The sequence below is a fragment of the Cygnus olor genome, chromosome 4 (genome assembly GCF_009769625.2).
Source record: "Cygnus olor isolate bCygOlo1 chromosome 4, bCygOlo1.pri.v2, whole genome shotgun sequence".
NCBI lineage: Eukaryota > Metazoa > Chordata > Aves > Anseriformes > Anatidae > Cygnus > Cygnus olor.
Window position 1 is genome coordinate 70,561,426 of NC_049172.1, and position 288,358 is coordinate 70,849,783.

Below are 288,358 nucleotides of genomic sequence, written 5' to 3' on the forward strand. Positions count from 1 at the left end.
AATCTTAAAGGACAATGATTCAATGTCCGGACCCAGTGGTTAAATCAGATGTGGTAACTATGGTGAGAGGTAAAGTTACTTAGCTTCTCACAGACCATGCATATGTGGATTTCTTTGCGTATAATGGAGATTAAGGAGAAAAGGATTAGAGAATCTAAAGGGAAATTTTGAGCAGGAGACCTGTAGCCTTGCTCTGGGAATTAGCACAGAGGAGGCTTTTAGAACAGAAGCAGGATGGAAGTAAACACTCTCTTGTAATATATATTGATGATAATTCTAGAAAGGAGTCTTTCTGCTTGGAAATATCTACAGCAGCTCACACGTACAGGAATGAAATCAATCCTCTGCATGTGAAAATAATCCTCCCACTCCAACAAAAACAAATAAAACCCAGGCGTGGATCTTTGCATTATACCAAGTGACAGCATAAAATCAGGTGAAGTCTGATATTCCGAATTAACTCATTTTGCATGAATTGCATGGCATTGCATGCATGCCATGCATGGCTCTTGCAGAATAAAGCAATACTGATTATTTGGATTGCATGGCACTCCTATTTTTCAACATGCATGTCACATGTATTTAGTTTTTTTAAAAAAGCACTTCAAAATAGGTGGTAATATGGAGTGGAAAGTAAAACAGAGCTTAATATTTTAGCTAGTAAATATGGGGGGTGTTTGAACTGTAGCCAGAGAGACTTTGACCTTGTTCCTGGTTTTCCTTGAGTTGAGAGGGTGCAGTGTTACCCTGGGCTTTTCAGGAAGGAACTTCAGCTTGTGCTGATCAGCTCAGAGGGATATGGGAAGGATTGTCATGCTGGCACATGAGTCGTATGGTCTGAGGGAGCCACCAGGGTTACTAATTAGTAAATAGCTATTTGGTATGTTTTGGAAACAGAACTGGGAGAGGTCAGGGTTAATTTTGAGTACAGAGGGACCATTTCTCACACTGTGTACGTACATGCACTATTACAGTGTAGAGATATCTTGGAGATAGGAGATATGTTCAGCTTTCTAGTAATAGAGGTTAAAACTTACCAGGTTTTAGGCAATGTAGTAGAAATGTCTTTATTAAAATACTTTAAAATTTTGAATTTTTCCTCCCAACTAATACAGGGGTTAAAAAGAAGCCATAAATAACCCTTAGGAGAAAGTCACAGGGGAACTAGGAGTTCAGCACAGTCTATACACTGCATGTTAAAGCTTTTAGGGCTTTTGTGGATTTTCTAGGAAACTCTTTTAGCCTTTTGTGGGTCATAGTCCTGCACTTTTCCTTTCTCAACTGTTGTCAGCGTGTGCTACCAAATACCTGTTTGGGGGAGTTTTGGGGGTTTGGGGGAGTGCATTCACTCCGACAGTGCAACAGCGTGTATTAAACCTGGGGATGCAGTGGGTGTTTGCGGACTTCAGGTAAACTAAGTAATAGGCCCAACCTCAGGGTAACTCACATTTATTGCAAATCTCTTTCACAATAGAAATGACAACTCAGAACGTATTGATTTTTGTTTTTAAACTGTTATCTTTTGAGAAGTATTAAAACCCCACTATTTATATTATGCCTTAATAGGGAGATAGGGAAAGAAAAGGATTTCTATTACTGTAGACGATATTTTGCTTTTTTCTTCCGTTGGAGTTGACACTTGAATGGACTTGTACTTTATTACATTAATAACTATTATTTCAGATGAGATTTTTCATTTATATAAAGTGTTATTTTATATTGAAACAGAAAGCTTCCATACGCTAGAACAAAAATCAGATATAGCCATTGACGCAAGACAATTTCACTGTTGAATGTATTTTCAAATTGTGTTACCATTTTTCTCAATTAGGATGTACCAAATTTAAGAGAGAGACCTGATTTTTCAAGTGTAGGACACTGTAAACCCTAACAGGTCGGGTAGGACAGTGAAATCAGTGAAAGTAGCAACTTCCTTGCTTTCCATCAGGTCAAGTCAATTTACCTTTATCTTTGGAAGGCTTATGATGGCAATTCCTTCTTAAAGTACTTGAACATCCATTGGTGAAGTCTTGAGACAAGCCATATTTTGTTATAGAGGGCCACATGACCAGTGGATGGTGGATGCTCCTGTAATTCTTTTATATCTGCAACAAAAGTCATGAAGCGCTTAAAATAAATCACTAGTGATATTAATAATAGTGTTTCCAGAAGAAAAAAATCTAGATGGGGACAGAGCTGTTTAGGTATTTCCAGAATACTGTTGCTAGTTTTGAAGTTTTCTTGGTAGCTGAATATTAGGTTAGTATTTTGATGGTCTGTCAGTACTCAATATCAATCTTTGTCAAAGTTTAGGACAAGAGACAGGCTAGTTGACTTGCTCAGCTGTTCTGTTGGGATTCAGCCAGCATTTTAGGATGTTTGGGGGGGGGGGGGAAGGAACTCTTCACTTCCCAGTGAAACTATTTACATGGGCATCGGAGAACTTGTGGCCTTCTCAGTTATATTTGTAGGTTGCAAAAATGAGCAGAGCAAGATTGAAAATTCCAGTGCAAACAGCTATGTTTGTGCTCAGCCTCCAACAGCTGAATACTTTCACTTAAGTCTTTGGGTCTACAGAAGTGAACAAGGGTTTTCAGGATTAAATTTTACAGTATTTATCTTGTTCTCCTCGCGTGTGGCCGTGGAAATTCTCCAGTGCAGTGCAAACCCTTAACTGTTCAAAGGTCTTTGAGAGATGGTTCTCACTCCGTTTGCACTTCATCTACAGCTACATAAATTGGTTTCAGGTGCTGTGTAGGGTGTATGGAACAGCTTAGTGCTGAAAGAGTGTGAAGGGAAGTTTAGAAGGGATTAGAGTGAACTGTCAGTTTGCACAGGTTATTCCTCACAGTTTGCATTGGTGATTTGCCAAGGACTGATAAATTTTATCAGCCTGAGAAGAGTACCTTGCCTGAGAACAGCAGGTAAATACTAAATTTTGATGATAAAATTTAAGAAAGCATAGTTGGAAATACAAATTGCATCTTAAAATTCAAGATTTTCCTTCAAGTGTTTATACCCTTAAATGATCTATTGGTATCTTCACCTTTGTAGCTCTCAGAGTTGGTATTTCATTGCTGAAAATGGTCGTTGGCTGCTCTCTGCTTTTGCTGCAGTTGAAATAGCCCCAAACACTTCAAACAACAAAATAGAAGTATATTTTAAAGAGCAAGATTTTGTTCTAAAAGAACTTCAGAATCTTAAAAACAAATTTCTCAAACAGTTTTCCATTTGACAGGAATATTTTCTTCTTCATTTGGCGAACAAGCCAATATGGCTTAGTTTGTGAAATTTGTTTATACAATGGTATTTTCTGTCTACACGGTGCCTGGAATATGTCTTAACACATACATAATAGGATAAATAAAAGTTTTTGTATCCAAACAACTTCTGGTTATCTTTCTGAGGAAGAAGCGTGTAGGAAGAAGGGATTCTTTCAGCTTTGGGAAACTGAGTGCATGCTCTATTTGGTGGATTAGGACATCTGTTAGCTTGGTAAATCTTCAAGCCTCAACTATGTGACAGTTTCCTTTTAAAACAATAAAGATTAGGTGTTTTTTTGTGTGGAAATCATTCTAACGTTTTCTTTGTTAACGTATTTCTCTGCATTTCTCAGGTAACCACGATGGGTTTTGTGAGGGAAGTTAACCGGTGAGGTTGGTGTGAACTGGTAGTGCCTGTACAGGTTGGAGCATCTGCCCTGTATTTTTCAAAGAAAGAATGACAGTCTGAAAGCTTTTGCGTGCACTTTTTTGTAGAGCTGTCCCGATCTTTCTTCTTTTCCCTGCTTTGCTTCCCGTTACTCCTCCAAGAAGAACATGGCATGACATTTTCTTATGTCTCTTCAACTGTCAAATGTGTGGGTATATCCTCTTCTTCTTTTGTACTTTGTTTATGCTGCAATATGACAGAAAAGTAGAGGTAGAAGTTGATAATAAATTAATATATTACTCTAAGTACTTTTAAGCATATTATCTTTTTTGAATATCCACTCTTTCACCCTCCGTTGCTGCTGTGAGGGAGTGATATCTGTGTCACAGTCATTCCGTCTTTTCAGCATAAGTGATGCGAATATGGTCTAATGCTGTTAGTATATCATTCTCCAGGCCCTCTGGTAGAAATAGATATGAAAAACAAAAGCCATGATATCCTTCAATGTGAGCTGAGAGAAGGTGACCAGTGGAATTTCAGCCGTGAGGAAGAGTCAGATCAATCTGTTATGCTCATGTTGTTGCGTCCAAGGGGTTGGTGTGTTCGCCCAAAATCATGGCACAGAAATTAAAGGAAAGATCTTGTTTACTTTTAGGGTCAAAGTATCTGGGAAAGATTCTCTTTAAAACAAACAAACAAAAAAACATTTCCCATTTTCCTCAATAACTGTGGGACAGGAAATTGGTTCTGCAGATTCCTACCTCCCAGGAAGGCAGCTCGAAAAAAGTAAGGCTTGGGGAGAGTCATTGCACTATAAAAGTTAAGCAGATGAAATTCTTTATTTAAGATCAATTTAGGGCTGAAAGTACAATTTTTATACTGGTGAAGATGTCAAAACCAAGGTGACATTCATTCCTGCAGGAACAGTTCAAAATCTAACTTTACTGATCCTGATGTCGCTGTATCAAGACAAACACATGTATATTCTGATCGTAGATCAAGGTTTCTGGACCTTATTGATACTTTGGAGGGACTTAGCTAAATCTAGGCCTTGCTGCTTTCAACTCTAGCATCTCTGTTTGCCTTGCTAAAGGAAAAGATTGCATTCTCCCATTGAGTCTTCGGGGTGGCAGGATAATTGCATAGAGACAGGAAGTATGCATGGGCTGTAAGAACAGATAGTTTCAAGTATCTAATTAGCACTGTACAACAAAATTAATAGATGCAAAGATGGGTAAGGAAGATATTTAAATCAATCTTTAATGTCATTCTAGGTTTTGAATGTTTGCATTTGATTTTCAGCTGTTTTATTCTGGTTTTGACTACAGATTTCCCTTTGTCCCTCATTATTTTTTCAGCTTTTATGGTTCTTTGATAGTGTTTTGTCTTTCAGTACTGTGTTCTATGTTTTTTTTCTGATTTAGAGCCCACCGGTGATAGCTTTGCCTGCTAGTCACACATTTCCCAGAAATGCCAATAGGATTTTCTGTTCCTTTGGATGTGTTTCTAGATGAGGTGATGTCAGAAGGAGGTACAGAAAGGTCCAGCAGTTTAATCTTGAAGTGCTTAATAACAGGGTGTGATTGTGTGTTTCTCTCAAGTTGGATCTAGGCAGTCTGTTAGCAAGCTGGAGTTGTCTGACTGGAGGGGAATATAAAATAAAATGCTAAGCTGACCCTACCAGCACCTTCTAATGAATACTATAAGTAGTCTTGCAAGTTCCTCGGTGCGTTTGTGTTCACTGCTGTCTTATGAGATGACTTCTTGTCAGGCGTTTTCTCTCCCAGTTCTTTGATTTTGCAGGTGTTTTTTCCATCTTCACAATGATGAATCAGATTATTTGAGTATTTTCAGCTGGAGATACTCCAATTGCATGGATCGGGGCGGGGGGGTCCAGAATCTCTTCTAGTGTTTTAAAAAGTGGCCACGGCATATTCTGGCACGTGGAAAGTTAAGGTCGAAGTGTGTGGGGCACCACACCATGTATTTCTGCTGCTTGCTTTAGGAGTGGTGGGAAGAGCTGGACTGGTGTTGTCTTCAGGAAGGCACATTTGTTTGTGCCAACCAGTTCCATAATGTTATTCGCAGTGAATTCTGGCAGTATCTCAGGACCTTTGTAAAAGGATGTTAGTGTATGAGAAGAAATGATCTGGACATGGAACAGTAGCTTGTTTGATACCTAGTGCCAACTTCTTCAACCATTCCTTGAGGTTAGAATACTGCTCCTTCACGATACTTTTGATAGTTTTGTTTTATAAAAAGGAAGAGTTTTGGTATGTGGATTCTTAATTGCAGTGTTCAGACTGGAATAATTTTGTATCCCGAAAAGTGTTGTCTTAATTTCATCATTTGGCTTTGAACTTCAATTACCAAGATGTGTTAGCATTTACCATCTTCCATGCCCGTGGCAGGGGTTTGGGACTGGAAGGGCTTTAAGGTCCCTTCCACCACAAGCCATTCTATTCTATGATCCCTGTTAATGGATCACAGGGGACTTTTTTAGAGGTACAAACATTAACTTCTAAGAATGTGCCCACCATAACTTCAGCATGCTTTCATAAAGTGGTAACTGGTATGAAATCAGTCATAGATGGTAATAATGTAATTTATGTAGTTCTGGAAGAAGTTATTTATTGTGTGTATGTCTTGAAGTCCACAAAACCAAAATGTACTTAAAGCTATGAAGGCTTTTTTGAGCCTACAGTTATTTATTGTGAATATAGAGAAGTCTTTTTTTGTTTCCCAATGCGAACATAGAAATGACGGTTGTTATCATTGCAAATAGTAACCACTGAATATTTGATTGAAAGCATCCAAAGCAGACTATTCACTGCAAAGTAGTTAAAAACATGCAGTGCAAATATTAATGTCCTACCATCTTGAGAAGTTAGCATAGAGTAAGGAATGCGTCTGATGTAGCAAATGTTTTTCTCTCAAATTAGCTTTCTTGTTATGAGCAATCATAGCGTGTGCTTTAGAGCTTTAAAATGAGAGGCACGATATAAACAGTAAGTATTAAAAGGGTCACAATCTCTCAAAGATATTTTATTAAAATTTGTAGAGTTTTGTCTTGGACTTGTTGTACTTCGATGGCAAAGATGTTATATTTCATCAGTCTGGGATCGTGGTAAAATCCTGATCTTGAAATACTGTTATGCCCAGTTACTTGTCAAAATAATCTGTGTCCAAATATAATGTCTGACATTTTTCCTTGTACTAATGGCTGCATTGTTTAGTTTCACTGCTGTGAAAGTTTTACAGTTTGCAGCCTGATTGAACATTCTTTGAAATCGGTGTTCACACTGACGTCAAGGCTGACAATAAAAATAGGTCTCGTAAAAACAGTAGCATACCACACCAGATAATAATACAGCACTCACTGCCAGCTTTTCAACATCTGGAGATGTATCTCTGCATAAGACAAACTCAAAATTAAATAAAATTCAGTTTTAATTTTAAATGAAGGAAAAATATGGTGGTATTAACTGTTGCTATACAGTGGCAAAGAGATTTTTCTGTTATGTGTATGCTAATGTTCTAGGGAAGAATATGATTATTTTTTAAGTATTAGGAGTAATGAAGGTGGTGTGTATATATACAAAATAAGTAATATAAGGGGGGTTAACAAATAAGCGATGTACCAGAAGGTGGTTTAAGGAATATTTTCTTTCTCAAACCCTGGTGTATTCGTTACCCTTTACGGGTGCAGCCTGTCAGCAGAATAAGCAAACATCCTGTCCCTCTTTAGTCTTGCTACCAAAATAACATTACATTCAACTAAAATATATTTTACTTTTAAATCAAAGAAAGACATGTCATGGCAGTTGGCAGTTGCATATTCCAGAGCAGACTTTCTGATGAAGGCTTCCCTCGTCAGCCTCGACTGTGGTGTAATTAGGGAGGTTATGCCAAGTGCGTATCGGGGAGTTTCTGCTAGAGTTCTTGTGTGGGAAAAGAATTTGTCATGCTGCCAACTGCAAAACCCAGATCCAACAAGAGCCTGGAATTTGAATTGACAGGCCAAAAGCCTTCATTGTTTGAGTTTTCAGACATCCTGGTACAAGCCAAAAAGGGTCCTGAGAGTTTTCTGTTTTCAGATGTGTGCTAAATCCCATGTGTGACTAATCAGGGATTAATCAATACAGTATTTATATTTAACATGGCTGTGGTGTCTAATAGACCAGTTTTCTACTGGGTATTATATCAATCTTAAAAATAAAAAGATACATGATCAGGAAGCAGAAGATGGATTCCACCAGGAGTAGTTAAGTAACTGGGCCTTAACAGAAGGGTGTCTGCCAGCCTTACGTGCGATGCAGGGGAGCCGCAGTGGGGCTTGCTTGGAAGCACAACAAACGTGCAGTGGATGTGCTGAGCTGATCAGTAGTTAGTCTCTCCTGGACTAAACAAGAGTGTGCAGATAAGATGATGAAAGACTGCGTTCTTAAAAATATCGACCTTTTTTGTCAATACTAGTAGGAAAGAAGGTTCAGTTTTGTGGATGTTTCCCTGATAGAAGCTTGAGAAGAATGTTTCAATGGCTTTCCGCACCTTCAGAGCAAGAAGTGTGCTACTGCAAGTTGTGTAGAGTAGTCCCCTGATGAGCTGTGTGTTCCTTCCTCTTTATAGAGTAAAAAAAACAAACTTTTCACCACCTACTTTTAGTGCTAGAGGTATCCACCTCAATTTTTCAGTCTGTCTTCTCTGTTTGGATGGATTGCTTGCTATGGTCTAAGACCTGTTTACAAAGAGCAGCAAATTTATGGTGTGGCCCTGGAAATGCATTTGAAGAGTGAGTTGATGCAACACGTCTTCCCCATTCATTCTTTGCGTTATTTCTCTCTAATTAGTGATGGTTCTTTGACATTTGGAGGTCCCTTATCAGGGGAGGATAGGATAGAGCTACTTAGAGAGCTGGAGGGAGTGTGAAGGTGCCACCTCATTTTCTGGCTGCTGTTTTTCAAACTAGATATGACATTGACTGTTTCTTTCTGGGGATTTACTGTTGCAAAGAGCTGAATTAAAAATAATCTATTAATCATTTGCATTTGCTTATTTGTGCTTTCTAAGCATGGTTTTATAAAGACTTCATTATATAGCTTGCTTGAAGGTGTATGTGTTACAAGATCAATAATGTATTAAAGCATTAATAGTAGTTGTGTTTAATACGAAATGTTATAAGTAGCTCACAATGTATTGTTAAAGAACAAATAAGTTGACCTCAAATTAAAAAAAAAAAAAATCTTAATTTGGGGGAGGAATAAAAAAGACTGAACTTAGCTTTATTTTAACTGCACATCCTGTAATATACTTCAGATGTAAAAGTAGAGCAATCTAAAACAGGATGCTGACAGCTTCCAATTTTCTACATTTCAAGTGTAGACTATCTCCTTGGTTGGTGGGTCATCACATCCATGTGGCTTGTATTAAGTGTTAAGCTATGAAATTATTATTAACCAAGGTAACTTTCTGCTTTAAGTGCTTGAGTAAGCTCTGAAACAGGAGGAGGAGAAAGGGAATTTGGTCTGTGTGTGGCTGGCCAATTTTTGAAGGATGAGGTTCGTGCTTAATTTTATACCATTGAAACAAGGATTAATTTTAGTTCCAATTCCACGTCAAATTTAGGAAGATGGTCGCTTGTGAAGATTGTGACACTTTAGACATAGGTATGCTTTTGCATTTTGTACAGGTATATAGAAAATGCTTTTTTCAGTGAGGTATTGATGCTGGAGGGTTTTAGTTTCTTCTTTGGTCACTGAAAAAAGAGTAGACAAACCCTGAGATGCCCCAGAAGTTTATGTTAAAACAAGAACTTGATATTCTGGAAATGGCTTGGGGCTCCTGGTTGAAATGGTTGCACCTTTATGAGGTACAGATCTCCCTACTTCACGTTAGCAGTAAGAACATTTATGATTATAGATGACATTGAAGTTTGTGTTCTGGATTCAAATAGTCGCATAAAACTCTTGCCCTACCTGATGTTGATCAAGTCACAGATTAACTTGACAGTCCTGTTTATATGGTGTTTTGATTTGGATTCTAGTTGGTGGACTGCAAAGACGGTGTAGACCTGAAAAGTAAAGAATAACTGCCATGTCAGCCCTACATTTTAGCAATTTTTGCAGCACAGTAAAACACTGTCGAGCAATATAAAGCATAGTTAACATCTGTTTGGGATTAAAACATCGCTGGTACTGTAATGGCTCATTCTTACTAGAGCCGAGCACTCTGTCTTCCTCGTACTTCCACTGAAATCAGCAGGGGATAATTTCAGGGATCTTAACTCATGGTATGGCCAAGATCACTGCGATGAAGTTACAACAATGCCTTTAGGGTTCCGTTGTGTTCCTTCTCAGTTTCATTTTACAAGAAGAGGGCTGTGTTGTTTTTTTAACGATCTGAACTAATGTGTGCATGTTGACTTCTCACATGTGTCTTTGTCCAGAAGTATAGGGCTGAATATCTGCAAGAAGTCAACAGAGGTTTAAACAAACATAGCTTTTAAAATAAGTCTGGCTGACAGATAGTCCTTCTTCAGCAATAATTAGACCTGTTACTTAGACTGTTTTTCAGTTTTGATGAGCTGAAGTTTGAAAACCAGATACAAAAAAAAAGTTTTCAGTCCTGTTTTAAACAGACTTTGTAGCTTTTTCTATTGCTGTAGGATGGATTTCCGGAAGAATTGTCATAAGAAATAGCAGCTTCTTTTTGTTTTCTTTTGGGACGGGTATTTTTGTAATATAGCATGCTTAATATCAAGACAAAATTAAGTAAATCAACCTGTAAATGAAGAAGTGTCTTTCTGTGAAGTGACATTGATATGGCTAGTGAGAAGGAAGTGTGAGCTCCACACCATACTTGTGGCATTGAAGCAGTATATGGGCTTAGTCCTTTCTGACAGTGTTTATTTGTTTTCCAATCATATCAGTCCTTTAGGATAAGGGAAGGTGAGCAATGAAAGTAAGAGGATGCTTGCCAGTTTTATGAGGAAAAAGCATCTGGCTTGTCACTCCACTAATTATTTTATCAGTGGAAGTCACAGATAAAGTAGTGATGCATTTTTTCATCTGTAGTGCTGTTGAGGTTGGCTAAAATATCGAGACCAAAGAAACCCTTTAATCTCTGACATCCTGCTTTTGAAAATGTTTGTTTGGAGAGCGGTTGTTTCTCTGTTCTTCCCAGTCTTTTTGTTTGTTTTGTGGTACTCTGTTCTCTGGACTTCCAGTTTCATTGCAAGCAGCAAGCTACAAGGTACGTTAAATTGTCATGTAGACCTAAGAGTAGGAAAACTTGACTCAGAGATGGAAATAAGAAGACTAATTAGAGTTAAATCTGAAGAGAAGGTTATGAAGGGCAGATATAACAGCTTTTAGGTGTGCAAGAAGTTTACATAGGGTCATGGAGGAGCATACAAGAAATAATGGACTTGAGTCACAGTGAGAGAGGGGAGTCAGGTTGAGCTTTACTAAAATCAAACCAGCAGGTGTAGGATTTTTTTTTAAGTGGCATACTGATACAGAAACTCTGGGATCAGCTGCCTGGCAATCCTGCGCAGGTTCTGTTATCCGAGACTTTAAGCTGCAGTTTGTACTACTTGTGTCAGGAATGACAGAAGTGTAGATGATGCGGGCTTGGGAAAGGAGCAGGCCAGATGACCTCTTGAGCTCTTCCAGTTTATTTCTCCATGAGCCTAAGAATAGAATAGGACAAGCATGAAAAGTTTCTGTACTTCTCACTTTTTTTCATTGTGGTTTGTAAGGAAAGGGATATAACTTCTAGTCAACATTTCTTTTTTTTTATTTTGGTCATGTGTATTCTTGGGCAGCTAACTGCCAGCACCAATTAGGCTGTTTAACTATTTTCCAGTGCGTAAGTACTATATTATATCAGTTAGCCAGGATTCGAGTTGTCTGTTCATTTCAGTGTTCTTTAATACTTCCTAATGTATGCAAGGCCATTAGTATGCAGCTGTTTAGGAGCACCAGTCAACGGGCTGGTCTGATCTGAGTTTTGTTTTTCGTTGCTTTTGAAAAATCTCTTCAGATTGCGCCAGCTTTTCCTATTCTGCAGTTTGTCCTTAAAGGTAGGAGAGTGAGCTCTGGAGCGTTTTTCTTCCTGTGATTTTTTTTTTTAATTTGGTGTGGCCTGCTATTTTACGAACTCTCAAGTGCATTTGTGTAAATGCTTATTCAGCCCTTGTGAGTTTATTCATGACTATATCGCTGAAGCATTTGGGCGTTCATTATGTTCATGCTTCCACATGAATGAAGATGTTTTCTCTGAAAGTAGAGTTTTTAAAGATTTTTTTGTTCGTGTCCAAAGCTGTTGACCTACTGTTATGTAATTGTGCGATTCCTACTTACGTAATAAAAGCTCAGCAGTTGCATATATTCTTGTTTGGCTGCGTGTGCTAATTTTGACTGTGTCTCAGGCAGGCAGGTGGGAACTGAGGTGCGTGGCCTAGGCCCTGCTCGGCTCGCACCCTTCCACTGGAAGCACTTCTGGAAGCTTTTTGTGCTTTTTAGTTTGGTTTTATATTTTTTTAAATTTCAATTTTATTTTTTTCCCCCGAAAATGAGAAATTTAATGAGAAAATGTCTGAGTTCTCTCAGCATAGTCTTAGACCCCAGCAGTAAACCAGATGAGGTGCTTGAGGAGAACTGACTGTATTTACCGGTCCACCTGAAACCTGTGCCCCCCAGATTTGATAATTATCTGTTTGTTCATCAGTGAGGACAATTCTGTTGAATGTTTTAGGGTGGAAGGAATTGATTTGGGCTATCTCAAGGTGTCTCAGTGGACAACCCAGTGTTACCTTGGAGAAACGGTAACTTTTATTCTTCATGGCCCAAGGGCGAGTGTTTCCTCAGATCCAATTAAGTTGGATTTTGAGACACCCACCTACAGAAACAGTCTGTTAAAATTGGTTAAATGAACTTTTAATTAAAGCATGCACCCAACAGTGACTATTTTTTATTTAAGGCTCTACTACAGATTCATTCTCTGAATCCTCTTTTTCTTTTACAACAGATTTTCTTCAAAAGTGTCTGCATTCAGTTATTTAAAAAAAAATCAAACTTTTGAAGTGGGAATATCTCAATGTTGTTTAGACTGCAATTTGAGCTGTTCATTAATCCAAAGGTCTAATAAAACTACTTCCTAAAGACTGTTTTCAATGGCTTGATGGGAAGCTAAATTCTTGAATTTTACCATAGGAATGAAGAAATCTTTGAACTCCTAAACTTGGTTCTTTTCGTCTGCTTGTCTCAAGATTAATTCTCCAAAACTTCCTGTTGTATCATTTGTAGAATTGTCTGCTTTCTGGTGCCCAAATAGCCCATGGAAACATGGCAGTGCTTCATGTGGTTCTGAAATCGAAAGCAAGGCTACACGGAATGTGCTACGTTAGCATGGCCGGGGCTGGGATTTGTTTGGTTCTCCTAAATTACTCAAAATGAATTTATGCAACAGAAGCTACTAAAGTTTCTGAGAGCTTTTCTTCCCCTCTTACTTTGAAATTTCCATAGCAGAAAGCAAGTTTCTAGATACCCAAACAGGTGGACCCACTTATCAAGAAATCTTACAGATAAGTCAGTAGAATATCCCTACTGCTGTCATGGGGGTTTTCTTAGCTCTCTGTTCAAGCAATACGTTACTATGTGCTGCCATCAGAAATGGATCTGAGCTTTTCATCTTGTGTTTTGTAGAGGACTACTGTTGCCTTGTTGACCTTGCTCATTTTTACAGACTCTTCTGTAGATGGATCTAATTGATACTGTTGATTGAAAATCAGTTTCCCCTTAAGTCTGCTACATGATATCTTGTGTTCCTTTCAGCTTGATCCATACAAAATCTGTGTTGCTGTTTCAAAGTTGTGATGTTCATTAACATGAACTAGAAAATAAGGTAGACAAATAATACACAAAAAAAGATGTGCAGAACTTCTTGGGCTGTAGTCATTGCTACTTCTGCAGCAGTTTGAGCCCTAGTAAATCATGCTCAGCTGTCAGAGTGATTCTCGAAATCTCACTCATGAAAAATTGGTACAAAATAAATTTCACCAAAGTAATTGGTATATAGTGCACCTCCTTCACTTTGTCTTTTTTTTTACTTTTTACGGTGCAGTCAAACCTCTTAGTATATTAGAAATGAACCAAGAATATATATGTGGTAACTAAACCTTAAATTATAGCTTATATTGTTTCACTCCTAGACTCTGGAGAGGCTGGAAAAGAGAATTTGCAGTGTTTTGTAAATGTTCTTGCAAGGTACAATTTAAAATAATGAGTATCTCATTGTATTACTAGAATTACTCATAAATTTGCATTCCTTGTTTCTCATTTTCAGCATGTACACAGCTACAGGGAAATTGCAGGAAGAAGTATGCTGAGTCTCAGAAATATTTATTAAGTTTTCCTTTCGGTGATTAACATTTGTCTACTTCCCAAGTGCTTTAAATTCAAGTTTGAACATATATTTTAATAAACATATTCTCATTTTGTAATAAGTGAAGAGTAGTTTAAGTAGTATATCAGAATCTTTGTGTGGGTTAGGCATTTGGAGTAAGTAAGTTTTTGACACTGAAGTTCATAAGTTATTAAAGAGGAAGGGAATGGAGGAATATGAGTGCTTTCATTTGTTTTGAACTTTTGTTGTCACTCAGATATTTGGAATGGTTGCATTTTTTTATATGGGGATTGATTGTTTTTTGTTTTTGCTAAAAGGATTTTAGGAAATAAGTATTCTAAAATGTCCATCAAGCAGTTTCATGCTGTTTTAGTCTTCTATGAAGTGCGATTGTAGATGTGTAGAAATGAGAATTGATCTTTCATTGGTGACTGAAAGAGATGGTTAGTGCGAATGTAGCGGAGTTAAGACCAAAAAGAGGAGTAAATGAACTTGTGAAACTCTGCAGAACACTTGGTGCTTTCTGGAGGTACCTGAAGTAAATGAAAAGCTTTTGGATGTTATGTAAAAAGCTGGCTAGCAAGTCGTGTGTTTCAATATATACAACATTAAGATTACTAATTGCTTGCTTGTTGTTGTAACTAAAGCAAGTAAAGTGTTAATAAACTCCCCAAAATTGTATAGACTTGAATACTGTTTCCTTCCTACCAGACATCAGTGTAGGAATTGACCTGACTTTCCATACCAAGGATGGAAACAGCAGACTGCAAGAATTTTCTGGTGTTTCAAACAAATATACTATTTCTTCTGGTGATACAGCTCAGTCAGGAATTTATTTGTTAAAAACAACTAAATGAAAAAGACAATTTGATTTAAAAAGTAATTTTGAAACCTGGTTGTTAAAATCACCTAAGTATTGTTGATATCAGCCGTTTACGTGACTAACAACTCCATCTTAAACCTTTTAGCCAAATGCTAATTTTATAGTAGTATGGGATGCTGTGAATAAAGAAATAAAAGGAAAAATGGGAAAAAAAAACTTTAAAATGGTTATTAAAATGAATGTGTTTGTAGAATTAGGAATATCTCCTGAATATTTTCAGGAATTCTATGGAGACAATATTTTCTCCATTCCCAGAGGGGGTAAGGAAGAGATCAACTATCTTTCAATTTTGCAGCTATTTAAACATAAAACTAGTGATTTTAGTGATCCAGTGTTTGTGAAGCATGGGTGTTCAGAATTTAAACCTCAGTGGGTAACAAGTAGGGCCCAAAAGAGCCTTAAATCTGTTTCTGGATATTCAGAAGCATATCTATAACCGAGGAATGACTGAACAACTCTCCTCCTTTTTCAGACTTTATAGTGTTTGGCAGAAATTTGGGAGGATTGCTTCTGGAATTATTTCTAGTTGATAGTTCACTGGAATGTACCCCAGACAGCAATTTTGATCCAAACCTGCAAAAAATCACTGCATGCAAATACAAATGTCAGTAAGGCAGTAAGGAGCTTCTGGCTGTGGACCTGCAGTCCATTAAGAGTAACACTGCTGTCAAAATAAGAACAAAGGAGTTGAAAATAAGAAATGTTTGGACTATTAAATCTTCCAGATGCTTGACTGTTGCCATTCCCAATGCAGGGGTCGCATGTTGAATCCAGACCAGGGGAAAAGAAACCCACTGGGGCGGGACTGATGAAACACCATTCTGCAGTTTCACGTGCTGCGGAAAGACAAGTTGCTGTTCCTTCCTCCCTTACCCTCCGCCCAAGTCTGATGCCTTTCAGCTGTATAAACTTTACCAGTGAAGTAAACCGTGCCTAAAAGGTGGTGTTTTATTATTTTAAAAAAGAAAAACCATTACAGTGTTGTGTTCCACCACGCATTCCTGCGAGCCCTTGCATCAGCAGGGCTGGTGGGGTTCATGGAGCCCAGCCCGACGGCTGCCTCTTGCTGCCCGGAGACAGCTCAGAGCTGTTTGTTTGGTAGGCTTGATCTGAAGCTGTCAGTGTCCGTGTGGCATAGCTACTTCCCCAAATCAGGAGTTGGGGGCTCTCGTTAATACAAGTTCTGTCACATGGAGTATTCCTTTGGTTTGCTTCTAAAAGTGGGCCTGGGGCCTGAAAGAATAGACACATTGCATATCAAAATACATTATTAAGTGTCCATAACTCCCTCAGAACTTAGTAAATGTTGGAATTCAGATAAATTAAATCTGCGCTTCACTATGATGACATCTTTTATTACTTGCTTGTATATTCTGTTGTCAGCAGGATTTCTGCCTTACTCAGTGTGCGGGATGTGTTGCTTCTTGTTCGTGCTTGTTTTCCGTGCAGCCCGTTGGTTGAAGTCCAGCAGTCGGACGTGTGGAAGGGTCAGTCCAAAACTATGGTAAAAGAGGTAATTGCCTACGAGTTTCTTTACTTGGTATTGCAGAAACTGGAATGTGTGTGGCTTTCGAAGTAGTAAGTTCTTCTCCTGGATAGATCCCTTCCATTGGATGCAGCAATGGTGGGTATCGGAATTAAATTCAGGAAGTCTGCTTACTGAGGAAACGAGATGGATTCTTCGTTCTCCTGAAGCAGTGCTCAAAGGGTTTGGGACTCCTGGGCTCTCCTGGGGCAGCCGCCGGTTTCGGCAGCCTGTTCCTGAGCCGCTGCAGTCGGGTTTGTGAGGCAGCCAGTCCCTTAGCTGGGGGAGATTCATGACCAGGCCTTACAGGAGCTCCCCTCCGAGCGGGGAATCCCATTCCCCTCCGGGAGATGGATTGCTTTTCTTCCTCTGCTTCTTTCCTTTCCTTCTCTTCTCTTCTGCTTGCCAGGCTGATTGGCGCACAGCTTTGGCTCACTAAGGCAGCAGAAGCTGATACAGAAGCTGATAACTTTTTTTTGCTATCTCAGGGCGGTGTGTTTCTTTTCTTTTTTCTTTTTTTTGTGTTGCACTATGTTGATGTGCCCAATAGTCAAATACCACACTGTACAAGTACAGGGTGGAATCTCGTGCATGGAGGAAGGGACAGGAGAGGAATGACTTCCTTTAGCGGCAGTGAGAGCTGTTAGTTGACTTACAGGCTGTCTGTACCTTGGGAACTGTACTCTAACACAGGGAAATATTTGAAATATTTCACTATGATTGCAACTAAATATTACATCCTTTGAGAAGTCAGGTCTAGGAATCTCATTAAAGCAATTTAATAACTTTGTTACTATCCTTCCTGTGCCTTAATTTCCTTATTTTACAGATTGGAAGATACCCTTTCTTCCATACATGTTTTATGAAAATAAATGAATGTGTGAGATTTCAGGTATTACAGTGGAAAGGGCCAGAGAAAAGCACATTAGGAATTTCTTTCTTTAGAGCAGGAATTGGTATAAGATAAACAAGTTCTTGCTGACTAAGGTAGGGGAAAGAAAAATATTTGTAAATGTAATTTCTCTTCTAATGCTTTGCATTTAGAAAAATGCAGACAATGTTACTGTGTAATTTTAGCGTTTCCTAACTGTGGCATGCCTGGTTTTGCACTGTTAATCATGTTCTTTTAAGCTGATGTAATTGTGTCAAATAAGTTTTCTGTGCAATGAAACAAAATTGAAAGACTAAGAACCTAAGAACAGAAGCCTTGAAAGGGGATTTGACATACTCATACCATCTTATTTTTATTAATCAAGAAGTTTAAACTTGCCTTTTAATGTAAGCTGTGTAAAACACTACTGGCTGTTTGGTCGACCATTAAGTCTTTATTGTGTTTGTTTTTAAAAAGTAATCTTAATCATTTAGCTTCTATGTATTAAGGAAACGTGAGTTTTTACAAGTCATATCAATATCAAATCTGAATGGAAATAATGACCACTGCTTGTAGCATCACTTTTTTAAAGTGATTTCAAACAGAAGTTTCGTTAACAGGGAGCTCTCTCTTGACAACGTAGAAAAATGGGTTTAAGAAGTTGTTGAAGAATTTTGTACTTGATGATAAAGAAATGTGTAACTAAGGCAAAAGAGTAAAGCCACGCTTTTGTGCTTTTATTCTTCTAGCCCGTCTCCTTAGTGTAATTTTGGTTTCTCATGCTCTTAAACCCAGCTCTTTTGCCTCTTTTTTTTTTCTGGGATTACTTACCTTGGGCAAAGCTTGTGGCTTTAACAACTGCAAGGGATGCATCCATCTCATGACCAGCCTGGTGTGCAAGCTTCTTGTGCTGGGTTTGCACTGATTTGAGGATTCAGAGGGATTCAGAGTTATTGCTGCTTACCAGACATTTTACGAACTTCTGCCTGTCTGTTCCCTGAACAAGGGGTAGTTTTCAGAAAGCTACCAATCCAGCTGCTGTTTGGAAAAGCAACCGTAAAACACTTTTTATTCCCCCCAAACCTAAAACCTTTTTGACCAACTGAAAGTCTGTTGATCAAACCATTAAAAAAAATGGTAACTTCTTGCTGAGGATTAATTAAACACATCTATTGCAAACAGCGAGTGTAAAGAAAATTTCATTCGAGCTCTTTGACTTTGTGTAGTGTGTAACTACTGTAACTGGAGACTACCAAGAGACCCAGTAATAAAGAGAGGATTACAGCCAGAGGAAACAAATACCGATTCTTAATGCTGATTTTCAAAAATCTGCTGAAGACAAAGGAAATCTGTTTTCAGGGCCCAGATATCTGGGCACTAGGAGCGTGTTTGGATCTACAGAGAGGTTAAATGTAATTTTTACTTTATTCACCGGAGAAATTGTAGTTTGAGACTTGTACACTGTCAAAAACTTTTTTGGACAGCGTAACAGAGACTGATCCAGCAATCAAGGCATAACAGATGGCTGAGTTTCAGGAATGGAATGGAAATGGAATGAAAATTAAAGTGCGATTATAAGCTAGGTATAAAGTACATCACAAGATCTGCTGAGAGAGAAAATAGGAAGAAGTGCTTCAAGGGTCACTGCTGGGCACTTCCAAGAGTTTGCTTTTTCAAGATCTTTATAGTCATATGATTGTTCTATAATAGTGTTTTGTGGGATGAAACTGGATTGCTTTGTGCTCTGATCCCTGCTTTGATAACAGATGAATCATTTGGGGCGAGGATGGGACAGTGATGTGGCTCCCCTGCTGAGAGAAACAGGGTCCTCTACGGTACTTTAACTCTTCTTCAGTGGTATCGAGGAGTTAGGATTTCATACTGTCAATAGAAGTAGAATAGAGAATAATAGAGCGGTAGAGTAGAATAACAAAGCTTGTAGAGTAGAATAACAAAACTCCTGTTTACATGGGGAATACTTTGAGATAGCAGTCCTTGGCTAACAATTCCAATTATTTTGTGCCCAGCTGCTCACATTCCAGAATAAGAATGTCTTGTTTTGAATTAGTTTCACGCACTTCAACGGCAGTCTTATTTATAGGTCAGAACTATTTGCATGGATGTAATCAGGAATGATATAAATTAACGTCTCATCATAAACAAGCCCAAAGACTTGTGAAGTTTCTCCAGTGCTCCCCTTGCCAAGTGAGACAAGTAGCTTACAGCTGCTCCGCGTGGAACAGCCAGAGATCTGCACTGCTCTTCCTGCAGTCTGCTCTGAGCAGTTGTTTACCGTTTCTAGCAGGTGTCAACATGTATTTGTTGACTGGTTTAGTGGGATATTTGTATGAGAAATATTTGTGTAGCCTGAGAATAAGGCACCAGGAACGCTAGCTTTATAGTAATTGTCTGTATGTCGTGAAATAGGAAAATGAACGCTGCCTCCTTACCTTTAGCCGTATAATCATCTTGAATAACCTGCTTTGGAAGTTGAACTGTCAAATCTGCTTATTTTTAAATATTCTGACTGCTTTCTGCAAAATGATGAAGCAATTTCAAATGCAGATACCAGAGCTGAGGTCTCTGTCTCAGTTGGGTGGCCTGTTTCTTACAGAGTAGTTGCTTCTACCTTCTCTCCCACTCCTTTCAGCTCTGGTACCGTGGCTTGGGTGTAACCAGGTGGGTGGAAGATGCCCTATTCTAGATTTGTTTTGCCCAGAACACCTTTTGGTAGGTGAGGTGTGTTAATCCTTCAGCTGAAGTATGGCATTTGGGGATGTTGTATATAAAACGTGGAGGGTTTTAAATCTTTTTTTTTTAAAAGCTGGTATTTCATTTGGTAAGGAATCTAGTTTTATAGTTGGTTTTTGAGGATGTCCGCTAGCCTCAGGCGTTGAGGTACTTGAGATTTTGTTTGGGGCGGTACCAGGTTATGGAACCACCTTAGGTCAGTGACTTTATAGATGTTTATGTGGGAGCTCTTCCCAACATCTCACAGCAGAAAACTCAGAGGTGCTTGTCTGAAAATGCCACAGGTGTGTTTGGTGGAGTCTGGCTTCATAGGTTTGGGGAATCATAAATTAATATCTCGTTATTGAATGAGAGGCAGAGGTTGTCATCGGGGTATGCAACACAAGTCTTCAAAATGCAGTCCACTAGGTTGTGAATAACGTAATGGAGAAGTAATGGCAGGCAGCAGAAGGGATGAAATTCAAAAGGTAAGCCAAATAAACTTCATAGTAGTATGCTGAAGGCTTTATGAAGGGAAGGTTTGTATTCTCAGATCAGGAAAAAAATCCACACGCAATGAAATAATGAAGGTGTCTGTTACTAACACTCTAGACTAGCATTTTATTTGCATAGGAATTACAAACCTTTGAGTCAGCAGTACTTGGACCTAGCTTGAATTTGAGCACTTGGAGAGGCCTGAAACTAAAACTGGCTCCAAGGTCAAAAACCTAAGTCGTAAACATCATGATGATGTCTACTGTGATCAAGACTTAATGTTGTCCTTCCTACCTCACAGATTTGTTTGTGTCTTTGTTCAGCTTAACAATAACAACAAAAAATCAAAAAACCTGCAGCCAAGGTTTGTTGTGAAGACCGAGATACTTTGTTTTGCCACAAATCAGTAAATTGAAGGTAAAACTTTCAGGTAACCCATTCCACTCTCGTGCTACCAACTTACTAGAGAAAACGCTTGACCTAATGGCAGTTCTGAAACTCCAAAGTGATGCTTCCTTTAAACCTCTTGTCCTCTCTGGTATTGCTGAGAAGAGCTGGGCTCCACCATCACCCCTAGCTGGCTCACACTCACCTTGCACCCCCAGCAGTAATCCTCAGGGCATTTCCAGCAGGGCTGCAGCCTTACTGATAATGTGGCTCATCCTGCCCCAGCTGTGGAGCTTTGTCTCTTCTGGGTACTTCTCAAGAGTTTTTCTTTGCCCAGTCCTCAGGGTTATCAAGGTACTTTGAGTTGAAGCTCTAATACGTGGCATATCAATCTCCTCCTTTCCAGGCTTGGTATTGTCCCTGCATTTGTTGGGTGTGCAATTCTTTCTTGTCCTCCAGCTTACCGATAGAAGTGTTGAGCAATATCGGAGGTGGTATGAACACCTGGGGTCGCCTAGCTCACTGCTTTCCCCCAGCCAACCCATGGATGTCATCTCTTCGGGCTGAAAACTGTGGCTGGTTACAGCTGGGTGCTCCATCCTGGATGTGTCCTTGGTGAATCCATGCTGTCTTGTCCCCTGTGTGTTGCTGGGACTTCTTGTACTTGAACGTGAAATGACTGACCTGTTAGAAAATGTTAAAATAATTGGTGTGTCTGCACGATCTCCTTGATGTTGGATCCCTTCCTGCACCAGTTTGCCTTCAATGCAAGGATGCTTTGGGTTTTCTGCTTGGATTTTGTAAGGGATTGTGGAAAAATCACTTAGAAATTATTTCTTTTTTGCTTGTGTAATGAAACGAGATGCTTATACAAGCTGAGCTGTAAGTGAATTAAGCAGAACTTTGATATAAAAATCAAACTCTTATGCAGAAAACTTCTTGTTAATATTTAGTGCTGGGCAACTTCAGTACTGTAGTGATGAAGCTTGTGATGGTATATGAAAGCTCTTCCTGGAGAAGAACAAACCACCACCACCACATCCCCAGTAAAACAAAGAATTGACTCAAACTTTCCACATTCGTAGGGTTTGAAAGAAGATGTGGATGTATGAAATATGTATTACTGTGTGAGGGGGGGGAAAAAGCCTGTAAAAATACAGCACTATCTAGCTTGGCAGTCTACTGTCTTATTCCTATTAGAGCAACCTTGAAAATTAGAGGAAAGCAGGAATTATATGAAAAGAGAAAGAACAGGGTTTGCCTCTAGCGAAACATGTTTACAGTAACAGCTGTTCTCAGAGGAACTGCAGGATGTTCATAAAATAGTTTATTTTTTAGCTCTATAACCAGGGAAGGAATCAATTGATTCAGATATATGAGAGTCTAGTGTTAAAGTTCAGATAAATGGCTGCATTTTCCCAGTTAAGGGGTTTTGATTAGTGTACGAATGCTTTTAAAAAGTGAAATATAGCAGTGGCTAACAAAAGCAATCAGGGTGGTATTTCCTACACAGGCACGGGGGAAGAAGCTGGATATTTCTCAAAGCTTCATTTGAAAGGCAGGCATTTACTTTTTGTCAGCACTTGCATGGTCCCTCTTATTTGGGTGACCTGTTTTCTATCTTAAAGGTGAGGTGTCGCTGATACAAAGTCAGTTAAATTCACTGACTTAGATCTTTATGATTAAAAAAATTGCTTTTATTTTGCTGCTTGCTTTGTTGTTCCTGTCTTGTAGAAGTGCCATAAAAAACTAAAGTTGGGGAGGGATCTGAAGATTTTATAATGCACGCATTCATTGCTGAAATGCTGGCTAAAGGTTAGGAGCGTGCTTCACAATCAGCGGAGAGCAAGTGAACTGTGGTGAGTAAGTCCAGTTCTTTGAACTGTTCATAATGCTCAAGCACAGTATTAAATAATTGTGATGTCCTCCTGGATGCTGGAGTAGATGCCCTTGTGGTTAAATCCGTCTCTTGAATTTCCAGTTTCAGCCTTTACTGGTAAAAGCTGCTGTCGTATTAATCTGTGCCTGCTATTTTAAACTCAATTAAAGCTGCACTGCTCTGTGATGACACAATTTAATATCAGAGAAGACAACAGCCCAGGAGCAGGATAAGTTTTGCTTTTTTCCTTTTTTTCTCAGTTTGTGTTGTAAGAAGCTGGTGCTACAGCATCATAAAATGTTGCTTGCATTCATTCTTTGTATTTCTTGGTACAGACTTGGGTTTCTCAGTCCTGAGACTTGTGTTAACTACTGAATGTAGAAAAAAGCAGTGTTTGAATATTCATTTAACCTTCTTGTTGAGTTTGCTCAAAAACTGCAGAGGTTTAGTACTAACATATATTAGGAGCATTCACACATGCTGTTCTCAGTGACCTTCCATACCGGGTTTCCTCAGTTGCATTTAAAGGTGGTTTCATCCATCCATCCCTGTGCTCGAGCGCTTCACCCCACTTTGAGCTCTTCCTGGACAAAGAGTTTGTAGAAGACAGGAGCACTCCTCGTAGCATGTGTGTAATACTGAGCTGGGATTTTTCTAATCTGTCAGATTTTGGGTAAAGTCTCACTTTGACAGCATTGAACACCTAATTTGGTGGGCTGAAAACTCAATTTTGTGTTCACTACAAATATCGTATTTTAACACTTTGCTGTTCATGTGTTGTGATGATGTGTACTGACTGCTGTCTCCCAACCCTGTGTTTTTTTGGTATGTACACAGGAAAACAACTTAGATGTAAGTATTGTAGTTCCTGAATGCGGTTTAAAAGCATACAGTGGGTTGAGGAACAAAAGTGGATGGATTACCAGTCACTTAAGTCATTTAAATTAAGTTGTAATAAACTGCATATGAAATACTTATGTGAGAACGTTGTGGAGATGAAGTAAGATGTAGCTTTCATGTGTCACCTCCAGAGCCCTGTGCTGAAAATGAAATGGTGTAATCCGCTGTCTTAAAACATTCTTAAAATATATAATAAAAGTAAGGTACAGAGATATTTGTTGTCTTATGTCGTATTTAATACTGTGTTATGTTTTGGTGCTGCAATACTTACCATTTTCTCTAATAGTACAGTACATGCTTTCTGGATTTATATAGTATGATTGTTGCTTCTGCTTATGACCCTTTGCCTATCAGAGCCAATGAAAGAAATCACTCCCAGAAGACTCCCCAGGGACAAGTCCTCTATTAAGGTGACTTAACGGGTCTGTCATGTCTCTGGGTTGTACAATAGGAACGAGTCTAAAGTCATCTTGGGTGGCATTTCTGAGTGTAAAGGGTGTCTGAAATGACTTTAATTTTTTTCTTTTGAAGTGAACAATTTCATTTACTATTTCTTGTAACTATGAGAGGGATGACATATTTGCAGTGATTCTAACAAACATTACAGAGTTGATACCTGGAACAGAAACGTGCAAATCAGTCAAATCTTCACGTTGGTAGCAGGTTATCATGTGCGTGTATGCAGCTACAGATCTCTGGAGCTGGGTGGTTCTGTGCTTGTTCATCAGGTTGTTTGCAAGAAAATGACACTATGGATGTGTTATGGTTTTCAGTGATACACAGCTATCATCAGACATCAGCTTTTGTGGGGTCTCTCCTAATTCTACAGCTCTACAAAATTCCTGAATGCTTTAATGTGTCGTTCTCCCCAGACAAGCGTAATGAATTAATATCTGGAACATTTCCTCACAGGCGTAATCCGTGCTTATGAAGTAATTTAATTGGAGTCAACTGAACTGATCACAGATGTTAGATATCGCCTTCATAAGCCTGGTTTTAGACTGGCCATGCAATGCTTTTGTTTTCTTGAAGCACATACCAAATACAAACTACATTTGGACAAGGTGGACATACAACAAAATATGCACCAGAAAGGCTTGAATCAGTAACTGTTATAGCTGGAGTGGGGTGGTGTGTTTGCCTTTTTTATATTAGGAATAACACATCTGTCCATGAAGAAATAGTTGACTTGCCAAAAAGGAAGTACTGCAGACATTTTTGGAGTGTAATGCAGTTGTGAACAATATTCAGCATGATTACATTCTAGCTTGTAATGAGAAGTAACGAAGGAGAACACAATTTTCCTGTGCCGCACAGTTAGAACTGATGCGTTCAGTTGTTTGTAGCTGAGAGAAGTGGGATGGATGGGAAGGAAGGTATAACAAAAAGATAAAAATGAAGTTTAACTCTTTTTTCGGAAAGAGAGAAAATAAGAAGTTACAAATGCATTTCTGAGCTTTTTTTTTTCCTGGAAAAAACCTGTTCTAGCAGGCACATGTCTATGGCATGTTTGCCGGTAGAAGATGGCTGAGTTGGTGTGGCTCTCAGTAGAAGGGAAGACAGCGTATATTTTGTCTTGAAGAAGAAATGCTATCCTTTGGAACGATTGTAAGATCAGTGTTGAGCAAAAAGCCTTTTTCTCCTCACTTTTTTTTCCATACACAGACTTTAGACCAAGAGGGCAAAGTTGCATTAAATGCAGAAATGGTAAATGTTTTAAATTTGTGGTCTCCAGGTTTTCTCATGACTTGCAGATTTAATTTCCCTTGTTGGCAATTTGAGTTTTATCAGACTAATATTTGAATGGCAAGTTGCCTATACATGAAAAGAAAACTTTCTATAGTGCTCATTTATAAGCTTGTGCAATAAATGGGGGCTCACCTGAAAATCCACTATACTGAGCAGACTACAATGAAAGTCTGCCTCACTGCTGGTAGAAGGAGGGGAGGAATTGCTCTCAGAGGGGTGATTTTCAAATCAGTCAAATGACTGAAGTTGTTTTTCTCCGAGATCTTACTTGTTGAGGTTTCATGTAGATTTTAGTACCTCCCCTCAAGCATTGGCCTTGCACAGGAGGGGCTGCTCCTGCCCACCCCTGGCTTCTCTGCCTATTCCTAAAGCAGCTCTAATCCGTGTCTGGCTTGCTAGGAGTGTACCAAGGAACCTGAACTGTCTTCTGGTAGGGCTTACAGCGTAACTGCCATCAAGCAATTCCTTTTATTTTTTTTGGCATCAGCTTGACAAACCTCTTGACAACCTCTCAGAGGGTGGTGATCGGCGGCGCAGAGTCCGGCTGGAGACCTCTGACTAGCGGCGTTCCCCACGGGTTGGTGCTGGGTCCGCTCTTGTTCAACATCTTCATTGACGACCTTGGTTGAGGGAATAGTGTCTGCCCTCAGCAAGTACGCCGATGACACGAAGCTGGGAGGAGTGGCTGACATGCCAGGCTGCGCTGTCATTCAGCGAGACCTGGGCTGGCTGGAGAGATGGGCAGGAAGAAATCAAATGAGGTTTAATAAGAGCAAGTGTAGAGTCTTGCACCTGGGAAGGAACAACTGCATGTATCAGTACAGGCTGGGGGATGACCTGCTGGAGAGGAGCTCTGAGGAGAAGGACCTGGGGGTCCTGGTGGATGACAGGCTGACCATGAGCCGGCAGTGTGCCCTTGTGGCCAAGAGGGCCAATGGGATCCTGGCGTACATTAAAAGAAGCGTGGCCAGCAGGTCAAGGGAGGTGATCCTCCCCCTCTACTCTGCCCTGGTCAGGCCTCACCTGGAGTTCTGTGTCCAGTTCTGGGCTCCCCGGTACAAAAAAGACAGGGAACTCCTGGATAGAGTCCAGCGGAGGGCCACAAAGATGATACGGGGCCTGGAGCATCTTCCCTATGAGGAAAGGCTGAGAGACCTGGGTCTGTCCAGCCTGGAGAAAAGAAGACAGAGGGATCTCATCAATGTGTATAAATACCTGAGGTGTGGGAGACAGAGCGATTTGGCCAACCTCTTTTCAGTGGTTTGTGGGGACAGGACAAAGGGCAATGGCCACAAAATGGAGCCCAGGAAGTTCCACACCAGCATGCAAAAGAACTTCTTCACAGTGAGGGTGACAGAGCACTGGGACAGGCTGCCCAGGGAGGTTGTGGGGTCTCCTTCTCTGGAGATATTCAAGGCCTGTCTGGACGCCTACCTGGGCAGCCTGCTCTAGGGAACCTGCTTTGGCAGGGGGGTTGGACACGATGATCTTTCCAGGTCCCTTCTAACCCCTACAATTCTGTGATTCTGTGATTGCCAAGAGATATTATCCATGTTCCCTAAGAAACTGTTTTACTTTAGTTTTGTTATAAAATCTCTTACCTGCTAAAAACATTTTCGTGTTCGTGAGAAACATGTCATGTATGTCTGTGTATTGTGGTCCTAGAAGCTGGCAGATCTTAGCGGTTTGTTAATGTATTGCAAAGAATGCGATGGAGGTCTGTAAGGCGTGCTTAACATGGCAGCTGCTGGGAGGAAATCTGTCACAAACACTTAGGAAAAACTCAAATTGACTATGAGGAAGTCAAACTGTAGCCTTATTTTTGGCTGGGTAGTCAGATTGAGCTGTTTTCTGTTAGGAAATATTGTTTAATCTTCTGGTTATCCCTGTATATTTTCTGAGCCTGCTTTTTTCAGCAGTCTTAGCTATAGAGTCTGGGTCTCCGCTAGTCCAGCAATGATGACACCAGTGCTTACAGACTTCCTATTTCTTATTTTTAATATTTATACAACAAAGGATCTGATTATGTATGGAGTAAAACAATATTAAAAATATTTGTTGTCTTATTGGTAATAAGTTGGTCAATGCGCGTAAAAAATCTTGCCACGCTGTTTTCTTTTTCGTCTGCCCATACCCTGCCTCTAATGTCTTGACTGTTCGAGCATCTAAGGATAGCTAAGACATACTTAATAATTTTCAGAGGAAAAAAAAAGATTGACCTCCTTAAAGGTGTAAAGGGGTGTGCTTTGTAAATCCATGGGAGCAACCAACTGCCAGAGGTCTGAAATACGAAGTGCTCTGTGACAGGAAGCTTTTTATTTTCACAGAGATGTTGCCAGAGGTTTAGCACAAAGGACTTGAGCCACGTCATGGTTGGAGCTGTGTAATTGCATCTGAGGTAGGAAGGCCATGGAAATGTTGTAACCGCAGCAAGAGAGAACTGTGGAACTGCTCCGTGCCTCCCTGGAAGACAGCAGAGCAAGTAGTTCATTTGGGGCGCGTAAAACTTAATAGGTTACTTTACCATGTAAAAGCAAATCACTTGGGTTACTCCTCAAGAGTTTTCATGGTGCTCATTCAAATGCTGAGGGGATGCTCAGCACTTTTCCTGAGGTTAGCTGAGCGAAGGGCAGGTCGTGAGAAGTTCTGCCCGTCTGGCCTGGGCTTTAGCTGTCCTGCTGGTCCACCTGCAGTCCTTGGGCTGACCTGTAGCAATAAATGGGCCAGTGCTTAATGGATCAAAGTGTGTCCCTTTCTTGTTAGAAAGAAGCGTGTGCGGTGTGTTTGGGCTGTTCTGCCTCATTCTTACCTCCCGGTTCCTTCACAGCCCATCCCTGGTTGGCTCGGGCACAGCCCTAGGGCAATGCCACTGCCTTGCTTCTGTTCTTTCAGGTGTGATTTTTATAGTGAGGATTGTAGTAAGGCTGCTTCAAATACAGGGATTGCCAAGTTCATTTTAGGTCTTAAATCAATGAGAGATTCTTCTTTCATATGTTATTATATGTATGAGAATTAAAAATGTATGTGGGGAGGGAAATTGCTGGTTAGTAACTATAGCAAATCCTTTTTTACTTTCTGATCTATGTTCTTAGAATCTAATCCATGTTTTTTCTTTATTGCTGTTTTTAGAACAAGGAACCTCTGTATGAACTTCTATTTCTTTAGTATAGAAGTTGGAGCAGATGAATTCAGTGAATGCCAAACTCATTGTAACCTTGTAGCTAATGTTGCAAGTTATTTTGGAATCGTGAATTGTTCTGTCTAATTTAACTTCCAGAATAAGCAGCAGGTATGGTAAGTTCAAATCCATTATACAGATCTTTGTTTTAAGCACACATTTTCAGAGTAAGAAAGCCCTCTGTGGTTTAAATTGCAATATTCAGTAATGACCGACATTCAGTATCCCTTGCAATTTTTTCCCTATTATTTTCTGAGATTTTTGTAAAAACAGCTGTTTATCCTGATTCTTTGCTTCTGCTAGTTTCAGCTTACCAATATTAAAAGTTGCCTTTAGCTATAAGCTTTCTTAATAAATAAATCACTTTTACTAAGTGATTAAGTATGTTATATTTTTATTTAAGAGGCTTTGAGAAGTAATTTCCCAAACCAGCAACAAGAACATCCACAGTCTTAAAAACTTTAAACAAAAAGTTTTTTTTTAAGGGTCAAAGTTTGATGGACAGCTAAGCAGAAGCTACCACTCGATATGATAGAGCTGGTCTAGATTTCTCATCCTCATAGGCGAAAATAGATAATAGGTCAGCTGTAGAAATTCATCTTTAACTTATTTTTTAACTTCTATAATCATAAAATAGCATTAGAGTGAGGACTGTCCAGATTAATTGCTACACACTTACGATCACAGGATTTTACATGTAGTTACGTTTTATATGGATTCTTTATTTCACTCACGTGACCATTTAAAAACTTGAAAGCTGTTAGTGACGTTACTGAAGGGAAGGCCTTTTCTGAAATTCGTTACAAATTTGCCTTTGTTTTTAAATTTCAATTTTGCAGTAGGACTGGGGAACTTCCCTGCTAATCCTGCATTCATTATTTAAGCCTTTCAGTTAAGCTGTGCAGTACCTCAGTTCACATATTTCCATAGTGGCTGTCCAGATGTATTTACAGGTTTGTCTTTGTTTATAACGACACTGCCTAGTACTAAAGAGATTAGTAGCTGTTCCTTAAATCATTTCTGGAAGCTATATTTCTGTTCCTGAAAACAGACTTGGTTGAAAAATTAAGCTTTTAAGGGAATTGCTTGTGGAAGGGAAGTGATACTGTGAGCAGTACAAATTAAACATTGAGGTAAGAAGGAGACGTGTAAGTTTTTAGGTTTTGTTCAGAAATGTTTTGGGTTTTGTTCCATTTTTGAGTAGCAGGAATAAAGGTTGAAACACTTGTGTGAATGAATACATGAATCAACAAGTTAAGTCAGAACTGGAATGCCTCTAGATTTAAATAACCAGTAAATTCTCTTACAATTGCTTATTGCATAAACCCACTAAACAGTTTATAATGAAGATATGTGAGGATTTATACCCCATATGCTCATATACATAAGCAGGTTACTTAAGAATAAAAAGTTGACAGCTGAGGAGTATTAAATATATTTAGTGTGCTCTTGGACTATGGCAAACATAGGGTAAGGTAAGGTAGTTGAGAATCTCTTTATTTCTATTACTACTAAATATTTATCTAAGAATTCTATCATTCAGGTCATACTTCGACAGTTTAAATATTATTTAGTGAAGTTTGATTGACATGACTGTTTTCCTTCGTAGTGTCTGGTGTCAGCCCCAAGCAGGAGGTGTGCACAAATAGGACATGATCTGAGCAAAGTCAGTTTGCAAGATTGCAATAGGAATATTTTATAACTCCATTAAATGTTAACCTTTTTTCCCACTTCGATGTATGTATTAGCTTTACTGCGTACATATTACACAGTTTTATTGGCAAATATGATACCAAAAAGTAATATACTGTTTCAACATGATGGAACTTGGCAGGTGGACATTGTTTTCTACTCGTAAGAGAAAATTATTAGTTCCATCCTTCCATTATCTTCAGATAATAACTTCTGTTTCTGTAAAGCTCTGGTACAAATAGTATTATTACTTGAAATGTGTGTAAGTGGAGAACAGGTAAAATAAACAAACAAACAAAAAAAAAAACAAAACAAAAACCAGTAGTTTAAAAGTTTTCTTTCATTACCATCCCCTTTGTTTTGCATAGCAGCATTTGTTACTTTTGATATCAATCGTTTGAAAGGGGTTATTTTTTTGAAAATATACTTCTGATGATGTAAAACTTTAAGTTTGCAGTATTTTCCTTAACTTTCACATATGGTGTAAGAGTTACTGCTATTGATGTTCAGTTAGCTCTAATAATAAAATATTGCATATGGAAGGAAATACTGGTGCAAAATTCTGTTTTCTTTAACTCGTCCAGTAAGTTAGTCAACCAAAAGCTTACAGTTAATTTTTTATGAAATGCTAAAATATCAATAGTTGCTATTGCTCTTGAGAAGCTGAAAAGGTGCATTTATTTGAGCATTATCTATTTCATTTTGATGGCATGACAATCTAGAAGGAAGTTTCTTTATAATTGAGATACCCAACAATAGTTCTTATAATTGGTTTTAGGCATGGCTTTTAGTGTATAATAGGGGTCAGATATTGATCTAAGTAGAATAAAACTTTCTATGGGGATCATTAAATCATTTATTCTGTGTTGGCATCAGTGGAAGTTATTACTTAACTTGTCATTGTTATAGCCAAAATTTCCTTTGAAATCATGTACTGCTCTATGGGGTTTTTAACTGTGCTAATTAATATGATTATTGGTTACTTCCTAGTAATTAAATCTCTAGGATGACTTTTGGGATCTCGTGCCTTTGTCCATTAATCTGTCATTTACTGTAATAATATCCAAGATGTCAGTATCAATTCAACCTTTATAGACTCACCGCTATTAATTTATGCCATAGTTATTTCAGTCCTTAGGATACGCAGTCAAAGGTATCCTAACTCCTGCGATCAAAAACTGCACGCCAGATCTCTGGACATCCGTTTGATTTCAGGGTTATAGGACCTTTAATTGATTCTTAATTTTCTGTTGTTTGCTTCTACATTGTCAAATTTGATTCTTTTAATCAGCAGTAGATAGAACTGGAAGTGAATGAGCGAATAGCTTGCAGAATAATGGCTTTGCTTCTCTCTGAACCCATTGTTTCAGCTGTGCACTTCTCCAGCTTAACGCACCGGTGCAAAAAGAGCCCATTAGGGGTGGCAGCCTAACATCGCACTGAAGGTGAAGACATGGCAATCTTCTTCGTTACGGAGTCTGACTGATATAACTTCTAGAATTGCATAGATGTGTATGTTGGGATAACTCCCCGTACATAGAGATGGTGATGAATCACAGAATCATTAGGGTTGGAAAAGACCTCCAAGATCATCTGGTCCAACCATCACCCTACTACCAATGTCACCCACTAAATGAAATGTGTCAATATGGTTTTATTTTAAAAGGACGCATTTTAAAAAGTTGTTTGTGCTTACCAATAAAAATATTTTATTTAAAGTGCTGAGAAGCCTAACTTGTAAATGAAGTAGAATATGTCTACAGGCTCAGTGTAAAAGGTTGAGATTGTCGTGTTTCCCTTACAGAAATCAGATATCCCTGATATTTAAAAGCAAAGCAGTGCTCTGTAATATTTTAGTGGTGTTTCTTCAGTGCTGTGGAACCTGTTGCTCCATAGCAATACTTGAAAGTTTTGTACCCATTTAAACTTCACACATTAATAAACAAATAAAGGCAATTGTATCTTACAGTTGAAGGCTCTAAGATTTGGAGTTTGTAAGGACCCCATCATGTAGGTGTCAACCAACATGAGCACTTGCAGATTGGTTTTTGTTTTCTAATTTTTTTAAAAGCTGGATTTGGCTAAGAGCCTCCAGTCTGTGCTGGGGGAAAGGCAGATGGTGGATGTCTCCTCTGCAAAGCCAGAGGAGCTGTGTTGTGCCACCTCACCTTTCACTTGCTTTGTAAATCCAGAGTTTCTCTGGAAGAAAAACCTAGATCTGAGCTTCTTAAACTCTACAAGGCAACTGCATTCCTTGCATGCTGCCAATATTTACAACAGGTATGATCTACATCTTGCTAGAACACGTGGGAGCAGAGATTTTTTCAGCCTGTAATTTTATTAATAATCTGGAATGGAAATTCCTGCACAAATGGGCAACAAGCTTTATAGAAATCTTTGGCCATACATTTTCTATTTTTATTTTTCCTGATGGGTATATATTTTCCTAGGGGAAATAATAGTTCAAAATCAAGGTCTTTTATTAACAAGTGAAGAACTGACCAAATGCCAGCAACAACTGAATCACTTATATTTTAGGCCATCTGTTGTAGAATAGTCAGATCATTCAAAATCGAACATTTTCTACTCCCTTTATATAGATAATTTTCATCTAGATCTTAACACAGAGAAGCTAGGAATCTTAATCCAGATATGTAACATTGTCAGAAAGTGCATGTTGTACTTTTGGTCTATTTTAAGACAATTTTTCAGAGCACAGTTCTTTGTTTTTGAACTGTAATACTATTGCAGATACATTTATCTTGAAGCGTTGAGCTCCTGATTTTATTTATTCAAGTGAAAGACATTCTCACTTTCAAATCTAATTATGTATAGCGAGATCTGTTCCTCAATTATATCGAAACTATTCAGGAAAAGGTTCCTGAATCTGCAGGGTCCTTATCTTTCGTGGGCAGCCTTCGAACTACTTCTGGAGAAATAACACCAGCAGGCAAAGCAAGGTTAACATCTGCCTATTGTTAATGGGAAATGGTGTGCCAGTTCCCATGTATACAGATACACAGATTTCTTAACTATTGAGTTGAGAAAGTTTTATCTAGTTTAGAATTCCTTTATGAATAATAAATTAAAACAGAATTGATGGTGTTTATAACCAGACCATAAAACACACTCTACATTGCTGATTCTTCATGTATGAGAATCCTATGGTCATGTAGACCTCTGCTTTTGGTTTGTTTTAAGAGGGCTTTAAAAACAAAGACTTATTTTATTGACTCCATATTTTATTTCACACAATAAGAAGTGGTAAGTGATTGAAATACAGTGGCAAAGGCATGTGAGCAGTTATACTGGAAAATGGATTTGAAATGAGCTTAGCAATGTCCATGAGAAATTATGAAATTACATTTTTTTATGAAATTATATGCTATTTTAGAAAATTGCATGGAAGTAATGCTAAAATAGCATTCAACAATTGTTCAAACTGAGTCCAGTAGGAAATGTTAGAACAAACAGCACAGTATTTCTTCTGGCGAGGCAAAGCTGGATGTGCATCATCTTTCAGCAGCTCAACTAACTGGAAGGCAGAGCTGTAGCTGAATGTGTTTGTGAACTTCTTGCCTGTTGCTTACTGTTAACAATGCTGCTGACCTCTTAATTGCAGCAAATAAGATGATGAGAAAGCTAGTGAGGCAAATCTGTCCAATGTTTCTGTATAGAAGACTTCTTAGAAATGTGCCAGGCCTCTCTGACAGGAGATGAAAAGAGAATTCAGGTGTTGGTGGTAGTGCTACTCTTGATATTGTAGGACTTAATGATGCTTTCTTCATGTCTTCCTGCTTTTAGCAGGTAAAAAAAACATTTCAGTGAACAGCTTTGAAGACTCAACCTCTATTCTGTTGTTTTTGTTTTATTTAAAGTTCTCTTTTTGACTACAGAGATGTCTTGAGGGACTTTCTCACATTGCTGCAGGTCTAACTGTACACAGGTGCGGTTTGGTGAAGTTGCTGTAACCTCCCTTCAGCCGTAGTTGCCTCCTCCAATGTTCATCACATCTGGTCTAGTGTCTGAGAACCAGAGTTTTGCTGGGTTCTTGCCAGTTGTGATACAAATGAAGAAATGCTGACCTACTAGCTTTCCTTAGAGAGGACTGAGTTGGTAGCACAGGTGGTCTGCTGGGTGTAGGGACTTTGCACTGTGCTGCAGCTAAAAGTCATGGAGGAGCAAGGAGTAAGCAACAGCCTGCGGTGAGTTCGGGCGTCATCCTGGGGTGGAAGCTGGAGCTGGGTGAAGAGAGGACAGCAATATTGGGAAGCCCAGCTCCAAAATCTAGGAAATCGTTATTTTAAGGACCAAAGAGAAGCAGGAGGTGCTGTTTGCTGGCAGAAGGTATCAGAAGCGTTGCAGGGCACGGTACCATGCCGTATCAGCAGTGGAGCCTTCAGTGCTCCGGACTGGAGATGAATGTTGCAGCTCCTAATTTTTTTATCCAACTTCTTATCTTCTCCTTTCTGTAATGTAAATAGTTTTCTACGTGCAATTTACTGTCTAGAAAAAGTTACAAGTTGGCTGAATAAACATAGATACCTGGGAAGGTTATAGAGAGAAATTTATGGTTGAAGGAGAAGGTGACCTCAAACTTGTTTGGTCATCAACTTTTTTTTCTCCATTGTGTGCTGCTTGGTAATAACTTTCATCAAAATTAGTTTTACATACAGAGCAGTTCTCGTGTCTAGTTTCCGAGGGTACGGTGTCAGTCCTCAATAGTTCACAGAGCCTTGTGATAAGTACTACTACACTGTCACCTTATCTCGGGCATTTTATATGGCATGAAGTCAATGGTGTGTGGACGCTTCCCAAAAAGTTAACAGCAACAGGGCTTCTTTAATTTTCGCTGTCATTTGTATAGTTAATCATGTTCCTCCTAATCACCTGTTAGCACTTCTGGGGCCCAAGTACAGTCTTGTCCTGCCAGGATTAAGTGCCTTCGGGATGTTGAATAGGAAAGGATGAAGTTCATGTCCTAAGACACACTTAACAGTTACGAATGCTCTCTCCGAGTCTTGTATTTCTTCTCTTACTGAATCTGACTTCTGGAGGCATCTTATTAAATGCTGTACAGTACTGTAATAGGAATCTGTCTTGTTGAAAGATTTTACTGCATCATGTCAAACATTCTTGAGTTAAAACACAGTCAACAATCATGCCTAAAAAACATCCCTTTGAGATTTCTTTCTGTGGCTGATGTATACACACACTTTGGAAGTATTTTGGAGTCAATAAGAAAAATGAATTAATAGGTTTGTTTCCGACTGGGCCTCTTATACAGGATCACAATGCTGACTTCAACCAAGCGACTGCAAACTGAAGAGTTCTCGAAGCACAAAATAAACAAATGTTTTTTTATTTACTTTTTCTTACTGTCTACAGTTTGCATCAATTTCATTAACCTCTTAATTAAAACGAGATGTTAATTTCTTCCCCTTTGAAAGCAGTTAGAGTATTTGTCAAGTTGGTTGTCATGCTAATCTTTACTATAAAAGAAGGCAGGTAGAAATAAGCAGTAATTGACTGAAGGACTAGGTTTGGAACAAGGAAATAAGTGTGGAAGAGCAATGTTTTGCATAATGATCGTTGCAGATCTGACTGTTAGAACAGTACTCGTGAGAGGTATTTTGGGAGTAGTTGGCCTTGTTTTTCACATCCAGGGTTTAATGCAGGATTAAGGAACACGCTTCTTGAGAAATGGAAACTGTTTTGTCTGTGCCTAGCTTTCAGTCTCCTTACATCTTTGCTAAACTCTCTTGTTCCTGTGTTAGAGAATGTTAGATTCTGGATTTTGGCCTTGCCTTCAAGATGTAAAATGTTCTGAACTCAAGATAGCCTAAAACTTTTGGATAAAGACTCCTCTCTTCAATAACAGGAGCATTCTAATTAATCGAGAAGAATTGACCTGAAAGTTAATAAGGGTTGGGAATTTTTTTTTCTTAGCATAGTGTGGAACTGAAATGAATTTCTGTTACATGCCACTGTGGTCTTACCACTTTCCAGACCAGCTGCCAAGTGCGCTTCTTGTTTGATCTTTCTTCTGTAACGCGATACAAACCAGTATATAATCTCAAATAAAGCAACTAAACATTTCCGGATAGGAGAGACAATATATAGTGAAAGTTCATAGTTACATCAGTTATACTACAGAAATATACTGAGATACTATGGTGGATGTAGTTGCACTGAAACCTTGATGGAATAAAATGCAGTAGTTTGTTCATTTGGATTAATTTATTAAGCTAGGTTTTTGTTTTCCATTGTGTAGGAATCTTGAATCCTGACGTGAGCGTGAAGAAGCCTTCTGAGATTAGTGCATTTCTAACAAATATAGTGTATGAAAACATAATCTGTTTGTCCCCTTCTGCTGACTTCAGAATTGCTTTACAGTCAAGGTAAAGCAGCTTTGCATTGAGGTCAGTCTTGAAGCCAAGCAAGCTGCTGCTCTGTGGCATTTGAGGTCTCTTGAATATGACTTCTGAATGTAGAGATAACACAATTCCTATATTTTTAAGGCCCTTTTTCTTTAGAGAGACTGTGTCTTGCAACTGTATGTGAACAGAGGAGGGAATTTAAAAACTATGCCTCCTTTATTTCTCTGGGAAGGAAATTTTAAAGATATCCTTAGTTAAACAGCTTGTAGTGCCTGGTCCTCTCCTCTGCCTTCCCGATGCTGAATAAAAGAACAGGTGAGCTTAAATGTAGACCATAGACAAAACATAATTAATCAGTTTGCAAAACGAGTAGTGTATGCTAGTGTTGGTTACAATATATTAGCATCACATACCGTTGGCTGTCAGTCTCAGATGCATGAGGCTATCTAATTGTACTTTTAATTTTTTGTTTCCCCCCACTTAATTGCATTAAAGGATACCAGGTCACAGCCACCAGCATTAATCTTCTACATAAGCAATTCCTGTAATTGCGATGGGAGATTGCTTACGGAATTTAGCAAGGTGTGAAAAATGCTCTGTATTACCGTGATTGAGATGGGAGCGTAGTTGGCTGGAAATTTCTTAATGAAATGTCGTAACAGGAGATGTAGATTGACACCAAAATGTGCGCAGAAGAATTAGCAATTAAACAATTTCTGGAGTCAGGTATGGAAGTTGTGATGGCAGGGAGCCAGGCGGTGGTGCCTAGTAGGCTAGATAACCGTTGCTCCATGATGAGGGAGCCACGGTGGGAAGTAATCTGGTAACGATGCTTGTGGGTATTTGTGTAGACATCACTCAGTTTTGTTTCTGTTTTGCCAGGTAGGGGTACTGATAGTTTCTTTCTCATAGCTGAGATTTACAGCAAGCCGCTTGCAAACCGATTTGGATCTATAAAATGTGGATGCACTTTACAGGAGTGTAGGTAAAGGTGTGAGGTTTGACAAAGATTGAGTTGAACTAAAAAGTAATACTCTTAAAGTAAAATGGAGGTTGTCAGGTGTTTGGCCTCTTGCCTTGTCACCAAGCTTTTATTGCTTAGTAAAGAGAGAAAATATTTTTCTAATATCTAGTGTTAACCTTGATTTTTTTTTTTATTCTTAATTTACCTATAAATGCTCATTAAAGAAATAGTTTTTTGGACACCAAAGACTTCTAAAAGATGTATGTACCAGGTGTGTAATTCTGCTGATACCAGAAATATCGAAGAAATGTAGGAAAGGTATTACTAAATGTTATTTATGATAAAATAATGATAAAATAATACCGAATTGAGCAAGTTATCATCAAGCCCTGGGAGCTACAGAGTAAATGCACTTGTTATTTACCATTTTATTATTTTTAGGGGCTGGCAAAATGTCTTCTGTCGTTAAACTGCGAGAAGGCACTGGTCCAGTATTTGGACTGTTACTAAAAGAAAGAAACAAACATGTAAATTGTGTACAAGATGGATTTATGCTCACCTGTCTGAAAATTGCATGGAGGATGTCAGGTGTTTCTAATATAGTGCTATAGAACTGCTTATTTTGAAAATACAGAAAGCTACCATCATGTATAAAAAAAAGTTTGTATTACAAGGTTTGAAAGCAGTGTAAAAAAACCTGCTGTTGTGATACTGATGGGATGTTATTGCCACAGGCCAGTAATATGCACGAACTAAGAATGTGGCCTGTGCTGTGTAAGAATTGTATTTAGCAAATAGGAATACAATTATTTACTGAAACTGTGATTATGTATGAAAAGCAATTTTGAAGAACTGAGGTGTAATAGCAGTATTTAAATACTACACGAGCACTTTACTGTTAGAGTGGAAAGAGAAGTACGCTACCTCAAAATACTTTCCCCATACTTAACATGCTTTGTTACAGAGACGTGCACACACCTGGATACTTGTCTGCACAAATGCACCATGCCAGCCTTTTTGGAGGGGAGAGGAAAAACAAATCAGGTCCCACAGTTCTTTTTCTAAATGTACACAGCCTTAGCTAACTTCCTAACCTTAATGTCTTTTGGCATGGTTTCCTACCCGCCTGCATACAGCAGCTCCTTTCTTTTCTCCACTCTATTCCTTTTTCACTGAACAAACATGTTATTTTAATCAGTATTTTAATCATTAAAACGTGTTATTTTAATTTGTTAGGCACTGGTCTTTGGATCCCCATGGGCTGCTCCAGATAGATGTGTGATCCAGTTTCACGTGTGGAGTACGCACAGAGTCCACGTGCCTGAAGTTGTGCTGTGGGTTTGTGTCTGTCTGGGAGGAAGAAACAAAGGGGCGATAAATCAATAAAAGGTTAAAAGTAATCTTTTCTCCCTGCTGGTTCAAATCCTTTCTAGCAATGGAGATTCATGAAATGCGCCAGTAATTGTTTCCTTTCCCAGAGAATTCATTAAGCGAGACATTAGCCTTTTTATTGTCATAAGCCAGGACTAATTCTTCGTGTCCTGTTATGCTTTCTCAGGTGCATTAAAATATGAAGTATCTTTAATAATTTTGAATTTCTTATTCAAATAACAGAAATTGTGTATTTTATTTTCTGTAGAGGCAGTTTGCTTTCCCTGCTGCCATCTTGCACAATTGCTGTGATTTTATTTAGCTCTTTCACACTGCTCCTGTCCAGCACTTTCATCAAACTCTACAAAAGGGAGGGACTCTCTCAGCAATTCAGCCTGCTCAGAAAAATTGAGTAGAGATTGATCTTCTTTCAGTGTCATTTTCTTTCATTTTAGACTTGGAAAAAATAGAGAAGCGGTTACTTCAACACGGATCTAACAACCCACTAATTCGACATTTTTTTTTTAATGGTTTTCATCTGGGAGTTGTAAAGTACTTGGTAAAACAGTTTGTATCTGTGTGCTGGGATGTGTGTGTGATGCTGCTTTACAAACAGAGCCAGCAGCGGATGAAATGAAGAATGCACACATTAGGTGTGTGTTAGGAGTTGTGTTAGGAATTCAACATGAGTGAATCAGATGAATAATTTGAGAAAAAATCCATGCCAGTCTCATAATTTCCCTTAAATCTGTTTATGAGTTAGACTGGAGCTTTTCAGAACGCCTTTCTTTCTGAAGCTTGTGCTGGGTACCTGAAACGAAGCTTTTACAAGTCCCAGCTGATGTGAACCATAGCTGTGATACTGCTCGAGTTCCAATGAGTGATGGATTTCCAACATTAATGACATCTTTTAAATTTGACTTGAATTGTAGGTGTCTCAGGTAGGCATCCTTTAATAATTTGTAATGGCAGTTTGAGCGTCTGGATGAGGTTCTGTTGTGACCTGGAAATCTGGGTTAGCAGAGATGTTTCCCATCTGTCTGCAGCCGTACACATCTGCAGTAATATGTTTTCAGTAGCGAGTAATTTTTGGCTTGTAGACAGACCTATAATTGAGAGAGGATGTTACTGAGGGGGAAAAAAAGCTTTGGAGAAAAAAAAAAACCTTATGGTGAAGATAAATATCTCATAAAAAGCTTTTAATGACAGTATTACTATCAATCTCTAATGCTGTTTTCACCATATTCTTTTTTCAAAAAGGGCTTTTTATCATCTTGTGCCATAACTTTGGCTTACCGTTATCAAATATTACGCAGCATTTTTGGAACACATTTTATTTGGTACTCAAGTAATTTGACTAAAAACACGGAATAGTGCAAAAAAAAAGTTATCCACCATTTTTTAAAACTGTGAATAACAAACTACATAAAGGCAAACTTTGTTTTTTAGAGGGATGTTGACAAGCTGTGTTCTTGGCCTTATTTTGAACATTTTTATCAACAGGAATAAAGCCTTCACTGATGAACATAGTAAAAACTGATGGTTTGATGAACAAATAAAAGAAAGAGGTGGAAGTGCTGCAGACCAACCAAGTGTGCTTTGATAAGCTGTACTCTATGAAATTGTGTTCTCAAATTTGAGGTCGTAAATACTGAATGAGAGAGTCAGCCATGCTCACGGGGTGGAGAACTCCATCCTCAGCAACAGCAGCTTTGTCTGCATTAGTGATGCATAAACTGCTGAACCGAATCTCCCCAAGTCTTTCCTCCTTAGGTGAGTCCCAGGCTGTACCCGAGGTTAAGGCAGTTCTGTGCCAGATACTGATGTAAGTGCTTATGCACGGTGTTGTCTCGCTCCACGGCCTGCAGACCAGCCCTACAGTGATTTGCTGTTGAATTTGAGGAGGCAAAGGTTTGGTGTGATTAAGGATTAGAAGCGTGGCCTGCTAAGAGAATATCAGGGAGCTTGTTCTCGTGTACAGGTAGATGAAGGGATGCCATGGTGGTCCCTCTGAGTCATCATCGTGGAGAACATGAGGGAATTCACCATTCAGCAACTGGTCACAATGGTCACTTACTGTTGGAACAGTTTGCCACGTGGTGGGTCTACACCACTGGCAACTTCTTAGTCATCGTAATTTTCTGTATTGGAGAGACTGGCATTTTGATGATTCCAGCAGTATCTTTTAGCCATAATAGCACCAACTTAATTCAGCTTCATTTTGTCTTATGTTTATTTTTTGTATGTGGGAGCTGTGGACCTCACTTCTTGCATATGGATCAACCCATTTTCTTAGTGTATTTCTGCATTTCGTAAGACTCTGAGGTGTGCCTATGGGTTGGAAGGGACTGCAGGTCTGTCTGTCCTGTTTGCCATGTCCAACAGTGGCCACAGGTGGATGCTAGAGGAAAGCGTTGCTTTTTTGCATGTTCTGCTTTTGCTCTTCATGAAGCATCTCCCTTCACAGCAACCATTGGATGCTGAGCTAAACAGGCAGCACAGTATGAGAACAAAGCAAGGATGCGCTGATATTTTTCTTTTGTAATTTATTTGCTTATGGATTTCTCACCTGGGCTTGCATTTTAGCCACCATTACTTACAGCCACTGATGGCTTTTCCATAAATACGTCTAATTCCTTTTAAGAACCACTTAAAATGTTGGCATCCATGATACCTGGTGACACTGGATTTTACAATTTAATTGTGTATTCCATGAGAAAGCTTCTTCTTTTTTTTTTTTTTTTAAATATGATGGCTTACTATTTCATTGTGTGCTCCCTAGACATAGAATTGAGACATGGTGCATATTTTATATGTGTTTGTCATATTCCACATGGTCATGACTTTTTCAAGCTTTTCTTCAGTCAGTGCTTTTCCTTTTCTCCTTTTAAACAAGCCATCCCATGCTTTTGACCATACTTACTGCCTGTACTGGCACTTTTTCTAGTTCTCCATCTTTTTTGAGATAGTTGTATCTTAGATTTAGGTAATGGCATTATAACGTTGGAGGTTTTCATCCTTTTCTGAAGAGTGTCTAACACTTTTTGGCCTCTTCTTCAGTGACCTCTTCACTCTTGTGACTAATTTATTGATCTTGAAGTACCCTGCACAGCTTCTCTTAGACTACACTGACATCTAATGGTAAGGCAAAGTGGCTTAGCCACACTTAATGGCAAGATAAATTGTCTGACAGGCAAACATATTCATTTTTGTATGACAAGATGGAATAACTTCAATTTTTGCACAGAAAGTCTGATTTAATACTTTCTTTTCTGGCAATGAATCTTCTTGTTCTGTTCACTAGACCACACTTACTTTTTAAATGTAATTTAAATCTTTTGCAAGAATAATTTTCAGTACAATGTAAGCACTGTGATGGTTTGATACTGCAGTAGTTTCTAGTAGGAGTCACAGTATCTCCATAAGGGGATAGCAGCATGAAGTAAGTCTGACAACAAATGCTGTCCTGCAGAAGTTTGGAATAGGATTTTCTGGTGGTGTTGCAGCAGTCTTACAATTGCTACATTTTGAAGAAAGATGAAAAAGGCTTTGCCCTCTTTTTTTTTTCCCCTTCCTGTTTGAGTTTCCTTTGCATTTTTCATTTATTTTGGTATTTTTCAAAATTTTAGTGATAACTGTAATTGAATGTTACATTTGAACTTTAGAAAGAGAAAAATACTGAGTTGAGATATTAATCTCAAAAATTATAAATCTCATTAATTGCATGGTCAGTAACATAGTCTCTGTAACTTCAGTAAGACCTAAGTATCACCTGACTGCCATTAAGAAGCAGCATTCCTCAGATCCCAAGGTTTTGTTCTATACAGAACCACTACTACTGGCAGCAGAAGTGTTGAACTACAAATCCTAGAGCAGAATGTTTCACTCATGCATCATCAGCTTCATTTTTCCCTCTGTTAGAGCCCATATCTATTGCCTCAGTCTCAGAAAATTGATGTCTTTACTATGGAAATGCATCTTTGCTTTTATTTGAACATTAAGCTAATTTCTCTGTCTTAGGGTTTTTACATGTCCTTTTACTTTATGCTGTTTATAAACATACCAGCATCTCATTTGAACATGAGATGTTGTTTTGTACTAACGTTTGGAAATACAGATGGACTTCCATTTCCCATTAATAGCTTCCTCACATTCAAAGTTGTCTTCAGCGTATGTCTCATCCTTTTTCCCCAAAGAAGGGAAAACCTGAAATTGCTCAGGGCCATCAATAATTAATTTAAGCAAAAAATGCTGTAGATGGAGTAATAGTTATTTGTGGGTGGTACATTGAGTTAGGTTTGCAGCAAGATTGCTTCATGCTCTGAGAAGAGTGAATTCCCTAAAAATGGACTTGTGGTTGAAATTTGTACAGGTTTGGTGCTTTAGGATAACTGAAATACTGTATCAAGAGGAACAACGTTTTCGTTACATTCACTTCTTAGTTCCAGGGCTGTGCAAAATGGCCACTTCAAGGCCTTTAGGTGTCCTGGAAAATAGAGATCTTATTTATCTGGATGGGAGGGAAAGAGAAGCAAAGCAGTAGTATGCTAAGGTTGGCTTGGAAACTTAATTTATGAAGTCATCAAAAAGTGGTGGAAAGTGGTGGCATTCGAAAGTTGAATAGAAACTTACCGGTTTTCTTGCAATAGCCTTATTTCACACCTTTTGAAAGTTGATAGTAGAAAGAAAAAAATATTTAAGTAACTTAATGTAGTTTCAGACCAAAGAACATAGATAAGAATGGTTAAGTTAAATGAAGATTGAGAGTCCTAAGGGTAGCACGAAGCCTCATGATTTTATTCTCAGTGTGTTAAGGATCTATCAGTCTGTTCTGGGAATTTAATTTCTGTCATGGTTTTCGTATGCTTTGTCATCGTATTTGGGTTAGTCTGCAAATCCATTCATGTAAAGGAAGCTGGCAGTAAGGAAAAGGTAGGCCTTCTGCCTGGCCTAACTGTACAGGTGAAAGTCCATGCTCAGAGTTTGTATCCTGAATCTTGTGAAGGGGTTCATTGGAGGTTGTGTGGTACAGGGCCCAGTTTTTGGTAGGCTTTCACCACCTGTTCAAATTTAGGTAAACAGATCACATTTCTACTAAATTTCTCCTATGAGACTGAAGCAAAGGAAATTGTCTTACACTGCAACCTCTGGTGTTTGAGAGCTCTTCTCTGGTAATTTGGAGCTCACCTCAAGCTACAAGTAAACATGTATTTAGCCTACTGGTTTGCTTTATTTAAAACAATAATTAACTTCTTAGTTTTCTTATTTCATCATTTTTGTGTAGAGAGAGTGTGGTTTTGACTGGGCCTGCCTTCAGATCTCCTCATTCACAGCTGACGTTTGGCCTTTCCTCCATTACCGTTACCTGGTTTGAAAGCTGAAGTCCAAGTTGCTTTACTTTACATCCCTGCTTTAGCTAGTAGGATTTGCTCACTCTGCTATAAAAATGTTGGAGATTGTCTTTTCCTTTTATTTTGGTGTCTCAGAGTAAAACTCACCAGAACTCATCCTTTCTCAAGAAAGAGCTCAGTGCTCCAGGCTGCAGTAGCCAGAGGCGTATTCTCTTAAAACTATTTTCAAACCCTGGAATCAGCTGTTTAACTAAAAGAAAAAAAAACTAATACTCTTTTTGATGGAGTATTTTTAATCTCAAATTGTACTGCACACAAAGGGTTTGGTGTGTTGATGGTATCTCAGATGGCTTTGTAGCTAATGCTTGACATGTTAGGCAGTATAGATCCCTAATTCATTTAGATTCTCAATTTATCTTAAAATATTGAACTACAGAAGTCTGCTCTTACATACTGTTTGGTATTTTTGTGTTCTTATTTTTAATTCATTAGGCAGCGTGCTTGTGTTTTTAGCGAATTTCTCAAATACAATTATTCATGTTGTGGCTTACTAATTGCAGTAACTAATGCTCCCGTAATTATAAGGCTTTTGTTTTGCTGGGAAATGCTTCCCATATCATCATCTTCTCTTTGTGTTAGAACATGAAATATAATGAAATTGTATGAGGGTTAAGTTTAGAACTGTGTTAATATGTTAATTTAATTTTTGCTCAAAAATGATTTTTGAAATGTATGACATCTTGCTATGGATTAAAAATAAACAACATTTAAAACAAAACTACTTGATTTATGTGTTACGCTTTGGAGCTACTGTAGATGGTTTGAAAACATCTGGTGACACTTTCAGCGGCAGGTCAATAGTTACAGATGGTCTGTTTTTTACAGCTGTCATCCAGCTTTGTATGTAGAATGAGTACAGTGCAAAAATCTTTTGCTGAATGAATAAACAAAACAGCACAAGGGGGACAGCAGGCATGTATGTTTCTACAAGACAGGAAATTAAATAAGCTATAAAAATTTAAACCAAGATTAGCATTGAAAATGTTCAGTTTCTGTTTCTTATCCTCTTTTTTTTTTTAAGAAAGTAGGTTGTAAAACAGGTGATAAGAAATTAAACACTAGTTTAGGATTGACAGGAATTTGTGGTGTTGTTGGCTTAAGAGAAAGGCAGGTAGCTATGGCTAGTTTTAAACATTTTTTAATGCAGTTGGTGTAATGCTTGTGTAATCTTATACCAGAGCCACATTCAATATTAAGAATGTTGTGTTTTGCAAGAATAATCAATGTTGGGAAATGGAATACAAAAAGTTTAAAATAGCAATCTTCTTTGTGCTTGTTTTTTAAAGAGAAAAATTGGGCTTCAGCATTCATCATCAATTTATTCTTCTGTCATGGTGGTGTTATGTTCAGTGGGAATCAGACATTATGCAAAGCAGCAGAAGAATCTTGAATATGAGGATAAAGAAAAAGGTGGAGGGAAAATGAATAGGCGGATGAGGTTGAATAACATGGTAAAAACATAATGAATATTGCACGCCGCCTCTGTTTGTAAATGAAAATAAACACAGAGGAGTTTTGTTAAAAACCCAAATGCACCAAGCAGAGTACTGCTGGAAAAGATACCTATTTTAATGCAAATGTGCAGTTCTTGATATTCAAAATGTTTTTCTTTATCGCTTCACTTGGAGTGCACGAGTCTTCATAATATGTTGATGAAGTGTGCATATGTTTGTTTTTAGAAAAATATAGCATCTAGAAAGAAACGAGCAGATTTCTAGGTTCAATCACTTGTAAGGCCATTTAATGTTCTCCATTGATGATGAAAGCTCTTGGGCAGGAATAAAAGGAAACGGGGAAGTTGGTTATTCAGCTCGTTTTAATGCTCACTGTGCCTGTAACACAGCGTTCTCTGGGCTGGGTTTGCAGAGTCTACTGAAGTACTGAAAGGGGGACAAAAGCACTGCTCCGATTATGGTTTTTAAAGGAGCCATACACTTAGCTTTACCCCGTTCACTTGCTCACGTGTGTTTTATAACCTGCCATTTGGACTAGATTCGTGTCGAGGGATGTTTCTTCTCTCCCCCCATCTCCCTTTCCTGCTTCTCAGCTGAAAAAGCAGGCTGCTTGCTGCAATACCCTTACGCTGCCTTGCCCAGCTACACGGCATCTGAAAAGTGCTTAGCTGTATTTGCTGCCAAAGAGCTTGCCTAGTCATGCATAAAGCTGTTTTAAATGCCATTTGCTTGATATAGATGTTGGCAGTCCGTGTTGTCACCGTGATGTGTTTCATTTACTTGCACCTCGGATTGTTTTCCCTGAACTTCCCAGCCCCAAACTGCGATGTGCTCCATCCAAAGCTGACAAGCTAGGCCCGAGAGGGGCATTTCCTTGACTTCTGCAATATGATGCAAAACTGTGGGCAGCTTGTTGTTCAGGTGGTCACCTTTTGGTCATTTTGGGGGGATCTTCGGGTACCAAGGTACACACAAGTAACTCTGATGGGGGGACAACGGCAGAAACCCCAGCTGTCCCTGGGCATTGCTTACCCTCACTTGGTAGAGCACTGTTGTGCACGTGCATCTGCACATGTGTATGTCATGAAATACCAGGTTACCCAGTGTGATGAAGAATTTTGCATGTTTTTTTCTTAATTTTTTTTATTTACTACCATTTCTAGAAAGGGGTGAAAAAATTGATGTCTTTAAGAATCTGTCTTTCTATTCACAGGTGAAAATACGCTTATAAAAGGCGAGAAACGTTTCTGACTTGTGGCTGGCTGGAGAAGTCCACCATCAAACTGTGCGGAGACGTTCTTTGAGCTTCCACTCTTATGTCTCTAATGGACAAACACAAAGTGAAGCGACAACGTCTGGATCGCATATTTGAAGGTTAGATATTTCGATTCCTAATTTTCACTGCGTTATCGTAGATTAAAGACATTGCTAGAGAATGGAACTAAGGTTGTTCAGTGTATTTCTAATTGAGTTGCAGTTCCTGTTGGGATTATATTGACTGTGTGCAAATGCTGGTTTTGGATGAAAACAGGTCTAGACGAATAAAAGGAACTAGTGCGTGAGCTCTGTAAAATTGTACAGTTACGTTTGCTTTCAACTCAGCATTTTTATGGCATTCTGCCAAAATGTTGTGAAAGGTTGTGGTTCTGTATAAAATAACAACTGTAAAAGGATAGGAAGACCACATAGTCCTCTCTAGGGTCTTTCTCTACAGATGTACTTCATATAGATTAAGAGCCTGTATCTGATATGAGGAAGGAAATAGAAAAGAAAAAAGAAAAAAAATATCCCAGGAGACCCCTGGACTTTAATGAATATTAATAAAATCAGCCTGAGTTCTTGTGAAAGGAGTGGAATTGCTTGGGTCAGACTTGTTAACTCGAGTCACAACTCTCTGAGTTGTGTATTCCTGGTATTCTTTGTTTTCTTTTGGATTTGATGTGAAAACAGGTTGAGGGATAAGTTGTGTTATTTTGAAGAATATACCCAAATGGGGCCAAATACATTTTTATATTAAATGTGAGTTTCTCCTTAAAAGGGAACCGTTAATTTCTTTACTAGACCCATTTTGCTGTGACTGAAGGAAGTGTGCAGACTTTTGGACGCATGGTCTTTGCATCATGTCTAATACTGAAGCAGTAAACTGCATTTGGAGCACTTGCTTCTCTAGGCATTAGTCGTGAGACATTTCTCTAGCAGCTGTGTTGGTGTAAGCAGCTCCATTCTGTCCTCATTTTTCTTCCCTTTTTTTTTGCCAATATGATTGCAACCATATAATGAGCTGGATTGGGAGAATGACTCATACTAAAAATAAACTTTTTTGTTGGTGTATTTTCTGTTTAGGTAATTTCCTCGGTCCAGGTCACTGTTCAGCTGGCACAACAGCTGCATTGAAGGGGACAGTTAGAACAGAGGAATGAGGGGCACAGGGACGTTTCCCCTGACATAGCCAGAGAAGGACAATTCATGAAGGTATCAGAGGGTACAATTTCACATTTGGGTTAGATTAATCTGCCTGTAAAGCTCTACAAAGAGTGAGCAAGCACACTCCTGCCTGCTTGATTCAAACTGTTCTTGTGTCACACCTCGGCTGGTTGGCCAAGTGGTCAGTTGAATCTGCTCATTGAAGACTAATCCCTTCCAAAAGAGTTTGGAACTGGCTGCTGAGGATGGGGAACTGGGAAGGATGCCCCCCTTTCCAGCCAGCTCTGCATTTAGGATCAACTGGAAATGACCGAGGGGTGTACTGGTGCGGTGCATGGTGCTGTTCGTTCTTCTCTATTTCCAGCCTCTGTATTTGACCCCACAGCAGAAAATACATTTTTTTTGCCTGTTTTGGCTGAGTTGGCAAACTGTGAGGAGTCAAAAATGAGGGAGGAGGGAGAAACCTGTCCCTTTAGATGGCACGAAGTTAGATCAGATCAACCCACTTTGGGGAATTTCAGCCTCCTTTTAGGCTTACTGTATTCATCAATTGGACAACTTAAGAGAAAATAGTCTGTGATGATGTGGCAAGGAATGTTATCAGGGACAGAGGTGACAGACCATTAGGCCCTGTGACTGTTTAAAATAGCAGTGGCTTCCCTCAGGCTGCGTGTTCACATTTAGTGCCACTGTTTAATCAGAGCCTTTTGTCTGGTGTGTTTTTCCCAGCCTTGCACAATTCACTGCATCCTACCGGTGAAATCCGTTTGTGCAGCCATGCAGTGTAGGGAATTGATCCAGTTGAAAAATAAAGCAGGAAAAAAAGTTTTTTTTAGCCACTTTGACTTCTTAATCCCATTTACCATGTGCTAGACAAATTGACGTGTTGGAAAAACAGTGGGAAGAGCAGGCAGAAGATGAACAAGAGGAGAGGGGGGTGAAAAAATGGATATGGAAAAATGCGTAAAGTTTTATGGTCACAGGAATGCAATTTGGCTTGTAAAATGTCAGAGCTGTATTCTGCTCTTGAGTGTCTGTGCTCAAATTCCAAATGCTCTTAGAGGTTTGTAAACATACCTCTGGCTAAGGTTTTTAAATCGCTATCCTTGCTGCTGCGTAACGTGGGATAAAAAGCTAGGAGCTTTGCTTGTTTTTTAAAAGGCTTTTCTCTACATGTGGTCCTGTTGAGGTTTGAAAATCAAATACACGGGGTTGTGTTATAGAAGGTACATCTGTGAGAGAACAACCTACATATTTTATATTTTAGGAATATGCATAACGTTTTTCAAAGCTCAGGAAACTTAATGAGCTGTATAGCTATTAAAGGTGCCTTATCTTCTCTGACAGTTTTTTTGTTCATCAGATCCGGTACAGCTTTCTTCTCTCCACCTTTTCCCTCAGAAAAGAATTATTTTAAGACATGATTTTATTGCAAATTCCACTAAAAAACAGGTATCAGCGATTTACTAATTATTGATGTTTATATGTTTTTCAAATATTGTTTAACATAACCTGTGATAGGCAGACATTCATATGTTGTATCTATAAAGAGATGCAAGTTATCATTGTGATTGTGACGTGCACCCTTTCATTAGTCTTTGTCTCCCTGTTTAAAGGGATGATAGTAAGCTGAAATTTGGTTTCTAAGAATTGAATGTTGTGGGTCCGATTCACAAAATGAAATGTTCACCTTATACACATGTGCACAGGGCTGCACACATCTTTTTCCGTGGAGTTAATGGGTTGCCACAAACGCTCTCGTAAGTTAGATGACTGTGCATGCAAAGTGTTACGCGGGTTGAACTGCTTTCCTGTGGCTTTAGGCAATTTGCACACTTGCTTATAGTAACTAATCATGCAAATTAAGCAACAAATTGAACAGGCATCACTGGGTTTACTATTATGTTGAGTTAATGACAGTGCAGTAGTACTACTACTAAATTTCAGTTAATACTCAATGGAGAAAAAACCTGATTCTATTACTTTGGGAGCAATTAGTTCTCTTTTAATGTAGTTGAGTAAGTAATTTTGTCTCGGAGGTACCTATGATTCCCTTCAGTGGCTTCTTAAATATGAAACTGAATATTTGCTTTTAATCCTGAAGCTGTTTTCAATTATATTTTTGTTCACATTTCAATGGTCTGCCATGTTATGTTCTTGCATGTATCATCTCAAAAGAGCGGTATTAAAATGTGCTTTATCATCCTAATTTACATAGTTCTATAAACTGGCATTTCCTTAATGATGGCAGTTGAAGATTGTCCCTTGAAAAAGCCAGATAATAAATTTTGGGTTTTAGTTCCACTGGTAGCTGTGAAGTCTGCTTTGGCACAATGACATGATTTTAGGCAGTCGGAGATACTAATATTAAACTTGTTCATGATTTATAAAATAATGTTTAGGCTTCTTCCCTTGAAGAAAAATAGTACCAAGACATGTGAAAGATGTTAGTTATTAGTTACTGATTATATATAGTTATTAGTTACTGATTATATTGTTCTTTGTCCCCCTCTCCGGTGAAGATGGTGATTGCAAAGCATAATTATAGTAGTATACATTTGGCAGAACAGTTGGAAGTGTCACAGTGCAAAAATAAAATGTGTTCATTTTCTGGGTAATTTGAAAAATTCTAAATGTTTTTGGCATTTTGAAAAGTCGTTATCTCTAATTAAGGTATTATTGTACTTCATATTGCAACAAATCTTGTAAACAATGCTGTGTATTTGCTTATATTCTAGAAATCTTTAATTAAATGTGTGTATGTCTTACTGACCGTTGCTTGGAAGTTACCTTGGGGATGTCTGACCTGGCAAGCGGTGTCGAGTTTGCTGGAGCTAATAGATGAAGCAGGAAGGCAATAGAAGGTGGCTGCAGCGCGAGGAAAATTTTGCTTCGTCTCAATTGTCTGTGAACAGGCTTGGTGAACACAGTACAGTGAGTTTTCTCTAAATGCATTCCACTGTATAAATAGATTATGGGCATTGCTCAGCCAGCCACTGCTTTCAGTGGGTTCCTGAGCTTTAGGAAACAAAGATGTCAGTGGAACTGAGAGGTGGAAAGGTATATATACTCCTATTCTTGCTTAATTTCACAGGTGTTAGTGATTAGACAACTACAATACAGTACTGGAAATGTAACAGTGATTTTTTCCAGTTTGACACCTTGAAACAAAAAGAATTCTTTGCACAACACCTTGTGTGTGATATTTCTAGAAAAGACTTGTAGGCTGTGAAAGTCCAACAAGTCTCCCTGTCTGCCCCCACACAGGTGTGATATGTTTTTATAGTTCTGCTTTTGAGGAAGAAAAAAAAAAGGCATCTTTGCACACCTCAGAGATTCTCAGCAATGCTAACCAGCTTTTTTCCTTTTTATGAGTTATTGGTATACATCTTAAGTTTATTCTTTATGCACACATTGCCTCTTCCTTTTTTAAAAGTGTCCAGAAGAAAGCTTGAAACATGTTTTAGTAATTTTAACAGCATTGCTTTATTAACTAAGAAAAGGGGAAGAGTTGAACAGGATCATAAATTGAAAAAGAAAGTGCATATATTAATGGGATGTGTTTCTGAAATTTCAGATAAAATCTCTCATCTTTTGCTGTTGTGAAGGGCAGCCCTTCTTGGGGAAAGTGTGATTGTTGGCAGGTAATCAAGTTAAGCTCTTTAAAGGCCAGTAAACGTGTGTGATACAGGAAAAGTTTCTTTTCAAGGATATAGTCTTTTCTTATAGAACTTCCCTTCCCTTTCTTTCCCAATAAGAAAATACCTGTGTTTTTAAAGCTTCGTTTTCTGGCTGTGATGCTGTATAGCATGAGATCTAGTAAGATGAATCTTTACTTCTTAGTTGATGTGGTGTATTGGTGGCTCCAGGAGGAATGCAGAGAAAACAGCAGGTATGAATTAAACGAGGTTTTCTTCTTTCCAAATTTATGAAGAGATCTTGAAGTACAGAGTGACCGAAAGTTTTAAAAAAAGTATTCTGCCTCCAGATTTTTCTTGTGCATGCAGCAGAGAGCCTGGCTTTTTACCACGTGAAAATACCAGATTGACAAATACCAAGTGTTATTTTCTGACCAGGGCTGGAGCCTGGCTGGCTTGCGTAAACTGTGATTTTACCCATTGCAGTTGTGAAATTAGGCAGTTAAGACGAGCTTTCTGCATGTTAACGAGAGAGATGGCCTACTTCGGCAACGCTTGGGCTTTCCCTGTACTTGAAGGAATTCTTACCGAAGCTGGCGTGTACTGCTGATCTTGATCTGTAAATAAAAGGAGAGAGGAGTAAATATTCCAAGGTGGTGAGTACTCTTAAGCTCCTTGTGAAAAGTGGGTACTGCAGATGTTAATTCTTTGGGAAACTAGCGATAAATCTTAACTGACATCCGAATTTCAAGATGTTCGTAGTTGTTTTGCTGTAGATATCAGAGAAAGGAAATAATAAAATTTGCAGACAATTGTAAATCACATAGTGCAGCATAAGTTTTTCTTTACGCATACTGATCTTAGTGCTAGGCATACTAAATATAACAAATGTTTCTTATAAAGAGAAGTATGGGATGCTGTTTTGTTGCTGTGCGTGTGTTTTCCCCCCCTGACTTTAGAAGAAGGTTTATAGAAGGATTAGGGCAGCAGAGGGAGCTAAAAGATTCCTAATATTTTATTGTTTGTTTCCAAAGTGAAAGTTGCTCTGTCATAAAGTACCAATTAACCTTCACCAAAAAATGTGCTTTTTGAACCTTAAGTGCCTTTAGCAAATAAATAAGGACTTTGAACTGGAGAAAATTCCTTTTCTCCCTAGCAATCCAGTAGAAATTAAATTAGGAATCAGGTAGTAAAAGCTGGCATAATCTTTCTGCAGGAACAGCCATCAAACCTTTCGACTGTAACTAATGAAAGTGTTTAAGCAAGCAGAGTTTTCTATGAATAACTCAAGCGGAATATTCTATGAATAACCCAAGTTATTCAGATGTAAGTGTCTTAAAGGAAAAATGCATGCGTTCTTGTGCTGAACTCAAGGGTGTTTGTTAACAATTCAACACTATTTTTCTGTGTTTTGCATGTAAGAACTTTGAAAATAGTTCTATGAGCTTGAAATACGGAGAAGTAAAATACCTATTATGTAAGAGTTGTCTTCAAAGAACAGGAGAGGATTCTGCAGGCTAAGAGGATTTGACCTTGTAAGAACAAATTGAAAATGATGCTACCATGAGTAGTCATATAACGAGCTTGTTTGCCACTTCCCACATGCTAAGGCAAGTTTTCTGTATATTTGGGGTATGTTTACCCTGATGCAAAAACATCCTCTCTCTCGTGACAACTATATGGTTGAACTGCTTATGGACAGGCTCACTTTTTTATTTTTATTTTATTTTTTTTTGTCCTCAATACTCAGTATTTGCTTTGTAAGGTGTTCTTGGCATTCTTTTGGATTGCTGCTGTAACCTGCTATAGTAACTCGAGTCTTCATTCTGTGCCACCTAAACAGCTTTGGAATTTGCATGCACTTAAGCTACTGCAAGGTTACAGAGGTGTTACTGGTAACAATGCGAGCTGTATGAAAAGAAAATTAGCTTAAAAGCCCATTCTGCCCTAAATGATGCTGAACAGTAGCTGCTAATGAAAAGCATTATTTTAACAAGAAAACTGGGAGGAGGGGGAAACTTCAGAGGAAAGAATCTCAATGAGCTTTTCAAAATTTTGCTGAAACATTCAGGTCACTGGTTTAATGTTGAATGTTTTAAAGCAAATCTGTGCTTTTGTGGTGCCCAGCATTACATATTTTACTGGTATAATTTTATTTTCATTGAAAAAAATAACACTGCTTGCTTATGGCAGCAGTTTTATTCAGTTATGATGTATCCAGAGCACTACTGTTTACTGGTATGCTGAAGTCAAAATATTGTTATTTAAACATGTAAGTAGCACAGCCAATTTTGTTTAAATATGGTAAATGGAATACAGCTTGAAACATATGGCTATGTTTACAGGACTATAATCATTGTATTTTTAATATTGTATGTATTTGAATTAGAATCGAGTATTTAACCACACCTAGTTGCCTAATTCCTGAGTAATCTTCAGATAATTTAAAAAGCTTTTTGGGCTCGAGATTTAGCTTGCATGCAGTGCAGATGAGCGCCTGGCACAACTTTGAGAAGCTTTAGAAGTGTAAGTGCTTGGTGGTAATGTATACTTGCTTCTGCCTGGGGTCAGGGAAGATGCTTTAGAAGCCATAGATTTTATACATTGCTTTACACTCTGCTCTGGAAAGCTGAATGAGACAACTGCACAAAGATTAAGTGTCTAGGTAAACATGTTCAAAAATTTAAATAGTCATCTAATTAAAGCAGACATGTTCAGCTTGCATAGAGGCAGTTCTTATCCTTAGGGAAATGCAGTCTGAGATGCAAAAAAGGATTTTATTTTGTTCTGGCCCTCGGTGCAGTCAGGGTGGGAGTGTGATTATGCAACTGGAAATGGGAAAATAAAAAGTGGAGATGGTCTCCTCGTGGTGGAGGCATCTGCTGCTGCTTCCTTGGGCCACGAGGTCAGTACTGACCTTGAAAGGTGCCTTAAACAGGAGGAATTGTGCAGGGAGGCTCTGCCAGGGGAGGAGGATCTTAGGGATATCTCTCTTCTCCTTAGAAAAGTCGTGGTGATATGATGGGCAGGTCGTTTGGAGCCCAGAGACCTCTGTTTTATCTTTTAGCTCTGCCGAAATCAGATAACTTAGCAAAGAAAAGATGCCTCTATGCTTCTGTGTCTTTTCTCTTTTTTCTTATCCTACAGAGAACAGTCTGCGGGACACTTTCATAGTTGCTGGGATATAAATAACAGCAGGCTGTAATGCTCTTGGAATCCATTTGAAGTCCGAGGCTTTGCCAACTGAAAATACCCTGCCTTGGGAGCAGCTACATGGGCACCCATGGGTACCTCCGTAGATCCTGAACTGTGCAGTGGTTTGTTACCCTGCTTGGACACGTTGAATTAAGAGTTCCTTCCTCTGTCCCTACCTGTGAGAATTAAACTTAAATTGCATGTGACCTTGAGTAGAAATTTTTTTGTTTGTTTTTTTACCCCAGCCAGAAGTTGCTCAAAATTTCTCATGTTTCCTTTTTCCCTAATGCTTGTTTTTTCAAAGTAGCATCCTATGCAGTGAATTTTCTAACCTCTCATTCTGCCAATTAACTGGAGACACACTTAAATAACCAATAAAAATTATAGACAATGGAGGAAGGACAGTGAGAGGTGATGAGAAAAGACTCTTTCTTCTTTTGATCTTGCCTGTATTTTTCAGAAAGTTTCCTTGTGTACCAGATGGCAGTCAAATACAAACATGCTAAGACTTCTGTTAATAGATAATTAAGAATAGTAAGTGTTAATTAAGTATATGATAAATGTTCCTTTTTGTCAAGGTGTGCACATTTAAAGAAATAGTTTTAAGTGCTAGGAAAACTTTTTTCCCAGGTAATTTTATCCCTACTTCTTGTTTGTTGCCATTCCTTTTTTTTTTTTTTGAAGACTGAATCAGTTTTCTGGGTCTCAAACACCACTTGGGCAGGTGTTATTCAGCTTCCACAACATCTGCCAGTCATTTGCTGTTGTTGTTGCTGGTTTACCTAACCCGCAGATGGCTGTGTTTGTGCAGCGCTCCACGAACTCCCGTGCTCGTTCCCCCAGTGCTCCTCCGCACTTGCACGGAGGCATCATCAATTTACCAAACTCAAATAATTTAGTAACAGTGATTTCTGCTGGCAATAAACAAAAGCAGCTGCACTCTTAGCTTATCCTTATCTGCATGAATGCATAGCTTGTGAAAGGCTTTTCTGGCAAGACAAAAGTTCTGAATTTCAAACTGAAATTTAGGGCACGTAAGTCGGAACGACCAGACTCCCATGTTTAGAAACAATATAATAATGCAGAGAATGAATTAGTTGCCATAGTAACTGCTTTGTTTTAATAATTTGGTGGGGCAGTGAATAGAAGGAGCTTAGAAAGAAGTAGTAGGAATTTTAATTGCATGTTGTGCAATGCGAGCGGCTTTGTTCATTAATACTGAAATTTGATTTTATAACAGATTGAGGAATGGGTGTATAACTCTCACTCTGGAAGGCCAGTAAGGATGATTTACAGGTTTCTTTATTTTTATTTTATTTTTTTCCCCTGGGAAAAATACGATCCCATTCTACATTTGATTATGGCAATGCAGACTATTGATTTCTTACCAATAAAACATGCTCGATATGTTGGGCTGGGAGCGTGACTTCAACCTGCGGGCGGTGATTTGCAGCCTAGGAACGTGCTTCAGCCCCCACCAGCAGAAGGAGGCAGGCACCCAAAGTTGGGAGGTACGGGAAGGTAGGTGTCTTGGGACTTCAAAGCCCATCCAAAATCATAAGCACCTTGAAGTCACTTTGTACTTTACCTTGATTTCTCTCTCCTCTTGCAGGTTTGAGCAGTTTAACATGCGTTGAGCGCTTAAGACGAGGCAGGATCCTCCAACAGAGTTAGCTCTGTCAGAGGAGACAGATGTAAATCAGGTAGGCTTTCTGTGATCACACACAGCCAGTTTTGTGGAGACATAGCAGACACGATGGTGCTTAACTCCAGAAAGTCGTGCAGGGCCATGTCCCAGCATCTCTCAAATCAAGCAACGGTTGCCTGCACCTCAGGTGCCGGCGTTCCGGTGAGTCAGCGCGTGTCTGGGGACCGGCTGGTGTCACAGAAGGGATTACTGCTGATCTCCTGCCACAGCCTTTCACAAAGTGGGGCCTCTAATTTGAGTCCTCTTTCTCATCTGGATGCCTTTTTTTTTTTTTAATACCTTAATGAAACTCTCAGGAGCTTAATTCTCCTTGAGACTACTGGCGGCTTTCAGGTGAAATTGGCTATTGAGTTAAGGACTTAATTAAGGAGGGCCTGGCAGGTAGATGGACAAACACAATTTCATAAGCCTGGTTTTCTTTGAAAATCTGTCTAAAAGGAGGTCAGATATTAAATACATAGACTAGAAGTGCCACCTGGCCAAGGAAGCACCTTCCATCTGGACTCAAGTCGGGTTCCCTTCCTGCATCTGAGAGTCTTTAAATTGGTTCTAGAAAGTGGCACTGCATTTACCAGTGGCTTGCTTTTCAGGTAAGAGCCCAGGAATGGGGAAACTTTGAGTTCTAGATCATAAATATGAAGATGATTATTTTTGTTTTAGGGAGGTTAATCACCCTTTCTTTTTTGGGCTAGCTATTTACTGCAAAATTGATCCATTGTGCCAGAAAGAGGAGGGAAAACTGAGCTCAGTTATGAGGGCTCTAACTCAGGAAGGGAAATTCAAGCTTCTCTTCCATGTTTCCCGTGTTTTTTATGTGCAAAATTTTGTGGACAGACACTTGAAACTGTAGTCTGTATCTTTTCTATAAGATGAGGCTATCATCACTGGGCTATTGTCCCTGACTCCTTTCTTCCAGTCTTATAAGACAGTAAAATATTTGTAAAACCAGCACATCGTACCTCCAGACCCACATGTTTTCTTCATATTTCCCTTATCTCTTAGTTGAACCTTAATAAAATTAAATGACAGCATTTTTGAAATAGACACTAGCTTGTTTTGAAGTTTTCTTGGGTCATAATCCTTAACTGGAATTCTGAAATGCATTTTAGTAAAATCCTTCAGTTCATAAAATCTTTTCCTGTTTAATTTTCTAGTGTCAGTTTGAAACTTCTCAGAGTGTTGTAAGATGGAATGAGCTTTGCCCCTTGTCCAAGATGTTAATGCATGAAAGTAAAAGGGAATTCATTCAGAGCTGAAAACATCAAATGAAGAGTTTTTTGTCAGTTGCTTTCTTTTATCTCTGTTACTATAAATCAGTGGTTGTTTCATAGTTTTTTTTTTTTTGTGATTACACTGATGAACAAATGCACGGTTGTATCCTAGAATAGTATCAGTTGGTGAAAGAAGCTTTAGAGCAACTCCTTAAAGGCCTTGGTATACCAAGACAATAACCACAGTGCATCTGGTGATAATGAAAGATAAGACTGTGGTCCTATGGTCAGTTGTCTTTTTTTTAACTGCCTCTCTTCTTGTTTTTATTTTTTTCCTCTGCAATTCTGTCTCCTTTTTATCATTTTTTTTCCTCTTCTCTAATGAGGAAATAAAATCACTTCTTTGTCATTCCTTGTTTTTTACTTTTTCTAACAGTATTCTTTGGGATGTATTCATTTTGTTGTTGATATGCAAGTGCATTACCACTGGAAATCAATTAACATTAAATGTTAATTTTTAATTTCCTATTCAGCTCAAGTTTCATTTGCTCCGATTTCGTATTATACTAGTCTGTTATGAAATGGGAGCGTTTGCAAATATGTTCCTAAAAAGATAGTTTTCCACATAGTTAAAAAATGTAACTGTTTACGGGATTCTCAATTACAGTGCTTTTAGATGAAGACTTGAAGTTTTTTGCAGAGAGTGGTATTGACATGATTTAGCTGGGAGAATGTTAAACAGGATTCTGAAAAAAACACAACAGCTCTACTGACATTGGCTTATGTTTCCAAAAGCTAGCAAGTCTGGAGGCTTGTGTGTCAGATATGGTAGATTGCTCCATCTCTTGTTCTGTCTGTAAATGATTAACTTGAGGAAATCCATGCTACAGGCATATGCTTTCTAACAGCAGATTTCAGTCTCTACTTCTGATTTCCACATGGAAGCACTCCCGCCCCCAAGTTGTGGATTACTCCCTTTACATAAGAAATACATATGGGATTTCCATGTCAGCTCTACTGGTTGTGCCAAACGTTTGTCAGATAGAAACTTTGGCCTTCCCAGATTCACGAGGCACTCCAGCAGCGTGATTGACTTGTACCTCCTTGACTCGATGTAAGCATTTCATTGGAAAACATATTTGCTAGATGAAGACTGTTGGACTGTTCCCGATCAAAGCTGTATATCGCATGCGGGTTTAAAAGCTCTCTTAAATGATTTACAGGCAAGTTTATCCTTTTGTGTTGATCAAATTTGACAGAAGATTTTCAGGTAGGAAGATAGAGTTCATTTTTTTTGAAGTACTTAGCCTCATTCTATGCAAATAATTTATGAATATTTGATTTAACAGAAAACATTTTTTATTAACTGTGATGATTGAGCTCAGGTAGCACAGACAAGAGAACACTATTAAATTTTGGAGTACATATTATTAATAACATTAAACTTCCTTCAGAACTCCATCAAACTATGTGAGTATACAGGAAACATGCATGACATGGATCACTTGAAATATAACCACATATTTGGTATCAAAATCCAAGGTATTTTATGTAAAAGGCTTGTTTAAACCCATAGTTATGCTATTTCTGCCACCTGTCTTTGGTTTACTATGCACTCTGATTTGCTACACAAGTTTGCTTCTATTCCGATTTTTGTCATTTTGTGCAGTTTCCTGGTCAGGATGAGGTTTGTAACTTTCCCCCTCTCAGTTCTTCCTTCATCCTGAGTACTGCAGAGCTTGTTTTGTACAAGTTTGCACTCTGGTTCCCGATATTCATCATCTGTTCACAACACTTCCATTGGTCAGATCTTCTTCCATGAAGTAGAGGAATTAAAGGTTTATCAACATTTCTTTATGGGTGAATAGAGCTATGTTTTCTGTTGAAAAATCTGTCGTCTTGACTAGAATTTGAAGTTAAAATTGAACTACACTTATATCACATCTTACAGGAGGCTGATTTATTTGTGGCAATTAATTTGAAAGGCTGCCAGATAGTTCCCCTTTCCTTTTGTAGGATGAGAAGGCCTTTTTGTTTCTTTCAGAAATTTTCAAATGTTGTTGAAGCATGGGACGGATCCTGACTTAGTTTTCCAGCTTTACAGGTGCCACCTCGTTTATAAATCTAAATTACCTTTTAAAAGTCAACACTTTATGAAGTAATAGGTGTAGAATATGCATGATCTGTAGATAAGTAGGTAATAAGTAGTCACAGTTTTCATGATTTGTAGAACATCCATACATTCATACTCAGGTTAGTTGAGCTACTTTATTACATGAAAACCCAAATTGGACTAAGGAGGTTTAAATTGAAAAAACTGCTAAAATTTCAGATTTTAACCAAAATATTTAAAACTGGAAACTTAGAGGTAATTGCATGCAGACATTTCTTAATTTTGAGAGGGAGAACACAGACGGGGTGGAGGGTGAACTAAAATTATAAATCAAGTTCAAGTTATCCTTCACATTAGTAATATAACCCATAGTGTAGGTTGGATGTAAAATCTGACTATTTTACCTACCCATTCCAAGCCAGTCTACATTGTTATATCTACTGACGTGCATAATATTTTTGCTGTTTTCTATTAATGACGTATTTCCCTTTTATCAATTAAATTGTAGTTAAATTATGTGCTTCCATTAGCATTAAAGGATTGTGGGGCAAGACAATAAAAAGCATTTGGTATAAAAGTACAAGGGAGAAGAAGAGAATTAATTTTCAAAAAAGAGAAAGATACCCATTCACTGGTGACCATCCAGGTAACAAGAGAAATGCTGGCATTATCGTCAATATTTTGTCCTTTTTGACACCTAAAGCCAAGACTTTGAACCAGCTACTTTCAAGCACAGGCTTGGTATTCACCTGCACTTGCTCCATCCATGGCCACTCCTTACCTGTGTTGCTAATTTTGTTTTCTAACATGTTTCCCCCCAAATCATAAAGTATTAAGGAATGGTTTTTAATATTTAGCCCAAACCAGTGACGCTCATCTAGCTTTACTGTACTTCCTGCAAGGTTTTTTCTGTTCTCTTCAGAAGGTAACAGTAAGTTACAGCTTCCTTATTATGCTCGGTTTATTTAAGAATCAGATTGATCACATGATGTTATCAGCAAGCAGAGAATCAGCAGAGCTGCTACCAAGACAAAAATGTATCTAGCCTTGTGGTTTCAGATGTTAGTAAAGTTATTTTAAGATGCAAAAACCATTTGAAGATGTTCCATTAATGCTTAAGATTAGCATGTTAAATGGCAGAAAATATGATTAAAGTGTAGGCTGAAGGGGATGTTTTCAGAATTCAGCTTTTCTGGAGCTCGGATATTAGCCCTCACAGGTTTTTTAACCTTTTTTTCTTTTTATTCTTTTTTTTCCTCCCAAACAGCATGACAGTGCCTCTTCTCCAAAAACCTTAACTGCCTTCAAAATAAAGTGGAAAAATGTTCAGGACTGCATGATAAGCCAGGGTGTCATTCACCAAATTCAGCATTAGGCAAGTGAGAAGTAATAGTGGAAAATGTGTGTATTGGAGTTACAGATTTTATATTAAGATACCCGTGCCAACACCATGCTATCCACAAAGACCTTTAAATGTTTTGTGGGGCAAAAGTATATGGCTAGCTGCCAGGTAAATCAGGTAGTTAGGAAGTTCTGTATTTCTTTTCTGATGTTTTCTCTGGCTATTTTATTTTCTTTGTGTTTTTCTTTTTCTTCTTTCTTTATTGTTTCAAAATAAGAAAAACAGGCTCAAGTCATGTTTTAGGGATATAGCAATGTGCATGATGTTTTAATTTAATCACAAGTTGTTTATTGATTATTGATCTTATAGCCTAAAATGAGACTCTCTACCCATCTGTATTCTGGACTCTTCAGTTTGCTACGAGGGAAATAAGAATTGAATTTAAAAAAGCCGTGTGGTTTGAAGATGAGAAGTAGTAGCAGAATTAAGCTATACACTCTGGATTTTTTTTGTTTTGCTGATTTCTTGTGAAAATGTCAGTTTCAGGTATCTGAGCTGTCTGGCATCCTGTCTGGAGCAGGGAGGCTGCTGAGGAGCGTTGGAATAGTTGAAAGTAGGTGTTTGCAGACAGCAAAGCAGGAATTGCTTGGAGTTTGTGCTTTTCTCCACTGACTGTACGTGGATCCAACTGGCAAGTGGGGGTAGGGAGCAATAGTGCTTCTCGTTGGAAAAAGTCCTGATGAGCTACACTTGGAAAAGGACCTGACTCAGCATTGCGCTCTCCGCTATTGATAGTCAGAACACCGAGTCCCTTTCTGGGAATAAGCAGGAAGATTTTGACCTACTTTAATGGAAGTGTAGCAGTTAAAATACTCTCCCCAGCCCTGGGTTATAAAGCAGTGCTCCTACTTCCCACAGATGTGTCCTACACCCTGAGCCTGTTACCTTTGCGAATCTGTTTCCGCTGCCAGCCCAATAACCAGCGGGCACCCGGTGCAACTGCTATGTGTAGGTGTAGAAAGCCTTTCCTCACACATCACCTAAATTATGAAACTCCTTGCTGCAGGATGTAGTAGGTTACTGAGGTTGTGCAAGGGCTGAAGAAGTGAGGAGGTGCGTTTGTGGAAGAGCAATCCACAGGGTTCGTTAAGACACTTCTGATTCACGGCTTTCCTGAGTCACGCGTTGCTGGAGGCAGGAGGACGTTCTGGAGACAAATTACTTGTCTTGCCCTTTTCCCATGTTCTTTGTCTCACTGTTTTTATCCCAAATCCAGCAGCAGGAAAAAGTGCTGCTAAGCAAAACGTGTCTTTGGTCTCAACCTTTTAGAAGTTGTTCGTGCACCCTTGGTTGTAGAAGGCTTCTCTTTTCCTTCCACAAACTCTGGTAGAACTGTGTAGGGTCTTTCTCCCATTTTTCGAGGCTTCCCCCTATGACACCAGTGGAGTCAAAAATGCAAGGAACGCTGCCCACTTGCTGTGTATCACACCACCAACCTAGGACCCCAGGTACGTGCTGCTGTGTGTTTCCAGTACTGTTTTATCAGACCTTTCAGTGCAATAAATAACACTGCTTTTCATGACCCCAGATATATGTTTTATGGGTGTTGAAAGAAATGCTAACTTTAGAGCCCACTTCTGGTTTTTTGTTTTTGTCTAACTCAGAATTGCTGAGGCGTTTAACGAAAGAGAGGCAGGATACCTAAAAGCAAAGAAAAATAAAAAAAAAAAGTTCCTCTCTGTATCACGTCCCTCTGGTTATTCGCAGCACGTGAATGATGTATGTAACAAATCTCTGATCAGATCTCCTGAAGCGGTGTGGTGTGTGGTTAAAGATACGTGAGATCTGAACAAGGCTTAGCCAGCTGTGTTTACGGTCCTGGTGGAAGCAATTTACCACCGTATTTGTTTCCTTAGCTGTGAAATGATAATATTTTTATTATGAGGTCTGAGACATTGGTTTTACAGCAAGGTGAAAAGTCAGTTTAAAAAAAGCCAACACCTCCGAATGATTACAGAATAATACTGTTCAGTACTTAATAATTTATCTGAGTAACTGTATCTATTAAGTAATAATTGAAACATATTTACAGAGAAAATCTGAAAGAAAATAATACCATCATCGAGCTAAAAAGCTATAAACCATAATTATTATATACTTCTTTCATGATTCAGCAGTTGAGCTGTTTTTGTGCATGTAAATGATTTTTACTTAATGGGTTATTGCAGCACATCAGAGCAAGCGGTGCAGGACTCTACGAAGGGCATACCTTGAGGACACTGCAGTAGCAATTTTTTGCTGTGTCACTAGATTTTATCATGCATAAAGGACAGATTTTTTTTTTACTTGGGAGTTTTCAAATGGAAATCACTGCTAAACTTCTGCTGGCATAGTTCACAGTAATTAAAAAAATTCTTAACGGACAAATTCTTTCTGTTTGTGCAGGTGATCATCCTTTTAAATATATCAAGTGTCTGAATATAACAGCTGTTATAAACTGTATCAATAAAATGATGGAATTTATGACTACTATTTCTTACAAGAATTTTATCAGTACTGTCTTTTACTGCTTTTTTTGAAGCAGGAGTAATAAAAATATAAGCAGATTTTAGTTTACTGTTAGAAAGCTGTATGGTTGTCAAGTGCTATTACTAAACAAGTAGTAAAATACTATATTTGTTTTATTGCTTTAGTAATACAGTTACAAGAACCACTTTACTTGAGTTCTCTAAGATTTCTAACGTGCTTGAGAGTTAGTACATAGAATTAATTCCTCAGTTTGGACTGCGTCCAATGCTTCATGAAAGTGATCTTTCCAAACAGCTATAGATTTGGATAATAAGGGAGGCATGGTTTAATTAGGGTGACATTTACCTATGTAGTGGGGAAAAAAATGTATAAATTGAACTGAACTGAGGATCATACCCTAAAACAAGGACTGTGAGAAAAATATTGACTAATAGGCATCTACAAAAATTTGTCAGTTTGTCTTAGTGGATGGTCTCGATTCCCACTCTGTCTGTGCCAAGCATTCTTTATCTTCAACATGTAAACTCTGCATGAACCATCTATAGGCTGCACAATACGTTATTGTGTTGGTTTTTTTTTTGCAAGATCATCATCTTTCTATTGCACTGATAAAGCAGAGGGAAGAATGGGGAAATATCCGGTAAACTCGGGCATTTCTGATTGAGCCTTTAATGTCAGTCCAAGAAGTAATAGAGTTACAGAGAGATGTGGAGATGCATAGAATGAAGCTGGTATGGCTGTTTTCCTTGGCCTTCCCCCAGACATCTACACGATAAAAGGAAAGTATTTGTTGAACTTGAGTCAAATCAAAACAAACATGCCTACATAAAAGAACCTCGTGTCCAGCTGAAAGGGTAACTTTTTTTGATTTATCGTCATGTTATCCATCTCACACTACTGAAATATAATTAATACCAATACAAAATTGTCTTTTTAGATGAGATGCTGTTTAATGTCTTTATTACCAAACCTGCATTACCATTTTTACCACCATTGATAGCAGTTAATAAACACTGCTGGCAGTTTCAATGAGGACACCAGTTCAGCAGCCATGGCGATTGAAGCATCTTTTGATCCCCAAGGAGAAGGTTTGACAAACTCTGTGGAGGTTGGCTGTTTGCTGTATGAACTCTTTTCTTATTGTACTTGAATTTCACAGTGATGTGGCAAGCCAAGGTAAGCTACCTTGCTAATCAGTGGAGGAAGAAAGGTAGTTCATAAAGAGACTGGGATTTTACTTGAGATGATACGGTCTGGATATTTCTGTCCTTTCCAATCACGTATAAAAGGAACTTCTACCTTGATCTGGGTACTTAATTTAGGTGCTGTAAGTGCTAATAAGGATCTGAGCCTAAGAGTGGCTTTGTGCAGTTCAACTTTGAACCTGAACTTATTACAGGAGAGCATTTTTTTGGAAGTTACACTGATGACTACTACTGCATCTTCATGAAAAATATAACTCTTATTCCTGCATCAGTGTGCATTAAGGAGCCCAAGTGTATCTTAGGCTCGTGACTGTGCTGTGTTTTTAATGTTAATGTTGAGAACATTGCTTTCTGACACTCCCTAAAAGCAATACGAGCATGCTTACTTTCTGAAGGAGGGGAACAAGGAGGAGAAAATATTTTGTGTGTTTGTGCCTAATCCTAGGTTTTGCAATCACGTTGGTGCTTGCATCCACACTGCAAATAACTGCCTGGGATTTGGCATTACCTCGACATTAAGAGGTTGAATTGCTTTATGTTTTAATTGAAACCCCTGTGTGTTGCGATGGTACTGCCTACGATTATTCTGTGCTGTATTTGGAACTCTGTCTTCTTTTCGTGGTTGACAGTTACGTGTTTCGGTTGGGGTTTATACACCTTTTCAGTTTCATAAGTGCTTTATTAAATACTAAACTGTTTCCAATTCAGAAAGTTGTACTTTCCCCATGTAGTCAACATGCAGCCATTCTTGGGTGTTCTGCCTACCCCTGTTCCCTTCAATATAAGTGGTGTAGATTTTTGTTTCCCTTTAATTCTGATGTTTGGTGACCCTTCTTCCTAATATTAGAATCAATTAGCATCATCCCAACTGATTTTACCAACATCTGATTGCTTATGGACCTTCACGTAATAAGGTAACATGGAATTAATTATGTTGCTTGACAGATAAAAGGAAGAACATTTCTTACGTGGTAGGTGAGGAAGTTGGTACAGTTGAAACATTGTAAAGACATACCATGTACATAGGGGGAAAAAAAAAGACTATCCATCTTCCTTGAGAAAGTAAAAAGTTGCAGTCTGTATGCCCTGTCAGAGCTTTTGCATCTCAAGGTACAAAAAAGGCACAGCAAAGATACTTTTTTTTTTTTTAGGTGAATGCTTCAGTTATAAACTGACACAAAGTAAAAAACACTGATGAGAAAAAAGAAAGAAAAAAAAGACACAAAGCAAACAGATCTGAAGATACAGAAACAATTGTCTGAAGCTTCAACCTCTGCTTAAGCCCTTGCGTCAGGGATCTGCCTGACCAGATTCCAGGACTACATGTCTCCTGGTGATAATTTCCCGTGTGCTATATTTTATTTGCTTTTCGTCCTTATTTTCATCTGGGTATACCAGTGAGGCAGGATGCCTGCTCTAAGCACTTTGGATCCTATCTCCAAACTGTACTTTAATCAATATCACTTGCAGTGATAGCGCTGTGCAGAGTTTTCTTTTCTTGTCTAACTTCAGCCAGGAAATACAACAGATGGGCTTCACTGTGCCTTTTTGGCAAAGAGGAACAAGAAAATAGAAATAATAAACCTTATTACATATGTGCTTCTCAGCACGATGCTTGTCATGTGCAATGAATATCAGTAAAAAAAAAGAAGTGTAAACTCATTGTCAGTTAACCATTAATTAAAAAAAAAAAAAAGAATGAGCTTGAGAACAAATATATCCTTACCTTTATACTAAAAACTGGTGGTAGTTTTTTTTGTCTTGCCTGCACTTTCTCGGTGTACTGTTGTGAATTGAAAGAAGATCCGGTTATGTTTTTCTGGAAACAGCAAACCCACTGTTGTGTGAGTGATAGAACAAATGTGTAATGTATAACAAACTAGAGGAAGTAATATAATTACAAGAAAAAATTGCACATCTATAATTTTACTGTTTATAACAAAGGCTGTTTTCACTAATTACCAATTAACATTTCAAATAAACTAAAATCTGCCAATAGAGTAAATCATGCGGGCCTGTTACATATTAAATGTATTGAGGAAAATGATAACATTTTTCTGAGCTCCAGATGATGACTTTTGGCAAGGCTTTGGGGGTTACAAAAGTAGATAAACCTTTAAAATAGTTTCAGCTGGAGACAATACAGGTTGTCTTAGGTTGCCTATCTGAGGTGAGAGTGCTGGGTGTGTCGTTATCTCTGCTGTGCACCCCATCGTGTTGGAGATGCAGGAGAAAGTTTTGATGTTTCAGCTGCCTCTTACTGTTTCTGGAGGTCATAGATGGGGGCTGTGTGTTTATCTGGAGCTAACAGCAAGCTTTATTAAAATAATGATTAATTCAGCCTATCATGCAGCTCAATTCTTAGACTGATTTCTGTATGTTAGTATACTAAGTGATTTTTTTAATCCCTTCAACTAAGGTAAGTAGAAGCTTAAAAATACTCATAAACTTAAAGCTTAATGGGTGCTTGTCTTCTTTGAATGAGACTATGTTGCTGGAATGTCCACAGGATAAAATACTCTGTGGGGTAATACTGTGCGGTTCTTCAGGACTGGCGCCGTAAATCCATTTTCCTAACTGCAATGTCTTCTTTCTTCCAGAGATTTTCTCAAATTTCTTCTTCAAGGAGAAGGTAGTCTCTGTGACACCCAGAGTATGTACTGAAATTGAGGACCGTACATGGTTTCCCTTTCTATATAGTGGGTTATATGGATTCTGGCAGTGATCCTGGTCAGTCTTTATTTGCCATTGGCTGATACAGCCTCCACTGTCCCAAAGCAGGCTCATCAGCTGCTTCAACAGTTCTCTGACAAAAAACCAACAAGGTCTCTTTTAGTAACTGGATACTTACACACCTCTTCTAATCTGAGCAGAAAACTCTTGTTAACTGTTCATTCTTCCTGGTCAGTGCTTTCATCATTTCACTGATGCCTATTATGTATGTTTCTACTGACATTAGTGAAGAAAATAGTCAAGATTCAACAACAGCGATCCATATAATGTGTGAACTTTGTAGGTTTGCGTATTCAGTGCCTCAAATTCTGCAGTTTTCATACTGGTTGGTTGACTCATAGCAAAAGAAATGTATCCGCTCAAGTCCAGAGTAAATCAAAGCTTTGGAGAAGCACAAGAAAACAACGCAAAGAGTATTTTCCACAGGTGTAGTATTTCATGTCCCTAATAACTCTGTTTTTTGGTTTTCTGGAGTGTCAGTAACCTTAAAACAGTTGAGACTAAGTTGGCTTCCAAAGGGCACATTCAGTTACACATCCTCCCTCTCTACCTCATCTCCTCTCAAGCCTGAAGTGCTAGATTCCCTGTAGACATACACTTATTTTTGTTCCAGGCTTGAACAACCAGAAATATTGAGAACCCTAGAAGAGTATTAACTAATTTAATGCAATCTGTTTACTTATACTTTGCTACCATTTTGTGGTTTTGTGTAAGTAACAGGTTACTTTACAAATCTGTTACATATGAGTCTGTTTCTGCTCTTGAGCCACAGTAGGACCGTCAATTTTTTTGCCAAATTTGTATTTTAAAAAAAAAAATCTTTAAGCTTCTTCATCTCTTTTTTTGACAGGTAATTCAGTCCCTTCAATTTTTTTTTTCATGACTAGATCACAGTGAGTCATAGCAAGTTGGTTTACGTATATTTTTGGGACTATAAACATTTCTTAAATACAGGCTCGGTATTCTTATTCTCTTTTGAGTTACAGTTCTTTTTTAAGAGCTAGACTGTAATATGCTCTAAATTCAATAGGAAAAAATGAAAATCAAACATTTATTGTACAAAAATGTGCATTAGCAGTCCTGAACTCTAGTTACTGGGGAGAAATTAGCAAGAACTGTTAAAAAAAAAAAAAAAAAAAAGTTGTGAGGGATCAGTTTTTCTAAGCTTACAGTGTCTTTGCCCCTTTCCTTGCACCCCATAGCTAGGGTAGGAGTTCTGTCCTGGGCTCTGCCTGCGGTGGATCCTGTTGGTTAGATCCTTCACTTGCTTGGAAGTTGAATGTCAGTTTTGTCACTTCTTTAAGAAGTTGTCAGAAATATTTTTCAGTCTACTTTTACATTAAAAAAAAATATCGTCATACCCCCCAAAAGTCTAGTGGATTAAAGGAAAATTTGGCCTTTTCAAATGGTTGCTTTTAAATAACCACTTTACGACTTCGGTGATGGGATTTCTTCTTCAGTGGATGGAGGTGGGGTGGGTGGGGTGTTTCAGATTCAGAATATACTGTTCTCAGCAAATGGAATAACTGAGCAATTTTAAAATGAGAACCTGATTAAAAATAGTTTGAAGAAAAGTGAGGGGGATAGCTTAGCGTCTAACATTTTTTGGTGCCTCTTGGTTTTGATTTATCAGATGTTATATAATCAAGTGACATTCAGTTGATGTTCTCATTGTAACAGTATTTCATGTCTGGAATATTGTTTTGCTGTGACTGATTTTTTTCTCTTCTCCCCATCCGTTGTACTTATTAAAAATAATAAAAAAAAGTCCAGTCTTTCTAGGCACAGTTTAGAAATTATTTAGGCACAACATAATAATTACAGAGCAGCATTTCATAATAAAAGTAAAAACATGTTTCTATTTTAGTACTGTCCTATAATCACTTACATCAACACGGCTTTTCCTTGTGTACATTAGAAGTGTTTATAGCAGGAAGTGTGTTAAATGGTGCTGGATTTCAAAGAGATGAGACTGGATTTCCTAACCAGGTACTGTGGACATCACTATTGTAGGGCTTGATACTCTATGGATGTCTGCAAAGACTTTTCTGCCCCAAATGCAGCACTTCCAATAAAGATGAATTACTATTCTTGCACCATCATCCTGCTGCTTTTCATTTCTTTTACCTCCACAGTGTTGTGTGGGTCTTACTGTTAAATCTGAGTTCTTGTAATGACTCCTGCTTTCTTGTTCTGAAGTATTTGACACTTAAAGTGGTTAAATGCCTGTTTAAATGCCTGTTTAGGGCATTTGGTTAATTACACCCTGTGAAATGTGCATGTGTGGAGACAGTCAAGCAATACAGAGGCTCTCATGGGACTCAAATCTTTCTTCTAGCTTCTTTACGGTATAAAAATTGACACATCCTAGTGTTAAACAGAAAATTCTGTGGCCCAGATGAGAGATACTACAGAAGGACAAAATATTGTTGAATGTGTTTGTTTGCTTGGCTATTTCTGTTTCAAGTATTGGGGTTATTGAAAGGATAACATTGTTTGCGTAGCTTGTATAGGGAGTTTCTAGTTCAAACAAGTTGATACTAGTTTCTTCTTGAGAGGCTGTTGCTTTTCAGCTCTTCTCAAGAGTGTAGCTTTGTCCATGCCAAGGAGAGCTCCAGTGTTCTTTTCTGCCTTCTTAAACGTCTTCATATTTCTCCTTTTTTTTCAACTCAGTGGAGTGTTTCTTCTGTGTTTAAATAAAAATAACCTTGTTCATAGCACTTACAATTGTTAGATTTTTTGTGAGTCCTTGGGACACGATGGAAGCTGCTCATCTGTTGCTCGCGCGTTTGTTCTGCTGGTTGAGGAGTCATCAGGAGCGGTGCGAGAAACACACAGATGGATCTTGCAAAGGTGCCTTTGGAGCCCATTTGTCCTGTGGTATGTACAGAGATGTCACCTTACCAAAGAGATTGGAAATGTGTTCCTATAAAACTGGAAATCTCTTGCGTTTTGTCACTACCCTACAACTATTTACAGCTGGAATTAAGTTAAAGCACTTGCATCTATTTCTTGTCATCTGAAATATGTTTCATGTTTTGGCAGATAGGTTAAAACAGGGCATTGAGCGCTGACAGTGGGGCAACATAGAGGCCATATGTTGAAAAATTCATACGGGTTTACTGAGAGTCATTCCAGATGCTGTAACAGTATTATTTCCTTGTAAATAATGCACTGGGTACTTTGTAAGCAGCTGGTTGCGGCAGTATTGTTTTGTTGGAGGAGGAACGAGGATGTGTGTACTCCTGTTAAGTGACCTGGACCGTGCGTGTCATACTGCAGAATATGCCAGAGGATGTTTTAAGCCCATCCTGCTTCCAGTTGCCACCTTCTTATTAGATAATGGTGGAAAAAGATGCATGCAGCTAATTGTTGAGCTTTATGTCCTTTTCCTAACATACTAAAATGCTTCTAGCCTAGCATGTGGAAGTTGCTTGACGTGGTACATTGTTAAATGCTCCTACAAGCTATATTTGCTAAGTGAATTTATGTAGAAATGAACTTAGCCGTGAGGTATGTGGGTAAAATGCAATGTAGATGTACGTCAAAAGAACTGAAATTAGATGCTTCAGAGTATCGTAGAGTTCAGACTTCATTACAGTATCTGTTGCTGCTTTTTGTAGAAGTACAGAGGTCTTGTGTTCACAGAAGGGAACATCAGGTACAGGCCGACAGTCTGGTTTGAAGCATTAGTATTGTCAGTGCTTCTAAAAACTATCAAGCCTCTATTTTTTTTGGCAGAACCATTTTTAGAGCTTCTGAAGCCTCCAAACTCTTCCAAAAAGGAACATAGGAATGGATGATCTTAAAAATAAAATTGAAGCTGTTGTTTCTGATTTACCCATCAAAACCATTCTGTTCCTTTGCATGTTAAAAGATGGACTGCATGAAGAAGTCTTGTTCTAGTGAGAAGTCTTGTTCTAGTGAGAGTGTCAATGTAGAAGGCAATGAAGGACGTTAATTACTGCATATCTCTGTCCAGTTTTGTGTCTACAATAAATGGATTGGTTTCTGTATTTCACATAGTTTCAAAAACAAACATGTACGTATCATTGAAAAATGGGTTTATATTATCCTAATTGAACAATACTGTCGCTCTGGATAGACTAAATAGAAGGTTGTGCCACATAGAGCATTTCCTATGGTTTGTGCTGCTTGCAGTGTGCTAGGTTCTGCGTTATCTTTCTTCCAAAGAGCTTATGGAGGACTGGAGGGAAGGACAGTACATCTGCTTCGGTTAAAGGAGTACACTAATAACTTTAATTACATCTATTATTAATATACTAATTGTATATGTATAATATTATATATATAAACCCTTTCTCCTGTTTGCAGAGCTGCAATGAGCAGGTAGGCAAGTGAAATGAGGTGTGTTGACCTCCTTGTGAGCAAACAGTGAAGTTAAGCATTTCCAGTTGAGCTGTTAATGCTTACTGTCATTGAGGATTTTTAATCAACTGGTAGTTTCTTTCCAAGGGAAAACAATAAATGAAACCAAACAATGTCAATTCTGCAGGTAGTTTATTATGGCATTATGATAGAACTGAAATGTTATCTTAAGACTATTATTAACTGTTAATTGACATTTAATTCTACATAGCTTTAATATAAGCACTTTTCTACTTAGAGTTTGTTTTGCAGAACAAAGGGAAAAGTGTATTTGTGTATATATATATACACACACAAAGGCAGTTTTAGTGATGTCTGATCTAATACTACATCAAGGGGAAACAGCTGTGATTTAATGAGCACAAAACTAACTGAAGTTCATAACTTTGACTATATTGTTGTTGTTGTAAGCGTTTAAGAAAAATCATCTTGCACGCATGTGGCTGCAGCATTTAACCGCTGAAGCAGGTTGAGTGCCAGGAACGAGAGTTGTGTAACGCCGCTCCGCCGAGCGCCCGCTGAACTTCAGCGCTGCGTCTTTGAGCCCTGCATAATTGTGTAATTAAAAGCCAGCGTTTCGTTGAACACGCCTCGGCGCTGGTCCTCAAGCTGCTGCCGTCTCTCTGCAGAGAAATCCCGTCCTTTTGGCGATAAGCACAGCTGGGCTCTGGACGGCTCACCCCGAGGATGCTCCCGGCGGAGGCAGTGGCTGCAGCGTGCCTTGCCTCCTGGCTCTGCTCCTCTCACCTCCGATGCCTCGCAGACGGTCTTGGACCACTTTAAAGACGTTGTTTGATCATTCTGGGGATAGGGAGACAGGTACGGGCAAACACTCTGGTTTGATGCCTCGGTGTTGGCAGTGCTTCTAAACGTGGTTAAGCTACTTAATTTTATTTTATTTTTTGGCAGAACCATTTCTTAGGGGTTCTGAAGGCTCCGGTACGCCAAAGGCAGGCAAGCTGCGTGCGGGGCAGCCTCTCGTGCCTTCCCCAGGCAGTTCTCCACTTACAAACAACCACTGTTTTGAAATCCAGACGTTACCTGGTTCAAAAAAAAAAGCTTCAGCTCAGCCCTCAGCACTTGCAAGTGGTGCGTGTTTTATGGAATACTAAGAAGCATACTGTGAATTAATTCGAGACTCCTAAAAATCATTGTTTACTGCTGCTGAGAATTACAGACCTCTACCTTATGAGCTACCAGAAGCACTCAAGGAGAAGTGAGGAACCAAGCTAAGGTTTGGTTTTTGCCTTCTTGAAGGTTGGTGCTAAAGCATCCACAAAGCACGTGTGTGACTCCAGCCAAGGAGGCTGATTCCTCAGGGTTTGCCCAGCGGTGTTGAAGACCTGGAGCCAGAGAACAGCACTCACTATCACCTGTTGAATAATGCCCTGTGATGTTACAGGGACCAGACTCTGTCTTTGTGCAAGCAACCATGGGCACAATTTAATTCTGTATATCTTAACCCTCAGCCTAAGGAAGCAACAAAGAAAGGACGGTGCTTGCAGCTGGACCAAAGAGCTAAAGAATTACTATTTTCACCTGCATAAATCACTGGCAGGTGTTTCTTGAGACGAAATAACCTTTTTCTAAAAGGTGTGGTATGCCAGAGAGGTTACCAGCAGAGTATTGAGCTTGACTTATTTAATGTGGATCACCTGGCATCAGTAGAGGGGTTGTGCTAATGACAAAATTGGAAGGCATCCTAAATATAGAAGAGAATCAGGATATTGTACAGAAATAACTGAGATGACATTGAAAAACTGGGCTAATAGAAGTGAAATCAAAATGCAAAATCGAAGGTCATATCTTCTAAGTGAGTAATGGCAGAGTTTTGTAAAATGGGAACTTAGAACAAGATCCTCATTATAGATAAATAGTGCTGGATGATCACAGGATGTGCATTAGCAGCCCCTGTGGCATGCATAAAAACAAGTGAACAGAATTTTCTGCTTTATCAGTGTGAGTTCATTTTTTTTTTTTTGAACAGTTTGAGGAAGGTGAAGAGACTATCAGGTAAGAGGGAGATGTGAGGAGTTTAAAGTATTCATCTTTAGAGAGACACAGTATGGAGAAATAGTGAAAGAACTGAAATCCAATGGCCACAGAAGCAAAACCAGGTGCAATAAATGCTGAATTAACTGAGGCTGAGTCCTAGAGGAGGTTTCCTGATTGCCAGAGTGCCCAGATTCCACAGCAGCATTCCAGTGAGAGGGGTGGCAAAGGGTTTCCTTGACTGGAAGCTCAAGTTGATGACAGGACTTTATTTTGTGTAGTCTCTGTAATGTCCCAAGCAAAATCCTTCTTAGCCCTATGCTTCTAAGATATATGTTGTGCTAGTAGCACTTTTAGTGTTCTATTCACACTATTTTCTTTATCTGGGAAAAGTGTGGATGTTTATTACTGTTACCTATCTGCGACAATCTGCACTTGGAGTAAAAGCCCATTCTGGTAAACATTGTGATACAAGTACTTGGATAAACGCGTTAGGAGAAGAAAAACTATCTTTTATTTAACTAATGTATTAAATATTTCACCACAATGGAACATACAAGTATTCTTCAAAAGGAGCTCAATAGCTCCAAAACAACTCTACGGGGAGGAAAATTTAGGAGGAAGTAGAGGGACTACAGATCCCCGTTTCTAGATAGTTATCTTATTAGCTTGCTGATCTGAGAGAGCCGATGATTTCTTGAAAGACTATTTTAGATTTTAGTACAGCATCAACTGTTTTCTTAAATTCCTTATGCTCTCAAAATTACACCCATGAAACATCAGTTATGTTTACCAAAATATTTTCAAATTTAGATGAAGGTTGCAACACAAGGAGATAGTTCAAAGTAGGAAGCACATATCTGCTGTTGACAGTTTTGCAAAATGATGTGAAATGTGCATGTACAATATTCAAAATTTTCTCTGTAAATAAAGAAGAAAATAATCTTCACTCTTCCAAAAAGAAACCAAAACTCCAACCCCATCCCCATCATTCTAACAGGTTTTGACTTTAAAAATAGCATTTGTCATGTGCTTTAAATCAGAAAGTATCAAGGCTTTTTATTGTAGCAATATATTCTATCACCATTGAAAGCCAGCATGGAAAAAGACAACTGCATTAAGTTGCCATCTTTTTATTAAGTTTCTATGGAGAACCCAGATGTGAGGGAATCTGGCATGTTTTAAGCCCTATAGGAGCGCAAGGAAGAATGTCAAGAAATGCTTAGGTTTAAAAAGTCACCCAGGCTCCCTTGTTACATAACGTTCACTGCATAATGAATGCTGTAAATTTGATGTTTTAGGAAGTGAACGAAAGAAATACTGAATCCCTGAGCACATAGGTTGCTGAGCCCACTTCCAGACCCCTGCATGCATCTGCCCTTCCCTAGCCCAGCAAGCGCTGGTGCCAGCTCTGGGCAAATGTGAGGCCATGCAGGTAGGAGCAGGGCTTCTGAAGAGGTGTGGGAGCTAACAGTGACCTGAAAAGCAATGGTTCTCTTAAAGATCTGCAGTGTTATCCTGCGTCTAAGATGGATATCTGAACAACGGGATGCATGAAGAGGAGCTGTTGGAGAGGCAGCACTTCTTGGCATGGTAGAGATTGAGCAGAAGTGTGGCTTCCTTGGGAGAAACGGTGGTCCTACCAAGACCAAAGCGTCTTTGAGAACATGGCAGAGGTTGTACTGAGTCAGGATAGTGCAAGAATAGCCCAATTTTCATTTGTTTTCATGTAGTGACTTAAGTTATTCAATAATTCGATAGTCTTGAAGTAATTCATGAAAAGATCATTGAGCTGGATCAGACCATAAGTGTTGTCAAACTCAGTGTCCTGTGTCTAGCAGCAGCCATGAACAGGCCAACTGTGCGCAATGCTCCTAATACTGCCAGCCTTTGGGTATATTTAAGAATATGGTTGTCTGGACCTGATGGGGCTTCAGTGTTGCACTCGGTGGTGTTTCGGTTTGGTTTTTGTCCCTTGGGAGCTCGGCTGGTGGTCCTTCTGACTCCTCTGAACTTAGGTTTCTGCACTGTGGTTTGCAAAGGAGGAAGGTTTTGGGGAAGAAAATACAATGGGATCAAGAGACTGGTACCGTAGGGATTACGAGCAGTAGTGGGCATTTTTGCCCTCTGGAATGACTTTCAGATATTTAGGATAGAAACATTGTCATTCTGGGAGATAAGTTAAAGATGTCCTGGTATATTTTATGGTAGTTCTTAGCATTATGCATACGGTTGCATTTTAGAGTAGACTAGGATATACATATATGCATGTGTGCAGTCTCAATATCATAGATAAAGCTGCATAATTATAGTTCATAATTTGTCTGCGTTGCATCTATTTTAGAAGTTAAATAATTGCTGATAGGAGGCAGTGGTAATTTATGGCAAGGAAAAGTGCTCTCGCCTCATCTTATCTTGAGGGTGGTGGGTGTAATTCTGAAACTTGTCCTGTTTGCTGCCTCTCTAAAATATGCGTTACTGCTATGTGTAGTGGCGTTTCGGTGGCTGAGAAGACTCATAGCAGTGTGGGTATTTTCTTAGGAAACGAAAATGTGCAGAAAATTTGTAAAATCTTGAAATAAATGGTCCTGTGAAGGGAGGAATAATTGGTTATGTTTTCCGAATAGAGATACTATATTCTGAAGAAAAGAACATTTTGTAAAAAAAAAAATTTAAAAGTTGCTAATAATATGCCAGAGAATAATTTCTTTTTTTACTGATCTAAGTTGCCGTAGTTAGGGAAGACAGCAGCTTATCCAAGAAGGAAGCCATTTTTTAAGGTCCCATATTTGTTTATTACCTCAGCAATATTCTATAAATGATTAAATTGAAATGTGGATATGGCCTTGGAGAAAACGAATGTCATGAGAAAGTGCTGATGGAATTATAACTTCAAATATGTTCCTGTTTGCATGTTTAATGTATTATTAAATGTCATTTGTTTAAAACAGGAATTCAATTCATAATGGGGTAGTATAAACAAATAAATGTTTTATATCACTTAGGCTCTAATTGATTTTTTTGTTTCATGACAGCATCTCAGAATTAGGCCTCCGTTATTTATTAGTTAGCAAGAAGGACGGGAAAGACCTTGTGTCCTGTGTTTAGTGAGGAAATCCGGGTGAGTTTAGAAAGAAGACAAACATTGTGCATGTAAAATACCCCTGGACTTGATACAGTTCTGGAGCATTGTAACTGTGAAAGTACAGTTCCAGGAAATTATGGATGTTTTGCTATAAAAGAAGTATTTGGAAGACTTGGCAGGACTCTAATCACATGAATACTGTGTGAGAGCACTGCGCGTTTGGTGATACGGAGGATTAAGGCTGGTTTTAAGACAGCCCTCTAACGCCAGCATAATTAGTGAACAGAGACCAAGTGCTGAGGAGTTTCAGGAACTATTAACTGTAAACTTTAATAATCAGGATCTCAGTGTTTTAAGTACTTAGTTTAGGATGTGTTTCAAAGCTCCTTCACAGTGAGTTAGGTAGGGTGGTGGAGATTGAGGGGTATGCCTCAGCGTGGTGTGCCTCACAGGAAAAGCCTGCCATAAGATGCGCTCTTTTCTGTCACGTTTACATGGGGTTAGAAAAGCTCTTGAGGTGTTTCTCAGCAGCAGATCATCTTGTAGTAAGACCCTTAACCATGTGTGTAGGTTTGGGCCTTCGTGGAGGCCAGCGGGATGCTGCCTTGTGTCATCCCGAAGCTGAGGGAAATGCTTTGGGTAGGCCTAAGGCACCTCAACATGTTCAGGGAGACCACATCCATCTGTCAAGGGACTTGCTTCGTCTGCTTCCAACAATTCCCCCTCACCGTAAAGGTGCTGGAGATCTTTGTCTATCCCAGTAAATACAGCTGCTGAAGTCCAATTGGGTAAAAAAATTAATTTGGTTTAAATAGTCCCCAGTGTAGGGGCAACTTTTTTATTTTTAACTCCAAAATGAGCGACGTTTTTGAAGGAATAAATTACAAAGCAAGAAGTCTCGAAAGTAATTATTGTGGATATGGTTGTGAATTTTTTAACCACCACTTCAATGACTTTTTTTTGTTACTTTTGGTTATACTTTATAAAACATGTTTATAGACGATGTCAGCAATGTTCTTCTTCAGTTGCTGTTGCAAAAACTATTTTTGCAGTTTATCACAAAATGCCAGATTTGCTCAGCATGTAATTTAATCTTATGCTTGGAAGCGTCCGCATTACTTGGTTATCACGAAATTATTCTTTAATATAAATGTATGCTTTGTGATCTATATTTTATTAATTTGGTGAGTCACTTTATCGATTGTTGCAGATGCCATGAATGTATAATTTGTCACAGTTATTGGTTGCCTGTCAGCAGTTAGTAGCACCACCGACTCCTCGGCTCTTGGGCCACCTGAGAAAGAAGTCTGTCTTCGTCTGCTTAAAGAAAAGATTTCTGCTGTAAATTAGCATCAGGACTCGTGTTGGTATCGGTTCTATCGCCTCACGGCGTGTAGTATCCTGCATTAGCAAAGCACAGAGCAAATTAATAACGTGTGGCCTGTTGAGGCAAGAGTCTTCAGGAGATAGGGTTTAGTTGTTTTAGATGCAGGGGATGAGGTGAGGAGGAGCAGGGCACCAGCAAGGGTTCCCTGTCTTGGTTCGCTCCCAGCTTACCAAGTACTGTTGTCATTAGGCCTGGGTGGGGGGAAGAGAAAAACATAAAGGAAGTTTTAAGCTGTGCTTTGTCCCCTCTACCGTTGAGTTTTCTGAATGTTGTTGATTGAAAAGTTTATTTTTATGAACACGCTAATGAATTAACTTCAGTTTTTATATATATATATTATATATATAAGTATATATAATATATATATATGTATATCCATCCTGCTGCCTTCTGCCATTCCCAAAATGTTCACTGGGCTCTGAGGGGCAGGTGGCAATCAGAAGGCACCCACCCTGCTTTCTGATTGAAAAAAAGGGGGGGGGGGGGGAATGGGGGAGACAAATTAAGAAAAAGGAGAAAAAAAAGGGAAAGAATGGGAGGAAGGGGGAAAAGGGGAAAAAGTGGGGAAAGAAAAAGGGAGATGGAGAGAGATGTGTGAAAAGGAAAATGGGGGGAAGTGGGGGGAGGAAGAACAGATGAAAAAATGGGGAAGGGAAAGAAAAGGGGGGAAAACAGGAAAAATGGGGGAAGGGAGGAAGAGAGGGAAAACGAAGGAAAAATGGGAGAAGGAAGAAAGGGGAAAATAGAGGAAAAATGGAGGAAGGAGGGAAAAGGGGAAAAATAAGGGAAGGAAGGAAAAGGAGGAAAAAATGAGGGGGAGGAAAGGAAAAGGGAAAATGGGGAAAGAAGGAAAAGGGGATAAAAGGAAAAGGGGGAGAAAAATGGGGGGAAAGGAAAAGAGGAGGGGAAATAGGGGAGAAAGAGGGAGGAAAATGGGGACGAAAGAGGCAAAGAGGGGGGTAATAGGGGGAAGGGGATAGAAAAATAGGGTTGGGAAGAGGAAAAATGGGGTGAAAGAGGGGTAAAAGGGGAGGGGAGCAGGGCGAGGCCGTGCCCGCAGGCGGGCAGCACCCTCCCCGCCCCCGCCTCGCCCTCCCGGCGTAGCCCCGCCCCTCCCCCTGGCGGCCGCCGGCCGGGGCTGCGCCCTGGTTGGCCGGGGGCCGGCGGGCGGGCGGCCGCCATTGGCTGGGCGGGGGGAGCCGCGGGCCCTGATTGGCCGCCGCCGCCTGCCCCCTATTTTCAGCAGCCGAGGCCGAGCGCGGCGGAGCCGGCGGCGGGGATGCAAGGTGGGTGCGCGGGGCCCCCCCGACCGCGTCGCGTTCATTGTTTTTTTCTTCCCGATTTGATTATGTTTATCCTCCTAATCGTTTTTACCATTTTCGTTTTGTTTTATTATTTTAATTTTTTTTTTTAATTTTTTTTTACTCGCTCGCCGTGTTCGCCCCCACCCAGCGCCCAAGGCTGCGCGCAGGGCGGGGTGGCCGCGCAGCTTGCGCGGGGGGGGGCGGGCGGACGGACGGACGGACGGACGGACGGACAGCCGGCCCCGGCGGCCAGCCAGCAGGCGGTGCGGAAGCGCAGCGCCGCGGTTTGGCTTCGTTGTTCGGTCGTGACTGCTTTATTTATTTATTTTATTATTTTTTGTTATTTGGGGGGGGGGTGGGGGGTGTGATGCGCGGAAACACGCCCGGGTGCGGCAGAAGTTTGCGCGGAGCCCCGCGGAGCAGCGGGCTTAGGGCGAGCGTCACCGGCTTCGTCCTGGGGGTCCCCGAGCTGCGCCCTCCGGGGCAGCCTTGGCTCTGGTTTTCCTCCCTAGCATCTCCTCCGCTTCCTCTTCCCGAGGCGTTCGTTCCGGCGAACGGCCCGTATATTCAGAGGGTTTCCCCCGATTAAACCTGCATCTGTTATTTTCAGTTCTGAGTTGCCTGTAGGTTTCCACTGAGGGGGGAACAAATAATAAAATAATAACGGTAAAAAGTTAATTTTTGGTGGAGAGGTGCCCTCGGACGCGCTCTGTGAGTGCGTTGGGTGGCACGATGCTTGGTGGTGCCCCGGCTGGTGTGTGACAGCGAGGTGCCTTTGGGTGGTTGTTTCGGTGGGATTTGGAGAATCCAATGCCTGTTCTGCCCCGGTGCTCGAGGGCTTCCCTCGAATCAAGCTGCCGGTGAACCTTTATGGAGCCCCGCATAGAAATTTGGGTTAGAACCGTCGGTGTTTGGCGGTGCTGCTAACCCCTCCTAGAGGCAGAGGGATGCTTGCAGAGCCAGGCCCGTTGCTTTGCCCTAAAACCTCGCCAGGAGCCGTGGAAGCGATGGATGGTGTCGGTGGGATTGGCGGTGGTGCCATTCCCATCAGCTCCTCAAAAAAGAGGCACGGCTGCGGTTTGGTGGCCGCCTTCCGAAGTCACTCGTCGTCTGCACAGCCAGCTGCACAGGGAGCTGGGCTTGGGTTTAACAGCAGGTCGTGTCCAGGTGAACGTGGGTGCTTGAGCATGAGACATGCAGGTAGCTATGCATCGAGTAATCTTTGAATCACCAAATACTGTTTATTTTTCGACTAATCTTTGAATCACCAAGTACTGTTTATTTATGTAAGCGTTACGTACTTTTAAAATGAAGCTAGCTGCAGTTCAGTAAGTATTATTCAGAGCTAGGAACATCCTATCCTATTTTGATCTCCCGACGCAGTGGCATATGCGATTTTCACATTTTATGTAAACTTCAGAGCATCCTGAGGAAGCAGCAAAAATAGTTCTGGGCCTGGCAGGTACCTAGTCGGACAGCTCTGGAGGGGAAATAGAAAATTTTGATGCCTCGGAGCGTGCAAACAAGCTGCAGGCGGGCGATCAGGCATTGCCTGCTTGTGCTGGCAGCAGAGATGCGAAAGATGATGTGCGCACTGCAGAGCTGAAATCCTCTGTTTCTCACCCGGCTGCCCATCTACAGGTGAGAAAGAGCAACTGAAGCCTTTCCCCTTCCTTTCACAGGGGGCAGGTTTCCGAACCATGTACCACGCACAGAGCTAGAGGTCCCTCTGAGCTGAACAAGACCTTGTTTCTAACTTTTACATGTGCATTAGTGAACGTTTGCATGTCAGCTATTACCTAATAGAGATGTACATTGTTATGCATTGGAAAAAAAGTCTTTTCAAAAGAGAAATGGAGAAAAAAAATGTTAAAAAGCATTTTGCTAAACAAACAAAACAGGCTCGGAAAATCGTACTTTCTCGATGACTTTTTTTCCCCCTAAATTATGTAAGTTGGATAATAACTCCATTGTATGTGAGGAGATTTGTCTGGATGCAAATCTATTATACGGCTTACTGGAGGATCCATATGCATCAGTAAATGTGTACGGTTATTCAAAAGCAGTCTCTGAATTACCTATTTTTTGCCTGCTTATGTGTCTGCATGTTTGCAGGATCTTTGTGTTAGTAGGTGTTTGGTTGTTGCTGTTTTTTGGTTTTTTCCTTTCTGACTTTGGATGGAGAGAGAATAGTTCCTTAGCAAAGCTTGAGGGATTATTGAATTCTTCAAGGTGGTGACGCCTGCCTAGCGCTGATGTGATTTACAGTAGCAGTTTTCACTGATAGCAGCAATGTTTGTTTCAGAAGTACAGTTTTCGTATTTAAATACATGCAGCGTTAGATTGGAAAATGTGCAATAACAATTGCGTGTCATTTGGTTTTAAATGGCCATTTCGATTACGCGCAGAAAAATTAATTCATAGTTGTTAAAGATCTGGGATTTTTGTTTCTCGTATTTAATACAGCCCTAACGCTATCACCAGTGCTGGCGGTTCAGGATGAGGCGTGACGCGCAATATTTTTGGGTGGCAGAGTTGCTCTAAGTGGAGAAATAATTTAAGCAGTACAAGGATTTTTATAGTCCTCTTGTCACAATTAACTGCGTTTATGAAATATGAATTTCCATAACATCTGCCTTTTGGGGCTGCTGCTCCGTCGGAGCCTGCTCCGCTTGCCAGGCAGACGGGAGCTGGTGCCGCAGCCGCAGGTTGGCATGGGTTGTTTAATTCAATATCAAACTTTCCTCTGGTTTTGGGAGGGATAATTGCTCCTGGAGAGCTCCATGACCCACGGCTGCCGTGCCCCATTCCCACTCCTCTCCCTCCAGAGCGTGGTGAGGACCCGGGCGGGTCGTTTGAGCGGGCATTTATATGGTGTTGCGTACCCAGTTGGTCTCGTCACGCGCCACCACGTCTCCTCCTGCTCGATTTTCCTCCAGCCTCTCGTCCCATCCCGCGAGGCTCGGAGCTGGTCATTAACATGGTGTGACTTTTAATAAGCGGTGTTGTCAGCGTCGTCACCTCGCTCGGTGACATCGAGGTGCCTTTCACCCTTGGGTTTTGAAGGACCACGGTGTTTCGGGTTCCCCCTCAGCCAGGGGCAGCCCAGGGGGAGGAGCCGCGGGCGCTTTTTGGGAAATGGGATTTTGCATCATGGGTCAACTTGGGGCACGAGTAGCTGTAAATAGTAATGAAGAACAAGCAGGCACAATGGGGAGAGCCGATGAAAAGCCGTAAAAATCATTCTGTGCCTCTCCTCCCACTTCTCATATGCCTCCTGTCTTGACTTGGAAGCTTTTTAGACCTGGCAGTAGCGCAGAAACCGTGTAATGCATGAGGGCTCAACCTGGCACATCTGGTTGTGCAATATGAAGTTCCTGGAAGTCGTTCGGAGGCGTTCACGGTAAGCACTGGTGGCACAACCTGCTGCAGGTTTTCATGCACGTTATTAAGAAATGAGTGCTCGAAGCAGAGATGGTGTTGTGCAGCTTGGGTGTCGCGGGTGACCATTTGCTTAGACCACGGAGCAGTATACATGCAGAAGGAGGAGAGAGAGGGTATAAAGGTAGCTGTACTGGTGGATGCTTGAGTGTTTAGATGGACACACGTATTTTTAAAACCCTTTTTATTAAATATACGTACAAAATGGAACATTGTGGTCCATGGGTTGCAGTGTGGTGACTGTTGGCTGCTCTAGTGCTGGTGCAGCAACCGCGTAACGTTAGGCAGATACAAATACAGTCAAGTTAGATGGAAAGTCTTTGTTTTGAATGTTGAATATCCTAGAATAGCTCCTTTCCTTCCGCTTGGATTTAATTGATCTAGGTGGTCACTGCTGTTTTTGCCGTGGTTATTCCTGGCAGAACAATCGGGGCTGTTGCAAAGCGAGCGGTGTTACGTGGAGGGCAGCAGCCGGCGGTTGTGTGCCTCACCTTTACCTCGGAGTTGTAGCAGGTGAAGTCCAAATAACGCTAAATAAGTCGAAATAACACTAAGTGCTGCATCTAGATAAAAGCACCTAGCAAGAGCTCCTTGTTCTGGTGCCTCCTGGCAGGCAGGCTGCATTGCCAGTGGCGCTCTCACCGATGCCTGTAAATCGGTACAGTTGTTGGGACGGGAGGAAAAGCTCTGCGCAACAGGTCGTTGTGGTTAGTGGGGAGCAATCCTGTTACACTGGAGCTCGCTTAATCTGGCGGAGGAGAGAGTCAAAACTGGTTAATTATGGCTTCTTTGGGTTAGCCCTCTGGAAGATGGGACTGATCACCATAATAAAAGGTGCTCTGAGACTTAGTACATTTCTGAAGCACTTAGGAACCACGGTTAAAGAAAATTCCCGCGTAAATTGTCTACGTAATAAAATGTAAAAATAAAAGAACTGGAGTATATTAAGGTTCGTAATCACTTAAATAGATGCATGTGGCTTATTTACCTACTCAGCAAGAACTAACAACCAGTGAAAGCAAATAGTTCTTTAGGAGAACTATATTTGCAAAATGAAATTATTTAAATCGCTGCTTCCAGTTCCCTCGTTTAAATTACTTTTACATTTATGATTTAGGCTTTGATTTAAATCACACTTTGTACTGTTAATGTTCAAAATTTATCATTAACATTGAAGCGGTGAACAAAAGACGTTCCTGGCAGGACTTGCAGCCTGTAAGGTTAGTATTTTGGTGTGCAATACTAAAAATTTAGGAAACAAAACCTTCTGAGTAGTTACGACATTTGATATTATGGGAAGAAAGCTGCACAATTGCATTTTACAAAAAACAGTTGTATTTTAGTCGCCGGGCTAGTGGTCTGCACACGGGAACGAAGGAGATGGGTAGAGGAATTGCTGGCTGCGTGGTCGTCTGCTGTTTCAGAACTGGAGAAATACTTACAAAGGTTTTCATGAATAAACAGCAGCAATCTCTGCGTCAAATACAAACGGGCTGATAATCTTCGCCATTGCTTTAGGGGTAAAGCCAAGAATAAAACCGGAGAACACTGGTCTGCATCAACCGCAGAAGTACTGCAGAGTCGTAAGGACTTCCTGAAGCTTTTCATTCATTTATTGTTCAGCCAAACAGCTAGGTAAAGAAACCCTTTTTAGGTTGTCTTTACTCTTGACAAATGGGCATTTGTTGCTTTCTTTGTTTTTTTTTTTGGGGGGGGGGGGGGGGGGGGAAGTAATGCAAAGAACTTGATACTTTCTTCTGTCCGGAAGAAAGTTTAGACCAAAGTTTGCAGAATTTCTCTGAGGAATTCTCATGTTGGTGCAGCTGGGAAGGTGAAAGGGAAGGTGAGCACCCTAAGGCGACGTTTGTGTGTGGGTGCTTTGGGGCTGTACGGGGTCCAGAGCTATGCTGAGCAGGCCAGGGCAGCGTGACACGGCGTAGTTGCCTCCCCTGCTTCATCTTTTTGGGGTGGCAGAGGGATGCTGTGCCTTCTTGCTCTGCCACGCCATCCGCTGGTTTCTCCTCCATGTGGGACCCCTGTATGCTCCAGGCTTTTGCCAAAATTGAATGCCTGTGAAATTAGGAGCAGAAAGAATTGGGTCTGGGGGGGGTGACCGACCAGCCCCGTGCTTCCCTTCGATGGTGGTGGCAAATCCGGAGCAGATTTGTGCTCCAAGAAACAGAGGTTTGAGCTTTTAAAGTAAATTGTGGTTTGTGGTTGTGTCTTTAAGGTGAAAACACCAGATGACTTACACAGGTACCCTGACTCGGTGCATAAAAAATGGAAAACTGCTGCTGAATTATTCAATATAGTTCAGGCTACCTTAATTTGCTGTATGGGTAGCTAAACTGGATTTCTAATCCCGTGTTAGTATTTTGAAATGGTGTAAGGATTCTGATCTGTTGAGTTGCTGTTTGATCCATTTTTTAGTTGCAGCTTGTTACATTCCTGTTTTCATTCTTACTCATCATGCCTTGAAATAGAATAACCCCTGTGATATATTAGTCCCGTGCTTTGAAACCCAAGATCAATAACCATGTATCCTCTCAAAGAAAACCCAAAAACCCTTCCGTGATGTGCTGAATTGTTTGGAAGCGTTTGGCTTACTTTGTGCGTACCCACTCCGGTGACCAGAATGGCAGTGGAGGCTTTGTTTAAAGGTTTTTTCCTTATTTTTCTCCCCCATCCCTCTCCCACCCACACATACACCTGTTCATCTAAGTCTTTTGGGCCAGACATGGGTTTATTTGGTTGGGCTTCATGGTTTTTTCTTTCTTCCCTTCGGTTAGCTGCTTGTTGTCAGCGGTTCTGCTCCATCCCGTTGCTTTCTGTGGGTCACCCGCTGGCAAAAGGCTTGTTTCCAATGGCAAGGAGTTAATCTGGCTGGGAGTTGGATTAGGTATTGAGGTGGCTCCTGAGAAACAGCTGTTGTGATACTCCCAGATGAGAACATGGCTTTCAAAAGTATTTACTGCACGCTTTGAACCCGGGCGATTCACTTGTGTTTTTCTTTTTTTTTTTTTTTTCCTTTTTGCTCACTTACTAAATTTTTTCAAAAGACCGTAAATCCAAGCAGTCTATCTCAGGAAACTGTGTTGATTTTATGATACAGAGAAATAAAAGCGATTATTGCATTACCGTGGTAGAGCTCCCAAGTACCTCTTGCCGGAGCGCAGCAGCCTGGGTGTTTCTTAATAAAAACCAAGCGCGGGAGCCAGCTTCTGGGCGTGCTGCCACGTGTGTCAGGGCTCCTTTTGTGGAGCCGTGTCCTTCGGATGCTGCCCCTTGTGCGTGTTTTCCTCTTGCTCGAGGCTCGGCAAGGTAAGGCTGGCCGCCCCGTGCTGCTGGGAGGAGTGGATGGAGGTCTCCTTGGACCTGGCATAGAAGGACAGATGCGTGGTTCAACGGTTTGGCCCCTCAGACTTGGAGTTTCGCTGTTGAGGAAACTTCTTGCTAATTCCTTGGAATCTTTCTTTCTAAGGAAATTCTGGATTTAGTGAGCCAAATAATGGCAGTTTTCCCCTACCGCCGGTCTTTGAAGTTGGGACTTCCAGCAGCCAGTTCTTTCTGCAGCTGAGGAGTGGCAAAGCAAGCTTTCATGTTTTTTCCTAAAACATCAACAACCTCCTCCTGCGCTCACCCAAACCACAACCTGAGCCTTTCTCCGTGTCTCTGGGAAAATAACTGGAAGACAACACGGAGTACCTTAAGGGGGGGGTGGTTTTGTACAAATAATTTCTCTTTGTTATGCTAATGAGGACGGTGCTCTTAACCAAGTCATATTCAAAGAATTTTCAACCGTATTTCTCTGCCGGTGAAAAATATTTTGTGCTGAACTCCTTATGTTTAGTATTTCCTGCCTCCGTCAAAGAAAATATCTGAGTGCTTTGCATATGTGCTGATTGTCACCAGGATTAACTCTGCAGAGCAGCCTGATGAATGTAGGTGATGAAATGGGGAACGTCCACCCAACATCGCTACGTGCAGCAAAAAGAAAGCCTCTGTAACTCTGTTTCTTGCTGCTATCCTCAGGTGTGGCAGAAAGGCTTGTTTTTAGCAATAAATCTGCAAGAGCAGCCGTACTGATTCAGATCGAGCGTATCTAATTCAATATCCTGTCTCTGATAGTGACCAGAAGCAGATAGCTAGGAAAGCGTACAAGAACAGAGAAAATGCAGCGATAAAAAGCAAAATCTCCTAGTTTACCAGTTTTATGGCGGTTTCAGGATTATCAGAATCGGCTTCCTAATCCATAATGCCAAAGTGACAGTTGTGCGGTACTTAATGGCCTTATCTTTCCCTTAAGGACCGTGATAGCAGTAGGAGGATAAAAACATGAAAAGTAACGGGTGGTATGTAAAGTAGAGTGAAATAATGGGAATAGAGCAGAAAAAAGGGGGAAAAAAAAGGGCTATAATTCTGACACAGTGTCACGAAATGGCAGAAGAAGGTTGGCTTGTATCCTGGGAGGCAGGGGCTCCTGCCACCCTTGCTCTGCTGCCTTGTCCTCTGTCACCTGCGTCCCTTTGTACGTGGGGAAATGTGGGCGTAGGGAGGATGTGGAGAAATGGCCTGAGCCTGGTCAGAGGGAAGAACGATGGTGAGGGCAGGAAAATGAAGTGCGAGACCCTAAATACACAGATCTGAGCTTACCCTGGTTGTGGGCTTCGTTATCTGGAAGCAGATCCCAGGTCTGCAAACATCTGTCCCTGCAAATTAATGAACAAGAAGTGTTGTGCGTGTGCAGAGAATGTTTTCTGCAGACTGAATCACTTGTAGCACTGCCGTACTTCCCCCAGACTCCAAGCCACGCATGGTTTATTTTTAGTGCCGCGCTGCGTGCTGGTTTATGGCAAACCTGCCTCAACCTGCTGCAGTCCTTGTTAGTAAGGCCATATAAACAGCGACTGGAGAATACCTAGAGCAAGGTAAACACGTTATTTTGTCTTGGTGTGGCTTAAAAGGTGCATCTGGAACGGACTTGTCCTTGGGTCGGTGCTTGAATGCTATGGGGTGGGAAGCACGACCAACGTGCGGTGCTTCGGGTGGCAGGCACGAAGGCGTTGTGGCTAGGGTGTTGTTGCTTCAGCATTCGCTTCTTAAAAGCGGATTTTTAGCTTTACAGAGGTATGAGGGAAACTGTTATTGGCTGTCTGAAGTGAATTCAAGAATAGTATTGATGAGGAGGTGTTGCAGTGATTGCTCAGTGAACTCAGTCACGTTGCGAACTGTGTCAAACCTGACAAATTTGGGCTCTGCTGCGTGGATCAGGAGGAAGAGAAGATGATGCATTTGAGTACAAAAGGAAAAAAAAACCATCCTGAATTTAAACCGAGTGGACAAAGTGCTGTGAGCAAGGGGTTTTGGTACAAGCAGAGAGAAATGGGTGCTTTATGGTATTAGAAAGAGTAGCTGCATCGGTAGGTGTACACCGGGCAAAGGAATTGTTCCAGCTCATAGGCAAGGTAGGTGCAAGAGATAAATACAACACCACCACCAACAAACTGGTCATTAACAAATTGATATTTTGATGTATATCTACATTATTAAAGTATGGTATGTTTATATTACTGTATACATGTGAAATACTAGAAAAAAAATCATATAACTAAAGCAACAAAATTCAGAAACAGCCTCACAGTGTAGGCACTGGGGAGGAACTAAAAGCCATGATACGTTTCCGGATTGAGCTTCAGTTGCCTTTTTAAGAGGACTGTAGGAGATTTCCCAGCAAGTCAGAAAGCAGCAGACTTTTCCAAGTCTGGAGTTCACAGATGTGGGGAGTCGGGAGTCCCGTGCTGGTTTTCTCAAGTATCTCCTATAGAAACCTGCAAGGGGCTGTGACCTGCACCAGCTGCCTGTTGTTGGTACAGTGGCTGTGGATGAATTTGGGTATAAAACTGCTGTTCTGCTGGCCCTGTCCTCCTGTCCTCGCTTGGAGGCATTGCTCCTGCGCTACGGACTGTGGTACTGCGGGACGGGGCAGGCACCAAACCACATCGTGCTCACGGTTCCTGTGAAAGAGGTTTGCCTTTTTGGTTGGTTATCTCTGCGCCCAAAGAACCTGAATCTATGTGCTCATCCTTTTAGTAAATAAAATAAATGGAACTTACGTAGTTTCTAATCTCATTAGAAAAATGCGCGCTCTAACGATGTGTATACAAAATCAAAATGTTCAAAATACAATAATCTGGCATATATATTTGTTACTCTTACTGTGTAGCATTTTATCAAAAGGCTTATAAAATCAACATGCCAACATTTTGGTTTTTTTTCCCCATATCTTAATGAAAAATAATACAGCCCCTTAAGAAAAAGAAGCATCCTCCAGTTTCGGTCTGGAGATGTGTTTTTAAACACCACCGAGGACATTTTTATGGATGGTTTTGCATTTTCTCTTCTGATGCATATCTCGACGTTTGTCTACAAGTTTTCAGAAACCCTTTTTAAGCATCCAAATGATTTCCTTGGAACGGACAGATACTGGTAGTATTGTGTCTCTGTCACATATTTAACATAAAAGAGAATTGCCCCTTGGATTTCAACCTTCAGTTAAGGAATTTTGCTGTTTCCATATCCTCGTAGATTCACGTGACTTTGAAAAGAAGATTCCTCGAAATCAAAGAGGAAGCTGTCGGCGTATTTGTGCGCTGGTTTACAGTAACTTTTTACGCTGAGACTTTATTACCTTGTATAATTTTGTTGTGGTTTCTTTAGTAAACAGAAGTAGTGGTATGCTTTTGTTTCTTTAATGTCTCTCATTCTTATGCCGAGCAGTTAATGGATCTGTTAGTATTGTTGAAGTATTAATAGAAGGATTGTAATTGCTCTGTTGTAATTGTATTGAGTCTAAAAAAGCATCCTCGTAGAATATTAATGAGAGCCTTTTTATATGCATGAATTATTGTTCTCAGGGAAGAAAATCAAGCTACCAAAAAAAAATAAATAAAAATCTAAATAGTACCGGTCTGGAGGAACGTAAGAGTAACAAAAAAATAAATCAATAAGCATTCGATTTGGTCTTTTAACTCCATTGCTCCTCCTCTCCTAACCCCATTTGTACTTCCTGTAGGTACTGCAGAAATCTGCTCTGCACCATATGTGCTCCAGTACCTCGGCACAGCAGGGGGTTGGAAGCCGAGTGGCAGATTCAGCAATGAATTTTCTTCTTGGTTTATCTCAGCCTTTAAATTACTTTAACCTTATTTGGGTTTAAAACGGTGAAGGTAGAGCTAATATTTTATGCAGCACTGGAACGAACTGGAAGCACTTCTCATTGCCATGCGAAATGCAGACGGGGCATTGTGCAGAATTAGCAGCGCACAGCTGTGGTGTGCGGGAGGCTCAACTCTTTAAAATACCAGCAGTAGTTCATTTCTGTCATTAAATATATTACTACCTTCTATTTGCTTTTCTTTTTCCCTTCTGTCCTGTAGTGCGTGGCGTTGCAATTGCTAGAAGGTAGGAGGAATCGTAGAACTGCTGCAAACTGCCTTAAATCAGCGACCTTCAGTTCACCTCTGCGACTGCTGCTGGGAGCCGTAGTAGCTTTTTCCACGTCTAAGTCAGTAGCTCTGCTGGTCTTTCCTGCATCAGACCTTACTCTGCTTTTTCAGTCCGAGTTGCTGACTTGCAAACGTAATCCAAACACAGGAATAATTCTTGAAAAATTGTTCTTCTGTAAATACAAACACAGGGTGTCAGTACATAACAAACCAACCCGAGTGTTTCCCGGGACTCGCCGAAGCATTAAAACCAGCAGAAACTTTGCAGTTTCGGGAGCGGAATGTAATTTTCCAACTGTTTTTCGTAGCGGTTATGCGTAAAGAGGCGAAGGAGCTGCCATCACGATGCTCGTCTTTTTTGCTGAGCCATCCATCTGAGTGCTCGATACAGAACAAACTTCGGGTTCATTGTCTTGGGAGATTTCAAAGGAGCTTCGCTTTATGTTCCCAAGCGTGCCGTTCCTCTTCCAGCCCCATGTACCGCTCCTTGCCATCCTTTATTCCCTCCCGTCTGACATCGGTTTCCCTCGTGTCCATTTAAAACCGAAACTTGAAAAACTGCAGTTTGATACTTTATATTATTCTCCTACCCTGGAGCTGTTTTTAGTGCCTTTATTGCAAGTAGACAGATGGTGATATTTGGTTTCCTGTCAGTTTTAATGAATATAGATAGGAGTGATAAGAACATTTGCTTCGTTTAGCAAACTTCCTTTTCTGGCGTTTAATTAATGAAGTGCTCACTGGTGTGCCGCTGCTTTTGTATGTGGTACAGTTAAATCTTATATACGGTTCTGGTTGCAGTGTTGGGTAATGAAAGGAGGAGGAAAATAACTTCCTGTCTCAATAGTCCTTTAAAGTTTACTTACACAGTCTTTGAGTGCTGCAGACGTCGGAAATGCAGCGTGCCTGTAACATCAACCATAACCGTGTCTCCTGCTTCTTTGTATTTTAGAAATATTGGCTTTTTAAGTTTTACCTATCCCTTTGTAAAAGAGTGATTTAAAAAAAAAATAAAAGGAAATGAGAGGCATTTTGCGTTGCACTTAACTTGGGTGAAGGGAGGTCCTGGCTCAGTCTCATAGAGGTTGGCTTCTCATGGGGCTTTTTAACCGCTATGAGGGCCAAAGCAAAAATGGGATTAAATAGAAACCCCAACTTCTCAAGCTTTTTGCTACGTTTTTTCCTCCTTTAGAGAGAGCTGCAACATTAATCCTAATATTGATTTTGTTTTCAGCTGGTTTGATTTTCTGTGTTACTTTAGCACAGACATGATTTTCAGTTTTTGTAGACCATTTTAGATTCAATTTTTCGTAAAATCTTTCTGCGGTGGTTGTTAATGTTTAGTATTTTGTGGTACTGATACAAGTTCAGTATTTGTGTAAATAGCCCAAGTTGTTAAAGTAATTTCTGCCTTGCCATAGCAGTTTGAATTCTTTGAATGAGCACGTCTGTGAATACAAATATCTGAGTGTGTAAAGTATGAATACTATGTGTAGATACAAAGCCTCAGCTTTAGCTTTGTAGCTCTAAAAGGTTGTGCTCTCACCGGACTGAAAGGAAGAAATAAAAAATTTGGGTGAAGGGCGAGAGGGCGATGATGGGAGAAGACAGTTTTCATAACCATCTGACCACTGCTGGTTCTGGAGAGACTGATGTTGAACTTCTTTGTCCTTTCCAAAATACCCGATCACAATGTCTCTGTTCCCTGAGGAATAAAATAGACTTGATTTTGTACTACTTCGGGGGACTTCTGTAACCTTATAAGGATAGGGTTTGGTTCCTTGATGGCAAGTCTGTGCAGGAAAAAACACAGTTGGTTTATTTTAGAAAGCCATTTTAAAATATCCCAACAGCCCTGTCAGGAGGCAGAAATAGGAGTTGCTTCTTGTTATTTCCTCTGTCTTCCTGGAGCCATCACTAATGAAGTACAAACCCTGTTCCTCCTGAACGCTTTACCTTGGTGAAGGATACCTCTAGTTGAAAGCAAACAGAAAACGTTTTCACTGATGTATTTGGTTGGTGAAGAAAATAATGAGGTCTTTGTGCTAGGTTTTTTGCATCAATGATATTACCTCTGCAAATGAACACATAATCGCTTTCTGTACTTGCATTCAGCGTTGATAGCTTAACAGTCCTAATTCTGCTGTTGTTTTTTTTTGCAAGAGGGATGAGGCAGGGACTCGCTAGCCCTTTTGCAGACAGAAGCGAGGATCTCTGTTGGCAGCTCCTAGCACGGCGCCTTCTGCTTGGATACCTGGGAAATGGCTCAAATGCTGCGAGGACAGAAACGGGTGGTTCAGCTCCCGGGCACGTTCACGTTAGAAGTCGCACCTAGTGTATTTTTATTATCGAGGTCCTTTTTTTTCTGAACCAGAATTGAACCGTGTCCAGACAACAGTGCAGATGCTGGAGTCATTTTTAGTCTAGCTTATTGTCATTTCAAAATCGGTGTAAGCAGAAAGCGCCTTGTCGTGCCTCCGTTCGCGAGCGAGAACATTTTAACGTTGTTAGCTGCAGTACGGGGGTCATGCTGTTACTGCTTTGATTCCTTGGCATCCTTCAGGAAAGAGAACTGAACGTCTTTCCTCTTGGAAGGAAAAAAGTGTTTTTTCGTATGTGTCTGAACTGGTGAGCACTGCTGCGTTTGACGTGTGTATTTGTGAATTTTATTTGAAATCCACACTTGAAATTAATGTGGGGAAAAAATAAACAGATTTGATTCAGACTGAATAAAGCTTCTTCCCTCTGGAAAGAAAGCATAGTTATATTTCGTGGGTTTATTTTTCTTTAGCATTTGCTTCTTATTCTCCAAATAATCGTAGTTGTGTGTCTCTCTTTACTCAATATTTTCCAAATACTCCAGCAGTTCTTACTCTGTCATGTCTCCTCCAGTCATAAACCAAAAGGAAAAAGAAAGTCATCTTTGGAAAAAGAAAAGCCTCAGGGCTCCATCCCCTTCCCACGCCCCATCATTTTATCTCCACGGTTTTGAAGATGTGAAGCAATTTAGATCGGCATTCTCCATCTTTCCCTTTTCCTAACCTGATTCCTCTTCTTGCAGAGAGAAACAAAAGGAAGATACAGAAGAGAAGTTGAAGAAGCAAGGAAAGAAAGAGAAAAATAGTGGAGAGGATCAGAACAGAGTTGGCTTTTGTACGAGGAGTTGTCCAGGAGGCAGAACATGCGGCTTCCCTCCTCTTTCCCCGCCCCCCCCCTTTTCAGTCCATCCCAGTTACTGCTATTTCTAGATAAATGGGTCAGGCAAAAGGGCATAATTAGTGGTAATTTCACAGTAGCTGGGGGTGAGGGTGACGATAATAAGAAGGATGGATTCAAGAAAATGTTGGCAGTCTCTCAACTGGAAGCTCCCAGCTGAGCCCCAGGTTGCGGTGCCCAGCTCTCTCCTGCCACAGGACCCCAGGCCATGCCAGCCAGGTGGGAGCTGAATTAAAGTGGAAACAGAGCAGATGGTGACGTGCAATGCATCCAGACTTCCCGAATTTAGTACAGGACAGTCCGTCAGTGCCTTTGTGGGAGTAGCTGGGGATGGGATGGATCAACCCTTTGAGGAGGGTAGTGGGAAAACTACTATGGCAGTACCCTGTCCAGTGACAGTAGGAAGTGGGACGTGGTTTTTTATTATTATTTTTCTCTTTGTTTGTTTTATGTCAAAGGTGCTGAGCTTATTAGTAAGGGTGATTTCTTCTGGTCCACATGCTCCTTCAGTTTTTGTTATCCTGCAGTGCTCGTTGGCGCTCGCGTAGTGGCAGGGAGGCTTGCACAGAACAGGATGCGTATGTCGCCAGGTCAGCGGTCGGTGCCTATCTGCCTAAAATGAGCTCAGTCTTCACATCTGTCAAGGAGAAGGAGGTGACACTTGCAGCTAGGCATGGTTTGAGGATGCTGCTGCAGAGGAACTTAATAACAGGAAGATCTCTGTCCAAAAAATGGGGCTATAAATCACACAGTGACAATGCTCTAACAGAAGATGGAGTAACGCTGCCTGCGGTGTCTGGATGAGCTTTCTGCAGAGCCTACATTTCATGTGCTTTTCGGGCTCCTTTCCTGGTGGAGCGATGAGGTCCTGGTGGAGCAGCAATACTGCCTCGTGCGCGGGCCTGGCCTGGGATTTCGGGTGCTCCTGAAGCCAGAGATGTCTTCCCTGGATCAGGAGGAGATGGATGGATGAACTCTCCCAGTGGCATCACTGCCTCCGTTGTACACCAACATCATCCGCTTGCATTGCCACCAGTGCCCTTTAGTTTTTTCCTTCCCCTCAGCTAGCGAAGGCGCTGCTAGAGATGCTTTTACGTTGCTGAAAACGAAATGCCTGCACAGGAGCTTCTTAAATTCCTCCGACACATCCATCTCTGCCTGGTCCTGCGACGGAGGCTCCACCGGGCACCTTGCAGAGGCCGCTGAGCCACGCTGCGTGCTGCAGGCTTTGTGCCTGGGACTTGGCACCTACAGAAGAAGGCTGTATATGAGATGGCCATTCCCTGGCTTTGAGTGGGAGCCTGGCACCTCGGGAAGACACTGTTATTTTGTGAGCCTCCAGGAGAAGAAGGTGTGGAGATGTGCAAACCTGCCCGCGGGCGCTGACATATTGCACAGGAGCAGGCTGCGCGCGTCTCTTCTTGCATTACGCTGCAGAGGATCAGGTGGAAGAGTCTGAGGGCGGTTTTGTTTTGTTGTTTTGTTTTTTCTTTTTTTAGATCAACAGTCTGTTTTTATTTAGATTTTTAGGACGTGATAGTTCCCCATATGGATCTAGCTTTATGGTACCAAACGTATCCCTTTTTCTTGGAAAATAAAAAATAATTCTGTCTGTGGCTATGCCCGTGTCGTGCTATGCGTTGGTTAAATGACTTGATATCATTACTCACATGATTTGAAATACTTAGGCATTATTTTGTGTTTTTTTTTTCTTAAAAAAAAAAATGTTCTGAAGGATTTTTAAGGAAAACATGAATTTCTCTGAAGGCATTAGCTCTGTCATTAGCCGGTCTGTTCTGGGAACGAGCGTGTGCATGCCCACACGGGCATGTTTGGTCATCTGATAAGCATCAGGAGCTGGTATTTTCCTCCACAAAAGTACTTCTTACTACCACCGACCTATATAGTTGGTTTTGTCAAAAACAACATTCTGAAAAAGTGTTTCAGAAAAGTCAGTTGTCTATAAAACTTTATAGACATTTTAATTTTTCTAAATTATGGTACTGGTACAAAGGAGATAAATTGAAGCTGAAGGACACTTTGCCATTTCTCTCCCTGGTTTATACAAAACATTTGTGTATCTCTATTTCCTTTTCCATATGTTGGAAGTGCCATATGGGGAGGTCACTCTGTATTTCAACTCGCAGATGAAATAGGCTAGGAGAAGCAAACCACTCTGAAGCAAATGGTTTTTCAGTGACAAGACAGAGCTGCATTTGTCACTTGGTGGGTATTTATGCTGTTGACTAATAATAGTGATTTGTGGTATTATAACAAAGAGGCATTGCTGTGGGATTTTTTTTGTAAAGGGAAAAAAGATTACATACTTCGGAATAATGCTGTCTATAAAAGCCAGAAAGCTTGAAGGTGAATACAGCAAGCTGGCAAAAGGTACGGCGTATCCTTAGCTGATAGAAAATGTAGGTGAGCAGCTGTAATTACATCTTTTACGTGTAGTAGGGTGAAAAACTGAGTTGTGCCCGAGTCGCTGAACAAACAGTAAATGTGGGGGCTTAAAAGAGATGCATGATGAAAAGAACAAGGGAAGAAGATAGCCGAGTAGCAATGTTTTGCAAAGGCTTGATGGGGAGCACGGTTGTCATCAGGGCCGTTTGGAAAACATACAGGAGATGACTTAAAGGTCGTAAGGAAGAATTGTGTTCCCCATCATTTTTTTTTTTTTAATTTGCAAAATACAAGTAGCACAACTCGCGTCGAGCCCAAAAGGCCTAGGAAGAGTGGGAGACGAATAATTTAAGACCAGTGAAGCCTCGGGGGAAGGTGGAGGGCGAAGTCATGGTTCTGCTCTAGTCTTACTGAGCGCACGTGCCATGCCTCCACAAAGCTGAAAATTAATTTCATCCTGGAGAAGCTCAGAATTTGAGCTGTCAGCATAAAGGTGATGTGGTTTGCTTGGATCCGGGAATGGGATGAGCAGAGAAAAAAGAGCAGGATGTCAGGATCTGAACGTCGGTGGAGGTGCAAGGAGGTGGAGGGCTTGTCCCCAGGACGGGAGGAAAAGAGAAAAGGAAGATGGAAATGGGAAGGAGTAGCTTCGTGAAGGTCAGGGCTTAAAAACCCGGGTGTGGTTAATACTGGGAAAGGACACGGAGGGGCTTAGAGGAGGATGAGGCTCTTGCAGACATTTTGGATGAGAAAGGGTTTAGTGCTGACCACAGTTTGTCAAGTGGAAGTAGTGGAAATCGGGTTACAGGCCTGGAAATCAAAGTCTGGTCCTTAAAAGGGATTTATCCATTATGTTCTCAGACCTTTAATGGATTCTTGCTTTGAGAACGATTGTGGTTATTTTCTTTTCCTTTGTTTCCCTTTCTCCAGGCCACAAATAGAACTTGATGTAACAGTAAAAGCATCAAAATTTATTTCTTAAAGGAGTTCAGTGCTAACAAGTCAGGACAGCTTTTGGGTTTTGTTTCCCTTTCGTTCCCACAACCAAGAGAAGTCCTGTCATTACTCCAGAAAGACAAATTTTTTCTCAGCATAAAGTGGTTTTAGTGCTTCGAATTAGAATTCGGGAATCCCATCCTTTATTTTTTCTCTTGCAATCCATTTGCCCCAATATTGTATTCCCGCTAGGAACACTTGCTTCTGAAAATCGTGTCACTTTTAATTTTGCATCACAGCAATCTCAAGTTGGCCATACCTGCTTCGTAGGATTTCAGAGCAAAGGAAGACTTCCCAAGGCCTGTTCCAGCCTATTTCAGTAACAAAGACCCGCAACTTAGCGGTGGAAGGCAAATGATTCATTTGGTCAGGAAAATGCCACTTTTCTAAGCGGTTGTCAGGGCACGTCTAAAGCAAATACATTAAGATTAAAAGCAATCATCTTATGTAAACGTTCAGCAGAGTACGGGAAGCAGATATTGAATCAACAGGTGAGCAACTTCGGGTAGGTTGCAATAAATAGCTCGCTGTGTATTTGCAAAACGATGTGGGCTTGGAAATTTGGCGTGGGGTCAGTTGCCAGGAAATATCTGAACTTCTTTGGTTTATATGCTGAGTCGGATATCAATAAACAAAAATTGGCCTGGGTTTCCATAGCTTAAGGAAGTTCAGAGTGTTGAGTAACTGCAAAGTGATCTTTTCGGGCAAAGCATTTTGTAGGGACAGGGAGTATCAGTTCAACGCAGCCACTCGTAGCAGTCCGGGGGGTTGTAGAAATCCCTTGGAAATTCGCTCTGGTTTATCAGCAGTGTATTGTAATGAATAAAGTATGGGGTTGCTTTATACTTTTTTTTTTTTTTTGAGCCAGGAAACCCCCTACAAGAAATGGGGGAATAGCAACAACATCCTAAGTCTTATACGTTGTTCCCTTTTAATGTGACTGTGTGTCTTTCTAATTAAAACTGGGTTTGTGTGTGTGTGTATCCCTATTAAGTCAGCTAAGTAAACACAACAAATGCTCTTGGTCTCGTGCATTCTTCATGCCAAGATGTGTTCACTGATAAACTAGAAAAATAAATTTCTAGACATCATTATAAATACTTTGAGAAGTCTGTTTTCCCTGGCTTTGGTGCTTTCCCAGGAGGAAATCATTCCCTCCGTTACCCACCCTTTGGCCCAGCATCACAATATCGGTGGGAGGGGGACGGTTGGGCTGGATGATTTTTGGGGGGGTCTTTTCCATTTCTTAATGATTTTGTGATCCTATGGCTTTCATGGAAGGGCTCTGGTACCACGTGCAGCCCACAGCCGAGGCTTTTCAGTGGGTAGCCGGGAGGGGACCGAGGCTCATGGAACCCAAAGGCAGCCTTTGGACCGAGGTCTTCAGGCACCTTCCTGGCTGAAGATGTGCTCCTTACAAATGACCGTGTACATCTGGAAACTCCACTCGACTTTCTTTCCAGCTGGCCCATTACGAACCCTTCGCACTCCTGCAGTAGTTCTAGCTTGCTGGTCCCACAGTCCCTTAGAAAACACCGGTTTTCATTTTCAGTTTAATTCGTGTGGACTGTGTAAGAGAAGAGAACAACTGATACGGGCTTTTCACAGAACTAGTCTGCCTTTTTTAGTGTGAGAAATACACTGCTCGAGACGACTACGCGTCAGGTATTCAAGGTTGACCATTAGGTTAGCAGAGCAGCTTGCTCGTTTATCATGGACTTGATAGAAAACTGGATTCCCACTGAGGTTCCTCCACCCAGGCTGTGTGTATCCAACACCCTGTTTCCTTACCTGCGTACCTTCATTATATGAGATGCTTGCAGTATTTCCTGTAGAGGCTGGAGTTGGTTTCTTGGTGGGTTTCAGGTCTCCTTATCAGATTTTTGCTTGTCCTCGGTGCTGTCAGTCCCTCTGTTAAGCATCCCACTTCTTCACTTATAAAGCTAGAGCAGCCAGAGCCCAGGTTTTGCACGCATTGCAGCAATCCGGCCGACTAGATGTCTTTGATCTGGCTGTAGCATTTTTTTTTTCAGAGGGATGGAATTGGAAATTTAAATTTACACTTGTTTAGGGTTCGTCTTGCTAAATGTGGTTTTAGTTAAGTAAATCACTTTTCCACCAAAAAAAAAAATAGTGTAAGGAATCTGCGAGTCATATTGAGCAGCAAGCAGATTTCTGCAAGGATGCTGATGAACATTACCCAAATGTTGATGAGGGTGGTACCTCATTTCCTTAATTTTCTAAGATAATTTTGCTATTAAGAAAAAATGACTAAAAGTTGACTTTGACATCTGTTAGAATTGAGAAGGTGATAAAATGCAAATGAAGAAGCAGTTGCTCACAATTCAGAGTTGATGTGCATGTCCCACTTAGTCGTACGTGTAGCCAACCGAAGATAAATCTTTATTTTTTTACATGTTTACTCCTAAAAATTAGATGTCTGGCTTCGTTTAATTTCTTACAAATCCAGTATGTTTTGTACAGTGGGTTGGCTTCTAGAGGAGAGGTGGTTTAGGTGAATTTAGGTGATAGTAGCTATAATTTCAAAGTCGACCAGGGCTAGGAAGAAAGCTGTGTTTAGTTGCTACCTTCTTGTTGTTCTTGCCTGTTTCCAGGATGGTAGAGAAATCTGAATCTGTGTTTGTCCTTTTCATGAAGGAAGTGGAAAATCATGTTCTGGTAAATTTTATAGGAAGCTATTTTAAAAAAAGATTAATCCAATAAATTGCAGATCCTTTGACTTCTGCTGGGTGTTGTAAGCTTGACCTAGTTTTGAATATCTTTGTGGCTTAAGGGAAAAAAAAGGAAAAAAAGAAAAAAAAGAACTTAAGAACATATTACAAAGTTCGTTCTGGAGACATTCCAGCATGGGCTAGTATTTCACATACATATTTAATATCGTTAATTCATGTCAGGGGCAAAAAGAGCATTGTTATAACATTACATATGATTTAGATTTAATATGCTGTTTAAATTGAGCACTCTAAAGGACACTAAAGTGTTTATAAGTTTATTTTTATTCTCAGTTGCTACTAAAACTAGTTAAAGGGGTTGAAAAATGTCTCATTTGCAACTGTTTTTTTTTTTTTTTCCTATTACCAAATATTGTCATTCCCCCTTCTCCTCCCCTTGTCTCCAGGTTTCGAAAGGAACCAAAATTAACATGCCTGTCCCTACTAATTATGCTTTCGATTTACACAGTGCATTGTAATGACAAAACAACTTTGCTGATGTACCAGCAGCTTTATGGCAACGCAGCTTTGCGCGTCCGGCTGCGCCTTCCTTTTCCAAGGCAGAGTCCGGGGCCGTTTTCTAATTAGCACGGGGGGCTCCGAGGGACCTAGAGGCCAAAAGACAGCAGTGGAGGTGAGGTGAGGACTGTCCCCGATTTGTGACATGGGTTGGATGGAGATAGGAGGCATCAGAGGGGGCACGGGGCTGGTCCTGGTGCTGCCCTCAGCCTGCGAGTGAAGAGGGGACAGGGGATGATGCAGGAATGGGCCACGTTGCAAGCTTGGCCGAAAAAAAATGGAAATGTGAAGCTGAGTTTCAGTCTCAATGCTAAAAGGAAGAGCTGAAGGAGGAAAGAAAGTACATCTTCTTAAAATGAGGTTCCAGCAGCAAGGCAGACCCCTGTTTTCAATAGTATCCGGTTTAAAAGCTCAGGTTTGGCTTCAAAAAGCCGTGCGGGATCTTTTGGATGACAGTTTTTGCAGGCCTGTAAATCGTTCCTGAGCATCTTCTCCCAAACAGTCTGTAAATTGCTTCCTGCTGCTCGCCACTTCTTGTTGCCTTTGCTGCTAGTTTACTTGCCACGTGGTACAAAACAACGGTGCAGGTTGAAGGTGTTGAAATGAACGGTGATCTGCACGGATTTAGAGGACATAAATTACCCAACTGCAGGGTCTTCTTGTAGGATCACTTTTAATTAGGATAAAAGTGTTGACTTAACAATCTAGGTTTCTCTCAGACATTTAACTTGCTACCATGCCACGTTTTAATTAGAAAACGAGAACGGTACAAAACGCATACTTTAAAGATTAAGTGGATTAAAAACGGGCAGTTTGTACCACAGTCCTGTAGAGAATCATTTTGGTCTTAATCCTTGTCGACATTTTCATCCGTGGCACAGCAAAAGCTATAAAAACATCACGGATAATGTTTGTAGATGAGACAAAGATGGAAGGAGAAGTGATTACTGAAAAGAGTAAGTCGGAGGCACAGAAGGCTCTGGATCGCCTGGTTTAATAGGGTGAATTCAATATATGATTTAACACCATCAAATAAACCCGATGCACCAAACCAGAAGCTACGTGCCATGCTTACGGGGGTGCGTTACCTAGGTAAGCAGCTGCCCTAGATGAGGTGGGTTGGGGAGGTGAGTGTGAGCTTCCAGAGCTTGCTTCGCGGAGCTGTGGCCAGAAGGAGATGCTTTGGGCACGAGGGGGTCGCTTCGCCGGCAGCCTGGGGCTGAGGAAGGTAGGTGCTTCCCTCGGGGGCGGTGAGTTCTGCAGAACGTGCGCAGGAATGGTTTAATGGCCATGGAAAACGTGCAAGCCAGGCCGGGGGGGTTTATTTTTGACATAAAACCAATATTAAATCGGAGACGTCTGCCCACCGAAGCAACATGCACAGTGTGCACGGAGCCCTTTAGGGGTGCATCAGAAATGAGAGCTGCAAAAGTTGTTCAAGTGTACACGAAGCAGCTGGAGCGGCTTTGGGGGGTGTTGCTGGTGTTTGGGGGTAGCGCTGTAGGGATCAAATGTGGTTCCTAGCTTCTTACGTGGTCTGCAAGGGTTTCACTAAATGTGGATTGTATTTAATGAGCAGTTTGCATTCAGAGCTCCGTCCTTTTGTAAATAATGTATATTGCAGTTTTAATGTCTGTATTGTGTGTATCGCTGCGAACCTCTCCGAAAATAGAGATGGAATCTCCTAATGAAAATGAAAAGCCAATTAATTTCAATTAGGAGGAAACAGGCACTTAAGAGAACTGGATTTTGTGAATGCAGTGTTTATTTCTGTTTAAAAGCTTGGGGATATCCTCCTTAAAGGAAGCCGGGGTTGGTTTCCGCTCCTTCCCTCGCTCTGGGGAGTTGGGTCTTGTTTCGGAGCACTCTTACCCCCTGCCTGTTTCTCAGCATCTTTTTGCAAAGCTCAAGGAGCTCGCAGCATCTGCAGCGCCTGGGAGATGTGGTAGCACTACAGCAAGCAGGCAGCCTGGCAGGTAGGTTTCACCTCCGGATACGCTCACATCACCCTCAGTAAAGAACCGGGCTGCTTTTCGTTAGACCTTGCTTCAGGCTAATCAGGAAAAAAAACAAACCAAGAAACCAAAATGCGGACACGTAAGAAAGTCAGCGCAAGGGTTTTAGTGGGAGCGCTGTAAAGTTTGCAGTAACGTTTTGGAGGGGTGATGGGTTGCACGCCTTCGTGGAAGGTGCTGAGACGTGTTTTCGGCTTTGTGGAAGCGAATGGCATCCACCGCTTCCCTGGCGGTACCTTCCGGAGGTGCGTTCGCAATAGCTGGGAAGCAAGCAACGCAATTTTCTCTTTTTATAGATTTCCTAAAATACCTCGGGAGAGCTATTCCGTGCTGTCTTGAGGGAGGAGGCAGTGCCGGGGTTGCCATGGCGATGGGATGTGGTTGTCACCGCCGGTCCCCGCGGCAGCACGCGTGGCCCATCTGTTCCCCGCGGCTGCGGGTGGCTTCGGGGTCTCCTGGGGGGTGACAGGGAGCCGTGGCCCCCCGCACGGGGGGAAGGCAATGCCTATCAGGTACAGGTGCCTCCTTTGCACTGGGGGACAAGATACTTAAGAAATATATGTATATATTCAGAATAAAATAATGGATTTATTTTATTTTGCAGATGTATTTTTTTTTTTCCAGGAGTAATTCAGTGCTTGGGTGAGCAAGGATGTTCTGTCTCGTGGCACAGCTGGGTTTGCGTCTGGCTGCGAGCTGGAGCTGGTGCAAGGGATCCCCGAGTCAGGAGATGTCTTCAGCTGCCAGTGGTGGTTGTAACTCAGACCCCAAAAAAGTGGGAATTGGGCTTTTTTTTCCATTAAAACAAGTGGTCACTAGCCAGGAGCTGCTGCTGCCCAAGGTCCAGGTCAGGGCAGGTGAGTGCCAGCCTCCGGCCGTGCCATGATAAATGCCATCACCCTTTGTGGCACCGCCCTGCCCCTTTTGGGGAAAAAAACACTGTTTTGCAGGTCCTGTGCTCCTTGCCTGAGTTCCCAATAAAGGGAATCGATGCACAGTTTTTATTTTGCTGCTTTTTGATACCATGCAAAGGTAAATAATAAGTACTTTTGAGTGTTCTACTTTGAAAGTACTTTATTTTCTTAAACTTAGACCAGAAAAAGTGAGCACGGTGACAGGTGCAGCGTAAAACAGGCACCTAGGAGCCACACAGCTGGAAAACTTTTGATCAAAAAAGAGAAAAATCTGAATTTAGGTAGACCCTTAAATATAAATGTAAGCTATATTAAATGTAAACTACTTAAACGTAAACTCCAGAAAATTCATTTTCAAAGCATTCAAGTTGATGCAAAAGAAGATTGGAAAAAAAAATATGGATTTTCCTGTTGGCTCTGTCTTCTCTGTCTTTTCCATCTCTTTGCCTTGCTGCCTTGTGGCTGTAGCCTGAGTTTTTTGGGGGTTCGCAGCCCCTCGGCTGGAGGTGGCAGCCCTTCGGAGGAGCCCGAGCACCACATCGCCATGTATTACTTTTCTGATTCATTGTGCTAGAATCCACGCGAGGAGGGTGTTAGTGTATGGCAGCCTTACTCATCTAATTGAGCCTCCCGCTCATAAAACGTAATTAAGTACAGACTGCGGTAAGTGTAATTAATAAATCAGGGTGAGGCGTCAGCTTTGGAGGATCCCTGGCCGGTTGCGTGCGCTGTTTCGTGGGCCAGCAGCTCTCACGGAGCTCCTGGTGTGGAAATAGGGGCCCCGAGGTGCCACCCCCTGCCCCTTTTATTTATTCATTTATTTACAATTTTTATTCAGTTATTTATTTAACCATTCTGTGATTCTATTTTGCTTGCAAGCTGCATTGCCTGCCCGAATCTCTTGAGTTGTCTAAAAGCCCTCCGGAAAACTGATAGAGCCATGACTGCGTTAACATTCACATCAAGGACTGATATTCCATATTTCACACCTACACATCAGTCCTGAAGGTGAGGTTGAGAAGGAGGTGCTGCCTTAGGTTTGTGTTCGCTGCCGTGCCCTGAGCAGTCCCTTTGTCACCGCTGTGGAGTCTCTCCGTTAAGTCAGAGTTAATATTAGAGTTTCTGAGGCAGTATTTGGTTTTTCTGTTACTGAGTAGAATAACAGATCTTAATGACATCTGTAAACTGGCTAAATGATGCTTCGAATCAGTTTTCTGTTCTTCCATTTTATGAAAGTGATGGAGTAAATTTGCTTGGTCTGTGGTGGTGCAGGTCGCTGAGTCTTCGTGTCCTGAGGTGCTCGAGTGGACCCCGTCCTCCTCCCAGTCCAGGCTGGCGGCGCTGCTGTAGGGGTTCTTTCCCCCAGCCCTTTTCAAACAGATCTACACCAGTGATTCTGGATGTTCATAAATTTTGTATTCAACAGAGCCCATCCTTTTCCCTAGCATCATCAAACCTGATCACAAACCAGTACTTTAAAAAAAAAAAAAAATTAGGGTAAAAATTTCCAGCTATGACAAAGAAATTCTGAACCAACAGTCTGGCTTTCCTTCTCCTGGTTCCTTTCTGTGAAATGAAGTTCTGTTTTTACAGGATATTTTTGGAGTGGATATCTGTTGGTCTCTCTGTACTTCTGTCCCAGACCCAGAAGGAAAACACACTCTGCACTACCACAGGGTTTGGGGCTGGGAGAGCTTGGGGAACGCTTTTCTGTTTGTTCCCCAAGGGTTTTAACCTTTTACCTGCCTCTCGCCCCGGGCATCAGGACCAAGAAGTAGCCAAACTTTAACCAAAAGTATTTGCTGCAGGTACTTTGTTTTCCTTTTCTTTTTAGAAAAATGTATTTTGTTTTTTTAATGCAATTAATTCCTTGTGGTTGCAAGGAAGATGAGGCCATGTATAGTGTGGAGCAGCTTTCAGGAGGCAAGCCAGCTGCAGAGTTCAACTGCAAAGCTCTGCATAGATGGAGCGATGCTGTTAACTGTAAACACGAGACAGAGAGGCTGTGTTGGTAAAAGGCAGGCAGTCACACGAGGAAATGGTTTATTCCTTAAGACAAGCACTTAGGTGTATGTTTCAGGGGTGGGCCCTAAAAATGTGTGATTTGAGCCTCCTTGTGAGGATGTTTCCTTCATCCCTTGTGCTAGCCACGCACTTATTTCTTTCAGTTTTCTTTTCTCCTGGAATTTCTATGCTGGGAGATGCCTGGACCACCGTGGCTTGGTTTTGCCTGGCTGCCTCTGCTTGATGGAGTGCTGTTCATTTGCTGGTTGTTCCTTTAGAAGAACAGAGAATTCATTCGAAACGTGAAAACGTTGTTTTTATGCCTGTGGACTCCTAAAGAACTCCGCCTGGAGCCTTTAAGCATCTCTCTTTGCCAACGGTTCTTTTGTTTCCTTAATAGAAAAGTGTATAGGTGGTAAAATCACTTCAGTGCAGATCGATTGCAATTAGTCCCTGCTCCGTTAGTGTTTAGGGGAGAGGTCCAGCAAGAGAAAGAAGAGCTGTGGGATGGGAGTTACTGAGAAACCAGGGAAAGAAATGGGACTTCAGTGACCTGACTTGTGCCCGCTGCATGGCACACAGCTTCGAGGCAGCTCTTCAGACCAGGAGAGAAACCACCTCGTCCGCCGTCCGTATGGAGAAGGTGCGGGACAGACGGACCAACTCGTTCTGCTGAGTTCACCACCGCAGGTTTCTGTTGGATTTTAGCTCGGGTTAACTCGTTCAACGCTCTGTCGAGAGCACGGCGGCGGCGACCGCAGAGCAATTTCAAGGCGATTGTGCAGGGCTTGATTCGATTGGAAATGCGGGTGTTGAATGGCATTGCTGCAGCTCTCACGGAGTTTATACAAGATTAATTATATATCAGATGGGGGGTTATATTTGGAAATGTGCGCTTATGCCACGTATGCAGTGGCAGTAAATACTTCATGACTGCATGGATTTCAAATAAAACGTCTGGTAGTAGAAATGTTATTCTATAAAGCCAATTCCTGCCATGAATTCAAAGTGAGAGCCTTCCAAATACTTTTTTTTTTTTTGTTGTTCCACGTGTTATTAAATAAAAGCAGTCTTTGGTAAGCAAATGGACAAGAGACTCTTAAATACTGCCCTAAAACAAGATCCTTGAATACCCCGCTAAGATATTTTAAGGACTTTCTGAAAGCCATGCCCTGTTGTGTATTACAGATGGCTTTTTACAGTTGGTTGTTCTAGAATTTTACAAATGGCAGGTATGTCTATGAATTGCTAGAGTCCATGGAATGGACTTAAAATGTGTTTTAATAAGGTTTTGAACTTAGCTTGTTTCTCTGCAGTATTGGAAGATCAGATGTTTTTATTTGCAATTTTGTCTGAATTTTCAGCCATTCAGTGTGGAAGCTTGAACTGGTGAATCCTGGGGCTCTGGGATAACAGACAGGTCTGGCTGGTGAGGACCTCACAGATGCTGTAGGGTGGCTTATGGCAAGGCAAGTCCAGGGGCAGGTGAAGGTTTTTCTTAGATATTTGCCAAAACATCTTGTGGAAAGTCTGAATGCAGAGTTTTGTCTAGCTGGAGACCTCCGATAAAGTACCCTGCTAGGTGATTGTATATTATAATATATATAATACAATCATAATACACATGCACACACATATATATCTGTGGCTGTATATATATATACACAGACACACACCTATAGCCATTTTAGTACAGGAAATAAGAAATTACTCTGCCCCCTGCGCATGAATTATTGCAAGTAAAACAGTCTCTGCAGCTGAATTGCTGCTTTGATTGTTGTTTGCTCAGGAAGATAAACTTCATTAATCAATGTTTTTATTACTTTATTTATAACTTGTAATAAAGTTGTGTGATAGCAGGTTTTAAAGGTGGGAGTCTTTGTTACCTGAATTTGAAGTATTAGGGATTTTGTTTTCGTTATTGTTAGAAGTACTCTCAGTCTTAGTCATGTAATTTAAAGGAATAATCATGCAATCAGTCATCAGATTTAAAGGAGTAAAGACTTAGAAAATAAGAAAAATCTGCTTTACTTTAGAGTTTATAGCTGTGTATTGGCAAGTTTTCCCAACTTCACAGTTTTTCTGCTGAAATATTAGACCAGAGCGGGGAGGCGATAGCAACAGAGCGAGAAGCCCCCGGGCTCCGTGGAGCAGTTCCAGATGCCGGTGGGAGCAGTCTGGTGCCCCTGTGCTTTGTAAGGGACTGCTTGCGGTACCATAACTCTTTTCTGTATTTTAGGAAAATTTGTTTTAAGCCTAACATTTGCACATATGAAGTCTTCTACGTGGTGAATAAAGGCGGGTTAGGGGAAGGTGTACTTTGCTTGAAAAAAAGAACAAAAACTACTTTGTGTAAGAGTTTTGTTTTTTTTTTTTGAATATTCAGAATTTCACTTACCCTCTTACTTCTGAAGTTACATTTTTACTGTCAGATTGGTTTAATTCCTGACCAGATTCTTCATACACTTACCTACACTTCATACACTTACCTACTCTTTTGACTTGAAATCCCCTGAGATGTGCATACCCTGTCACTGTTAACCTGCTCCCAGCATACCCCCTTTAATCCCTGCATCCCCAGTCGGTAGAAATCAGATGCCTCAGAAGAATGCCATAGGAAAAAAGGTGACGGAAACTGGGTTTTCCTCTACTCTACAGACTCTGTTTTCCTCTACAGAGCTTCCTGCTCTGTCTGCCTTCGGACATTACAAGCAGGCTCCTGCCAAGGCTGGGTGATGCTGGACACGTGGGAACGCTCCTCCAGGGTTCCCCTGCCTTCTGCTGCGCTGGCACCTTTTTCCCCAGGTGTCTCTGAGGAGCACTGTGTGCTTGGGCATTCCTGTTCTCCTTGGGCATTCCTGTTTTCCCACGTGTTTGCCTGTCCTGTGTGTTTCTAGCTAATTTGGGCATTATACATTATATATGATTATGGGTAGCGCCTTGAGAGCGTGGGTCAACACCATGTTATTGCCCTTCGTTGGTCAGCAGCAAATCACCGAGGCAACTTATTTTCATTTTTGCTGCACATTGCAAAACGAAAAATAAAAGTTAAATTTTAACTCCAGGTAATCACGCGACTTGCAGGGCAGAGGATGACGGTGGGAAAGGTTGCTGAGCATCTCGCAGCAGAAGCCAGCAGGGCTCAGGAATAAACGTTCAGCAGTGCCAAGAGAATTAACGGTGTATCTGTCAACTTGCGTGGGATAAGTTATTGTTATCCTTGTTTTCCACATTGTGCGGTTTTCCAGCATCGGTGGCGTTTGGCAGTTACGGGGTGTTCTCAGTTTGCAGTGGAAATACAGGTGTAATCGGTGCAGAATTGTTCTGCTCGGTGTAAAGCACCTTCAGCGGGTGCGTTCCCATTGTTTAGTGGTTTGCTGTTTCATCTTCGGAGTTTGGATTTTGTCCTGGATGAAACAGAAAACTCCTGCAGAGGACAGTTTACTGACAAACACATCTGCATGAACAACGCAGGAATTTTACTTTAATTACATACAGGGGAATGAAAGGCCTGGGATAGTGGAGCGGGAGCAGTCTGGGAGCCGAGGAGCATCCACATGTAGATGAGAGCTGGAGCCCGTTGGTTTCTTGGGCCCCTGTTTGAGAGGAAATGGGGTCGGTCTGCAGTGAAAATGCAGGAGGGAGTGGGCCTGATGCCATGGGGCCACGGGATGCTGAGCACTTCCCTTGGGGCATGGGGACTCACTAGGTTGCTTCTGGGGATGGAAATCAGGAAAGGCCAATGTACATACATGCAACTTAAGGCTTTTTGACACCTAAAACCTACAAAATCTGGTTAATCGGGATCTAGTCAGGTTTATTAGCTGCTTACGGCTTCCTCGTGCCGGTGAGTTGAGCCTCCCAGCTTGAGCGTGAGCTGGAAGCGTGCCACAGCCTTGCTGATGAACAGCCTGGGCCTTAATTTTTGGGGGGTTAATTACATTCCTCAACACCAGCGTGCTGTTACCTTTTTAGAAACGCATGCAGATGTTGTTCTTAACATCTATATTTATCTTTTTTCGGGGTCAAGAGGTTTCTGATAGCTATATATAGCTTATGTGTGATTTCCTGAGGGACCGGAGGCAGTAAATCAAGCTCCATCAGGCAGGTATGCGTTTCTCCTGCAGCTCGCAATTCTCATGAGAAAGTTGAAAGAATCATGAATTAAATTACACTTAATTGGTAATGAATTTAAATTCATTCCATTTATTTCAGTTTCTTCTACTTGGAAAGTAATTAAATATAGGATGCGGATACTTGCAGAGATGGTAATGTCTCAGAAAACAGTTCATACTGAAATAGAAATGTCGAGTGAGGCAGGTAACTGGCAACTGGAAGAAGTTGATGAAATTATGTGGGATGGGTGAAAATACTTCTACGTTCTCAGTCCATGACTTAGAAAGCCAGTGTAGAAAGAAGGTTGGTTTTGCTTCTGTGTCTTTTGTTGGGAAAGGTGAGAAGGTTGTCATTATGTTTAGTAGCTACTTCTGGCGTAATATCTTACTTTTGTCTTTTGGAGGTGAATTGCTTCTTCTGCTCAAGGAAACGAGGGCAGAAATAGTCATTTCTCTTCCTTGGTTGCTAAACTTCTTTGTTAGCGCCATCTGTGCTAAGGCATTGGCTTTCCCCAATGAAAATGTGAAGGTTGGTTTATCAGTTGAGATGCAGTGGGCCTTTGCAGAAGGAAATGGCCATGATAGAGACAAGCAATTCAGGAGGCTTTGAGGGGCATTTGCAGATTCCAGCTGTGTATGAAGAAGGGGCAGGTGGAAGGCTGTGTTGTTAGAGTGAGTGGTCCCAGCCTCTGCTCATTTGAGATGGATCCATTGGCATTTACAGAGAGGGGAACTGTTCAATAGAGCACTTACAGTTTGCTATAGTCAGAAACCATGCTTGTTTGGTTTTATCCTTCTCTTTCTTCCAGGGATTTAATTTTTAAATTCCATCTTTGTCTATGTTTTCTGTTACTGAAAATTCAGTGGAAAAATTCACCGGGAATTTGCATGGAAAATGCAGCAGCTCAAGTTGGAAGTACTGATGCTTTGAATTGTGGATATCCAAATACTATTTTTTTGTAAATAAAAACAAGCAAAAAAAAAACAGTCATTTCCTTGTCCCCGCTCCTATCAGATGTGCTTCTTAGGCTGCAAATACAACGTAACAGATAAATCAGAAATTGCTGTTTAATAATGGCTTAGCAATAATACAACTGCTGGAGTGCGAAGGCTGATGGACGTGCGTTCCTTGTGTGACACAGATGACTATTGTGTGGTACCTGCTGAGATCTGTATGGTGGTTTTTTTTTTAATTTGTTTTTGTATTTTTCTTCAATGGATGAGTTTGCCAGAATCAAAGCAGCAGCTTTGGATGAAGGGCGGGGTGACAAATTCAGGGATGTGCAGCGAGTTCGGCAGCTGCTGCATCGTGTTGTTCTACCAAACAATTAAGAAACGCGGTTATGAAAAATCCACATATTTAAAAAAACAAAAAAAAACACCAATCCTGATTGCCCTGCAGCTGGGTAAACATCATGAGGCTTGTGCAACAACTGAGTCGAGTTACTCTGGGCTTTTTGAAGTGCAGTTGGAGACTTTGCCTGGTTCAGCATCAGTGCTTCTGGAGTGTGCGGTGATGAATGGGGTTTTATGCGCTTTCAGAGGGAGCTTGGAGGAGCTTTGAGAATTTCTGTGATTTTATTTATTAAGTTTTCAATAGGAAAAGCTTCTCGACATCTTGGTGCTGTGCCAGAACCTGTGCAGGTACTGATCTGCTTAATTCGGGAGGGGGTAATTCAGGACCCCCATTGACTACAGCCGTAGTACGACATCGGCCTGGTCATCGTCCCTGCCGAAAGGTGATTTTAGTGACAGAAACCGAGGTTCCTTCTTACACAGGAGCTCTGAAAGGAAGTCTGAGGTACGGTTTGGACCTGCCTGTGCCAGGCCTTGCTGCCAACTGTGCCATTTGAGGGAGGGCCCCAGGCTGGCAGAGAACTTTCTGGAGGCGGCGAACCTGCTGTGGCGCGCCCGGCCCCTCGGGGCTGTGGCGTTGCTGCTGCGATTACAGCCCCTGGTAAGTAACAGCACTTGGCTGCAGGAGCACCGGGCTGGCATTAGATGCTGCTGCCTTGGAAACCTCGGCTTCAGTGTGACTTGCTCTTTTTTGATGCCTTTCCGCATCTAACAGTGCCTTTTTTCTTTTTTTTTTCTTTCTTCATTGGATACTATATAAATTCCCAACTTGTTTAACTTCTTGTTATGCATCAAATATATTACGGCGTACATCAAAAACCTTTTACCGAGTGAGCCCTGAAGCTAATACTGATGAGCACACATATGGCGCGCCTTCTCTGCAGAAGCATCTTCCTGCGAAATCAACAGCCAGCCTGTGCCAGGGATGCTGAGCTGTTGGTGGAGCATGCAGGAGTGGGGAGAGGAACGTTTGAGGAGGAAAAAATCCAAATGACATTCTAAAAAGAGTACATTTGTCACAGATGTTACCATTGGCTTCAGGTGGTTACTGTGAATAAGCTTTCACTTTGTGTAAAGAACAAACTTGGCTAAGGCAGCCAAACAGTGTGTTTAGTAAGTACCAAACCTGAGCGTGAAAGTGAAATTAAGGTTGAGAAATGAAGCTGCTAAAAACTTGTGGCATCTAATGCTACGTTAACTAGAACATTAACATGACCTAGTTAGTGTTTCTGTAGAAGTAAATATACTGTGTTAAAATTTAGTGGAGGCAAAAAAAGTACTGCTAAAAATATTACACGTGCGAAATGAGGTGGAATTGATCTTCATTGAAATTACATTGTTAGGTAGCGTTTCCATTTCATAAATTGCTTTTTGGGGCATGCAATTGATAAACTTGAAAAAAAATCCAGTTTATCTTGTTGCCTCCGTGAAGATGATTCAGACCTTGTATATAATTACAAGAAAATCAGTTTTCTAATAATTATTATTAGAAAAATACATTGGACCCCACCGGTATGTACTGCAGGAGGCATCGCTGAAGCTTTTGTGTTTAGCTGGTTTTCATTTCCTCACTGCTGCAAAGTTTCCTTGGGTTTGTTTCCTACTTTTGGTACCTTTTTCACAAGGCCACTTTAATCTTTGGTGCTGTCTGCATTAAAAAAAAAAAAGAGAAATGAAGGTTTGAACAAATGAACAAAAAATAACTTTAAGAAGTGTGAGGCATAAATGTTGCAGGTGGCTTTATGTTCTGTGAAATAACACACAAAAGCTGTTTAGAACTTAAAATGTGATCAGGCCAGTTGTCCAAAGATACTGACAACTCTCTTTTTTATTTATTTTTTAATCAATTTCTGCAAAACAAACCAAATGTAAATTTTTTTTCAGTTGAGCCACCTTTTAGTTCTCTAAGCACAGCTTCAATTGGAGCATTGCATTTTATCTGGGCTGAGTGAAAGTAACCTGAAAACGTGATTGGGCTGATTTTCCTTAGATTTTCCAAAGTACTGGCTTCAGGGCTGAGGTGAAGCCTCCTGTCCCCTCGTTTGGATGCCTGAGGGGACACGCCACAGTTAGGAGGAGCACAGGGCACTAGGTTAAGAGCCAGGGCATGGCCGAGGCTGGCAGGGGCCTCTGGGGCCTTCTGCTCCGAGCCCTGCCCCAGCAGGGCCACCCCGAGCAGGGGGCCCAGCCCCACGTCCAGGTGGCTCCTGGACATCCCCAAGGAGCCCCTCCAGGCTCTGGGCAGCCTGTGCCAGGGCTCTGTGTTTAGGGACATTGGTGGGACCCCCCCGATCGCCTCTCTTCACAGCAGAGGCGCCCCAGGCCCTGCAGCAGCTCAGGGGCCTCCATGTCTCATGCGCAGTGCTTGTTCAAGCGGCATATCCTAGGTAAGGTTATCGTTTTTGTTGAAAGCCACTTTCTCTTGCAACTTCAAAATCTAGCGTTTCCTAAAGGTGATGAGCCATTTCTGCTTCCAAAGTCCAAGAGGAACAGCAGCGGATGGCAGAACTGGGTGGGCTCTTCTGCTTCGACCCCAAGCAACGCAGTTAAGAGCGCAATATATGGCCCCCTCCAGGAGGATGCAGTCTGTGGGAACTGAGGCATGGATGTGAGTGATGCATTATTAGAAAGAGGCTGGCAACAGAGGAGGGTGCTGTGTGGTTTGTAGGAGAACGGTGTTACCTCCTTACCTTTATCACAAAGCTATTTGCTTAAAACGCCTCATTATTTATTTGGGGGGATGTGAGGTGCTGAGCAGGATTGCACGGCAGCAACGCACATGAAAGCAAAGACTCGTCTGCACAAGGTGCACGCCTCGAGCAGCGTGGTGCTGTCACTGCCTGTGCTGCTGTGTGTTTGCACTTAGAGTTGTCATGTAAGTGGTTTATTTAAAAATAAAGAAATAAAAACGCTGCTGTGTTGGGGCTTTGCCTGCCACCTGTAGCCGAGGGTTTGGCAAATGACAATTTTTAGTGCTTCCCATGCATGCTGCCATCACCTGGCTGATGGGTGGGTGAGAAACCCGGACCCTTGGCTTCTGCATGTCATGTCCGTGTGCTTGGTAGAAGCGATGGGTTTGAGGAGCACTGCTGGGCACCCTATATCTTTGGATTATTACTAACAACTCTATTGTCTACACCTAATGTGTTGTGATAAGAAGCCCATAGGAATAGCCAGTGGTGTAAGGAGCAGAGGTACGTGGTAGCTATCTGGGATGATGACAGAAATGAGGATTTTGCCTGTGCCAGGTGTACCTGTGTGGCTGGAGCTGTTGTAAAGATACCAGCCTGGGGCTTATGAGAAACTAACAAGATAAAGTGAATGATTTCAATGTTATTGCTCTTTTTTATCGTGCAGTGTTATACACGCATGTTTTCCTTACCCTCCCTCGTACCACACAATTATTTTAAAATCTCATTTGTTTCCAAGCTTAAAAAACAAAGGGAAATGCATCTCTTCGGAGTTCCCCTGCAAGGCAGCTGCATATAGTTCATTGTTCCTTTGTCACCTGCTGCCAGACCCCTGAGTTGTGGTACAGTTTCCCAAGTTTGCCGCATTTATTTCCTTGAGGTCGCTCTGGGGGTGCTGCGTGACCCTGTGCAGGTTGCAGGGAGCTGTTGTGGTGCAGGGGCGCTTTGCCGCTGTGGCCTTAGGTCATCCAAAATCTTAGCAGGGATACTCGTGGGTGTTAGAAACATTGTCTGATATGGCAGTGATGATGTAAAGAACGTGTTATGTAGCACTTCCGCTGTTAGGAAATTATGAAGCAGAGTTGTTATGGGATTGAAATATAGTATTAATCACATTCTCATTCTATTATGGGTATGGGATCTGGCAGTTAAATTTCTTACTTGATTAATAAACAAGAGTGGCTTGAATGTTTTTCAATTCTACCCTTGTAAGTCTCAAAGATAATTGTTCTTTATCACGTTCTCACACTCCAGATCGTTGGTTGTGTCAGTACCACATTGTCTTGCATTGCCTTTATTAAAACCGCCTTTGTCCCATTGTTGCTAAGTGATCTATCCATCTTAATATTTTCCTGATGTCTAAGCTACTGTCTGTTAATGGCATCCTAATGCATTCTGAATTGACATATTTCACATCATTTAAACTCTGCTTACCTATTTATCATGCATAGGTCATAACTTAGTCAGTGAAAGTCACTTGAAGGATTTTTTCTTTGCCGTTTGCCTCATTTTCTGTTGCCACACAACACGGACATTTCAGCTGTTCTGCTCAGTTCTTTTACATTTGGGATAAAGGCTCATCCTCATCCTGGGCCTCGGGTGCAGAGGGAGCTTTGTACGTCTGATTTCCTCCTGTTCTGGTCGTGTCAGCCCGACATGACATTAAAAACTGGGCACCGGGATGTTTCGTGCAGCTGTTTTTGGCCTTGGAAGGAACAAAGATGACCCGGCTGACGCATCTCTCCTCGCGCAGTTCGACGATCAAGGAAGTGCTTGCCGAGGCTGGGATTACGTGTCACTCAATCTTGTCAGAAATTCTATGAATATTCAATGAGGATTTTAATGTATTGTCATCAAGGAAGCAATTTCTATGTAGTCATATTAAGCATGTTGTCATGTCTTCAGTTTAAATACATTGTTTTGCCCATGAAGTGACCTTAGGCAATTTTAAAATGGTCTCGTTTTTTTCCATTTGGCTTACACCAAATAAATTAGTTTTACCTAATAGGAATGAACGTAATAGGGATCTAACACATTTGTATAGGGAGAAGCACATTCTCATAAATAATCAGGGAATTATTCCACATATACCGGGATTTATCTTTCCCATTTACGCTTGTGCAGAGGTATGAGATACGGCCAGGTAGGCTGCAGTCAAGTTGTTCTGTAGCAAAGGTTTTGTAATGAGTTCAATTTGCAAAAGGGAGCCCATTCATTTACCTTTGTATTTCCACTGCTGCTGATGTTTAAATCACTGCATGGTTCATCGCTGGGTGTTTAGGGGTTGCTTAAGCTTCATTGCCCAGTCTAGCTTCTCATTTGCATAGAGTATAAGTATATTTCGTTGTGTGCAGGTTACTGTGGATAAACCAACTGGGTGTGAGTGAAATCTAGAAGTGTGTTTTCCTGTGGACTTTCTGAATTTTCTGAAAATGCTGGGTTTTTAGAACAAGTGCATATCTCTGTATGTAAGTTGGAATGTGAATGTTGTATTTAAGATAGAATTGGTATCTCTAATGCCGTGATGATGTTCTGCAGTGTGTCCTGAATTAGCCATTTTCCTTCTGAAGTCAGAATAAACTACTTCAGGATATACTGAATGAGCCATTTAAAACATAAATGCGAGCAGAGCCTTGTTACTCGTGCTATATTGGGAATAACAGGTGTGTGCGTGGTCATACAGAGCGGCAAGGTGGGATGTCTGTGCCTTGCAGCGAATCAAGAGAGAAAACATTAGAATATGAAAACACTGGGTTAAAATGCTGTCCATTAGGAAACCTGAAAATCCTGAAAAGTATAAAAAAGAGCATTTTGCTTTAAAATGATTTGAAGTAGACTGCTTATTAACTCAATTAAACAGCGTTTCAGGCTGGGAAAGGAGCAGTATATTCATAGCACCAAAGTGTACCTCTGGGCCACCGCTTTAAAAATCAGCTAGATCATTTTGGTGCCTCTTATGTTTGTGTGAGAACATGGAAGTGTCTGATATTTCGGAGGATGGATTACCTCACTTTCAAGCCCAAACAGCTGTCACTTTTGAAGGACAGAGGCATTATTTTGAAGGATATAAAGCAATTTTCTTAAAAGTGACCGCACTCCTGTACTGCATGTCCCGGTGCTGGAGGAGGAGTTTTTGCTGGTTTTGTAAGGTGACATTCACAGCCTGGAGCTATGCAGGTAGACCTGAGAAACCTTTCCTGAGTACCTGCCCAGGATCCTTTCATCTTATAGAAAAGCTATCAGCGTAGCTTAGTGATAAGAACTTTTCAGAAGTTTACCTTAAGTAACTTCAAGCATTACTTCTGCATGCGACTGGAGAGGCACTTCGGTCACAGCCTTGGCACATGGATAAATATAAAAAAACTGAACTGTGTTTAAAACATGGATGAATGCGTCTCTATCCTTTGAAGTCATAGAATCACAGAATGGTTTGGGTTGGAAGGGACCTTAGGGATCATCCAGTTCCAGCCCCCTGCCATGGGCAGGGACACCTCCTACTAGATAAGGCTGCCCAAAGCCCCATCCAGCCTGGCCTTGAACACCTCCAGGGATGGGGCATCCACAGCTTCTCTGGGCAGCCTGGGCCAGTGCCTCACCACCCTCTGAGTAAAGAATTTCTTCCTTACCTCTAATCTAAATCTTCATTCTTTTAGTTTAAAGCCATTCCCCCTTGTCCTATCACTGCACCCCCTGACAAGGAGTCCCTCCCCACCTTTCCTGTAGGCCCCTTTAGGTACTGGAAGGCCTCTGTAAGGTCTCCTTAAAGCTTTCTCTTCTCCAGGCTGAACAACCCCAGCTCCCTCAGGCTCTCTTCAGAGGAGAGGTGCTCCAGCCCTCTGATCATCCTCGTGGCCGCCTCTGGACTCGCTCCAACAGTTCCAGGTCCTTCTTACATTGGAGTCCCCGAAGCTGACTTCAGGGCTCCAGGTGGGGTTTCACAAGTCACGAAGTTGTACATATGTAAATAAACATGTAGCCCTTCTTGGAAAAGTGTACTTTTTATCTGATAAAACCATTACACTCTATGATTTTATTTCTCATTCGTATTGGGGCCTAGATGATGGGACTAGAAAGAACGTAAACTCATATGTGTTTAGATAGGAGTCAATCCTGATTTTAACGGATAATTTTAATAGTTGTCTGAGTCTTGAGAAGTAGTTGCCGACACTTGGGAATGAGGTCTTGGACTTGTGGCCACTGGTCAGCCCAGGTACGGATGGCATCACCGACAGAGTCCATGGGCAATGAGCTCTGCACTGGTGCAGCTCCATGAACACATGAGAAAATTAGTATTTTTGTGGGTTAGGCTGACTCCAGACGAAGGTTGTTCTGAGTCTTCTGGGACAAGAGAACTTGTTTGTGCTAAAAACCAACAGCAGGGCTCTGGGGAGTGTTAAGAGCCGGGGCAGGACTGACGTGGTGCCAGTGTGAGCCATATATCCATAAATAGGGACAGCTGCTTTTCTCCTGTAGCCCAGACGCTGCAGACATGAAGAGAAAAGGGTTGGGCTTTGTAGTGGAAAATAGTTTGTTGTGTTGGGTTTCACTGGATGTATTGTCCATGCTGATTTTCATAAATCAGTAAGAGCCTGCTTTTCTAAATGCAACACGTGTATTTGATCTTGGTCATAAGAAGAGCTTTATGCATATGTGGAAATGTGCAGTTACAGGGATTTTCCATTTTTATAGGTGAGTCTTCCCCAGTCAGCTGTTCAAAGAGAAATGGTGGATTAGAAAAAAAGGAGAAAAACTGCTCAGATTGGTCGTTGCCAACCAAAAGGCAGGAACATCAAGCGTCCCCAACTTCTAATACAGGATATTTACAGAATCAGGCAATATGAGTTTTCTTTAAGCTTTGTGTTTTCAACATTTTTTTTTAAATGTTTCAAAAGCCCTGTGGTAAAGTCAAAGCACGCTAGCACAGAATTAACAAATACGTCTCGAGCATGCCTGCAGGGCTCTGGGTATACATATAAAGTAGTAATCCTGTCTGAAGTGATTTCTTCTGGGTTGCTTAGAAAGTCTTTTGATGACTTTGTGTGTTTAAAAGCATTTATTGTTGTGGTCAGAATAAATGCTGTTTTTCTCATGATTTCGACTGGGAAAAGAATTTGTGGTATTCTGCCATTTCTGGTGTCTCGCGAAGTCACAAGCAATTAGTACTGGAGCCCAGGAGGAGGAATGGTGCGTCGTGACTACTTTGTTTCCCCCGAAATGTGTGTTGAATTTCAGTACTGCAAAAATTAATTTCAAATTGTTTTGTATTCTAAGCGAGCTCATTCCCTCGTTCTTATTGCTTTAAGATGGTCACATTGCACAGTTGCAGTCTGGTTTTAAATAAGCGTGTAAGTATTTTCAGGGAACAGGGAAAAGTCTTTATTTGTAGAACTGGCTTGCCACTAATTAATAGTAAAGACTCTATATGCATTACTCTTCATTTAAGCTAATTGCTGCCTCACTGACTTCTCAAGACAGACACCTGTAATACCATAACCTGAAACTCTGGAGGAGTGTTTTACCTACGTGTGTAAATAAAAGCCCTGAATAATTAGCAAGCAGTGCACATAGAGTATTTTGTTCAAAAGGTGTGAAGAGTCCTGTGAGCATTTTCTTACTGCATGGGTATCTGGGGCCAGGCCTGAAGGGAATGAGACCATAAATGCACGAGTTAACTTTTTCTGAGGATGGGTGTGAAGCAGCATAGGGATGGGACTTGCTTCTGAAACGCATTTTTACGGCTTGCGTCCTGCTTTCCCCACCCGCGCTCACTCTCACTACATGGAATTGCTGGGAGGAGCCCAGACCCTCTGCTGCTTGTGACTGTAAAGGAAAGATGAAAATGCACTTTGCTTTTTCTGTTTTTTACATACTTCACAGCGAGTGCTGTGAGCACCTGTAGCTACGTGAGGAGGTGCTGTCGTAACGCTCTGCTGGATTGAGCCTGTTCTCTTTCTTAACAAAAGGCGGTAGAAGGAGAGGCTAATTCTGCTGTCATGCTGGTGCATCCCTGTTCTGTTATCTCACTAAACAACCCAATTTGGGCTGTTATTCAATATACCATTCTGGAACACTGTTCTGTTTTTAATGTTCTTGCCTGAGCTAAAATAAATAATGTGGGAGCCGTCAAAGTGTAATGTTAGGCACATTATATTAAAAAAAATGTGGAAGAAAGTTATATTAAGGTCAGGTAATATTTTTCTCTGCAGTGGCTTTTAAAAAATAACGTTAAAGGGGTTTTGCCCATTTAGAAATCACACAAAACTGACAACAGATATACAATTTTGATTTCTTTAAGTTTACATCCACTGTTGTTATTTACCTGCCATGTAGGTAGATATATGGTGTGTATATATACTTACAGATTTAAAGTTTACAACATTTAATAGCTTTTTTTTTTTAAAATACTGAATATTTCTTTTCTTTTGGAAAAAAAAAGTTATTTCTGTACTTTCTATTTTCTTTGGAAACTTCCTTATTGTGAACTGCTCCTGTCATGCTGCGAGAGTACCATTGCAACTGAGAAAGGCATCAGCTCTTGTGGTCTTAACACTCAATTGAGACCTTCCTCCTTTTGCAGTATTTGAACATAAAAATGTTACAAATGATAGCACCGTGTCAAACCAAATTAAGAAGTAACTCAGCCCTTTGGCTCTGGGAGGGTCAGATACCAAAGGAAGAATATCTGACCAGAGCAGCCTTGGAGCGATGTATTCAACAGGTGCAAAATTTCAAGGAGAACTAAGTTGGGAATAATTGAGCATGATACCACAAAACTTTCACTGTCATAGTTAAGATCCTATTGCAAAATGGATTTTAAACTCTGGCTTTGTGTTCTTTTTCATAGTTTCTTCTTTCTGCTTACTATGAAGAAGAAAATTTGAGCATAACTGGAAAATTCTCTCTCTCATACACATGAATTTTCAACCTGTACCAACCTTTTATCTCGTCAAATTTATATACGCTTTCAACAGTTGCAGAATTAAGCTGTAGTACTTCACTCAGAGGTTAAAATCCCCTAGTTTCTAACTATGGATGTGTTTAACTTGGAAGTGCCAGAAAGTTATGAGCATGGCAGTGGATTTATTCCTTCCTTTACTCCGGGGTGAGTCGTATTTAAACAATGCAGACCTTTCCACGGTGCATCTTAACCTACTTGAACCTGTGTCAGAGGCTCTTTGTGGCAAGACTATATCCGTACTTCCTGGCTCGCCAGGGCTGTACGTTGTTCCCTTACTGTGCTGTCTCCTTTTGCTGAAAGCAAAGTGATGCAGTGCATGTGCTCATCATACCTTATCCTTTGAGTTCAGACCGCTGTATTGAGTGATAGCTCTAAAATGATTGAGTTGTTTCAATGCTGGCAGTGCTGTGGAAGATGTTTAGGAGTGGGTAGCATCTAGAGGTTTTTTTAAGGGGTACCTATGGTGTTGCTGTAGCTGGTGGGTGGATTACAGTGCTCTTTAGATCCCATCCAGCCCTAATTTTTGACTCTGTGATGAAATATAATTCCCTCTGGGGAGTAAGAAAAATGTTTTGGAAAAGATCCTTTTCCCTAATAGAGTTTGATTTATTAACTAAGGGCCTGTATCCACATAAGTCTATATACGGATAATTTATTTGTATACAGATTTAGTAAGATTTGTAAAGGGTAAGGAACTCCTGCTTCTCATATTTCATCATACTATTAAGAAATAAAAGTAATTTGAATTCTGAAAACTCTTCATACTTGTAATAAGATTTTCCTGTATCTTGAACTTGTAAGTGACAAAATAGGCTTTTAGGCTTACTGTATGTAGGGGAGAAATGATCCAAAAACCTAAAATAAACTCACTAAGTAGAAGACTCAACAACTAGATATCCATCTATAAATGCAAAGACAATACATGGATAAAAGTTCATGCGGTAGGCATGGATAAATATTTTTATTATTTTTATCTGCATTTTTAGTACTATTGTGATTATGTTTGCTGTAGAATACATTGACTGCTGTTGCAGATCCAGCAGATGGAGCAAAAGAGCGTGATAAATAGTTGGATAAATGTGTACAGAAGCCACTCATGCTGAGCTTGGGGAGGGGATGTGTTTTCAGCCTTTTTTGCTCGATATTTGACCAGTCCCATGGTTTTCCATCTCTTGTTCTAGCTCCCGTTCCTCCCTGTAGCAGCGTGCTTGACTTGCTCTAGCTTCCTGTCACTTCACCCTGAAAAAACAGGCTGATTTCAGTTCTTTACACAGACAGACTGGTTTTCTTGCCAGTCCACTTCTGGAGAGAACAGTGCTCTTGGGAGAGAACAGATTCAGTTCTCTCTTCTAGAAGAGTTTGGCTCACAGATAATCTGGAGCGTGAATCGTGTCCTGCAGATGCCGCGATTGATGAATTCAGCACAGCATCTTTAGACTTTATTTATATATACATACACTGCAAGAATACTTGCAGCTGTAGGGTCCACACAAGCTCCTAAGTTGAGCTCCAAATCATTCCTCCTTGTTCGTGCTCTAGGATACTATTGCACTACATGAGGAAGGAATCGTGGTAAAGCCAGACTTTTTTTTTTTTTCCTTTCTTCCTTGTTGCCTTTAGAAATGGATCTGGGAAATACCATGATCTGTGGGCTCTTTAAAAAAATACCCTGCTGTTGTTGCTTGATGGTCATGAGGCTGTTTCCAGTGGTGCCTTGGGATTTGGAACGGTAGTACGGAGGAGCTACTATTTCTGTTTATATTTCTGCTAATTTCTCTTCGAACTTTGTTTCCTTTTTGCATGGAATTGAGTTGTGTACATCACTTGATACCAATGCAGCAGTCTCCCTCCCTATCTAAAATAAAAAATTAATTTCTCAAGTTACACTTGGGTTTTGTGAAAAATACGTTTTGCTGTCTTAGCAGAGTGCAGCAGCTGTCCCCTATGACAGCAGCAGTGCTACAGAGGTGCAAAATCCTGGTTGCATGAGAATGAGTGCATCCCACCTTCCCATTAAACATCTTGTTGCATCCTCTTTGGTAAGACAAGGTGGCTGCTCCCTTGCAATTTATAATAATGGTCGCATACTACTTATTCTGTACTACTGGACAAAATGTCCAGCGTAGAGCTAGACAAATACACGATCTGATGAGTGAAGTGTTGGCTGACAGGTCAGGCTCGAAGAGTTAATGGGGTTACATCAGGCTGGTGTCCAGTCAATAGTGAGGCTCCCCAAAGCTCCATTTTAGGGCCGGTTCTCTTCAATGTTTTTGTAAGTGATCTGGACGCAGGACTCATCTCGTTTGCAAACTTAATTAGTATGTATACTAACTTAGGAGGAGCTATTGGCTTCCTTGAGGGCGGAGAGGCCTTGCAGAGAGATCTTGACAAATTAGAGGGCTGGGCAATAAGCAACTGTTTGAAGTTCAACAAGAGTTAAGTGCTGGATTCTGCACCTGGGACGGGGCAACCCTGGCCATACATACAGAGTGGGGGACAAGAGGCTGCAGAGCAGCCCTGCAGAAAGGAATCTGAGGTTTTGGTCAACAACAAGCTGAACGTGAGCCAGCAGTGTGCCCTGGCAGCCAGGAGGGCCAACTGTACCCTGCGGTGTATCAGGCACGGCATGGCTATCTCGCTCAGGGAAGGGATTATCCTGCTCTGCTCTGTGCTAGGGTGGCCTCACTTCAAGCATTGTGTGCAGTTTTGGGGACTGCAATATAAGAAGGGCATAAAATTTGTAGAGAGTATCCAAAGGAGGGCTACAAAGATGGTGAGGGGCCTAGAAGGGAAGACGTATGAGGAGCAGCTGAGGTGCCTTGGTTTGTTCAGCCCAGAGCAGAGCAGGCCGAGGGGAGGCCTCATGGCGGCCTGCAGCTCCCTCACGAGGGGAGCGGAGGGGCGGGCGCTGAGCTCTGCTCTCCGGGGACAGCGACAGGACCCGAGGGAATGGCATGGAGCTGGGACAGGGGAGGGTCAGGCTGGGTGTGAGGGAAAGGTTCTGCACCCAGAGGTGGTTGGGGACTTCCTCAGGAAAGTGGTCACAGCACTGAGCCTGCCAGAATTCAAGAAACATTTGGATAACGCTCTCAGACATATGGGCTGATTGTTGGGTGGTCCAGTGTGGTGCCAGGAGCTGCACTCAATGATCCTTGTGGGTTCCTTCCAACTCAGGATATTCCATGTTTCACATGAGGATCTCCCACAATGCTTGCATTTCTGTCTGATATCACTGTATAATATTTGTATGGCATTTAGTAGTACCCTGTGAGCTAAAGAGGTAACTGTGAACACCTGCTTTTACAGATGAAGCAGACTGATTTAGTTACTTTTTGCAGGGAGCAGAAGGCAGTTCGTGTCATCATTGCTGGTAGACCTCATACTGATACCAGCAATAAAACCAAAGTGAAGAAATAACAGCTGAAAAAGGTGTTAACTTCTGACTATGTCAAACCCTGAGTGAAAAACGCACTGCCTTATTATTTCTGCAGAAGGTGGTTACTAAAACAGCTGCACAGCGAGAGCAGCAGGTCATGAGGCTTCATCTGCTATATGTTATCTTTTGGAGAATATTGGGGCAAGCAGCTGCGAGCTGAAGGCTGAAAGTGCTTACTGGTGGTATGGGCCCCCGTACTGAGGGAGGGAAGGTTGCTGGCTGTGCCGATTGCTGTCTGCAGTGCATTGCGCTCTTGCTGTGTGTGTAGGCATGGATCACTTCTGTTGCTGCTCCTGAGGACGGGGGGAGCAGTTTCAAATGGGAAATCTCCGAAAGTTGAAGAAAGCAACTTAATGATGCCAGTTGGGCTCAGGTGTTGGAAGACTTGAATTTGGAGGGTTGGAATTATCTGGAGGTCAGAGTTACAAAGATTATTCATGGCTTGCATCCTAGACCACAGTGGAGTTGGAGGTGTGCTGGCCTGACAGAGGTAGAAAGCAGTCTCTAGAAGGACAGTAGGAATAAGCAGTGGCCTCCAAGAAACACATAAGTATTCTGGTCAGGAAACAATGAGCAAGAAAAGAAGAAGTGATGTCTTAGAGGTGGAGTGATGGAGAGAGAATAACTGAAAGTCAAGCCGGCTTACTCTTGCAAAGAAAATTTAAATTATAGCTAGAGGTTATTCAGCTGTGGAAATAAAATGAGGAAAGTAGAAGTGGGACTGCCTTAATTCTGGGTAAACCTAAAAGATTAAATGCAATTGCTTATACCCAGGTTATCCCTTTCCTTTCTTTTCTCAAAAGAAAGTTTACTAAAACTAAGGACCTGATACTTGTACTCAGCCTAGGCACTGAAGTGCCTAATGAGCATCACTTCAGGGAATTGTTGGTGAAACTGGAGAAGATGAGAATTACATACAGAAAGGAGAATATGACGGAGGGCTTCATGTAAAGAAACGTAAGGCAGAGAGGGGATTGTTTGTGGTGTGTGGTCTTAGAACTGGTCTTGGGAGGTACTGTATTTAATATTTTTATTAGTGATCATGCAGGAGGATTGTTCTAATGAAATATGCTGAGAATGTGAATTAGGACAGAATTATCAATATATAGAATTATCAATACATCCTCTACTGGGAGGAGGACGTTCGTGGAGATGGCTATAATACAAACAGTGTAAAATTACATACCGTGAAGTGCAAGAAAAATGCACCAAGAGACTACTAATAAAATGGATATATATATATAAACTATGAGCTTCTCAAGTCAATATTATTCTGTTTTTTTGAAATGGCAAAGGAAGAAGAAAATGCTGTTTGCATCAGATGATCGCGGGTTAACTGCTAGCCCTTAATGAAATACATCCATGAAGAAGGTCAAGTATGATGCACTGTGTAAGAAACTTGCACAAGAGAGAGGGAAATAGTAATGGTACTGAATAAGGCTTCTGTCTTGTCTGAGAGACCTGTTACTCTTGTCATCATTTGCAAGCGAAGACTTCGTACTGGGAAAGAGCAGAGAAGGTCTGTTAATATGATTGAGGAGACCATGGACATGAGTTTCCTGAGAAGGTCAAAGGCAGCGTGTAGCATAGCAAACTGTGGGCTGAGAGCACGCGTATATGTTTGCTGTCTATAGGAGTATCGGAGATCTGAAGAAGTTGTGAGTGAGAGGAGTCATTTTATCTGAATGCCAGCACTCACTGGCACAAAATATAAGTTGATGCAAACAAACAATTACTACTTTTAGGCTTGACATTGGGAGGCTTCTGACCGTGAGTGATGACTGTGACAGATGCAGTGGGTCTGGACACCCACCTGGCTTAAAGGAGAGCACGATCTGCTTTTAAAAGGGCTTATGTGAAGTAAGTGTGAGCAGAGGTTGAAACTAGACTCGGGCTTACGTGCCTCTACTCCTTAAAAGTATATAAATGACATTGTAACTTAGATGGAGTTAATATAAACCTTCTTGTATTTATTCATCCCATTTCTGGAATTCTCTGAAGTGGCTGGCGCAAATGGAGAATAAAAACAAACAGCATTTCAGGGGTCAGCCATCCATTGCTAACTGTAAGTATGGTAATGTGACATTATAAAGTAGTCATACATTTTGCAAAGGAATTGTACTTTCATGCTTCTTTGAGCAAAGTTTCAGGTTGGCTTTGCCTTTAGGATATGTATTTATATGTGGTTTTTTTTTTTTGTTTTAGTCCTAAACAAAATAGCAGAAAACATCACTGTATTAGGGCATGTCCATGCAGCTGTGCAAAAAGAGATAATGGAGTATTCAGCTTTTGGCTAAGATTCAGTACTTTTCATCTGTCGTCAGAGGTTGAAGCAGTAATGCAGAGCAATGCTGGGGAAGTATTATTCTGCTACAGTGACAGCACCATTAAAATCAATATAATTTTTTTGTTGTTTTTGTTTATAATCTCTATTATAGCAAAAGAATTAATGTGCTGCTTAGTCGTATGAAAGCAGGAAATTATCTGTTTGTCTGTGCGTTTGCGGTGTGTTTGGTTTTAGAAGCCGTTGCCTTTCTTTTAAGGAACACTATATCCTGCCCAGGGCTCTGAGGTCTTAAAAACATCAATATTAAGTTAAAAATCTATCCACTTTTTTTTAGGAAGGATAGATGTTTTGACATTATAAATCCCTTAAACATACCGGTTATAAAGATTACATTGACCACTGAGCTCCACGGTATGCATAGTGAATGTAACGTTAAAACCCGCGGTGATAAAATGTCCATGAGCAGAATGATGACCAGGTACAGCTGTTGCATGGTTCCTTACCACCTCTTCTGCAATTCCTCTCTGTCTGCAACTCATCTATCTTTCACAACTTTATTACTGGAATTTAAAAACTGTTTTGTAGCTGAAAGTTTGCAGAAAGGATTTTTAACATTTTTTTCTCCCTTTTCCTGAAAGAAACCCATTTTTTTTAAGCTCCAACCTTAGGTAGATATACATTTCATTATTATTGGCCTATATTTTACCTCCTGAGAACCTATTAATGGAAATAATTTATATTTATTTAATATCATAGATCAGTTTATTAAAGAAACTCATTTTATTTAAACCAGTCTTTAGTTAAATCAGGGAGTGTTAGATACTTATTTTCAAAGGCTGGGTTTAATTAGCTGTCCTGAGATTACAGAGGAAATCTGTGGCATAAAAGAGAATTGCCAACTTCTTATCTTTTCCACAAGGTTATAAAAATATTTTGTTACAGTTCTTCAAACACAAGTCTGTACTGAAGGAAGACAATGCTGCGTTTATTACCAAAGTAATTCAGGCTGTTGAACTGAGGTTTCCAAAGGTGAAAGGCGGATACATTAACCCACTGATCTGCCAGCGTATGACAGTTCGTGAAAAATGTTATGTATCGTTCTCCTTCAAATAGTGTGGCAAAGAGCATGATAAAATGGAGTGGAAACAAATGTAAATGTTAGCCGAGCCTTTTGTAGCAGAAAGTATATTTTTTATATGTCATGAGGCACACAAAGGCTCAGTTGTGTTTTTTTGGTGTTGGGGTGAGGTTTTCTGAAGAAATCCTGGGGGTCTGAGCCATCAGTTATCCAAACCTGCCTCAGTTGCTCAGGCTTTAATTTCAGGAGAATTTTTCAGTGCAAAGCAACAGACGTATGAAGAATGGTTCATTGATCGAAAAGTTTTTGAATGGCCGTTCTGTTTGCTTTTCAGCATTTCCCCAAACTCATTTATTTAATTGTAAAATAAATGCTCTCTGTAAAATGAACTTGCTTTTCCTAGGGGGTGGTGTGTTTGCATGCTGCTGCTGAAAGCTGCTCTGTGTGATTGAGCCCTCATGTGGGATGTCCTTGTCTGCTGGATGTTGGTGTTATTTTCACCGTCCATAACCTCTGTAGCCCCTGCTGTATTTTGAGTCTCTTTTTATCTCTCATCCTTCAGACGCCCTGAATCTAAGGGCAATGCATCCATCCTTCACTTAGTTCTTCTGGGGGATGGATGTAACATAAGAGCTTACCGTATGCAAACTTTTGAAACTCTGCAGTTTTTGTACATAAATGTTGTGAGTAATTTCTGAGAGATGCCTATCAAAGTATTCATCAAAGCATTTTTTCATAATTTCTGGCTCCATATTATTTTCCTTGTTTTCCCTGTAATGCTTTCCTGTGTGTTAGATTTAGATAACTCCACTATTGATGGGTATATGAGATATTTAGTAAGTCCTTACATAAAGGACATTGCCATTTAGAAGTCACCTCCATGATAACCCTGGAAAAATGAGGGAAGTGAGGAGAAAATTAGTTTGGTGGAGAGAGACAGGTCCTCATTTTTCAGATCCTGTAACAGCTGTAAAACTTCAGCATTTCTTCCTCCTTCCCAGCAAAGGAAGTTCTTCCACTCTTATTTCTCGAGTGCTTCAAAACATTTTATTTATTTTTTTTAACCTGGTGGCTCTGGTGGGAAGAAGAAAGGAGAATCTCTGCAGCCAGGGTTGAGCACGTATTTCAGTGCTCATGGAAAGGAGTTTAAGCCTTTTTCTCCTGCTTCCTTGTGGGGATGTAGGATCTCATCCGTGGTACCAACAGCCCATAATTCCTCTTCCTGTCCCTGACCAGGTGTGCTCCTCTGTCAGTACCCGATGACCACTGCTCTCTCCAGAGCTGCTGTAGCTCTTGGTGAACAAAGATTCTCCTGAAATCAGGCTTTCATGTATTGCACAGTCTCGTCTCTTCCCCACTTTTATCTTCATGGACAGACTTTGAAGCTAGCTCACAAGTCAAAGTTCTTAATTACCACACTTCATTAGTAAAATAAGATTCATTTTCCTGGACCAATGCTGCTGAATGCAAAATGATTTGCTTGTAAAGGTGTTAAAATCTGACATTTTTGATTTACAAGGGAAAGGAAGCAATATACTTAGCTCCTCAAGCTCTGAAGTAAAGGCAGCAAACAGCTGACGAAGATCTGTTTAATTTGGTAATCACAAAAGAATCTTCTGGGTCATAATAATATATTAAAAAATAAAAGTTGCTTGCTTTGTTCTTTGAGGGATGTGCTTACCATAAGAGATGTGACTTGTTTAGGGCTGGCACTTCAAAAAACACACCCAACAACACAAACAACACGACAACAACAACAACAAAACAAAATTGAAAAAAAAAAAATCTGTCCTGGTATATCACCCCCATTTGTGGAATCTCAAAAGAGAGAGCAATTTAGATCTTGATGTTGGGTCAATTCTTTATTTAGAGAATATCCAAAAAGGCAGGTTTGCACAGGAGAAGAAAAATTTCCCTTGTTTTTACCCGCTCTTCATCCAGCATCATCTCAGGGCCACAGACAGGATTCCTAGAGCTGATAGGAATGGGATATTCTCTTCTGTTGCAGAGTATTTTTCTTCTGCCCTTCCAAATCCACATTCAGCACTCATTCACAAGAAGAAATTAGATCATTTTTAGCTTCCTAAATGTGTAAGAAGTGCTTTTGGGATGTAACGTCCTTCCCCTTTACAGCCTTTATTGTCTGCCTGGGGAAAATACCAGCTGGTGCATGATCAAGTAGTATTCTAAGACATAGCGATGGTGGTGGTTGTAGTTGTTTTTAAATGAAACACGGGACTTGAAAGTGATACTTGATCTTCTGAACGCATGTTTCCGTATCTGCTCTGCCTGTAGGAAGCAGAGCTTCCTGTTGTTTCTCCTAAAAGACAACTCTAAAATGCAGGTATCTGCCATTTCATCTGTCAACGGCACAGCGCCAAATACCATCAGCAGCCCTGGTCACGTTAGATTCTGTAGTGGTTGAAAAAAAAAAAAAAGATCCAAATGTGGGTTGGTATAAGTGCATATTTACCAAGGGACAGAAGGTTTTGAGCTGGTTAGTTGCTCATACCATTAAAAGCTGTGATGCAAAGTCTTGGAAAGGCCTGAACCTAAAATGTAACTACGTCAGGGGTGTCCACTAAATAACTGAATAATTCAACCGTGTATGCAAATTTTAGGAGAGCTAAAACCCTCAGATTTCCTGGTATGAGGAGCATTGACAATGTGAAGCAGAAATAAATATATTTTTTCCTTACTTGCAAAAACTTGCTTTTCAAACATCAGGTGCTCGGACAGCTTCCAGAACCAGGATGTGGGCTAGATGGGCCAATTTTCAGCTGATAAATCTTAACTATTCGTTTTTTACCGAGTCTTCAGAGTTTTAATGATTTGGTATCTGCAGGTTTCGGGGTATAGTTCAGGGACTGGAATACTGCCTAATTTATGCTGTCTGAAAAAAATGTTTTCAACTTCATAACAATAATTCAACTGAATGTGAGCTGCGAAAGTCGACAAGAGCACGGGGAGTGGAGCTCGTAAGGGTGCTGCTGAGGGACCGGTCTCTGTGAAGCCAGAAGAAGAAAAAAGAAATCTCTCAACATCGGGTTCAACATAAGTAGTGGAGACAACGATTGAAGAAGTTGGAGATGGGGGTGTTTGGTTTGGTATACTTAAATGTGGAGCTTTCAGCCATATGTATGTGATTAATCATTTTAATGATGCAGTTTATAAATTGCCCTCCCTTTGTCTTTAGTATTTGGTTGTCAATTTTGTGTTTGGGCAGGAAGGACACAAGGGGTGGAAGATTGGAAGTGCAGGTGGCTGAGTCTGACTTAGTGAAAAGTTAGACTTTTTTCTTTTTAGGAAAGTGTAAATTTCTAATAAGAACAAAAAAACAACACCTATTTTTTCCGATTCAGATATTACTTAAAAACAAATATTAGGGTTGTTTTTCTAGTTAAATAAGTAAATATGGTACAGTTGATGTTTTCATTGCTTAAAATACTTCTAGAAAGTTTGTATTTGTCAGAAATTTAAATAATTATCTTTTGGTACCTTAAATAATGATTTTCAGTTTAAGATGGTGTAGAGAAATACAGTTATGTCTTCTTCTAGATTTAATATAAATGGTTTAAAGCTATTATCCCTCAAAAAGCATAGTTTGTCCCCTAAAAATAAGATTGTATGTACATATTTATCTTGATTTTATATTTTTATGTAATAGAACAACGTTGTCATGTTGTCTTTAAAACAACATTGTCATGAAAATATGAAACATTGCTGCCATAAATGAGTACTTCATTTCCACTCATTAAGGTTGGAGTCGTATACACAACAAACATTCGTATGGTGAAAATGACTGCATTGCTATCTCAGTGTTAGAAATTCTCGTAGTGATGTCAGCATATGGCTGAAAATCTCATAAATCCATTAGGTTTATGATACGTAGTGCTGTTCTATCTGCTGGGTTTGACAAGGAGAACACTTTAGAGCGTGATCGATTCTACACCTACCAGTGTTCCTGGTTGTTCTGGTTCAGCCGTGCTGATATATATGCTCTAGAGTTACAGCCAAGGGTGAGTTTTAGGAGGGCTTTTTGTATAAGAGGTCATCAACTCCATTAGGAGTGTCTGGGTGGATGACACAAACTACAGTTACAAAGTCTGTAGATTTGTGATCTGAAGATTTGGAAAATCAGCTAAATGAAGCGCAGGGTCGTCAGGTTTGTGAGCTGAGCATCAGGTACACACCCGCTGAGATCAGACCCTTGCAGACTTGGGCTCACTCTAGCTTGGTGTAGGGATCTGGCCACCTCTCGGTGCCTACAAGGGGTATATCTGATGCGCTCGTCGCAAACGTCGGTGGAAGCGGAGTGAAGTGGAAGTGGCCCTTCATCTCGTTCAGCCTGGAGGTCTCTCATCAAGTGAGTTTCTCCCACAAAATGCCCATTTTTCTCTACAGATAGCCTAACACTGCGAGCCCGTCTGCAGATGAGCACCAGCCTCTGTGCTCACAATTAGTGTCCGTGGCTGAAAATCACACCTGATGTCCGTAGGGTAGATGTGTGTACTGCATCCCCACAGACGTGTGTGTAAAGAAAAAGAGCATTTATGTGCATACACAGAGATGCATTTATTTTACTGTTCTAATACTTTATTGAATTTAAATTAAAACAGATCTTCTACAACTTGAACTTTTAACGGACTGGTTATTGTCATTCTGCTGTAATTGCACTTTAATGTCATTTGAATAACAATCGGAAAGGGGCAAACAAAATTTATGTGCAATTAAACAGCTGCAGCTGCACCAAACACAAGTGTGTGAAAGTTTCCAAATAGGAACTTTAATTTGGCAGTGATTTTGGCAAAATAATTGTCCTTTTAGTACGGCTCAACATCTGTGTGTAGTTTAAAAGTTTTGTTACCTCTCAGATAATTAGCTGCTGAGCTTTCATTGTGTTTTAATGTGGTAAAAGACCCCAGCATAAAATATTCCAACTTTAAAAATAGCAAACTGTGCTGTACTCTTGTTAAATTTATGTGCATTTCCACAGTTATCCATCGCTAGCGGGTATGAAAATATCTGAGCTGTGTTCCCTATAAAGAGCATTTCGAGGAGTAGTGTACCAGCAAATACTTGGGGGAAAGCGATGCACGCAGACACGCTTCCCACACTTGGCTAGGAAAAATGTGTTGTTATTTGAATTGTCGTTGAATCGAAGGGCAACGTGCGAGCACAGAGTTTTTCTTGGAAAAAATACGGAGCGGTTCTTCGGGGATGGATCCTGTCTGCTTAATGAAAGCCGTGCCGAGTTTGGGGTGTGTGGCTTTGTGAGTCCCATGTGTGCAGCAGCCCCTCTTAAAAGCTTTAATTTCTCAGACCCAAATGTTGACTTTTAATCTGCCATTTTTATGGAGACCCTTTACAAGCCTCAGTGAATACTCCGCTGGGCAGGGCTCTTGTTCCATCAAATCCTTCGGCGTTAAAAGCAGGGGGCAATTTAATGGATCCGGTGGGAGATCAGCGTAAAACAGATGAAATAAATGAGTTACGCAGCACGTGGTAGACCTCCAGATCTCTCTGCTGTGGGAGGTTGAGAAGGCAACTCGTGCCCGGCTGATGGACTGAAATAGGGACTGGACGCGTTCTCGGATATTAGGTACATGGCACTAAAAGGAGTCCCCAGGGACGTGTCCTCTGCAGCACCCGAATGCCAGAGCGGTAGGTGCTGGGAGCCGGGGTGATGGACTGCATCATCTCAGAACTTCAACCTCCGAAACATTTCGTTTGAACCAACTTGGATGTTAAAGGCTTGCTCTGAAACCCCCTGTCACATGAACACTGCATTTTTAGGGTTTTTCCATCCTGCGCTCATCCTTCTCGGAGGTGGGCAGCCTTCTCCTAATGCCCTTCTGGCTCTGGGGTTGCAGGGTGAGGAGGCGAGGCCCTAAAAGATGAACGGGCTCAGGTCAAAATGAACAAAAACCTCTCTCGGGGTTAAAAACCACCTTTCAACCATCCTTACCTCCAGCTGTTGTGACGTGTTAAATCTTTTTGAATACTTTGTAAATCAAATAAGAAACCATGCAATCTGCGCAGACATCTTTAGGCAGACCTTCTTTCTCTTTGGGTATGTACTGTGACAGAGCCAGAAAATTTTGGAAGAGAACAGTCTTTGTTTTTATAGGCGTGTTACTGCCAGGTAGAGAGATTGTTGTCTTGTGCTGTGGTTCTTTGCCTGTTTTAAGCTCAAGAGCAGAAAATTATTAAAGTCAGCCTTTTGGGTTATATGATTTTTATCTGCTTACAGTTCTGCTCTAGAAAATTGTTTTAAGCTCAATTCATTTTGCCATTATTTAACCTCTTGTTCACATGGGTAATAATAAAAAGAAAAAAAATACAGACTCTTGTGGAAGGCTTGTAAGAGGCAAATAATTCAACTTTTAAAATGAGTTATAACTTGATTTCTTGGCCTCAAATGTGCTCCATCTGTGCAATTAAAGCACCTCCCAGTCTGTCCTCCAGATTCCCAGATAAAGCTTAAACTTTTTATATTTCTAAATTTCTGGCCTAATTGTACATATTTTCAGCACTAACCACTTCTTGCTAGTCCAAGATAATTTATCCTCACTTAAATAGTGCACTTAAAAAGTGCACTGCTTGAAGAATCTGGCTAACATTTTAGGGTCTAGCTGCAGTAAATGCATCCTGCTTTTTCTCCTGGTGCTTTTGCAGTATCATTTGGTAATGGGAGAGCTTGGAGAGAGAACAGAGTGGAAATGGTGACCGAAGATCTATGGCAGGGCTTGAAGTCAAGGCAGATCCAGCTCGGAGGGGACGTGGAGCTCTGGGCTGCTCTTGCACGAGCTGGATGAGCAGAAATGATCTCCGCTGCCATCGGTAAACCCCGCTGGCTCTGCTTTGGACAGCCCCGAGCTGTGAATTACTGCACGTTTGGAAGAGCATTGTGGATGCTCAGAGCATTTTGAACATGGCCAAAGACAGGACGGTGTGCCACCAGCTTCTTTGGTCTGAGCCAGGACAGCAGTTCTTGTGTTTTTAGTGAGCGTAGGTATTGTACACCTGTAGGGAGTGAGGATTCCCAGGAGAAAAGTGTTCAATGCAGGACAAGAAGCACAAGTGCAAAACATTTGGGAGTATGCAGTTATGCCGTTGGGCTTTTAACAAATAATTTATCTTCCCCTTAGATGCTTTCACAACTTTAATTTCTGCACTTAATCACTTGATACTTAATAAGCTTAATTTTCATGTATTTAGTTACATTTTCCATTTAGATGTGCAGAGCTGCAGTTTCTCAAAATTACGTAGGAAGTTCATTTTCAACATGTTTGTTCCTTGAAAGGCTGAAATGTACAACTCTATAGGCATGTGACAGAGTCATTTCATCAGTCTGTCAACAACAAAGATAGGTTTAGAATGGATTTATTGTGTGGCTTGAGTCGTTTTGGACAAGAGTCCCAGAGATTTTTATTTGATGTATTTTTAATTTAAAAAATGTCTTGGATTAAATAGGAGAAGTTATTATATATTAATACATTTTTAAAGTATTACACTACCCTTAAATCATATTCTTTCTCACACATTATATAGACTTTGTAATACCAAAAGTGAAAAACAGCTTATAGACTTGAGCAGCAAAGATTGCCAGCATTTATCTGGATGTGACGGAGAGAAAATTAATTGAAGGCAAGGAAAAAAATGACAGTACGTGGCGATATTTTTTACCATACTCGAAGTCAGGAGATTTTCTTCATTTGGAGCTGGAAGCGTAATGTGTTCTTGTTTTCTCCTCAGCTATAGGAGGGGCTGATGTACTTAGGGCTTCCTAATGCAGCTCGGCAGAGCCATTATCGGTTTCCATCAGCTGAAGTGTGCTCTCACGAATTACCAAAGGGGAACCAGAAGCTTCAGGCTTCTGAGGCGTAGCTCTGCTGCTCTTTGTTGTTATGGCGCTAAGTAGGCAGTGGCACTGACATCTTGGGGTCTGGTTTTGATGGACTTTGTGCATAAAAGACGCTTCCTAAATCTTTAATGTGCATCGTTACATGCTGCCATCCTTTTCTGTTTGCTTTGGTCAGGCTGCTGATAAATTCATGTTTAGTAAAACAAAAGACATTATTTCTCCCGTTTTTCTTTTTTACTGTTGTAAAATATATTTTAGCAACTTAATTTTGCACTTTCTCCCTCTCCAGATATACACAGGCCTAGAAACTAACAGAGGGCAGCATATTACACTTTCTGTTTGCCAACTGCAGGAGCGAGGCTGAATTTCTGCAGCGTTTTTTGGCTGTCCGGTCACGTACCTGAGGTCTGCTTGCGCTCGTCCCTTGCAAGCCAACTCAGTGGGCTTCTTGTGCAAAGGCTCTTCCATAGCCTCCCCTTCTCAAGCTGGTATTAGGAACATCAGCACCGAGGTTGCTGTGATTCGTAATAGGGCTACCTAGAACTACCAGGAAAAAGTCAACCAAAACTACCTGAACTGGAAGAACTTTGAAATTTTTTCTTGCTACTGTTTGGTCTTTACCTGGTGTGGTTGACAATGACATTGCAATGACCTCTGTCAATTATTGTGCGAGTGGTGCACAAATTAAGGGGTGATTAAAGGGCTATGGGTAAGAAATGCAAGAGAAATGGCATTGCTGTTTAGCTTACAGATGCGTGGGGAAAGGCATGAAGGAAAAAATGAAAAATAGCCCTATCAGTGGTTTCTAAAAGTCAGATATTTGGGTCCTTTCATTTTATGTAAAGGGAACCTCTTGCCTTTTACTGAGATGAAATTTTTCTTTGCACCGTTTATACTTGTGGAAGCAGAAGAGAAGGAGGAGGAATTCTGTGCTCCCAGGGGATGCCAGGTAGGGCTGTCTGCGGGTACCAGCCGAGGGCTCAGGTTCCTAACCAGGCTGGCGTAGGAAACTGCCTGACTTCATATCGCACAGCTGGCCGGCGATGAATTCGGTGAGGTCAGCAAAGTCCTGTCAGCCACCCGGGCCTCCTCCGTCTGCCTTATCTGCCTCATCTCGAGTCCTCGTGCTGAGCTCACATTATGGGGCTGTGATTTCATCTGGCGCTTTCACAATGTTACTGGAATAAAAAGATAACAATAGGTTGTTTGGAAAAGTTTTAAGATGTCCTATTGCTCATCTGGTTGATTTTCCAGCAATAAACGTGGGTTTCCAAGTTAATTTTGGCTTCCATTGCAGTAAAAGTGCCTTCCGCTATATGTGGGAGCTTTAGGTGTCTTAAATGTAGAATTAGTGCGTTATGTATGTGTATATTTACGTGTGTGTCTACCTTCCAAAAACCTGCAAAAGCACATTTTTATTGGATGAGCTTGGGCTCAAAAATGGAATCACCCCATTTGTGTGCATATGAGACATAAAGTATTTGTGAAGTGTAAAAATGATGCATCTCAGATGGAGCCTACCCAGCTTCGCTGCCTTTCCAACTGCACGCAAAGTCTGTAGTTTGCTGGTAATTTTTTCTCTTTTAGCAATCTAGTGGTTGAGTTTTGCATACATTTGCTGCAAGAAATCGCTGAAGCTGTGAAGTTTTATCGTTAGTAAATACAGAATTCACTCTCTAGTAGAGTTCAAAATATTTTACACAGAGGTTGGTTTTAGTGGAGTTTGGCACTTTGTAATCTTAGTGAAAAGCGAGTATGTTTTACTTGTACCTTAATACTAGCTTGAAAGCAGAACTCAGTAATGTGACTTCTCAAATATATTTTATTTTATATACAACGTTTCTCCTTGTAAGACAATATTGACAGAGAGCAAAATTTATGTATGGTTTTTCAGTTGTAAATCTTGTAACTGTATTGTTACTGGTACAAAAACATTCTGTAGAACTTAGGTAGAACTAGTATAATAAAAATGTATAAATAGTGTAAAGCTGGTTTGGGATGAACTACCTACTGTTACATCACTCTAAATAGAACCAACACCAGGACTCAGGAGTAATGATAATAATTAAATTTATTTGCAAATACAGTTAATGTATTTGTGCATGGTTATAGTGGCTTTAACATATAAATTAGCCTTTTTTCATATTAAATGAATAAAATAGGATAGCATCTACTTTTAAGGGAATTTCTTCTTACCAAGAAAATTAAAATAAAAGAGGATAGAAGAGGAATAGCAGCAATAATTTGTTTTTACTGTATTTTCCCCCTATATCAAATAAAGCAGGAGTGCCAGGACATTTATCTCATTTGCCAGGATGTCCAAATTGTTCGTCATCACCCCCTCAAAAACAACAGTCTGTCCCCTGTGTTAGACTCGGCTGGTCAGAAGAAAGCCTTCGTGTTACAGACAGATAGTACAGAGAGGGTGGCAACTGCACAAGTAAAACAAAAACCTGCAGAAACTTGGTTATTTGTAAGTACGCCTTGGGATTCGTCCTGAAGGTCATCTGGTTTCTTGCAGTTGCTGAACTCAACTACAAAAAAAAACTAAATGGATTTTGTTTATTCCACTTGCATCAGACAGTACCTAAAGTGCCAATTTCCAGTCTTTCTTTTGTTCTCGCAACAGAAAGAAAGATGATTCCAGCTGCTTGGTCAGTACTGAAATAAAGGGGAAAAAAAGAAACAAAGGAAAATAAAGGGGTGTCTGGAAGAACAACCAGCTCTCCCTCCCCAGGCCTGCTTGTGCTGTGGCAAAGAAGCCTAACAACCCTGTTCGTGGAAGAGGGCCCACAAAGCACCCGAGTAACTGTGCTTTCATAGAAGGGACCATTTGAAAATGCTGCCTCCTTGCCACATTTTTATTTGGAGGGCTGGACGCAGAGCAGGGCTGGGATGCCCTGCAGGACCAGAGCTTTCCGAGGGCTGCCACCGCTTGGAAAGCCCCCAGAATAGATGCAGAAAGCAATGAGCCAAATTATTCACTGGTTGCTCTCTGAAGAGTTTACGTGTCTTCCATGATTTGAAAGCCCAAGTATTTGCTTTCTCTACTCTTGGCAAAGCTAACTCAAGTCTGGTCTCGTCACTGAGCTCGGTGCCCCCAGTTGGGTAGCTCTGGTGGGGACGTGATGGTCATGGAGCTGCACGACTCACATCGGGTTTTGCTTCTCCTACCTCTTGCAGATGCAAGAAACAAAAATTCACCGCAAAACCACTCTGCACCTTTAGAACTCTTACATCTGGCAAAGAAACCGGGATTGTCTTTTCATTATTGGACTTATTATTTTTTCACATAAAGACATGTTATGTCAAAATAGTTTGGAATATGTACAACCTGCAGTGATTGTATTTTATTTTTGTATATAACATGGAAAACCTCCATTTTTTATAATTTAATCACATGCATATTCAATATTTATTTTTAAATTTCTAATAAGTATTTTAAAATACCTAAGTTATTCATATTCTGTTGATGCTGTTTCTCCCATCTGTTTCTATTCTTTTTTTAATTTTCTGACCTTCATCTTTTTCATTTAGTGCAGTAAATTTTCTCTCTGATGCCAAGTGCTACTTTTCTTCAGATACTTTTTATGACCATTTCTTGATTTTTTTAAAAATTATTTTTTATTGACGGACCGCGTAGGCCATTAGAAGAAAGAAAAATGTAACTAGTGCAAGTAGCATTAAAGACATCATAAGGTGAAACAGGTAGACATCTGGTAGTTTTGGGTAGGGTGTGTAATGAGGAATTCTATCTAATTCTTATGCCTTTCTAGGAAAAAGTACTGACATCCGTATGTCCTGGTACTTCTTCCAGTTGAACTCTTCCGTTTGAATATCGCTCAGTGTTCCTCAGTCTCTTACCATGTGTGGGTGGTACAAATGGAAATAATATTTTTGTGCATTGCATACTTCTCATGTTCCCTGGTCTGGGAAAAACTGGCATTCTGGCCTGGAAGGATCCAGGCTTTGAATGTTTTACATATGTATTAAAATATTTCATTGTATCTTTTGCCAGATTATTTGCATTTTGATTTTTCACCTACATTTTGCATTGCATCAGCACAAGTAGTTCTGCACCAAAACCTCTTTGTTACAGAGCATATTCCGCTTCTTACAGCAGAAGCTAATAAGGAATGTGTTGAAAGATCTGTTGAATTGCATTTCTTCAAATGACACAGAGCTAATCATCAGTAAGACTTGGGGAGGCAGAAATGCGGTATTTGTTTTGCAAACACTGTTTTCTTCCTTTTGTGTGCGCTGTCAGCTCAGCTTCTTGATCTTCCCTTGGTTAAGCCGAGGAAGGAAACGAAGATTGAAGTGGCGACTACAGGCACATCGCCTCTTGCAAATGTCTTTAGTAAATAATTTAGGAAAAGAATTACTTCCCTGCATTTGACTAGAGCACGACTTAGTAAGATTGACTATATTTTAATCATCACATTTGTGCTTTCAGTTATTAGAAGTATTTTGTTACACGGCTATAAAGGCTTGCAATTAAAACGTAATGCTTCTGTCTCATACAAGAATGATAAACTCCTGTTTAAACATTTCAAGAGATGGCCAATCTGCATCTATTGAATTGGTGTTTTGTTACCCAAACACCCATTTTGGTTTTCGGTGCATCACATGCATAAACATATGCATATATATATATTTTTTGTAGCCTTCTATTTCCCTCTATCTGCTATATGGACTTAGATACTGGATGTGGCATGTTGTCTTCCAGTCCAATATTTTATTTTCAGCAGGGCTTTTATTTTATAGGAGAGCTGCCTCTTCCCACGAGAGATTTTTGCGATACCACTTGGCCCTTGCTGTTCTATGTTTATTTCATACCTGCAGCATGAGGAACACTTTGGGGCTTTATTTTCCTTTATTCTTAGATTATACAGCCTTTAGGGGTCCTCTTCTTTTGCCCTTGCTTTTGGGAACGCTATATTCTATGTCATTCTGTGCCTTATGCCGTATTACAGTAATAATTCTCTATGTAAGTAATTGTTACATTCCTGGTTATACCTTCTATGTAGCTCACTCCCACTTTAATTCCCCTTTTAGCTGCAAACCTGCCAGGTACTCAGCAGAGAGCAAATATTTACTTCCTGGAGATTTTCTTTAATCAAATGGCACAGCTGTATTACCCTTCCCTTTGGCTGGGACATGAAATGGCTATTCACAGGGAGAAATTTCCTTGTTGAGAAGCAGACAGATAATGCAAGTAAATTCGATAACCTCAGGGTATATTGTTTTCATACCGGTCTGCGCTGACGTGAAATCTGTTCATCTTCTTTGCAACCCTTGGTGTCAAAATATTTGTGATGTTAAGGCAGAAATTACTGAAAGTCCCATTGCCAAGTGTGTATTATAAACGGGAGGATGGAAACGTAGGTGGTTGTTTTCCAGGAGATGCCAACTTTGGTTACGCAGGTTGAACGGCGGCGGTACGTAATGCAGGACGTCCCGAGGAGGTGGTTTTTGGGGGGCTGGCAGCTTCTCCGTGCCGGCTGGGAGCATGATAGTGCCTCCTGGACACGTTCCTGTGTGACCTGATCTAGGTGTTCCTGCTCCGACAGGGGGATCGGACCAGATGATCTTTCAAGGTCCCTTCCAGCCCCTAACATTGTGTGATTCTGGGATGCAGAAGAGACGTGGGAGGAGGGCATGGTCCTGAGCTCTGGGGCTTGCTCCTTTTCTGGTCAACTTTATTTTTTTCCAACTAAATCAACCAGATTTAGTTATCTTTAGGGTAGGCTCCAAAGCTTGAAGGGTGTTTTTGAGAGAGGACTGGAGTGTTTTGTTCATTGTGATGGTGAGTATAGGGAAATCTGTGCGTGTCTTCTAAGGTACTGCCATGTCTGATTGTAACTCATGAATTTGTTACGTAAATAAACACAGTTGTTTTCCTTTTTTTTTTTTCCAATTGTGATCAAATTACAGAATAAGTAGAAAACATAAATCTGTGTTACAAGAAGCTGTCAGCAGAATTTTCAGATTTTGTCTTTCAGTCTGGTAATGCAGGAGACCAATCCACATGGAGTCAGCTCAGTAACACCGTCAGGATCCAACAGATCTCTTGCATCTGCCTCTGTCAGAAGTAGGATGTAGAAATGTTACTTTCAGCAAGACATTTTTATTTTCCCTCTGTACTATCACACAGAATTGCCAAAATTTGCAGTTAGGCCGTATTAAACATTGCAGTCAAGAGGAGCACACACCCTATGTTTAATTTAGTAGTATTTCAACACCATATGAAAAGGTTTTCACTAAAATCCTTTATTTCTATCAAAAATCGACTCATTTTTTTTCCTAGTAGCTGATAAAGAACTATTTCAGGTAGTGTAGTCAGTGCCAGTTTGAAATCCACTCATTGCTATAGCGAGGTGCGTGATAAAAAACCCAAACCTGCCCTAGCCTATGTATTGCTGATGCCATAGGAAATACTGGGGAGGATTTGAGGGTAAGTGCAGGCTGGTAGAGGTTACCCCCAGGAACAAATTCTGTCTCAAAGCAGCCGCCTGAATGTGGCAGTCGTGGCTGTGCAGCGCCCCTACATCGCCGCGCCGCTTGCGACGTCTTCACACGGAGACAAATCAGAATAAGTCAACGTTAAAACGTTAAAAACTGCAGGTATGCTGATTTCAGGTACAAAAGTGCCTTGGCATGTTGCCATCTGTTTTTTTTTTTTTTTTTTTTTCTTCCCTGTACTCAGTTCAGTGATTTATCCCAGAAAATCACTCCTGTGATTTGGTCCACGTGGTTTGAGGTAATGAGCATCAAAAACACTTACGTGAAATGTACTTTTAAAAAATGATCTGAAATTAGTGATTAGGAATGAAAAGGCCATCAATTTAATAACTGTCATCAGTATAGTAATATTTCCATGTATTATTTATGAACAAATATTTGATAATCTGGCCACATTTTTCATCTCTAGTGTCGTTTATTTGCTATTAAATAAAATATGAAAGCTATTAGAATTTTATTTAACCCAAGCAAACTCTGTAGGAAAACAAAAATCAGTTTGTCATCAGTTATACTTGCTGGAGTTTTAAATTATCTTCCTTTGATAGGAACATTTAGCAGATTGAGCCATATTTAAATGATGAGGTTTGCACTTAGATCACCTGAAGTCAGGTTACTATTTATATAAAAAACAAAGCAAAACAGAGAAAACCCACAACCCTGTGCTCTCTTTTCAGTAGTGATGAATGCAAGAAAGAAAAAGGTTCCATCATTGAATTTTAAGTGTGATGTATTTACTTAGTTGTGCTTGTGTATCTACTACTAAAACGCCATTTATATAACTTGGTCTATAACCACATTTACAGACTATGCCAAAGGATGATACTTGTGTGGCTGCCAGAAGAGGGTAATTGGGGTATTGGCTATTTTTTTTTAATTGCTCAAGTTGCATTTTCTTCACCTAAAAATAACTAAATGGCTATTTCTTTCTGAACAGTCATACCATTGCTCATATTGTTTAGCACAGATAAGAACTGAAGGAGAGGCTTAGGCAACAGTTGAATTAAATTGTAGAAGCCGTGCTCATCATATGAGCTGTAATTTCACTCCCAGTAGGGCTTTAGATGCTACTAAGCTGTCATCTAAGTCCCATAATAGATCGTAATGTTTCTTAAGTTAGGTTTTGTTTAAAAAAAAAAAAAAAAAAACACAACTTTTTCCTGAATGAAACATGGAAGCAAGCGATGAAGCTGGATTGCTCGGAAAACAATTTATGTAAATTGGAACTGCGAAGGAGTCATCCTGCAGCCTCCGGTGAGCTTGGAAATGGGAGGAGGTAATAGGGAGGTAGCAATGAAACGTGGGGCAAGAGGGGAGGATTTGGGATTTTGGAAGGTGGGGGTCACATGAGAGGCTGCGTTGGTGGCCCAAGGAGCTGGCAGGACCCTGAGGACAGCATCCTCCTGGAGGACGGCTCGGGAGGACAAGCAGATGTATCAGCAGGGGCTGCGCCAGTGCAAAAGGGCAAGGTATGGGTGGAAGAAGGGAGTGGCTGCAAAGGAGGAATTTGGAAATCCTGCCCTGGCACGCAGGGATGGTGTGAGGAAAATCCAAGCTCAAGTTGAGACTTGAAAGGGATGTCAAGGGCAAGAAGAGGTTCCTGCCAGCGCGAGAGCAGTGTTAAGGACCTGGAACTTGTCTCTAATGGGGCTCAGTGGGGTGTGCTCTACCCTGAGGCTGGCAACTAGTGGAGGGTTGCAGGGCTCAATTGAATTAGAAGATCCTGTTCATCTGGCATCAGCAGATGAAGGCACCCAACGATACTAGGTTGGAGCTGTAGCTTTTGACTATAACCAGTATCTTCAGATTTCAAAGTTTGCACTTATTTCTGAATCATACTCACTTGGGTCTTCGCTGAGAAGGCGTTAGCACTGACTCTGCCTATGCTAAAGGAGAGTAAGGAGCATAGGACAAAGCCAGTGAAGATTTTATGCCCCCAATAAACTTACTAGCACCGTCCTCTTGGAAGCCCTTTTAACGCTCAGGGAAGATCCTGCTTAGCTAACCCTTGTGAAAAGCTGGGTTAAGGGCAGGAGGTAAGTCGGTGGGCAGGTCCACGGTGTGAACAATGTGCTCGAGCTCAGAGGGCTTCCTGGAAAGGGTTTCTCAGCTGCAAAAATTGCCCCTTCAACTTTGTATGCTGCCCCGTCGGGTGTTAATGCAGATGCCGTTCTGCTCCTGCGGCTTCACATCCCACAAATACCTGTCTAGCTGGTGTTCGGTTTTCTTATCATCTTGCCTATGGCTAACGTGCAGTGGGTTGGGTGGTGTACCTGGAGACAGGGTGATAAAAAATTGCTTCTACTGTCTGTGTTTTTCTAAAAATCAGAAAAAGCTATGGGTATGGTTAAACGTAAAGCAGGCAACGTCCAAGATAGTGTACAGTCCTGATTTAAACATTTACTTTGTGATGGCATATGTTATTCCTTCAGCTATAGCAAGCATGCTAATTAAATATGGATTTATTTTACTGAAAATCTTTCACTTTTCTAATACAGCTGTGAGCTGAAGTTTATTTTGGCACACTGAACTGTGCTGTCCTCTACAGTTTATTAAATGCTTAATTGAATCCCTCTGGTCTTTCATTGTAACCACCTGAAAACTACTGTCTGAATAACAGCGATCTTTGTTTCATGTTCATAATTTAGAGCTCTGGGAAGCAGAAATTAGCTTGCATTAATTGTTATTTTGCGCAGTAACGAGTTACAAGTTTAACTTGAAACTTCAGTCTTACCACATTGGGGTCTCATTCACTTTAACGGCAAACTGTCATTGATTTCAACAGCATCACGGCTTGGTCCGTAAAGAAAAATAAAATATTCCAATTTATTTGGAAAATTAAGTACAGAAAAATGCTGTTTTCAGGCTTAATTGATTGTGTAAACTGTGGAGCAATACATATTTCACACTTACTTCATGTGCCATAATTCCTACGGTTCTCAAGTTATGAGCGCGTTTTCTTCATGGGGTCCAGAAAAAGATTTTGTTCTTCAAGAAGTGGTTTCGCAATTAGTGGCAGCGCTGGGGGTGTAACGGGGAGCTGGGGCCGGGGTGCCAGGATCCGTGCACACGAGGCCGGGTGATGCGACGTCAGCAACTCGAGCAGAAACTTGTGCACCTCTCCACTGGATGAAGCCAAAATTCAGGGTGAGAGGAGAATCCAGGCAGATAGAGGAACCGCCACGTGGTATTAAGGAGCGCAGTTGTGATAGGAGTGGGGTTACACAGGCTGCTAAAAGCAAGGAGCTGAGGTAGCCAATTGTTTGCATCTTGTGAAAGCAATCCTGTCTTACACACCCTAATTCTTTTATGCAACATAGATATACCTATCACTAAAAAAATAAATGTAAGCCGGACTGGCATTGGCAGTCCTTTCTGATTCCAACAACAACAACTTCTTTGGTCGTGGAAATATTTCATTGACAGATGAATATGATTTTTATTGGTCTTAATTTCTACTTTTCATACTCATGTCTCCAAATGACTAATTTATGACTGTTTCAGTGATCTTTCAAGGGTTTACCCAACAGGATTCTGTCATCATTTTTATGGTTTTGTTTCCCAAATGGCTTTTTATCATACAGCTTTTTTTGCGTTAGAATGACAGTAAGCTTTTTCCTAACCTGGACCTGCCAGGATTTTCTTGTCTGGACCTTACAAAGGACCACTCCTCTCTCCTTAACTTCACTTTTCACGTAACATTAAAATGGTCAGCACTAGTAGGCAATACCAAGAAGTATATTAAAATATGCACACGATTCCGTGTGAGGCTGCTCTAGGTGATATTTCCCAAACACAGTAGTTTTAATAAAACAAATATAATTTTACAGGCCTGCAAATTTCTAGTATAGTTTGTTGCTGGCAGTAGGAATTTCAATTAATTGGATGTTGGGAGACGGTGGTGCATGCGACAGAGCAGGAGTGCAAGCTTCAGGCTATATAGCTTACTTCTTACAGGTCGTGCTTTAAGGTTTTTCTTGAAGGGTAACACAATCTAAGCTTTGCATACCCTTTTGAAACTGGGACGGTGACGTATTGCTGACACAACTAATGTCTATACCAGGGTCGAATGTATACCTGTCCTTGGTCTCATTAGATGCATCTACCGACGGTGACTCCTCAGTTGTAATGGGAGGTCTAAATATTTTATGGATTAGCTCTCGCAGCAAACTTGAGTGTTTAATAAGTGAATACATATTTTAAAGATGAAGAACCTGGATACATAGAAGGGAAGTGATTTAGGATGACAAGGAGGATGGGAGGCTGGTGACAAAGTCGGGAATTGATTGTACTTTTCCTGAATCTTGGCTTGTGCTTTAATCCATCTAATTTCTCCCAGTTACGAGACTCCTCGGTTCCCTTACAAAAGCACTTGCCAACAGATTTCCTCTAGGCTCCATCTTACGCAATGTTTTTGCAAACCGAACAGAAAGGACTGTGCTGTGTCATCAATTGAGATGTCAGCAACTTAAATACCAAAAATTGATGGGCAACATCCAGTTCTACTTGTCAGATACAAGAATAGTCTTGCCGTGCATGATAGAGGAGGTGCTTAAGGAAGTGCTAACTGAGCTAAACCCAAGCAGGACGGCAAGTAGCATTGGTATGTAAGCAGTACGCATTGCCATCTCATCATCTGTCACTGGAAACACCTCTGCCAGCGACATACCCTGGGTAGTATGAACTTGAGGTCATTGCAGACCCGTGCTTCAAGCATGGCTGGCTGACCTGGCACAGTTTATTCATTGCGGGGCTCCAAACATCCCTGTTGCTGTGCACTAGGTAGCATAAGAGCCCAAGTCTCTGAGTTATTTAATGACGATAAAGCCAACTTGTTATTAATTTCTTGCTAAAAGTCCTTGAGTTCAGTGGTGTGGGTTCTGCATGGGACTTATTGCTGAAGTCCAGTTGAAATCTGTTGATCTACTGTCTTTACTGCTTTCAGAGGGGCCACTGTGGGCTCTCTTCTCAAATTTATTTCTTTCATGATACTATATAGTATAGACATTCCTCTTCATCAGAACTTCTCGGTAATAATTGCTTCTTGTTAATAGATGTCAGGAATGGGGTAAGATTTATATTGATAGATGATGCCCAATGGAAGACTGAGATCGTCCGTTCTGTTCGTGCCTACAGGGATAGCCAACAGTTAGGGGTGAGTTTTTGGAGCTGCAGCTCTGCAGGGCATAGAGCTGGAAGGGAATTTCTTGGTTACCTTGAACTTCTTTGTGTCGCGTAGATCCCTGATACAGCTCAGCCCCCAAGATTTTATTGTGCTGATGTTGATCTTTCATGAACACCTTTGAAGTACTCAGGAGGAGGTGAAGACACCAACATAACCCTTGGTGGTGTAGTCAACACCACCCACCAAAACAAACAAACAAAAATACAACAAAAAATCCACAACAACCTAGAAAATACAGTCTTTTGGTGCCTGGTATTTCTTTCTACAAAGGTAATCATATATCTTTCAATTTTTTTGTTGGTAATCTGAATACACTACATTCTTTAAGACATTTTTCTCCAGCATTGACTTCTATTTTTGCACCCTTTCCAACATACAAACCACGGATGCCAGAGCTGGCAGCAGTGTTTAACTGTTTTTCTCAGTAATCCCATCCACAATGGCAAAATTTTCCCCACACTTGCATTTAACTATTTCAAGGGAAACGTGATCTCCTCCTGTCTTGGTGTGCAACTTGGAGTTGAGTGGCACATCCAGAATCGCCACTTTTTAGGCTCCAGTCCCCTACGCTGTCAGTGTGACAGAAGTCTTTTCTAATGGCAAAGCTTTCCGTTTTGGATTTATCAAAGCATGTTTTGTTGGTGCGATCCTCCTTTATCCATGTTCCAAAATGCCTGTGTGATTGGACTGTTGCTATTATTTTTTACAGACAACTATTATTGGTTTTGTGATGTTCACAGTCATTTTGGCCAAGATTTTCCGTGCCCGCATTGTTCGTGAAGATGATGACAGATACCCATTAGAAACATCTCAATTCACAGAGATTTTCATTGACAAATATGTCCTAGGGTCTGTCAGCTAACTGACTCCTAATCCTTTTAATATGTGTTTGTTTTTATCAGTTTTGTATAGCACTAATTTTTTGGCCAGAACATCGTGTAGTGCTAGCTCGGGCATCCTGCAAAGCTCTAATATCTCATGCCTTCATGGTTACCTTAGGTGTTCGGTGTTTATGAATCCTGGTGAGGAATAAAAATCAAGATGATTATTTGCTAATGAGAAGGATTTGCTATTTGGTAGAAATAATCAGTAATGTGCCTGTTTGCAGTGTCCGGATTTCATCAGTCACTCATTCTGCACTCTCGTTTGCCAGATCTAGTTTGGAAATAGATGTTTGTACAATGGCCCATCAGTTTCTACAGTCAGACTTTATTGAGACCATAATCTGCTACTACAAAAGAGATACAAACCGGCCTTTAACAAATACTCATGGAGTAGCATTCTAGTAGAGGAAATGAACGTGGGATCTCTATTAGTGTTTGGCTCGAACATGAACGTGCATGCGAAGCTGCACAAAATTAGAATTATTCTTTCTAATGCATCTGTGTGGGTGTTCCTGGTTCCTGTAGAAAAGACATATTGCATTCTGCAGCGTAACTCCGTGTGTACCAAGGGGAATATGTAGTACAACTTGTTTGGATCAGAAAGAGGTAAAATTATACTGTGATGTTCTTACATACCTGGTAGTGTGAGCTGCTCAAAATTCTATTTTTTGTAATTATCCTGATTATTTACGTTCTTTGAACGTCCTTGTGAGAGTGATGTGTCATTCTTTCTGGCTAAAATTATTTAGCTGTTTCTTTCCTGAGTTAATGTAGGGGGAGAAAATCAATATAAAAGATAATATTTTAGCATTAGTTGATCCTACAGTCTTATTCAATTCCAGCATAGCAGGCTAAGTAGCAAATGCTCTTAGCAATTGTTTCTGTTAGTGGAATTTTGAAAGCACTAAGAGAAATCTTGATCCATGGAGACAGTACAATAATTCACATTGACATATTTTCCCCATTCGCCACAGGGCAAGTGGAACTCTTAATGCTCCTGTACAAAACCTTTTTCTCCTTTTCTCTCTTTTTTTTTCTTTCTCTGAGAGCAGAACAGTAACAGTGGTGATCATAACAATGGGTTATATGTAAAAATTCAGACTACCCTGCAGCCACCAAAGGGGAAAAAGTACAGAAAATTTACTGTCAATGTATCTTTGCCTTTTTTAATAGAAACTCTTGTGCAATGAGTATACATATATATATATATTCGCATACTTGGTAGTGTTTTGGGGGTTTGATGGCTGTTTTAAGCTGGGAGGCACCGCTGGGGTCAGCGAGCAGGTAGCAGTGATTGTAAAACAAGCTTGTTTGAATACTGCATATGCACATGAACTGATTCGAACAAAAAAAAATCTCTTCTGAATCCATTCTGTGCCCCACGACATACACTCAGCGCCCAACAGGGACAGACATGCCAGTGATGTATACACAAGGAATATTTGTTATCCATTGTAGTATTTTGCCTCCAGCTTCGAGAGACCCAATTTTATCTCCCCTTCAGCAGTAGAAATGTCAGCGTCAGCGTGCCACTTTTTTCCTTGGATGGTTAAAGAGCTGAGAAACTGAACTGTTCAATGATAAAGATTTATGTAAAATATGTATAAATTTAAGCCATTTCACCCGTTTAGTACAGTGAAACTGTCTCTGAAATGAGATTTAAAGATGAGTCCTTGAAAACTTTGGTTAGATGTTCAGGAAATAATAGACAGTTGACTTCTAATAGTGCCAGAAAGAATAATTGCACTGCAAGGAGCAGTAATGATAGATGACCAGATGTATTTCTGCTCAATGTGCATCACGTTGGATGTGTATGCTACAAAAATGTGTTTTATTAAATTAAAAGTTAATGAGAATGGTTTTCTAGGTAAATTAGCAAACAATTTCATTGGTGTCTCTCTGTCCTTCCCCTCTCTCCTCCCCACCCCCCTTTTTTTATTTAAGACTGCCAAGAGACTAGGCTTAGGTCACAAATGAGATGAGTTTGATGACCTCAGCCTGTGGCCTCGCAGACATCTGTCTACATCTCAAAACATCCATAGATTTTAGGACAATTGGAAATCTCTTGTTAGGAGTGGTCCGGGAACAAACTGAGAACACAACTCTGATTGCGATTGTAAGATCTCAGCAAACAAAAACTCCTCCTTTTCTGCTCAGCACTTGATATTGTGTTGAATTTACAGTTGTGGTGCTTGAAAGGGAAAACATTCAAAACACTCTAATTGAACCAAGGTAGTGTGGGTTGTTTCGTTTATTTTTTTTTCATTAGACTATTTGTTATCTACATGAATTATGTTCATTCCTCTCTTGTGATAGTTCTCTGATGTGGGTGCCTCTGTAATGTTAATCACGTAGGTGCAGCCTCTGGGAAAGACACCAACTTTAACCTTTCTGGGTCATGGGTCTCAGAAGCCACGTTACTTAGAGATCAGCACAGTACAGCCATACACAAAGTATTCCCATTTGTTTCCAGGTCCTTCAGGAAAATTTGATTAATTATTTATACGTTATCTATAGACATTTATTTATTATTGCAGCTCAGTTCTCTCTGGCCTCCAGTAGTTAACTTAAAGTACATTTTTCCAAGGTGACTTCTACATCTGTGCTATATCTTGCACTGCTCATAAGGCATATCAAATCATTTCAATTAAGAACCCAATCTGTTTGCAAAGACGTGGTAGTATTTCCCTTTTTGTCTACGTCTGCTGAACTTTCCTCTTCCCACAGTGATGTACAAGCCTGTACTGTGATCACTCCTTCAGATGCATAAAATAATGCAAATTAATAAAAGCTGATTCTAATATCAGTGCCTCTTCTACTAGTCTTAGGGACAGATAGGACCCAAGTAAAACATGGGAAATTGGAGCAAGGGAAAAGTAGCTTGAGTGTTTATATGCCATAAGATGTTTCCTAGAATTAGGTGATGAAACAAAATCTTTTGGATTTTTGATTGCATCGGTGTTGCCGATGTTTAATTGTTAAATGTGTTTCTTGTGACCTGGAGGTTCACGTGGCATGTCAGTGTAGTGAGAAATAATTCATTACACCAAAGGAATATTAGATACCCTGTTTCATAAAAAAGAAGACAGCATACGTTAAGAGACTGAATAATTGTCTCGACAAAAGAAATGAAAAAACCTGAAAAGAGTAAGATAAGCAACATGGCATTAACTGAAGCTGACATAGTGTTCCCAGTGCTGTTCTGCGTAGCCCTCTGTTGTCGGAAGCTTACGTTGTAAAACTACTGTAGAAAGTTCTTGTCTTTATTTTAATGCCTTCTGTTTGTAGAGCAGGATGAACTCTTTGTGGGCTTTTCAGTGTCTGCACGAGTCGTGAGCGCTGCCAGCACATCCGCACAGCAGCCTTCCTGCACCTGCCTGGCCCAGCAGTAACCATCTTCATAATCTGTAGCGGTCGCTGTGAGGTGGTGGAGTTCCCAAAAACACCCTTGTAAGACCAGAGCTGTGACGGGCTATGGTACAAATCCAACACAACATCTGTCAGGTACCCTTTGACCACAAGGAAGAGCTGAACCACTCCCAAGACAAGGGTTTGGCAAACGCTTTCATGAGATGTGTCCCTCCACAGCATTTTCTTCTTGTAATGGGGTAAGGCTTTTGGCAAGTTTACCCAGAGATCTTAACATAATACCATCATGTGCGGTGCTGAAGCGCTGCCTTAGCCTATAAGTCGCAGTATTTGGCAATAAATGTAAACTCAAGTAGCGGTAAATCTGTTGATACTGATTGTCACCTACCTGAATCAACTCGTACACTAAAGTTGTGTATTATACAAAGACAAGTGGTGTGATCAAGTCATGTTTCTGTTAGGATAACAGGCGTTTTCTCTCTTTGCATTATTCAGTAACACAAAGGGAGCTTTTTCAAAGTACGTGGTTACCTTATTACTGTGTAAATTGCCACCTAAACTGATGTCTTTTAGGATTCGAGTTGTATCTCAGCCCTTGCATACTGATAAGGATTTCTTGCAGCTTACTTGTCAGCTGTTGAGATTTAAATCTTAAGCATGGGTAAGTGAAAAAAATTGCACAAAAATCAGTATTTTGGTTCAGTAAAAGAAAAAAAGGTAAATAACTTTACTTTTAATACTGCCTGTAAAATCTTTGTTAGGTAACTATACACATATTAGGAGGGGTATAAAAATATTAGTTTGCTGCTAGATTTATGGAGACGCACCACATATAAAATGTGTTTCCGTGGCCAATGGGGTATGCATTTTAGTCATGAAATCTTGCTAGTTTCTTTTTACTGTTCCAAAATCATCAACCATTCCCTGTTACGGATTGCCTTGCCTCTGTATTGTTCCATATGTTGTAACTATGGAATTGATTTTCACTGCCTGTCTCTTACTTGCTGCTGTTTTCTCCATTCTAATTTTTCTGGTTTCTTAGAGTACAAAGGGCTGTTTGTGGAGATTGCTGCTGTTTTTTACACATTTAATAGGATGCTTTTCTAATTTTATTACAAATTTCTGGATATACTACTTTTAAAATGGAATTAAAGCGAGTCAAAAATGATCCAGTTAGAGCTTACACTTTTTATCATAGCCCATTCAATTCTTTAATAGTTATCCGTAGGTAGATTTTGTTACATTCAAACAAATGAGTTCATTTTTTTTGGCGAGCCAAGGGTTTTCTGACACTTGTTATAGCTGCTGCGCAGCGTGCAGATACTGAAGGTGTCTGTGCACAAATGCTGATGACTGTTACTTTGTGGTATTATCAGATTTTAATTGTATATGGACATGATCAGCCAGAGGAAGGGAAGGCACTGCTGGGAGCTGCCGTGTGTTTCAGGCTCTGGAGCGATGCTTCACTAGAGGTCACTTTTTACTCACTAATGAACCGTTCTCTTATCTTAGTGGTGGGTGATAGCAGAGTGCTGGCAGTGCAGTATTTCATACGGGCACAAAGCTGGAAGTGTTCAGTTTGGAAGAGGATGAAATTCAAGACTGATAACTTGTAATCATCCCAAGTGAATTTGACAAAGCAAGAGGGTTCACTTCAATGTCACAGATGTCTGTAATCCTCGTGCGTGGTTGTGTTCATGGCACATGGCAGCAAAGCGACTTTACTTAACACCGGTTTGTTTTTTGCATCCTTTAGCATCCTTCCTAGTTTTTCAGATGTGTTATCCTCTTGGTTAGTTTGGGAGACGAGTCTCCAGATGAATACTTAGTGAGCTGTTACTTTGATTTCGTACACTTTTTTATAATTTTTGGTGGAGTCCTCAGTTTTGTGATACGTTTCAAACACAGAACCATGATATTCTCTATGCCACTTAATGAATGAATTTGTAAGTGTGGAAGTAATTGTTTAGCAACTTTAAAATTATCTCTGATCCAACTACAGCTTTTTTTCTGGCTCCTAGTTGTATAACTTCTACAAAAATAAGGTCTTAAGTGTGTTGTGAGGGAACTAAAGAGACGGCAGAGCCTACCAGAGTGCAAATCGCATTACAGCACAGGGACCACTACCCTACTGCCAGTGCAAGCAGGTAGGAGTGCACAGCATTTTTAAAGGTGCCAAGTGCTGCTGCTTTAGCATCGTGCCAGGCCCAAAATAGTAAATCCCACTTCTGAGCAGAAAATTGCCTGGGGTTTGGAGTAACATTAGTTAACTGCTCATGGCTTCAGAGCTAGAGCAGAGTAGAGATGAAACTCCTGAGCATCTCTCTGCTGTCTTCTGGAAGTGGCGGTGGCATTGGTATGTCCTTGGGTGCGGTGAATGCACCTCCTGCGCGTCGCTTCTGAATTTGAATTTGTGTATCCACTGAGTTTTGTGGCTGTAGCAAAGACTGTAACAAAACTGAAGACGTATCCTGACAAGAAGTTCATTCAGGACATTATGCTGGTGCTGCATATGCTGGTGCTGCTTGGCCACTGGAGAGTTAATTATTCTCTGTATTACCTGTGAAATGACTATGACCAAACAGGTTATTGAATGTATTACAAACTTGCAGGTTTTTGATCCCTGCAGTTAGCTTTGATATGTATGTCTGTCTGCCACTTCACTTGCTGCGTCTTGGCGTACGGAGCGCAGCGTCACAAAGAGTATCTATTTTTCATTAGAAAGAGGAAATCAGATGTCGTAACTGCCCTGTGTGAGTCTGAGCCTGCTGCCCTTCATCATACAGAAAATAACACCTTGCTTCATGACCAGGCCCACTGATTTAAAACTTAAGAAGCAAATTACTGCTCAGCTGTAGCTTGCTACAATCCAGTTCTGTAAAAGCAAACGCAGAATGTTGTTATTCTCGTTCATTATGTTGAAAGGACGTTGTATTAGAATTTTTAATGGAACTTTTTGTGTAATGTATTCTTCCCAAACGCCTGTTTGAACACCTTTGGAGACAGCTGGATTAGTACTCTCACTCGCTGATTGAGGAGCTCTCCGCTGCCCGCAGGATTTTGTTAGTAGCCACAGTTAGCTTTTTAAGGACTTCCCTGGGACGAGGAGCCTCAGCACAGCGTCTCTGCAACTTACACAATTTGAACGGGCTCCAAGATTTCAGACAGGTGAGAAGGAGAAAGCCTCCCCCTGGGTTACAAACACTGTTTGTTCTTTCTTGTTAATTGGCTCTTCGTTCCTGGGAACACAGATTGTGCTGCTTCTCCTCTACCTCGTACAATGTCAAATCCCCAAAGCAGCCCTGGCAGCGCAGAAGGGAGCGAGCCATATGGGGCAGGTTGCAGTTGTTCCTTCAGGTCTGGACTGCTTCCACTGTGAACAGATGGACAATGGCTGACATCCACTAATGGTTCTCGATAGGTTTCTTCTGCTGTTCATCTCTATCTTCTTTTTCTCTTCAGCCAGAACGCCGACCTTCCTGGAAACGGTCTGTTAACTCCTCTTGACTAGATGGAAAATGATACTTCTTATTTCATGATAACCAGAAAATGCAGAGGATTTAATTCCACCCTGGTTCTTGTGGTTTTAGCACTTATATGAAGAGGGTGAGATCAAGAAGAAAATCCCTTAGTCACTTAATACAGATAGCATCAGAGGAGAGAGGTTTTTTGTGTTCACTGGTTTGAAGGGAATTTATTCTCCCTTTCATTCAGCACACTGTGAGCTTTTTCACTTTTGTGTGGCTGTTATTTCCAGTATAGAGCTAGTGTAGCCATTCCATTTTGAGAAAGGAGCAGTGCGCATTTGGCATTTCAGAAATGACTTTGAATGTTTGACACAGCTGAACTTCTTGTTCATTAAGTGGAACTTTAATTTACTGCTTTGATCCTTTGGTAAACCTTCTTTTCTACAGTAGATGAAGGTCCTCTATTTTATTTCATGCTTGCGATGACCACCATTTCTTAAAGATTAAATGTTTCCCTTTTGTCAATTATTCTTTTTTTCCATTTTCCCCTCAGAACCTGCTGAAAATGGTTCTCCAAAATGGCCTTTCTCTTTCACATCTACCAGAAAGCATTAACTTCCTACAGTGAGGAGTTACACAGAGGAAGTAATACATTAAAAAAAAAAAAAAAAGCTCTAATTATATGCAATTGCAAAATGAAAGTAGACTGATCTGTATGTGTGTGTTTTATTAACAAATGCTTTTCAGGATCTCAGTGAAAGAAGGAAATATTTAAATCCAAAGTCTTCCTTCCAGATTTGAAATAAATTGCATTGACTTATTTTGATTACACATTTTCAAGATCTATTTTTAGGATAAAGTTGAAATGTTGAGCCTGCTTTATTCAGCCATTCTTTTCTTCTGACATAAATCCCTTTCAGGATCTCCTAATAGCATCTGCGAGATTTACTATTGACAAAAGCTAAGATATTCCTTTGAAACAGAATCTTACATTTTGATTAAAAAGTGCACAAAGGTTTTAAAATGACGGCTTTAAAAACTGCTACAACGAGTGTTCCTATGAACGATGCATGTTTGATAATGAGGGAAAAACACACATGAATGAGCCAGCACACACAGCTATGGCGAAATAAGGAAAATTTGTAAGTACACGATTGCAGTATCTAGATGTAGGAATACTGTCAAATTGCATTATTCACTTTAAAAAGAATTCAGCAAGTATCTTGGCTCATGCTTAGATGATACAACAGTAAAACGTCCTCTTTCAGTATCTTCAAAGTCACATCTGCTAAAGATATCCTACCCTAATGTATCTAATTTGTGAAAGCCCAAGGTCATGCCCTTCTGATTAGAGATTCTGAGGGGAATAAAACTTGTACTTAAATTATACATATGGCTGTTAACAGATACACTTAAAGCAATGTATTTACACTTCAGCACGTGTGCCTCCAGCTGACTCTTAAGAAGGCAGGAAACAGTTTGGGGGCTTTGAAAAATGCCATAATTCTTGGTGCAAAACAGAGAAGACTCTCTGCAGTGTAATGTTACTGTTTTTTTTTTTTTTTAAGTTATACTGACATCAGCGCCAAATTGTGATAAAAGGTTGGGAATTGTTACGTTCTGGGGAATGTTTACTTATATTGTAGCTGCACAAATCATAGCCCAAAAGATGTGAAGAGGACCGAATGTTTCGTGACCCAGAGGCGAGCCTGAAGACATAGGAAATAAAATGGATGGGGGTAGCTGAAGGCCTGGCTGGAGTCAGCTGGTTTGCTCCTGGATTTTCTCATACCCGGTCTAAAACTAGGCCACTGAAAGCCACATAGAGGGGAAGGAAAAGAAAGCCCCGAACTCTGGGTGAAAGCAAGCTTGATTTTCTTGCACAGAAACAGCATCGCATTGCGTTCTGCAGTTAAACTTGAGTCCCTCCTCAGTTATTTTGTTTTCTTTTCCACCCTGAGAGTCTTCCCAGCTCCTTCCCTAGAGCAGGTGCCTTGTGGCAGCTGTCAAAGAGCAGGGTGGAGAGACCTTGCGACTTGGGAGACAGGGTCAGATAACCTCTCTCCTTTAGCAGGTGCAAATCAGCTCGCTGCTATTGAAAGAAACACAGTTGGCCAGTTACAATCAGCCGAGGACCCGGCCCTTGGTCTTTTCCCAGGAAACATGAATTTGTGATGCGTGCACACGTGCACAGGGAGGGGAGTAAGCACGTCACTACCTACAGCCTGCGTATTTGTTAAGTCTGCATACAATCAGAAAAGAAAAAGAGCAAGCATATGAGTCCCTTCATGAAGTAGCGTAGAGAATACCAAACTGCAGTATTAATAACCTCCTGTTATTGAATACTCCATCTGTTCATCATGCCAACTTATCCTCACTTAGAGCACTCCCCTTGTCATAATATTTTGTACCACACTCCCCTCCCTCCTCAGAGCAGCAGCTCCACTTCAGAACTAAACATTTGCCCAGTCGCATAACCCCACCGAGGAAATGGTCTCATTGCCTGTGTCTGTTTACGTTTCTATATAAAAAAACGTAGCTCAGCTCAGATTTCCTTTCTGAATTTTCATTTTCGCTATTAATTTTTTTCTCCCCGAGATGCTTCCATGTCCATATTGCTGTTCACAGACACTGTGCTTGCTGTCTGAGCACGCTCTATCCCTAATGCCTGCTCCTGCTGATACGTTGCCACATGGCAGTGAAGAAAAAAAAATAAATCCCCATTTTCTCCCCAGAGCTTTGATACGTATACATTTCCCTATTTGCTAACACCTATAAACGTCAATAAAGCGGTTAGCCACTTTAAAGCGGTTAAAGCCGAGTTTATTCACGCAACCCCCCCACGAGGCGCTCGGCTAGCTGCTGTCCTAGGGAAGTGTAAGAACTGGGGGCTGTTTGAGGGTTTTTTTTCTCGATGCCCGTGCCCCTTCCCGTGGAGGCAGGAGGAGATGGAGGCCGGTCAGAGGCTGCACCACCACGTCCTGGGAGCCACCTCCCCATCCTGCTGGGTAACCCAGAGGACGAAGGGGAAAGCCCAGCCGGGGCCGAGTCGCCAAGGGCCATCTGTAAGCTAAAAGCAGCGTTTCCTGAAAACAGGGGCTTAGCTTACAGAGGGGGGGGGGTCCCCAAACCCAGCCCCCCCCCAGGCTGAGCCTTCCTCCTTCCCCGGGCCGGGCCCAGCCCGCCCGAGCCGGGCGGTGCCGCGCACACTTTGGTTGGCGGCTGCCGCCGCCGCCGTTTTGGCGGCTCGCGGGTCCCTGTGGCGGGCGGGGCGGGGCGGGGCGGGGCGGGAAGGGGCCCCGCCGCCATCAGTGGTGGTAAGCGGGAGTCATAAGTTCCTGAAGTGGACCATCGATGGTTATTATTAATAATTATTCTTTAATAATTTCATTAAACGATCCATCAATAATAAATATTAAGAATAATTTCCTAAAATGAGCAGTCGAGAAAAATTATTAATAGTTATTAATATTTTCCTAAAACGATCCATAAATAATCATTGTTATTAATAATTACTAATAATTTCCTAAAATGAGCCATCAATAATAATTAATAACTAATAATAAGTTTCTAAAATGAATAGGGTGACTCATGAGGTTACATTCCGGGGGAACCCTGTTTGTTGTGAGGGGCATCAAGGGGTGAGACGAGTGTATGGGGAGCCCCGGGTCCGCCCTTAAAGACTGAAATGAGCCAAAAACCACCATTTTAGGTTCTGTTGGGTCTGTTGGAGAGCTGGGGTGCTGCCATGCTGCAGCACTTGCGTTGTGCAGCTGGTGACATGAGCCACAAGCCTGCAGTGAGCGTGGTGTGTGTGTGTATGGCTGGGCCAGGTGGCCCTACTAACTCGTGCCCTGACCCCAGTCTCCATCCCCATCCTGCTTCAGATGACAGGAGCAAGATGCTGGATTTCTGACTTCCACAGGACCAGGGAAGGGCACATCGATCGCTGGGGATAACCAACAGACCCTGTGCTATGGGACTCTGGAGCATCCAGATCCTTTCCTCCAGTGCCTCAATGCTTATAGACAGCACCCAACGTCTCCTTAAGTGTGCACCATATCAAGTGTTTTGTTTTATTTTGTTTTCTGCCCATTTACCATTTTCCCCCAGTACTATGTGAAAAAAGGAACTGTTATCACTTAGACTCCTGCTATGGCCCTGTGCGGGGTGAGCAAGCAGGCCTGGGGCGAGGTGGTGCGGGGCCTGGCAGGATGAGCGGGTTGTGGTCTGTAATCACTTGTGAGGGGGGAAAAGCCACAGAAAATAACAAACTGAGAGAAGGGCTAATGTTTGGGGAATCTGGGGGGTCGCAGTGAGCATTAACACAGTGTTAATATTGAACACAGTGTTAACGTTGGATGCAGTGTTAGTACTGAACGCAGGGTTAAGGTTGAACACAGTGGTAATGTTGAACAGTGTTAACGTTGGACACAGTGATAATATTAAACGCAGTGTTAACATTGGACGCAGTGTTGATATTGAAGGCAGTATTAACATTGAACAGCAGCAGGTATCTCCCACTACAAAAGTTTCAAAGCACCACCAGGGCTGAGGGCTGCCCTCCAAATCCCCCTGCCCGCCCCGCTCTCTTCCCATCCCCTCCACCCTCTGTGCACCAAGAGATCGAGGCGGCGGCGAGCCAGCCAGCCCCGAGCCTCCGCCGGCTCGGAGGCGGCGAAGCCGTGCGCGTGCGCGCGGCGGGCGCAGGGGGCGGTGCGCGCGGGCGCGGGCGGGCATGCGCGCGGGCGGGCGGGCGCGCGCGCGCCGAGGCGGCGGAGCCGAGGGGCGCCCAGGCAGCGGCCGCCATATGCCGCGGCGGCGCCCGCCTGCCCCCGGCCCAGCCCCAGCCCCGGCACCGGCCTCGGCCCCGGCCCGGCCGTGCCCCCCCCGCGGCCTCTTCCTCCCCCTCCTCTTCCTCCATCTCCTCCTCCTCCTCCTCCTCCGCCCCGCCGCCGCCGCCCGCCCGGGCGCAGCGCTTCAATGGGAAGTTCGCACTTGCTGAACAAGGGCTTGCCGCTGGGTAAGGAGCTCGCCTCGCCCCGGCCTGCCGGACCGCCATCCGGAGCGGGATCCGGAGCGGGATCCGGAGCGGGAACCGGAGCGGGATCCGGATCGGACCGGGGGGTGTGCGGGGAGCGGGGCTGGCCCGGCGGCTGCATCACCGCTGGGAACTTTGCCTGGCCGTGATGGGGTGCCGGGGTAATGGTAGGAAATAAAATAGGAGTTAGTTCTTTCTTTTCAATTGTACTTCTTAATTTTTTTTTAATTTCTTTTTTTTTTTTTATTTTTGATTTTTAACTTTCCTGATTTTAGTTATTTTTTATTTTTTATTTTCTTTTTATTTTTTTAATTTCATCTTTTTATCCTTTTAAATTTCATCTTTTCATCCTTTTAATTTCACCTTTTTATCCTCTTAATTCCATCTTTTCATCCTTTTAATTAATCTCTTCATCTCTTTAACTTAGTCTTTTATTAATTATTTTTTTTTAATTTTACCTTTTAAACTTTATCTTTCTATCTTCCTAACGTTACCTCTCTTCTTAATTTTACCTTCTCGAATTAAAACCGGGGTGTGGGGGGGGAGAGACGTAAGGTTCCCAACTTGCCCGCCGCTCAAACTCATCCTTTGGAAATTTAAAAAAAAAAACAAAAAAACAGCAGCAGCAGTGGGCTGAACCGCCCCGCTTTCCGCCGACCTGGTGCTCGCCCGTCCCCGCGGCCCTTTCCCAAAACAGGAAGTTTCCGAGCGGCGTTTTTCCCCAGGAAAAAAAAAAAAGTGCTCGAGGCCTGCCCGCTGCCACGGTCGCCCGAAATCCGCGGGCGGGTTGCGTGGCCCAGAGGTAAGGTTGTCCTCCGGGCGCTGGGCGTCTCTTCTCCTCCCTTTTCCTCTCCCCTTTCTGTATCTTTTTGTCGCCGTTGAGGCGCTGCCGAAGGCGTTTCGGGGCTGGCGGCTGGTTTTTGGGGTGACGCGGGTGTCGTGCGCAGGGCGAGGTTAGAGCTACGCCCCTGCGCAGGGTGGCCGTGCCTTATTGTGTGAACTCCTGGGGGATTTTTTTGCTTCTCGCAGACCTGAGACAATGTCGAGCCTGTTTATAAACATTATCGTTCTGTAAGCAAATGATGCCGCGGGAAGGCTGCGAAGCGGAGAGCGGGCTTGTTTACCGTGCTGATACCCTTCACTCTGCTCTGCTGCTTTGTTTCCCTCTTAAACATTAAATTCAAAAGTCAGCTTTTGACCGATGGCACCGAGCAGGACAGGGTAACTGTAGAAAAACCCTTGTTATCAGCGGTGGTTTTCAAAATTTCACCTGTTGTAAAGCTAAATTAAACAATCGGACGTCACGCTATATTTTAATAACTGCTGTCCTTATCGGGAAGAATGTTTGCTTTCAGGCCATGGCGGAGCAGCTCGAGATAATCATCCCTGTAGGCTCGCTGAAAATAATGAGGCCTAATAAACCCGAGCGAGTGTGTACTTTTTACCCGGTGAATTAAAATCAGCTCTGATATTTGCGGTGTACGCGTGCGTTTCGAGTGCATCGCGCCGATTTCCTTCTCCGGGGTCTTAGGAGATGTAAATAGTCTTATTTAGCATTCCAGCCCCATGGCAAGTAGCCTGATGCCCCATTAAAATGTTTTGAATCTCGTCATTGTGTCCCCGTAGGAAGGGAACGAGAAAGCACAAAGAAAAATAAAATCCGTATGTAAATAATTTCTGTCGTGGGTCGAAAGCTCATTAATCAGAGCTTTAAATATTTTTTTTTTTGTCTTTGTAAATAAAGAAGGTTAAAGAGCTCATTATCAAGTAGACCATGCTAGGAGGGAGATAATTGTCCAGCGCATCTCTTTGTTCTATATTCATATCTGTTTTATCTATTTTTAGCTGTGTGATAGTCAAGCAGGCATGTAAAATTAGCAGCCCAAAGTGCTAACTTTAGTGTATTTCATGCTGCTGCTCTTTATTGACCCCCTCCTCCCCCAAAGGCAGCCAGATTTCACTATTTGAATGCCGTGGCGTTTGGCAAATAATACCCTCTTCGGTTTATTACCGTGTCAACCATTCGGGGAGAGAGCTGGTAACAAAATACTTTGCCCACGTGCAATTCTCCAGTGTATTTCAAAACAAAACGAAGCAGACAGCCCCCCCTGCCCTCGGCCTGCCAGTTTCTCAGTGTGAATGAGAGAGAAATAGGTGGTTGTGAGGTGGCTGCGATGCCTCGATGGGCAGGAGAGGCCAGTTAGAGGGCTGAACCTTCCCTCGCTTTGGTCAGAGACGTGAAACAATGTCAGCGAGGCGAAGGGAGTTTGTGTGTGTGTGTGTGTGTTTGGGCGTAAATGGGAGCAGCGTGCGTGGTGTGTTCGCTGTCCTGCTGGGAGCAGCCCCCACCCCCAGGGCAGAGTCCGCGTTTCTCCATCAAGCGATGCGTTATTTTATGGCTGGATCGGCGGACGAAGTCGTCACAGCCCCCCCCAAGTTGCCGTAGTCAAGCTCAGCGGAGGAGCGTAGTCAATGAAAGCGCTGTTGGAAATGAAACTGCTCCAACCACCTTTGTGAATTTCTCAGCTCAGCGTTGTCGTGTGTAGTTAGAGGAGCTGGAGCGTGCAGCTCCCGAGCGCACAATGAACTACTTGTAAAAAGCTCATCCTCGTAAATACTGTGCATGGGATGATGCTTTATCATAACGCGGAGCTCCCGATAGCGTGACAAAACAAATGACAAGTGTCCCGACGTTTGTCAGTTTGGTTAGCTCTTGACTCGTCCTTCTGTATCATAAAGATAAATGGCATCTGCTCTTTGTTAAAAACGCGCGATGCTTCAATTTACTAATCTCCCCGGTCCTGAGAGTTATAGTTTTATTTACAATGTAAACAGAGCGGTCACAGCGCGTAGCCAGAAGTGTGATCCCAGAGATTAGGGCCGGGCTGGGTACTGGAGAAGTGTTATCGAGCAGATACAGGAGCGCGCTCGCCAGCGTCGGGAAGGGTAAAGTCAATCCCTCTTCACTGAAGGAAGAACATCTCCCCCAGTTCGGTGGCTAGTCCCTTCTGGGGACAAAATCCACATTACCCCCAAGGTATCTGTCGGTGTGAATGCCATAAAATTGGAAAAAAAAATAATCACTTATTTTGCCAGAAAATAGTTTGAACGGCGATAAGTGTCTGGAAGGGCACGGATTTAAATGTCTCGAGTGAAGAGGACTGGGAAGCAACACGATCTGTACTTTGCTGACGTGAAATACAACACTTGCTCAAAGCCGTGCAAATACTCGGGGCCACAATTGCTCGTTGCCATTTTGTCATCCCGTACCCGCGATGAATTTCTCATTGCTGCATTTCTCCAAAGTATCGGGGAGGCTGGCTGCTCGTCTGTGTGCTAGAGACCCCCGTTTAAGAGTACGAGATTCAGGTTTTTGCCTCCCAGGCCAGCTGGGAGCACTGATGAGGTGATACTCTCCAGCATGTGTCAAGCTTTCAAATCCCCGAGCAGTTGGCAGCGTAGCAGCATAGCAGCCTCAGCTGAGGCTCCCTAACCTTCTGGCCCCGTAATTATTTATTTAGTGAGGGAGTGGAGATGGAGTTACACGTTTAATACGTGTGCTAAAATTTAAGGTGAGGATACAAGTTGTACTACACGGCCCTTTAGCCTTAGTCCCTCTGCCGCACGCACTTCTTCACTCCCAGACAGCGTGGAAAGGGATTTACAGCCTTGGGAGATGGAAGCTCCCAGCTGTGTTTTTGGATTTCTTTCTCCCCCGCTGCCATAGGAGCAAAGATGACGATTCATTTGAACCTTTGCGTTGATCAGGACAAGACTGCAAACGTTCATTAGAGAGAAATGTAAAATTCCCGTTTCCAGCTGCAGAACCATAACGCGCTGCTCCCTCTCGGCGTTTCTCCGAGAGGACTAGGGGAGCGCAGCAGCCTCCGCTCGTGGTGGGCGTGCTGGGATCTCCGAGCTGCGATTACCATCGGATCTCTTCCAGCGCCCGGTAATCCTCAGCCCGTCTTCCCGAATGATTAACGTGCTCAGCAGCGCTTTGGGAACGTGAGCGCATCCGAGCGCTGGCTGTCTCAGGCTGATGGACGACCCCATGCGGCAGCGCTGCGGGCAGGGGGAGGCAGAGCCGGTGCCTCAAATTGTTTGGGGTGCGAAAAAGCTGCCAGTCCTTGGATCACACCGTTTTTTAGGCACTTGCGGGGCACTGCTCCTCGTCCTGCTTTGGTTTGCTGGTTGGAATGAGCACCAAAAACTCTGAATTGCTTTTGAACCCGACCAGAGAGCTGCCTGGTTCCTCAAGGAGTTAGAGACAGTCCTCAACGAGGACAGGGAGCAAACCTCCCGAGGCACGACTGAATGCCCGATAAAAGGAAATCACCCAGAAGGAACAACTGTATGGTAGATGGATAGGTTAATTACTTTTTGATGTGCAAAACATAACATACTTATGTTTGCCGTAGTAGAGCAAGAATTTAATTTTTGAGGAAGATGATTATAAATTAACTTCTGGGAAATATTTTCATTTCATCTCAAACGTATTACGCTTCCTGTGTTACTATTCCATTTGCTAATTATCCAGTTTGTGTCTAATCAACCTAATTGAAAATTGACATTGTTTGATTGTTATTATTTTTTTTCTTTGAACTAAATGTTCCTATGCTACAGTGGGTTTCATCTTGGTGTTTATTTCGGACGATCATTGCTTATCTCTGCACTTTCATCTTTTCATCCCGTTCTCAGGGGGCTTTGGAGGGATTTCCTTGCCGCGTACCTGCCAGTGCAGCCGGCCCGAGGGGCTTCTCTACAGACAGCAGAAAAAGCAGATGGTAGGGCAGGGGGCAATCGTTTGGAGTAGTTGTAAAACCGAGGCCTTTTAGTAGAAAGCTCTCATTTCCATCCCATGTGAAGGCATTCGGTATTAAAACACGAGGTAGTGCGATTGTGCAATTTCACTTCACGTTTGCTGTAAGGCATATTTTGGGAGTTGTATTTACAGGTCAGTGGACGTCCCTTATCCGTGCCCAAATCACAGTCGGCGAGTTGTGTCACCACCGGCAAAGTTACAGAGGGCTGGGATGGAAGGAGCCCGGGCCTTGGGGCCCCGTGTGCCCGAGCTCAGTTACCCCTCCTCTCCCTTCGGTCCCTTCAGAGCAGTCGTGATGCCAGCCCACCGCAAGGAAGGAAGCAGACGAGTTCCTTACTGGGCTTGAGCTGCAGCTCCAGGCTCCTGCAGTCCGAATTCCTCACTTCTGGTTGTGCACCAACCCATCCTCAGCAGCCCCGATATTGTTTCACAGATCGCATCTGGCGCTGCCGTACACACCCCACGATAGGAGCGGTGAGAGGCGCACCCAGCAGGATCTGTCAGGTCCCTGCCGTTGATCCACGCGTAACCATTTCGCTACCTTTAAAGCAAGCGTGGCTTTTGCCACCTTCGACGCTCGGCTGGGACGTGACCTTCAGAGACGAGAAGTGTCTGTGGCTGGGAAACCGCGCAGGGACGGTCTGGCGTGCTACGTGTGGGCCTGAACGCCGCTGCCTGGTGCAAAAAGGTTGTGGGCCCCCGTCTGCTTCGGGTGGTCAGAGCCGAGCCTAACCATAGGCGAGAGAGGTGCTGGTTTAGGGCAGATGAGGGCTCTGCTTTCTGTTCTGTTCGTGTCAGAGCCTTGGGAAGCTGGGCTGGCGGCTGTTGCTGCTGCAACGTGAGGGGTTGTGCCTCTCTCCTAGCCTCCAAAATGCTATCCGTAGCGATTAGCCCACGGCTGCTTTCTGATGACAGCAGGAATGGCAAATCCAACTCTCCAAGGCTCTCCCGCTGTGTTCCCGTTGACCTGTGTTCCTTTCCTGAGGCAGGAGCCTGCACCATAAAGCCTGTACCTGGCCACGGAGAGGAAAGGTGCTCTCCTGCATCCCACCCGGCCGGTGTGCCGGGCGGTCAGAAGGCGGCCAGGAGAGGAGCAGCACTGCAGGGTATTGCCATCATCTTCCACTGCGTGCACTTCTTTGCTTCGCAGACTGCCCTCGTAGCCCCTGGGTGAGTCAGAAACTGGGTAATCCAGCCCAAAGGGAGCTGCAGGCAGCAGTGTGCTGATCCACAGGGGGGCTTGCAGGTTGGGAGCACTGCCCCCAGCCCTTCTCATCCATGCACCCCAACAGAGGTGCCGCTGGGGGCTGCCCTCCCCTCTCTCTTCCTTCCCACTGCCTTTAATTTACAGTCACAAAGTTTCTCTTGGCTGCTTCAAGAGTTTTACCCAGATACGAATTTGCAGACTGAGGCGCTGATTTTTAAGCCAAACCATCCAGAATTACCGCTGCTTCTCCCGTATTTGCAGCACGGCGTTCTCAGTCTCGTACAGAAAACGCGTGGCTTAGCAGAAACAGTGGTGCGGAGCCCTTGGTCGGAATTCCCAGATGAGTCAAATTTCATTAGATGGTTGCAGCCAGCTTGTCTCTTGCTGAGTACGTAGCTTTACTCTTTGCAGAGTCATGCAGGACAAAAATGTTTAGCAGAGATAACCACAAGCCAGGCTCCAAACTCTTAAACTGATATTTAAATATTTTTTCTCTTTAATGTGTTGTAGCAGATATGTTAAGCTGTTTATTTTCAACCGGATAATGAGCGTTTTCACATTTGTGGTCTACCAACCATCTTAATGCGTGTCTGGTGCTTCACTGAATAGTATTAATGTGTATCACAGCCTTTCTCATGTTGTTGATTTTCCCGTTCGTATAATCAGCATTACTGAGAGAAGGGATCTTCAGTAATCGTGCTGTATGTGTGAGTTCCCATGCTGCCTGGAACTGGCTAGCCACGTCCTCACAATGTACTGTTTCCTGGGTGAGAAAGAGCGTGGAGGTGCTGGCCAGAGCCTCTGCAGCATTTTAGGTTTGATTTTTACATCCTTGCCGAGTTCTCTCCTGCGTGCTAAAAGCGGACCTCTGCTAGCGGAGCTCCTTTTTTAAACTGCCTTGTGCCAAGCTTTCTTTCACTTCTGCTGCAGGGTTTTGGTGTGGAAAGTCTCGTTCATTTAGGCTTGTTTACGTGAGCTTTTGGGATGCTTCAAGATGAAAAAGTAGCATCTATTTCCATTATCTCCAGTTGTTTGCACCAAAAAGACTTACTACCTTCACCCTCAGTCACGATTTGTCGTTAATACTGCAATCGCTTTATTCATAGGTTCTGTCAAACTTCGGTTGATTTGTTTTCAGCTCCTGTGAGTTGTCACTGCCTGTGTGAATTGTGCTGAATTTCCAGACAGTTCTTCGTGTGGGACCTTCTCTTGTTATCCTAAAACTAAAGCAGCCTCCTGCATTTGCCATGGTAGAGTCTGGTGGGCAGCAGCGTAGCCACCAAAGCCCTGCTCCTTTGTGATCTTCGGCCTCAGCTCGGCTAGGCAGCGGATTTTTATTTATTTTTTTTTACAAGCAAAAGCAACGTCTAAGAAAATAACTTTTTATCTGTGTAGAGCTGGATGTATTTTAGCCACGCCAGTCTAGATAAAAAGAATGTCTTGCATTTTTTAAAAGCTTGTGGGAGGAGGCTCACAATAGAGGCTCCATTGTGCTCTTAGTACTGAGAGTACAGGAAATCACAAATTAGCTATGACGAGAGTATTGCAGGGGAGTTTTAAGTTTACTTAATTCCCATAGTATTGTATGGTTTTGAAAGGGTTTCACAATGCATTATTGCCTTTCGGGTTTAGTTGTGTATGTTGTTTGTATTTGGCAGTCCTCTGTGCAAGGCTTTCTCTTACCATGTCTTTGTTCATGTTTTGAATCCTTGAATCCAGATGACTTTCCTTCTTACTGTAAATACAGAGGCATACAAATACACTTGGTATTTATCTCATGACCACCCTGCAGCCATCTAAAATTTAAATCTAGCATTATGTATTCAGCAGTGAGAAAGAGCTCCTTAGAGCAAGCGATAAGAAAGGATTTTAAGTAGGAATCTGGAGAACAGAAAGCTGCAGGCGCAACTTTTCCTCTCCTAGCAGAATTTGATTTTTGATCCTGCGGGATGTCGAGTCATTCCACTTCCAACTCATATCGAAGGGAACTGGAAGGGGCTTGCAAATCCATAGGCTCCTGGCTGCATCCTACATACTGAGCCAAAGTTACTGCAGGATAACCCTATATGTTGTCCAAAGATTGCTTGCAACTGAGGAACAAGTTCTGTCTCTCAGTTGACAGAATTATGATTGAGGGCTCTTCACGACCGTGAATCTTCTTTTCCTAGTTGAGTGAATAAAAAAATTTTACAATACAGTGTATTTTACTGAGCTGGTATGTTAGAAACTAAAGTACGGTGTGTACTATTACTTTATTTTGCCTTTGTTTCGATGACTTTGCTAGGATCGTTGCTCCAGACTTGTTTGTCTGCCTGTTAAATTTTTTTGTGATTTTTCTGAGCTTTGTAGCTCAAAAAAACAATCTGTTGACAAAATTAATGCTCATGTTCTAAAAGGAAAATATTTTCTTACAACCACAAAAATGAAAGAAAAAAATCGAGAAACAGAAAATGAAGTTTTTTTTACCTGTCTTAGGGATACCATCATATAGAAATGATGAAGTTTTCGAAGTGTGCAATTCTAGCAGGTATTGAAATGAGGGTGTTTTTTGTGCAGGAATAAAAAGGGCCTCAGAAATCATCTAATTCTCTCTCAGACTTTCAAAGAGAATTAGTAAAGATTAGTTTTCATATTAGAAGACTAATTCAAAAAGAACATTAAACAGGGATTATTTTTATAAATAGTAAATAACCTCCTGTCATATCTAAGGGTTCTTTGATCACAAAAATGCATAGTGAAAGAAGCAGTTCATGAATACGCCTTATGATACCTGGGAAACTGCTCACATTTAATTAAGTGCAATTTTAAATCAAGTTAGTTAAGCTAGTGCATGCCTGTTTGAACTCTTTCACATTTGCATTAGGATGCTTAGGAATTGGGGAAGCCAAATCAGAAGGTGGTACTCTGCAATGACTTATATTGGGTGTTTGTGTTCTGGTGTCCAAGCATGCTTTAGTGTGAGTACAGCTCCTGGGGGGGATTTGTACCTCTTTATATAGGGAACTTAATTGAAGCACTTATATTAGGAAATTAATAACCAATATGGGAACTGAATTGCCTTCTCCAACTCCTTAGCTTCGTTTTTTCCCCTTTGGTTATAGAAGTTTAGCATTGCTCAAAATCTTGGGTGGGTAGTGAATAAGATGAAGTGTGAACTTGTTGACTTTAAGGGGAAATTTGGTCAAATTACTGACTGGAGGACTGGAAGAGAGGGGAACAGAGGCAGCACTGCTAGCAAGTGTGTAGGTGACAACAGTGTGGCCTGGCTGGTCCTGGGGCTCTTCTGTCACTTGTGCGTAGCCTGCTGTGCGTTACATGCAGGTAACTGGTGACCTTACTTGTGAAAGCACTCTGAGATCTGGTGAAAACGCCGAATTCGAGATCAATTCTCTTACTAATGGTGCTCTGAGTCGGTGCTTGGTAGATGTTGTTGTGTCTTGCTTACTTACAGGTGAAGGGTTTGGGAGGCGAGGCAGTGTGCTTTCAGTTGTGGCCTGAATTAAAGTACATGCACGTAGGAAAAGACAGCCTGTGGCTTGACGGAACACAGCTCCGTACAAAACATGCTGCTGTGATTGAAAGCCTTGTTTTTTCAAATTAAAAATGTACTTTCCGCTACTAAAGCTCCTTCGCTTTAAATAAAGAAAAACAAACAGGAAAAAAAGCCCCGTACCCAAAGCATCATCTGTATTCGAATTGGGAAGCTGTATTTTGCCAATTAGCTTGACAGGACACGCATGCAAAGAAACCAGCAAAACACTGCTAAGTGCTGAGGCTGCAGCTATGCTGTGCCCTGAAACACTTGTGCTAGCACTGAGTACTCCCGACCCTGCAGAGATACGAAGGTTTGGAGCAGAGACATGACTGTGAGCTATTTTTACTTAACAGTTGAACTTTGGAAGAGAAGAAGTAAGGGATAATTTCTTTCAGTTGGAGTTTGCACGTTTTGTGACTATTAAAAACTTCAAGACGACTGCTGAGTAAAGACAGCTCCTTGAAGTGCCAGATGGAAAAGAGCAAGAGAACTGCCTGCTGCTTGACACAGAAAGGGGATTTTCACAAGCCTTGTTTTGGGGTCTTCCCCCAGCCTGCCCTGTTGGTGTGCCAGGCTCTTTGCTGTGCTACAGTTTCTGTCATGGGGGCCCATCCAGACATGAGATAAGTAGCCCCCTCATTAATTACATGACAGAATACTGACTTCAAACAGCATCTTCATCACTCAAACAGCAGCACCATCACTTCATTCAGCAGGTCTGCATCACGGCTCCGTGCTGCTGGGATCAGCACGGCTCTGTTCCAGTTCCTGCTCGCCTTGTCCAGTAAGTGCTCTTACGGGCACGGCAAACATTTCTGCTATTCTAGAAATGCTCTGGCTTTTTTGAAAGCTGTCGTGGTTTGTGAAATACGAGTCTGACTGTTTGGTTTGGACGGGAGACCCCTTAATTTATTCTTTCGCAGGTTAGCCGGTCGCGTTATTACATCCATTTTATATGGATTTCGTTCAATGCCTATGTTTATACATAGCTGGGAATAATTGGAAAATGTGAAAAATGCGGAGTATCCTTCAGTTGGCTAAAATTTGAAAAAAGGGCGTTGTTTTTTTTTTTTTTTCCCTGCCGGCAGCTGGAAGGCAGCCAGGTGAAAGTTAACATTCCCACAATACCTTTTTTTCTGTGGGCTAATGGGCAAGTTCAGGGCAGCGTTCTTGCAGGTGGCTGGATAAACACCGGGCCGGCCAAGGCTGTGGCACGGCTATTGCTGAGCGTGGAAGCGTTGCTGTTTGCCCTCGCGGTTGTTGCTTTGTTGACGATTTTATGTCATTATTGTTTTCCTGTTTATATTTAAATAATATGTTATTTAACAGGGAGCTGCTGGGGAGAGCCCGGCGGAGGCCCCTGAGCTGCTGCAGGGCCTGGGGCGCCTCTGCTGTGAGGAGAGGCCGAGGGGAGAGGCGGTCGGGGGGGTCCCACCAATGTCCCTAAACACAGAGCCCTGGCACAGGCTGCCCAGAGCCTGGGGGGGCTCCTTGGGGATGTCCAGGAGCCGCCTGGACGTGGGGCTGGGCCCCCTGCTCGGGGTGGCCCTGCTGGGGCAGGGCTTGGAGCAGAAGGCCCCAGAGGCCCCTGCCAGCCTCGGCCATGCCCTGGCTCTGTGGAGTCCTGTTCTGTTACCATTTAGGATATCGCCCGAGGCAGCGCTGTATGAAAAATCACCATAATCCAGAGATGACCTCATGCGTGGTAGTGAAACGAGGCAGCGAGTACAAAACTAACTTTCAGAAGCTTTCAAAAGCTTAGTAGAGAGGCGTCTGTACAGCAGTAGTGTCTTTCTGACAGTGGCTGAAAAGAGGTGAAGGGGTGAGAAGCAGATCTGCCCTTTCATCTTGCTCAGCTTTGGGCACCCCTGGTCCTTCAGTAGGAGCAGGCGTGGAGCTGGGTGTGCAGCTGGCAGCTCTGGCTGGCTCCCAGCTTGCAGTCGCCACTACTGCTTCGAGCATTGGTAACTTTTATAATCTTAAAGCCTCATCAGATTTTATAAATACATTTTTTGCTTGTCAGAATTCACATCTTTGTACTTCCAAAGTCGCTAAGCAGTTTATGTACTGCAAAAAGTACTGCAAAGTGCATAACTTTGCATACATAGTTTGATCTATGAAGAATATTCAGTGCTTTAAGTATTTGTGCGATTTATTTTCTTTTTGATTCCTAAATAGCAGTGCATTGTGTACTGCCTCAAAGTAATAGTGTACTCTTGAAGTGCAGGAATAGTGGCCTTTCCACCCAGGTGAATGATCATTTTTGAGCTACTGCAAAAACTGTAGTAAGGCTGGGTGGCTTAGCTGTGGCCATCTAGGGACAGTTTGGGGAAAAGGGAGTCAGAAATGTGCAGAATTTTGGAGCTGCTAAATGTCTATAGCTTTATTGGGCTGTCATATAAACGTTGTTATTATTAAAAATCATCTAAGTCATTTAAGATCTTTTCAGCTTAATCCTTTTCTACAAGAACGCCTTTTTGCCTTTGAAGGGCAATTTTCCTAGAAAATTGAAGGTTTTTTATTATTGATGCTTGTTTAAAAGGGTAGCAAGTGAGTGTCACATCTAAAAGTTCCATTTTTACTGAGTTCTGAATTGACAAAAGAAGAAAGTCACCGGTGAAACTCGATCTTTTGTGCTTTCTGGATAGGTTGCGACAAGGCCATGGAATTATCCTCCTTCATTCACTGATGTCCCTGAGGTCCTTATGCTCACCGAAGCTAGTAAATGAACGTGAAGTTCATTATATGTAGATTTTCCATTTTTCCATGCAGTGTGTAGGCCCACTGTCGTGTAGTCTGTACGGTCACATAATTATGGAATCACTAGGATCAGTATAACCACTTGTAATGTTCCATTCTCTTATTCAAAATACAGCAAAACAGTAAAATACAAGTGCACTAAGATGTATTAATGGTGGGATTTCCAGCTCTCTGATCTGTGACCACAATTTTTCATCAGTTTTAAACCTCTAATGCCTCTTAATATGTTTTCAGGAACTAAGTAGGAAGAAAAGCACTGTTGCTTACTTGATTAAAATACAGACATATTAAGAAACAGAAATCTATTGTCCTGTCTTCAATTTGTATTCATTTAGAACGCAGGTTTTATGGACCTTTTAGCAGGAGATTATTTATTTCTCTACGTTGTAAAGAACAAATACTTGAACTGCTGGTTTTATTGGACATAAATACCAGTATCTTGGAACTGGCTATATTTAGATACATAGCATCCTTTTCTATTTAACATTTCCTTGCCTCCTTGCATAAAGTAAGTCTGGTTATTCCACACACATACAGAGATACATATATACATGTGTGGACTACGTGCTCCCTAATTTTCAGCACAAACTTCAAACTTGTTTTTTGCTGTAGCACGAAGTGGTAGCATCCTTTCATCATCTAAGAAACCAAACTCCTCCATACACGTAAAATGTATTAATTACGTCAGATATGTATGTTCACATCAGTGTGTGAGCTGCTTGGGTGCAGATGAGTATCTGCTCGCTCCCAATGCTCTCGGTTTTGCAGCTAACCCTCAAGCAGCGGGCTGCCTTACCCTGCAAGCAGCTCTGCTGCCTGATTGCAGAACCCCAGTGCAACTCCATGTGAATAGGGAACAAAAAGCAAGACCTTAGATGAAGACAAAAAATAAAATCCTAATGAAAGATGTGCACTGAATAGTAACTTGCGCTTTCATGTCTACCAACTGTGAAACCTCTAAGAATTGCTACTGTTGTGCGAGTGTTCCCTCCTTCTTAATAGAGGTGTTCTGTATCCTGTTTTTCTTGTTGACTAGAGAGTGACAGCTTTTAGAAGTATTGTAATGATGAAGTGCCATTAGCTGTATACCATTCATGTCTTAAATTGCATCCTTTGTTGTGTTCCTTGCTATTCTTGTAAAATAGTTAGGTATGGTCAGGATCTTGATTTCCAGCACTTCTGCTTTCTTTTTATTTTCTTGTTTTGTAGGTTATTCATTTTTTTGTTGAATTATATGTATTTCTGTGATCAGTTGGCATGGAAACATGGCTGCTTTATAGGCCAGTTGCTTTTAGCATTAATTTGCAGGTACTTGTTTTTGAATGTGAAAATGGAAACCATTTATGTTCTTCATCATTCCCCATCATTAATACTTGCATGCTTTCCAACGCAATGTAAATTATCTTTCTTTCTGTCTTAAGGGGAAAAATGTACTTTTTTTTAAAGCGGAAAAAAACCCCAAATACTCTGCTGCTTCACATACACCATATTAACACGGCAATACTTGGTATAAAAATAATTTCTGTATAGATAACTTGACAGTACAGTGAAGCAAAGCCTAACACCAAATCTTACTTTAAAACCAGAAAGCTTATAACTTTTCACAAACTCAAAGTCTTTTTTTCATGGACCTATTTTCATGACCCTTACTTTCATTACTCTTCCTCTTTTGATTTCAAAAAGAGCCCTATTTTCTTAGAGGGGTTTGCTGAGTTTCACTTGAAGAGAAGTTAGAGGTTTGCTTTGATCAGTAGTGAAGAAAATGAAGGAATACTTTTTGCTGTTCTGCGACTTTAGTTAGTGGGGTTTGCGGTTTCTGGAATACCTCGGTATGGGCAGAAGTGAATTTGTAGGCTCTTCTCTGCTCACCGCTGCAGCGGTGACAGGACGCTTCAGTGCCAGCTGCTCAGGGAAAAACAAGTTGCACTGTCACACGTCTTCATAATGAAGAATAGCTGGACTATCGGCGTGTGTTCACATTTATAGAAATCTGAAACTGTCAGATTACGTGCTATTTTAAGTATAGGTAACTAAATACCTCATTTAAGACATATTATAAGCAGGTGCAGATTGTCTGCTCTCAGCATAGTAGCCTTCAAGTTCTTTAGGATCAGTTTGAACCTCATTTTAATTTCTAGTAGCTCAGACCGTTGTCTGAAGAGCTTATACAGATTGGATATGTGGAATAGAAATAAGATTTGAATTAATTTACTTTGGCTCCTACTTGTTCATCCCGTTCCAGACTTCCAACGCTTTGTTTCGGTAACTGTTTCATAGGGAGCATGCAAAACAAACAAATTCAATTGAATTCTCTTAACTGTTTCACATACTGTGTTCTTTACAGAAAGACTTCAGTACGGGAGGTGAGGGCTTTCTGTCTTGCTCTTGGCAGTTTACAGATGAGATTTTCACTAACCCCGGTGCAGCTGTGAAAGAAGTTAGGCTGTGCCGCTTCCTGTGTGACAGCATCTCATCGCAGGCACAGAATAAACCCATTTCTCCCCCCTTTCCTACCCCCCTTCTACTCCATTCTCTCTGATAAACAAATAGATCTGTTAAGAGCAAAAAATAAATGGGTCCCACCCTCTCAGCATCTCGGCGTACTTGTCAGAGTAACTGGAGACAGGATGTCCTTCTTCCCTGGCTGTTGTAAACTGCTTTTTTGGTTCCCGTCCTCTCCTGAAGAGCCTGATGGCACTCCTGATCCAGGAGAGGCAGCAGAGAGAACCAGGGTGGGGAAAAGATATGCTATTCATCGGCTTAATTGCCATGCAGAATTATTATTTTTTTTTTCTGGGTTTGACTGATCACCTCTTACTTTCTTTCTGCAACTCATTTTTTTCAGTACTCAGCTTAGCTTCTTTCTGTGTTCTCAGTTGTTTGTCCAAGTGGCTGTCCTTGTTTGTTTGTCCTTGGTTGTTCTCCTGCAGTGCTCCCAGCTCTCGGTTCTGCCCGACGGAAGACGTAAGCTCACGCAGCAGCTGCCAGTTGTGTGGTTTGGGGTTAGGTGCCCCCAGATTTCAGGACAAAGCTAGTACATTGAGTTTGCTTGCTGTCGCTTGATCCCAGCTCTATACAACAGTGGGAAGAGAAGGTTTGTCTCGTGTTCATCTATGGACAGGCTGGATGCTGTCCTCATTGAAATCAGAGGCTTCCCTTCTGCTGGGGAACACTCCCATAGGCTTCTGTGGGTGTTTCACAGACCTCCCAGAGAATTAAAGTACCAACTGTGTTGTCTCTTAAGTATTTCTGACATAAGTTGTTACCCGTTGCTCTTGTTTGGTTATATTAACAGGCATTAAGGAATAAATAGTCCAGCTTAATTTGAGTATTTTATCTAAGCATTCTGGGAAGTACTTACAGAACAAGTATGGAAAGAAAGGTATCAAAACATAGGTGTCAAACTGTAACCAGAAAAAGGTTTATATTCTTCAAGGGAAAAATGACTGTGGCTTTTATTAGCTGTGCAGTTTTCGGTATTTCCGTTCATCGTACAAGCCATTTGGCTGCGAGATCCTCATTTTCTGGCTTCGTACGATGCCTACCCCAAAGGTGGTTGTCTGCGAGGGAATAATGCAATAACGGTGTTTAATGGCATTTTGTTAAGCAGTTGCTATGTTGCAACTTCCATGCGAGGTAATTTCACAGTCACTAGCACTCAAGAGTTGTTGGCAAGCAAATTCCTGATGAAAATACTTCTAGGAAGCTCGGATGGCATCGGTACTCTTACTGTGAGTAGCAGCTCAGAATCTAAGCTCCAGAGGGACACATTTTACAAGATACTTTGGTGATGTAACTTGTGTAAGAAATAATGATGCTACTTAATTATTTTTCCAAAAACTAATTGCAAATGCATACAGGTGGAGTTGCCTCTTTAAGCAGTTAGCTCTCTGAGCAGCACCAGCTCATCCACCCCTTGTAGCTACCATATTTTATGTGCTGTGAGGTTCAGACCTGATAAATGATCCTCATCTGGGGTGCCTGTGGATGTCGGCTTTTCACTGAGAGTTATTTTCCAGATTTCATCTGCTGTTCTCAGCACCCATTTCCCTTCTTCCTTTTGTAACTGGGATGACAGTCCTGACCCGGGAGGGACGGAAGGAATGAAAAGATTGATCTTTTGGAATAAAGTCTCTGAGGCAAATACCGTGAGAGCTGAAATTTCCGATGAAGTCACTCTGGTGAAATAGCAAGTATGCTATCAAAGTACTGAATAAACACAAATAAAAACAAAAATAAAAAGTGGCAGTAGCAAAATCAGGGAGCAGAAGTAGTAACTTCTCATTTTATTACTTTTGCAGTGATACACCTGCTCTAATTTGGTTTGCTTTACATCCAGAAAATAAGGAAAAATCAGTCTCTTACGAAGACCTGCCTGTTCTGCTGTTGTTTCTCAGTCTCAGGAACAAGGATTTGTGTTTTCTAGCCACATTTTAGAAAATAGTCTAATGCTCTTGATTTCTGGGGGTTATCAGATAATTATTTTGCGGTGGGCAAGCAAAAAGTTGTAATTTCCCTCTGTTTTTTTCAGGAATTACAGGCAGCAGGAAGCACTTAGACTTGATTTCCAGCATCTCTGCTGCGTTCATTTTTCAAACACCAGAAGCACTTTCAAAATAGACTTAAATATTTGCGTGAAGTTGGTGATGCTTTATCTTTGCATGATAAAATTCAAAGTGATTTGAGTGTTTCCTGTGCTGGTCTGCTTTTAGAAATGTGATGCCCAAGCAGGTTGTCCAGCATGCCGCTGTTTATCCTGCTGCTGACATTCCTCATGTTTCTGGTTTCAGAGTACGTAGAAATCCCACAGAACAGGCTGCCTTATTTTGGAAATTCTTCCTCGAGTCTAATACATCGGTCTAGTCTCCACTTAACTCGCTTCTCCATCTGTTGTCAATCTCTTTTGTTTTGAAAGGAAGTCGATGTGGTCCCTTTCGGTAACTGTCCATTTTTCACAAACTGCCGTGCTGCACAAGTCTGAGGCTGTCAGAGCGAGAGGGGGAGATGACATTTGGGTGACGCACATGTGCGCCGTGGGCAGGCTTCGTAAATGTCTCTGCCTGCAGGCTGGGGGACACAGGCGCTATAACAAGTTTATTTATTTTTTTTTTAAGATCAGGCATAGATGGAGAAGGCAAGAATAAAACTGCAAACTGACATCTTAATGCCGTTTGCTGGGAGAGGTAATAGTGAACTCATTTCCAAAATACAGTGCTGGATCACACCAAGAATGTACGGTAGGAAAGATGACCTGTTAAGAAATCTTGCCTGTGCGACAAATGAAGGGTACCCTTCTGCCTTAAGATCTTGTGACTCTTAATAGAATCGATAATTCCTTTTATAACGCTTTCTTGGAACTGGTGTTTTAGCGCTGATTAAGGCTTTATGCAATTTAGAGAGATGGGACATGATTTGTGCCCTGAAAAATTGATAATTTGAAGCCTTTATCTGCAGACAAAGCATTTTTATGCCTGTGAATGAACCCTTTTCAAGTTTAAAATGGTTAAACTACAGAGACTAAAATAAATGTTATAAAGCCTAGTGAAAAAATGCAAATACGGGTCATTTTTAAACACTTCTGACTTCTAACCAGATCAGTGGAAATAACTTAAAGCGTTCAAAAACCTTCTATAAACCCCTTTAGTATGTGGTATGTGTGGGAAGAAATATTTTGCTTGTCTCATCAAGTCATGGGAATAAGTCCCAGTTTTAACTGTGTTTTTCAGTACAGCTTTAACTGCGATATTGGGACCAGAGCCTTTGTAATTGAAACTCAAAATCTACTTGAAGAAAAGCTCAGTAGAACAGCTCTCTTACATCATGTGCTTTTATTATATTATGATTAAATGTAACACGATAATATAAACCCAGCCTTTGCCTTAAACTGCCTGTTTTATTTGGCACTTTGGCTGTTGTTACTGGCCCGTTCTCAGGGAGCTTGTCATTTTCATACATCCTGTTTGCTTACCTTCAAAATGAACATCATTTTTAGAAAATCCTCTTTATTCAAGGTCGGTTCGGTTAGCGTGGGTTAGGGTCCCGAGTACCCTGGATGGGAGGTAGGTGCAAGACTTTGGTTTCATCATGCTGCCGACTTTCTCCTTTTCCCATTTACGATAGAAGTGTTCTCTAGCTTGCAATCCTCATCAGCCATTTTCTTAATATTGATGGAGAATGGCAGAGGTCAGTGGCTGTGGGAGGAACCGAAAAGGGGGAGAAATTAAGAAGAGCTTTAAGGAGCCCTTTGCACTCGTTGAGTGTTTCTCAGAGTTCCTTTGGCTTTCAGGAAAACACAGTGGAGCGTAACTGAGGAAAGAGAGTGTTAGCCTCATTTACCAGAAATCGTAATACTGTGTTGAATTCCCCCTTTTTAATTACACCGGTCTTAAATATATAAACATATGTATAGCACAGGCTTTTGAGAATTTTAGCTGTAAATCTTAGGGAAAGTTCCTAGCTCCCCTCCCCTCTTTGCATCCCTACTCAAGAGAGTCATAGCATTTTTGTCACTCTAAGATAACTGACAATAATAGCACTGTGATTTTCAGCTGAAAGTGAAGAGCATTAGATGCTTTCCTAACAATACAAATAAAAAACCTTACAAAGTAAATGGAGAACTGTGTTCCAGAGGCAGAATACTTCGGTACTGTTATTTTTAGCATCACTGGAATGTGTTGTGCTGACCTCAAAAAATTAAACCTTGTGAAACTAATTTGATTATCCAAGGCCCCACACTTGCTTATCTTCATCCTTTTTGATAAGGAAAATAAGGAGTGCCCCGGGTAATAGTTTAACGTTCTTGGTCAAAGTACAGGTGTGCTGTTAGAGAAATTGCTTTCAGTGTTTGGGATCAGAATAAAGGAAGCCTTTGATGTTGGCTTTGCTTGGGTTATTGGGTTTCTTTCTGCGAGACAGCATCCTGTGCAACATCTAAAATACGAGAAAAGCACAAAGAGTTGCCATTACAACTTCTGAATATAGTCTGTCATATTTTGTAGTACATTATTGGCAGTGCCTTTCAAACATCGTGTGAAATTAATGCTCCAAAAGCGGTTGTATTGATAGCACTAGTAGATGGTATTTTTTTTCCCAAACTGTACTTACAGCTCAGGTGGTGGTTTAAAACAAATCCAAACCTGCTGTAATAATATAGCTTACTGTAAGAGAAACATTTTAGGAGGAGAGGGGAAAAAAAAAGTCGTCTTTATTTCTTCCTAGTTCAAATACATAATATTTTACAAGCGAATCAAGAGCAGATCCTTGAGTGTATTACATTGTAAATTAACGTTGTGTCTGTTCAGCTTTTATGCAATTCACGGCCAAGATGCTGATTCTGATAAGATGACAAAATAAGAAATAAAAGCATTACTTCCTTTATATTGAACACATGGGTGAAGGAGCTAGGCTAAGGGCTGCTGATGGATTGCGCTTCGCGTGGCGGTGCAGCCGCGTTGTGCCAGCCCCTCCGGGCTTGTGCTCTGTATCCGATGCATTGTCCTCAAAATCTCCAGGACCTCGTCCTTCTGTGGAAAGTGTTTCAGTAAGTCTTGGCATGGTCCGTATTGTTACTGGAATGGCTCGGGGAGTTAATCATGCTGCTCCTATTACAATAGTTGAAGCAGATTGTTTTTCCAGTTCCTGTCAGCAGGAGTTCTCTGGCTTTTTTTTTTTTTTTTTTTTTAAGTCACACCCACCAACCTATAAAGTTTATGGGCTGAAATGTAAGTTCCATTGTATTTTAAACTAAAAGCTTGGGTGTGTGTGAGGGTGGGTGGTGGCTGCTCCCCCCCAGCTGCTGTTACCGGGCTCCTCTTTGGTGGCCGTGCTGAGGTGGCAGCAGCTGTCCCCCGAGGTGTGCTGCAGGGATGTCTTTAGTGCAGGCTTGATTCCTGCATTCGGTTCTCTATTTTGGGGATTTGGCCTTGCCAGCAAGGGGAAATCGATGCCTAGAACTTGGTGTGGGTAAAAGTGAGGGCTGAAGTGTGCCGATTCTCACCTTGTGCATGTTGTAGGGGGCTTCTGCTGGTTCGGAAATAGCGTTGGCCTCAGGCACAGCCTGCAGGCAGGGGCACTTCGCAGTCATCTCAAAACTGGAGTTACAGAAGCAAATTTGGCAGCCTTAGCCAGGAGCTCTCTGCAGCTGGGACTAATGGGAGTGTACTCAGGGCAGTTCCACCATCGCTGATTTTTTTTTTTTTTTTTTCCCCTCCTTCTTCCTTTTCTTGTTACTTAATGCAGCTAAAAATACTCGAAGCAGACCTTTCGACTGTCCTTTAAAATGTTTTTGCCTTTCTCTGGGGCTTGCTTTCATGCATCTGTTACTTGAAAACAGGGCTTCTGCGATGTTCTTTCTTCTGTGTGTTTTATTGCTGACACTTGTGCTTTCTTATTTTGGTACTTGATGTAGTAGTTACTGAATATTGTCATTTGCTTTTGCTTTTTAAACCTTGATAGACAATTAAAACATTTTACAGCAACTCATATTATTGCTTGTTCATTTGACGTTAAATAGGTGTGATTTATATTGGTTTTGTTCCTATTTGAAAAGTATTGGTGAAGATTAGGCATATCATTATAGCCTGCTTCTGAATACGTTGAGTAATTTTTTGACAGATGTGCAATACTTCCAGTTTTCACCTGGATGTTTGAAGTACATGTGTAATTAGTAGAAAGTGTTGCCAGATGATTTTATTTCCCCTTAACAGAACTTTATTTCTGATCATTGGCTTTCAAAATCTGTCATGTGGGACATCTGTGTGTTGTACCCTGACAGGCATTTAGGATTTCATGTACATGCTGTCAGGTATCCGACAAATAAGAGTAGAATTACTAGATCTTTAATAAAGACAGGTTAGGGAACACTAATAAAAAAGACACAACAAAAATGCTTATCCACATAGTTATCAGACTAATATCTGAGAATGGCACATTTATTTTCTGTGTCACTGTGGAGGAGTAATGAGAAATCATGACTCCAGGTTCCAGTAGCAGCAGGGAAATGTGACATTTTATAAACAGAAATTACTGGCTTATTTTCTTCAGATAGTATTAAAAGGGAAGATCAAATAAGCTGGTGGCATGGAAATACTCTCTGCTTGGGGCTTTGTACTGGATGCTGTAGAAATCTTCTTGGATACCCATGCTGATTTCTCACAAGTGGTAAAATAATGATGTGATGCATTCATGAGTCTCTGCTGTGGAAGTCTATGGATGAGGGTGGTAATTAGAGATAGCAGTGCTGTTGCTTATGTATTTTGTGTAGGGGAAAGAGCAGTGAGTGTCCCAGAGAGCGGCTGGGTGTATTTCGATCTTTGCAATTAGCAAGAGGATATACGTGGGTGTGACTGCTGTGCACATCATTGGGTCAGCACAGTGCCGGAAACCACTTCTATTTTTCTTGGTCTCTTGCAAATTAAAAAGAAAAGAAGGAAGATGGCTTGTTTTTACTGAGTTTAGGTAAATAAAAAAGCACAGAGTGCCATAATATTCGTCATCTATGCTTTTTCAGGGTGCTTAGCATTTACCTCCAAGCTCTGCAGACTTAAGTAGAGACCGCACATATGCTTTAAGTGAAGCTAATGCTTAGTTTTCTCTTCTATGTATACTACGAAGTCCAAATCTTACTACTTTGAAAATCAGCTTGGGATTGTTCCCATTAATTTCAATAAGATTTACAGCAGGTTCCCACAATCTTAAGAAGCATAGTTAGAAACCTTAAATGAGAAAAGACAAAAATTCATCTACTAAGAAATTCAGGCTTGCAAGGCTAGCTACCACTTTTTTGTATGCTCTGCTTGTTGGTGCTGTTCTTTATTTACCCCACGCCCAAAGTCTTAATCCCACATCCCAAGTCATGGGAGATGACAACCTGCTTATGCCGAAGGCAGTGGCAAAAGATGCTGGATCTGATTCTGGTGGAATTGGGACATTTGTTTTGCATATTCAGCATATTTACATGCTGGTAAGCACTCTTTTTTTTCCCTCCCCTCTCGCATCTATTTCTCTGATCCGTGCACCTGCATTTCATTTCAAAGTTTATTTCTACTTGATTGCTTTTTAGTTTTATTCTACCTTGAATCTAAATGTCACCTGAGGTCATGGCGCACACAGGAATGAGCCTACCAAAACAAAGTCCGAAATTTAAAAATGCGTTACGTGTCAGGAGCCATAACATATGCTTTTTAAGTATGGCGTTTCTGGGAATTTTAATAGTGCATTTTGGCAAATCTAATTCATAACAGCTTCTGTGTTCATGTTCTGAGAGGGATATTTTTCTGCTTGTTTTGACAACTTGTTCTTTATTTGAATTAATATTAACATTTATTTTTAAAAAACATGTTTTTTTTTGGAGAACTTCTGGTAAATAAGTGACAGCTCTGACTAAATTTACAGCCTAGGTAAGAATATAAAGCGAAGGTAAATGCCAGAGGGAATTAGTCTCACGTTACATGTGCAAGATTGTAAATTAGTTGAATGTCCAACTTGTCATTTTAGGGTCTTGTTTTTGTAAATATAGATCAGATTTTTCAGCAGTTCGTATTTTGTTTAAAAACTGAAATCCCTTTGATGTTTTTACTGTGTGTAAGGGAAGTTTTGTAGGGAAAAATCTTTTAAAAGGACATTGTCAAGGGAGTTTTCCTGCTTGTTTAATCCTTGCACTTGTGAGGATCCTCAGAAATGTGAAAATATAAACTCCCCTTCCCAAGGCTGCTGTCCTCCATTTGATGTACTATTGGTTTGTCATTATAGGGTTACTGATAAGTGTTGTGCTTTTTGGCATTGATGTATTTTTCAGAAAAAAGAATTGAAGCATTTGTTTTGAAAAAAGAACAACACATTTAAAGAATTACATGGACTTTGCAAACAGATTTAAGAAAATGAAAGGTAGGTCAAATTTTGGGCCTACAAACCTGACAATGTCCTTTACTTATAACTTGTATGCCTTATTTGAGAGACATTCCTGATCCTAATGATGTCATATTAATCAGCAGCAGAAAAATGTGAAAATGACATTGCTAATCCTCTTTACTCTTAATAGCTTATCTTGTTGCATTTGGTATGTTTTCTAATGTCAGCGAATGGTGACAGACTGCTTTGAGATCTCTGTTGTGCGGCCTGATCACTTTAATTACTGTCGGTTTGTGACATAAATGGTTGTTTTGGGAAAGGCTTAAAACAAGCTAAAAGAGCCCAGAATGCGTCAGGGCGAGCTCTCCTACCCTCCAGCAGCCTCCAGAGCCTCTGTGCCCTGGCAGCAAGGCACGCTGAGGTGCGCCTTTGTTTCAGGAGGGGCAGGTAGGCCTCGGGAGGGGGAGGAAACCACCATGCTTGGGTAGGTCTTTGTTTTCTTTCAAGTATTTAACAAAAAAATTACATCTAGGGCTAAGGCTGGGCTGATAATTCTGAAGTCACCACACAGCCAGAGGTGTGGAGGCAGTAGTTGGAGAGCCTTCCCCTCAGGTTTTGGTTACAAGAGCTGAGGGATAAGTTCTTCGATCCTCTGGTTTGCGAGTGCTGGGCTGACCTCTGATCGATCGGGCTCACAGCTGAAAGCTGCTTTTTGAATTTTTCAAGCTTTTTCCATAAAGGCTGGACCAGAAAAGGGTTTAGATGCTGTTTTCGTAGAGCAGCTAGTCCAAATCGCAGCTCTCAGAAGGCACTTCTGCTGTCCGTCCATCTGTAGCAGTTGTGCACCACGCAGTGACCTCTCTGTCTGCATGCACCCTACACGTGGTACTATTTTAGAAAAATTCTGTCAGTCACTGGCATGGGAGCTGCTACTGGGGCAAGAGCTTCACTACCAGATTATTTCCATAGTGAGGTAAAAAAAAAAAAAACCAAACCCACTAATAGCTGGATTGAGCTAACCTTAGGGTTAACCTTTGGGGGTAACCCTTTGAGGGTAGCCTTTGCTTTCCTTAAATACATTTAGATAACCTTAAGGGCCTGACTTATACCTAGCCAACCACCAAGTTCAGAGTAAAGGCTTCTCACTCCATCCTCAGTAGTCGCTCCGGTGCTTGGCTCTCAGCACGGTGCTACAGGAGATCACACGCTCTCCTCGCATCCCTGCTCACCTAGGCAAAACCTTTGCCGCATGAGTAGTGCCGACTGGTCCAGGTACGTCTCTTTACAATGCACCTGCTTGTCCTGCTCTGGTGCTGTGTGCGTCTTAACAGTCCCTGGTATGTTAATGGCCGGTGGCAGCACAGCAGGTGTGGTGGAAAACCAGCAGCCAAAGGGGGAAGGGTGCAGATGCAGTGAGAAGCTTTAACTTTGAGTTTCCTGGCTTCTGTGAGCACAAGTCAGACCCTTAATGTTGTTTTAATGTATTGTTTGTGTTTAATTTTTTAGTAAAAATTTGAACACGATCCAGGCTACAGAGGTTGCAGTGGATAAGAAGTTTAAAAGCTTTGGTTCAAGATTACAGGAGGCTGCAAGAAAAGTTAAAGACATGGAAATGAGGATCGAATGACAGGCTGCTATTTTGCCTCAGAATACTGAAGATTGTAAAGCATTGAGAAATCGAATTCATGACCCTGGAAATCAAGCTCAGATTAAGAAATGTCAGGTTGGTAGGGGTTCCTGAAAGTCTCAAGTTAGGATAAACTGAGATTGTTTTCCCTTAACAAAGGTTCTAGGATGTGGGGGTGGATGGTATACTTGTTATTGTCTGTGTTATATAAAATGCTACCATACCACATACTTAAATAAGCCAACTAAGTGAAATTTAGTTTATTTTTTTAAAACTGAGTTTTGTGCTTGTGGTTCTGAATGTTGCTTTTGACCAGTTTACAGTCATACTCCTCTCTGGCACTGAGTTGCATGATTTACTGTTAACGCAGGAATGGAAAATACTGCTGTTAAATACACATTGCTTTATCCTGCCACACCAAGGGTCTGCTGCAAAACCAAGCATGTGGTGCAGTATGACATTTCTAGATAAGAAACAGGCCGAACATATCTAAATGGTGAAAGAAGTAGTTTTTCGTTCAAACGATTCTGATTCATAGCGAAACTGTGTCTTTGCAAATGTAAACTTTAAATAGTGACTGCCATTGTGATTAAGTTACTGTAAGCTTACTGAAGTGTTGAGTTATTGTCTGCGATTTAGTGATATGGTATTTAGGCAGAAAGATTTTGCAACAGGAAGTCCATGCTGAAGTTCAGAAAGGATTTTGGCAAGCAAAGGTTTGTGGGGTTTTTGTGGTCAAGGTCACTGGGTATATTTGAGTTCTGGGGACTGTTAACGAGCCTGAGATACTCCTGGGGAGGGTTACCCTCCCACTTGTTTTTCTGACTTCAGTTTTTATACTTTGGGGCTTGGTCCGACACACTACTTAGCACCAACATCAGGCAAGAGTCACGTGGTTAAAATGGGTAGTTATACTGGCCTAAGGGAAAAAGAGACCACACCTTTATGTATTTTAGAGGAATTGTTATTTTTAAAGAGCTGTGTTTTGTGGTACTGTATTTTATGTTTTTCTGAGAGAGTTCTAGATGGAAGAGTGATTCTTGAAGGGGACAGCTTTTAATCTTATCTGTTTGGACTGCATGCACTCCTCTGACAGATGCTTCTGCTGTAGCTCTGGGGGAAATGAACTATGTCATGTTCTTCCTCCATCTTCAACAGCTTTAGGATCAAAGTTCTATACATTTTTTCTTATTTACTTGAGCTTGGATTCAGACTTGTCATTGAAATCCTGGCTTTGCTGGACTGACAGTTAAGAAGATGACCATAACATTTCGCTTGTAAAACAAGCACAGTCATTATATTCAATATGAATAGGGCTTGCAATGTCATTTTTACATTTATGTTTCAAAACATAATTGCATTTTATTAATGCTATTACATACACTATTTTGAAAGAAACATGAACAAGTCTATGACATGCTTTACTTTAGGGTGTTTCAAAGTAAATTTAATACGGGGTTTTATAATTAAGTTCCCATTAAAATATAGTAATTATTCTTGGGATAACTATGTAGCATTTGCATTGTGTATTCATGCTGTGTTTGTCCTGTGCCACATTATTAGTGTGTGGTTAGTTTATTAAAAATGACTGTATGAAGGCTATGTGGCCATTTCTGGTTCAGATGCGTAACAGCAAGCAGTAAGTTAGCAAGGTGCAGGATTTTTGAAAATGATATTAAAAATGCTTCCATTTAATTTTGGTGGTTGGATATTAAGGGCTGGTTTAGAAGTAATTGGTGAGATTTTTCTGTGCACCAGAAGTATTTCTAAGGATGTCTGTTACAGTAGAGATTAGGAATTTATGGTTTTGCAACAGAGAATACTTGCCATGAGTGTTGTACCCATGGAAGATTTTGCTGGTGAATACTTTTCACATCTGAATGCCTGTCTGCTATGGTGAGAATGCTGCAGGTGCACTCCCATTGGCATAATCAGTTGTTGAAAAACATTGAGACCAAAATGAAAAACAACCAAGTGAACGTCGGTGATCCAATGCAGAAGGACTGGTGAGGATCTGTTGTCCTTCTGCCTTCGGTCTGAAAGATCCTTTTGCTGCTGAATAAGTAATTAAGTATTATGCAGGTACATTTAAATTAGAGCCAGCTACCCTTTTTATAAGTTTTCCAGGTAGGGCTCTAGCTGCGAGTGCATGCACGTAGGAAAAATTCCAATGACCCTTGTTGAGTCGTCTTCAAGTACAAAAACCGTTTGAAGAGGTAAAGAACTTAATGCCAGATGTCAGGAAGCCCTAGCCCTAGCCTTACTGCATTGGGTAGGGGTACACTTGAAATTTATGGGTGCAGGCTAGACAGGTAATTGAGGCTGAAGGTAATGATCTCCTTGGTGCAGCTCCTTCAGCACTAGACTTGGGCTTGGCCCCAGCAGGGAAGTAATGTGCTACTTCTGTTGACTTGTGAAAATCCCTTTTCCCAACAGCTGTTTTCCTTCACTGGGTATCTTGTATGCAGAACTGGGACTCTACTAATTTTCCATCCACTTACAATGCAGATGAGTCTTTCAGGGCTTGCTTTTTGATGCAGTCTGAGGCTTCAGAAGCAGGGATTTCTAATTGGAGGTAGCTGGGGAACCTCAGTCTTTCTGCATTCATATTGGGCTAATTCATATTATCAAGCAATAAGCAAAACTTTAAAATTCACACTGCAGCAAATCTGTGTTGTTGACATTTGCGTACAAGAAATATCTAGCCTGCTTCACTCTGCAGTTTTTAAAAGTACTTGTTTTGAAAGAGGAAAAATCATGTACTGTGTTCTTGTTTTCATTTTTCCTTCTCTCTTCAGGAAGTCCCTTTTTTCCACCCACGCTTAACTACTTTTGTGTAAATGTAATGGTTTAATATTATTCCCTTGAGTACTTCTGTGTATTTATAGCCTCTATACAGTAAAAAGATGCTCTCTGCATATCTTGCTATACGGATTACTTTTCATTTTAAGACTCCATAAAGAGGATATAAATTAAGTCTGCACTTTGAACTGATTTTTCTCTACCCCAAATGTTTAATGTGTTTATTTGTCACTCTACGATGTTCCAAGTGTGATGCTGATTTAAGGATGGGCATTTTGCTCACATTTTGTCAGAGAGCTTTCAGGGGTGGATTAAGTATGATGCATTAATTTAAATCTTACAGAATCGTTGTGTAAAACTTATGAGTTTAAGCAGGCCTACGTAGATTAGCACTAAGCCTGTGTACTTGGACAATGGATCCTCAGTAAATACACATTTTTGCTGTTGTAGGTTTTTTCACTTAAATTTTAGTGTCAGCAGATCATAGTGATATATGTAAATTGAATACTCAACTCCTTACTGAATTGCGTATGGAATTCCATAAGCTACGTTCTTACAAGCCTGGACAAGATCGTTCTCACTCTGTCTAGAGCTCACAAAGGTGTGGAATCCAATCAAAATATAAATCTTGGATAAGATTGCACAGATACTTCTTAATAGTGCAGTGAGGGTGTCCGTTTAAAAAAATATACTATTCCCTTAATGTTTTTGACCATCTTCTATTGTTCAGCTTCCTGAGCCTACACTGCATTTTTTCTTAGGGGTCTTTTGTTTGTTAACGGTAAATTTGTTCCTGTTTTTATTCGCTCTAAATCTTTTTCTGCCATCAGAATAAACAGACTAGCTATAATGTATTTTTGTTACATTTTCATCCTTTGAATAACACCTCTCTGTTTCTTCATAGGCATTCGACCTCCGATCATGAATGGGCCCATGCACCCACGCCCTTTGGTAGCATTGCTGGATGGCAGGGATTGTACAGTAGAAATGCCGATTCTGAAGGATGTAGCCACAGTGGCATTTTGTGATGCTCAGTCTACACAAGAAATTCATGAAAAGGTAATACCACGAAGATGTAATTGAAGTATTTTAGAAAATGCAGATACTTTAATAATTATGAACAGATACGGTGTTAGCTATGAAAACGTGTCAGGCACTGCAGTTTGGTTAATAGTCAATTAGAAATGACCAGTAGATCATTAAGGTAATAAATGATGAACAAAGACAAAAATACCCGTTGAAGTACATTTCTGTGCAGCATATCTTTGGCTGGATGTTGTCCACGTGCTTACAAACTGAATTAGATTCATGGGGAAAGTTAAATCAGGGAAAATTATATTACTACATGATATTTTGAAATGCTTCTTGGAAACACTGTTGCTAAGCTTTCAACTGGAAAGCCAAATACTAGTGTCAAATTGGAAGTTCTTCTCACAGCCAAACTTCTCTGTTTAGCCAACGAATTGTACAGATCGGGTTAGAAGGCTGCATGCACTCCAAATTGATGCTGGAAAACAGTTTTGGAACAAATGCTAACCAAAATTGTATTTAGAAAATGAATTTAAAAAAGTATGTTATCCCACAAGTTTGTACCCTCCCTGATGATTAGGGGAGGTGTAAAACAACCAGTGGTTCTTAATGTTGTCAAAGGTTTTCTCGTTTTCTTAGAGGGATACCCATTTTTGTGATGATAGCCAAGGTTGCCAGCTGGCGCGTACGCCTGAATTTTCTCTTCAGAGACTTCTTTCAGCACGAAGGCCTAGCATCTACCCCAAATCTTTGCTGCTCTCCAGGCAGCAATAGAGCCTTTTCACATCCATATTTCTGCAGAGGTAGAATTAATTTTGATGAAGTTATTGTTGGCTGGCAGAGTAAGCCTCAAATGTCAAGTATTCCTTCACCTGATGAAGGATGAAACCAGCTTCTGTGGAGGTAAAAATTGTAATAAATGTGACAGCAGAGGAGGGCAATCAGGGGTCTGTTCCAGGGGAATTTATTTTCCTCCTCTCCAGTGAAGATCCACGATAGACAAGTACAATCAAAGTATTAACTTAAAGGCTTGTTGGGTAAGTGTCTAAATCCACTTCTGTGAACAGTGCCTCTGGTTTGTGTGTACTGCTGAGTGTGCTGCAGCTGTGAAGGAATTCTGTCAGCTGAACTGAGGTGCACCGATATTCCTGCTTCTCTACAAATACATCGTTGGACTCGTTCTATGCTAATTATAGTAATCCTCAGGCTTGTTACAGGTTTTCAGAACCTTTTCACTAACTTGTAATTGCTTATTTGCTTTTCATTTTCTTACGCAGCACTGTTTAAACATTTTAGAGCCTGGTGTCTGTATATGATGGGAGACTTGATCTTTTCTTTGACTTTCTTACAAAGCCAGCCACTTGCAAATAATACCAATACAATAATTTCCCTTCTGGCATTAGGTGAATAAACTTTTTTTCTGTAGTCCCTTTCATGTCAGCATCTTCTTGGTGAGAACTCACCAACAAACTATTCAGCTTGTAATTATCTAAGAAAAATATTTTTATTCAGTAAAAAAAAAAACATTTTCATTGTTAAAGCTTCGAAAATTTTTAAGAGCTACTGTTGTATTTTTCCATTTTTTTTTTTTCCCCAACACTGAAAGAGAAGATTGAAGAGGCTTTTATGCTGTATGGTACAGCAAGCTAGAACAGCTGATTCTCATGTTTCAGGCAAACATAAGAGATGAATCCCCTCTCCTGAACCCCTTGCATGTAGTTCCTCGGTGGCTCTCTGCAGACAGATTTCCTGTCTAACCTCCACCCCTCTCCCCATACAGGAATATGTTGTTCCCTTATAGAACATTAGTTAAGGATGATCTTTAAAGTTGTTTTTCTCATCATCAATACTGACTTAATATCACTAACTTGTTTTGTTCAGCTACTTTTTAGATATCACTCTAATGTGAATAGGAGAATGGAAAAGAAATAAAAATAAATTGTTCCTACTAGGAAGTCTGCATTCCAAACACCCTGTTTTCAGTTCATTAGTTGTTTCTCACAGGATAGTTAAAACTTCTTAGGTTATTCTTGAATTGTAGGCTAGATTCTGAGTTGGAAAAATCGTAGTTCTGATCTCATGACTTCTGTAATGCACTTACACAGTCGTATAGAAAGCCACCTTTGTAGTGGGCAGTCAGTGGGATAGAATAAACTCAAAACCTGAACATCTGTTTTGCTGTGACATTCACTTTTGAAAGAGTAAGATTTTACTGAAACGGAATGCAAATTTCAACCTGGTTTTTACCATCTCTTGAAGGAGACCAGTGTTTTTGCTGCGCATGTGACCAGGACTATTCACTATTGTGGCAATGAAAGAGAACCTGAAAGTAATGAGAGAACAAATGCAAACAAGTGAAAACTTCGCTGTATTCATAAGTAATTTGAGATGCTATTTTTTGAAAAAAAAAATAAAAAAAAAAAAAAAATTGTGAGGGTCGAAACCAATAACAATAATCTAAGTATAATACTGTTCTTTCATTTAAAGAAATACTTAACCCAAGCATTTTGTCTCATTTTTATATCTTCAGAATTAAAATGTAACATAATGCTTTATTTCTGTCTTGTCTATTTTTCATCATGTTTAAAAGTTGTTTTTATCTTACTGTTCTCCTGTCTCATGCCATCGTCAGACATGTGATACATGAAATAGCTGGATTCTAGTGACAAAGACTAAATAGCAGGTGGAGACTAAGTAATATAAATGCTGTTTCACTCCCTTAGTAGGTAAGAGCAGCCTGCTCTTCAGGTGATCACTGACAGCTGCACCATCTGTATGGTCTTCTGCTTTGTTTACTGAAATCGACATCATTTTTTTTCTGATGCAGCAAGGCTGGGGAATTCCTGAGTGACATAAATGCCTTTCCTTAGAAACACTAAATCTTTTCTCTTATCAGTAGCGTGTAGTGAATGAATTTTTTAGATCTTGAGACTGAAAGTCAGCACGTGCATCTCAAAATGTAGCTTTGGAAAAGTATTTAACTGAAACTTGATGAGTAACAGGTAATCTGTTGTTGATCTTCACAAGAGTATATTCAGCACATATACTTAAGCTTGCTTCCTTTGCTTCTTATCGTATCAAACCAATTCATTCTTAGTGAACTCAGTAATTTATCTGGAAAATGTGTTTTCACTAGCAACCAGTATGTTGTCATAATACAGCTTTTCGCAAGTCAAAAGGGTGATGAAGTCCAAAAATGTTTGAGTTTACAAAGTGTTTGCCAGGTGATAGGTTTCTGCAACAAAAATCACAAACCCTAATCCATTTTCATACTGTTAAAGTAATATAACGTAGATCAATTTAATGAAGTGCTGAGCACTGCTCACTTCCATGTGAAAAGCATTCACTTTTTACTTCCACTGTTCCCTTGCAGTGAAAAAATGACTCTTTCCAAACCATGTTTGAGGTACAGGAAAGAAATACCTTTATTTTAGTCCTGCTTGTTGAATACCTTATTTGGAAACGGTGTTTTAATAAATCTTCAGAAAAAGCTTTAAGATTAGAAGTTGCATGTTTAAAGCAACATCTAAAATGTTTGTAGATTTGTAATGCATATTCCTGGCTGTTCTAAATGGCAATGTCTAGTTAATTAAGATGCAGATTTTAGATAACAGTTGTTAATTTGCCTAAATCTGGCATTAACTCAGCTTGTGTGGTGATGTCTGATCACAGGGAAGTGAGGGGTCAGCACTTGGGCAGTAAACATTTTGTAAAACGAGGGATTTTTGCTGGTTGTGAGAGGGTTTCAGGGGCAAGATGATAGTTTACATTTCTGTTTTAAGATGGCTAGACAACAAAGGAAATAAAGAAGAAAAAAAAAGAGGGATGTGTAGTAGTTTCTGAGACAGATACCAGCAAACCACATAGATTACTTTTTTCAGAGAAGCAAGGAGGCTGAGCGGTCTTAACACAAGCAGTGAGGAGGAAAAGAAATTAGGATTTGAATGCCACTTGTATGGGTGAAAAGCAGGATGTTAGCAAATGCTGTCATACCTTAGTATGTGTGCTAATGAAGGAAAGTTTTCATCAGATTGGGTAATGCCTGAGTTTCAGTAGTAGTGATTTCCTTATGTCAAAGAGTTTATTTGTCATTCTTTTTTTATGGCTGAGGAAACTGAAGTATGGAAAATAAGTAACTTGCTTAAGGTCACAAATAAATAATAACATGTATTAGAACTCTGCTTCATCGCAGGTCAAAACATTCATTGCTGGTGCTGCTGCTTTGGAAAGCAAGTTGGATGTTGAGGCTATGTTTCTTTCTTTTGAAAAGGCTGCCAATGCTTAAGTGAATGCTGACATTTACTGAGAGTGACCCAAAGTACTGAAATGACTTTGTACTTGAGGACATTTATTGCAGTTCTTCAGAAATCTTCATGTATAAGGTTTTACTGACACCCCCTCAGTCCCTCTGCAGTAGAGAAAGCGGTTTGTTTTCAGGACTGTCGTAGGTATTTGCATCTGAGAGGATGCAGTATGCATTTAAACTTCGCCTTCTAGGTTCTCTTTTATTATAAATACTATTTATGGCTATGTGAAGTTGAGCATTATGCTTGTCAGACTGTATCATGGGGAGTTGGTGGTAACTGGGAACTGGGTTATCTGCATCCTATCAGGGGAGTTAACTTAGTCATTTGGGGTAAAAATCTACTTTAAGATTTTGGTGTTTGGTATATTTTTTAAATAGGGATCATATTAATATCAATAAAAGTTACCTGTTAGGTTAAATTTGTTTGTTCTTTCACAATCCTGTATAAATCTGTCTTCTCAGAAACTGTCTCAAATGTACATGGGGGATTAGTTTCTTCCACCAAAAATGTAGGCGTTGATCAACGAAATAATAATTAGGTTGCTTCCTTCCTCATTCCAGATAGAATGCTTTTTTTTTTTTAGACTTGCTTTTTTTCTGTCCCTTGCCGTGTTCTCTCCCACTTCTCTCCCCCCCCCCAGTCCCTCTCCCTTTGAGCGCCATTCGCAGCTTGCTGCTCTTCCTCCCTCCCTGGCAGCTTCCCCAGCCAGCGCTTCTCCTTCCTGCAGTCTTGTTCCTTCTTTCTCCCTCTTTTGCCTCTCTTTGCAGGCATCACAGACTCGAGCACACTCTTGAGGTCTTTGTGTTGCCTGAGGGAGATTTTGGGAGTTCATTTTCATTACTCTTCAGGCTTTCTGACTTCTGCTGTATATATAGAGAGTAGACTTTCCAGCTACATAGAGCTAAACAAAAATAATATGCACGTTCTGGTAATAGAAGTCTAAGGTAAACAGAGAGAAAATAGTTATCCCTGCAAACTTAAAAAGATAGGAAGCACAGCTGACTAGAAATGGTTTTAAAACAAAATGCATATGCTGGAAAGAAGTCAATTTATGTGAATCTGTGTATGTTTTCTTGTTCTGTGTTTTTTTTTGAGATTATGTGGTTTCCTACATGTTTTCTCAAATCATTTGGAAGGAGAAATTGGAGGATGGAGGGTGGGGTGGGCGGTGTTTCTGACTGGATTTACTGCTTCGTGCAGATGCCCAGCTACTCAAAAATCTGAGGACCAGGGTTTTCAGTGGGAAGTGGGAATACAGCCTGGATGATAAATCTATATTCCAGCCTTACAAGTGCTTAAGTTAAAGTGCATCAATTGTCTGGACTCCTGTTAAAAGCACATAATAAAATCACCTTCACAGGGATACTATGTTTCCATATTTTTCCTTTAAATATAAATGTTTAAAAGCCGAACTTCCTGGTCAGTGGTGTAGGACGAGGAATTTTCAATCACTCGTGTACCTAGGAATTACCGGTAGAAGCATTTCCAGTCATTACAGTTATTATCTAAGGCTGTTTCAAAGAAGAGCTGAAGAGCTTTCATAATGGAAGAAATGTTTTGAAACTGATGCAAACAAATCAAGCGTGCTGCTGTCATTCTCAAGAGTCTTTGATTTGTTCCTAGTTTATTAATGGTCAAGTAAGATGATCTTTCTAGGTTCTTCGTTGTTCAAAGCAGTGAAGCTGTAATCTTGCATTTGTACCAACAAACTAAATACTGGTTGAGCATGCTGGGTTTTATTTTTAGTTTTAACTACGGTAGTTTGCAATGGATCCTTCACACTGTTCTGGTGAGACTTTGTGAGCAGCTGCAAGCCTGCTGCAGCCTTCCTCTGTTACCAAGCACTGATCACAAATTTGACATATTGCTGCTTTTTTGCAAGTCAGGTAATACAAGTTCTACTCAAATTAAGTAAAGTACATTGTCTACCTGGATGTGCAAAATACCTCAAGTCTGTTGGTGACACTAGGACATTTAACTGGCGATGACACAGCAAAATCCAAGCCCAAGAAATGTAGTATCCTGTATTTCTAGAGCCAGATGAAATAGATCACTTTCTAGTGGTGACTTCCAAGAGGTTGGCTTAAAAAAATAAGGCTATATTGTCATTCTGTGTTTTGTAAATGTATTCTGTCTCTGCACTGAAGTAGTTTAGTATTTTATGTACTGTGTTATGTTTTTGTGCTCTGGATTGATCTGCGATCCTTTGAGATCAGTCTTTCACAGTGAAAACTAGCAGTGTATGTTTAGACGACTGAAGAAGAAAATACCTTGCTGTTCCATTCTTAACATGTTATATTTATGCTTTTGTAACATACTCAAGATCCTAAGCTCTTCTCCAAATCATGAGGCATGTATGCTGTAACGGTGACCTTGTGGCATTTGGCATGATGGCTAAAATAGCCTGGTGGTGAAATAAGACAAAAAAAAAAAAAAAGTTTTAAAAGGATTTCAATGTTCCATATTTGCTGCTCAAGATCTGTTAAGCTCTTTGAAATAGAAATGTCTCCTACTACAGTGTCATCAGCTCTTTAAGAGCCTTGGAGACCTGGCACGCTGTGAAAGCCAAGTAGTCATTTGAGGTTGAAAAACAGCAGAAAGACCTGTCTGAACAGTTCTGATTGGAAACGATGTCAGCTCGTTGAAGAGGGTATGAAAAAGGCTTTCAACAAAGCTGTAGCTTCACCTGGAAGTAAGTCAGTAACTGAAGGCATAAAAATTATGCAGATGGGCTACATAATCATTTGGTAACAGAAGGAAGCCAACTCATGTCCTGTGTTTCAACTTTTATCTCAGATCCTTTCTTCCCGAAATGCACAGCTGTAGTCAGATGAAAGCCGGAGTGGCTGCTGAGGGTACGCAGCTACCTCTGCTTGTTCTCTATCAAATTTTGCCTGTTTCCTTTCCATGCAGGGGATCTTGAAAGAGTGTTGTCTGACTGCCACATACCTGAAATTGCTTGCTTGTTAAATCTGTATCTCGCTCAGATTGACAGGAGTTGATATTTTAGTAATAAAGGCTTTGTACTAGAATTTGGTGAATGTTGCATCAAATGAGTTCATTATGGGGAACTATGAAAAAGGACACAAAACCCCAGCATCTCTTATGCATCTGCCCCTGGGTGTACTTTTATAAGTGATCAGTAAATTACTCCTATGTGCGATTGTTTCCTAAAGATTTGCCAGAACTGCTTACATTTATGTGGGATTTCAGTTTCCTGTGTTACACTCAGATTTAGTTCAAGTTTTGTTTCCACTCTGGCAAGCTTTTTAGACTTCCTTGTGTGCTTTTACTGTGTAATGGCTGAGAATTTAATTTATAACAATAATAGCAAAGTACAGAAACTCTATTCTTTTTTAAATCTGTAAGTGGCGTTATTAAGTCATCAATGCTGAATGTTTCTAACTTCAGATTTTCTATTTTTTGCCTTTTTTTATTGTACTTCTATCACACGGCCAGCTGCAAAAAGCAGTAGCATAATAAATTGATGCAAGATAATGTACAATACCAAGAGACTGTATTCTGGCAGTGCATTTCCTTGCTAACTGGTCCATAATACTAGAAGTTCAAACACTATAAAGAAAATCCTAAAAGATTTGTCATGTGTATTTGTTTGTTACGTATCTCATATGGTGGGTAACGAGTGTGGAAATGGCTAGCGTCAGCATTAAGCCATAGCTGAAAAATACTTTTCCTTTCACTGAACACATTCCCAAACTTCCAAATATTTTTCAGTCTCCTTCCAGTGCCAAGCCATAACCTGAACGGGCCCCACAATGGAGTGTAATGAGACCAGGCCAGAGATCTTAGAGTCCAAATTACAGTCTTGTCTGGCTGAGTTAATAAATTATCAGTTTATGAAGTGAAATTCCCAGATGAAACACTGATTTTAAAGCACAAATGCCTCAGCCAATTCAGCTGTCTTTTAGCCCCTACTTAACGGGGCTCTCAGAGTAGCAGCAGCTCTGTGCGCACAAACACAGGCCCCGCTGGCCTTTTTCAGATGCGCAGCAGGGAAGGAAGGGTCTGCCTGCCACAGAGGACTTAGGTGGGCTTTCAGAAGCTGTAAACTGCTTCAGGTTACGTACGAGCAAAAGGTGTTTTCTCCTGGGTCGCAGCCCTGGAAGGAGAGGATGTGGTGACACAAGGCAGAATGGAGAACGGGGCCAACTGGAGACGGCCAGGAGGATATCACAGGGAGCAAGAGGTACCTTAAGGCAACAGTATAAAAGTTGGGGTTGTGACTTGGAGAAGGAAGCCCGGCTAGAAGCTTGGGAGTGTGAAATAAGACATGCATTAGGAAGGGAAGGATTCAGAAGTGTGCTTTAGTCAAGGGATCGGCTGTCAGCGTGCCGCTGGCCATGCGGAAACACGGGTCATGCGAGACTTCATTAGGAGAGGTCTCCAGTAACCATAGGGTTGCTGACAGTACTGGTGTTGGTGTAACAGAGTAGGGAGAGAGACCTCAAATAGCACTGTGCCTGCAGCTCTGGTCACCTCGGGGGAGTTGAGGTTTAGGCTTGTATGAGCACAGCGCAGAAGTGTTAGACCAGCCAAGGGGTAGAGAGATGTCATCCTAGAAAAGCCTAGAAGGACTAGGCTTGCAAAGCGCAGCCAGATTGTGACAGGGGATATCATCGTTGTCTATAAATAAATTTGGATTGTAAACACCAAGGAGACAAAGTACGGTTGGAGCAAATGGCCAACGCTGGCACCAGAACAAATGGATGCAAGCTGGGCTGTGAATAAATTGGGGCTGGAAACGAGAAGAAAACTCTGTGTTGTTGGAACAGGGAGATTTTAAAACAATCTTCTTTTAGGGATTAATGGGACCAAAAAAAATGTGCGTAAAGGCATTTTAGGGAGGCATTTGGTCAAGTTACGAGAAGGACTATTTCAGGTGCAGAGTGCACCAGGCACATGGGCTTGGTGCTGTGGGAAGTCCCCACCAGCTACAATGCCACTGTGGAAGCAAAACCAATAAATTGTATTTTAAACCTGTCTGTAGCATCTCAAGTAAATGCCTTCTGATGAGTGCAGTCTTGCTGATTAGTGACTGCTAGCTGTAATCTCCAAAGGACTTGTTTGTACCATTAAAATCAAGGAGTTTTGTATGCATATGATTGTATATAGCATCAGAGCCTACAGCTGTTCTTTGAATTATGTTGTGGCCACATATTTCAAGGCTGTGTCATTTCTAATTTTCTTGTAGTTCTTCGTCTTACAAGTAAATCCAAATTCTGCTCAAAGGATCCTGGTCTTTAGCTGACTTAGAGCTGGGGTTACCAATCCAGGGGCACCTGTTGAAATATCATAGATTCGTTTGTGAGATATTCAGTAAGGAGCAGTTTTCTTTCATTTTCATGGATTTTGTTTACATTTGCTTCTAAAATATTTTGTGTATCTTAATTTTTTTAAATTGTTGCTTCAGACCTTGGGTTCCAGCAGAGAGTTATAATGCTTCTTGTGAGATCATGTTTTGCCATAGTAGGGTTTTTTGAAATGCTTTATGTTGATTAATGGTATAATTTTTCCTTACACTAGAAAATGCTCATAAGTAGCTCAGCTGATAGAATCTGTGCATGCACCAGGCCCAAAAGTCTATCAAATAAGAAATGTAGAGCCTCCACAAAACTTTCATGTAAGGAGCTTGATAGGAACCACTTGAAGTCATTGCAGCTGGCTTAGATGTTGAAATGATTTGAGCACGTTTTGTGTCTTGTAGAACTTTCAGGTTATTAGGTAGTGCACTGAAGGTGGAAACAAAGAAGTGTTTTGAAGAAGTGAAACAGTCCAGTTTGCATACAGAGGAAAATGTGTTCTGCTTTCTGGGCAATAAACTCGTATCAGCTGTGTGACATGCAGTTTCATGGCTTGTTTGTTAGCAAAATTTGAAAACTCCTGGGCCTTGTGTGCTAACCTTTCTTCCCCTTCACACCCCTTCCTTTTAATTTTTCTTGAGTAGGTTGGATGTGCTTTCACATTATTTGAAAGATATTCAAGCCTTTATGATCCTGTCAGTTTATTTTTGCTTACAAGTTTTTTCCTTTGCAATATTTTTGTCTTGGTACAATTTCTTACTTCTTAGAGGTGTTAGTTTTTGTGGATAATCTCACTTATACCAATTTCTATGACTTCAGTTTTCCATCTGTGAGAGCTCAGTGTTGCAGCATCAGTAAACTAAGGGACAGACACTTTGGTTTTGTGTATAAATTGACAGATTTCAGTCTCTGTTGTCCAAGGGTTTTGTAATGATTACTGAATGTTTTCTATTCAGGTATCAAGCGGTTTAATATTGCAATGGAAGCCTGTACCACTGTGTGTGTGGGGAAGAGATTGTCCTGTTACTCCACTCAAAACTGAATGTCAGCTGCCTAAGCATAAAAATGCTTGCTGTTTAAATTGAGTGCTTGCTCCCGTGTGTTTTCAGTATGCATATGTAGATGCAGTCTGGTAATTCTTGTATTTAGGGTCCAATATTGCAAAGTATCTCCTGTGAAATAAGAACATCTTCCCTTCTTAATAAGAACACAAATACAGGTCACTTCGCTCTTCCTAAAACTAGTCTCATCATGCTGGGACAGACATATCAAATGGAAAAAAAAAGTCTAACAAGAGGCTGGAACATACTTGGGCAAATCACCTTTAAAAAAAAAAGATCTGGGTTTAATGCTTTTAAAGTCTTTTATACCTGAAAATTTGTATAGTTGATTAGGCTGAGATACTGTGAAAGAAAAAAAAAAATAAGTATTTTTTCTTCCATTTTACTTGTAGGTACTAAATGAAGCAGTGGGTGCACTGATGTATCACACTATCACTTTAACACGAGAAGACCTGGAGAAATTTAAAGCACTTCGAATAATTGTCCGAATTGGCAGCGGTTTTGATAATATTGACATCAAATCTGCTGGAGATTTAGGTATGACTATTAAAGACATTGTTTTACATCTTATACTTGCCTCCAGAAATTTGATAGCATCTAAGTCTTTGCATTAATGTTTTCTGTATAATTTATACTAACATAGTATGTAAGCTGTATAATTTTCTCATCAAAATGTTTAAAAATCATTATGGAGATATTAGCATTAGTTAATTAAGTGATAATATTAATAGCTTTGTGACAGGATGACAATCTGCCTGTTCAAGATAAATCCAAGGAGTAAGGCCATAATTTTTCCTCTTTTTCTTTTTTTCTGTCTTTTTTTACCCCAATTGCGTTTTTTAACTACTGCCTGCTGTAATCCAATCACAAAATATAATTCCATCGGCATGGAAAACTACTACTGTTTGAATAAAAAATGAGATCATTATCAACTGTCTGGGACTTATTTATGATGCATGAGATTTAGTACTAAAGCACTCCATAAAGAGAAATATCGATTTTATAGGAGAATCAGTTGTTATAGCTTCAGAATAAATTTAGATACTGGAACTGTGAAGAGATATTGCTTAGTGTTTCACTGCTTAAAAAAAAAAGTCTGATTTATACTTTGCTTACTTTAGGATAACCCATCTGTTACCTATAATCTACAGGTAAAACTGTACCACTGGAAATCGATGTATACATTTTCTTTGTTTCTTTTCTAAGTAGGTTGAAATTATCAAGTATCATAGAATCACAGAATGGTTTGGGTTGGAAGGAATCTTTAAGAGCATCTAATTCCAGCCCCCTGCCATGGGCAGGGACACCTCCCACCAGCCCAGGTTGCCCAAAGCCCCATCCAGCCTGGCCTTGAGCACCTCCAGGGATGGGGCGCCCACAGCTTCTCTGGGCAACCTGTGCCAGTGCCTCACCACCCTCAGAGTAAAGAATTTCTTCCAAATATCTAATCTAACATATTTCAATAATAAATATGTTTCCCATTATGAAGATCTTGGAAACAAATAAGTGTGACCGTGCTTAGTCCTAATAATAGCCCCACTGATGTAGTGGGGAGGTGTACTGTGGGTCTGCTTATCAGTAAAAGAAAGTAAAATAATCACCAGTGTCTAATGGCTGTGTAGTTTGCACAGCAGGCAGAGGCTAAGAACTTTTTCATGAGTTTCTATAAAGAACAGGTAGATCTGAAGGCATGCACAAGGCTGTGTTCCTACTTACTCAAGTAGTGCCAAAGTTTGGTACCTGACTTGTGAGCCCCAGAAACCATATTATGTACGTAGAGATTGCCCTGGGGTAAAATCCTGGATCCAAAGCCCCAAAACCTAGGTATAGATCCAAAACCCCAGAGCCATCATGAGTCTGATTTGTGTAGAGAATCCCTGATGAGAGGAAAATCTTCACAGGTTTGTTGGTTGTTTGGGCAGGTCTCCATGCTGGATGGTAACTCAGGCTTACAATTCAAATGCAAGACTCAGGGGAGATGTTACAGCTCTCCACAGCTACCTGAAAGGAAGGTGTGGGGAGCTGAGGTTCGGCCTCTTCTCACAGGTAACTAGTGATAGGACTAGAGGGAATGGCCTCAAGTTGTGCCAGGGGAGGTTCAGGTTGGAAATGAGGAGACATTTCTTCTCAGAAAGAGCAGTCAGGCATTGGGACGGGTTGCCCAGGGAGGTGGTGGCGTCACCGTCCCTGGGGGTGTTCAAGGAAAGGTTGGATGTGGTGCCTGGGGACATGGGTTAGTGAGTGACAGTGGTAGTGGGGGGATGGTTGAACCAGATGATCTTGGAGGGCTTTTCCAAGCTTTATGATTCTGTGATTCAAGCCACATTATAGCAGACTTGGGACATTCTCATTCCTATGGCATGGTAAATGCCACATGCCTAATCCTTCATAGAATCACATTGTGATTAGGCTGAGTTACACAGTTAAGACCCATCCTGTTTGTACATTCCAGTATTTACAAAATAGAATTGTCCACTCTTTCAAAAGCCGCTAAATGCTGGAAGGCTTACAATGTAAAATCTCTCCTAGTAGTTAGGGCAAAATAGTTGGAATTAGATACTAATGCATCGCTACTGGGACAAATCTCTTTCCATTCCTTGAATATGCATCTCAAGGAGATAACCTGTGAGTTAATTGCTCTTTGAAAAAGGCTTTGATTCAGTCTTGAAGTATAATACAAAGTTAGACCTTAAAGTACAACATTTTCCTGAAATTTCATAGTAACTTTTCGAGTAATTTTCAGGGAGCTTACTGGTGGAGTTGTTACCAGTTTTTTCCATTGTGTTATTTTCATGTTAGTGCTTTTACTCTTCTTGAAATGGATGCAAACAGGTGTTTCTTGAATAAAAGCTTGAAGATCTGGTATTTTTTTTTCTTCAGTTTATTAATTGTTGACTAGACAACATGTTCGAGTTGTAACTGCAAGTGAAATGGGAGTGAAGGGTAACACCAGTTGACTGTTTACATGTGTTGATAGTGATAGGACAAGGGGAAATGGTTTTAAACTAAGACAGGGGAGATTTAGGTTAGATATTAGGAGAAAGTTTTTCACCCAGAGGGTGGTGAGGCACTGGAACAGGTTACCCAGAGAGTCCTGGAGGCATTCAAGGCCAGGCTGGATGCGGCTCTGGGCAGCCTGCTCTAGTGGTTGGCAACCCTGCCCAGAGCAGGGGGGTTGAAACTAGATGATCTTTAAGGTCCTTTTCAACCCAGGCCATTCTATGACTCCTGAGTTTTTCACCATTGAACTTGTGCACAAAATCACTGAAAGCAGGGGGAAAAGGGGAAAGGTAAAGGAGCACAAAAGCAGTTAGATACGAGAAGAGTGCGTTATCTTTTCCTGTGTGAAATGTCTCTTCATATCATTGTCTCTATCCAGCTGCTTGTTGTGGTTTACCATGCCTTTGCCTTTTATAAATTAGCTGTTTTTAAAGGTGGGGGAAAATAGAGAATAAGAAATTTGTACAACTTAGGAGAGAAATTATTTCACACTTTGCCCTAAAAGGGGAAACCTTTTACAGGGAGGAAGGTGTAAGGCGAGTTGAATTCCTTAGCTTCCCATATATGTAATATAACTTAAGGTCCTTTTAAACCATTTTTTTTTTGTTGATGCCAGCCATTAGGAGACATGCTTATTGAATTTGTTTTGCCATCTAAAACCTGCATTTTTGCTCCATGAAAAAGACCTTTTGTATAAACAAATGCAGCTGTTTAACGTGATGCACTTGAAGGGATTTTATGTTTCAGTCTTGTACTTTTTCTCCCATTCGTGCTCTTTTTTCATTTTTAAAATACCATGAGTTTCATACTGCCATTGATGTTAGCAGACTGCCAAGATTAATAATCCAGCAAATGATGCTATTTTATCTTTGTGTAAGCCTATAGAGCAGTGACTCAGCAGAGAGAAGAAAAATAGGTCTGCAGCTTCCTTCTTTTGGCTGTAGAAAGAAGGAAGGCATTTGAATGGAAAACAGATAAATTCGGTATAAGCTTATTATTTGTCAGATTATTGTTATTACTCTCATGAAAGAGCATGTTGGGTTTTCTTCCTTGCTTCACAAGATATACTGGTGTTAGCTGAGGACTCACTGAATACTTATTTATGTAAAACCTAAATAACTAGACAGTGAAAACAGTATTAGGGTGTTTTTTTAGTACACAAAACACTTTTTTCTCCACCATGAAATTATACTGTATGCTGTTTGTGATCTCAGTCAACCGGATTGAGAGCGAAAAATTAGTGGGAGTTGATGATTACAGGGAGAATGTAGTAAATAGAAAGGACACAAACTTTTTCAAGTAAACATTTTGCTTCACTGCTGTACGTGTACTGGAAGTACATGCTTATCCAAGAGAAACAGAATGGGGTGACTGACAAGCAATTACATTTGCTGGCTGCCTGAGCTGTTTTTTGAAGTAAAAATGGAATATCGTGAGTCTTGGATCAGTCCACTTTCCACAACTGTCTGTGGAAATCTGTAATGGTCTTTTCGTTTCTTGATCTTACACCTTTCTCAACCATTAAGTCCGTTTCCTAATAGCTGAACTTTTGCATTATCTTTCCATACCATGCAGAAGCAGATTTTGTATTTCTGTATTGATATTTAGATGGGTTCTCTCTTTAATTTGAAGGACCAGGGAAGGACTTGGATTCTGTTTGTAGCAACTGCACAAACCCATGTGCAACAAGAAACAGATCGTTCCTCCCTGTGTTGTTACTACCCATATATGTACTGGAAATAATAGGTATATCATGAAGGTTTGTAAGAGTTGCTTTCATTTTAAATTAATCTTTTTTATAATGTATAGATAGCTTTTGGGAGGGTGTCTGCTCGGTAGTGCAAAGTAGCTCACACAATGAAATGTAAACAATGATCTTCAACCTTACTGGCTTTGTGCGGAGAGAAAGGCATATTTCTTTCTGCTATTCAAAGCACGTAGCCCAGTGTGCATGTAAAATGCTTACTAAGACATCAGCTTGGTTACTAAGCTGCCTGACATCTCATATACTTCTGTGGTTTCAGTAGTCTGTTTGCTGTTTGCCTTAGTTTGGAAAAACAAAAGTTTAAAAAAAAATCAGAATAAAACCTTTACAAGTATTTACAAACTGGTTTGTCATGTATTGTGTCAGTCGTTGCAGTCAGAAACTTGGTATATGAATACCTGTAAGTTTAAACATCATGCTCCTGAATGGCCATCAAATAGGAAGAAGTAAGAAATATTTGGCAACCTGGTATCCTTTCCACCCATTCTTTGCAGGGATTGCAGTATGTAATGTGCCAGCTGCCTCAGTAGAAGAGACAGCGGATTCTACCATGTGCCACATTCTGAACCTGTACAGACGAACCACCTGGCTTCACCAGGCTCTGCGAGAAGGCACGAGAGTACAAAGCGTCGAACAGATTCGGGAAGTGGCTTCTGGAGCTGCCAGGATCAGAGGGGAGACCTTGGGCATTATTGGATTAGGTATGTTGGCTGCTGAGGTGGTTTAATACTCCTCGCCTCCCATTGCTTTAAAAAAATTATGAGGATTTGAGCTGTTAAAACAACACTAGTTCGCTCCTTTCCATGCCAAGCATTCTGTATAATACCACTTTGTTCCTGGTGTTTATATATCTCAAATGTTTTCCCTATAGGCATCATCATTTCCCTCAGACAACTATTTTTGCAATTTTTGCTGTTGATATTCCTCAGTTCTTTGAGCTTCTGGACATCTTTTTGGTGGTGTCAGGCACGCTGCTTGTAAGACTCCATCGCTTCCCTTTTCCAGGACAAGGATCCTGCTACTCCAAACCCTTGTCACATGTATTTGTTGTATTCATCGTCTGTTGTCATACCTGGTTCTGTTTGTACTGTTTTTCTTTTGCTGTTTTTAATGTGTCTGAAAAGTGCTTGCTGCAGTAACAGCCTGCAGAGCAGTTATTTCTTGCATTTGGTTGGGCTGCATCTGAATCTGTATTTCAGCTCAAATGAGAGGAAAAATAAATACAAGAAAGTTTGAAATGCTTCCAGACCTAATAAAATCACCTACTTACCTCTCTGAACGTCCCTAAATGTGTTTCGGCATCTAACAGATGGACAAGCTTGCTTGAGATGAATTAATTGCTGTCTGTTACAGACGCAGAGAAGAAAAACAAGCAAGTCAGTTTCTATATAAAAATTATTCAGTCATGTGCTTGTCTTATCAAAGATCTGATGGACTGTGGATGTAATTGCCATGGTATTCATCTGCAGGAATTAATAATACGATTTTGACAACAGGGCATCATACTTTAATGACTGTTCCAGTTACACATTGCTGTCAGATATCTCAAGCCACGAACTCTTACTTTTTGGAATCTGAAAATGCTTGGCGTTACATACCGCTTGTTTGAACGAGTACACAAGGCAATAGAAAGCGTTTTCACACTTAAAGAACTGCCTTTAAAATGTGACTTTCAAGGAGTTAGTCATGAAGTTGCTTTCTCAAATCTATACCCGTGTATTAATGCACCTCATTTAAACATGACTATCGCACTCGCAGTCACAGCATCTGTACATAAATAATAGACAAATCACCTGCAGTGTTTTAAAAATGGAAATACGCATCAAGTTTTTGAACCTTAAGTCTTCGCTTACATGCTATGTGCTAATTTGCTGGAGACATCTGTCCTGTTGGCATTGTGTTTATTGTGTTACGCTTTAATTCCAGGCTGAGCTGAGAAAAAAGCCTTCATTTATTACTGAATTTCTTAAATGAGTTTTCTGTGTGCTGTTTTTGTTGCGAATGATTGGAAAGTATAGAGAAACAATTTGGATAATCAGATTGCCAGTATGTATGTAATGCTGCATGAGGTGCTAAGGTTTTTTTTTTTTTTTTGCTTTTGTTTTGTTTCTGCTTTCTTTTTTTTTTTAAAGATGCCTTTTGTGTGCATGGTATAGTAAAAGGCTAGTAAATTCTGATTTTAAAGGTACACTTCTGTTGCAGTTATTAACCAACAATTTTCTGTAGTCTTTGATTGTTCCTATTTCTTTTCCTTCAATAAAATATTCACAGCTTTTGAAGTGAATGTTTTAAAGTTTGAACACGTACACTGCTTGGTTTTGCACATGTATATGAATATGCACAGTGTTGTGACTGAGCTCCTGTTCTAACAAACTCCTATATAGACATGTATTTATGAAGAAGTCTTAGAAGCATAATCTTCGAAGATGTGGAAATACAGCTATGCTAGATTTAGCATTTTGGGCACTTGAGATGCTTAGACTGTGACATACTCCCTTCCCTATTCCAGATCACTACAAGAGGGTAGCTATCTCCAGTTTTAATCTAAAATGTGTATTTACAACCATGTTCAACAGACTGTTGCCCTTAGGTTATGTTTCTCTACTAGTGGCCTCTTCCCACATCTGTAGTTTTGCCTCAATTTGTAATTGTCTTATTAGGATGTGTCAGCATCAGAGCAGCTGAACCACTAAGAGGCTATGAAGTGAATGTAGCACATGCAGAACTGTTCTCATCTTTTGTTCCTAAGTCCTGCTTCTTTCCTCCAGCTTTGTGTAGTGTCATCATTTCTGTCCTTTCTTGTACAAGCTTCTGAGATCATCCCTTATCTCAGCCCCAGCTATGTGGTGATCTTCTTGTCTTAAACTTTCTTCAGCAGTGGGTTGCATAAATTGCATCACTTTGCTGCTGCAGCACCTGGGTCCAGACCTTCACATCCGTTCCTGGGCATTTTTTGTAATTTTTATTTTTATTTTTAGCCGAAGATAAGCATCCCAGCTCTTGCCTATCTCTGCGCTAGGGAACGACTATGTCATTCGCTCCAGAGCTCCAGCTACTCACTTCCTTATCCACTGGTCTAGCCAAGTTTCATGACTCACTTGCCTTTTTCTTTCCATCACCCACTCTCTTTTCTTTGCCTCCTCTCATGCATATTCCTGCTTTGACACTTGGTCTATCCTGCTTAATCCTATTACTCAGTGCTCCTCCTTTAAAGTTAACCCCATCTCTCATCCTCTGCTTGTATTGGAGATAAGCAAAGACTCAACAGCATAATGCCCCCTTCATGTGCTTGTTGGATACCATCCGTCATTGTTCCGTTGTTTGGTTAGCCTCTGGGCTCCTCAGGGCAGAGCCTGTGTTTCTTTCTGTCTTTCTGAAGTGTGTGATTCTTTGAGCCTTACATAAATAATAATATCACATCATTAAACAGCTGTCTTTGTCACTTTTAGTCTTTATTGCTACCCAGTGTCCTATATTTCAAGCGATGCGTCACAAGCTTTGCAAGCCTGGATAGGAAGCCCTGCACTGAAAAAAATGCTACCTTTTCACCTTTTATCCAGGCAGTTAGGTTGTGGGTATTTCTGCTGTGTGTTTTTTAGATTTTTTTTTTAAAGAATATTTATGAGCAGCAGTATGTAAGTACTTGGATGAGTAGATAGCTGGAGCTGGTTCTGCTGTAATGATGATTTTGCAGCAGCGAAGGCTGTGAAATCACATTCCCTTCCTCTTCCTTCCCAGTTACAAATGCTGGTGACTAATAGCTAATGCATTTCCTCGCTCAGAAGAGGTGAAATTCTTCCAGATCCATTTGACAGTGCATCATAATCAGCGTTCATCACTCAGTTTGTCTTTCCTCACCTGCTGTGTTGTCTCACTGGTTCCACATCCTGACTAGATGCTGGCCAAGGCACCGATCAGCGCATCAGACAGTGAGCTTTGAGTTGGGTGGCATTGCCACGCAATAAAAGTGGCACCCGTAGCAGTCCTACTAGCTCATCTAATGTGCTCACCAGGAAATACAACAAAAAAGCACGCTCCACGAAGCAAGCCATGTATCAGAGATCTCCAGGAGGGATTAAAAATTGCCCAGATTCCCCATAGCTGTTGCAAAGAGCTGCTAAGTGTGAGCACTTCTTATTTCCTTGGAAGTCTACAGGCACCTCATCAACATTTCCATGGTACCAAGGGCATTTAATAAAACTTTGTAATACCAGCATAGATGCAGGCTCTTTGCCCAGGGGCTGGGTAGGGATCATTGCCAACTGCAGCTCCTATAATTGTCGAGCTCAGATCAGGCTGGTGTCAAGGTCAGGATCAGAGACCCTGCAAACTAGGACACCGGGGGGAAGTCGCTGAGTCCGACTAACAGGAGACTGAGGAGTTCTTCGTGTGTCTCTCTTCACACTGCTGGTTTGACTGGAGTGAAGAATGGGCTTTGCGAGAGCTTTATATAAATCTCTTAATGTCTGAAATAGGCTTGGGTCGCTTTTTCCTCTCTTGGAATTGTATGGAGAGTGCATTTTGTGTGTCCTTCCGTTACCACAGACCAAGAAGTTTACTTAATATTTTGTATTTCTGAATTTACCTCTCCTTGGAAGCACCCGAGTCTCATGAATATTGATAGCAGTTACATATGCTCTTAAGGTAAAGTTGCCTCGAAGGTGGGATGCTTTTTGAACTGGTCTGTCCTTGCAGTGCTGAGGAAGGTTTTTAGCCACCCCTTGTGCCCAGAAGAGTCGTATGTGTAATGGAAGGCTTTCAGAGCAGGAAGAAAACTCAGAGGCTTGCAGTTGACTGCAGTTGACGAGGAATTGGCAAATTGCAAATGTCCAACTGTCTGTTTGTGTAAGGACTGTGACTAAATATGAATTGTCATTTATGGAGGATTTTATCGCATAAAGTATTTGTAATATGACGATGCTCGCCATGTGATTCCTGAGTGTTTCAAAAGGAAACTGATCACATTTAAGAGTGTTTTTAGTATATTGGCCAGGCTGCAATGAATGGAAAGTGTAGTTTTAAATGGAGAAGCTGTTGTAAGAGATTTCTCTGCCATGAATCCCCTCAGGTATTAATGTTGTAAAGAGTGTGAAAAAGAACAGATGACAGAACGTCGCATGTGAAAATGAATGGAGCTAGAGTAAAAGCGGTCTGCTAGCTTTAAAAAAAAAAAGATTGTTTACAGTTGTGTGACTGATTTCCTGAGCTGTGAACATGCCAAAATTTGAAAATAATAGTGTTTGTGCTGAAAATAGTCTTACTAATGTTTTTAAAAAACAGCTTGAAAAGCAAACAAATAACATGTACACAGGTATTGAAATAAAATATCTTGAAGAGCATTTTAAGTTGGTGTCCCCAAAGAAAAGCAGACAGCCCCCATCAGATTGACACGCTGTTTAATATTCCAAGCACATCTGTTCCTAAGCACTGCAGAACAACTGTGTTCAGGTTAAATGATCAACAAAAACCCTTTCTTCCTGTGGCTTCTTAAGTTTATTGAAAGAGAAACTGAAAAGCAGAGGGAAATCTCTTCAAGCACAATTGGAAAGATACAGGATTTCCGTGTGTTAATTAGGTTCTTTTTTTGAGCAAGCTCAGATGTTACAAAAGAAAACTCGTTGACTTTCTTTTTTTTTAAATGAGACGTGATTATTATGGTCTATCTAGTGACTGATACTCTTGAAATGTCTTTATCTAATATTTGTAATACCTTACTGTGAATAACTAGTGTGTAGTCTTCTAAACTGAAGAATTTTCATTCTCATTCTTCAAAATATCCTTACTCAGTGAATATACTTGCTCGTTTTCTGTGTTTTACTGGTAGTGTTTCAAAGGGAAATACACACCTCCTGATGCACATCTCCATGGAGTCATGCCCAAAAAGCAATTTCAAACACGAGCTCTCTCAAATAATACGACAGTAAGGAAAGATGAACAGGGAAAAGCTAAGGGCATTGTGAATGATGAATGGTACTGCACTCTTCTTAACTAGGTGCCATGTGATGGACTGTATTTATTTATGATTTAAGTAAATGGGTACAGAATTTTTAAAAGCTTCAAATGACAGGATTCTTACAGGCATTTTAGTGCTGAAAGGATGTTACTCAAAATGAAAGAAAATACTAGTGCAGAAAGGAGATCCTGTGTGCTGAGAATCACTGAGCTTCAGATTAAACAAATTATCTTTTATTGCATCCATTTTTGAGGATTAATTTTATAGCTTTTTATTAAAGCCAGCTGGTCCGTCATGGGTAAGAATAAGTCCTTGGCAGGATGTGTTCGCAAGCAGTAGCGTTTTACCATAAACAGGCCCAGCAGGCAGGCCCTTGTATTACACAGATTAGTGCAGATTACATGGCATCTCCTGGCATTTCACATCCCCGGTTGCAAAAGGTGCAGACATGCATTGTTTCAAGCAAGGCTGTGTGAGGCAGTCCCGATGTAACGTTACTCATCTAAACGAGGATTTCGAGTGGGATGGGAGGCGCCTCTTTTTTATCCCCTTCCAGTTGCTGTACAAAATGGTATCACTTGATGGAAGCGTTTGCAGTGGGAAGGAGGAGGGTGCTTTACACCAGCTGCTTCACATCTGTTCTCATTCCATCTTTTCTTGTTCCAGGGCGTGTTGGGCAAGCAGTAGCACTACGTGCCAAAGCCTTTGGCTTCAGTGTGATTTTTTATGACCCATACCTCTCAGATGGCATGGAGCGTGCTCTGGGACTGCAGCGGGTGAGCACTTTGCAGGACCTGCTGTTCCACAGTGACTGTGTTACCCTGCACTGCAACTTGAACGAACACAATCATCATCTTATTAACGACTTCACTATAAAGCAGGTAATAATCTCTGTGCGTGCCCTCCGCACAGGTGACGGTGGCTCACACTGTACAGAGTTGCTTTATGTAAACGTGCAGATTCTCATTTGAAAGCAGTTTCCCTTTTCCTACGTTGAGATTAAGCAGGTTTATAACTGACTAGGAAATAGCTGGTGCCTTATGTATCGTTGCTTTTCTTGTCTGTTTTCCTCAGTAACATTGCACTTGTGGAAATAATGTGCTCTTCTCCATGTTGCTCGGATTTAATTAAGTTGCGTTTATGCACTTTTTTCCTCTGTCTTCTGGTAGCTACCTCCTTTACCTAGACTTGCAGGTAGCATTTCTGTCTCACTCCCTCGGTTGGGATGGTCAGGCATAACGGAGGGATTGTGACTAAATGCCGCCCCCCTGTGCTCAGTGCCCAGGCTTGCAGAGCGCTTATCGGGTCGATCACATTTCCAGCATCGCATTATTTGGGAAAATCAGGCCTATTTGAATTAGTACCAAACTCTCCCTAAAGCTTTAGGTAATATTAAAATCACTTCAGAATATAGGCGTGTAGAAACTGCTCCACTGCGGCCTAATTCAACAGTAAGCTTTTTATTAAATCTGTAGGTTCTAACTCCAACCTCAGCGTAGGTAACAGTAGGAAATAAAGCATAGATTTAAAGATGTAGATAGTGTGCAGGAAAGAAATCCTAATGATATAGTAACTGATTTTTTATTTTTATGTTCATTATACATGTAGTATATGCATGTGTTGGTTACAGTGACAGTTGCACTCTTTTGCAGTAAAATCATTGCTTGGTTTCTGAGAAATAGTTTGAATCTACTGCATTTGAACGTTAGGAGAACTGAAGCAAATACTGAATATGTTACACGCATCTGATGATATCACGTCTTGATTTGAGAGTTCAGGGATGTTGTAGACCCATCCCAATGTAAAATCAGGGTTTGGGTTTTAAAACTTCAAAAATTCAGAAATTTAAAATGCAGATCACTCAGATAACTGAGCTCTGTCACCCTGCCCTGAAGATTCTCTTTCCTTCTCTGCTGATACATTGCAATATATATTTTTTCTATGATTAGATGTCCAGACATCTGAACCCAAACACAACTGCACTGAATTCAGCAGCACCATTTAGAGGCTTAGCAGTAGTCACTGTAGTGGGCCATGAAACTTGGGCCAGTCTATCACAGCAAGTTTTTAAGCAGAGGTGGATAAATGGGATCAGCTCTGGAGAGTGCTTAGTGCATTAATCAGAGAAGCAAACAAAAGAGGTTAAAAGTGAGTGATACCATCTGAAATGAAATGCATATAATAAAACCTGTACTGGGAAGGATATCATAAGCATTTGTCTTGCTACTTGTTGTCCTTTATTTAGAAGCTTAGGTTAAAGTGTTAGTTTTTGCTTTGGATAAAAGTTTGGATGAAGCACTCTATTTTGTAACAGCTGATGTGAATGTTACCCAGCTCTGAAAACCAGAAAACCTGACTACCTCAGATCATTCTTGACTGCTTGGTTTGTGTAGACCAGATCTTCTGAATATCTGTTGAAAAGAGCAGAACAGCTTTCTGAGGCTGTCAGATGCTAGAGTTGCTCTGAAATTTTTAGAGCGCATCGCATGCCATTTTTACCCAGTATTGCATGTTCATGTAATAACCAGGTTTTAAACAAAGTGTGGAGAAGTATGATGCATCTCACAGAATATTTGGGTTGGAAAGGACCTTAAAGATCATGTAATTCCAACCCTCCTGCCTTGGGCAGGGACACCTTCCCCTAGACCAGGTAAACTCATTTCCCTAAAGTCCTGCCCTGAATTTTGTTTAGAATCTGAAATCACATAGCCTTAAAACGTCTTTGAAAATTTGGTGCCAGTCTTCTCTTTCAGTGGCCTTTCCCTTTAATTAGTCAGCATTCTGCCTAGCCGTCATGCATGGCCTTGTAGTTCCAGAGCAGCTCAGAGAAGTGTTTCAAGCTTGTGTTTTTGAACCCGTGGTAATCAAGTGCTCTTAAGAGAAACTGAGATCGTTTCAGTTCTACAAATTGGAGAAGATGATGCTGCAATTAAACACAATACGCTTTTAAAGCAGCTCTGCAGGTTTAATGCAGGTGAACACTAACAGCTGTCAGCAGTTCTAGCTGTGACATTCTCTTTCAAGCTTCCACCCATTGTAAAGGGTCACCTCCAGCTGCATCCACCCTTCTGATTTGTCATGAGTCACGTAATTCATTCCCACTAGAATGCATTTATGTGTCCATGTTCTGTTTGATTTGGGCTTGTCTTAGTACTAGCTTTAGAGTTTTGTAAATAATCCTGAAGATGAAAACTTAAGGTTATTATGGATGGACAGAAGATTTTAACAGGGTTCACTGATGAAAATTTTCAAGTTCTTCAAAGCGCATATGAATGCACTAGGCTGTACTTAAACCTCAAAATTACTCTTCCATTTCCAAGAACACAGAAATAGGAAGCCAGTATAAGCTCCCACGAGCCTACGTGGCACGCCTGTGTAACAGGTGTGATTGCTGCTTGGGTGAGCCTTCCTGTGCTAGATTTAATCTAGTTCTCACAGCTTTCTTACTGAGTGGAGATGCAGTGATGGCTCCCGTCAAGAACGCCTTATTGTTGCACGACCAACTTAAGGTCATGCCACCATTTCCTCACAGCTCAAATTCCCAAGTTAATTGCATAAAACTAAAGTATCCCTTAATTCCACTGTAAATGGACTTTGGTTTTGCTATACAGACCAATAAATGTTCTCCTGTAAGCCCAAGTCTCTGCAAATGGGGAGAGGGAGGGACAGATGAAAGCTAGTGAGTTGGCCAGTAAAATATGTTTTCTTTTTTTCTTCAAACTTCACTGCAAGCATATGCATGTTAATTGTTTAATATATCCAATGATCTCATGTAAAAAAAATTCTTGTAGCTGACTTTCATCCAAACCTCCTTGTTGTTCATGAATTTGGCATTTTGAATCCCTTTCAGAGAAAGGAGCCATTTACATAAGCTTCAGTTTGCTGTGTAGGCTTTAAGTAATTGATGTGGTGTCAAAATGTTGGAGTTTTCTTCTTCTTATGGTGAGAGATGGAGTCAGTTCAAAATGGGATTTTTATCATTCATCTTCATCATGGTTCCTGCTCTTCATATGCTTACCTTCATATATTGAAATGCTTCTGAGATCAGAAGCTGTGTATGAGATGACTGGTAAAAGATGAAGCATTAGGGTGGCTGGAAGCAAGATGTAGGGATTTTTTTTTTTTCTGTACCATCTCTCTTATTTAAACTTCCACTTTGTTTTCATGTTGTGGATATATTGTGGTATAAATTCTTGTAGCTCTCCCCACACAGTGTCATCTACAATGCTAATCTGCACAATGCACAACACAGCTTCTCTCCTGGGCACACAGCATTCTCAACCAAATTCATTTTCATGCCTTTTAACTGTATAACGTAAGAATTCTTTAGACCTTTATTTCAAAAGTCTTATGGGGAGGAGGAAGCTGAAGTAACAACAATAAATAAAACATAGGTCTACTGTGTTTTGGCAACTAAAGGGAAAAGTGTTTGAAAATCCAAAAGCATTGATTTTTCTGAAAAATTCATACAGGCTTTTATTTGTGTGAAAGTTTAAAACCACAAAATATGAATTTGTTTAAGAATGTACTGTAGTTTCTGTCTCATGCAATTTCACAGTGGAATAAAAAGGCATAAAATGATCTGTCCGTTTCATATGCACAGTTGTATCTTTTGATCATGTTACTGCACAATATATGAAACAAAGCTTCTATAAAAAGACACTACTTAAAAGAAACAAGGTTATTAAATGCTGTGAAATAGCATTTTATGTTAGAAGCATCACATTTTGTGGTACTTTCCAATGGAAAGGGAAGACAACTGTTACAGGTTAAATCAGCTGAATAGCCTTTGTTGTATTGGATGCTTCTTTTGAGTAAAAAAATAATGCCACAACGATTTTATTTCATTTATTTTTATTTCATCATTCTTGTTTTTAACTTTCCCTAGATGAGACAAGGGGCTTTCCTGGTCAACACAGCTCGAGGTGGGTTAGTAGACGAAAAAGCACTTGCACAGGCCCTGAAGGAAGGAAGGATACGAGGGGCAGCCTTAGATGTACATGAGTCAGAACCATTCAGGTGCTTTTCCTTTTCTTTTCTTTTTATTTTGTTCACTTTCTTATTTTTAAGTCGTAGTGCATGATACGATCAACAGCAACAAGTAAATGAGTTTTCCCTTCATTTGGTAGCTAAATACTCCTTAGTAAAGCAACATGAATCTGTGCAGCACTGGACTAATGCAAAAGTAGATGGAGCTTGTGTATATGGTCAGAAGTGAAAAAATGACATCCAAGATTAATGCCTTTTTTAAAATAAAATACAAAATCCAATGGGTTTATTCAGTAGAAATGTCAGGGACACAAGTTCTAGTGCTGGGCACGGCTTTGTGTCCTGGCTTTGAGAGGAAGTGTTCCTTTGTCATTGACGAAACTCCAGAGGTAACTAATGATGATGTCTGAACAGGCTTTTAGAAGGTAAAGGGTTGAGCTTTGGTGTGAGAAACAAGTACTTTATGACACCTTTCTGGAGGAAAAAGCATAATTTCTGTCCAGATTCCCTCTGCAAGAAGGCCATAAACATCAGAGGTTAGAAAAAAAAAAAAAAAAGAAGAAAGGTGGTCAGAGTTCAGGCTTGGTTTTCTTTTACCCTTTCTCTTTGTCAAGAGAGTAGTAACTCTGCTGTCATTAGCAGTGCTGGTAGCACTGGCCTTACTTTTCTGAATGACACTGAGCATGTCCAGTGTTTTGGGCAGAAACGTACCACTCCCAAAGTGGCATTGGTATTCTGATACCAGCACTGCTAAACAGAAACGAGCCTTGTTGATATGTCCTGGAATTTTGAGCCTGACTTCTGAATTATGAGAATAGACTGCACTAGCTTAGTGCTTTTACGTGACAAGCCTTTTTCAGATGCTCAGTCTGGGCAGGGAGAAATGTTAATTTTAACAGAAACAATCCATGTAGTTTTTTGAAGAGGAACAGATTCAAGACCCGAGGGCAGGTTGTGAAGACTGGAGAGAGGACAGTCTCTCTTGAATCATCTTGCAAGGGAGAATAGAACAATAAAAAAAATAGCAACACTGTCCTTTTAGGTAGAATTTTTATTATCTGCTGAGACACAATGCCACATCACAAATATTTAATTTTATTTATGCATACCCTGCATTCATGTACTTCTAAATGTGGTCATTACAATGCAGTAGTGCTGGGCAAAGCCAGAGTCTAACAGCTCAAGAGACTTTCAGCGGTATACATTCTTCACAATTCAGATCTCCGATCTGCACGAGCAGACCTTTGCACCTGTAGGAAGCCCCATTTACTGCATGGAGATGCCATCTGCAGAGATTCAGTTGCAGGATTACAGCCACAATTTCCTTTGGCTTCAGTGCTGCATGTCTATCTGATCGCAGCATGCACCTCTTTATTCAAGAGTTTTGCCAAATATTCAGACATTTATTAAACTCCGAATGTAATCTATACTTTTATGAATTCCTACCAACTCTGAATACACACTTATGTCTTAAAATATTTGTTCTACAGTTGTTGCAGCTGACTGTAAGATTATTAAAACTGAAAATAGGTAGGAGGAGCAAGTTTCCACTATTTTCAGGTTTTTTTTACTCTGATTTTGTGATAGCACTTTATTCATTGCTTTCCCTGATAATCAGTCCATCATGTAAATTTCCTTCTTTCTTTGGAGTTTCTATACAGAACAGGAACGAAAAAAATAGTTTAAAATAGCAGAACAAATAAATGAATTATCAAAAAGTTGATGCTGATTGATAAGCTTGTATCGTTAATAAACGTGCAAATAATTGTTAGATTTATTTTGTAATGACTAAGTGTCAGACCTTTGAGATAGCAAAGTTAGTGCAATAAAAGTAAAACCGATGGATGGACAAACAGATTGGCATCCTGAATTGATCTGGGTCTTGCTTTATGCATTTCTGCACGAGTACTGGAATGGCAGTGGCTGTAGTTAGCAATAAGCGCATTGGACAGAAGCTGATATTTCTGCTAGTGCTACTTTACATAGGTTCTACCCTTTGAGTCAATGAGAGGTGATTGCTACTTATTTATACTATGAATAGTGTATTAAATTAATTGATGGAATTTAAAATAAATCCAACAAGGAATACAAATGCAGTTCTTTTCTGTTGTAGAAATTAATCTGAATGTATATACAAATCCCTCTGGATCTCCCCCTGCACCCCTTTCCTTCCCCTACACCCCCAATATTTTTTTGTCATTTGATCTTGTTTTAAATTTTCATTTAGCTTTAGTCAGGGCCCCTTGAAGGATGCACCAAACCTGATCTGTACCCCACATGCAGCGTGGTATAGTGAACAAGCCTCAATTGAGATGCGGGAGGAAGCAGCACGAGAGATCCGAAGGGCAATCACAGGTACTAACTCACCTCATTATCTCCTTTACTGTGTATTTCGTCTTAACAGACATTTTCATTCTTCAGTCATGAAGGATGCTGAAAAGAACCATACTCAGGTTTTGTTTATGCTTTTAGTATTTGGGACATAGAAACCAGCAAATACCACGTTTGTTGTCAGCACTGGAACAGATAATTTTGGATGATCATTGCAAGTACAAAGAAAAGGCAGGAAGTGCAAAAGAAACATTTTTTCCATATAACAGAAGTGTGCTTAATTGTGAAAAAAAACTTTTTATTTTTGTTGCTTGTAAATACTAGCCATGTGATGGATTTTACTGCAAGTCATCCAGATACTGCTGGCATCTTCCATAGGTTTTCATAGATGTCCCCTCAAGAGCAGTTTCTTTTCCATTATTCTTTTCTCTTTGTATTTTCCAAATTTCATCTAAATTTGTCTTAGAGGACAGTCTGAAATTTCAGTTTCTTTAAGGTTGTAATACTTGAAGATAAAACATGTAGAGTTCCATGCTGCTCCAAGCAAGGCTTATGTCACAACTCATTCTTACACCAAAACAAAGTTTTCAGTAGTTGTTGGTAGGTACTCTGTTTTTGATGTTCCTCTTTTTAAAACATTGCTAAGGAAGTCCAGCATTTTAAAGGACAAAATCTCTTTGTTGTATAACTGCCATGTAATTGTAAACTGTTCACATAAGAAAAAAACAGTTATGTCTTGAACATGCACTGCTAATAAATAAAATGAGAAGAGTGAGCCATTTGGCTTTGGTTTGAATCCCTTGTTAGCCTAAAATAAAAGGGAGTATTTTCATGCTGGAAAATGATTCATTAAGCACTAATGTTCTCTCTTTAGTAGGACTTTGCTGTTTTCCCCTTGGCAATACAGGCTGAATGCTCTACAGACGTGAAGGGCTGTCTGTGTCACCTTGAGAATGGTTCAGTGCCAACACATTGCTCTGCTGTACAAAAACCACTAGCAGTAGCCTGTCCTGGATCTTGTGCCTAGAGAGGCTATATGGTTCGGTTTCATTTATAGAAATGAAAGAAGAGGATTCTCTGGATGGTGATGAAGGGCACCTCTAAAGCTCCTGATCCGAATTGCTCTTTGCAGGCCTATTTCTCTCTATTTGAGAGGTAACCTGAAGAGCCTGACCATCCTTTTCCTGGAATTAGTCTTTGTGCCTGTCCTCCAGAAGAACTCGAATAGTACATTCATGAAGCTGTTGTATAACTATTACAAGTGTCCAAATAGCTCTGGGAGAGATTGCACAAACCAGCATACCATAGCTACTTGGGGGATGATTGATGTGCAAATAAGCATTAATGGGCTAAGATCTGAAAACAGGAGTCAGCTATACAGAGCTAGTTTTAGGTTAAATATTGTGCAATAGCCCAAATGTATGTGCCTGGGAAGACAGGCCTATATTTTCTTAAAGTCTGAGATTGTGCTATCAGCGATCTAAATCATTGATTTGTATTGAAGCTGTCATCGCTTCAGTGTTTGCACATGGCTTGTAGCAGGATCAAACTAAGGCCAACATTAGGGAGGTGAGAAGGACAATGAATTGCAGTGAAACAAATGTAGGAAAGGTACAGGAAGTGTGGGATGAAGCTGAATGTGCAAACGCCACAGGGGAACAAAGAGGAGAAAGGGTGTTGAGAGAGAAACTAATTGGAAAAAGGTGTACAATAAATCAATGCATGCTGAAGACAAAAATGCTAACTTGTTCTGCTGTTCCAAAAAAGTCAATGATGTTCTGTATAAAGTAAAAACAAGAAGCAAAGATCCAATATCCTTGAATATGAAAATAATAAATAAGGAGGAGTGCTGAAAACAATAATGGAAGAAATAAGAGGGCAAGCATGGCAAGTGAAAATATCATTATGAAATAAGTTTAAAATAAATAATATTTTGCAAGGGGAGACTAGTAGAGCATGCCTTACAGCAAAATAAAGGCTGAGTGGGATGGGGAGGAAGAGATGACTGCAATCAAAAAACGTCTGAGAAGGGTAAACATCAAAAAAAGAAAGATACTGTTTAAATTTATGGGTAATTTTGGTAGAAGATTAAGTGGTTATGTATTTCAAGTAAAATTAGAAAATTATTTCTAATCAGGGAAATGGTAGAAATACACTCATAATGGGGCATTTACCTTACCTTGTCTAATACTGGACTAAGAAGCCCTTTTGGGTTGTGCATGGGAGATATGGGATGTTCTAATAATATAAAGTGCAGGTCATGGAGGCAGAACTATTTGATAGTGTTCCCTAGATAACCTAGATTCTGTGAAAGGTCTTTTTTGCAGCCCCGTCGTGGCCTGGCTGATGGATAGAAAGAGCAAGCAATGAGTAGTAAGTCTTTAATCAAATTTCCAATAGGAAGTTTGAGACAAAGAGCCTGAATGCTTAGGTCAGGTCTTGAAAGTGTTCCTGGAGTACTGTTGCCAGCAGAAGCAGAGGTTGTCTTCAGTTTGACTCTTTCTGCCTCCGTATGTGCAAATCCACAGCAAGATTAAACTTTAGAAGGAATACATTAAAACAGATGTCAGAAAAAACACAGGCTCCAACTGATCTTCTGTCGAAATAGGTGGAAGCATTCCTGTTGACGTAAAGAAAATCTGGATTCTATCTGTATACTATATATAATAATTGTATTATTATTATATAATAATACATATACAGCCATGCTGTATAGTCAAATTTTAGGTTCTTGGGAAGTATGAATCTTACTGGTTATTGTTTTATTGAGACCATGTATATAAAGAACAGGATATAGTAAAGAGAGACAGAGAAATAAAAATAAAGCTGCACATTAACAACTAAGTCCCAGGCAAAAGGAGAGCAGTGAGGATCAAAAATGATCTCTTAATTTGTTTTTATGTATTTTAAATACACAAATGTTTATAACTCTGTTTTTAACATGGATAAATTGAGAGTATATACCATACTTAATTTTTGTTGTTGTTGTTGTTTTCCCTCCCTCTCCCTTGCTTCATCCTAGGTCGTATTCCAGACAGTCTGAAAAACTGTGTTAACAAAGATCATTTGACTGCAGCTACACATTGGGCCAGCATGGATCCCGGAGTTGTTCATCCAGAGCTTAATGGTGCTGCATACAGGTAAGCACGCTGCAGGTGTAAAAGAAATACTTGCTTAAGTCAAAGGTAAGTATTCTGGAATAAAGAAATGACCTTATATTAATAAATGAAGTGTCTTTGGATCAGGCTTCAACTGTATTGTTTTCGTAATTGTTGCGTTCAGGAAGATAATCTTGTTTTGCTAGTTACTGAAAGCAGTCACGCAGTGCATAAGTATGTTTCCTTTTCTTATCTTTTTTTTTGTGGTTAGTAGTATCTGAACAATATACAGTCTTCTATATGTTCCACTGAAACAGTTCTGGTCATCTCGAGTGAGTGCAATGGAAGTTTTTGTTCTTTTTTTCTGAGCAAAGCAATAGGTTAAAGAAAGACTTTCAGTAATAAAGTATTGTTCTGTGTTTTGTGGCCTCCAGACACGAGGGAACAAATAATTCAGTTAATGAATACAGTGGAATAGCCTGTGGTGTTTATGAAAATATGTTTCAAGTAGTGTTTTCTAAATTTTGCATTTTATTTTTAAGACGTTCTTTACAAGCATTTGAGGGTTTTAATCGATGCATTCTCAATCAACTGTGAAAGCAGCTTTTAATAATCAGTAGAAAAGGGTAATTTTTTCCACATTGAGTATGTATTTTAGTTTACTTTGCTTGGTAGTCTTTCTCTATCCCTTTAGCCCTAGCAGCTGTCCTAGCAGCAGATTTTCCTAGTAGTGAGCTTCACGCAATTTTTATTAATAAAAAAGTCTGCAATTTTTAACTTCAAGTATGGTATTTACTCATAAGTAGGATGGAAGTGACTGAGAAAGCTACAAACAGCTGCTGAAAGGCAATAACTTGAGGGAAGGGGCAGTTCAATACCTTTTTTTTAACCTCTTCTAATCTTTCTGCTCTCATTCTTCATACGTCTTTCTTATCATTGTCCTTCTTCAGGAGGACTGTCCCGTACTTTTATTGGGTGTAGGAATTCTTTTTGTGTTACGCCGTATGAGAACCCAACCATGCAGTGCTGAGAAGTGTGGCAAAGCTCTTAAGTCCCAAGGAGTTCTAGCAATCTCTTCAGAAAGTGATGGAGAGATGACAGAGGGAGCATCACCACCCTCTGCCTTAATCTCCTCAGCAGTAGCTGTAAGCTCATCAAAGGAAAAGAATAACTTTGATTTGATCAACACGCACATACCTCAGTGCATGTCAAGATACTTACTTTTGGGAAAAGTACCCATAGCCCTAAATATCTGAAGAAGGCTGTTTTTATTTGCTGAAGTGAAAAGTTCAAGCGTACATATTCTCTTCCACACAGCATTTGGATTCATTGACTTCGATTTGAACTACTCGGGGCATATCTGAATGCAGCTGAGGCTTATTGGCAGGTGTTCCTGAACTGGGGGTAATAACTCCAACTATGTCGTGGCAGTTGAGTACAGGGTTGTGTGCCCAAATAAAGTGCAGTTGCTTGTTCCCTTTTGGGGGGAGTCACAAGTCCACCAGAAGCAGGCTTCACAGTTAGAAATGGATTTTAACTTAGGAACGTCTGGGGAGTTAACGATTTACAAGGTAAAGACCATATGTATTTAATTTAAGCAGGATAAGCACAGAAATAAATGCCTTTTGTAGACATTGTTTCAGTCAGTTTTTTCAAAGGATAAAATAAATCATAAGTTAACTGTGAATTCACATTTGTTTTCAAATCCAGAAGAGAACTCACTTTGGCAATTTTGAGGGAAACATAAGAGTAATGCAAGAAACACTGAAAGCTGCTTTCTGGAGGGCTGATAGAGTGGTCTTTGAGTGTGGGCTAGAGCAGTTGTTATTTTGTGCAGTACAAAATATATGGAACTTGAAGCTCAAGCTTTATGAAGAAATAGGTTTCAGTAGCAGTGTTTGCTGGTGCTTAATTCCTAGCTGTTTTAAGTACAGAATTTGAACTGGTTGTTTGAAACAAATTTTTCTGTCTTTTTGCAATGCAAGATTATGCTCAACTAGCTGAGTTGTGGAGCCTTTCACAAGCGGTGTGATGTTTCAGATGTGCTAATAACTGTATCACAGTCATGTAATTGCATTAGAAGATAAGACCTGGGATAATAATTTATATGTTAAAAAATGCAAATAGCTCTTCCAGTGAACTAAAACTAACAAGGCTATTTAATTTGGGATATATCATTTACTTGAATTTTGATAAAGGAGAGAGCTCTTAAATTATCAGATATCGCTAGCAAAGAACATTGAGCATTCATCAGCAGAATATAATCTAGATATTCTGAATATCTTCATTTCCTGTGGAAAACAAAACCATTTGCTATGCAAAAGGCAAGACACCCCATCAACAAAAAGGGTTAGGCTAACAGGACCTATCCCATAAATGCAGATTAACAATATTCCCGAGAAGGAAATATTTGTAATAGTCTTGGTGAAGCGGCATAATATACCCTGCTTTTGTGTTATTACTGTGAATTTTCTACTGAGCCGCCTGCTAAATAACACCCTGCCATTTTCTGTGTCACAGAGAGAGCAGGTTATAGGAAAAATGAAATACCACAGCCAGTAAACAGTAGTTGTACAATTTATAGACATCTTGACATATCTTTCTGCCTTCTAACAGGCAGAAGACGAGACTATCCCAGTCTATAAGAGGTACTTGGATGAGAGCAGTTAGATAATGGTAACCATTCAGGAGTTTTTTCACACCAAGGTATTTCACTGGTCATTTTCAGGCTCTGCATGTAATGTAACATAGGGTAGGTGCTTAACAGAACCACAGACTGCCTGAGGCTGGCAGGGACCTCTGGGGCCTTCTGCTCCGAGTCCTGCCCCAGCAGAGCCACTCCAAGCTGTGTGGTCAGCCCCACGTCCAGGCGGCTGCTGGAGCCCCCAGGAGGAGCCCCCCAGGCTCTGGGCAGCCTGTGCCAGGCTCCATCCCCGCCCAGCCCAGCAGGGCTGCCTGGTGCTCACATGGAGCTCCTGGGCCCCGGGCTGTGCCCAGCGCCTCTCGGCCTGGCCCTGGGCACTTGAATTTTAAGTGCTTTTGGGGCAGACTCAGTTTTTTTTACAGTGCTTAATGTAGTGAAAGGTGCTTCTGTAATTAAAAAAAAATACAGGAGATTAACATGGAAATTAAAGTTGCATTTCAGTTCCAATTAAGAGGACTACTGTAATTTTCTGCATAAAGACCGCATGGGAAAGGGGAAGGGAGAGTATGAAGTAGCAGATGAGACGTAACTGACCTCTCCTGCTTTTTTCAAAAATTTAATTCAGTGGACATTTTACGTGGAAACCGTTTTGACTTAGTGCTGCCAGAGGAGGAAGATTAGGAAGAACTCTATGAAGTGCAAGCTTGCTTCTGAGGAGAGGTGCTGGCAGATAGAATAACACAGTGTCCAAGGGGATCATTTTTATGTACAGAAAGAATATCTGAAGTCAGTGCAGAATAACAGATGTGTAGTCTGGACTGCTTACCCGTGCCCGTAAGATAACTGCTAGTGCTTCTCATCTCGTTCTGCCCACTTCCAGGAGGGAAAGCTCTGACTTTTCTTCCTGAGGGAAACACAGATGGAGAATTTGCCCTGATCTGTCCCTGTTCCGCGTGTGTATCCTCGAGGAATATGGTTTTAAAAAAGTGAGGGTCTGTGTTGGAAACTGTTGTTGCTCTGTTGGGCTTATAAACAGAAATTCTTGTCATTTCTTGTTGTGATTTTTACAAAGCACCTAGAGTAACAGATAAGCTGTTTGAAAATTAAATTTGAATAAATAAAAACAATACCCAGTCAGACAGTTTTCATAGGAATTGAAGCAAATTTGATTAATAAGATTCAAATTGAAGTACTGAAACAAGCAACTAATTCCATTAGCAACTGCAAATTAATTCTAAGGAACCTCTCTGGAGAAGGAATTAGCATAGGAAGCCCTGCAAATACGTGTACAAGTGGGAACAAAGTTCTCTGGCCTACAGGTGGTGTGGTCCTTCATATCCTGGTTATCCATCCCAGGTAACAGCCATCATTAGGATCTGTAGGAATCTTTCCCATGGTGACTACTGTGTCTTTATTGTCACTGTGCCATATCATATAGCCATGCTGAGCCCCTCTGGCAGAGTCTGCAAAAAGCAGGTCCCGTGATGTTTCTGTGGTGGAAAAAAGAACAGATAAATGGGCTTTCATCCTGCTTTTCCTTGGAGTTTCCTGGCTGTTCTACATAAGTTCTGCACTAATTTGCTATCGGTTTGAGGGGACTCGGGGTGAGCAGTACAAACGTGCATTACTTTAGGAAAGATGCTACTGAAAGGGGGTGAAATTCCCTGAGGGATTCAGTGAGGAACTCAGAGGAGAGGAAAATCACCTGCAGAACAATGTGGTATTTGAAAAAGCTTGCCTAGACTACATGTGCTTTTTTTTCCATTTAATTTTAAATAAACACTAGGCCAACAAATGCCACAATGAGTAAGTGGCAGGATTGTGTGTTTAGGCTTTCAGTACGGATAACGCTCTCACTAGGGAGCTTGAGTAAGCCGAACACAGCAGAAGAGAAGGGGTAAGTGTGCAGCTGTTTGATGGAGTAGGGGGGACGGGACCAAAGGGGCAGTGTAAGTGGCCAGCATGGGCCAGCAAGCTGGGACCAAGGTACTTGGCTAAAGAGAAAACATTTTTGGAAAAGTCATTTGTTTATAGCTGTTCTTTTTATGTATAGGCACCATGAGTTACAAGTATTCATCAATTCCATTTGAACGTGGGGACTGAAACAGTAGATGGGAAAGATTTTCTTTTAGCCTGGTAGTATCAGAGCCATCATAAAATCAAGCTAAATCAGAGGGTGTTTTGTTTATTAAATTCCTAAAATTCCTAAAATTAAATTTATAAAAGGACCGTGGTGTTCATCCAGAAAGAGTAAGAAGTCTTGAAAAACCTTCCACAGGTTTTTTTGTTTGCATCTCTCTTTACTGCAGTCTGCCTAAAGCACTTTGTCCTTTGTATAGCTAGTACTGGTTCTCTTTCAGACAACTACTGTGGCAAGTTTGGAGCTTAAAAAAAAATAAAAATCTTGGGTGTAATAGGTGTGAATTTGTCCTCTCAAGAGTGTGAGTGTGATCCCCCTTTTAGGGGGCTGTCAGAAAGCTCTGATTGCAAGATTAGTCTAAAGAAATAGTTTTTCAGACCACAACAGTGAAATTTCAAAATTGAAAAAAAATTTCCAAAGGTCAACTTGAGGAACAGTCCCAGAGGACATACGTATCGTGCAGACCTAGCCTGAGTTGCTTCATGCTGAGATATACTTTGAGAAGAGCAGTTGTTTCCATTGCCATGCTGTCAATCTTGCTATTAAATCTGAAATTGGAAAAAAAAAACAAAAACAAACCAAAGCAAATCGTAGCAAGTCTTTATTTCTCATTTGGGCGAAACACAGCATGTTTTGCTTTATTTGACAGCATCCACATATGGTATCTCATCGTGAGCTTAACCAACAGTATTTCTCACTGGTCTGAAAATAAAATAAACATCTCTGTACCTCTAGGAGGAGGCAAGGTGGGCTTTCCTGTCAGCCATCTCTTGGTTTTAACATGTGCTCTCCTCTTCTTCTCTCAGCAGGTATCCCCCAGGTGTTGTAAGCGTGGCTCCAACTGGCATACCTACGGCAGTAGAAGGAATAGTCCCCAACCCTATGTCTTTATCACACGGCCTCCCTGCTGTAGCCCACCCGCCCCATGCTCCTTCCCCCGGCCAAACTGTCAAACCAGAAGCTGATAGAGACCACCCGAGCGACCAATTGTAGCCTATGAAAACAGCATTCCCAACATCAGAGATTTCAACTTCAGCGTGTGGAAAAAAAAAATAACCAAACACAAAACCCTGGATTTTGATTAAAGGCAAAACCATGAACTTACAGGAGGAGACGATTATTGTTTTAGAAACTGGTCCAATATACAGTATAAAAGGAAAAGGTGGGAGACAAAAAGAAGATTTGGAAGCATTTTTTCCTCCGTATAAATTGTAGTTTGTCCCTGTCCAGTGGACTGATTCACTGTTTCTGTGTCCTATGGGTTCTTTGTTAAGCAAGAGAAGTTAGTAGTTAATTATATCATGAATGTACTTGTCTGTGTACAGTTTTTAGAACATTAAAAAGGGTTTGTTTGCTTAGCTGTCAACAAGGAAAAACATAAGGGAGGCATTCAACAAACCAATTTTGAGATTAAAAATCTTTTCTTTTATATTTTAAAACATGCCCAAAAATGAGGCAGTTGGCAAACTTCTCAGGACAATGAATTTTTCCCATTTTTCTTTCTACGCCACACAGTGCATTGTTTTTTCTACCTGCTTGTCTTATTTTTTAGAATAATTTAGTAAACAAAAGAAAAACCGTTTCTCCTAATTTTGGCATGAATTCCCTTATTTCAAAATGAAGACAACCTTGCAAAGAGATTTTGAGGAAAAAAAAGGTTTTGTATAAACGAGCATTGTGCTTTTTGTCACCAGTTAAAGTATATATTATTGGTGGTATGCGAAAAAGGCACTAGACTACTGAAAAGTAGCAGCATTTCATTGCCTACATTGATTCCTTCCTGGTAATGTGGTAGGCTAGCAATATTTTTGGTTAAAATCATGTTTGTGACTGTAACCATTTGTATGAATTATTTTAAAGAAATAAAAATCCCAGACAAATATCATATGTGTAAAAATTTTTATTTCTAGTAACTGTTTATTCAACTTTTATTAGGTTTCTTAGCTGTAATTTTTAAACAGATGCTGTCAAGTATTTCATTTCTAGCTTTACTTTGCTCTCTGTTGTTTGTAATACCGTCTTGGAAGCTTGAAAAATAATAAAAAAAAAAAATTCTTTCCATACCATTTTTCCCTTTACATTTCGTAAATGTTGATCTTTTTTTCCTGTGTTTCTAATGGAGTTTGAAATTAAGATGGATTTTGATTTGTACACCGGCATCATCAGCTACAATATGGTAACAGCATTTATGCTACCACTGTGGGCAGAGCAGAGCAGGTACAACAGCAACACGACAATAATAATAATAATAAACGTCTTTTGCCGAAGTCCAACGTGAGAAGTGTCCATTGTTTTATTTGCTTTTTTGATGATGGAAGTGTGTAGCAGGACGTGCTTGTATTTGCTGTATTGCAAGAGGTTGTTTCAGAGGCAGAAGTGTTCTTATGGCAGGTTTTCATCTGGAAGCTGTTCTGGCCTTACCACGCTCCTTTCAGGATGTCCTTTCATCCCTGCACAGTGTAACGAGCAAGTTTAGCTGCAGCACAAAGGAGACAGGGAAGGGAGAGAAGTGAACCTGGAGATAAACCTGGTAGGTTGTCTCTTACCTGCGTGTTCATCATTAGTCTGAATTAGTAACTGCCTGCCTCTGGTTGTTGAACAGTTCTTATGGGATCCATGGAAAGTTCTTGTCTCCCATTCCCGCCTCCACTTCTGTTAGGAAAACATCAGGAGGCTGCAAATCAAGAAAGGCTGATAATTGCGGGTCTGTTCCCAAGGAGTACATAAAGTAAAATTTTGTCTCCATGGAAGAGTGGAAGGTTTTTTCCTTTTAGAGACCAAGATGTCACCTAGTATGATTTATTTGATGGCAAAGTCGTTCCAGAAACATACCAGAAAACAGCTGTAAACTGCAGGTTATCCCAGCAGAGAGGCTTCTAGTCGGCTTTGTGGCCAAAACATTGGTGCAAAAAATCAAATGCGATCTCCTGCAGTTGAAGTGGATTTTCATATTTCACTGGTAATTCACGTTTTAAGATGATTCCTTGTAGGGCTGCAGAAGCTTCTTTAACATTTGTAAACCAAACATTTAACATCTGGCTGCTGAGAATTGCTGACAGTCTTGCTAGCAAAGGAAGCAGATTTCTAGAGAAAAACCAGGAGTTTTTTTCCTTCTCATGCATCAGTTTTGACACAGCATATGTAAGCAAGCTTTGTTTCCAATGAATCAATAAATGGAAAAAAGATGAAGACACCAGTATTTACAGCAAGTAGCCCTGAAGCTTGCTGTCCTTCAACCGTGCACGTGTTCAGGCCATCATCCGTGCTTGTTCAGGCAAAGCTTTTATTCAGGATTTGAGCCTGAAGTACTGCACTGATGGGTGTAATAGGGATTTGCCACTGTGGTAATGCATGATCATTGCTTTTATGCTGGTACTTGAGATATATTGGTCAGTTTTAGTGCTGGAGAGCAATCCAGCTTCCTTCTTCTGTTGGAGCAAAAGGGAGAAGTCATCCAGGCAATGACAAGAGCCACGTGTACTGACTTCTGGGTTACCACCTGAAGAGCTTTAGAGCAAATACTGGATTTCAAAATATGAAAGGTTTGGAGTAAATGACTAATTGGAAAAGTGTACCGTAATAAACAAAGGTTTTTCCAGACTAACCTTAATATCTTTTACAACTGATTTTGCTGGGTTGTGGAAATGTGATTCGATTTCCTCCATCTGGTAAAGTATGTGCTAAATAAAGTTTGTGCAGAAGGTAGCAGGGAAACACCAAGTGGCAATGGCAGAAGAGGGCAACGGAAGGTGACGTGGGACTGCTGAAAGGGGAAGTAGTCAAAGTGGTTCTGGTTTCTGTTGTTACCTGAATTAAGGATCTTGGCTAAGAAGTAGGCCGAGCAGACTGGAAGTGCTGATGGTTCAAGGACTGTAGGTACGGAGGAGGCTCTGGAGTCTGCACAAGAGCTGGATGGTATCAAGGAATGTGCTGGTAGCAGTGGACAGTTACCAGTTGTGCAAACACAGAGTCATGTAGCTGGAAGTCAAAGATTTGTCAGGAGTCAGAAGCGATTCCCCATGGTAGGACTGATTCATTGCCACTGTGGGGCAGCTGTGGAAAAAAGCAGTGGGATCACAAGACGCGGCAGACCAAGTATTTTTGGTAGGGATAGGAATGAATCAGTGATGCTGCTCAGGACCTGGAGCATTTGATCCGTAGTTTTGCTCGTGCATCTTCCAAAGGATGAGCTCTAGCTGAAGTAACAGCGAATGCAGACTCAAAATGACTGGTCTGGGGGGCTTGTTGGGTGAGAGGAATGGGAGTAACTTGGTTTCTTTAGCTTAAAGCAAAGGCTGACTTGAGGAAAAGACTTTATAAATAGTAAGTAGATGCTGAGGAGGAGGAAGAAATGCTAAAGAAATGCTGACATGAACAGACAAGCATAAATGGGGATTAGGAAAAGATGTCTATCAACAGGGAGGCTCTGGGAAAGATTTCTAATTAGAGTATCAGAGGCAGTCCTGAAGTTCCTTCAGTTTGTTGTTTGTTTGTTAATTAACTGTTTTTTCATCCAAAATGTGAGATCATTTAAAGGTCATATCAAGTGAAGGCTTTTTCCATTCAGGCTAAAACACTTCAACTTGCTTTATAACAGGCCTCGAGGTTTTTTCCTTCAGTCTCTTTTAATTTTATATTTATTTTTTAGAGGAAAATCCTCTATTATTTTCTTGTGCAGCCTCCCACCTCAAAAGATGAAGGCTGGCTTTCCAAATGAGTGGGACTGCTGTAATCTGGCTGTTACCCACTTACTCTTTGCCTCAGACCAAAGAGTTCTTTTATTTGATTTGAGTGAACACTTTGATAATGTCACTTGTTCTGCTTGAAGTAAGGCAGTACTGCCAGTGTTTCCTTTAGTCATTCAGTTCACCCTATAACTTTTTTACCTTTCATAGATTGGAGAGGAAAAAAAAAAAAAGGGGGGGAAAGCAGTCATTGGTTTTAAGGGAAGAGAGTAATATTAGATCATTTTGCCTGACCACTTTGTAAAGCTGTAAATGTCATATACTTCTTCATTAAACCTGATATCTTGTTGTGGCATAAGTAAATATTTCGGAAAGATTTCTAGTCTTTATATTAAAATGTCAAGCTTTTTTCTTTTTTTTTTTCTTTTTTTTTTTTTTTTTTCTGTTTTCTTTGGTAGTTTGTTTAAATGCAAAATAACCCTCACTATAATTTTAAACTGTGTTATTTAATTTGGCTTTCCCTGGCTCTAAATTTCAGTTATTGTTTCATGTTGAACATGAGGTCATGTAGACTGACCTGTATTTAGCGAGGAGGTTACATTTTAGCCAGTTCTCCTTTATACTGAGGTCAGTGACACATCTTCCAGGAAGACCAAGCTGTATTATTCATCTGTTTTCTTTTCCAGTTTCTGTCATTACCAGATACACAATATTGCACATCCTTTCCTTTGTGGCCCTCTATTTTTGTCCTTTAGAATGGCATAGTTCTTGGTTGAAAATGGTTATCTTCTGCAGATGAAATTATAGGATTTTCAATCTTTTCTGAGACTTTAAGCTATTGTCTCCTTGCCTCTGTTGACTTTCCAATTTCCTTGGTAATCTGTTTTCCTGCAAAGTTACAGGTGCTCAAAGAACTTGATTAATCATCTTCCCAGTCTTCAGACTGTATTTGGCTTGGTAGGGCTGAGCACCTACCTCAACAATAGTGGAATCTCCAAATTGTGCGTATGCTCAAGTGCCTGAAGTAGTCCTGTTCTCGTAGATCGTCCTTGCTTTCATCCCATCATCTGCATCTGTTTGTGTGTTTGCCTCTTGCAGAATGCATCCCGCTCATGTTCAGGGACACAGAATGTTACTTTTGGAATTCTTCCCTTTTTTAGGAAAAAAAAAAAAAAAAAAAGTCATTTGGTCAGTTCTACTTTTTCTCTTTGCCTGGGAGTTCCAGCTCAATACAGACCAGTCATTTTTTAGCTCTCCTTGGCTGACCTCTATGCACAATCCCTCACTACACCCCATATTTTATCTTTTCCATCCCCTTTTGACCCTGGGATCTCTCAGCTGGTATTTCGTTATGCAGTTCCTCATCTGGAATTTCCATTTTCTTTTCAACAGAGACACTTATGGCTCTTCAAGCCCAGTCTTAGCATTTTTCTTTGCCTCTACATTTCTGCTGAGAGTTGTAACAGAGTGTTTTCTTGATGGAACTTTGTTTGTTTTAGGGGTGTTGTGACACTGTGTGTCAAGGCCACCATAAACAGGATGAAATATGGCCTTGGGACAATTAGAGGCATTTGATATATTTCCAAGTTGATGTGGATCACTCTCTGAGTGTGCCAATCCATTGAAGACATTTGTTACTTGCATAGTCTTAACTACATCTCTATCCCCTTCTTTCATATGCTGCCTAAAAAGGACAAGCGGTTGCCAGTTGGAAGCAATGACTCTGCTCAAGAAATAAAGTAAGGAAGTTTTGTTGTTGTTTTAACGCATTTAAATGAATATGGTTTTAGTTGCAAATATTTAAAGTAATAAAAAAGGAACATAATTGTTAAATTGCCACAAGGAGCCTTTTTATGTATTAAATATGATGTACTAGAAGCAGACAATTATGACAGCAGAAGTGCTATTTCTTTGTAGGTTCAGTGAAAGCAGAGTCCTTGTATGGCTTGGGAAAAGCTTATGGAGCTGGTCTTCCCTGGTCAAACCCTAGGAGTTAGGGCAGCAAATCAACACCTAAAAATAGATCTACTGAGGACCGGACATCTCAGACTTGTGTTTTCAAATCCCTCCAACAGTTTTCAGAAAGTCCCACCCGATGCAATTTGTTAAATTCTCAAGCCAGTTGCCTCCAACACAGCTGCCAGCTCTGCAGCATGTTCCCGTCTCCAGGAATGGAGCAAGCAGCAGCGCTGGCTCTTCAGCACCCTTAAAAGCATCACAGTAAATCCCATTAAATTCCCTTTGCTGTTCAGTAGAATGTTGAGCCCTGGTGTAAAGTTCAGTCTGTGCTGCATTTTATCACACTTACTTAAACCACAATAGAAAGAGAATCTGCTTTTGATGTTCTCCAGAAAGAATTTTGCCATTATCTGTATCAGTAGTTTTTATACTAAAAGAGAGTCAGGGTACCTCCAAGTTCTTTTTAGTATGGGTTTTCCGTCAGTTTGCTTTCTCATGTTTTTAAAGGTCTAATGTATGTGAAATGTGTTTGTCATGTTATGAAGAAGTTATGATGATATATTTATCTTTATTTCTAAATGATAGACATTTGTAATTAGCTACAAGGCCATCACTTTCCATTCCAAGAAAGCCTGTCCTTTGAAACGGTTTGTTGAAATTGGAGATTTCCAAGAATTCATGTTCTGAAGAACTGTCTTTATTTTTTTTTTCCTTCCACAGACCAGCCATTGTAAGCACAGGATACAGCCTTTTATTATGAGAAGCACAGGTAAGAGGTGAAAAATCTCCACTGTGACTCAATGCTTATTTTCAGACATTTTCAGCCTCTGTAAGTTCTAAGTATGAAGGCGTGATTTCGCATCACTTAACTAGTAGATGAGATCTGATCCCATTTTACAGAAAAATAAAATCCTAAGGGATTTTTATTTAAGACCAATATTAAATTGGGACTTCTTGGATTGCCGCATTTCTCCCACTTGGATTTTCACACACAGCCAGGAACAAAGCGTGTCACTCTGGTGTACGTGCTTCATGATGCCACAGGCTCTGGAACCAAACCTTACGATTTGGAGAACTTTGTTCGATATGTCCAGTGCTGCTGGAAGTTGTACAAGGTTTCTGATGTTGATGCAATTCCTGATGCATTTTAGTTATCATCTGTGATTAACTGGCAGTAGAGCTACCAGGGATTCGCAGTAGTTTGTGAAGACAGCTGTGAATTCAGATCTAAGCAGGCGCTGCCTGTTCCCCTTAGAAAAGGCCATTGACTAGCCATCAGACGGTGACTGCTTTTAAATCTAGTTACCTGTCTGTGCTTCCTCTTCTGCTTCTCCTTGGTGACCGAAGTGAAAGCTTAGGAGGAATAGCTCTTCACACATATAATCATCTCGATTAAGTGCTCAAAGATACAACAGAATAAACCAGGGGCAGTCTCTACAGATCCAAGTGTGTATGGTATAAGCTTCTCATGTCAATTTCTAGCTTCAAAGTGGCTTCATTGCTTAGGAAATGTACATTGTAGGAATGAAATGTTATCCAGAAGAGGTACATGTGTGTATTGCTTCTTATCCCCTCTGTCTCCAGACACCTACACCCCATGGAAAATTTATCCCCAGAAGGGAGGGTTCTCTGACTGCTGGTGAAACTTCTCTGACTGCTGGTGCTGTCTTTGAAAAACAGGCTGAACTGCCTTGATAATCCTCATCTGGTAATTCACCCTCAACATCTATCCAGTCTCTCTGGGGAGGTAGATCCCTGGGAAGAAAGGGTGGTTTTTGTTTAAAGGTGTTTGGTTTAGCATTATAGCATCCAGGATGAAAGCAGCAACCCTGCTGTTTCTATTAGGACATCACTAAACGACACATAAATTTTTAAAATTTATTTTTGAGTGCATTTACCCCAGGACTCTGGACTTTCAGACATGCTGTGTTTGCTCAGCTTGGGGAGCGAAAGCTTGCCTGCTGCTGCCTTCACCTGGATGAATGGGCTGGGAGAGAGCAGTTGTGCTCTGGGCCTTGCTCTAAGTTAAATACATGAAACGTGAGGGGAGAACCCAGTGTGATATGGCACGGTCCCATCTGACCCGTGTGGGCACCCATGTCCTACTAACGCACACCTTTGGCTGCGGTGAGGCCTATGCCCTACTCTTGTTCCCAGCCCACCACCGCCACGTGCCCCACTTCCTGCCTCCGGGCCCCCTCGCTGCTCCATGGGTAACACCAGGCCTGTACCCTGGCCCTGGGCTGCCCCACATGGGTTTTTCCACTCGCTTCCCTGCTACATTCAACATCCATTGGTGCCGGTGCTGCTGCCTCCTTGCCTCCCACTCTCACAGGCCCTGGAGCAGGCCGGGCACGCCACTAGGTGGCAAGGAGTTTGAAGAGGATAACGGAGCGGACAGCCGGGAGGGACAGGGGGTGAAGCGGTGTCGGCTGGCCCAGTGATCGCAGTGCGGGTGCTGTTTCCCTTTTTGAGTCACAGAAGGCTCAAAGACCTCGCACCTGTTCGGGAGAGAGGCTCTAGAAAAGCATTTTTGTATTTAGAAATATGTAAATAAATATTTGGAAGTAGTCCCCACTCCAAATATTTTCCAGGCACAAGTGTGAAGGCAGGCTAAAAAACCAGAAGGGCAGCATAGACCCCCTAGATGTTTTTCAAAGCTAGTGCACGGGTTATGCTGTTTGTTGTCCTAACAGTCTGAGATTTTGTGGAATACATCCTGCTGCTTTCGCCGCCTGGAGATGTCTCAAATTACAGCTTTCCATCAGGGGCTGGTTTCTTCTTTTCTCAATTGCCTCAGGGGCCCTTTCAGGGAAGTTTCCAGTTCCCTCTCTTCCTCTCTGTGGTGACAGCAGTGCTTTGACTGGCTCCATTCAGAGAGCTTTCATGCATCCAGGCCTGCCCTGCCCTTCCTCATCCTGTTCCCTAACAGTACTGCTTATGGCCATGCACCTTACTGCTCTGCTAACCTCACCTGGGGGTGGTTGTGCCTCTTCCTCAGAGGTGCTGGGACGTGAAACTCATCAGCTGCACATGCAGGTTCTGCAGCGGCCATCAGTAGCATTTGTCTCCCTCTCCCTCATCTTTCAAGAGGAGCAAATCTGTTTTGCTCCAAAACACTGATCTGAAGTACCATGTTTTAGAATGCAGTGGGAATTTCCCATTCTGGAACAATGAGAAGCATGGGCAGAAGTAGATTTCCTCTGCTTCTCCCTGTGTTTTGCAGACTGGATGTTAAAATATGTCTCTGTGTTAAAATTAGGTGCAGTAACAATGGTTATACATCACACAATAGCATCAGATCCAAACAGAAACAGCGCACACAATGCAGATTTTTAACCAGTCTTTTATTAATGGAGCACTGGTCTTCTGAATGGTAGACCAATATATAGTGTGTATATATGTATATATAACATATAATGCTATGGATATAGTATATAATGCTATGGAAAATAGAGCACAATGCTTGGCATTTCAGGATCATAGCGTTCATGTTCATGTGGCCATGCTGAGATTTCACAAAATATCTGCAGTCTGGATTTTGCTACCTTTTGAGTGCTTGACTTCTGAATCTTAGTGCTGATGTTCTAATATTTGTATTCATAATTTCATTTTTAGTTCTTGTGGCCTAGAGGAATTCTGGCTATTTTGACTGTGTGATGGGTCTGGGGAAGGTGAGTATCCCACTGCCACTGCCTGGAGACTTCACTGCAGTTGGAAGGCTAGCTGGAGGCCTGAAAAATGCTGCTGGCCCCTACCCTGACAATAGACAATTGTAAAATAACTCACTGCGTGATAAGATAAAACAAATATCCCCAGGACTTCCTTGTGGCATGACAATTTTCAGCTGTAAAAGATAGCTTCCTGGGATGTCCTTCAATTTGCAATCACTTGCAATGAGACAAAAGCAAAAATATTACCTACCAGTGAAGTAACAACATGCTGTCCAAGAATGTTAAATATAAAAAAAAAAGGTACCAAAATTACAACAGATTGACAACACGCGTTTTTCTTTGGTAGGCGTGAAAAACATGAATAGCCTTGCAATATAGCCTGGTGGTCCCATTTTACAGCAAGGGCAATGTATTTGTTATTTATAACAGGTTAATCAATGATTAACAGACATCACAATTAATGGTTAATTGATTGTTTTAGACTTAGTTCACACGTGGCTTGCAGCAATCTGTAACACTGCATTCACGCTGTAATGTATTTATAGCGGTTATTAATCACACAGTAGTGTTTTTTAAATGTTCCCATTTTATTAGGTGTAACCAAATTCTCAATAGCACTTCAGTGAATGTGAGTTCTGCCTTCACATTAGCAAGAGGGAAAATACAACAAACCAGCTAACTTGGCCTTGCTTTCTGCAATGTCAGAAAACTATAAACTGCATAAATGGGAGGCACTACCACATTATGAAAGCAATTTTAAGAAAAATGTGCCATTTATGGAAGAAGCACACTTAAAGATTTTTGTAATTACAAATATTTGTACTGTTAAGTGAATTGCATTAAAGTATTTGTCGTTGTTGCTTTATTTCCCTGGAGGACTCTTATGTAGTGGGAGCTTTGTTATGCTGATAAATGTGCCTGAAAGCTTTATAATGTACTGATGCATTGTAATGATAAATAGATCTGGTTAAGTAGTAAAGATCAAACACACAATTAAACAGACTGTAATATACATCTTGCTGAGCAAGGGAAAACAATAGTGGAATCAGTAGAGATGAATACAAATGGTTTTATTGAACCAAGCAAAAAATATTTTCTTATGCCTACAAAATGAGGAAATCTGGACTGGTACTTGCATAAACAGAATTATAAAGTCCTGAAACATATAAAAATGTCTTTGAGATGTTGAGTATTTTTAGGTGATGGACAGGGCTTTCTCTGACCACTTAGAGCTGTAGAGATATACAATAAAATGGGAGTTAAGCAGATTGGCAGGGCACAGGATTGCTTGGAGAAGAGCTTGGGCACAGTGGGCAGGGCTCGCAGGTCTGACGCAGTGGTAAAACTAACAAAAACATGTTGCACTTGACAGAAATATTAGAACTGAATATTGGCAGCACCTGCTTCCATTGTCCCAGATTTCCTTTCCTAGAACCTTTCCCAGCAGGGAGGCTGCTGGTTCATGCTTGGCAAGGTCACGGAGGCTTCATGCGTCTTACTGCCATTTGCTCTTCCGAGTACCAGGAGAAAATGTGGTTCAGAAGGAAAGAATTTAAAGAGGGAATATGGCTGTGCCTTCCTCAAGATTCACAAAAATAAGTCTTTGGCATGAAGGTGCTGAGAGGGACTTTCATTCAAAACTCAGAGCAGTACCAGTGTGACCTGCTTGCAGTTTATCCTTGTCCTTTCCAAGGCTGAATTGCTCTGAAGGGTGTTTTAAGTGGATTTCCTTCGCAGGGGTACCCATGGCCAAGTCGGTGCAGTAGGAATTTTATAGCTCGTTGTACAGATGCTGTGGTGAAATAACTCCTGGAGGATTTAGAATTAGGCGGGATATAACAGCCAGAAGAAACAGTTAATTCTCCTGGATTGACTTTATGTGGGCTCTTACCCTACACAGCGCTTTGCCCACCTGGAATAGCGTAAGCAGTTTAGATTCCTTTGCAGTATCTGGGTATTAGCAAGACTCAGGGGAGAAATCAAATCCCGCTTCACGCATGCCAACAGCCAGCCCCCTAAGCTGTGTGCACACTGGCTGATTATGGTGTAAACCCCCCTGGTGCTCCCCAAGTCCTGCTGTACCACTGGCAACCTCCTCGGAGACAAAACCCATCCAGCTCGTGCATGGGCTTGCCAAGGATGTACAGCAGGGTAGGTTCCAGCCAGCAAACCTGTTATTCCTAATTCGCCGTGCACTGCTAACTACTAAAAGCTTTGCATGGCCTCCAGGAAGTTGGGTTTATTTAATGAGAGGCAAGGGGGTAGTAAATACTTCCAATTTCTGGAGTTTAAGGGGAAAAAGGAGTGGCCAGAGAAGGTGGTGTGCCCCCATGCATCTGGCTTCTCACCCCCTCAGCTGCAGGTGTTGTTCAGCGCAAAGAGCCCTGTAGGAGTTTGCAGCAATATGCATTCAAATAAAGCTGTTTTCATCTCTGTAAAGAAACTTATGTTGACCCCAGGAGCTGAGTGGGACTCCACAAGGATGCCTAACTGCTGCTTAGGCATCTAAACCCCTTTACAGAGCCGGGCTGTAGACCTGAGTGCTGCAGCTGTACCCGTTTTGTACCAGCTCAGAACCGACTGTGGAGAGAAGCCCAGCCCGGCAGCCGTTGACTTTACTTTAATCGGGTTGAGCTGGTCCATGGTCCCTCGGCCATAAATGTGTTTTTTCCCTCCTTGCAAGCAGAGTGTCTGCCAAGGCTGGAGAGAAGGCAGGAGCTGCATGGAGGCGGTCACAGACCGGCAGGGACAACCCCGCTCGGCGGGATGTGGACGTGGGAGGATTTTGTGAAGTCTGTCACTTTGTGCCGTCCCTTCGTCGGGGAGTTTCCAGCCCAAAGGTTATTTTGGATGCCTGCCTACTCCCATAAGCTCTGCATGCTCGGAATAATTTCAGCTCTGCGTTAAGATAATAATTGTAATCAAATCTCATGCTCTGCTGCCTCGGCCAGTCCCCTCCGTGGAGCAGATGGGAAGGGGGCTCGAGCCAGCAAGGGTTTTCCCTCTCATCCCAGCACACAACTGGCCTGATGTATTTGGAGAGGGCTTCTTTGTTTTTCCCTTTGGCTCCCTTCTGCTTCTCTCCAGGTGTCAGGGACAGGCTGCAGCTGGAAAATCCTGGGCAGGAGTTTGAAGTGCAGGGAGGGAGGAAGTTTTTTCTCTGCTGCCTTCTGCTGCCCCTTGCTCACATGTCCAGGCTCAGAGAAAGCCCGGCTGAGAGCAGGCAGGCGGAGGAGATGTTCTGAGGTATCTGCCAGTTGAAGACCAGCACTGATGGTGTCAGGCACTGATGGTGTCAGGTCAGCTGGTTTTGTTGGATGGTCCCTTGGTGCCTCCTTGTGTCACCTCCTTGCATCACCTCAACCAAAAAAGCAGGATGGCACCTGGTGGGCTCTTGTGCCATTTGACCACCAGTAAGCCTCATTTAATGACCCCAAATCATGTGTTAAGTCTGGAAAATAGAGGAAGGAATTTTTTTTTTCTATTTTTAGGAATATTTTACTGTAATGTATTTGGATCCCAAAGCTCTTAAAAAAGGCCTGGAGTGAGGAGCCCCAGGTCAGACCCAAACAGGAGAATTCAGCTCCTTCAGAGCCCACGGTTGCCCGGCTGCTCGCAGGGAAGTCGTGGCACAGCCACAGGACTCATACTTCCCATTGACTCTCTCCCTTGATGAAAGCTCCCAGGGATTTGATGTTTTATTTTATTTTCAGCAGTGGCTGATGATGTTTCCTTTGTGCAGCAGCTCTTCTGTATTTTCTTCCCATTTTGGCTTATCAGAATAGGAAATTACATGTAAATGTTACAGGGAATAGCTGCTGAATGTTTAAATTTTCACTTTTGCTGCGTTCTTAGTGTTCAAATTCTCTTCACCCCCCTCCCCCTTTAAGTTTTTTTTAAGGCCACTGAGGCTGATTATGGCTTTCTGCATTATATTGGTTGCAGAGTTCATTCCTGCATCCCTTTGTACGCAGTGACTGAGATTAATGGGATGTTCATTCGCTTGAAGGGTGATGGCAATGACTTGATTGTTAAAACAAAACAAAACAAAACAAAAAAAAACCACCACAAAAACAAACCACCACCACCAAAAAAAAAAAAAAAGTTCTGTGCAGATTCTTTTCCCAGATTTTGGGACCTTCAGGATTGAAGTCAACCTCTCCAAACTTATGATGTTCCTTTTGATCTGGATCCTCGCCTTATTCATGACCAACTGATTCACCAAAACACGCCTGGGGAGTGTTTAAAAAAAATCGGTTGTGCTTGCAGGAAGGGGGCAGACAGCACCCACAGGACTGCAGAGGACTGTGCTTATCCCATAAATCGACAGCCTTGGCTTGGCAAAGCACCTGCAGACCTCACAAGGCCCCCAGCTGCGAGCTCCCCATGTACAAACCCAGAGGCTCTCCTGCCACCCAAAGGCCCAGCCACCAAAACGAACTCCTCACTCCCACTTTTTTCACATCGCCGGGCTGCCCACCACCATCTCCTCTGCCAAATCCTCCCATCTTGGTCCCCTTCCTCCTTTTCCACAACCCCACAGGCTGCCCTATGTGCACCCCATGCATCTGGGGGGCTGGCACGAGGGTGCAAGGCGAGGGCTGCTGCTGTTGGAGCTGTTGTCTTTGAGACCTGCTGTTTCTTGTGCTTTTCTTAAAGGATGTGCGGCAGTTTCACATCCGCTCTCACATAAGCAGCTGTCTTGATGAATATTTGCCCAAATCATTACGCTATCTAGCAGTTAGCCTGCAAAAAGGCCCAGCACCATTTGTGTGGTAATGGAAGGCTTTCTCAGAAATGTTTTGGAAGCAATCAGCTAAACTAATAGGATTTTATGTAAACCAATCTCTTTCTTTAGATCAGGATTTTTTTTATTTTATTTTATTTTTTTTCTGGAGAGGAGGGTAAGGGCTTTTTTAATAAATGCAAATTGATATTGCAATGAAAATGGAAATGAGAGAAGAAGTTCACTGCCAGGGTAAAACACTGCGACTTCGCTCTGGTGGCAGGCTGGCTTGTGATGCTCTGCACATCCCCCAGCAGCCGCACTGAATTTCTCAGCTGCCGAGGCAAAAATCTTTCCTCCCACTGTCATGATGTAGTGGGGCACGGGCTGGGCTGGACTTTTCCTCACCCCATTAAAGCAGCGTTGTGGGAGGTGCCCCCAGCTCTGGACTTCTGCAGAGGGTGATGACAAGTGGTCCCAGAGAGGTGGACGAGCGGCTGGGTCAGTGGTCATTGCTCGTTTCTGCTGTGAATCAGCAGCTCTGGTACCATGAAACACGAGTGTTTTGTGCCTCTCCAGCAGGGGTTGAGAGAAGGATGAGAGAGAAACGCTCAGAAAGCTGATTTATGTTGTATACTCAGTGCTCTGCTTCTGAGATAAGTGCTTTGCACTAGGGAAATTGCTCATTGCTGAATCCACCTGCTGCAAAGGGCTTTTGCTGCAAGCCCCAAATGCTTCCTCGCTTGGGACACTGCTGAGGGGACTTTCCTGGCTCTGGTCGCCTCTCTGTGGAAGGAGCTGGAAGGGGCCTGGCATGTGACAACAGATTGGCCATGTGGAGCGTGGGCAGGCTGAGGCTGCTGCAGTCAATCGTCCAGCTGCTTTCGGGTTTGGATGGAAAGAATAAAATAATAAAACCCCTCTGACCCGTGTGTAGGCACAGTGGTGCTGCTGGAAGTGCTGTGCCAGGAGGTTCAGGCCAGAGAGGGCCAGGCAACCTGGAGGATTTCAGGGAAGACACTGCCTCCCTGTGAGGCTGGAGCTGCTTTGGGGCAGCAGGGTTTGGGGCTTGTCTGCCTCATGTAGCAAAGGACAGCCACTGCTCATGGCAGAGAGGTACAATGGGTGCCCCAGGCTGTGGAGAGCACCCACCAGCATGCACAAGGGCTACAGAGCATCAGGGTCCTGGTGCAGCCTGGACATGCCCAGCACCAGCCTGGAAAGAGCCACAGTGGGGTCACACACCCATAAACGCTGTTGCACAATGCTGTTTGAACCTGATAACAGTGTAAAAGTCTCTCTAACAAAAAAAACTATGCAGGAAGTGGGGTAGTGAATACCTGTTTATCATCGTGCACTGGTAGGTGATACCGGGAAGGTATGCAGACCACAAAGGGCAAAGGTAAACATGTCAACAGGGCACGCAGTCCCTTGGAAAGTCCCTTCCAAGCATCTTGGATGGGAGGTGGAGAACATAAATGGTTTTCTACCTTACTGGATGTGGCACAGTGGCCACAGAAATGGCAGGAGTCTGTTTTCAGGAGGGATGTGTTTTGGTGGGCACTGGTGGTCGAGGAAAGCGAGCAGAGGTCAGTGCCGTATCACACCAGCACTGACCTAAACCCACTGCTCTGGCTTGCCAGTGTCTTTAATTAACCTCATACCCTGTGGTGTACTGCAACTCACTTATGAATCATGTCTGGAGTAGGGACCTGAGGTCAGCTGAGGCTCGTAAACCACCTGGAGAGTAAAGGAGGGCGTTTGTGGTGTGCTGGCTTGGATGGCAAAGCTGGTTTTAGAAACATCTTCTTCCCTCTGGTCACTTTTTTCTGATCTTAGTTTGTGCCAAGACAGCTGTTGATGGTGTTATCCTGAAAATGAAGCGATTCAGGGTAAAAATTCCTTAAAAATGTTTTTGGAGGGGTTATATTTAACATGCATCTCTTCAGTGTGAAAGGCTGGTCCAGCAGTCCTCCTCTGAGATGGACTTGCTCAGTGACCTCAGTGTTACTGAGGTACTTTGCTCAGGTTTTGGTCAGATGCAACATGAGTAGTCTAATCAGCACTTGTGATGTGAAAACCAAGACCCAGAATACAAATATGCCTGGTGTGTTACTATTAGGCCTGCCTGAACATTTAATACTCAGGTTTTAATCTAACAGCAAATAGAAGAGTCAAATCTAACATATTACATATGCATTTATTCAAATGTGTTTTCACGTTTGAAACCACATGTAACAGTATAAACAACATTGGAAGAAAGAATATGATTTTACACTGCGATCTTTTTCTCACCTTCCTAATTGCAGACTGTCCAAAAAGAACAAGAGAAGAGCGGGGGATTTTGGTTTTCCACATTCCTAGCATATACAATTCTGCTCTTCCAGGTAACACAGGTAACACCCACTAGATTATTTAACTGAATATCTAAACTGTTACATGCCTTAAATGCTTAGTGTGTTTGTCTGGGCTATGTTAAGTTTATATGAATGAAAAGTCACTCTTGAATCACAAAATCAAGTAGCTTTTGTTTGCCTGACTTCTCAATCTGCCTCTGGAGATACATTCAGAGAGGCCTTGGAAAGTTTGTTTAAACAATTTGGTCTCTGGCAGATCTATAATTTCAGTATTCAATAAAAATACTACTAAAGTTTCAAACTGCACCAGATTTTATATCTTCTTAGACAGAATGTAAAATAAACAGAAACCAATCCCGATACTGACAGGGAATGTTAAAAACAGTCTTAAAACCAATTCAACTTGATCAGAAAGGGTCAATTGAAAATATTTTTGATGGAAAATGCAGTTTCTGCAAAAAAAAAAAAATTCAGCTTTGATTGATAAAGTTGAAACAAAACCTTTCACTGTGGTTTGGATCTGCCGGAATAATAATAAAAATCTCTTTTAAAAAATGAATACAAACTCTTTCAGGGGAGGCTGCCTCTAGTTTAAGCTGTTGTGCTTCATTTGGCTTCTGCAAGCTGTGGATTAACGCCACCTATAAACGGGATATGCCAACAGTGCGTGGACAGTCCTGGAAACATCTCCTTCCCACCTCTTTTTCCTTACTTCTCTATTACAGACCTCTCAGGAGCTCTCTGCTACCTGTGTGAATGGCAGACATTGGGAAAGTATTCTCTTTTAATTGAGTGGTTGCTGATAGAAACACCTGAGGGTTTAGTGCTTGTGCTTTGCATCGCAGCAGGGATTTTGGAGGAAAAAAAGGCAATCCTAGTTCTTCCCATTGGAAGGGAGAAGCAAGGAAGGGCTGATGTTCCCTAAATACAACAATCTACTTATGCACCAGTAAGTTTTGGAATTTCATAGCAGGCTTTCAAACCTGAAAAGTGGAGGGGAAGGCCATGGGGAGAGGTGTACCTGCAAAGGAATAATTTGTTTCTGAATGCTTAGAGCGGCTGGACTTCTATTTCAGCACAATGGAAGCTGCATCAGGAAGCTGTGGAGTTTTCAGTGCTGGATGTCTTTAAAGGCAAGCTGAATAGATTTTTCAGATATGACACAGTTATAACCGTAATCCATAGTTATAACACCTCCCCTGGTGTCTTCGAGTCCTGGTGGGTGGTGCTGAGTTTTTGTCTCATGCAACTCATGTAGGCTGCAGGAGAATCTCATGCAAGATGCAGCTGAGGTGCTTTACATCTCAAGGTGTCTCTGCAGGCCATGTTCTCCATGTGGACTGTGCAGCACTGACAGATTCCTCCCTGCAAGATAACTTCATCCTGTAACCGTTATGCATGAGGAGAGACATTTTTCATCCAGGGAGGTGGTCCAACAAGACAAGGACATACTGTGTTACCCTGACAATTCAAGGGGAAACAAATTGAATCAAGTATGGCAAAGATCTCAAAATTTCATAGACATAGTTTTGTGCAAGACAGATGGGCAGGAAGAACATTGACATTGACCTTCTGTAGTAGTTTAAGTGAAAACTTAAAGAAACCAGACACTCCTGCAGGATGGAGAGGCTTCTTTTTAATGAAGGAATGACTCAGATCTGCAAATCCTTTTGCTAACCATGACACAAGCTTCCTTGCCGTCTTCATGTAATATTAAACTAATTTAATACATTAAAACAGTATTGCAAAAGTTGCAGTTGTAATATCTGTGAATCTATTTATGCCCTACTTGTCTTTCTTCTGCTGCAGTCTGAAGTTGCTCACCTCTGCAATAGCTCTAGCTCCCAGCCATCTAAACTCCCTTTATGATCAATGGAGACCAAAGCACAGCATCTCAAGCCCTTCACCCTGTAACTATCCCTTTGGCCAGACACCTACGTTACAGATGTTGATTTCTGGTGAAGTGAAGCTGCTCTGTTCCATGGCTTTTTACCTCAGCTATAGCTAGTCAGAAAAGGATCAAACAGATCTTTTAAATTAGCCACCCAAAAATTGTTCAGTAAAGTTAAAAATTTTGTAACACTTTCTTGCCTTTTTTTTTTTTCCCTCTTAAAGCATTTATTACCATCACTTAATTAAGTTGTCACAGACTCCAAGGTGTGTTGATAACCACTTTACAGGTTGTCATTTGTGCTCTGATCATGTCTCAATGGCTTTCTCAGCTGTCTGGACTGAAGAGTTTGCCTGTTTAAAATATTTTGGAATCCATCCACTTTGGCTTTTCTCTAGATTTTTCATGGCACAGAAAAGCACAGTTGGACACTTATCCTACTCAGTGGAGTCCTCAATTCTGTTTCCATCTGGAATGACACACCAGTACTTGTGGGGCAGTTAACTTGGCCAAAGAACGTATTATGGAATTGATCCTCTGAACTTAGTGAAAATCTGCTTAAAGGGTAAGTTCCAGTTGATCACAGTTTCAAAATCTCTTCAATTCACTGAGCAGCACCAGGAGGAAGGACCCATCCTTGTCTTCTCTGCTGGGCCAGGAAGACCAGCAGGATAGGAAACAATACTTATACCTTCTCTCCTTCAGACACCACATCAGAAATATTAATGAAGGTGGCAGAACCTTGGCAGCCTATTCTTGGAACAGGTTCACCTACCTACGTCTGAGACCAGCCTTGACTGATTAGTAAAGTTTGTATGGTGTATAATGCTGTGTTTTACATTAGGTAAGCAAGAAGCACTGATACCTGTGTTGCATTCCCACTAGTGCTTTATTCTTTTTATGTCTTTTATTTTCCTGGTCTTGACAGTGGTGCTTCCAGATGGTGAGACCTAGGTGTTTTTTTCTGTATTTCTTTTTAGTGCCTCTAACTGAGGTAAGTCTAGTATGCAGATAGCTGGTAAAATAAGCTGCCTTTAAGTGGGAAAAACTGTGCTGTCTGTCTAAGCTCAAGTGCTTTTATGGCCATTAACTCCAGAGGCTATAGCTAATTGCTCTTTTAAATACAGGTCAGAACTGATGCTCAGGAGCTGTAGACAGGAGGGAACAGAAGCTTGGGTCCAGACTGTCTCTTCATGTTGCCCAAGCACGTGTATACTTACAGAACAACAGTCAAGAGCAAGGACCTGGTGCATGTTGACTGCTTTGTGTCCCATAGTATCAAAACTCAGCCCTGGCTCCTTCCTAAATGCACAGTGAGCATGGAAGCTATGGGATATCTTTGCAATGGACACACATGTGTCTGAGGGCTACTATAGAGGCACAAGAGTACCCTGTGCTTCAGGTAGCCTGTCTGTGGCCTTAGGTGCTGCTGAATTTTAGAGATGGACCCAAAGTGGCTGTACAACATGATAACTGCTGGTCCTACATTTCCTTTGGGAGTCAGAGAATTGCTGCTCCCCCAGTGACTATAAATGACTTATTGCAGGGTTGTCTAGAACATCTGTTGCTAAATAGAAATGTGAATTCTGTTTTCTCAAGTCATCAGTATCACCAGGACCCCAGGACCATCTGACCTCACTCAATGCACATAGCACATTAGACCATGATCTATATTGGGCCCCAGGGGACGGCAGGAGAGGGTTGCATTGGCAGGTGCATTGTCACAATCTATGAGGGCTAGGTTGTGTTTGCGAGGCTTTATAGAAAATGTGTCTGCTGTGGCTTTTCTCGCCTTTATTGCTTTCATCCACCCCATCTGTTGATTCCCCGAGGAAGAAACTTGCATGAATCATCTGATGACCATTTTAGAAGATTCATTGGTGGGGCTGATGTTCCACTTTGCTGAGCAGTGCTGGTGCTGCAGGGATATATCATTTCAGAGAGCTGTCAGTATTTCATACAGCCGCAGTCCTCTCTGCTGACTGGGAGTTATAGGAGTAATGAAACACTCTAGCATTTCCATGCACTTCCAGACTGATTCGGAAACCCTAAACACTAAAATCTGCCCTTCGTGCTATTGACGTCCACAGTCCAAGTTCCCATCCAACTAAACTCCAAGCCTAAATTTCAGACTGGTTAGTTAAATTGGACAGGTGTTTGGGGGCTGAGTGAGGTGGGAATGGGAGGTAAAAGTGGTTTGGGTTTTGTAAATTGTCTGCAGAGGTTCCTTGTGCATGGGGTAGTCCCTCCTGTAGCCCGAGCTGTGTGGAGCAGCTCCAGCTGGCTGGCAGGTGAGCGGCAGCGGTGACCTGGTTTGGGAGCAACCTCTGCTGACCTCCCCGACATGCCAAGATAAAGCTCGGCCACATGTTCCAATGCACAATTTTGTGCCAAAAGGTCATCGTCCAGGTGGTCTTCGAAAGAAGTTGCTCTTCTGTGGAAAAAATATCTTAAGATATCCCAGGGAAAGGGAAGACCGCTGCTCAAACACTTTTTTTTTTTTTCATGGATTAATAATGCAAAACAAAAGTGTTTAAACATCAGGGGAATCTGCTCAATTCCTAGCTATGTCATTAAAATGCATTTGGGTGCAAAGGCAGGAAAGGGAAGCATACAGCTGAAGGTCCTGGTACTGCTGATTGTGCCAAATAAACCAAGACGTAAATCCTGTGCTCCCACAGCCCAGTTTGAAGTACCATTGCTGGGTTTGAGGGCACTGAGATGTTAGTCCTGAGAAGCTGTTAAAAACTCCTGGCTGCCATGGTGGAAGTGGAAAGGTCTGTCTGTATCGCATGGTGATGGCTTGTGGCTCCAGTTTTGGAAATCAGTTTTGGCTTTTCAGAGCACTTTTGAAGTTGAAGAGCACGGTGCTTGACTCCTAAAACCCAGGTACAGACAGATTCTTGATGTCTTTTTCCTATTTAATTATCTGATTTTATTAGGTTTCTCTAACGTTGGTGAAAGTTGAGTACCTTAACAGAAGTTAATTGTCTAAATTCCCTGCAAATTGGGATCCAAGTCATATCTATCTGAAGAGGAAAGCATTCCTACCTGACTTACATACCTTTGGAAGTGTTAGCTGTTATCTGAGCAATAAAATGTCTTATGGACTCTTGAAAATTCCACATGGGAAAGGATATTTTATTGTATTAATCCCAATTTCTACATAGCTGAGACACAAGGTGATGCCTAACTGCAGCTAGAAATAAAAGCCCCATGATTACAAAGGCAGCTCAACACTCTTTCCTGTTCACTCTTTAGGAGGTGGGACCATATTTTTGGTGCTGCCATTCATTCCCACTTATCAAATTTCCATCAATAAACCTTCCAGTCAAGTCCTTATCTGCAGCTCATAAAACACTGCTCTCTGCCTCACCTTTCCTGCATGAGAAATCCGCAAGCATGAGTGCACACAAGTGACCTGCCAAGGCGCCGCTGAAAAGAATTTATAGGCTTCCTGCATATTCATGTGGTTACTTACACAACCTTCCACAATTGTGTTATTCTATATACCTATTCAGCTCCTTGTGCTTGTGGAGGTGAGGCTGTGTGCACCCAACATTTGCTGTGCTCCTATCAGTACGTGGTGTAGGGCTTCTTGTAGCCCTCTGCCTATGGGCATATCTGCAGTGCCCGCCCCAGCTGCAGGGGTACAGGGACCCAGCGTTGTGGCTGAGCTGCTGGCACCCGTGTGCATGCGTTTCCTACCACCTGATCTGGAGGAAAATGGCTCTGACGACTCATTTCTCACATGGTCATTTTTTCCGACCAGACCCAGTCATTCTGAAAGAGCAAGCTGCCAGCAGGCCCCTGCACTTGCATTACCTGCACAGAGTCAGCTTAGACCAGGGGAAATCCACCCCCTTCCTCCCTCTGCCCTGGTGGAGAGAGGATGTGTGTCTGGTGGGAAGCAGGACAAGGCAAATGTGCTGGCTGTTCTGCTTTGGTGGCCCTCTCTGGGATTTTCTGCTGGACTTGTAGTGCCAGAGGGGAGATGGGGTCCTGCTGCGGGGCAAGAAGGGGCACTCTCGGCCAGTGAATCATCTTGGCAGCAGTCAGACATGCTGCAAGAAAAGGGAGATGCTGGTGAAAGACGTTTCTGAGATGCATGTTCCTCTGTCAGTGGAACAACTGAGCATGTTATTCTTGTGGTATAAATTAAAGCTGCGCTTTGCGGCTTTGACTTGTATCGAAGCCAGACAGAGCACAGGGAGGGAGCTCTGAGTTAAGTGCTCGGATCAGTCATATTGTAAAACCTCAAAACTGAGCCAAAAGGCCACCTCGGTTCCAGCTCTGGAGGGGAAGCAGGAGTGCATATCATCTGTGGTCTGTCTTTGCTGGACCTGAGGTTTCATTCACGTGCTCCAGACATATTGGGGCATCTTCACCGACAGAGAGCTCCAAAGCTTGTTGTTCCCAAAGTGCAGCACTGGAGATATTGCACTGAGGTAAGAGCCAGAAGGGGCAGTGGGCAGCACATGTATGCTGACGTACTGAGTAATATTTTTAAATTTTATCACTGTCTCCCTCTTGGCCCCTGGCACTATACTTCTAGGTGCAACGGAGATCTGGAGTCATAGTTTCTGAAAGTCCATGTAGCTTTAATATTGCAGACTTGTCTCTGGCTTCATGCACTTGGTGCGAAGGAAGGTACCTGCAAGTGCATCTGAATGTCTCTAAGCAAAGTGAAATGACACCCTTTTTGTTACTTTATAAAGCCATATCATGCTCTCAACTTAAATGTTTCCTACAGATCCAGCCACACTATCTCAGGAGCACAAGGTAGAACTGGAAAGGTCCGAAGAGTGGGAACAGCTACAGAAGAATGAGGGCCTTTGGAGCAGGTCTTCTCTTAGGGTTTGCTCAGCTCAGCGTGAGGATCTTGACTCACTGAGATTTCACACAAAGTGAGAACTCATAGCACCAAAACAATCTGACCAAAGTACTTTTTTTTCCCCAGAAAGTAGCTGAGGTCACTAACCTTATTGGCATGGGCTATCACAAAGGTGGATTCAGAAAGGACTTCGACACATTGTCAGGAGGCCAGGCCCTGGAGATGGTCGAACAGCACAGGGGGCCAGATGCAACCCCCTGCTCAAGCTGTTGCTAAACTCCGCTTGCAAGAAGCTTGGGAGTTTGGCCAAAAATTACATCCTCTCCTTCCCTGTGCAAGTCACAAGACGCCAGGCTCTGGATGGACCTTCGCTCTGAATCACATTCAGGCCCTAACATTTGGAGTTTACCTGGCAGCAAGACCCGATGATGTAAACAAAAATTGAAGTGCCAGCACTTGTCTGGGATGCGACATTTGTTTGGATTGTCCTGGTTAGTGTCATTTTCCTTCTGTATATTGAGTTATACACCCTAGTATTGTTCATGTGGTGGAACAGTCACACCCTGCTAGCATTTTTGTGGCCCTCAGATCTATTTCCTTGATTCTTGCTCTTATACGGTCATGAGACTGAGTAGCGGCAGCTGGGGTTTGCGAAAGCAAGTAGTGATTTTCTGCATGCACAGGAGGATACCTTCAGAGAAGTTTCAATTTCAGAGAGTGCTGACCTCCGAAGCTTTTTTAAGATTAGGTCAGGCTGGACAGCTCAAACCAGAAGTGTCCAAAATCACCAATCACTTGAAAAGCTGGCACTAAAGCCATCAGAAATAAGTCAACCCTCGCATAAAAGCTGCTGATAGTTATTACCTGCATAAAATATGATTTGCAAGTTTGCTTTAATCATTATGCAAATGGAAGTTAAGCCCTCACTTAACTGTGATAGATTCAATGTCATTTATCCCGTATAACAAAACTGATTCATTAAAGTTTTCTGGCATTTTGCAATCAGTAAAGCCTGATTTTGCCTCTGTGATGGAACAACTCACGGAATAGATACCGGGTTTCCCGGTGTGCATAATAGTGCTGGTGCAGCTTTTGTGTTTGTAAATGTTCCTTTAATCGAAGAGAAGTGAAATAAGAAAACAATATAAATCTTTGAAGAAAGCTGTTAACTGGAAAGGAAGGTTAACTGGAGCTTTGGTTCCTCTGTGACTGCTGAGATGTCATTTTTAGCTGTAGCCACCTGGGCTAGGCGTGCAGGTCATGCATGTGGCGTGGAGGGGTGGAAGATGAGGTATATCAGGTTTGCCTGCTCCTGGGTTGGGCATAACCCCCCTGGCCACCCCGCTATTTCTGCATTGCTCCAACCAGAGCTGCAAGGACAAGGTCAGGAGAAAAGCTTCTTGCTGCCAACCTACAGCGTTTTAGAGGAGCATACATCATCTGTGAGCAGAAAGTACCCCTAGACACCATCTGTTGCTACTCGCTAACCAGCCAGCTTGGTGCTCTCTGAGCTTCTTCTTGCTGGTCACTGCTGGGGGGTCCCCACAGGGCTGGAGAAGATCAGAAGGAACGTCTGGCAAACACACTGCTTCCTTCCTGGGCTGTCTTTCCTCACTGCGACTGCCTTGTCCTGTAGGGCTGTGAATGCTTCCCGGAGGTAATTACACCAGTGAGCACCACATGCTTAATTTAGATGCCTCATCACAGCTCGAGTTCCCCGTGGAGAGTGCAGGGCCTTCAAGGAACGTGGCATGTGTCCCTCCATTGTGGGGGAGATTTTCCCTTCCTGCACATCTGTACTGCATCCATCAGAGCAGCATCCCAGCCTCCTGAAGTGCAGGGACACATGCCTGGATGCTCACTGATGACACAGCTGAGAGCCCAGGCTGCACAGGAGCACCAGCAGCACCTCCCAGGGGAGGTGCAGGTGCTCTAACAATACTCACTGTATGTATTGAGAAATGCCATTCCCAGCCACGAGCCGGTACAGTGCCACTCTCCTGCAATCCTGACAGAGTTTGCAACACTCTGGTCGATTCACTAGCACTGTTTGTTTGAACAAGGAGCTCTTTTGTTGCTCTATCAAAGTCTCACTGATATAGCCTGCGGCTACGAACAAATGTGTGGCTACAAGCTGGAGCATCGAGGAGGCAGGAAGCGTGTTCAATATTGATAAAGAGCAGAACGGGGGCTTGTTTAAATTGTGCGCAGACAACTTTTCCATAATTAAGGGAGCAGCAGACGTGATCCCTTGCCTGCAAATGAAATGACTAACAAAAGCAGGAGACGCACACGATGCCTGCAAGCAGGAGTGATCATGAAGGGGACCGGAGATAGATTCCTGAGGATGGGCCGTACATGCCACTCATTCCTCTGGCAGCACGGGTGCGTGGAAAACTCATGCTATGTCCTCAGTCATTAAATAGTGCATGCCTTGAGCCCTAATTGGATGTGCAGCCCCCTTGTACGAGGCCCTGCACAGCCGCTAATCCCCTTGTTCGTGCCAGAACGATTCAGCCTGCAAATGGAGCGCGTGGAGTAAGGGACCAAATCAGCCTCTGCACACATCCTATGTTTGTTCCTGGGAAATGTGTGCCTGTGCTTTAATTCATAATAAAATGAAGACTTCTGGGCAGTGAAAAATGGGGCAAGGGAACTGCTGGGAGAGGTAGCTTGCTTGCTGCTGGAGCTGAGCATGGTGTTTACTTGGAGTATTTCTTTGTGCCTGGTGCATGTTGGTCTCAACTGTGGTGTTAAGGACATGGTGGAAGAAGCTAGCCAGCTTCTTCCACATGCCACTTGCTCTGTTTTGCCCCTGGGAATAGGGAGGTGTTTCTTCTTTCTAAGCTTTGTGTGCCTTTCACCAAGCAGAAACTTGAAAATTGCTGAAAAATGCTGGCACATCTCGCCTCACCAGGCCATTTTTAGTCATGATCCCGTTGTACAGGCCATGCTGAAACACACTTGTCTCACCCTGGACCCCCCCTGAAGTCACGGGGATTTTGTTTCCAAGTTCTTCTGATCACTGATGGCTGGAGCACGCTGATCTGCTCACAGGACGTGGTCCAGCTCAAGGCAGCTTGCTCTCCACACAGATCTCATCTCACACTGTTTAAAATGGGCACACGCACCCAGGTCTGTGCCAATGTTGTAATTTAGCAGCTGGCATCTTTAAATGCTTGCAAGTGGGATCAATCTTTTTTAAATCATTTATGCTTAATTATTGTTTCCAGCTAACTCTCTTGTGTTTTATTGCTAGCGAGCTTCTAAAGAATATTTTTAAGCTTGAACTGAAAAGCATAATGTCACCCAGCAAAGAAGAGCTTGTCGCAGTTCAGTTAGGAGAATTCTCCCATGCTTGGAGCTCTTGGGCAGGTTGATGGTAGGATCCAGGGCGTTGCTACTTAATGTAAGGTGTTTGGGTTAAAACACACATAGGGAAGTAAAGATTTGGGTTTTCCAGCACCCTTCCCTGAAAGAGAAGTAAGTGGTCAAGGAGCTGGTGAGCTTGGCTCTGGCAGAAGGTGCAGGATGTCACTTGTCTCTCTGGGTGTAAGGCATGGATTGCCTTTCATTATCCTGGAAAAAGCCCATTCTCCAGGCTCACTGTTCAGAGACCCTTGCTGTTGTACGTGGCCAAAAGGAAACCACAGACTCACAGAGATTTTTGGCACCCCTTTAATTTCTCATTTAGTAATTAGCATTTAATTGTTATTGCTCAGTATAATCACCTTTCCTGAACTCTCTATTTACCTGATGTATGGAGAGAACAAACATTAAAGACCCAGCTGATTTCAGCTGCCCAACATAAGTCATTCCCTTCTATTTTATAGCATAATTCAGGTTGGAAGGGGCCTCAGGAGGTCTCTAGTCCAACCTCCTTCTCAAAACAGGGTCAGCTATGAGATCAGAGCAGTGTTTTTGTCACAAATGGTGTGTTTGCTGATGGCAAAAACATGTTCAGTGTTTGTACGCCTCCCCATGCTATACAGGGATGGAAAGAAATGAAAAGCTAGAGCAGGCTCCTTGCTCTCACCAGAACGTCCCCACGGGTTGTACAATGTGGCATTTTGTTTATGAATGACTTTAGATGTCAATGGGTTCAGTTGCAACAGGCATTACATTATCAGCCTCCATCTACTGAGAAATGAAAAATTACGGATTCCAACCCCTCCTTCACTACAGAAAGCGTGAAGGAAGATGATGCTGGTAATTGGGTGTTTGCTGTCTAAAAGAGGAAGTTTGTAATCCATTGCTATCACTGACATGATGCCTCTGTAAACCCCTAAGCCACGATTTATCTCAGCCATTTAATATCTGTGTGGAGGGACAGAATGGCATATTCAGGATGAGCCATTATGATCTGTCTGTTCAGGAATACAGAGCATTTTATAATCTTCTGTGAATGTTTTTTTACTTTAAATGAAGGAAATTAATGGCTAAATTCTGCACAGAAATAATGTTGCAAGCCTGATGTGGAGCACAGTTTGAAGGACAGTGCTACATGAAAGCTGAAATTGTCTTTCTCTTTCAGCATGGTATCTGTTTTCTCTTAATCACAGGAATGACGGACTAGAGTTTCAGCCTTAACTGTTAATTTCCTGTCTATTGTCTATTCAAACAAGATCCTGCTGTATCTGTTATAATAAATACATTTAGAGACAGGCTGAAACCTGGGCCTGCCCTCTACCCCTTTCCAAGGGCAGCTAATTCCTGCTATCTGGGCCACCCTTTCCACGCATTGCTCTGAAAGCAAGCGATAAAGCGACGTGCTGGGTATTAAAACAAAATGGGGGCTGAAATACTGAGGAAAGAGCAATAGAGCCAAGCTGAAAGGCTGAGGAACGGGCCCTGGCATACTGATAGGAAGGGCTGATAGAGCCATGAGGAGATACAGGTGGGAGAACAATGCCCACACGCAACGCGGCCACGACGAGGGCACGACCGAGCGGCAGCTTGCGACCGCGGGGCGTTGCAGAGCCCCAGCACAATCGGAGCAATAAGGATTTTGGCACAGCTCCCATGCATTTGAGAAGGAATTGCTGAGATTGTTTGAAAGCGGATATTTATAGCGGCCAGAGGGTGTCCTGGGCTAGCCCAGCACTCTGCCTGTGTCCCACACTAACAGCAGTGGTTAATGGTACAGCAGGACAGAAATATTTAGGACAAATTGTTAAAATTAAAAAAAAAAAATTATGCTGATGCCTATTTTATATTTTTCATGAGAACTTTTGCTGCTTTGTTATAGTTAGCAGATATTTTGGAAAACTTTAAAATAACACTGTGTTTTGTTCTGATACACCTACATTTACTCTTATCACGCATGGGGAGCTACTGGGAAGGAAACATTCTTGGTAAATGAGCTAAATAGATGTACGTAGCTCGATGTGATTTTTACCCCTGTTTTAAAGCTTACAATTCTGGAAAAAAAAAAAGAAAAGTGATCTTATAGGAATCCAAAACTGTAATGTTGAAGCTCTTGAATTATTCATATGATCTTATTCAATGCACTGTGATTATTTCTGATGCTTCAAACTCCTGGATAGCTTTTGATGCCTGTATTATTTCTATGTAAATTCCAGCCATTAGTTGGTTTTATCAATAAGGTTCAGATTGAATCATGCCTCCCCTGCAAATTAATGCAGACTTGACAAATGGAAGAGAAGATTTCAACTATCCAACCACAGGCTGTTGGATGTGATTTTAGAACAAAAACATGTATGTATGTATTATTTCAAGCTTTAGAAGGTGGTATTTGAAAATATTGGCAAGTATAGGGACATTAGCAGATTGGTACATGTGGAAGAGTGTGCTAAATTGCAGGCTTGGAGAGGTTTTAAGATGTGCAGATAGTTTTAGTTCTGCCGTGGACTCAGAACTTCACTGCTTACTGGCTGGAGACCAGCAGAAGTTAGACCAGCTATTGACTTATTTTCTCTATATCTAATCAAACCGCAAAAAATGTTTTCAAATAATGTTAAAGATCAGATTTAAACTCATGAAAGCAGGAAAATCAGGAGAGGGCTGAAACTGTCTCTCCAATTCGCCCCAGTGTGCCTTTAGGCAGTCTTTTGCACAAGTGGCATGTGTCATTGATTAAAGCCTACCCAGCTCAGAGGCCCACTGGGAGAAGCAGGACTCTGAAGGCTGAATTCTCATGCCCTTGTGCTTTATAGATTCTGCTGTATATTATTTGATTTTGTTATTGAAATGGACGGAAAGTTTTCTGAGCAGAGTGCAGTCAAGGCAGTGACTGAGTCAAGACTGCAGGTACACAGTGTTGTACCTGCAAATCTGGTCGAGCAATTAACTCCCTTAAAGCCATGATGAAACTCAATTAATAGTAAAAGCTTACATCTGATCTGGCCTAGTAAACTGTGGGAGATGCTCTTATGGTATGCAAAGGAAACCCAATTTCCCCTGCTATTAACCCCTACAATGTGTCCAAAACAAGTAGCAAATATTAAAGGAAAGCTTGAGCAGCTGAGGCCAATATGGACCATCAGGAAGAGCAGTTTTGACCTCTTCTAAGAATACATGACAGCAGGAAAATATGGGCATGAATCTGGTCTCCTCTAAAGCAGAACAACATGTTTGGATCCATCTTTGCTCCAGAGACAAGTTACGCCTACCAGGTGGCAGACCCTTTGGCTTTTGTAAACCTGATCTCCCTGTAAATGTGCCATCCTCCTTTTCCATCACCCTTCCTTCGTACTCCTGTTTTTTAACCAGGTACTTAAATCTCCCCATAAAGATGATGATCTCCACATTCCCTGGCTAGAACAAGAGCAGACCTTTTGATCAAGCCACAATGAAAAGAACAAGTCTAAATTTTCATATAGCAGCGCTCCCCAAACCTGCGCACTGATCCTGCCTGGTCCATAGCTGGCCGGAGTGAATATGAAGGCTGCACACAGGCAGTTACTCAACATGCCTTCTGCAACAGATGCCTACAAGGCTTAATCCCCCTGCATTACACAGCATTGTGCTGATGACAGGTGCATGAAAAAAAAGGGGGTGGGATGGGGAAAGTCTGTTTCAACTAATTTCTACTTAAGCTGTTTTTCAGGGTTTTAACAGCGCAAATGTTCTACAGCCTGTGGAAGATGGGAGCTGAGCTATCTCAGATTAATTTATGGTTTATACCCAAGTCTCTAATGATTAATTGAATCAGAGATGACTGAGCAAAGGGATTCACCATCTCTCCTGGCTGGATTTTGCACAAGAGAAGGCCGTTTGGCTTGTAGGAGCTGGGTCAGAGTCAGTGGATTCAGCTGTATGCTAGGAAGGGGGGAGAGGAATTTAACCCAATTCTTCCCCTGATATTCTCCCATGGTCAGTGCAGGCAGCTCTGCCTTGAAGGGCTCAGGTCTTTTGCCTTCAACATCTGCTGTTGGTTACCATCCCCTTCCTGGGAAACGACTACAGACACACCAAAACTGCTGGGCCACACAGCACTCGGGGGCTAGAGATGCAATACATCAGCTTACATTTGAGTACGGCAGACTCTCCTGACTCATCTCACCTCCTGCACAATTTTTCTGCTTGCTGCTGCTTGGAAACAGGCTCCTGCATTTCTCTGGTCCAGCAGAGAAAAAATTCTTGGCTGCAAAGCTGAGTCTCACAATCTGGTCTACAGGCCAGCAAGCCCTGGCTGGCTTCCAGCCACGGGATCTTTCAGATGTGGGGATTTTCTGTTGAGGGTATTCTTGCTGCCTCTTCAAATATTGAGAGAGATGCATTTTGAGAGTGGTTCTTGCTGATAATCACCGCAAAAGGACAGAAAAAAAAGCTTCCAGTTTCCTACAGGGGCTGCTCCTGAGCCCTGTGGAAGGCTGGAGGCTGAGATCAGCCCTGGACCTGTGCCTGGAAATAACTGGCCATTGGTGTGCCTACAACGTTTTGGGGCTCATCTGTCCAGTCAGAAGGGCAGCTGTTGCCTGTGTTTCCACAGGCCAGAGAGTAAAGTATCTGACTAGACAAACAAGTCAAAAAAAAAGGAGATTTTTTTTTTCTCAATATGTTTATAGGCATATTGAAGAGAAAAGCTAACACTGTTCAGTTCTTACTGTCTTGATTATTTTTTACTATTTTATGGGTATCTGAAACACCCCATCTCTTTTTTTTTTCTCTCTCAAATGCCACAAGCCTTACATGTTACAAGGGAAAGGCCTGAAATAGGCATTCATGTACTGAGGGCACCCAAAGAAATGTCTCTATGTGTGAGCAGTGTGTTGTTGGAGCATGCCGTGTGCTGCAGTTGGCTCTGCTGGCAGACACGACCTCTGTGGGCACCAGCTGCTGCACGTCATGCCCAGTTCCTCAGTGGCCTCCAAAAGGCAGAGCCCTTCTCACCAGCTCAATGGGGGCTTGGTTCTCTCTGCGGTGTCAGGAGGAAAAATCACCTTGCTGTGAGGGTGGTCTGACACGGGGACAGGTTCCTGGAAAGGTGGCTGATGCCTCCTGCCTGTCAGTGCTCAAGAGGCTTTTGGATGATGACTTAAGAAATGTGCTTTAACTTTTGGTTAGCCCCAAAGTGTTCAGGCACTTGGATTCAATGACCTTTGTGCTGAACTTCCAGCTGACCCTTCCAGCTGAACTATCCTATCCTATCCTATCCTATCCTATCCTATCCTATCCTATCCTATCCTATCCTATCCTATCCTATCCTATCCTACTCTAAACAGGGTCAATCGCACATGTGGAGGGGGATGTGCAAACAGCCAGAGAGTTGCTCTTTCTCAGTTTTACATCTGGGTTTTGTCTTACTAGGAATAAAACCTCAATGAGGAGCTGCTTAGGCCCAGGAAGGGCAGGCTGGTCTGAAGTACTACAGAAGAAGAGGTTGGTGTCAGTGCTGATTTTTCTACAGCAGAAGACTTGCTGGGTTATTCTAAGCATGGGGGATGCTTTTCCAAAAACACGGTCAGTTGTGCAAGTATCTACTTCCGGATGGTGGTTAAATCCTTGGGAGTCAAAGACTTATTTGGACAGATTGCCATATTGTGTATTCTGAAGTTCTATCTTTTGGGGTTAAATGGCCCATATGAGCCTCCAAGCAAGTGCTTAACATTTATTTTTATTGTTTTGACTACTCCTGAATGGGACCTTGGAAGAGATCCATATATGCTTCATTTCTGTGTTGGGGCACAGAGAAATGCTGTATTGTATAATGAGTGTAAAGAAGTTCAAGGTGAAAAACTCATCCCTTGTCCACAGAAAAAAATGAAATTTATCAGTGAGAACAGCTACCAGGAGTGTTGAAATATGTCTGCCACTGCTCCAGGAGAGGCATCATGCTCTTGCTTTCTGTGTTGGCTACACTGTTGAGATTATTATTTTGATTTCTGAAGGCAATCATAGGAACAGAACTGTATGTTTGAGAGAACATGGCTCACGGAATTGAGGATCAGTAAATTTGTCACTATTTTGAGTAGAAACAATCTCCTAGGCTCTCGGAAGCTATGGATTGCTTGGACACTACACAAGCATGTGCTGGTAGATTCCCTTTGTATTTCTCTTAAAGTTTCTCCTTCTAACTACTGTTTTCCTACTCGGCAGCTGAAGTGCTACATTTTGTTCCTCTGTATGTTCAACTTTACTATTACTCAAAAGATGAATGGCCATTATAATTACTGGATGATTTCAATAAGTTTAGAAAAATTGCTTCAGGACTTCTGTTTCAGAAGGTGAAGGTGGGAGAAATCAGGTTAAAAGCAATGGGCTTCAAGAAGACAGATGTCAATAAGCTCAAGTTTTGTAAATGAGATTTTCCAGGTAAAGCTAAGGGCATAAAATAAAGTTGTCAGTTCCTCAGAGTAAGCTAAGGGCACAATACAAACTGTCCTAATGCAAGATTAGGAAATTCGGAATTAGGTAGGTGACAAGCTGGGAAATCATGAAGATTTTTTTTTTTTTGGTAGTTTGAACACCAGACAAACACACAGAAAAAAAAGAAGGGGTCAGATTTCTAAGAATAAGTCTGAAAGAACAGCACAAGCATTCAGGGATAAAACCAGAAAGGCTGAGGCACAAAATGAGACCTCAAAGATAACCAGAAATAATTCTGTAAGAACCATTAATAGAATGAGGAAGATCAATGCAGGGATTGGCCTGCTACTCAATGGAGAATGAAAGCTGTCTGCAGATAATTACAGGAAGCTTGAAGAACACCAGAGGAGAAAAAAAGGAAAAATTCCCAGAGTATCTTGGGAATTATAGTCCAGTAAGATTAACAACAATTTAGAGAAAAAAAAATCAACCAAAAAAAAAAAATCAACCAAAACCAACTGAGTAGCAGTCAATACAGGTCTGTCAAAAATGAGTTGTGTTAAACCATTTTAATTTCCTTTACTGCAAAACAAACCACTGTGGATTAGGTTGGGGAGGAACAAATGTCAGAAATCTTGATTTTAGGATTTCAGCAGCGCAATTTGCATTTGCATAAGCAAACCTAAGAATACGTACATTGGAGGAAGCTTCTATAATATGGGTGTGAAACTGGCTTGGTTACCATAAACAGAGCAGCTCTCAGTAGCTCATTGTCAAAGCAGAAAGAAGTGTCAAACAGGATTCCCATGTTGTCTATCCTGAAGTCTGTTCTGGGCAGTGCTTCATTAATCCCAAAGGATATTCAGCTGAAAGTTTGCTTGGTAACTTTGCAGCAGAGCTATTGCTGGGAAGCATTGCAAGCATATTGGCAAGAGGGGTTAAATTTGTGTGATAAATTCAAGAAATGTCTGAAAAAAAAAAGGGGTTAAATTCATCAAGGGATAAGCAAAAAGTACTCTTTAGGCAGAAACTCTTTGCTATGTAAATAGGCTGGGAAACAACTGACTAGAAAACATTTTTCCAGAGAAGTATCTTTGTGTTATAAAGGACAAAAAATTAGCTGCAAGTAGGCAACGGTATGCTGTTGTGAGAAAGACAAACATCCCACTATCAGGTTCAGACAGGAGTGCTCTCAGCTCTGCTCAGCATGGGAATACGTTGGCCAGGTTTGATCAGTGAGCTTTTAAGAGAGTTGTGGGTGGCCAGGACAGAGTTCATTATCCTCTTCTGATAAAGGTTTTTTTTTTTTTTTTTTTTTTTTTTTTTTTTTTTTTTTAAATCTTGGATCCATGGGTAAAAATAGAAGGACCTGGGGTTATGCACTGGCAGAAAAGAAAGGGTGAAGCAAGGCCTTTGAGTACATAAAAAGCCATTTCAAAGAGGTGGAAAAAGTTTCCTTTGTTTGTGGTGGTTAGGACAAACAGCGATGGGCTTAAATTAACATAAGAGGAATTTAAACTAGGCATTATGAAAACCTCTCGAAGGGTAAGGACAATAATGCACTGGAATAGATTGTTCAGAGGGGCTGTAAAGTTCCCATGACTGTAGGGTTTTTAGGAACAGATTGGACAAACATCTGTCAGAATGACATAAACCCAAACCACCTTCGAGGAAAAGCATCTTTGATTCCTGCCAGGGTTATTGTTCGATGGCTCTCTGTGCAAATCTAGAGATGTAAGTGACTTACTGGGAGAAATTTCTTCTGGCCATGCCATTATCTTCTTCCTGAGAGGATAGTGCTTTGCAAAATTCAGTTGGTATATTGCTGTTCACTTAACGTGCAATTAAATACTGGAGGTGAGCAGGAGGAGGGCACTTGTCAGACCCATTTATAGGATGTCTTGGCTCCAGCTGATCAAAGATGCCATGATTTGGACAGTACATACTCAGTTAAGGCAACACGATGCCGTTGTTCTAACTCTTCTGCTTGCTATTCTCTTCTCTAAATATGTTGTCTTTATCCTAGAGAGCCTGGGGAGATGTAAATCTCTGAAGAAATTCTCCATATGCTGATGATTTTCAGGGAACTCTGCCATACATAATTTCTGATAGGAATGTTTGAATAGAGAATTAATTTACTTTGGGTCCTTGATTATTCTGTCTTGCAGTAAGAAGAGTGTTGGCATCAGGCTGAAAGTTAAACAAGGCGCTAGTTTCCCTTTTCTTTCTCTCTGATCTTCCCATTCACAATAGGACTGTCAGAAAGCAATGCAGATGGGATGTACAGTGATCCCAAAAAATTGGTATTGTGTAGCTGAAGTAATCGCTTTATTCCAGGAGCTTCTAATGAGTAATGAGGCCATGTTTCATATAACTCCTGTTAACATGGCAACATATGAGCATGCATCCGTCTACAAGCAGAGAGGCTTTAATAACACACGAGCAAATTACCTCGCACATTTCTCTCTCTGAAACAGCAGACTTCTCTTAGGAGAGATAAAAGGCAAGAGCCCTGAAAATTGCAGGAAAGTGTCATAAAGTGAAGAGAGGGATGAATTAATCAAAATCGTGATACTTGAAAAGATTTAGAATCATGGATTTTTGGACCAAAACATATAATCCAATTATAAAAAAAACCACAGCCCTGGCCATCGACCCTCACAGAATGACTCCTTTCTCCATGACTTCTCTTTGATTTCTGACAAGGGTCTGTCTTGGAGGAGGCATGATTCACCACACAACTGGGAAACTTGTTCCAGCTGTTTGAGGACACATGTTTCTAATAATGATGATCATTTCGATTTTACTTGTCTTCAGATTTTGAGCAGTGAATCTTGCTATGTTGCATTCTCCTGGGGATGTTTACAGACTGTACCAATGCTGGAGAATCATATACTACTATAGCAAATGATGGGCTAAATTCTGTGTGCTTTCTTTTGAAAAAAGGGTTAAGTAAGACAATAGGGCATCAACTGAGAAAACAGATTATCTAGTGGTGGCCTTGCATGATACAGCAGTCTGCTAACAGGCACAGTTCCTTCCTGCATGGTAATGCTTTTTTGGTGTAAGAATTTGTTGCAGTAACTGGGAAGCTCTCTAGATGGAAGGTCTGTACCATGCTCTAGTGTTCCAAGGAATGAAAATTCTAACATTTGTAAGTGGTCCCTACATTTCTATTCTTCTTCATCTTAAATATACTTTTTTATATTTTACTTTTTTTTTTTTTTAAATAGAAAAATTTCTACAACAGTGCTCAGTCAAATTCTATATTCACCTTTTCCCTAGGACTTGGGATAGCTCAGAACTAAAGACTTTTCAGGCTCCTCTTACAGAGAGCTGCATGGTCTCTTAGCGTCACAGCTCTATCTGTTAGACCTGATTATTAGCCACATCTGAACTTTAAACATGAAGCAAAGTTTATTCAAAATCCATGAATATCAGCTTTTGCCATAATTTGGCAAGTAATGTGGATAATTTCACTAAGTATTATAGCACCTTTAAAGATAAACCAACCCATGGACTGCTTTCAAATGTAGTATAGATTTTGTAAGTACACTAAAATAGGTCAGTGACCTCTTAGCTATGTTAGAAGATATTTAGACAAAATTTTAAAGGACCTGCAGTATTTGGCTATTCATTAAACGTATAAATCCATGTGATTTGTCTTTGCCCATCTGGAGACTGCAATGTTAATGAGTTAACTGCCTGAACATAGTCTCTATAGAGTCACTTGGATAATTTGGAGCAGTGTCATTTCAAACTAAGGATAAATACAGCTTTGTATAAAATGAGTTCTTGTTCCAGCAATAATTGCTTGTGTGCTATATAAGATGGTCCTGAATCGCCCCATCAGACTTATTCCCAGAGCAGTAAGTGATACGGATTTCCATAAAGAGGCAGTGCATCTACTAGTAGATTCACTAATCTTGTGGGGGTGTTGGCACATGGAGTCAATTTACTTTAGCAGTCAGAGACTCTTTTCATGGCAGAGAAACCAGTTAGTGGAAGAAGAAAAGGTACACAACTTATATAACACTTCCATGCTTTGGGTACCAGTAAAACACATTTCCCAACATAGATAAGGTAATCTGTGGTTATTTTTATACTGTAGTTAATGATAATACTTCACAAGAAATCATTTCTTCCTATTGAAACGATCTACGTGTTATTACGCTCATAACAAGCTTGTTTTTATAAGCTTCAATATTCAAATATAGAAATCCAGCTTCACCGAGGATGAATCTCACAAAAAATAAACATCTACACTCCTGATGTTTTGTGTCTTGACTTCATTGTCAAAGGTGAGTAAGATGTACTTAGGGCATGAGATATCTGATATGTTTGTGGATGAGCAAAGAAAACATTAACATTTAACATTTTAAATGATGTACTAAAAATAATAATTTTGCAATAGTAATATTAGGATAATCTATGAATTAAGAAAAAAAATCTAACCGGTTGATCATTAGTTGACATTTAAATCTGGTGAATTGCGTTACCCCAGTTAACCCATAAAGAACTCCATGCTTCAAAGTCCTTGAATGGAGAATTCTATATACAGGAAGGTTTGATACAGTGGGATCTGGCAGGTTAGACAAAAGTAAATTCTTCCCAAAACAGAGGGAAAAACTCAAGGCATTTTTCTGTACAATAAAGATAAAAGTCAAATATATCCTGGGAATTATATCTGTAATGAAAACTTCAAAGGTAAGATCATATACCATACCACTTTCCTGTCTAATCAGTGTTTTTTTCAGCTAGGTGAACCTCTGTTCTTTTGTAATCCTGGGCAGTTGGGATCAAGATTTCACTTTCATTTTGCTTCTTCATCACTTTTAGTTATCAGAAATAAGAAAAAAATCTGTCTACAAGAATTCATGCTAGAAGAATCTGTTCTTCTTCAAGGTAAACATCACCAAATACCATGAAAAGCCTATGAAGAGAAAATTCAGATGGTGACTAATACTCCTCTAGGTTGGAGTCTCTCCAGAAGTCTTGAAATGAAAGCTGGTTGCCAGTCAGTGCATGTTATGGCAAAATGCAGCTAAGAAGTGAACAAGACAACCAATGCATTTAATGTGACAGCACCACTTGAGGCATTTTCAGCTGTCTGAAGAGAGTTAAGTCAAGACTGGATCAAGCATTTAAATCACAGACAGACCTGCAAAACAATTCTATAACCTCCCAGAATAACCCTTTTGTTTCAAGCTAAAAAACGCCCTTTATTGAGCCTAAAGTGAATTAAGCAACACCACTTTCCATCAAAAGTAACCATGATGCAAATGGTTTTATCTGCATGTAACCAAGGCAAGAAAACATTAACCAGCTGGTCCCCATTCAGAAGCATCTGTAACCATCTGGAGCGAGCCCCAGTCTACAGTGCAGCAGCTCAGTGTGGGACCAGGCATGACTCAGTTTGCGCCTGCCAGAATCAACATTCACTGACTGGAACATGTTCAGACCCTCCTTTTAACAATTCTCCAAATAGTCTTTACCAAGCATTAATGTAACCTTATTTCCACGAGCCGAATGGGAGTTGTATGGTTCTGGCTGGCAAAGGCTGGTGTTGGGTGGTCCCGTGATGTTGGTGGTCCTGGCACATGGATTTCAGTTCTGGGAAGAAGTGATCTTGGGATCCTTTCTGCACAATGGCCATTCTTGCTGAGGTTGGGTGATTACTGTCATTGTGGGGTCAGAAATGAGAGAATAGCCAGTTTTGTGCTTGTACTTTCCCACTTCCGTGCTTTGGCAGCTTCATATTCTCATCACTGATGTTTCAGAAAAGGTCGGTGGTTAACTACAAGTGGCTCCTCTTATGTCTGTCTTCGTGAGGGTGATGACTGTGCTTTGCTTTGGCTTTACTATTTGGTAAAAGTTTTCTTGTTTCATTTGGATATTGAGTTTGTCCACCAAATTAGTTAAAATGTGAATCAAACATCAGCAGATATGGCCAAGTTCACCCAGGTCTCCATCAAACAATTCTCAAGTACTGTACGAGATCAACCTGCTGTCTGTTGTGAGTTCATGAAGCCTTTGAGATGCTATGCTAACCCTCAAGTGCTTAATGGGCTTTCGGTGCACTTTACTTTTTGTCCTATTGGTTTTGTACCTGTAACCGTGAATTGAGAGAGAAGAAAAAAAGCACAACATAGTTATTCATCAACAGTTAATTTTCATGTTACAATGCCTTCGGTGTCACCAAAAATGGACCTTTGTCCATATCTCTAAAATTTTGGCATGAAAAATAGCAAAAAAAATAAGGGTGCTTGGGCCTTATCTGTTACATCAAAAAGTTAAGCTAGTAGTAAATTAGACCTGAAGAAAACAACGTTTGCTCCAAATGGTGAACCCTCTAGTTATGCATAGTGAACTCAATCCCTCTGAATCCAGTGCAACTACTTTTAAAAGTAGCTGTTTATAAGTATGATTGAGAGGCTGTCCTAACTGGCCTGACTTTGAAGAGTTTCTGCTTTCTCTGGAAATGCTTTTTGAATGTTGCAGACACTTTTCTCAGTAAATTAAGAATCTCCATGTATCTTCTGCTAATTCTCTTTTTATTTAAGTGAACAGAGTTGAAAAGATATATTGTACACTAAATTGTCATATAAGATAGTAGAATACAATTTTATTCAAGAAGAAAACTTTGTGCTCAGGCCACTTTTCAAAAGGAGCTGAATGAAGAATAAATTGTTAGGATTTAATCATTAAATATCCTGCTTACAACCTTTCATGTTCAATTATTTAAGACTTCTGTGAGAAGGACTGCATAAAAGATTGCTATATGAATGCTCTTTTCATTGTGCCACAGATTTTAAACATGAAAATGATTACCCCTAAACTATTTGTTCCTTTTGGGATTTTCAAGTCATCAACTTGAACTTTCTCTGGTTTTGCATTAGTTTGAAATAATACGGTCCAATTTATCTGTTGTTTACAAGGGCTTTTGTAAACCAAATCACTGGACGTCTCAAAAAAATTACAGAAAGCTTGCCGCAACCTGTAATCATAGAAGAATTCATATTATAACAGAGTAGGATTAATAATGCATGTAATTATAATATACAATTTTCTTTAGGCTTTTCTAATTATAAAAAAATTACAGATAACATCAACAGTGTGATTCTGAAATGCCTCTCATTTATTATGTAGCTCTCTTAATCAATGCTCTGCCACTGGAAATCAAGTCAGAATGTTATTATGGTCTCTCCTTCTGGATTTAATTACAGTAGTAACTCATGACTCAAAGTCTGAGAAAACACCATGCAGTTTATAGCTTTGAAGAACAGCTATTAATCCTGCCATCTACCTCCCAGTGCAAGCCAATGAAAGCATTTAAAAAATCTTTATGCCTGAAGATAAACACACATGTACACGTGGGCTTAAGGTGGAGGTGCAGAGAGCACAGGCACCATCTATTCTCCGTGTGCACAGTAGAGCATCCTCTCCTGGGGAGAGGATCTGAGTATCTCTGAGCTGTTTGCCATGCAGATTAAGGTATTAATCTGTGGTATTAATCTGCACTGTTAACATTTACAAGAACGGTTTCAGGATGCCAGCTCCTGTCCGTTGATAGCCTGGAGTCAGGGCAGTGCTTTTGCCATATAGATAGGCTTGCTGCAGATGTGCATCTGTGCCTCTCGTATGATTGTGGAATCAGTTTCCATCGTGAATTTATAACCTGACAATTAGCTGCAAGTGGGAACAATGCACTCTTCCAAGAACCTGAATCAGTATTGGGAACTGCTTTTAGTTTTGGCAGCAGCCAGGGAGGATGTCTCTCCCTGCAAAACAGAAACATGCTCAGCCACATGCTATTGACTGGGAAGCTGGAGCTGCCAAAGAGCTCTGGGTTAGGGTGAGGTGGAGCATGCATAAGGCTGTACATGAAAGCTTATTTTTTGGAAGAAACTCTTAAAAAAAATCTTGTCTTCCCAAGGGAAGAGAATTTAAATACCAAAGACTAACATCTACCTGTGCCTGTGTCTTTCAAAAAATTATCTAAATCATCATTAGAAAAGTTTCGCTTGACCTCTCAAGTCACCATCTTGAATACCAGCTTTTTATACGCTCCATATTTTGAGAAAGAGAAAATTGAAACATAACCAGCCTGGTTATTTTATTGAGTGGTTTATTTGATCTCACCAGGGGTGCAAGGACACCAAAGTCATCTGCTAGCTTTCCCAGCCACCGGAAGGACAGCCAGCCATTTGATGTTTGTCATTTGGGAAGCTGTGGGAAGGAACCAAGGAAACTTTTGCGCTTGAGTGCTGTAGCTCACATCCACACTGCAGTGTGATTTGCAAGGTTATCAGAACTCATCAAAAATGTGTTTTGTTTCTTTGTTCATTTCGGACCTAAATATTATTTCATCAGAAAATGCCGATTATTTGTAGTGGGAAGTATTGGCAGGAAAGGCTAAGCTTTGCAAATTGGTCTGATTGAAAGACTCTGACATTTCAAAATTGCTATTTTGAAATAGCCAAATGCCTTGTGGAAAGAAAAAAGAAAAAAAGAAAAAGGTTGGTATTTTACTGAAATTTTTCAAAAACATGGAGATGAAGTACTGTGACTGACCAGACTGATCTTTGTGTGTTTTCAGTTTGCTAGCCCTTTCCAAGTTTCAACATTTTGGCATTCATGGAGCATGCTTTTAAAAAATAAAATAAAATTGAGAGTTGTCTAGGTCAGCAGTTTTTGCCCAACCCTGGTTTCCAGCTCGTGTTCCACAGAACCTGGGATCCATCTCACATCAGTAACCCGGATAGGAGGAACTGAAGGCACAGCAGGACTGGGTGCAAGATGTTCTTTGTCAAACAGGAGAGAATAAGAGTAGGAACAGCACTTGGGTAGGAGCTCAGACTAAGCCTGCAGTTAAAACATCCCTGTACTCTCATCTTGTCTAAACATCAAATATGTTTAAATGCATGAAAAGAGGTGGTATGAGTACCTCTGTGCCCTTTCCTCAAAGCAGTCTATTAATCTAAGGGAAAAGTCTGAGAAAATATAGCTAATTAATCTCAAATACTGTGGACAGCACAATTTATTTTTTTTTCAAACATTGGCATTGCTTAGGGTGAAACCTGCCTCAAAAAAGCCCTCTTCTCTCATACCCAAACACAAGAATATTCCATGCTTTAGACAATAAAATATACAGCCAACTCTGTTTTCTGAACGTGCTTTCAAAGTCATCACAGGAAATAAACACTACAGGAAATAGAGGAAATCTATAACTCTGCCGTATTTCCAGAAAAATCTGTGGGAAGAACCTCCTGAATTATGGATGGTATTCACTGGGGATAAGGAAAAAAACCAACGTTCCCTTCCAGCATTCAGATTTACTGTGGTAGAGAGCCATGTCCTTGATGGCAACAAGCCATGGTGTCATTTTGGAGCAGAAGAAACCAGGCTGGAGTAGGAGAGGGCTCCTGGCTGCAACAGTACGACGCTGACACATGAGGCTTTAATTTCAAGGCAGGAGCTGGAGCAAAAATCATTGCAAAATCCGGTTCCATAATGGTCTGTGATTCTGCTTGCTGTGCTTGACGTCATATTCGTGGTCTTGGTAGAAATGTCAGCTTGGTTCCATGCAAGATAGGGATGTGGGTGGAGAGCAGGCTGAAGTGAAGGAAAAGCAGGGATCCTTGATGTGTCATCAGGGAAATGAAGAACCCTTTCGTCTCTCCCTGACTAAGAAGAAATGATAAAGCATTTCTTTATACATTTTTTTTTAAAGTCTATTCTGTATTTATGAATTGTGAATACTTTATGACATGAATGTGAAGATTTCCACACACTACAGGTAGAGCATCCCTGGGCTCCTCAAGGACCGCAGTGTTGTGTTGCTTTGTACCAGGTTACCCCAAAACTGCCTGATGAAACAGCTCACAGGCTGCGGGAGGTAATTTGCCCTGGGAACTGGGAGGAGAGCAATCCGTACAGAATCCTTAGAGCAAAGCAATACAAAGAGAAACTATTGTGGAGAGTAATTACCCTCTCGTAATCCTCCAGGCTCACGTTGCCACAGTACTGTGCCATGAGAGCTGTAAGAATTCTGAGGCTTCTGCAATTCCCTTTGCCATTTTCTGATGTGGAGGGGAAGGTTGTTTTTATTCGAAGGCGATCACTTACCCTTTATTTACTGTGAAGGATGGGGATGGGGGACTCAGACTCCCAAAGCTTTTCACAGTTGGTTTTGTTGTCTAATTATTCCGAGGAAGAGCTTCTCCCAGCAGCGGGGCTGTGTCCTCTGCAGCTGAGCTGAGGGACTCCTGCCCTTGCAGAAGGTCTCTCTAGAAGCGAACACTTCTCAGTGGGCTAACACTACAGCCCACGTGCCTGTTTCACTTTGTTTATTTATTTTTAATGGAATCACACGAATAAAGAAACGCATCTTCCATATTGTCTTTTGAAGGTAGATAATTGTGTTGCTGTTGCATTCACTATTGGCTTGTCATGCCCAAATGAATTTGTGCATATCTGTCTTTCCCTTAAAAAAGCAGCCCTGCTGAGTTTTCCCAGTTGTTCAGTCAGTCACAAAACACTGTTGTTAGCAAGTGCTGCTTTATATTGTCTAAATAGACATGGTTCTTCTCTTGTTCCTGTTGTCAGGCATGTTGTTAAATTTCTTTGAATTTTCAGTGAATTGAAATTCTCCATTCCAAGGAGAAAGAAATTATTACTTGTAATTAAGATTAATTGGATAGTAGCACTTTCGACTCTAGAGTTGATGACTTACCATCAGAGCATATCCTTTCATTGGTTTAAAATATTCCCATCATTATTTTGATATAGTGATTTTTACAAAAATATTTAAATAGCAGTCCACTTAAAACAGCAGAAACACACACAGCTTCACAGGCTACCTCCTAAAGTTAGAGAAGACTAAATGTGAGCCTGTGCCATTGTGCAAAATCCTGCTGAGGCTAAGGAAGAGTCCCACTGTGGTGTGCTGGGTCAGAAACACACCAAAGGATCGGTTATCCTGCAGTGTGTCTGAGACAGAATTTCAGAAAAGATTTCCATTTGGAGTTGATAACAAGTGGAAAATAAGTGTGGAAAACTACATTTCCATCTTGTTTATCTCCATCTTCCTGAAATGAAAATGATATTCTCCAGAAATCTCTGTGGTGCCCTTCAAAGTTCTCTTCTGGTGGATGTTTGAAAGCACAATGGCATACAGAAAAATGCTGGAGACTGTCTGTGCTATACCCTGTTAAAACCCTTTCCTCCTGCCTGCTTTTGCCTTGCATGTGTCCGGGGGGATGATTTTGTGACAGAGCAGAGCGAGGAACCACATTGCCAACAAACTGCTGGCAGACATCAGATGCTTTTACTGATGGCAAGGCTAAAGAATTGGGCTCGCGTTGGGTCAGGGATAGATACTTATAAAGGTAGCATAGGAAACCCAGATGTTGAAGAAACTCTTCAGTAATTTGGAAGGTAGATTTAAAGTGGTGAGCTTCAAAGGTTAGAAATGATTCTTTGATCTTCAAAAGATTGTAAATGAGAGCACGGTGTCTGCTGGACTCATCACATGTCCAAAACAATTGCAAGAAATGTGTATGGAGTTTTGAAGCATCAAAACCGTGGAGAAGAAAAAAAGAAAAAGAAAAAGAAAATGAAAAAGAAAAAGAAAAAGAAAAAGAAAAAGAAAATGAAAAAGAAAATGACAAAGAAAAAGAAAAAGAAAAGAAAAAGAAAAAGAGAAGAAAAAGAAAAAGAAAAAGAAAAAGAAAAAGAAAAAGGAAAAGAAAAAGAAAAAGAAAAAGAAAAAGAAAAAGAAAAAGAAAAAGAAAAAGAAAAAGAAAAAGAAAGAGGAAAAAGAAAAGGAAAAGGAAAAAGAAAAAGAAAAAAAGAAGAAGAAAAAAAGGACATTATTCAGACAGTCAGCCCAAAAAAACAGCACAGATGTCTCAGCTGGTTTTAGTGGACTTTGTACAGTATCTTATTGACTTAAAAAATAAACTTCTTGAATTGCTAGATGAATTCCTGAAAAATTAGGGAGGTGAAGTTTAAAAAAGTAAAAATAAAGATGTAGACCTGTAATCAGACTGTGCAAGTTTCTGAAAAGATCACAGCCTCAAAAACAAAGGAACATTTTAGGTGGGAGGAAGTAATGAAAAACATTCTAAAATGTTTTTGTTGTGGTTTTCTGACTTTTTACCAAGTGCTCTAGGCCTGCATGAAATGCTGTGCTGTGGGGTGAATTTGTTTGCTGTTAGGTAAAGCATGTCTTTGTGATGGCAGCTGTGGGCAAACAAAACTCAGAGTCCTTAGATGGACTGTGCCATGGCCATCCAAACCTGGGAAGGCTCTTCAGGATAACATTTGATGTACAAATCTAGGATCAGCTCTGCATTGATGCTTATCTACCTGGTTTCCCAATGGAATAAGGCTAAAAAGTTAAAAATACCTCAGCAGTTTTGGACCTGAATTATTGAAAAATGCTGCAAGGGGCATATGTATGAGCAGTAAATGTATATTCTTTCCAGAGATGTTTGTTGGCTCATCAAAACCAAATTGCTGAATTCATTTGCATATTTGCTTATCTTAGAGAGCAGAACATGACTGGAGGATATATCTAATCTGTGTGCCTTGCCTTTTCTTCTTAATGTCTTACCATCAATTACAGCATTAGTTACCCATGTTTTCTATTTCTAAATACATCTGGAGTTTTGTTTTTAATTATTCATTGAGACAGAGGCTTATTTTTTACCATAGTTTCCAAGGGTGCTTTTAAAATATTGGAGCCAACATGTGACAGCCAGAGGAAAAACAGGAGTGGACAATGGAGTTGGTGGTGTCAAGACAGCCATGTAAAGAAATGAGGTAAGATTCAGCATTTGCTTCTAACATGCCATCTCGCGGTAACCTATTGGAGTTTTGTAAGACAATTGCTTTTTATAAATGGGTTGTGACAAGCAATTACACACTGCTCCACACATCTTAAGAAAGGAAGAACAGAATATTGAAAACAGGGCTGGGAGAGCTCTCAGGAGGTCACCCAGTCCATCTCCTCACCCGGATGGGACTGGCTTCATGCTAACCACTCCTGACATATGTTTGCCTCACATGTTTTCAAAAAACCTCTGCTGACAGAGGTCCTACAACCTCCATAGGAAATGCTTTCAGGGCTTATCTCTGCCTACAATTAGAAATGTCTTTCCTACTGCCTTGCCTGGGTCCCCCTCACTGCTGGTGTGACACCGCTGCTTCTTGCCAGGCTCCCAGGGAGCACATGGGATGGTTATTTCCTTTATTCTGCAGCTACAAGTCTGTCTGTTTGGAGACTGCTATCATTATTCCTCTCAGCTTTCTCTTTCTGAGACTAAACAATCCCATCCTTTTAATCTTTCCTTATTGTATATGGGTTTAAAACTTTCCTCATTTTCATTGTTTTCCTCTGGACTCAGACTAACTGGTCTGTGTCTCTCCTGAAAGCATTGGCCCAAATTAGGCTGCCCCAGTTTCGGTGGCTGTGTTTTCTCATCCTTGTATTTGTTTGTATTTGTTTTGCAAGGGGTGTGTTACCCATGGCAGCAAAGAGTTTCAGGAGCCTTTGTTGAAACATTCTTTCATAAATGCCCCGTCTTGGATCCAATCTGATATGTAAATAAGGCAGTATGGACTAGAGTATGGACAGCGTTGCCAAACTCCAGTAGCCCAAGGAGTGCTAAATTTTAAATAAAGAAAAGAGGAGGTGAAAGGTAGATGTTAAAATACATTGTGGCTAGAAATATTTTTAATGCTCTGTGTTGGCCTCCAACCATCCATGTCAGCTGAAATTTCTCAAGCAGCACATCTGCAGATGTGACTTTCCGGTACGAGCCTCTGAGCATGAGATCAGGTCAGGAGAGCCAGCTATGATGAAAGCTTCAGCTAACAGCCCTAAAAAAATCGTGTTGCATGTCTTATGGGGGGTTGGTCAACAGGATTCTCTCCTCCTGGAAGAAATCCTGACATATTTGGCTCCTATTATGCTACCTTAGCTTTGAAACCTCCTCTGATATTGGTGGCAAAATACCCTCTCGGGGTTAAGGCCATGGTGTCTCACAGTAGGCTTCTAGCACATGCATAGATTAGGATAGAAATGTGTTCCTCTTCCCGCAGAAGCTGAAGGACTAGATGGCTTTTCTAGTTACACACCTCTCAATAAAACTTCTAAAGCCCTTGGGGTTAGGCAGCCCAAACCTCATCAACTGGGTGGGGGGAAAACATATCAGTAGATAAAGGTTTGTCTTGTTAAGAACTCAATCCTTTGTTTATTAATTTGAGAAAAAAAAATGGAAAAAGAAAAGAGAAAACAGAAAAAAATAGAAAAAAGAAAGAAGAAAAAAAAGGAAAAAGGAAAAAGGAAAAAGGAAAAAGGAAAAAAAAGGCAATATTGCCAAAGAGAAATACGGAGAAAGGAGAAATTACAAATTTATATTTCTTTTAAGATATTGGTAAATGTTTCATGGGTCAAAAAAGATAGGCCTCCCAACTTGTCTCACCAAGACAACCAAGGCGGAGATCCTGAGCAGTCCTTAAGAAACTGGTAGAGAGAAAGGGTGGCTCATGCATGATGTGATTCCTTTTGTGTGGAGGTTGTTGCTGGCTATCCTCTCCAGCAGTAACAATGGGGCTCTCTTCAAAACAACAATTATAATTGACTTCAGTAGCATGCATATAACTTTTTAGGTTCCCAGAGCTTTTGCTGGGAACTGGGCTGACACTGCAGCTTGTGCTGGGTATCTGGAAAATAAAATGAAGGCAAATATCCTTGCTTTGAATATGTAAGGTTAAACTTGTTGCTATCTCTCTCAGTTTGGGATTTCTGCATCCAACAGATTGCACATGCTTTTACGTAAGTAGAGTTTCTGTTTTGTGCAATATAGTGTAACAACACATGAAGCAAGAAGAAGAAAAGGAAACTGGCTAATACTGGAATTGTTCTGGTGTTTTCTCAAACAACAGAATGGCAAATTGTTTTCCTTGGCTTTCTGGAAAATATCTGACCTTGATACTTCATATTCAATTTATGTAAACAATTACAAAAGCATCTAAGCCAAACAGAAAAGGCTATTTCTTGAAAACCTGCAGGGAATGCACATGGGAATTTCCCACATGCTGTGGCAATCTTAAAAATACCTCCTTGTAACCCCACGATATCAATGATTAACTCTGGAACTGTGAGTTTTTCCAGACTTCCAATGAACTTGGTGATTTGTGTGTTCAGCTGCGTTAATCGGGGAGGAGTATTAAAAAAAAAAAAATCATTTACCTCTTCTAGTAACTTTCATGTAACAAACTATCTGTCACATTTTCCCCTTGAAATTCAGGGATTCCTGCAGATTGCACAGTTGATAAATATCACAGTGCGGGAAATACTGTTTTGTGGCAAAGCTGTGTGCTAAGATGCTCTTGCAAGAACAAGCTGGAACCAGTTTTGTTCACAAATTACTCAAAGACAGAGCTGCTTTGCTCAGGACACTCACCCACACAGTGCAGCACAAACCTTCAGAGATGAGCTGAACATTGCTAATATCGCGTTTACATGCATCTGAAATTCGGTATTTCAAGTGTTAGCTTTGTGATTTGTTTCCATTACATTTTGCTGAAGAAGAGAAGCAGCGGAGTGCGCTTTGAGAGGTGGTTTCCCAGAGCAAGCGGGCTTCTTGTGCGGGGGAGATTCACATCACACCAAGTCTGTTCAGCTTGTGACGTGGGCAGCACTGCTGAAAACGGTTTGAGAGTGCAAGCTGTCAGATGAAGCTTCAAAAGGTGCTGAGTGCCAAACCCTCACCTTTCTGCACCAACAGCCTTTCTCATAGCATTTGGAATATTCACCCTTTTGGATCATTTTTCTGCATCTATTCTGGTCATGTTTATGTAGCAGTATGGTCCATCAGCCGTCCCACTGTGCCGCTTGTCGTGGTGATAATAGTTTTATCATTAAAATTTCTGGAGCGCAACTTTTTAATTAATTCAGCTTGAGAGACTGGAGCAGAGCTGTCATGGGTGCCAAGTCAATGCTCATCTTTATGGGGTTGTGGAGGGATGGAATAAAATTGGAGTACCTTATGAACCAGCACACCTCCATTTTTGGGGTATTTTAACATGATTAAATCATATATCATTTAGTCATATATAGATCATTTAATCTCTTGATAGATAGATACGGATATTTATTCAATTATATAGTGGCTCCTCTGGATGCTTCTTAGGTCCATATAAGTCACTTCTTATTTGTGGCACAGTTTTCCAGCATCCCAGGGACACAATCACATGCAAGTCACAACCACATGCAGTTTCCTAACAGTCTCAGCCACTGTGAGTTCTTCCAGGTGGAAAGATGTGTTAGCATGTTTTTGTATGTGTGTGCACATGTGAAAGGGGATGATGAAGAGGTGAATTTCTTCTTGTGATTATCATCTTTTGAGCTAGCACAGAAAGAACACAGAAGACACAGCTTTGCTAGGTCCTCAGTAGGTGAAATTGTTTGGTTTTGTGGGGAAATGTTTGGCAGAGTCCCTATAACAGGTAGGGGTGTGGGTTTCTTCACACAGAAGGTTTCCAGCAAGCTGCACTGAGAGTCATGTTTGACAATATCAAAGTGATTAAAATAACTTAATCTGATGAAGTCTTGCTAAGAAATGATTGTAGTTATGAATCTTGTATTATTTAATGACCATTCTTGACACGTTGGGTCCTGGGAGCAGCTCATTTAGTGAGTGTTGGTTTTTAAAAATCAGGTTGGCTTCTGCTCCTTCCAGTTGTGAGACATGACCTGGAAATCAGACCTGAGTATGTCCTGAAAGTTTCAAAACTCAGAAAGTATTCAAACCAAATCTCTAAAACCAGGGACTTTCTATCTCTCTAATATTTAAACACTGGTGCCAATATGAACATGCAGTAATTATTTAGAGGATAAACATGCATAGGTGGGTAACTGGCAGGCAGTTAAATCTCATCTGAAAAACTGCTGGGTCCTTTCAAACTTATCTGTTCTTGGCCCTATAAGATTTTGGGCATAATTCATTGCTCAGTGTCTGAGTGCACACACAGTGCATATAAGTATCTGTATTAAGTTTCCTTCTGTGCCTAATATGCAGAGGGTATTTCTTCATTTCAGCCCTGTTATGACATTTACCTTTCTGTCTGACTGTAGGGCTCACATGATCAGCATAAGATGTCCTGGATTTAGATGTTGTTGTCAAGCTAGATGTTGATTATAATTTTCGTGGGGTTTGTTTTAGGGTTCTGACTGTGCTAGAGTACATGTGGTCAGGACATCTTGCCTCTGCAGACAGGAGCAGATTATCATCTGGTCAGTACGGTACATCTCCCCTATCTATCTGCTTGATTAATACAGGATATGGGTCTGCCACAGATTTACCTTCCAGAATCTTGCTTTCAGTTGTCTCATGCTTTTAGCCCCAGAGAGCTTAATTTTCCTTCCAGATATGATTTATTTAACTGTTCTTTTTTCTTCAAAGAAAAGAAACCCAAACAAACTTAGAAGTATCCAATTACTGGCACCTAACTCATGAACTTTCCCCTGTCCAGTGTCTTCCATTTGCCACTACTTTCAGTCTGACTGGAGCCACATGCTGTCCCCATTCATAAGCTGGCCATTTCCTGCTGGAAGAGCACTAGGAAGTTGTAAACATTTGAAAACCCATGGATTTTGAAAAGACAGTGGAAAAACTTGTCATATACAGCACTTGCTGTACTGTGAACTATGGCTTATTATTTTCCTAGTAGACAGCACGGCAGCGTAAGAACTTTAACTTACTGCCAACTGGTATGATAAAAGTGTATGATATGGAGCTTGTAGTAGAAAAGACACATTTAACTGTCAGGTTTTATCACTTTACTATATTATGGATATTTTCTGAGTGCTCAGTTGATAAAATACCTAGCTGGAAATGAAAGGCCAGCCTTTCCCTGTTATGGGCAGGCAGGCAAAGGTTTCACGTCCCACCACATTGCCTGACTAGGAGTAGTGCACCTTCCAAGGCAGTTTTTTAGGCTTCAGGCCAATGGCATCCTGGTCTGCATCAGAAATAGCATGGCCAGCAGGGCTAGGGAAGTGACCGTCCTCTTGTACCCAGCGCTGGTGAGACAGCACCTTGAATATTGTTGAATCGTCAGCAACCAGCTTTCACTCTGTACCCTGCCACAAATCAATCTCCTATGTTTCATTTCAGTGAGGATAATTGCAGATATAAATTTAAATGTCTGCCCTCCTTTAAAGCTGTTGACTCCTCATTTCCTCTAATGTTTTCATAGCAGTTAGGCACTGTAGAAAATTTTTCTTTGACTCATTTAAGAATTTTTACAACTGCATTGACCAATAGGGAAACCTTTAAGAAAACTGAACACCTGATTTTACCTTAATTTTCTCAAGATTTTCTTATGTTGTACACCTCTGTTCTGCCACCTTTTACTTGCTTGCCTCTGAATTGAAGGCTGCTATACTCCCTTAAATCCCTCTGCCTATGGGAATCTTTTCAGGCTGCTGAACATTGTAATTAACCACTTTGGACTTTCCAAGTTTTATTGCATGTACATTTTGCTAAAAATTCAATCACAGGTATGGCAAACAGACTTCCAGATGAAGGCATATTGTTAACTAATGTAATGGCATTATACATCCAACATGCTCCTTTTTAATGACTTTGCTTTTTACTGTTGCAGTGCAGCAGTCAAATATACCTTTTTTTTTCCTATGTATTTTGGCAAATGACAGGCAATAACTTTAAGGTATTTGAGCTTCTGTAGTTGAGCATCTGCATTTTATTGAAAACCATTTAGTTACCTGATTGCAAGTCTCCTAAGGAGCGAGGAACCCCCAACCACCTTTTAAATTAATGAGCTATGCCTGTTATTCCTGTGAGGAACTCTTGGCTGAAAACAACATGGGTGGCCCCAGTCCTCCTCTTGGTGGCAGTGGGGGGCAGGTGAGCCCAGCTTTGCCTTGTACCACCAACATGAAGGTGAGTTTGTACCATGCTGAGGAGATCCAAGTTGCAGAGCAACCAGCCTGATGGAAGGATGGGTCCACCTTGCTGCAGCCCAGGGATTGGCTTTATCTGGGGATGGGGCAGGCTGCAGAGGGTGCACTGCCCACTTGAGTACTAAACTGGGTTGTGTTGGCGCTGTCAAGAAACATCGAGGCAGGACTGGCTATGTCACAGCACCATTTGCAAAAATATGCCATAGTACACAGAGACTGTAACAGGATTAGGCAAACCATGATAAAGTAAACCTTAAACACACAATACGAGGCATCAGCAGTTCTTGCTGAAGTATTCTTGCAATGATCCACCCAGCTTACGTTTGCAATAAAAACATGCAGATAAGACACTGGTATGTCCTACCATATGGATGGAATATGATTTGAAGAATGAGTAGTGCTGTGCCTGTACATGAGCACAGGCTTGCTAGGACTTATTAAAGTGTTGTGGGTTTGCCTCTCTATGGTTTGGTCATGACCATGAATGAGACAGCTCAGTCAAGAGGAGCTACAGAGATTTCAATTCTGACAACATTAACTGGGGAAAAAAAAAATGATGCTGATATTAGTCATATAGAAATCTCTGATGATGCACAATAACTATGTATGAAATTACAAAGGATATGGAGTAATCAGCATGAACATGAGAAATTGGTCATGTAGGATTGAGAAACTGCCGGATGCAAAGCCAAAACGTTGATGATGAATGCACAGCCAGATCTATATTTGAATTAAAATTCTCATCTGTCCAGTGAAAGACGTCTTTCCCCTTGAACGGGTCTGGAAGGGTCATACAATATCTGAAAGTTCACCATCCATAGCTGTCAGAAGTGGTTTTTAAATAAGCCAGCTGGTGATCAGATGCTGAGACTTGCTATTTATTTTGCAAATCATACCTGCGGACATGTTTCCGTAGCAAAGCCACTGATTGTGACAAATGTGTATAACAAGTGCAGTCTTCTATTGATTCTCACATTCTATTTTCTGCTTTTGGTGGAAACAGATGGAATTCAATTTTCTCACAATTACTATTAGCCAAGAATAACATCACTTAAATCAGTGCGGGGGAGGTGGAAAGTTGCAACTACAAAAACACACAGCCTGAAAAGCTGGATATTGAAATGTGACTTGCAAATAACCATAACTGATGTGTTAACCAGGCCCCAATTCAGAAACACACTTAAGCATTTTCTGGGCTTGTAGCAGTGTGTCCTACTGACATTATACATGCAGCCTTCTGCAAAAAGGATGATCCAGATTGTTTTTGTGGGTTACTCTCATGGAATGACTGATGCTTAAATGGTAAATTCTCAGAACATTTTCCACTAAAAATTACAAACCCAGGGCAAGGTTAGATGCAGCTGATGTTAATGTAAGCATATACAACTGTGCAAAATCTTTGCTTACCTTGCAAAACAATAAAGGGAATCCTTAAGAATTAAAATATCCATCCGTAATTAGAAAATAAGTCAGTAGTTAGGCATGTAATAAATCAATCATTTCCAAATTTTGAAGCTGGTTTAGATCAGAATGTTGTGAATTTGTAAAGGTTGTGTTGCATAGCTAATATATGAGAACACACACACAAAAAAAATCCCACACTGTGTGAAGGTTAAGGGCAAATCAAGTACCTGAAGTTAGTAAGTACTATAATTAAAGGTTTTCTTGAAATCCCAGTTTGACACTGATTCTTTTGCTTCATGCTGAGCTCTCAGATGATGTGAACACAGGTATTTCAGTTCCATTATTAAGTATGGCTTCTGGCTTTGTTTAGTAACTAATACGGGATTATTAGATTCATCCTAGGCTTCCTTCTGTCCTTTTCATTGTTATAGTATCTTAACAATTTCCCCAAACTACTCAATTTCTGTTCACAATGGCCTTGTAAAGAGGCGTTATTAGATCTATTGTACAGATACTGAATGGAGCCAGACACTTCTGTGTCAAAAAGGCACCAAGATAAGAAGATGATGATCCTTTATTTAAGAGCCTTTAGTATTTTATGGTGCTTTATGTGTTCATAGCAAAGATTCATGGGAATCATACAACTGGTGTCTGAAATAAGGCATGTGAAAAAATAAGATGACTTTCCAATGGTCATCTGTGAAAGACTTGCCCCAGAAAACGTGAAATCTATAGCTTAATGCCCAGTAAATCCATTTTTTCTTCACGTCAGCTCCCAATATGTGCCAGAAAAAAGCCCAATAAACTCTATTTCTGTTCCTGCATACGGGAACTGGAGTTACATTCCCACAGTTTTTGGAAGTTGCACTTTAAATCCTTAGCAAGTTGACTGAAACTATATAAGATGAAGTGTCTGTTTTGGCCAAGTTTGGACACATATTCATAAAGCAGAAAAAATGCCTGTCCTACCCCTGAAATGATGCTCCTGACATATTTCAAACATCAGAAGCTTTGGGGCTGGCTGGAATATTTCATTTTGTCTTTTCACATGGCCAGAACAATATTTTGGCTCAACCTCCTCCTAAGAAACAGCAGAGACAATTTTACTGAAAGTATTTCCCCATGGATATCATGGATAAAATAAATAAATAAATAAATTAGGTGATTATGAAGTGCTAATCAAAGCATCTCAGTCTGAGTAGTCACATCTTGACCACAACCTGAATGTGGAATAATTAAAAAATGGAAATCTATATTCCTTTGTGCAGCATTTGTCACTTCTGAAGGCACTTGGTCAGAATGAGCAATTCCTCTTTCAAACCAGGCAAAGAAAACATGAGTGAGCTTGGCAACAGAAAACCCATGGGTACTTCTGGAGCTGACAATTTGGGGCATGGTAAGTGCTGGGGGGGGTGGCACCCGACCCATCTTGGCATCCATCTGGCAAAGAAACATCTGCATCCCCAGCTACCAGTCTAAACAGCTGGATTTCCCATCCCTCTGCACAGCCATTTGTACCAGGGCAGGGTGGCTGCACGCAGTAGAGGTCTGGGGACACCAAAGTTGGTCTCTCACTTCTCCTGGTTTTCCTCCACTCCCTTTGCCCCTGTGGCTCTTGTGATGACACATTTCCCACCCTTGCAGCCCTGTGCTGAAAGGCTGTAATTTAAGCCGAGGTTGCATCGTTGCTCTCCCCACTGTTTTCTGTCATTTAAATGTTTCTCAAGAAATTACTTTGAGGGTTTTAAATTTCTCACATTAAAACCCAACTGTGTGTCAGCATCTGATACATATTTAAATAAGTTTCCAGTGTCCTTGTTTAATTTGCAGCACTGAATATTCACTGAAGTCAAATTATGAAGCACATTGGCGTCAGGATATTTCCGTACCTCCCTGTTGTTTTTCACTTGTAGCTTCCAATTCTAACATCTTCATTTGAAGAAACAAGTAAGGACAAAACAATCTGAGCTGTTCTTATTGTGAAGGGATTTCTAAGCAAAGGCTTAACAGGCTTAGCATTTACGTACACAAGACCTGCAAAAATGGAGATGTTGAAATAGTCACAAACTTTACATATGAGACAGAAGCATAACTCTTTTACTACTCTTGGCATTGGTTAAATCTACAGAGGAAATTGAAGATTTTTATGATTCCGTTAAAATTACTGTTCAACACATTCAAAGGGATGATAGTGAAACATAAAGGGCAGTGTCTCATACGTTACTGTTAACCTGGCAATATCATTTATATTGAAATTTGACTTGACTTTCAAGCACCATTTGAAAGGTTATTGCATGTGAAACTAAATTAAGCAATACAGTTGAAGTTCGCCCTTTTATAATGTAAAATAAGAACTAGATTTTTCTTTCCCTGAGTCCCCACTCAAAAAAAGAAAAAAATCTAAAAAGTGCCGTAGGACTGTTCCTCATCCTACCTCCCACCAGTAAAATCCCTGACTTGTCAGGGGGGTGGAAAGCAAAAAAAGCAGGTGAAAAAGCCATACCCTTAGGGCAGGGCTCTGGTGCCAGAGTTCACTTCAGCCAGAAACCACATAAATGAAGCTGTTTCACCCTTACACTGGAGTACCTGTAATTAGATACCCCTCTTGCTCTCTGGTTTTTAAGTCTTGTATTTCCATCCCTGTCTCTATTAATTTTGGGCTGATGAAATCTTTTCCCATTCCGTCCCAACCTTTACCTCTTAGACTGCTCTAGTTATTTGAAGCACAATAACTTGTTTAGCTAAGTTAGCCCGCTGTATACGTATGAGTTGGATCGAATAACCCTGCTTCAGTCACCTCTTTAACTTTTCCAGGAATTGTATTAAAAACTAACATCCATCTCCCCAAGGGTTTGTAGTTTGCCTCAGCAAGCCTACGTAGTTTTGGTAAATAGCTTGGAAATTTTAGAATTTGTGTGAAAACATCCTTAACTGAGTGGGACCCCAGGAAAAAAAAAAATAAAAATCAGAGTCATCCTCATCCTGAGACGACCCTGGAAAATGCAACTTTTTATTGAGGCTAGCTACTTCAACAGAAACTGTCAGGCTTTTCTGAGAATCTCTCCACTGTGCTCCTGCCAACTCTACCACTTTGGGCATTAATCTACCAGATTTCCAGGCAGCTGGAACGCTCAGACAAATGGTCACTGTGCACGCAGTGCGGAGTCAGCCTGCGTGTGTGCACAGCGCCTGGGCATGCCAGCTACTGCAGACCTGTGAATACTGGCATGTCTGGGCCTGCTGGTGCTAGCAGGGGAGGCAGGATGAGGCCAGCAAACAGAACCTCAGTCCAGGCAGAGAAGATGGTGATTTCAACATAATGCAAAGATGAGGCAGAGTTAAAAATAGGAATTTATGTTTGCTACACACAGACTGCTTAACGGAACAGGGAGGACCCATCAGAAGTTGCCTTTACTGAGAACAATTTTTGCTAAATGGGGAATGGATTTTCTTAGTTTAGGAGTTCAGCACAAGTGGAAAATTTGGAAGCAGGAAGGACTTTCCCTGAGGTTTATTGTTGTTGCTTTGCAGCATTTTTCAAAGAATGCATTGTGTTTTGTGGAAAAATGGAGGGGTATGAAAGGTTGCAAGAATCATGTAAAAATATTTCCCCCCCTTCAATATATCTCCTTTAATGGAAATACTTGGATCTGACATTAGGAGACATATTCATATTTTCTAAATGAAGTTATAGATGGATGAAATGTATTGAACTGTCTACTTAACTTCCCAACCCAAATAACCATGTTTCCATTGTATATTTTTATAACTACATGTGTGTATAAATTCATCCATCTCTATTCAATTTTATTTTATTTTATTTTTTGTGTCATGCTGAACAGTTCTGTCTCTACTCCCACCAAATTCCTGCTTCCTGTGGTTTTGAAAGTAAACAAGCTTAGAGGACATGAATGGAAGCAAATAATGTAAACAGGAGTTCTCATGCTAATAGTACCAGGGCTTTGCTATACTTAGAAGTGGAAGTCAAGTCAGTGGCTGGTGAAGCAAATCTCCTGCAACCAAGAAGGAAGCAGAAAAATAATCAACAGGCAGGTCATTCAGTCTGCAGAGGAAATCCGAGGTGCAGTTTCACAATATGTCAAGTCCACAACAATATCAGTTCAAAAGTTCCCCCTCTGCCTGACCTTGGACTTTATAGTAAGGCTTGGGAAAAGGAAAGAGTGTTTTAAAACCAGATAGTCCAATCATCTGATTTGTAGTTTGACCTTGCAAGAACACGTACTGATACAACTGGGGAAGTGATACTGAGAGGAAATGAGTCTGGACACAGAAAGGTCTCCATGGTGGAGCTATATGGGCAGAGCTTTCTGCCAAAGCCTGATATGCTAGGAATAAAAAAGGGAAGACAGATAGTCCTTTAGCATGTTCTTTGATTTCATTTATCATATTTAGTGAGAGTTGGTAGAGCCAGAGTTCCTGGGCAGCCTCATTTCTGGTTGGATGGACTAATTTCTTCCTGATGAAACAGCTCTGGTGTCATCTCCAGTTGCTCCGCTCAAAGTGATGTTGTTATGCAAGAGCCATCTGCCAAGCTCAACTTTTTCATGAGCTGCTTTGGCACTTGTGAAAAGATACAAGAATTTTTACTTTAGGAGAAGGTGGCAGCAATACCCACATACTTCAAGTTTTACTTATTATGGTTCATTAATAATACACTTCATTTTGTTATGCAGCTTTTTATTGTCCTTGACCGTGTGTTTTTTCTTGGTTACTTTTTTAAGCTTGCTGCGCAAAGCCTAATGTCGACAACCACCTTGAGCAACATACAGAGATGCTTCTTTGCAGGTGAGAATAATAACATTCAGCAACACTGACATCTTGTGGCTGATGAGAAATGACTCGGACATGCCAGATCAGCCAGCAATGTACCTTCATCCATTGTGTGTATTCAGCAGCTCCTAAAATATGGTGGTGCTTAAAGGGATGGGTACCAAAAGCCCAGAAACCTAGAGGTTAAAAGGCAGAAAACACATAAAGGTGCCGTCTTACTACTTGACTGAGCTGTCCTGTCTGTGTGGATAATCCGGTTGCATGCTAATCCTTTTGGTTAATCTTCTGCATGTGAATGATTCCCTCCAGAGGATAAGGATAGAGTCTGGGATGTTTGACGTGATGAGCAGAAGCTGAGACTCCCCGCAGTTGATTTTCTTTGTGTTTTTTCTCCTTCATTGGGAAACTGTGAGAGAAAATACCCATGGAAAAGGCCCCAGGAGGGTTCTGTTTTATTACCTATTGTTGTCACCAGAAATAAGATCAGCAAAACCAGGCTATGAGTCTCTGCCTCACAGCCAGTGGAGCTTCTGGGGAAAGGTGTGGCAGAGAGACCGTATGGAAAGATTTGTAGGAGCAAATCCTGGTTAGCTGGAAATTGGCAGGATTTTCTGCACATTTAGGCCACTGAGGTTTAAATATGCCATGTATAAAATGGCTTTTATGCTTTAAGGGTGGGTATGATGACAAAAATCCAGTTTACATTCCTATTGATTGTAGAGAGGGCAGATTTCTTTTGTAGGTTTAAAGATAGATGTCTGTGACTCGGCAACATATGATGGTCAGCCTTGGACTTTTCAGTTGTTAGCAGCTTCTTGGATTGCTTCCTTGTTTACACATGCTTTTGTTGATAATGAACATCTGTATCCACTTTATCATCTGAACCCAATAACAAAACGATTACTGAACATGAAGTGTTGTGCAATTGTCTTTTGCAAGTATCTAGAGAACTTTCACGCTTCCTTGAGGACGCTAGAGGTGGGGTGGCAAAGAGCAACTGTACACTGCTTACAGCCTGTGCTCCTTGAAATCAAAGCAGTTGGCTCATTTGGAGGCTGTATTGTGTAAAAACCTTAATGAAAGCTGTGGGAAGAAATGGAATAGGCCACACCTAGCTAGTGTTTGGGATTTTAGATTGATTAAGAAAATCTTTATAGCTGTACTTCGCTTTTAAAAATCCAAGAAAAAAAAATGAAGCTGCTTCATACTTGGGGTCATATTTGCTTATTGTCTTGGGAGATGAGGAAGAACATTCTTTTCCTATTCCTGGAATGAGTTTACTTTTTATTTTTTTTTTTTCCCTTATTGCTCTTGTTTAGAATTGATTTAAGTAAGTTAACCTAGTGAGAATATGAAAACAAACAATATTAGAGGTGAATTCTGCAATTTTTAGTGTGCTTTGGCACTTTTTATATCACTGCATTAAGTCACCTGAAAGCACTGACATATACAAATGCTGTAGTTTAGTATACTACATAAAATTCTGATTTAAAACAGTTGAAATCATGTTTTGGAGAAAAATACCCTTTTATCTGCTCCGTTGACTTCACTCAATAATACAAGAGATTATTCTTAGTAGATAGGAACAATCTGCAGTGAAATCTATTATTCAATATAATTTAAAAGTTGGTATTGTGGAGCTTGCAAGAACCATTCACTCATACTGATGTTTTTCTCTAAAACACATCTACTTGTATTGTCTAACTATATTAAAATCTGTCACACTGAATCACAGATGTTTGTTTCAAGAACAAAAAGTGCTCAATTCAGCAGAAACTTGCAGTAGTATGCTGAGTTAGCACCTTTCATAATGCCAGCCAACTTGGTGTGAATTTTGTTTATTTGCTTTCTGAAATGTATTACACTGACTTCGAAAAGAGTAAATATCTCTAATCTGTTCCCCCTCATTTCTCAAACAGAACTTTCTTATGCTGTTTACAATACACAGTTTTTCATTTATCAAAAACACAAAAGTGAAAGATATGCCAGTATGTAGCACTTGGTGATGTGTAAGGTAACATCACGTCCTATTTTACATTTAGAAATAACATTTTTTTCCCTAAACCAGTAAAGTTATTGCTGATTTAACAGCTCATACCAGAAGCTAAACCTATAAAATTAATGTATCTTTTTGTGAGTTCTAACAGGGAACAGCACAAGCAACTCATTTTAAACTTGTGACCCTCACTTTGACACTAGGATTTGAAAAGAGGGCATCAAACATTAAATTATGAGTGAAAGGAGCCCTTCAGTCCCTTCATAATTCACATGCAATGAATTTGAATGAATGCATTGTTTCCAGAACTATAAGCATGGGAAAATTGGGATATATGTTGAAAATTGTAGTATGCCCTAATTTGATCTTAAACAGTTACACTATACACAGTTGAAGCTTGGTGAAACAGCTGATGGTACAGACATGAGATGGTTTGGGTAAATTGCAGGCATTTCTAATGTAGGCAGTTATTTGTATCATCATTAGGGAAAGTGAAGCAAAGAGATCCCTGAGACTTTCAGAGGTATTCAGTTGTTAGCCCAACTGTGTGTTTGTCAACAAGTCAACAACATTTCTCCATTGCCCAACAGCCCTACAGAATTCACCCCTTGTTGGAGCAACACTGATGACATGACTGGATTGCTGCTAGCTTTGACCCCTGTTCATGTATTGAGCCTACTACCATTTTCTTCCCCTCTCACACTATATATATATGTATTTTTTTTTATAGCATATGGTCTTTCATCTGTAGGGCTAGAAAGCCAGATGTCCACAGCTCTTTTGGTCAATACAATCAGTTATGCTGCCAATCATAAGCCCTTTAAACACCACTACAGAAAATTACAGAGTTTGTTTTCATATTCCTGGTCTAAACCTATTTACCAGACTCATAATGATGCTCTAAAACAATATCTGTACATTGCCTTGTCATACACAAACTGCTGTATTTTATTTGTTAAGTAATGGACAAGCAACGAAGCAGCTGTTGAAACATTGCACTGTTTTTATTTTTTCCTCTCCAGCTGAATGACAGAATTTGCCAGGTCATTTAATCAATTTCATACCGATTTACACTTGATAAAATTAATCATCTTAGCTCATACATTTGGTAGCTGGAAAGACAGTGTTGTCTACATTGTAACGCTATACTTTAATCATTTAAAAATTAAAACCAAAAAGATCCTTTCCAGAGTCCACAACTGAGTAACCCAAAACCTGCTAAATTTTTGAGTGCCTGACCATTGAAACTAGAATTCTGAAATGACCAATTTATGAACTAAGAGGTTTTATGGAATAATTAATCAAAATATGGATCCAAATGGTAAGTTGTCCTCTTCTCAAAAGTGAATTATGTTAATCTAGTCAATAGCTTGATAAGAAGGAAAAAAATCCATACAATGTTTAGAGCTGTTAATTTCTGTGTGCCCGTTTTTTAATAAAACAGCTGTTTTCTATATTATGCAGGCAATCCATGCATTGAGAAATTGAAAAAAAAAAAAAAGGGGAAATTTCATTCTCTATCTCCAGTGTAAGCCAAAACCAATATAGATACTATTTACAATGAGATATAAAAGCATTTATAACGTTTTGAAGGAAAGTCACAAACTTAAACTTTGATTTGCATAACAGATAATGAGGGTGTGAGGAGGAAGAACCAATAACTAGTCTTATTCATTTGACTTTTATAAAAGCTCTGTAGCCCTTCATTAAGCAGGGTTTCCTTTTGGATACAGGGAATTTTGCCTAATTTGAAAATTAGAGCACAGCCATTCAGAACCAGTATGTGTGAAGACATGAGAGTCAGGTACTACTGACCAAAAGAGTTCAGAGCATTGGGAAGAAA

The 288,358-nt window shown here is 41.0% G+C and overlaps 1 protein-coding gene and 3 long non-coding RNA genes across 21 annotated transcripts; all 4 read left to right on the plus strand.

The window, feature by feature from the left end:
- Positions 1 to 15,392: 15,392 nt before the first annotated feature.
- Positions 15,393 to 39,074, plus strand: LOC121070187. Of its 2 annotated transcripts, none has more exons than XR_005819941.1 (4): positions 15,393 to 15,557; positions 15,696 to 15,881; positions 16,328 to 16,454; positions 38,928 to 39,074. It is a non-coding gene; the product is annotated as an uncharacterized LOC121070187 (long non-coding RNA). The 2 variants fall into 2 exon arrangements; XR_005819940.1 differs by lacking the exon at positions 38,928 to 39,074 and adding an exon at positions 18,180 to 18,496.
- LOC121070188 lies at positions 28,639 to 30,642 on the plus strand. The gene is made up of 2 exons (XR_005819942.1): positions 28,639 to 28,766; positions 30,265 to 30,642. It is a non-coding gene; the product is annotated as an uncharacterized LOC121070188 (long non-coding RNA).
- An 8,066-nt stretch (positions 39,075 to 47,140) lies between the features above and the next one.
- CTBP1 (C-terminal binding protein 1) lies at positions 47,141 to 227,700 on the plus strand. Of its 17 annotated transcripts, none has more exons than XM_040556930.1 (10): positions 47,141 to 47,301; positions 184,867 to 185,083; positions 188,694 to 188,848; positions 199,900 to 200,044; positions 204,767 to 204,973; positions 210,892 to 211,106; positions 215,114 to 215,244; positions 217,442 to 217,569; positions 220,568 to 220,685; positions 226,234 to 227,700. In XM_040556930.1, exons 2-10 carry the CDS (start codon positions 185,077 to 185,079, stop codon positions 226,418 to 226,420), a joined length of 1,293 nt encoding a protein of 430 aa, XP_040412864.1. In that variant the 5' UTR covers positions 47,141 to 47,301; positions 184,867 to 185,076; the 3' UTR covers positions 226,421 to 227,700. The 17 variants fall into 17 exon arrangements, with proteins under 17 accessions (XP_040412864.1, XP_040412849.1, XP_040412851.1 ...); XM_040556929.1 differs by lacking the exon at positions 47,141 to 47,301 and adding an exon at positions 160,027 to 160,167; XM_040556922.1 differs by lacking the exons at positions 47,141 to 47,301; positions 184,867 to 185,083 and adding exons at positions 160,039 to 160,167; positions 183,308 to 183,396.
- A 3,695-nt stretch (positions 227,701 to 231,395) lies between these two features.
- On the plus strand, positions 231,396 to 236,615 carry LOC121069592. Its single transcript, XR_005819511.1, has 4 exons — positions 231,396 to 231,851; positions 232,792 to 232,840; positions 233,656 to 233,779; positions 235,690 to 236,615. It is a non-coding gene; the product is annotated as an uncharacterized LOC121069592 (long non-coding RNA).
- Positions 236,616 to 288,358: the final 51,743 nt, after the last annotated feature.

What these genes read in the sequence shown, in the direction of transcription:
- CTBP1 (XM_040556915.1), top strand. Translation starts at nt 47,244, where the DNA reads ATGTCTCTAATGGACAAACACAAAGTGAAGCGACAACGTCTGGATCGC. An exon ending in CTTGGGCATTATTGGATTAG is followed by an intron (nt 204,974 to 210,891) that starts GTATGTTGGCTG and finishes TTCTTGTTCCAG; the next exon opens with GGCGTGTTGGGCAAGCAGTA. An exon ending in CATGAGTCAGAACCATTCAG is followed by an intron (nt 215,245 to 217,441) that starts GTGCTTTTCCTT and finishes ATTTTCATTTAG; the next exon opens with CTTTAGTCAGGGCCCCTTGA.